General features: G+C 45.0%; 2 protein-coding genes, 1 long non-coding RNA gene, 1 other non-coding gene and 1 pseudogene across 5 annotated transcripts in view; 2 read left to right on the top strand and 3 right to left on the bottom strand.

Annotated features, from left to right (window-relative positions):
- LOC102534728 (casein kinase I pseudogene) overlaps positions 1–437 on the top strand; it is a 961-nt pseudogene extending 524 nt beyond the window's left edge. Inside the window, exon 1 of the transcript XR_012059286.1 lies at positions 1–437. This exon is cut by the window's left edge and continues 524 nt beyond it. The product of XR_012059286.1 is annotated as a casein kinase I pseudogene (transcript).
- A 62,692-nt stretch (positions 438–63,129) lies between these two features.
- On the bottom strand, positions 63,130–168,322 carry TGFA (transforming growth factor alpha). The gene is made up of 6 exons (XM_015237067.3): positions 168,100–168,322; positions 133,018–133,071; positions 82,404–82,521; positions 71,845–71,994; positions 68,941–69,050; positions 63,130–67,124 (listed from the first exon to the last, which is right to left on the bottom strand). The coding sequence occupies exons 1-6, from the start codon at positions 168,137–168,139 to the stop codon at positions 67,117–67,119; spliced, it is 480 nt and encodes a 159-aa protein (XP_015092553.1). The 5' UTR covers positions 168,140–168,322; the 3' UTR covers positions 63,130–67,116.
- LOC116279894 (U8 small nucleolar RNA) lies at positions 121,184–121,326 on the bottom strand. Its single transcript, XR_004189184.1, has one exon. It is a non-coding gene; the product is annotated as a U8 small nucleolar RNA (small nucleolar RNA).
- A 22,172-nt stretch (positions 168,323–190,494) lies between the features above and the next one.
- On the top strand, positions 190,495–197,273 carry LOC140685853 (uncharacterized). Its single transcript, XR_012059285.1, has 2 exons — positions 190,495–190,637; positions 197,093–197,273. It is a non-coding gene; the product is annotated as an uncharacterized lncRNA (long non-coding RNA).
- A 43,468-nt stretch (positions 197,274–240,741) lies between these two features.
- On the bottom strand, positions 240,742–284,934 carry ADD2 (adducin 2). The gene is made up of 15 exons (XM_031676512.2): positions 284,848–284,934; positions 280,553–280,769; positions 278,956–279,094; positions 272,472–272,623; positions 271,939–272,019; positions 268,343–268,492; positions 266,829–266,972; positions 264,791–264,889; positions 260,171–260,347; positions 256,201–256,458; positions 255,088–255,207; positions 253,758–253,847; positions 251,691–251,838; positions 250,241–250,366; positions 240,742–243,680 (listed from the first exon to the last, which is right to left on the bottom strand). The coding sequence occupies exons 2-15, from the start codon at positions 280,733–280,735 to the stop codon at positions 243,373–243,375; spliced, it is 2,175 nt and encodes a 724-aa protein (XP_031532372.1). The 5' UTR covers positions 280,736–280,769; positions 284,848–284,934; the 3' UTR covers positions 240,742–243,372.
- Positions 284,935–288,358: the final 3,424 nt, after the last annotated feature.

The following is a 288,358-nucleotide window of genomic DNA, read 5'->3' as shown; positions in this document are numbered from 1 at the left end:
AGCCTGTCATGGCAAGGACTAAAGGCTGAAACAAAGAAGCAAAAATATGAAAAAATTAGCGAAAAGAAGATGTCCACATCTGTTGAAGTTTTATGTAAGGGGTTTCCTGCAGAATTTGCCATGTACTTAAACTATTGTCGCGGGCTGCGCTTTGAGGAAGCCCCGGATTACATGTACCTGAGGCAGCTATTCCGCATTCTTTTCAGGACCCTGAACCACCAACATGACTACACATTTGACTGGACAATGTTAAAGCAGAAAGAGCACAGCAGGCAGCCTCTTCAAGTGGGCGGGGTCAGCAGGCCCAAACGCCCACAGGCTTCCAAGCATGAATCGAGGAACAGAAGCAGCAGAGCAGATGATCGGAGCAGCATTTGTTTCTCCCCAAATCTAGAAATTTTAGTTCATATGTACACTAGCCAGTGGTTGTGGACAACCATTTATTTGGCGTAAAGAACTTAATTTCAGTATAAACTGGCTCTGGGCGGCATTGGCGATGCTGTGTCCCGAGTTGTAGCCGCTGTAATTGTGAATACTAACTGAGATAGTGAAACATGGTGTCCGGTTTTCTATTGCATTTTTTCAAGTGGAAAAGTAAACTAAATGGTTGACACACAAATTGGTGGAGAAATTGTGCATATGCCAATTTTTTTGTTAAAATCTTTTGTTTTGAACTATACTGCTTTGAGATCTCCTTTCAGAAGAACGGCATGAACAGTCTTCAGCCACAGTTGTGATGGTTGTAAATGCTCACAATTGTGTGTTCTTAGAGTTTATCCATCCTGGGGTTTGCAAGTTGTTCACTTAAAACATTCTTAAAATGGTTGGCTTCTTGTTTGCAAGCCAGCTGATATGGTAGCAACCAAAGATTCCAGTGTTTGAGCATATGAAATACTCTACCTGCTTACCTGTGCTAGAAATAACAGCATCTAAAGTGAAGACTTAAGAAAAATTTAGTGACTACTAGATTATCCTTAGGACTCTGCATTAACTCTATAATGTTCTTGGTATTAAAAAAAAAAGCATATTTGTCACGGAAATTTAGTTAACATCTTACAACTGAACATGTATGTATGTTGCTTAGATAAATGTAATCACTGTAAACATCTATATGATCTGGGATTTTGTTTTTATTTTGAAATGGGAGCTTTTTTGTTTACAAGTTCATTGAAAACTAAAAACTGAAAAAAAATGTTAATCTTACCCCCAAACACCCTCACAGTCACATCAAGAATAATGTTTATCCAGTGGGGAGGGTATAGTTCAAATGGTAGAGCGCATGCTTAGCATGCATGAGGCCCTGGGTTCAATCCCCAGTGCCTCCATTTAAAATAAATAAACCTAATTACCTCCCCTTGCCAAAAATATAATAATACAATAATAAATAAAAATAAGTAAAGAAAATGTTTAAAAAATAATGTTTGTCCAAACATCTGGGTACCCCATGGCCCAGTCAAGTTGACATATAAAATTAACCATCACATTAGATATGATTTTGTTCTTTTTTCCATTTAGCTCTTTAGTCAGTCTGGGATTGATTTTGATATATGGTGTAAGGTCCCTACCTAAATCTAAGCTGATTTATTTTATAGATAGCTAACCAAATATCCCAATACTCTACATTGATCATGCCTTTTCATTTCCATTGATTTGGATTTCAGTTTAGTCTTAGCTTGACAGATGCTCCTCCTTTATCTTAAAAGTCTTATGTTTTTCTTTTTTTTTTTCAAAATAAGAAAATTAATACTTTATTTAGTATGATAAAATTCTTAGAGCCCAAGTTTTGACAGTTGTCCCAGTAATGTTTCTTAGAGGAGAAAGATCCAGTCCAGAATTACTCACTGTGTTTGGCTGTCATGTCTCTTTGGTCTCCTTCAGTGTGGAATAGTTTCCTCAGTCTTTCCTTTATTTTCTTGACCTTGGCGCTTAAAAAAACCTTCTTATATTTACTTACTTACTATTCTTATTTTTTACTGAGATGTAGTCAATTTACAATGTTAGTTTCAGGTGAACCTTGGCACTTTTGAAGATTACAGGGCGGTAAATACTGTAGGATGTCCCTCAATTTGGGCTTAACTACAGTCCACTTATGTTTAGATTCAGTGTTTCTTTTCTCCTTTAAAAAAAATTTTTTTCCCCTCTTTTGTGGGGTAGAGGTCATTAGGTTTATTTATTTATTTATTTTAATGGGGACACTGGGGATTGAACCCAGGACCTTGTGCATGCTAAGCATGCACTCTACCACTGAGCTATACCCGCCCCCTCAGTGTTTCTTTTATATATAAAATTTTCTAGGCTATTTTGCCTCATATCATGGCCAATGGCTTGAAGAAGCAGATAAATTCTCCCTCTGCAGAAAAGAAAAACAAACAAAAACCCACAACTTTAATCTCTGGCGGGGCACCACTCTGCTGGAGCGCTCCATCCACATGATACAATATCATTAGTAACTTGACTTTGTGTGTTCCAAAAGAGCAAGAATCTGGATGGACTGGGTTTGGGAGTCACGGAAGAAGGACGTGTGACTGGTTAGGGTTTGGCCTGGAAAAGCAAGCAGTGGGAGTCTAGGAGGAATATTCGAAAAATGTAGGCCATAAGTTAATGGTGAACAGAGTAGCCTAAGAACTGGTTTGGGGATCAGGAAAGTTATCAGGTTACTTGCTGCCTTCATTTCTGGATCTGTGAAATGGGTTTTCCTTCTCCAGCTCCCTCCTTGTAGACATGGAAGACTGAGAGAGCATTTGCAATGTGTTCGGAATTCTTTAAAGTAGCGCCAAAGAGGACTACAAGGTACTTATTCATTAAGTACAAAACTCTTTCATCCCCCACCCTACCCCTCACCTGGAGACCTTGGTTATAAAGAAATAATGTAATAACTGTGTTGCAACGGGTTTTTCCTCTGGTCTGTTTCTTATTCCTCTGGTGTAAGAGGCATGGATGTTTAGACCTCAACTGAAGGCATTGATTGGGAGGGTTTCTCCCAGAGTTGGCCCACTTGGAAACCAGGTAATCTGAGCTGGAGAGAAAAGGCGAAAACCCCCAGCTTGTTAGCACACACGACACAAAGCTTTTAACTCAGATCAGAGTGTTCAGTTGTTGGCCGTCATTTGTGAGCCGGAGGCTGAAGGCAGTTGAGTTCGGTTGGAAAGGGGATGGTGGGAATACGCTCACCTTTCCTCCGAGTGGAGAGTTTGTTGGGGTGGGCAGAGGGGGGAGGGAAGGAAATTGGCCAAAGTGGGGAAGGAGGAGCTAGAGAAGGGTGCAGCGTGCTAAGAATGTACTTGACAGTTATCAGAAGCTGCGGCTTCCTTTCGTGGAACCCTGGCTGTTGCGTTAGTTGATGTATTTTCCAAACTCCAGACTCCTGCGCTTCAAGACTGTGGCTTTAGTGATTATCCAAGTAGTACTTTGCCCCTGTGCATAAATGGCCAATTACTTCAAACTGTCAAAAGGGCCTAGGAGTCTCAAATAAGGATCAATTCCCCAAAGTCAGGGAATGAGCTGACCCAGTTTTAAAAACCTCCAGGCATAGAGCTGGAGAAAGCAAGGCTTTGTGTGGGTATATGAAGTGTAAGGGAGGAATGGAGTCTTTTATTTTGAAAAAAAAAAAAAAGCTATATAGAGATAAAATTCACATACTTCATAATTTACCCATTTAAAGTGTACATTCACTAGTCTTTACACGCAGAGTTTGTACAATCAGCCCCATAGTTGATTTTAGAACATGTTATCACCTCAAAAGTCACTAGCAATCATTAGCAATCACTTCTTCTTCCCCCCCTCCCCCCCAGCCCTAAACAACTGTACTTTCTGCCTCTGTAGATTTCCCTATCCCTATTCTGGTTTTTCATATTGATTGAATCTTTTAATACATGCTCTTTTATGATTGGTTTCTTTCGTTTAGCATAATGTTTTCAGGGTTCATCCATGTATCAGGATTTAATTCCTTGTTATGGTTGACTAATGTTCCATTGTATGCATATGCTACTTTTTGTTTATCCATTCATCAGTTTATGGACATTTAGGTTGTTTCTACCTATTGGCTATTATGAATAACGCTGCCATAAACATTCAAGTACAAGTTCCTATGTAGATGTATGTTTTTAATTCTCTTGAGTATATATCCAGGGGTGGAATTGCTGGGTCATATGGTAATTCTATATGTATCTTTTTGAGGATCTACCAAACAGTTTTTCAGAGAGGCTGCATCATTTTATATTCCCACCAGCAATGCACAAGAGTTTCAGTTTCTCTGCATCTCTACCAATGTTTGTTATTTTTCATTTTTTTGGATTATAGCCATTTTTGTGTGGGTGTTAAGTGATATCTCATTGTGATTTTGATTTGCATTTCCTTAATGACCAGTAAAGGTAATTTTGTCTTATGGTGCAGAGTATGAGTCTCACTTCATTCTTTTGCATGTGGCTATCCAGGATCATCTGTTGAAAAAAATTATTCTTTCCCCATTGAATGGTCTTGGCACCCTTGTTGAAAGTCAGTTGAGCATATATGTACTGGTTCTTTTCTAGACTCCTAATTTTATTCCATTGATTTATGTGTCTGTCTTTGTAACAGTATCACACTATCCTGATTATTGCTGTTTTGCAGTAAATTTTGAAATTGGAAAGTGTGAGTCTTACTTTGTTCTTTTTCAGGATTGTTTTGGCTATCTTGGTCTCTTAAAACTCCATATGAATTTTACAGTTATCTGGCCAATTTCTATAAAGAAGCCAGCTGGGATTCTGATAGGATTTTTTGTTGAATATGTAGATCAGTTTGGGGAGTGCTGCCATCTTACCAATGTTAAGTCTCCTGATCCATAAACATGAGATGTCTTTTCATTTATTTAGATTTTCATTAATTTCTTTCAACTCCATTTTATAGTTTTCAGGATCGAGTATAAGTTTTGTATTTCTTTTGTTAAATTTATTCCAAAATATTTTATTCTTTTTGATGCTATTGTGAATGGAATTGTTTTCTTAATTTAATTTTCAGATTATTCATCACAAGTGTGTGGAAATACAATTAATATTCATACATCTTGTGTCCTGTGATCTTGCTGAACTTGTTTATTAGTTCTAATAGTTTTTTTAGTGAGTTTCTTGGGATTTTCTACCCCAGGTCACATCATCTGCGAATAGAGATAGTCTTACTTCTTCTTTTGCAGTCTGGATTCCTTTTATTTATTTTTCTTGCCCAGCTGTCCTGAGGAATGATATCTTAAAAGTCTAGAAAGACCAAAATGTCCTGGAACAACCTCCGGAAGAAAAGCTCAGAATTGTACCTGCTGTGTGCTCAGATTTCTACGAGGTGATCACACATGCATCCAATTATCGAAAACAAAAAAAGAAAAAGATAAAGAAGAAAGGAAAAAATATGAAGAGGGAGCACTCACTGTGTCCTAAAGATCTAGCGAGAATGCCCTTCTCCTCTTCTTGAACTAATCCATTTCTTTTTCAATGGGGGCTTATTAAAAGGACTTCTTTTTGGTATGATCTTCTCTAGGCCCCAAGGACATGGTGCTGAACAGGAGTGGTCGGTACTGAGCTCCAGGTCTAGAGGGAAATAGACAAGACAAATTGATAATTATGTGCTCATGAAAACTAGACAGTGTGTGGAAAGGATGTACAGAGAGCTATAGGAACATAGGTGAGGGGAAATTGGGGGAGGAAAAAGGGAAACAGTTTCCCATAGGAAGCAGACTGGATTGGGACATCTTGAAAATAGGCAGGGGGCCTAAGTGTGTCACATGCCAAAGCCCCAACTGGCCCTCTACCATGACCATTTCCCTAGTGATTTCTCCTTCCCTATTTGGCTAGTGTGCAAATTGGAGTGTGTGGACCCCTCAGCAGGAGTCCCCAGAAGACCCTGGATAACTGACCCGTAGTCTGGAAACTGTAACTGGTGGAACTGAAAAATCCTAGGTCTTAAAACTTCAACTTCAGGGTCTTATCTTGTCAACAATAGACCATGGTACCTCCCAGACACATTAAAACCTTTGGTTTTTGAACTATATTCAATTTCTTGTAATAACATAAAATGGAAAAGTATCTGAAAAAAATATGTAGGTATATGTAGAATTGAATCACTTAACTGTACACCTGAAACTAACATTGTAAATTAACTATACTTCGGTAAAAAACAAACATTCCCCCCCGCCCCCAAAAAGCCCCTTTGGCTTCAGATGTTTAATGAGAATCCTTTGAAGGCTGCTCACGTTTAAGGCATACTAGAGGATGAGGAACCATTCTAGTTTGCTGGGGACTGAAGGGTTTCCTAGGATGCAGAACTTTCCATGCTGAAATTGGAATAGTCTCTGACAAACTAGGATGGTTGGTCACCCAACAATTTTACATTTTGATGGTACATTGGGGGCCTGTTCAACTGAGCAAAGTAGACACCTGTGGCCACCTAAGGCAGGATTTGAGCTAGGGCCCCTTGCCCTGAGTAGAGCAGAGTGCTGGAGAACAGTCACGTGACAGCCCCGGGGAAGAAGGCTGCTAGGGAGAAAAGGATGATGAGGATGAGTAATTTCTCTCAAGAGGCCAAGGGGAAGTCATATTTATGCTTCCTGGGTGGCCCCGGCCATTCTTTCTCTGTTTCTCCTCTCTCCCATCTGATAGGCATTAGCTTTGGGATCTTGGGCAGATCACTCAGCGCCTCAGGACTTCTGTGCTGAAACAAACAGGTGATGAAATGAGACCCATCCGTGTGGCCAACCTTCTGGGACCTACATTTTGAACCTGTGAGATACTTAGGGAAAGAAGTTCTGTGGAAGGTGGGCGATGAGTGCACTGGATTCTGGCTTTGATGCCTCATTCTCAAATTCCCCAGAGCTGACGAGGCACTTCCTTCCTGAGCTGCGCCCTTTCCAGTAAGTCCCAGCAGCCTTTAGGAGAGGGCGGGCTGGGCTAGCTCATCAAACCCACCAGAAAGTCTTGGTCCAGGGCTCTGGAGAAGTCAGGGGCTGTGTCCTACCCTGCCAGGGAGCCTGGTTTCTGGTGTGAGGAAGAATGAATCACAACCTTCTCCCACCTGATCTACCTGCCTATGAGCTGGTAGTGGTGGAGAGGCACCCTTATTGACTAATGATAATTTTTTGATGACTCCGAGCCACCTCAAATGTCTTACTCTACTCTCTTGAAAGTGCTGATTACAGAATGGTGCCCTCTGGTTTCCTAAATGGACCAAATCCACGTCAACACGAGAAAGAGAGAGAGACAGAGAGAAAGAGAGAGAGACAGAGAGAAAGAGAGAGACAGTCAGGCCCGCGTGAGATGTCTATAATTAATAACTCTTGAAATAGAAAACTCCCACCAACTCTTTAGAAGTGACTCCATTTTATGAAGAAATCTTTTCCTCTCCCTTTTTTTTCCCCTTCCTCCACTCCAGATGCTCTTCTTTTGCTGCAGGAAGTCCTTATCTGATCCCTTAAGCACCAAGCATAAGTCCTCCCCCTTCATAAACCTCCTCTGGCTAACCCGGGCCACCCCATCCCTCCCTTTTCCGCATTTCTGGCATGTGTGGCTGGGGCCTCTACCCAATTCTTCCTTACACACAAGCTGAATTGTTTTCTGATAGTCCCATGGACATCAGTCTCCTCTTCCTGAGAAGGACTGCCGTTTCCACAAGGGCAGGGCCAGGGCTGTGCTGTCTGCCTCACCTGTGCATCCCAGGCACTAGGACTGGGCGCGGCAGGAAGAGTGTTCCCGGTAGAGTGTTCCCCTCACCCGCAGCTGGCCAGTGCCTGTGCTCCTGGGGCCGCCCATCCCCCTCTAGGCCGCGGAGGTTACGTTTAAACTTCTCCCACACCCTGATCTCTTGGATTTGTTATCCTGGCAGGTTGGATTGATTCACCCTGCCCTGCTTATTCCTTAAGGCTATTGTGTGCCAGGGTTGGACCTTTTTCCTAATTAGGATAATAAATTAGAGAGTGGCCAGTGGGTGGCCTTTCCTTAATGAATGAAAAGCGCTAAGGTCGCCCCAAAGACTGCTTATCTGCCTGGTTCTCTTTTGCAGAACGATCAGCAGTCTGTTGCTAGGAAAGCCGCCGGTGTCATGGGGATGTCTGATTGCATTTACATACTGGAGCTCCTTTGATTCTCTATTCTGGCGCCAAACTTCATTTTAATTATATGGGGGAAAAGCTAACCTTTTTTATTAAGCCAAGGTGGATATTAATTATTATCATTGGCATTCTAGCAGAAAAACTCACATTCAAGAGAGAGTTCACTTCCTGCATTCACCTGGGGAATCTGTGGCGTGGCCTCTGGGAAGCCAGCTGCAAGAGCGGAAGGCCCCAAGGACGTCCCTGCTTCCCACTGAGGATGTGGGGCCACCAAGTCAGGATCATTCATTCACTCATTTTGTTTTTTATTGAAGTATAGTCAGTTTATAATGTTGTGTCCATTTCTGGTGTACAACATAATGTTTCAATCATACATATACATACATATATTCCTTTTCATATTCTTTTTCATTATAGGTTACTACAAAGTGTTGAATATAGTTCCCTGTACTATGCAGTATGAACTTGTTTCTGTATTGTATCTGCAAATCTTGCACTCCCAGTTTATCCCTTCCCATCCCCTTTCCCGTCTGATAACCATAAGCTTGTTTTCTGTGTCTGTGAGTCTGTTTCTGTTTTGTAAATAAGTTCATTTGTATTTTTTTTTTTAGATTCCACATATAAGTGATATCATATGGTATTTTTCTTTTTCTTCTGGTTTATTTCACTTAGAATGACAACCTCCAGGTCCATCCATGTTGTAGCAAATGGCATTATTCTATTCTTTATGGCTGAGTAATATTCACATATGTATATACCACAACTTCCTTATTCAGTCATCTGTTGATGGACATTTAGATTGTTTCCATGTCTTAGCTGTTGTAAATAGTGCTGCTGTGAACATTGGGGGGCATGTATCTTTTTGAATTAGAGTTCCCTCTGGATATATGCCCAGGAGTGGGACTGCTGGATTATATGGTAAGTCTATTTTCAATCTTTTGAGGAATCTCCATACTGCTTTCCATAACAGCTGCACCAAACTGCATTCCCACCAGCAGTGTAAGAGGGTTCCTTTTTCTCCATACCCTCTCCAACTTTTATTGTTTGTGGACTTTTTAATGATGGCCATTCTGACTGGTTTGAGGTGATACCTCATTGTAGTTTTGATTTGAATTTCTTTGATAATTAGCGAGAGTGAGCATTTTTTCGTGTCATTCACTCACTTTTTACTGTGCATCTACTGCATATTTACAAACAAGAGCACAACATTTTCTGTCTTTACATCCCATTTATGTTTTTTTTTTCTACACATGAACCCTGGCTTTTCTAATTCTTAAATTCCTATATACAATACACCTGGTTAATCAGCCCTCTTTGGAGTTCATATATCGTTGGACGTTGAGAGGAAAATTTCACCTTCTACAAGTCAAAACACCCCTGAGGGGCCAGCCATGGGGAGCCCCTTGCTGTTCCCTGAATGTGTCACGCTTTCCGTGAAGGCAGTGCTTGGTGCAAGCCCATAAAAAGTCCTGGGGACTGACTAATGCTGACTCATCAGCGGGCAGCAAGGGGGCATCCAGCTCCGAGGTGGGAGGGCACCTTAACTAATGTGAGGGCACCTTGTGTGACCGGCCTGCCTCCCCAGCTTTGTTAAGGAAGCCACTGTATCCAAAGAAGTGGGTGGACTTTGCCATTTTGCTCTGTGTCCAGTACTATCTAGTCCCTCTGACAAATGTGGGTGAAGGTGCAACCAGTAATCAAAGTTTCATCTTTTTCGTAGAGACTTGCACATTTGGAGGCAGACAAGGCTCATCTGCAAATGTTCCAGTAAGTCCAGGCAAGGTTAGAGAAGCTTTTTTTTTTTTGAGTGGGGGGCAGATAATTAAGTTTATTTACTTATTTATTCTTAGAGGAGGTACTGGGGATTGAACCCAGGACCTCATGCATGCTAAGCATGCGCTCTACCACTTGGACTATACCTTCCCCACTAGAGAAGCATCTTTGATCTTACTTTGAGCTTTGTTGTCCCAGTGCCCCACATATGGGACACCGTCATAACATAGCTCCCACTGCCTACAATTTTTTTTTTAAATCAACAGGCACTTTGCCCTGAGTAATACAATTTCTGTGCTATCTGCGTGGCCTGTTTCTTACAGAATCAGAAGACCAACTCTATTCAAGACTTTTTCCTACCAGTTTGGATGCCGTTTTGATCTTTGCTTTGGTGGCTTTCCAAACACAGGCAGGCACCAACAGATCTGCCTGCAGGAAGCTGCTGCAGATGTGGGGAGAATATGAAGAAAGTGTGAAGCCAGAGGAGGGAGGTGCTGCACCCCGCCTGGCTCGCCCGCTCAGTGTAGGCTGGCTGGGTTGGCAGCGGTCTGACCAACTGCAGGGCCCGAGGGCACTGCTCGTTTGGGCCCAGGCCAGGGCCGCAGCCTTCTGCCTCTCACTCTTTAACCCCAAAGTTCTGTTCCTGGCAGGGAGGGTATAGCTCAGTGATGGAGCACGTGCTTAGCATGCACGAGGTCCTGGGTTCAATCCCCAGTCCCTCCATTAAAAAAATTAAAATAAATAAATAAATAAATAAATCGAACCCCCCCCCGCCCCTAAAAAAGTGCGCAAGAACCAAAGTTCTGTTCCTTGTAAATGGACCAGAGGCAGAGCCCCATTTCTTTCAGAACGTCTGATGTTTATTCCGTATTTGCATGTGGAGACCTGAGGAGGTGGGTGAGGAGAACCCGACAAGAGTGTGTGGGACATTTCAGAGCAGTCGCCCCTGCAAGGCTGACATGTAACTCTTCAGGGAGCCCAAGTCCCTCATTCATCCTCTGATTGCTGGATTGAGGGACCTCAGCCTCAGCGTAGCTTCTAGGCCAAGGTCCCACCAGACTAGTTCAAATCCCTTTTGTGGGAGGAGGAGAATTTGGACAACTCTCCACAAATATCCTCAGAATAAAATGTTAGTGGTTGTTACAGATGAATTGTGTCCCCCCTCAAATTCATGTGTGGAAGTTCTAGCCCCCATTACCTCAGAATGTGACGATATTTGGAGACTGGACCTTTAAAGATGTAACTCAGCTTAAGTAAGATCCTATGAATGGGTCCTAATCCAATGCGACTGGTGTCCTTCGAAGAAGAGGAGATTAGGACAGACGCCCATAGAAGGAAGACCACGTGGAGACAGAGGGAGAAGACGGCCATGTGCAAGCCAAGGAGAGCGGCCTCAGAAAGAACCAACTGCGGACACCTCCACTTCAGACTTCGGCCTCCAGAGCTGGGAGGAAATCTATTTCTCTTTTCACACCGCCCAGTCGCATTTGTTACGGCGCCCTAGCAAACGAATACACTAGGTCTGGTGCTCCTTATTCCTCTGGAACTATGAGCCTTTCGGCCAGCTCCAGGGGTTCTGTGAGAATTTTTTTTTCAGTTCTTCATGAGCTCTCAAAGGACATTGTCCTTCTCGCCCATCGAGTTTTACCAAAGAATTTGTGTCTCACTTTTTTTATTCTTTGCATTCTTTTCTTCTTGGTATACTGGGGAAACCTGGGACTGGGAGTTAAGAGACTGAAGCCCCAGCTCCAGGAACATGGTGGTCAAGCTGTGTGACCTTGGGGAGGTCAAGCTGCGTGACCTTGGGGAGGTCATGCAGTCTCCTGGGACCTTGGCCTCCTGGCCCGTAAAACCGAAGACTGCTCCCAGCTCTGAGAGACACTACAGAGAGTCCACCATTGACCTCACGCTGGCCTGTCTGGCGAGCTCTGTCTTTTCTCAGCTTGCTGATTTCTCCCATTCATAAAGTGGCTAGAAAATTCATTCTTGCCAGTATCTGCTGGGGAGGCCATCAAAACAAAAAATGTCCTCTTAGAGTTCACATGTGCTAGTGAGCCAATTGCAGGGGTTAGATCTGAAATTCTAGAGCTGTGAGTTAAATTCTCAGTGCGACCTCTGTCTTTGTTCCATTAGGCAAGTTGATGAATTACTTCTTGTTTCAACATGGACAGTGGCTGAGGTGAAATCAGACGCTCCTTGAAAATTGGATGTAAAACTGTGCAAAAATGGACTAATGACCTGCACATCCTGTGAAACTGGCATCTATTCAGGGACACTTTTATCGTTTTGGTAGCCTGGTTTGGTCTGTTTTGCTGTTGAGCCTTGACTCAAATGAAGGATGAATTGTCCTCCTTTGTCACTTTCCATGTGCGGCTGCTCAGTCCAACCTTGGAGCTCTCTGTCAGCTTACTTGTTATAACAGGGAACAGACAAGCCAGAATGACACACTCCTTGGGCCCATCCCAGGCATTCCCCACCTAAAGCCAGAGGCCACTAACCATTTGTCTCATGAGTGTCCAGTGGCTTCATGTTTTGCTGCGTGCCTCCTTTAATTCTGTCTGGCTCATGAAGCTTCGTAAATTTAAATACTTCCTGTGTCTTCAGACACATGACGGTGCACAGTGTCCCCTACAAGAGGACTACAGGACCCAGCCTGAGACTCCAAGGAGCTTACAGTTTTCCCAAGAAGATAAGATACTTACATGGAACAATCTGAGAACTGTCAAGATGAAAGAGCTGTCGTCTTTGTTGGGCTGAACAGAGGCTCAGGTGCTCAAACAGATGATCCAGTCGGTAAGTTCCAAGACTGGTGAGGAAGGAGAGAAATCAGAGGTGGCTGCAATGTTCAGGAAGGACTTCAAAGAGAAGATGTGGGCCTTGATCTGTTCTTGGCAACTTTATTTTATTTTATTTTTTCCCATTTTTAAATTGAAGTTTAGTGTATTTCCAATGTGGTTTTAATTTCCAGTGTATAGCAGAGTGATTCATATATATATGTATATGTGTATATATATATTCATATATATGTGTGTGTGTGTGTATTCTTTTTAATTACAAGGCTACTACAAGTCATTGAATATAGTTCCCTGTGCTATACAGTAGGACTTTGTTGTTTATCTATTCTGTATGTAGTAGTTTGTATTTGCCAATCCCAAACTCCCAATTTATCCCTCCCTCACCCCTTCTCCCCTCTGGTAACCATCAGTTTGTTTTCTATGCCTGTGAGTCTCTTTCTGTTTTATAAACAAGTTCGTTTGTGTCATTTTAAAAGATTCCACATATAAGCTATATCATACGATATTTGTCTCTCTCTGTCAGACTTAACTTCACTTAGTGCATCTCTAGGTCCATCCCTGTTGCTGCAGATGACATTATTTCATTCCTTTTTATGGCTGAGTAGTATTCCATTGCATATATATACCACAACTTCTTTAAGCAGTCATCTGTCGATGGACATTTAGGTTGCTTCCAAGACTTGGCTATTGTAAAAAGTGCTTCTGTGAACACTGAGGTGCATGTATCTTTTTGAATTTTAGTTTTCTCCAGATATATGCCTAGGAGTGGAATTACTGGATCATAGGGTAAGTCTGTTTTCAGGCTTTTTTTTTTAATTTTCAGTTTTTTTAAGGAACCTTCATACTGTTCTCCATAGTGACTGCACGAATTTGCGTTCCCACCAACAGTGTAGGAGGACTTCTTTTTCTCCACACCCTGTTCTTGGCATTTGTAAATGGGATGGGTGATACTACGTATGTGGGCATTTCAAGCCTTGGAGGATCAGGAAGACTTCCCTAGACTCTGATAGATGTGAGACATTGGGTTGAGGGGGACAGCTCTTAGAAGAGGTAAGAATTAGTAGAGAGATGGGGCAGAGATGAAAAGAGGACTTGAAAAAATAGCTTGTTTCATTTGGACTGCGTGAGATGGTTTCCAAACAAACAGCCCTCCCCTTTCTCCATCCCATGCCTTTTTCAGTTTCCAGACCCTGACGTCATGACTCGATGCAGCTGCAGTTATGTATCTTTTCCTTTCCGCTTGACCTCCCCCAGCTAAAGTACCTCTTTCTTGGCACCCAAAATGGAGTGCACTGCCAGTGGGGCAGATGAAAGATTGATTTTGGACTGTCAGCCCTGATGGAAATCTGAGGGCCTTTGCAGGGCCTTCCCTGAGGCAACCGCTAGAAAAGGGTGGCTCCTCTGAGAGGGTGAAATTGGAATGCCTGTAAATCCCTTCTCTAGAAAATGGACACTGGTAGACCTCCTTCCTTCCTGAGTCCGTCAGGACTGTGACCCCCTTTAGATGGAGACCCAGGGCTCATTCCCTTCCAGTGGGACAGGGGTGGTGTTGTCTTGGGAGTGAGTGTGATGGGTGACCTGGAGAGGTCTGAGAACTCAAGCGAAGAGAGGATGCTGGATGGGGCCATGACCCCTGTCAAGCTAACATAGGAAACCAGGTATGTAACAGGAGAGAACAGATTTTCTGTTTTACCCTGATAGGAAAGCCACTTCCTTGGAGGATGTCAGGAGCCATGGAACTGTTGTTATTGAAAATATCATCAGGAAGGATTCTGGGTGGGTCCTGGCCTTTGCTAGGTAGCGCAATGGACTCATGACCTAATAAGAGTTTCATCAAGATGATTAAGATGATTATCTCAGGGGCCTTAGAAATGGCACCTTCCCAGAGCTCTGCAACACTGCTGTAAATTATTTCACTTATCCTCATTTCTTCCCAAGATAGGTGAGAAGGGGAGGGCAGGCCCAGAGAGGGAAGAGCACAAGTTGATGGAAAACACGATTTCCTTTCATTATGCTGCGTCCACCTGCATTATTATTCTTGGGCAGTTAAGGGGTGCCATGGCTGGTCACCACTTTGGTTGTTCTGATCTGACTCACATAGTATGCCAGGAAGGGGTGACCTCAGTGACCCAGGCAACTCAGAAAGTCAACTTTGCTGCTTCCCAGCAGATAACTGAACAATCCAGGTGGGACAAGAGAATTTGGGCTGGAGTTTTGACAGAGAGGGGAAAAAAAAGGCAGTTCACTTGTTTTGTGACCTTGTGAGAATGTGCAAGATGGCATGCAGGTCAAAGGCAGGGGTGTGGGATTCACTTGATTCACAGCTGTGTCCCTTGCTTAACAGCTGTTATGCTCTGGGCCAAGTTCCTCAGCTTCTCCAAGCCTAGTTTCTTCATCAATAAAATAAGGATAATAACACAAATCCAACACTGGCTTTAAAAACTTGATGAGACAAATATGCATGGCCCAGGGTGGTCAATCAGTAAATGAAACGGCCAGTAGTCACAGTTATTACTTATAGCTAAGACTTGGATAGGAAAGATATTTTGTAGATTTAATGAGATGGGCCATTTGGCAGAGAAATTCTTTATAATACTTGTTATTAAAAGCAAATCAATAAATATCAAAAACACTGGGTGGAATTATGGGTAGGGTAGCTGCCCTGGATCCCTCCTATGCTAGCTACACCTGGCAATAACCTCTGAGCCCTGAGCAGCTGACTGAGGCTGGCTACCTGGCCTCCCCTACCATGACCAATAAGAACACAGTACCCTGTTTCTTGCCGGTAGCTAACACAGAAGGTCCAAGCTGGAAACTATAATATATGCACTCAAAGGATATTTACTGATCGCTTGCCAAGTGCCAGACACTGTTGTAGGAGCGGGGGATCCAGTGGTGAACAATCCATGTCCTTGACCCTGTGAAACATACATGGGAGCACCTACATGTAAACAATTAAATTAACAAGGTCATTTCCAGTGGTGATGAGGGCTGTGGGGATATCTCCTTTTCCTCCAGACACATATGTTGGGGGCTTTGTCATAGCAAAGACTCTTGATGATGTCGAATGTGGCTTTTAAGGCCACCAGGGCCAGTTCCATTGTGCCCACCTATGTACACATGGGACTCCAGGGCAAAGTTTCTGACTTCTGAGACACACAGGGCCCCAGGTCCTCTGAAATACAGAGCCACCACTGAGTGTGGGAGAGCCTTGGAAAATCCTTTCCCCTCCTCTTGGGATCATGTTAACAGCACTTATATCCTAAAGGGCCCCTTTGCAATAAAATTTATATGTTTCCACCCAGCTCAGTCCTTTCCTGTCTCTCCAGTTGCTCAGGCCTCTGTGCTGTTTGAAGGCTTAAAAATGTGTGGCGTCCTTGGGATTACATGTTTCTTAGTCAAACAGAAATATGCTCCTTCTTTTTTTCCCTCCAGGCAGAAAAATATCTCTGGAAACATACACCAACCAATGCCAAACGCCTGGGAGTCAGGAAGAGTGATACCTGCCAAGACTTTTAAGTTGAGTTTTCATCCAAAGTGAAAATTAGGGAGCTGGCTCTCCCAGGCTTTGGATCTGTGACACAGGAAGCTGAGAGGGCCCCGAACTAGAGGTCAGGGGAGCTCGAGTTCTTTGGAAGTTATTAGTCACATGACACTGGGCAAATTTCTGAGTATCTCTGGGGCTCCATTTCCTTATCTGTGAAATAAGACAATTCAAGGATTGTTGTGGGGGTAAAACGAGGTAACGGCTAGTCTTCAGGGCATCAGCTGTGAAGCAAGCAGGCTAGAGGGGTGGGCAGGGGCTGGAGGGATTGAGAGCTGGGTGGTGTTCGGGATGCCAAAATCTTAGAACGAACAGTGACCTTCAGGAGGAGCCAGCCTGTGTCAGTATCTGTGGGGTCACACCAGTATCCATGGGGGTGGCTGAAGTGAGGGCAGGGGGTTTCTGAGCAGGGCTCTAGCTCTAGGGCCCAGTTCCAGAGTGAGGGAGGCAAAGCAAGGCATTAACCAGCAATGGAGGGTAAAGGTGGAATGTTCCAGGTTCCCAAGGGGGCTAGTACCTGTTGGGCAAGGAGTCAGAGCCCAAGTGGTGTGGGTTGGGGCTCAGATTTAGCCTCCTTTAGGGTATAGGCGGAGGGGAGGGTATAGCTCAGTGGTAGAGTGTGTGCTTAGCATACATGAGGTCCTGGGTTCAATCTCCAGTACCTCCATTAAAAAAAAAAAAACAAATAAACCCAAAAAACCAAGGCAGAAGGTGGGTTTTTGTCCTGAGGGCTCCTGTTCAGAGTTACAGTGAAGACTACACATTGCAGTTTGGAGCTATGGTAATTTAAGAACTTGGGAGGCCACAGTGCAGTGGGAGGAGGGGGTATGAGGTGGGGATTGGTCTCCTAATATGCTGTCAGTTCTGGTTAAAACCAGCTCAGGACCTTGGGCTGTGCTGGCAGGCCCTTGGGAACTGTGGCCAGCGTGGGACCAAGGCACATTGATAGGTGTGATGTGGAGTACATGCTGCTGATGTGGTAATAATAGTTCACATGATTGAGTCCATTCAACGTGCTGAGCCTCACATGCATCATCAGATTTAATCTTATTTAATTTTAATGTTTCTAATAATCCTATGAGATAGCCCCCATTTTACAGATGGATAGACCGAGGCACAGAAAAGTTAAATACCTTGCCCTGGGATTATAGTGGTGGAACTGGGATTTGAAATCAACTTTCTCTGACACCAGAGCCAGTGCTATTATTGTGATCTTACTAAATAATAGTAACGAATAATGACAAAACAGTAACAATAATAATAATAGCAGTGGTGGTTGTTGCTCTGCCATGTTCCATGGAAGCATTGATCCCGTCTGCTCCTCACGCAACCGGTGACATCAATGTGGTCTCTGTTTCACAGGTGAGAAAAGTGAGACCCAGGGAGGTACTTGCTCAAGGTCACACAGTGGTAAAAGGTGCAGCTAAAACTAACACCCAGGGCTGTCCTAAACACAGGGCTGTCTTCTTAAACCCTAGAGACTGGGCTGTGATCTCCTCCTTCCTTGAGAGATGTGGGTTTTCTTTTTTTCTTTTAATGGGAGCACTGGAGATTGAACCCAGAACCTCGTGCATGCTAGGCATGCGCTCTACCTCTGAGCTATACCCAGAAATGTGTTCTTGACTTGATATGCTTGCTCATAGCGAACTAACGGCCCTTGAAGGAAATGAAAGGCCTGAGTGTCTAGTCTTGAGCCAAGGGTCCTTTCCTTTTCACCTTTCCCTCAAGGACCACCTTTTCACCTTTCCCTCAGTTGCCTTTGCAACTCTCCTTGCCCCCGACCCAGTTCGGGCATTGAGAAACTTTTTGAAAACACACACACACACACTCTCTCTCTCTCAGGCTGAAAGTTGGAATTCAAGCGAAGAGACTTCTGCCGGGAACAAGGAAACCCTTGTCTGTGAGGAGCATAAAATTCTTTGAGTGAGAATGAAGTAAGGGTGTGGAGCGCCTTCCCCGAGGTGTTTGTGAAGAAAGCAGACCACAGTGGCTGTTCCTGCTTGGTCCAGGGTAACGACAGACCATCAGGGACACCAGCCAAGACCTGAGTTAATTTTGTCTTCTTAAATATCAAGCTCCTTGATATATTATTGAAAAGAATAGACAGATATTTGACAGCTATCACCCATCCATTTATTCATTCCTATGCAAAATCTGGTTTGTATGGGTCTGAGTAAATCTGTCTTTTGCATGATTGCTTTAATGGCAAGTTTATTACTCTGTATCTGCTCAAAGTTTGCATGCCCAGCCCTCGGGCCACAGTCACAGGGTTGGACAAACTCATCTTCCAAATCCCCATCTGGTTCCTAGGACCTTCTCATGTGCCTGGACAGAGGCACCTGTAGGTGTGGTGGGTTACTTGCACAGAGAAGGACATTCTGTCTTTAAAAAGAATGTGAAAACGCAGAACACAGTACTCCTAAATTATAACCCAAAGTATAAAATGAGTATCTATGAGTGTGCCTTAATATAAATAATTGATTAAATAAAGAAATGGGGCAAAAGGGGGAGGGTATAGCTCAAGTGGTAGAGCACATGCTTAGCATGCATTTGGTCCTGGGTTCAATCCCCAGTACTGCCATTAAAAAATAAAGAAAGAAAGAAATCTAATTACCTCCCCCAATAACTAAAAAAAAAAAAAAAAAGAAATGGGGGTAAAGAGACAAAACTCCTGTGCAGAATACCAAGTAATTTATGTATGTACTCCACCTTCCAGGAGGTGGAACATAATTCTTTGTATTCGCTTCCTGTGTCTGCGGTAACACATTACCACAAACTTGGTAACCTAAAACAACAGCAATCTATTCTCTTATGGTTGTGGGAGCCAGAAGTCCAAACTCAGGATCATGGAGCTGAAATCAAGGTGTCTGTCGTCTGTGCTTCCTCTAGAGGTCCTAGGGGATAATCCGTCCTCTGCTCTTGCAGCTGCTGGTAACTGCTGGTCGCGTTACTCCCATCTCTGCTTCTGTGGTCACACTGTGTTTTCCTCTTCTGTGTCAATCCTCCGCTGCCTCTCTCTTATAAGGATGCTTATGATTGCTGTTAGGGTCTATTCAGATAATCCAAGATCATCTCCCCATGTCAATATCTTTAATTTAATCACAGTTGCAAAATCACTTTTGCAGTATTAGGTAACACTCCCAAGTCCTGGGGATTAGGATGTGAACCTATGTGGGGGCCATTATTCAGTCTACCATGCTCCCCACTCCTTAAGTGTGAGCTGTGTATGACTTGCAAAGAATACAGTATGAACAGCAGGGGAAAGTGTAACTTTACAAACACGACCTCAGCCAGGTGATCAAGTTCAACATCAGTTACGCTGAGAGAAGGTATTCTTGATAAGATGTAATGAGAAAGGCACTTTCTTTCTGTGTTCTTCCTCCCCAAACTGCATAACCTGTCTAATCAAGAGAAAACATCAGGCAGATTTTAATTAAGTCACAATCTACAAAATGCCTGACCTGAACCCTTCAAAACTGTCCAGATCTATGAAAAACAAGTGTAGTCTAAGACCGTCACAGCCAAGAGCAGCCTGAGGAGGCATGAACAGGAAATGTAGTCTGGTACCCTGGATGGGGTCCTCAAACAGAAAAACGACATTTGGTTAAAAACTAAGGAACTTTAAACAAAATTTGAACTTTAGTTCATAATAATATATCAGTATTGATTCTTTAATTGTAACAAATGAACCTTACTAATAGAAGATGTTAATTATAGGTGAAACCAGGTGGGGAGTGGAGGGGAACTCTTTGAATTATCATTGCAATTTCTGAGTAAACATAAAACTATTCTAACAAATCAAGTTTAGTTAGAAAAAAAAGAATACGGAAGCACAATATCTGAATACAAGAACAGCTATTGCACAGAAGAGGAAATACACATATAACTAATAAATGCATGAAAGGAGGCTGAGCGTTGCCAGCATTGGGGGAAATGGAAATTCACTCCACTGTGGATTTGACCATCCCCTAGGTGGGCAAAAATCAGGAAGTCTGACAATCCTCAGTCCTGGAAAACAGTTGTTATTCTCTTACAAAGCTGACTATTTGCACATCTCACCAATTCTGCTCCCAGACATACATCTGAGAAAATCTCGTGTACATGGTCACCGGGAGGTACAGGATTGCTCACAGCAGCACCGGATGTGATAGCCGAAAACTGGACACAACCTGGGCAATCATCACGGAGGAAATAGACGAATTGTGGTATGTTCACATGACAGGATGTCACGGAGCGGTGAAAATGGATGGACGGCACGTACCATCGTGGATAAATGTTAGTAAAATATATTGAATTAAAAAGCAAGTCCTAGAAAACTTTAGATACAATATAGTATCTTTTTCTAAAGGCAAAAAGCGAGCAAAACTTAGACAATATGGGCTTAAAAAGATATAAGATAAATTATATATATGTAAATCAAGGGATGATAAAGAAAACAAATTGAACCCAGTGCGCTTGGGAGCAGGGTAGGGGAGGCAGGGAGTTGAGATGAGAAAGAGCACAGAGACAGATGCAGGTTATTGGTAATGTTTCAGATCTTGGGGCTGGATGGTGTTCATTGTGCAATTTGGTAAATGAAACGGGCCATCCAGTGCAGCGATGATAAAGGTAAGTTATCAACCAATAGGGCCACAGATGGCCCCTCTCCAAAAAAATACAGGAGAAATTCTTAAAATTTTTGTTTTTTTAAATATTATAAAAAAATAATAGAAAGTGGTAAATACAAATTAAATTTTACAAAGTGATCAAAATGAAGCAGGGTATTATTGGTGGAAACACCAGTAAGTCAGTAAATGGAGTAGAAATCTCTAAACCCTTCAAATGTATATTCGCTCTTTGTTTATGGTGGACGCGGGAAGTCACGTCAGAGGAGATCAGTTGCCCCTGACGACGCTAGTGCGGCTGTGGTCCCCCGTGCTGGGAGGCGGAAAGATGCCCGTCTCAGCTGTGAGTGCTCGCTGCCTCCGCACCTCAGGGAACCCAGTGTTCCTGCTCTTTCATGGCACAGACACCCAGACCGTAAACACCCACCCATACTCAAAGCCATCTTTCCAACACCTGTCCTCAGTGCCCGGCACTGGGGAAGGATGCTGACATCTGCCGGTGTTGTTCTCAGCAGTAGACCTCTTCTCCATGACTAGGCTCTTGTCTTGAGCCCAGGTACTCACACCTCTCTCCCTTATGGGGTGGGTGACCATGTTGGCCTTTCTTAGCAGTTGGGCCCCTCTAGTCAACTAAACTGTTGTAATAACTTTGAATGTTAAAGACAAAATGTCAACGTATTGATCCCTTTCCTTCCAGAAATCTCCTTGACCCTATGGCAAATTTGCCCACTTAGTCTCTTGTAAATTTAAAGCTTTTTTTTTTTTTTTAATCAGTGAGTGTGGGGAATGGTCAGCCTAATTCCAACTGCTTATAGAACTGGACCCAGGACATTGCCAAGCAAAAAATGAAAGTCATCAGATGAATAAGTGGATAAAAATTTTGCCCTTTGTCTCTCCAGAACCACGTGTGCCTTCTTGCTTCATATCTGCATAACTGATCAGGGCCACTCAAGTGATTCTTCCCAAAATGAAAATCTGCTCAAAGATTTCTTGTTATTCCCATTGTTACAAGCAGGAAAGATTTTTAATAACTTTTAAATGATCAGGTTTCTGGTTAAAAACATATTGGATAAATTCAAGTTTGAATTCGCTGGGCACCATCTTACTACAAGGTGAAAGAAAAAAAAAGTAAAAGTCACTATGATAGGTCGTATTTTCCCAAGATAGCACCCCTGTAGTCTACTTCATGTTGTAAGCTCTTGTTATCATGTGAACCTGACACTTCTCCACTGAGAGGTGGGATCTCTGCTCCACCCCCTTGAGTCTGGGTGGGCCTGTGACTAGGGTGGGAGTAAGACTGTGTGATTACCAAGGGTATGTCATAAAAGCGGATATAGCTCTGCCTGGCTTTCGTGGGACACTCACCCTTGGAACCCAGCCACTCTGCTGTGAGGAAGTCAAGCTGCCACAAGAAGAGGCCATGATCACAAGGTGCTCTGATCAAAGCCCCAGCTAAGGTCCTAGCTGGCAACAATGGCCAGACATGTGAGTGAACGAAACTTCAGATCACTCCAGCCTCCAGCCTTTGAACCTACTCAGCTGACACTGAGTGGAGCAGAGAACTGTCCCTTGCTGGGTTCTGCCCTAGCTGCAGGTAGCAAAATGAACGCTGTTTTAAGGCACTGAGTGTTTTGGGGTGGTTGGTTACGTATCAGTACCAGAACCTGTACTCTTACACAACCTTGTTAACTTTTTGGATGACCTCCTAGGGGTCTTCCAGGAAAACTGTTCAAGAGGATGGCTCATGTTTTGATAAGCAAGGAGCTAGAATAGGGGTCTTCCTTATACAATGTTCCTTGTTCATTCCTCCCTAAAATAAAAATCAATCAATCAGCCAATAAACAACCAAAACAAACCAACCTCTTGCCGGTTGGCCCCATCTTGCCACCCCACCTTTTGTCCATCCTCACAGCGAAGAGTCCCTTCCTTTATAAAGATGACTTCAGCATCACTTTCCTTTCCGTCTCTACCTTTGTCGTCATTGGTGACTTTAACATCTACTTGTGTGCTCCAAGCCAACACCCTGGCTTCTTTGTTCCTTAGCCTCATTTCCAAAAATTTCTTCCTGCAACCCAGCTCAGCTTTACACTCTCTTGTTTACACCCTAGCCCATGTTGTCATCAGCAACTGCTGTCAACTCTAAAATTTAATTTCAAGGATCTCCTCCTCTGAGTATGATCTAGCCTTCTGGCTCCCTTGCTTTGGTACCCACGCTGCAGAATTCCCTGGTCTCCTCGGGACCGCTCATCCACTGACCCTGTGCCTCTGTCATTGCTCCTGTCTCTCCCTTTGGCCTCACTTGCTTTCTTGTCTAATCTAGAATCAGTTGGCTTATCATAATCACTCCCTCTTTCCCCTGTGACATCTTTTTTAGCACAATCACATCTATATTTGAAGCCAGCTATTTATACTGTTGCAGCTGAATGTGGCTGGGAAAAAACACAAAACAGGGCTGTTTTTCTCCCACTGAGATGGCAGGACCCCTTATTTTAAATGTACATTCACCACAGCCTAGCCACCCCACTACATTCCGCTAGTAAGTCTGCTTTTCAACTCACCAATGTGGCTATTTTCTACTATCTTCTAGTTTCTTGAAACTGTAGGTCTTCTTGTGCCTGCCTTAGCTCATAAACCTTACTTCATAATTCAAAGAGAATTGAAGGATTTGGACAGAAACACCAACATATTCTTGCCAACTGGTCTACAAGCCTCTCCACACCTGTACCCACATTTTCCATCTTCCCTCTTAATACAGAGGGAAACCTGTCCACGTTTGCCCAGCTTCCTCCCCTTCTCAACAACTTTATTCCTGTGACTAACTCAACTTTTTACATGCATCAGTCTTCTCTCTCCTGGATCCATTTCCCTGGATTCATGCCTTAATATGTCTAATCTTAAAATAAATTCATTTTGACCCTGCACCCTCCTTTCATGCCAGTTCTTTGCTCCCTCTCAGTCAAAACCTGGGGAGGTGTCTTCGCCCTCTGCCTTCACTTGATCACCTTGCATTTGCTCCTCAGCCTGCTTCTTGCTGGATCCTGCCTCTACTGCTCCATTGAAGCAGCTCTGCCCGGGACACAGGTGACCTCCATGCTGCCAATGCACTGGCCACTTCCCCATTCTCTTACGGGACTACTCACCAGCATTCAACAGGTTTACTCTCCTTTCTCCTGTTAGAAATAGACACCTTCTTTAGCTTTCTGGATCTGCTCTCTTCTGGTTCAAACCCCTTGGCAACCCCTTCCCAGACCCCTCGGTCTCATGCACTTACTACCCAGTGTCACTAATAGGCTAATGACTCCCTAATTTATATCTTCAGCTTTGACCTCATCACTGAACTCCAGATTCAAAAATACAAACACATACAAGACGTCTTCACCAAGATATCAATAAGTCATCTCAAACGTTAACTTTCCCAAACAGAACTAAGGACTCCTCCCCAAATGGATTCTGCTCCAGTGTTTCCTGCTTTGGTAGTTGGCATCACCATCCCACACAGCTGCTCAAGCTGAACATCTAGGAGTCATTCTGGATTCCTCCCTTTCCCCTCATACCTCTGTCTCCAGACTGTCAGGAAACTCCGTCAGTATCATCTTCACGGCATAGCTCAGATGTGGTGTTGAGCTCCACCTCTGCTGCGTTGTCCAGCTTTCATCTCTCACGTGGACATTGGCTATGGATTTCTATCAGGATTTGCCAATTTCCCTCTTATTTTCCTTCAATCTTTTTACAACCGTCAGAGCGTTTTTAACTGATGTTAGTGGAGTTGCTTCCTTAATTTTATCTGATGGCATATGTACATTTTATTTTTATTTATTTATTGTAGTGGCGGTAGTGGGGATTGAACCCAAGACCTCATGCATGCTAGGCATGAGGTCTATCACTGAGCTACACCCACCCCTCAGAGTGTTTTTCAAAAAGGTAAATCATCATGTCATTCCACTGCCTGAGATCTTTTAATGGTTTCCAATGGACTTAGAATAATATCTAAAGTCCAGTAGGGTCTGTAAGACCTGATACAAACTGTCTCCTGCCAATCGAGCCACTCCCACCTTGTACCGCCCCCAGCCCGCCATGCTGCTACATCGATCTTTTCTTCTCTTAGTTTCTTGACCATTTCATTCCATTGTTATCTTGCCAGATTCTCATCACATTGCTGATGTCTTCCTGTTTACTTCTTTTCACCTTTCTCAATCTGTAATTGTCTTATTTATTGCTTTGTTTACTTGTTTTTGGTTTACTTCTCTCCTCTGAATATAGACGCTCCACGTGGGCAGGGATCTTTACTTTCTGCTCCCTTCTGTATTCCCAACGTCCAGGACTATGGCTGGAACATGGGAGTCCCTCAATAAATATTCACCAAGATTCATTTGAATGAGTGAAGAAGTGAATGTGTCTCATCTGGGGCCTCAGATGTAGATAATAATAATATCAACTCAAATGCATCAATTTCTTTCTGACCAGGGCTTTCTTCTGAAGCTGCCCTGAAAAACTCCAATGGTCTTCTGGTCCTGGTGACCCACCATTCCTGAGTGGCTCCAGCTCCCTTCTCCAGCCTGTACTCCTGCCTGCCCTGGGCAGATCTCTCCCCTGTTCCAGTCACACTCATCTTACTCTCTTTTTCAGCCAGTGTATCTTTTTTTTTTTTAAATTTTATTTCCTTTTTTGGCAGGGGAGAGGTAATTAAATCTATTAATTTATTTACTTTTGGAGGAGATACTGGGGATTGAACCCAGGACCCTGTGCATGCTAAGCATGCACTCTACCACTTGAGCTATACCCTCCCCCCTCAGCCACTGTATCTTTATAAATGCTCTATCCTCTGCCCCAAATGCCTCCTTTCAGCTGAGAAGGAATTCTCCAAGACCAATCCAAGCATATTTTCCCCTTTGAGAGATAGTTTTTCCCCTATGCAGAGTCCTGGAGGCCCCCTGCCGACTTCGGAGTTCGGAGATCTAAGGCAGTGGCTTAATTTGGCCGTCTCATTGCAATTCTATGAGATCCTTTGGGGTGCTGACTCATCATTGTATTCTTTTTTTTTTTTTTAAACAAATTCGATGTAATTAGGTTTATTTATTAATTTTTTAAAGTGGAGGTACTGGGGAATCGAACCTAGGACCTCATGCGTGTTAAGCACACACTCTACCACTGAGCTGTAACCTCTCTTCCCCCAGTCATTGTGTTCTTAAAGTATACAGTGCGTGGTGAGTGTTGGCGCTTGGTGAATAGCTGTTGAGCGAGTGACTGAAGGAGAGAAGGCATAAGTCTCATCTTCTCCAGCTACACGCCAAGGAGAAGGGAGGTCTCCGATGCTCTGCAGGAAGATGCGTGTCTGCAGCATCCCTGAGCGAGGCAGACACCAGGCTCTTGTTCCCAACCTCTCCGGTAGAGGAAAGTAAACCAGTGTGAGGCAGTTCGGCTGAGACGCTGTGTTTTCTCTGTCAACAGCTGGCATGAGATACGGGGAGCGCTCTGGTGACGAAGGCTCCTCAGCCTGGGAAACCTCAGGAACGCACCTGTACATAGGTGAGGTCATTTGACCATACACCTGTGTAAATGAACGGTCATGGTTAACTACTTCTGGCTTCTCCACTTCTTGCGCTGCTCCACCCTAGCGTGGTGCTCGTGTGCTGTCCCCAAAACACCTGCCTGAGGGTGGGTGGCGGTGTTTGCTTAGAAAAAGCACCAGAAACCAGGCCTGACTTGGTCAAACAAGCCTCTAGCAGTGGCTCTCAAACACGACGTCACTGGGAGCTTTTGAAAGACACGAATGCCTGGGCCCATCCCCAGATATTTTACTTTAATCGGTCTGGGTGGGGACCAAGATTGGTATTTTTTAAAAGCTGCTGGATGATTTCTAATGTGCAACCAGTCTGAGAACCTTGTTCTAAATGGATTAGAACGCTCCTTCCTGGCTCTGGCTGCTCTGGAGGCTCTAGGCCCAGCCCCACCCAGTGCCTGGAGGGCCCGTCATGACTTTTACTGCGAGACAGGGGTCAGCACACTTTTAGTGCAAAGGGTCAGATAGTAAATATGTTAGATTCCACGGGCCATTTGGTCTGTGTCATAGCTCCTTAACTCTGCCCTTGCAGTGGGAAAGCAGGCACAGACCACATGTAAATGAATGAGCACAGCTGTGTTCCAAAAAACTTCTATGGACACTGAAATGTGAATTTCATACAGTTTCATATGTCATGAGATAGTCTTCTTTTGGCTTTTTTCTAGTCATTTAAAAATGTAAAAACCTTTCGTAGCTTATGCACCAGATACAAAAAGGTGGTGGGCTGGGATTTGGCCTGCCAGCCCCCTGCTCCAAGAGATGAGTGGCCCCCGCCCTTCACAGCTCACTAAATGGCAAATGCCTTCCCACCCCTACCCCTCCCTGGGCCTTCTGATCTCTCCATCGGCAATGGTCAATCACCAGCTGTCACCACAAGGAGTGTCAATTAAGAGAGGACTGATACTTGGTTATCACTGCACTTCATCCAGAGCAAAAGGTAAAGGCAGACCTTAGGTTTTTAGCTTTTAGAGTCATAAATTTTCTCCCAGGAGCTGAGGGTGCTCTGTAGCAAGAGCTGGGAACAAACACCATTCCTGATGGCATCCTCAGAATGAGGAAGGAGGAAGCAGCAAGAAGGAAACTGATGAGAGAGAGTAACTAGAGTTTCGTTGTCTCATTCAGTTCGTCTAACTTCCCTAACCAGATTTAGAGTTTGGAGCAGACACTGTTGGTTGATGCCTATGGCTCCTTCCTGCTGTCCACCTTCTGTGTCCTCAGAGGGGTCCCGTGTCCAGCTCCACAGGGAAAATCATGAACCGTCGAAGTCAAGAAATAGATACAGAAGAAATAGTCCCTTGTTCTTTCAGTCACTGTCCTGAAAGCCTGTTGATGCCTTCATGCTGATGCCTGGAACTGTGGCAGCTCTGTTGGGATCATGAGGAGAGGTAGTCTGGCCAGAATACACTGAGGACAGTAGAGCAGAAAGGTGGCAGCAAGGATCCACCAAACCTGGATCCTTGATGACATTGTTGAGCCACTGGATGAACCCACTCTGGAGCTGCCTTCCTCTGGGCTTCTTGTTACGTAATCTAAATTTCTTTCTTTTATAAAGTCATTTTAAATTGGGGTTTTTCTATTTCTTACAGCTGAAAACATAAAACTCGTGCAGAGGTCTGGTAAGCTACATCCTTCACAGCATCCAATACTGGGCACATAATAGGTTCCTAGTTGATTGATTAAGGGAACAATTTAAAATGCATATATCCAATTATTATCTAGCAGAGAGACTTTTTATAAAGAAGCCCCTTTAAAAAGGGTTGCCTTCTTCAATGTCTCTGGCAGGATAGCCTTCTCTAGTTTAAGACTCATGGACATGTAACAATAACCAGGAGGCCCAAGGCCCCTGGTAACCAGGCTGGTTGGTAACCAAGGCTTTGACAATGAACCCAGCATCTTCTGAGAATCCCATAACTCTACGAGAAGGACTAAGAGAATCAATACTTAATGAATCAATCAGATATTTGCAAAATCGCCTTTGTAACAGTGGGCTCTACTTCACAGTTTGAGGTGCAAATAATATCCTCCTTTTCTGTTCCAATCACTTTGGCTACTTAACAAATTACTCCAAAGCTTAGTGATGGAAAACAGCCCTTGATCATGCTCCCAAATTCTGTGAGTCCGGAATGCAGCTAGAGAACAGTGGGAAAGACTCACCTCTACAGGGCAGCCTGAAGCCTGGGTCGGGGGCTGGAACCATGTGAAGCATCACTCACCCCCAGGTCTGGTAGTTGATACCGGGAAGATGCAAAGATCTGAGGGCTCTGTGACTTCCCTCTATGTCTATATGGTCTGTCTGTTCTGTCTGGTAGGGCAGCTTCAGGGTAGCAGGACTTCGTACTTGTCAGGTTAGGATTCCCCAGGAGAGATCAAGAGCCAGCTGGAGATTGTGTTGACTTTTATGACCCAGCCTCAAAAGATATGCAGCATCACATGCATCCCATTCTATTGCTTAAGGAGCACAGAGGTCTGCCCAAGTCCAAGGGCAGGGAATGTAGACCGCTTGTTGAAGGAGAGTCAACCTCACTTTACATTGTAGGAAGAATACATGGATAGCACATGACCAGTTCATGCTCCAGCCTGAACATTCACCATCTCTCGAGCACCTGTGGGGATTCCAGGATGTGAAGGCAAAGGGATATGAAGTTGGACTGCCCTGCAGCGGAAACCCTTTCCAGGCAGAGCCCATGATGTGCAAACTAATGTTAGCGCAGGCTCTCAGGATAGTTCATTTCCAGAGGAGTTTGGATGGGTTCTTTGTAACTTACTGAGAAAGTTCCTTGGGGTTCCTGCCTCAGGGAAAGGGATGCAGACTCTGTGTGGTTCAAGGGAGCTCAGTCTGGAGTCCAAGCAAGAGGAAGCCCTGGTACTTGGTAATTGGAGTCTTCTACGTTTGAGCTCTTGCCATAGATTTGAGTGGTTGTTAAGAGGCCAGAAAAAAATGACTCAACAGGTTGATGCTGTCTGTGCATGAATATTTAGAGGGTATGAAGCACTTCAAGCTACATGTTTTATTGACAGATCATTTTAAACAAGCACTTGAAGTTCATTTCAGCTCAATAAGCAAACAGTCAGTTTCTAGAAGTATACAGAGATGAGAGGGAGGGAGAAGTGCCAAGCGGGGGAAGCTCTGTGTTGTGGTGGGGACGTGGGGGTGAGGGTGGGGCTGGAGCAGGGATGGTAAGGGTGGCGGAGAAAGTGGGGTGCTGTCCCAGCGTGCTCTTAGGAGGCAGGCGTGGAACCTGGCTGTGCTTCCCACAGGGAGCAGAGAGCAGAAAAGCAAACAGATTATACCCAAGTCAAGACTGTGATGCTAGAGTGAATGAAGAGAAAGAATGTTCCTTTCATCCACTTCCCTTAATTGCCGTGAACCCAAACCTTTTTCCTACATACAACTTGAGCATTGCTGCAGTGAAACCAGCATCACTGAATATCAGGGACTGGTAACAAGGAAGTTTTCCCTGTCACTGGGAATTACAGTACAAGGAAAAAAGAAGCAAATCGTATAGATGGAGAGTGAATTCCTAAAGGGAAAAATGGTAGATGAATCAATTTGATCTGGACGACTTAATTAGTCTCAAGAAGGATTGATGCTTGGGCTCAGCTAAATGGGAGAGGGAGCCACGTCCAGGAGGGTCTGGAAACCAATTTATGGCCCAGTGCCAAAAGGCTTTGTTTAGGATGTGTTGAATAGGAAGGGTCCCTAATGGGGACCTAAACTGAATACACTCTGCGAATCTGAAGCACAGTATCATCTCAAGACTGGCAGAACTAGTCTACTGTGAAGGCCTGATGAGTATCACCCAATAGAAGAGTCAAGGGCTAGGCCTCTGGGAATACAGCCCTGAAACAGGATGACCCAGTGAGCCTAAGAGCCCGAGCAGCTGCAGGCTAGGGCCCAAGGTCACCCAGCTTCTGAGCCAGAGGACAGGATCTGGATTTTGATACTTCTGGTTGGGGGGCAGGCCCTCACACTCTTGGGTATCCTCAAAAATCCTCTTCATCCAGGATGGCTGATCCCAGGGAACTCGAAAGAACAGAAGTGAAACCTCTTCAGGGACAGTGAGGGTCCCTGGGAAGTTAAGTGACCACTGAGCGCTTCATAGGAGGCAAAGGGTTGTTTTGAACAGGAAAGGAAGTTGAGAAGGGCTACGTGATTGTCTCGTTAGGGGTGGCCATCTCTGTTTATTGTGATCTCAAGCTGGGACGGCTTGAAAACCATGAACCAAGTGATACATATATAATATTCATTGACTTGAATAAACGCATCTATAGCTACTGATATGTGTAATTCTAGGTAGTATCTTTCTGGGTGCAGGGAAAGTCTTGGGCAACTATGTGCTAGTAACTCAGCTGCAGGGATTGAGAAGGCTGCGAGGGGTCTCGTGGGTGCCCTGCCTTATCCTCCTGAACATCCTATTAGAAAGCTTCAGGTTTTTGATCTTTCTGGTCCTGCCTGATGAAACTCAGCATCACTGTGAGAAATCCAAACTTTCCAAGTGTCTTGCCTCATCCTCAACTTTTCAGACCTCCACCATAAAAATTAAACGCTGGTTAGCATTGAACAAATCTTCTCTCTGAAATAGCCTAACTTGGTTCATTTCATTTGAGTGTTTCTAACTGCCCTTCTATTTAAATGATTCATATTTGCTTTTTCAAAGTGAAGGAGATTTTGATGACTGAGAAACTTCTAAGATCCTATTCCCATACCATATTCCAGAGAAGGCATCAGTGAGTGTAAAGAAACACCAGTGGGCGGGTTTTCATTGAGCTTGGATCCAGTGGGAAACGTTAACTGTCCCTAGAAAGCAGCCCTGAGCTCTGGGCCAGGCTCCAGGTGCAGGAGGAGAAGGTGCCCCATTCCTGGGCTCGGCCAGTGCCTGGCTCTGGGCCCTCAGAGATGATTCTATGAGGTTCTGTCCTGAAAGATGGGAAAAATAAAGGTTACTTTGGAACTGGGGAGAGCTTAGAGAAAGGACATAGGGTTCAGGAATAAACAAAGGAAGTTTCAGTTGGTTTCTCCTTGGTCGAATGTAGGGATGCTCTTTAAAAAAATTTTTTTTTCATAAATTCCCATGAAAAGACAATACCCAGTTATACCTCTGTTTTTAAAAAACACATTGTAAATCAACTATACCTCAAAAAAAGAAAAACCCCAAAGTATGGCTACCATTTATTGAATTTATTGACCCTTATCACATACCAGTTATTATTGTAATTGTTTCACATGAATAAGCTTATTTAAAAAACTTGTGTATGCGTGTAAATAAATATTTGTTTTATGAAAGTAAAATTGTACAGTGTACGTACTATTTTGTAGTCTGCTTGAATTACATGGACTAAAACAACTGTGGTGAATAAGACAACGGGGACATTCTGTCTGCATCATTAAGTATTCTGATCTCTTATAATCTTAATGGCTTCACAGAATGCCATAATACTGATGTTACAATTTATTCAACCAGTTCCCTTTTGATGGACCGATACATAGTTTCCAGCTTGCATATTATAAACATTTCGATGAACAACCTCATGGTTCAAAGTTCTCCCATGTTCATAATGATTTCCTCAGAATAACTTGCTAGAAGTGGGACAGCTGAATACGCCTCTTAAAACAATGCCTATGCCTTTCAGGAAATTTGTGTCCATTCATGTTTCTAACAGCAGTTCCTGAGAGGTTCTGGTTCTCCCAATTTTGCACCATGGGTAGCCTTCTGCTTAAAATCATCAATTTGATGGTGGAAAATTAGCGTCTCTGCTGTATTAATATGTGTTTCTTCAGTTTCTGGAGAGGTTGATCTTCATTTGAATTAACCTTTAGTTTGCAGTTATATTTTCATGTGCATCCTGTGCTATTTCCCCAGGATAAATTCCTAGAAGTGAATTGCTGAGTCAAAGGAAATACCTATTTATTTGACTTTTACTGTGGTGCCAAATTGCTCCTCCAAGAAGCTTGTGTCAAATTACACGTCTTCCGGTAGAGGAGGGGCCTACTTATTTCCCACATCCGGTATTATTGCTGTTGTTATTACTATTATTGTAATTATTGTATTATTGTACTATTATTACAAATTTAGTTACGCAGGATGTCATAACCAGCAGCGGGAATGCCAGGCAACAGATGTCAGTCATAACAGGGTGCCGGGTCCTGGAGGTCCTCTGTGGGTCACACATCAACCCGTTAGTGGCTGGATCATGGGGATGTGAAGCATGTGCCAGGGCAGCCGGTGGAGTGGGGTACACCGGGGCTCTGGGTAGCCGCTCTTTATTAGCCAGTCTGGAGGCATCACGCTACTTGAACAGGGTATGGCTTTCCCAGCAACACCTGCTGCCTGTCAGTCCTGGTCCTGGCTCTGCAGGGCATCTCTTTTTATTAATGAGGTTAACTGTTCATCATTTATCGACCATTTGCATTTTTTTTCTTTTGTCAGTTGCATGTTAATTTTCTTTCCTCTCTTCTATTTTTTCTCTTATTGATTGGGGCAGACATTTTATATATGGACTGCCATCTATATTGAAAATAATTCCCCCAGTTTGTTATATAACCTTCAACTTTAGTTAAGGTGCTTTTTCCCTGCTCTAAAGAGATTTTGAATATTTTAAATGTCAACGTAGTTAAGTTTATCAATCAAAGAAACCCTTTATGGTTTCAGCTTTTGTTATCACGTTAATAAAGATTTTCTCTTCACCAAGATTACATAAATATGTATCTATTGTTAATTTCATAAATTCATTTTATACATCTAAATTTTTATCTGTGATTTAAGTTGTACATGGTGTAAGGTATGGGGACTGGTTCTTCCCCTCGCCCTCCACACATTTTATCCAGGTGCCTCATACCATTTCCTCTTGAGATGATTTACTCTTGCATGTCTAGTTTTTGTACGTACTTGGGTCTGTTTCTGGACTTTCTATTCTGCTTTGCTGATTTGTTTCTCGACCACACCACATTGTTTTCAATCTTCTAGTTTTGTAGCCTAATTTAATATCTGATAGGGCGAGTACTAAATGAATCTCATTTTCAAATATTTCTTCTCTATTTATCTCTTATTTTTCAGCTGAACTTCCAAATCCTGATGCCAAGTGTCAAGAAAATTCCATTTGCATTTCATCTGGTATAAAAATAAAGTTACAAATTATTTTGAAGAAATTGATAGCCTTCCAAAAATGCATTGTCTTATTCTGAGCAGCACTGCCAATGTGCTGTATTCCCTTGATCCTAAGACACCACCAAGTATGAGCTGTGCCATTAATGTGATATCAGATTTTTGAAAACCAGAATAAAACCTTATGTTCCATTCAGAATTTAATGGCTCTTCTAAATCACTCTGATCCATGGACAATAGTCACAGTGATGAGCTCCCCTACTCCTCCTACTTACCAGCTTAAGCAATCAGGAAATTTATCATCTTAAGTATCTGGAAGTTCTGAGGTCAAACAAGCTTCAGGGCTGGTTGATTCAGCTATTCAACAATGTCACCAAGGTTGCAGCTTGTGCCCGTTTTTCTGCTCAGCTTTTCTGACTGTACTGGCTTCCCCTTCAGGCTGCCGGCAGTTGAATGAAGTGGTTCCAGCATTGCATCCAAAAATAGCAGTGTCCAAAAAGAAAGGAGCTGTCTCTCAGTTTTTTTTTTTTCTTCCTTAGGAAGGATGACTCTTCTTAGAAGCCCCATGGCTTTTTTTCTTCCTCACTGCAAGAACGGGGTCACTAACCCATCCTGAACCCAATCTCTGTCTGGGGATGGGGCACCATCATTGTTTAAGGCCAAAGAGAATGTACCGTCAAGGTGGTATGGTGGTGGTGGTGGTGGATAATTGGAGATCTTGGACCTTGAGGACTAAGAAGGTAAATGTGAGAGGCATCGAAGAATATCTATTAATTAACTTTCCTGATTTAGTTAAACTCTATTCTGTTGAGTTCAAATTATGAAAAACTAAAAATGTCTTTTGAAAATCATTTGGGAGCTTTTGACAGATAGATGATCAGCACCAGATGGATAATTCTTCACAAGATGTGACTTGACCCCTCTCCTCTCTCTTGACTTTGAACACTTTAGAATTTATTCTGAGGGGCTATTTAACTGAGCTGCTTTGTACATGACAGGAAAAGGTCTGTGTCACACAGCTTTCTGCTTCAGAGCTTCATCATAATGTAATCTTTTCAAAGGTATTTAAATTGGTAATTAGGGATACAGATTTAACTTAAAAGAGTGAACGGCACTAAAAATGTGAATATTCAACTGAAACAATAGTCAGATGAACAAATGCTTCTATGCATGAATTATTTCCCACATGCATGGCCAATAACAACAGCCTTTTAATTTATTTCTGTGCCTGATGGCTGCTTAGGTTTCTTTTAACATTGATAGTAAGATATAAATTGATTTCCACAGCATTAAAATGTGAAAAATCCTGCATCTTAGAATAGAGGCAGTAGAATAGAATGGCGGTTTGTATGCTATGTTGAGTCACAGAATGAAGCTTGAAGTCCATCCTAATAGTTGACTGAAAGTAATTGGATGCCATTTAAAAGAGTAAAATGTTAAGTTATTTATTTCATTAAAAAAATCAGTATGATGTGGGGGATAACTCTTCACAACCATGCGCTTGGAAAAGATCTGAGGGATTTTGATGACATCAAGTTCAATGTGTTATACGATGTAGTGGATAGAAGCTGGGTAACATTTGCAGATCTTGGTTTTTTCTTCCCGGTGTATCCCCTCTGTCTCACCTACACTGAGGCAAGCAGTTTTCAGAAAGCTTAATGCTTTAGAAGAACAGTCTAAGAAGCTCAAAGGGAGATGGGGGATTCGGGGCGCAATCACGGGAGACTGGTATCCTCTCCCACGCTAGAGATTTTTCCAAACTGACAGGGGGCAGAAAACGGAGAGAGTGGCTGGAGATGAGACTCTCTCTTCATGGCCGTTAACTAGGAAATATCCAGACCCCAGAGAAAGGCTGTGGGGAACTCTGGGCACATGGACCTTTAGGTGTGTGCCAAAAAAGAGTTTCTTGCCCTGTGTGAGGTGCAGTCTCAGCTGGGAATCCGTGGATCCAAAGGCCTGTGGGAACAGGTGGCTGATAACTGATGGGTTCCTCCGCACCCACCCCAGAAATGCCACCAAACAGATTGCTTAAAATCCTGAAACTCTGACATAACCCTGGAGAAGAAGTCACTGAGGATAACCAAGTTAAATTTCCTGCCATCCTATTGGAAAGGGGGCATGGGATAAAAGCTGAGTTATAAAAAAATACAGAAAGGGATATTTCTGGCACATGTGAGTTTGGCAGCTGAGATGCCTCCAGCGCATCATCTTGGACTGACCTGACAGCAGCAGCTATGGTGTCACCCACTGTCCTTTGCACCAGGACACTGTGTTTTGTTCCATGAGCCTAGGTATTAAATATGCAAGAAAATGGTAATGCTTTTGTCCTCTGGGCCATGCTCAACATTCCGTCTCCCACCTCAGGCATTCCCCCTGGGATGTGGATCACGGGCAAGGAACTTACAAGGCCTTCCTGGTAGGGCCCTGGCCTCTCCGTGGATGAGGCTTGTTCTTGAGGGATCTGTCTGAGAAGATGCTCTGGCAGCTGCTGCCAGCCCCGGAAGCTGCGAGAACCTGAAGTGGTTCTACTTTGACTTTAAGAGAGAGCTCTCTCTTTCCCTCTCTTTCTTTCTAAGATGTGGGTGTTGGGATAAAAGGTCCAGGAGGCAGCTCCATTTGGTTCTAAAACTGGACCTTGGGCTCAGAGCTGGAGCTTTGTAGCTGCACACAGACCAGTCCAGCTCACAAGGACACCAACTGGAGCTTGGAGCAAAAGTGTTATTAAATACGATGATTTGGAGAGGCGGACAGGATGGTGCATTCTTGGTGAATGAGACGACCACCACTCCCCACTGCCTAACAAGCCTGATTTGCTACTACAAAGCCTGTGGGAGACCAGTCCCGAGACGGAAGCCCAGCTGCCCTTGAAGATACGAGGAACAGTCCCATCAGCCTGCCTTCCTGTTCGTGGCAGCCCCCACCGGGGTCCATGACTCCCAGGGGATCACCACCCAGAAAGCCTGCGTCCCCAAGGCAGCTCTGTCTACTCCCAAACTGATCAGTCTCCCACCCCTCTCTGCTTCCGATCCTCCTACTGCACCTTCTAGATCTTGGTCTGTCACCCGAAAAATGCCTGGGTTTCCAACCTCTGCTTTGGTTAATGAAACTGGCTGTTTTCACAGTGTTCTTTTTGTACCTTTCTCAGGTCGATACACAGGACCCACAGGCCAGGTAGTATATATGCTCTTTGCTCCTCATGCCACTCCAGGCAGTTTCTGCCTCCTCCTTCCTCAAAAAACCCCAGTTTCTGTGGAGCCATCAGACTCTGCTCACAGGCTGTCCCTCCTTCTTAAAGTCACCTGCACATCTTCTTCACTAGGACTTTAGCAGCTCAGTCACTGTCTTCTCCTCCAGTACTGCTCTCATCAGCATCCTCGGTGACTTCAGCGTCTACATGGATGATTCACCTCTCCCCTGGCCTCTCAGTTTCTTGACTCTGTAATCTTCCTCACCACCCCCACCAGCCATCTTTTCTCATGGTCCTGCCTGAAATGTCATCATCACCAATGGCTGGACCATCTCCTAAAATCTAGATGTCAGCATCCAACTCTCTGTACCATGACCATCTATCTTTCCAGATCATTTGCCTGATTACCCTGATGTCAGTGATTCTTCAAATCCATGGAAACCTCCAATCTCTGTGACTTTTACACTGCCGATCTTCCTTCTCATAGTCTAATTTACTTCCTTATCCAACATACATTCCAAGGTCTGTACTCCTGCAAACACAATTCCTTTGTTCTTCACTCACTCCCGACTAGTCTCCAGGCTAAAACCCAACCCTGGAGAAACTCATCTCTCTACCTGCTCCACTCCCAAGCAGCAGATATGGCTGAAGGGAAGTCCCACAGCCATACTGAATGTTCTTGCTTGCATGTATGACCACAGATCTCAAGAGGTCTCTTAGTGCTTGCTCCCCAGAGGTCCTGCCGGTTTTCTTTTCAGTGCATTTGTTCGATCTCCAAGAGGACCTTTGTACACCTCTCTGTCTCCTTAAAGTCGGACATTCCCTCTCCCTTCTTGTTCTCAGTTGGCAACCTCATCTCTATTTCACTGATGAAAAAGAACAGTATCTCATCTTCCTGTCGTCAGATCAACCAGTCTGCCTGCATCTGTCTCCATCAATTCTGCTTTTGCTTCTGGTGCAGTAGAGAAATGATCTCTTTCTTCTCTCTAGGGCCAGCGTCACTCATGCTCTGGAGCTCATCCCCTCTGACCCACTGTAATTGTCACTTCTCTCTCCTCTGTCCTTAAAATGTTACCCTTGTTACTGAATTATTCTTATCAGCAAATAAATATACTGGGATATCTCCCAAATTAAACAAAACCCCTTTAAAAAAATCCCCTCTTGATATTGCCCCACGTCCACCCTCCTTTTTGATACAACGTCTCAAAGAGTTTGTTTAATACTGTCTCTCCTTCCTCACGTCCTGTATCCTGTTTTCAGCCCAGCCCACTTTAATTGACTTTTATCCCCACAACTCCATGGAAAGGAGTCTTCTCTACATCACTGGTGACTTCCATCTTGCCAAATCCTAAGTTTAATTTTTCAGTCCACATCTGACTAGCTGTTTGGCATCTTTGGACACAGTTAATCACTCTCTCTTTCTTGTAGCAGTTTCTGTACATGACACTACTCTCTCCTGGCTTTCCTCCTTTCTTGCCGGAAGCTTCTTCTTGGTCTCCTTTGTCGGTTCCCCCTCTTTCAGACGCCCAGATGCTGGAGATCTTAGGATTCAGTTCTTGGCCTATTTTATTCCCAGGGTGATGTTACTAGTCTTTTTTTTTTTTAACATTTTTTATTGATTTATAATCATTTTACAATGTTGTGTCAAATTCCAGTGTTCAGCACAATTTTTCAGTCATTCATGGACATATACACACTCATTGTCACATTTTTTTCTCTGTGAGTTATCATAACATTTTGTGTATATATCCCTGTGCTATACAGTGTAATCTTGTTTATCTATTCTACAATTTTGAAATCCCAGTCTATCCCTTCCCACCCTTTACCCCCTTGGTAACCACAAGTCTGTATTCTCTGTCCATGAGTCTATTTCTGTCCTGTATTTATGCTTTGTTTTTGTTTGTTTGTTTGTTTTTGTTTTTGTTTTTTAGATTCCACATATGAGTGATCTCATATGGTATTTTTCTTTCTCTTTCTGGCTTACTTCACTTAGAATGACATTCTCTAGGAGCATCCATGTTGCTGCAAATGGCATTATGTTGTCGGTTTTTATGGCTGAGTAGTATTCCATTGTATAAATATACCACCTCTTCTTTATCCAGTCACCTGTTGATGGACATTTAGGCTGTTTCCATGTTTTGGCTATTGTAAATAGTGCTGCTATGAACATTGGGGTGCAGGTGTCATCCTGAAGTAGATTTCCTTCCGGATACAAGCCCAGGAGTGGGATTCCTGGGTCATATGGTAAGTCTATTCCTAGTCTTTTGAGGAATCTCCACACTGTTTTCCATAGTGGCTGCACTGAACTGCATTCCCACCAGCAGTGTAGGAGGGTTCCCCTTTCTCCACAGCCTCTCCAGCATTTGTCATTTGTGGACTTTTTAATCATGGCCATTCTGACTGGTGTGAGGTGATACCTCATTGTAGTTTTGATTTGCATTTCTCTGATAATTAGTGATATTGAGCATTTTTTCATGTGCTTTTTGATCATTTGTATGTCTTCCTTGGAGAATTGCTTGTTTAGGTCTTCTGCCCATTTTTGGATTGGGTTGTTTATTTTTTTCTTATTGAGTCGTATGAGCTGCTTATATATTCTGGAGATCAAGCCTTTGTCGGTTTCACTTGCAAAAATTTTCTCCCATTCCATAGGTTTTCTTCTTGTTTTACTTCTGGTTTCCTTTGCTGTGCAGAAGCTTGTAAGTTTCATTACGTCCCATTTGTTTATTCTTGCTTTTATTTCTTCTAGGAGAAAATTTTTGAGATGTATGTCAGATAATGTTTTGCCTATGTTTTCCTCTAGGAGGTTTATTGTATCTTGTCTTATGTTTAAGTCTTTAATCCATTTTGAGTTGATTTTTGTATATGGTGTAAGGGAGTGTTCTAGCTTCATTGTTTTACATGCTGCTGTCCAGTTTTCCCAACACCATTTGCTGAAGAGACTGTCTTTATTCCACTGTATATTCTTGCCTCCTTTGTCGAAGATGAGTTGACCAAAAGTTTGTGGGTTCATTTCTGGGCTCTCTGTTCTGTTCCATTGGTCTATATGTCTGTTTTGGTACCAATACCATGCTGTCTTGATGAGTGATGTACTAGTCTTATGGTGTTAAATGCCATCTTTGTGTTGATGACTCCTAAATTTATACTTCTAGTCTGACCTCTTTCCTGAGCAAGACTCATATATACAATTATCTATTCAACAACTAAAGATGTCTCAAACTTAACAAGCCTAAAACCGTTCCCCCAGCGCATTCCTTCCCTAGTCATCCCTGTCTCAGGAAATGACTCTGCCATTCATTACTCACTATTCCACTATTCACTGGCCTGGGTGAGTTAACCATCCTTGATTCCTCTCTTTTCCTCATACCACACAATCCAAACTATTGGCAAATTCTGCCGACTCTAAATTAGTCATCCCCAGCCTGACCACTTCCCATCACTTCCACTGATCCCATCTTGGTCTGAACCACCCTGATTCTTGCTGAGACAATTGCAATAACCTCTATACTTGTCTCTCTTTGTTCATTCTTGCTCCTTTGTGGTTAATTTTCCACATATTAGCTAACAATTATCTTTTAAAACGTAAATCCTAGTTTAAAATATACAATGCTCCTCTGCTCAAAACTCTCCAGTGGCTTCCCCTACCACTTGAAATAAAATCCAAACTCCTTACCTCATTTCGCTGACCTTAACCCAACCCCTCCAGTCTTTCTGATCTTATCTGCTTCCCCTCCCTGCCCTCTGACCCACTAGCCTCATTGTTCTCTTCAAACCCAAGCATTCCTTCTGTGGGGTCTTTGCATGGCTGTGTTTTTTGTCTGGAATATGCTTGCCCCATATTATCTCATATCTCATGCCTTCATTTCGTTCAAATCTTAAGAATTAACTTATCAGTGGAACCTTCCCTGACCGTTCTATCTGAGATAGTCACCATGTCCATGGCTTGCTGCCCCCTGATTCTCCTTTATTTTTTCTCTGGCACTTACACTGTATAAACATCATATTGCATATTTGTTGTTTGTCACCTGCTTCCTCTACTGGAATGTGAGCTCATGAGAGTGGAGACTTTTTCTGTCTTCCCTGAGTCACTAAATCTTCGGTGACGGTACATAGTAGGTACTCAATAGACATATTTTGAATAAATAGCTAGAGAGAATTATTGTTCCTGGCATGTTCTGCTGTGTGGTTTCTTTAAGAACTTGTGATGGAGGTAAGTCGCCCTGGGTCTTAGCCACATACCATCTCATCTCATCTATCAAACACAGCCAGGGCTAGTGAAGGGTCTTGCAGCCAGGTCTGACTGAAATACCCAAGGAAGCTTCTCCTAAGCAAAGATGACTTAGGAAGGCCAGCCTCGCTGTCTCTGAATGCTAAGTCTTATGTGAAAGATTGGTTAGTTTCACTCATTATTGCTCTAAAGGTCTACATCCCAAATTTTAATTTTTTAAAAAATGGAGGTACTGGAGATTGAACCCAAGACCTCACACAAGCCAAGCACAGGCTCTACCACTGAGCTATCCACCCCAACTCTCCAAATTTTAAAAGTTGTTCATCTGTATCAGTAAAATATTTTCAGCACCTTTCCAATCAGTGCATACTTATTTGTAAATTATATGCATATTAATCATGGATGATAACAAATTAACCCACGTTTTCTGTCTTGGAAAGAGAAAATGTCTGCTTTTGAGGATAGATGACCCACGGGGTCCTGAGAATGCTTATGGGACCCGAATGGCAATTGGCGCTTGTTTCATTCGCCATGAGGGTCCCCAGCAATCTGGGCCCGGAGCCTTGTCTTGGAAGTCTTGTCTCCTCCCTTCTGCATGTGGCCTCACACTACACTCTCATCTCATTGCCTGCGCACATGTCTTCTCAGGACCTGAAAGCTCTTCCCTGCAACGCTCTTACAGAAGGAAGAACTGTCTAATGCTAAGAGCCATCCGGCAGTGAAATGTGCTGGCTTCTCAGGAAGTGTGTATTGTCTTATCACTGAACTTGCTTCAGCACAGGTGGCATGGCTTCCTGGAAATCTGGCATTTGCTGGAAATTTGGACTTGACCAATGTTTGAGTGCCATCGGCAGCAGAATCAGCTCTGTGTGTGTGTGTGTGTATGTGTGTGTAGGGGGGTGCAGTTGAGGAGAGGCTGTTAAAAATGAGGATCCCTGGGCCTTCCCCAGACCTCCTGCATTGGCATATCTTGGGGAAGGAACCAGGAATCAGCAGTGTCCGGTTGGATGAAACATACTAAGAGGTCCCTCCTAACTCTAAGAATCTATAATTCAACTTCTAATGCTATTTACTAGCTGGGACTAGCTGGAAGCCCTTGGGCATGTTAGTAAGTCTTTTGGGCCTCTATTTTTTCCCCCAATTTATTTATTTATTAAAAAAATCTTTTGATGGGGGGAGGTAATTAGGTTTACTTGATTTATTTATTTATTTTTAGAGGAGGTGCTGGGGATGGAAGCCAGGACCGTGCGTATGTTAAGCATGAACATACCCCCCTTATTTTGTCATCTTTAAAACAAAAGTTAAGCCACAGTCTTTTCTAGCTCTGGAGTTTGATGCTTTTTCTTAAAAAATTTTTTAAATTTTTCTTTGTGTGTGTGTAAAGGGTATTTATTTATTTATTTATTAATTTATTAATGAAAGTACTGGGGTTTGAACCCATGCCTTCAACTACTGAGCTATACCCTCCCCTGTATTAAATTTTTAATTAAAAATTGAGATGTAATTGGCATATGACATTGTATTTAGTTTTAGGTGTACAACAGAATGATTTGAGATACGTGTCTATTGTGAGATGATTACCACAACACAGTAGTACCCCTTATCTGTAGTTTTGCCTTCTCTGGGCTGTTACCCTTGGTCAACCGTGGGCTGAAAATATTAAATGGAAAATCCCAGAAATAAACAATTCATGAGTTTTAAATTGCACACCATTCTGAGTAGCATGATGAAATCTTGCGTTGTCCTGGGACGTGAATCATCCCTTTGTCCAGCATATCCTGCCCCGTAGTCACTTACTAGCCATCTTGGTCAACAGATCAGATCGACTGTCAGGATATTGCAACGCTTGTGTTAAAGTAACCTTTATTTTACTTAATAGTGGCCTCAAAGCTCAAGAGCGGCGATGCTGGCAATTTGGATATGCCAAAGAGAAAGTGTAAAGTGCTTCACTTAAGTGCAAAGGTGAAAGTTCTCAACTTAATCAGGAAAGAAAAAAAATCGTATGGTGAGGTTGCTAAGGTCTACGGTAAGAATGGATTTTTTTTTTTGGGGGTAAGATCTGCTATTTATCCTAATTTTATTTTATTTTTTATTTTTAATTGAAGTATAATCCACTTACAATGTTGTGTTAACTTCTGGTGTACAGCATAGTGATTCATTTATCTATATCTATATCTATATCTATAGATACAGTTTTTCATTATAGGCCATTACAAAATATTGAATATAGTTCTCAGTGCTATACAGTCATATCTTGTTGTTTATCTATTTTATATACAGTAATCAGTATCTGCAAATCCTGAACTCCCTGTTTATCCCTCCCCATCCCCTTTTCCCTCTGGTGACCATAAATTTGTTTTCTATGCCTGTGATTCTGACTCTGTTTTATAAATAAGTTCATTTATGTCTTTTTTCCCAAGATTCCACATATAAGTGATATCATATGGTATTTTTCTTTCTCTTTCTGGCTTACTTCACTTAGTGTGACAATCTCCAGGTCCATCTATATTGCTGCAAATGGCATGATTTCATTCTTTTTTATGGCTGAGTAGTATTCCATTGTATGTATATACCACACCTTCTTTATCCAGTCATCTCTATATGGAGATTTAAGTTGCTTCCATGTCTTGGCTATTGTGAATAGTGCTGCTGTGAACACTGGGGTGTATGTATCTTTTCGAATTAGAGCTTCCTCTGGATATACGCCCAGGAGTGGGACTGCTGAATCATATGATAAGGCTATTTTCAGTCTTTTAAGTAATCTCCATACTGTTTTACATAATGGCTGCACCCAACTACATTCCCATCAACAGTGTAGGAGGGTCCCCTGTTCTCTGCACCCTCTCCAGCATTTAAAGAATGGATCTTCTTTCTGTGAAATTGTGAAGAAAAAAGAGATTCATGCTTGTTTTGTTGTTGCACCTCAAACTACAAAAGTGAAGGCCACAGTGCATGATAAGTGCTTAGTTAAGATAGAAAAGGCATTAAATTTGTACAAGATATTTGCAAGAGAGAGAGAGATCACATTCACATAATTTTTATTGCAGTATATTGTTATAATTGTTCTACTTTATTATTAGCTATTATCTTAACTCTCCTACTGTGCCTAATTTATAAATTAAACTTTATCACAGGCATGTATGAACAGGGAAAAGTCATATATATTGCGTTTGGTATTATCTGTGGTTTCAGGCATCCCCTGGGGCCTTGGGATGTATCTCCCCGTGGATAAGGGGGGACTGCTGTAAGTTTAGTTGACATCCAAAGCACATATAATTACACATTTTTTTTTTCTTGTGATGGAAACATTTTTTTTCGTGTTTTTCTGTATTTTTAATTTATTTACTTTATTGAAGTATAGTTGATTTATAATATTGTGTTTGTTTCTGATGTACAGCATAGTGATTCAGATATACATATGTATATATTCTGATGAGAACTTTTAAGATCTATCTCTCAGCAACTTTCAAATACACGATACAGTATTGTTAGCCACAGTCACCATGCAGTCCATTACCTCCCCAGGACCATGTCCCCATTGTCTACCTTGTCTCTCTTTATTTGAAGCTTTGCTCGTAGCTGGGTAAGAGTGAGCATCTTAAAGAAAAAGTTTGTTGCAGTGAAACGAAAAGTGGTAAGTGCTCAGTAAATTTCTGTTGATTGATAGCTGGGTTTAGGGTTAGTCAAAGGAGACCATTCAAAACAGGAGGAAAGCCACATCTTAAAAGCCAGGAGCTTCCCAAACCTTGGCTCACTTCAGAGCTTAACATGAAAGCCGTTATTTAAGTTGTACCTTCTCAAGTGGGCTGGAGGGAGGAGGCAGCGACTTCCCATCACAGGACTGCTACAGGCCAGTCAACGCTCTGCTAGCCATGCTTGCCGCCTGAAAGACGCTTCCCCTGTGTGGTTTTATCAAAGGCCACAGGCAGGCGGCTGGATGCACAGAGCTGCTCCTGTGTGGGCACAGAGACTCCTTGTCAGGCTGCCCCTTGGAGGAGCCACAGGTCTGGTTTCCATCCCCTCTGTAGGGAGGAGGGTGAAGGAGGAGAAGGAGGCCAGTGGGGTTTGTCCAGATCCTAGAAGCAGCAGGCAAGACGGGCTGTACTCATGGTCATGTCTACAGACATAGAAGCCCCAGGCTGGTGGCTTTGGCTGCAGCATCTCTGTCTACTTTGTTTTGAAGGGAACAGTCAGAAAAAAGAAAAGCTGTGTTTTGGAGTTAGGGACATTGTCTGTTGCTGGGAATCTAACGGGGGCTCCTGTCTGCAGGGACCCACATGCTCCTGTCAGCTAAAGGTAGCTATTCAGTGAGCCAGATTGCCTGGGTGGGGACCTGTGCTCTCTTGTCAGCCTTCCCTCTGTTTCTGGAGAGCCTGCCTTCAAGAACACCTGGGTGAGCTGTTTCTGCTGAGGGCCATCCTCACGATTATGGCCTTGGTGAGGGTCCCAGTGCGGTGGCTCAGTGACTCTCATCCCTTAACCTCCAGCTCTGGTCCCATGCAAGCCTTGCCCAGGTGCTAGAGTCCTCAAGTGCCCCTGTCACTTGATCTCCTTCTTTGTTCTACCCTGAGTCCCTGCTTGTAGAGATAAACCTCCAAGATTCACCAGAGAGCTGAGGGCTGGATGACCTCCCAAGTGTCCTTTTCCAAGCATGTTCCCCCTAGGGAAGAGACTCTGCATTAACGAGGCACCCGCTGTGTGTGACACTGTTACGTGTTTTACACTAGTGCTCTCCAAAGTCGGGTGTGAGAGCCTCAAGGGTGACCTACTGGGGAGCAGGAAGGACATACTGAGACTTCTACTTGTATTTATTTTCTGATGCAAGAAGTAAGAAAGAAATTAAATATACTTGAATTTAATGGACGCCAGCACCTGCATGCCTGGCACGTGAGGTGTCCTGCGGGCAGAATGAGGGTTACAGCCACACGGAGGCTGACATGGCATCCCCGGGCTTTCGTTTGTTCAACTTTAGCATATGGAGACCAATTGCAAGGGACGTGAATGGATTTGTGACTTTAAAAACACTCCTGACAAAGTGGATAAGTGGCTTAAAGAGAGGCCGTAGGTTGAAAATAATACTGAAATTTCAATATAACTAAACAACAAAAAAGTAGCAGGGCAACATTTCTACTTCCAGAACGAGCTGTTTCATGTTACAAAACAAAAACAACAGCTATTCAATCAGATCTGACAAGGAGTTGGTTAAAAAAAGGAGAAGATTGGTAAAGATGACCCTTTTTTTTAAAAATTGAAGCATAGTCGATTTGCAATGTTGTTAGTTTCAGGTGTACAACATAGTGATTCAGTTATACATACGTACATATATATACACATATATTTTTTCTATATTCTTTTCCATTATAGGTTATTACAAGTTATTGAATATAGTACCTTGTGCTATACAGTAGGTCCTTGTTGTTTATCTGTTTTATATATAGTAGTGTGTATCTGTTGATCCCAAACTCCTAATTTATCCGTTCCCCAACCCTTCCCCTTTGGTAACCAAAGGATTATTTTCTATGTCTGAGTTGGTTTCTGACTTAGTATGACAATCTCTAGTTCCATCCATGTTACTGCAAATGGCTTTTTTCATTCAAGAAGACTATCTGAATTCCAAGTTTACATCCACAATCTTTAAGGTGACCCTCCCTCTAAGTTTACAGCAGGCTTTGAGATAATAGGTAAGGGCAATATAAAACCATCACATTTAGTGATGTATTTAAAAACTAAGCACCGAAAATGTGAAGGCTGGTCTCTACAGTTTTTCTGAGATGTTAAAAGCCATGAAAAATCAGTCCTGTTTGTAAGGAAATTTTATTAAACTTAATAATATGAGTCTAAAGGCTCTTTTGAGGTTTCTTATGCAATAGCCAAAGATAAAAACCATACACTATTGGACTGTATAGCACAGGGAACTATAGTCAATATCTTGTAGTAACCTAATGAAAAAAGAATATGAAGTTGAATATATGTATGTATATGTGTGACTGGGACATAGTGCTGTACACCAGAAACTGACACAACATTGTAAACTGACTGTACGTCAGTAAAAAAGCATGTAAAAAAAAAACCCATACACTATTGCAAATGCTTTCTGATTTCCTGGCTGAAACACACAGAAAACAATACAGCAAAAAAAACCCAAAACTAAGATGCATTCATCTGTCAGAAAAAGAATACTGAAAATTATTGAATGATGTTTAAAAAACATTGCTTAAGATTTGAAGCCAGAACTAAATATTAGATTTCTCAGTGTGAGACAGAAGTAGAACATTTGGATAGAAGTAAAGTTGTGTCTAACATGTTTCACTTTATGATAATTCCTAAGTTCTATTTCAGTAAAGAAGTAACATAAAAATTTCGCTTCTTTTTAGAATGTAAAAGCCACAAGAACTTGTTGTGCACACACTAGTAATGAGAAAATGCTGGATAAAGGGTTTAAGAAGTCATTAAATATTTTTGCACCCATTAGAGAGCTGAGGTCTCAAATCAACCAAGTCAACTAAATTCCAAGGGATGAGAGGTTCTTCTGAGGAGAGACAGGACCGATGTGCTACTTCACCTTTGCTAGGGTACGGGGGAAAGAAGAAGTTGTCAGATAATAGACAGGTGAGAAGAAAACAGCTGATATTTTAATGAATTCTTAAGTGCCAACTGTGGTCCTAGTATGACAGTTAGAATCCCTAGAAACCCCAGACCCGAGGGGAGCCCGCAATTCCTTGCCAGCTGTTTTGTCTGAACTTCCACACAGTGCTCCTGAAGTAGGCTGGGCGTGGATAGCAGACCTGAGAGAGCCCTCGCCTCTGTGTTGCATGGGCGTAGGGCCACTTGCTCTTCTGTCATATGAAGCAAAAGCCACGTGCTTCTGGAGTGAGCAGAAGGAAACAGCCATCCCCTGGTCATAGGCAAAAAGCTGCTGCCCTGCGCTAGAGGTAGAACTAAAAGATGCCTGCTGCCAGGGGAGGGAAAGGAAAGCTGCTTGGGGGTTTATAACACATGTAGAAGGGAAATATTAGGCAAAAGCATGAAGGCTGAGCAGGAGGAATGAAAGTCTGCTGTCGTAAGCCTCTACTATCATACATGAAGTGGTATAGTAATATTTGAGGGTAAATTGTATATGGTAAACCATAGAGTAATCATTAAAAAGCAAAACAAAGAGGTGTAACTATTAACCCAGTAGTAGAGCTAAAATTGAATTATATAAAAAAATTCTCATTAATTCAAAAGAAGGCAGGAAAAGAGAGAAAAAAAAGCCAAAGAGATGATGGGAGAAATTATCACATGATAGATGTAAATCCAACCATATTTATAGTTGTATTAAACGCAGAAATCTAAATACTACAAATAAAAGGCAGAGATTGTCAGATTGGGAAAGAAAACTAGGCCTGATTATATCATCTACAAAAAACCTACTTTAAATATAAAGATATAGATTAAAAATAAAAAGATAGAAAGAGATATACCATGTAAACAGGAAATTTTTTAAAAAGGTAGGTTGGCTATGTGAATATTGAAAAAGTAGACTTTGGAACAAGGACTATTACTGGTTGTAAAGAGGGGTAGTATATCGTGATATTGGGGCCAATTCATTAAGGAGACATAACAATTCTAAGTATATATACACTTAATAAAAGAGCTTCGAAGTACATAAAGCAAATGTTGATAGAATGGAAAGAAGGAACACGCAAGTCCACAATTATAGCTGGAAATATTAAAAAGCTTCATCTCCAGCTCATCCCAACATTGGGGGCTCTGATTCTGAAATTTCTTCAAGCTATTACCCCCCCATTATAAAAAATCACTTACAAGGAAGATACGGATGTCTTGGCATGGTTTCCCCATTTCTGCCCTGAGTAGGTAGGTATGGTCAAATCTTACTTAGATTTTAAAACCAAAGGCTGTTATAGATGTCTGTAATGGAGAAGAGAGAGATCAGAGGTTAGAGGAAATACAGACCAATGTCCACTTGGTCTTCTTCATTTTACAGGTGGGGACAGTGAGGTCCAGAGCCCTGAAATAACGGACCTGAGGTTCCACCACGGGTTGGCTGCAGAGCCAGGGCTAGAACAAGGACACCTGCCCTCAGTCCAGTGCCGTTTCTGGCAGAGGAGGGGAAAGGTGTGGGAACCAGAGCGGAGGGAAGAGGATGGAAAGGAGAGGAGGGGAGGAGAGAAGAGCAAGGTCGGAGGAAGGACTTAGTCAGTGGTTTGCAGACTTGAATGATGCGCTTTGTTGTGTCCCTGAACCTCAGGCCCCATAGTGGTGCTGGGGAAGGAAGCTGGGAACGGTATACACATTGCTGAGGGGCCTCAGGGATCTGGGGAACATCCAGAGAGGACACCCCTCTCCCCTCCACACACACAGGAGAATGGTTAGACACGGACTAAGGATGCTGTTCATTGTGGAGTCTCTAAAAGGCCAGGAGCCAGTCTGAGGACCACCACCTGGGAAGAGGGTTCTGAACCAAGGCCTGTGAATAACAGTGTTAGCTTTATGTGATGCTTTCCAAGTAAGTGCCCATTGCTTTTCCATACCTGGTTCCTTGCAACCCAGCTACTCTATGCAGTAACTGTGATTTTCATTTCACAGCTGAAAAAGACAGATTCAAACACTTAAGTCAGTTTCCCAGGGACATGGGCTGGTAAGTGGCAAAGCTGAGTTGGACCTGGTTGACCAGACCTCTACTCACCTTTGGGGCATGGGAGAGGTGTGCCCAGGGAGTCATCGGTCCCACACTGGTGTGGGCTCCCTTAGAGGGCCTGCGTGAAGAACCAGGAGAAGGCCAAGGTGCATGGGGAGACCAGTCCTGCCTGGGAGAGTCAGGGTTTCATAGACGGGGAATCATTTTAGATGGCTCTAAAGCAGGTTCTTAAACTTGGCTGCCCATAAGAAACACCCAGAGATGTTAAAAACAAACCCCCAAAAAGGCTGATTCCTGGACCCCTCCTCAGACCTATCAAGTCAGTTTCTCAGTGGGGAAAACAGAGAATCCACCTGTACTTGACTCAACAGTGTCGCTGTTGCCAGGTGGAGACCCTTGAAGGGCTGGAGGGACAGGGCTGGGAGCCGGGGCCAGCCTAGGGGTCCTCCAATCCCATGCAGCTGTGGGCAGCTCCCTGCACCCCTCCTCCCTGGGGGGCAGAGAGGGGCTTCTGAACGGAAGGCCAGGGTCCCTCCTGCTACTCTGGCACCTGGCTGGGTCCAGAGACCGGGGTCCCCTCGACAGAAGCGGAGCCTCCTGATGACATGATGTGTGCCGCACAGACTAGCTTACTGCCATCTGCCCGGGGACTGTGCTTACAGAAATGATTTCTTTGTCAAAACACACGCCAGTGAGCCTGCTCTGGCCCCAGGCTTCTGTTTCATAACTCTTTTTATTGGAGCAGAAAGAAGCAGCACGTTATTGTTCTCCTGCGCCACATTTTCTCATGGCTCAAGAGAGCAACAGGCACTTTGTGCAAACAGAAAAGCCGGCTTTGTTGTCTGAAGACAGGGAGGTGAGAGAGACAAGAAGAAGGCCTTTCATAGACCATAAAAGAGACACACCACCCAAAGCAGGCTTGGGGCGGATGGGCGGGAGGGCTTGGGAATGGTGCAGAGAAATCATTTGCACGCATTCCCCGGCTCATCAAAGTTTCACGCGTTTCAGTAGTAAAACTGAGCTGGGCAGGTCTGTTTCAAGGCTCTTTGGCAGAGCCCTTCCTACTGGGAGGATCGATTCTGGAACGATTTTATGTAATGATGGTGTTTCTGTCAAACTGAGTGAGTTGATCAAGTTGGTGAGGGCATTTCAATGTTTAAGAAACCTTGGTTTGAGATTCCCAAATGTTAGCCACTATATATACAAATAGATTTAAAAAAAAACCCCAATTTCTTCTGTATAGCACAGGGAACTATATTCAATATCTTGTAATAACTTTTAATGAGAAAGAATATGAAAATGAATATATGTATGTATATGCATGACTGGGACATTGTGCTGTACACCAGAAACAGACACATTGTAACTGACTGTACTTCAATTAAAAAAAAAAAAAGAAAGAAAGAAACCTTGGTACATTAGTACCATGACAATCAGTAGGGAGCTTCCTGTGTGCCAGGAGACAAGGTGACTGTTGTCCTCCTCAGTCACAAGGCTCAGAGACTGAGTTCCCTTTCCTCAGCTCACACAGCAGAGCCAAGTTCAGTTCCTGATGTTTGTGTTTATTTCACTTTACTCTGGTGATGTCGGAAACCATTCAGTAATGCAGGTATTTTCCTGCATTACTGGCATCTGAATTTTCACACTTTGGATTTTCTTCAAGTAGAGCGTAGAAGTCGATTCAACTGATAAGTTAGCGCAGCCTGATCAGATGTGTCCATCACTTTGAGAAGCATTCCTCATGAACTGATGAAAATTTCTCAGCGGTACAGAAATGAATAAGCAAGTAGAAATTTCCCCCTAAGCTACATCTCTTCTTTCTCCACCTCTGGATAAATGCTCTTTCTAGAACAGTGCTTCTCACATTTTAGTGAACATCAGAGTTAACCTGGAGGGGCTTGTAAACCAAATTGCTGGGCCGAATGCTAAGAGATTCTGATTCACCTGGTCTGGGGTGGAGCCTGAGAATCTGCATTTTAAATAAATTCCCTAGTGGTGCTGAGGCTGCTGGTATGTGGACCTCACTTTAAGAACCACTATTTTCAGGGGGAGGGAAATAGCTCAGTGGTAGAGCGCATGCTAAGCATGTGAGAGGTCCTGGGTTCAATCCTCAGTACCGCTATTTAAAAAGAAAACGGGCTGGTAAAACAAGACGAAACATGTAGTTAACCTAGAAATCTCTCTCCATTGAAAATATCCCTAATACACGAAGGTAAAAATTTCAAAACAGCTATTTTATGGTGTTCTTTTTTTTTTGTGTATACACAGGTGTGTATTTCTATAGCTCTGTATGTATGTCCATACAGATTATAAAAATGGACCTATGCTTTATTGAGAGCTTTAAAATTTGTCTGTTTTTTTAAAATTTATTTTTATTTTTTTTTAGAGGCGGTAATTAGGTCTATTTGTTTAATTTTTTTTTTAATGGAGGTACTGGGGATTGAACCCAGGACCTTGTGCCTGCTAAGCATGCCCTCTTCTGCTGAGCTCTACCCTCCCCGCTTGCCTGTTTTCACGTAACAAAATAAACCACCATTCCAACTCTGTAGATTAGGATTTGCGTCATTCTTTTTAATGGCTGCATAGAATTCCATGGTACATCTGTCCCATTATTTATTTAACCAGTCTATTATTGAATGTTTGTTTCCGTTTTTTTCTACTACGAACAATACGACTGCTGTTTACATCTATCTTTACACACTTGTGCTGACACTTCTGAAGGATACATCTACAAAAGTGGAATCGTTGGGTGACAGTGATTGTGTCTTAAAATTACGTACAACCGTCAAATTAAGCCCTAGCCTCATAAAGTTTGTTCCAAGTTATATTCTCACCAATAGAATTTGAAAAATCCCTCATCAATACTGCATGTTAATAACCATTTTATCTTTGCTTCTCTAATAGGTAAAAAATGCTCTATTGTTATTTCGATTTGCATGTCTTCTTAGTGAAACAGCATATGTTATTGGTCAATTGCATTTCTTCTGCAAAATATGCCTGCTTATATCCTTTGCCTGTTTTTAGGGGAGCATGGCTTGGACTCCTGATACCCTGCTGAAGCCATTTGGAGATGCCACAGAAGAGGACCAGGAAACAAACCGCAGAAATGAGCAAAAATGATTGAAAGAGTGAGTTTAGAAAAGTGACATGAATAAAGATTGTTCAGACCAGAGAATAGAAAAAAATGAAAGGGCAGTTGGAAGGAGAAAAGTCTTAGATTTCGGACTGGTGAGCTGATAGGTAGTCCTGCTGCCAGGAACCAGCTTCAGTTCCCACAGGCGGGCTTTATTCAGCACAAGGAAGCGCTTTCTGATGGTAAGTGCCAGTTCTAGTCTCCAGTTCTGTTCTTAGAGACATTTCAGCTCAATGGGAGATAATTTTGGTGCAGTTCCTCCTACACTTCAAATCATGGAGTGTTGTCTTCCAAGTAGCTCTGTGTTCCTTCTTTTTTAGGTTAGAGAAAGTTAATGTACAGTGGTCTGGTCAATCTGATTTCATGTAATTAAAAGTTTGGGACTCTTCCCAACCCACCTTCTGCCATAGTGTTTGGGACTGTCCTTTGCTCCTCCCCAGCAGCGTGTGCCTTCAGTGCAGATGTGGCTCATTTACAGAGTTGTGTCCTCTGCCTGGATGTTGACTCTGGCACCAGAGTTAATATGACAGCAGCCCAGCTCTCAGCAAAGAGGTCCCCTCTTTCCACTGAACCTGAGCAAGTGTTTTGCATTCAGGGAGTTTCCAGTGATTGGGTTCAACCCAGATGTCAGCCTTCGCCTGTGCTCTCTCTCTGCTTCTGCTCCGCTGTGACCAACAATTCTGACTCCAATCTTGTTACTGGGCTCTTTTTCCTGTTCCCCAGAAGGTATCCCTCTGTACCCAAAACATTAGTGAGCAATGTAGTAAGAGGAAAGTACAGTCAAGTCTCCGGGAGCCCCTGACTCCCCTCCCCTATGAACAGAATTACAGAGTGCAAGCTAGAAACCAGAGGCATCGTCAACTCCTCCCAAAACCTCCTGACCCCACGTTCCACCGATGACAGGATCTTATCAAATGTATCTAAGATATGATCTATTTTTGCATCCTTATTATCCCTGGTGTAGTCTTAAGACTTTCCTGAATGAAGGCACTGATCTGCTGTCTTTCTCTAGTCACATTCCTCTCCAGTCTATTTAATTATATAACCATTCATTCATTCATTCATTCATTTACACATTCATTCATCGGCCTTTCTGTGAGAATTCACTTGTCTTTGTGCCAAACACATTCAAGAAAGGCCACAAGAGTATGAGTTACTCATTACAAAGAAGAAGTCCAGGCAATCAGCCCTCCTGGTTCAAAGGAGTCGGAGGGCTTTCTGCGGTGGGGTTTCAGAGGCAGATGGACTTGAGGAGGGTCATGACGTGTGCGCAGGGTAGAAGATGCCATGAGTATCCATCCAGCCGTCCTTCCCTATTCTTTCTTGCTGCAGCGGTGCTACTTGTTCACATTCTCAAATGCTCAGGGAAGCTGCTTCTGACTGAAGCTGCAGATGGGGAATCCTGATTGGTTCAGATAAATCATGGTGGTTCCCCTTTCGTGACTAGTTTAGGCCAACAGGACCTAGGGGAAGGCTTCTGGTAAAGGTTTTCCTCTCTCGTGAAAAGACACAGCTCCTCTTCTTCACAGATGTTGCCGTGCATGCATGAGATTCCTGAAACTGCTAATTGCAGCTGTGAGGAGAGAGATTGCCAACATGCTGAGGTTGGCAGCTCAGAAAAATGGAGAGCATTTGGGTCCTTTTTCTTTCTACTTAAAAAAAATTAGTTTTATTGAGATGTAATTCACATATAGAATTTACTCATTTGAAATGTGCAATTCAATGATTTTTAGTATGTTAACTATCACCACAATCAATTTTAGAACATTTTTATCACCCCCTAAAGAACCCCATACCCATCCTTCATTCCTCCCTCCAACCTCCCAGCCCAGCAGTCCCAGCAAACTCTCATTTACTCTTTGCTACTATAAATCTGCCTATTCTGGACATTTCACACAAATGGAATCATACATTATATGGTCTTTTGTGACTTATTTCTTTGTTTTATTGAGTTGATGTACAATATGATAAAAGTTACAGGTGTACAATACAGTGATTCACAATTTTAAAGATTATACTCCATTTGTAGTTATTATAAAATATTAGCTATTTTCCCTGTGTTGTACAATATACCCTTATTTTATACATAGTAGCTTATACCTCTTAATCCCCTACTTCTGTATTGCCCCTCATGCCTCCCCTCTCCCTACTGGTAACCACGAGTTTATTCTCTATATTCGTGCTTCTTATTTGTTATATTCATTAATCTGTTGTATTTTTTAGATACTACATATAAGTGATATCCTACAATATTCGTCTTTCTCTGTCTGACTTATTTCACTTTGCATACTGCCTTTATGGCAAAATTTCATTCTTTTTTATGGCTGAGTAGTTGTCCATTATGTATATATTATATATTATATATCTCACATCTTCTTTATCCATTCATCTGTTGATGGACACTTAGACTACTTGCGTATCTTGGCAATTGTATATAATGTTGTACTATGAACACTGGAATGTATGTGCCTTTTCATATTAGTGTTTTTGGTTTCTTTGGATGTATACCCAGGAGTTGAATTGCTGGGTCATATAGTAGTTCTACGTTTAGTTTTTTGAGAAATTCCATACTGTTTTCCACAGTGACTGCATCAGTTTACATGCCCACCAACAGTACACTAGGATTCCCTTTCCTCCACATCTTCACCAACATTTGTTGTTTGGCATTTGGGTTCTTTAAGGTCACAAGCCTGTGAATTAGCCAACTCTGGAAACTACCCACCTCTAAACTCCCATAAGAAACATATTTAAGTTGCTTTAAGTTGGGTCTTCAGTTACTTGCAGCCCAGAGCATCATGCAGGTGGAGTGCAGCCCAGTGGGGTAACTGTTCCCTGGCTTGCACTTTTGGGGCCACAGTGGGCACTGTTCATTTTTCTGATTTCCCCGAGGTCAAGCTGGCAGACTGCAGGCTGCATTATTAATTACCAACTCTGCAGTCTGGCCTGATGGAGAAGTGGGTGATCAGGAGCTAGAACACGGATCACAGAGCCTCTCATCCACTCTCATCTTATGCCAGGCAGTACCCAGCATGCCCAGAAATCATGAGCATCCCAGGCTGGAAGAACATCTGGGCCACCATCTAGGCCAGAGGGCAGGCAAGTGATGACAGGAATGAGCAGGCCTGTGCTAGGTTATTTAACGCGTAGGAATAGCCTTTATTTCATGAAGAAGGATGCTGTCTAATTTTTCTTGATGCGGATGGAACTCTGGGTTTACCTTCCATTGTTCCTGTGGGGATGGAAAGAGAAAAGCTGTTCTACTGCGAAATAAACCACCTAATAATCAGACTCCAGGCTGGGAAGACATAGGCTGTGGTGGGGAGTGGGGTGTCCTGGGAGGAGGGCCTGTCTGGAGGCGATGGCTGTGAACCACAGTAAGTGACCCCTGCTACATGGGAGTCCTGGAGCAGGATGAAAAGTCTCCTCATCTCCCAGGAGAGGCCTGAAATCTGATTTTAAAAATGTGTGTGTGTGTGGGATACACCCCTCTGTGCGCAGAGCATGTGCATTCTGGGGACACACATCTGGAGGCAGACCCTAGAGACAGAGGCATTTGGGATCAGACGTGCGGGGTGGGTGGCGGAAGATGCAGGGAGATGAAGACAGGAGCTTGGGCTTTTAAGGGACAGATGCTGAATTCTTGTCTAGGTGGCAAACACACAAATGAGATTCAAAACACACTACAGAAAATACAGAAAGGCCTCAAGAAGAAAATGAAAACCACTCACAATCCTGCTGTACAAAAACCCATTCTTGTTGTTTTACATTTTTAAAAAATTTTATTAGATAGAATTGTTACAATTTGACTGCACATATACAATGTATTGCGTGTAAATACATATATACACTATACTGCACATATTTTTAAAATTTATGTATACGTCCTTTATGTTTGGATTTCTGCATTCTGTTGATTCTTATTTTGTGGTTGGCTTTATTCCTTTGATAACTGTGTAAGTTTAAAAAGCTAAAGCTCTAAACTGTTCTTAGAAACAATGAACAGTACATACATGTAAATTAAAAAAAACCTACTCATTTTTAATCTTTTCTCTTACAATCTTCTTTTTTCTCTTACAGTCTTCTCTCCTGACTTTAGATTGTAAGCTTTCCCCTCATCATTAAAGGCTCTCTGCAAACTTACTTTTTAAAAAAAAATTATTTTATTTCTTGAGGGGAGGAGGTAGTTAGGGTTACTTATCTATTTATTTTGGGGGAAAGTACTGGGGATTGAACCCAGGACCTTGCGTATGCTAAGCTCTACCACTGGGGCTATACCCTCCCTTCCGGCAAGCTTACTTTTGAATGACAATCACTAAGTCCACTGCCAGGGCCATCCATGTCTTACATACCCCCAAATGTTCTAATTCTGTCAGAATAAAACTCCTTCCTGAATCTTGGCTGGTTGCTGTGTTGGCTACACATGTCATTTGACATGCTTCTGTGGTAGGATGCCTGCATCCTATGCTTAGGGATGAGGTGGGGGGTGTTAGGAAAAGATAAAATCCGGCAGACAGAGAAATCTGGTCCTCTCCCAGAAGTCTAGGGAGAGGGCCAAGGCTAAGCAGCGAGGCATTGGTGATCTTTCAGTGGGTCTTAAGTGCCTTTTATGAAAGTTTAATCAAATGAACTTCGTGGGTGTAAGTCATGTGTGCTCCTGGGCTCCGTAGGGGCTCTGGGAGTGGGTAGGAAGTTACCTACATTCGCCTCCTGCCAATGTTACTCTCAGATCGCCAGGCTCGGAGTGGAAGAAAGGATATAGGCAAAGCCATGCCCAGACAACTCAAAGTACTTGCTGAACACCAGTTCTCAAGTTAGGTAAGTCAGCATGTGAGGCCCTTCAGTCATCCCCTCTGGGGCAGGTGGCCCTGGGGCCGGCTGGAGGGGGTATGAGTGAGGAGAGCCTGCAGGAGTCCCTAGGGATGAGGCTGTCACCTGGCCTCTGAGTCTCATCTTTGTGTCTGTCACCTCTCGCTGCCCTCTGGTTTAGGGGTGGGGGGCCCTGGCAGACACACTATACCTGCTTTGTGACTACGTGTGTCTCCCCGAGGGTGTGTTCCTGTGCCTTGAGCAATGACAGCTGAGTCTCTGGGCACAGGTCTGAATGCATTTCCCAGGCGGCTGGCATGATGAAACCTGGCTGGCCCAGCTCCCCTGAGAACACTTGGCTCCCCTCGTGTCTACTGTGTTCCCTTAACAGACACTTGACATGGTAGTGGGAACGGGCTCCAAAGATCATTCACAACACACCTGTGTTGAATGAGATCTTGCTTTGTGTGTTTGTAACATGATTCCCAGGGATCAATGGGGGTGAAACTAACAAAACAAACTGATGTGCAATGCAGCTTGTTTGTAGTGCTAATGATAATTAATACAATAGCCATTTATTGAGCATTTGCCATATTCCAGTCTTTGGGTTAGGAGATTTTACACATTAACTTATTTAAGCCTCCCCAAACCTCCCTGAGTTAGGGACAACGAATACCTTCATTTCAATAATGAGCAAACTGAGGTCCAGAGAAGTTAAGTAACCTGCCCAAAGCCCACAGTGGTGGTGCCAGGGCTTCACCACAGCTCGTGTACTTGGTCATGAAAACATGTGCATAGGCATTAATGTAGAATTAAAAAAAATTACACCAATTTTTAATCATGGTCCTTCAAGTAACAGGTATAGTTTTAAGTATTTGTTTTTCCATTCTAGTTGTTAATGAAATATAGAAAATGATAGCAAAAATTATAACGTCTATACTAGAGTCTAGACATCATTATTACTTGGTTTGCTTTTCTTTAAATTATAGAATTTACTTGTTTTTTCATAATTGGCATTCTGTGCATGTAATTTTACATGTTAATTTTTCTTTTACATTAAACCCTAAATGTCATGTCATTAAATAGTCCTTATAAATATTATTTTGAATGTTTGCATTATAAGCCATTGAGTGATAAAGCACAATTTACTTAGACATACAGTTATTGGACATTGAGGCTAGTCTTGATTTTTAGTCAATTTAAAAATAACAATATGGTGAAAAACTTTCTGAAGGTTTTTTAAACCTTTGGGAACTAACTTGACTGTGTGGAGTTATGAGATCAAAAAATCATATTTAATGCTTTTGATATAGATAACCAATTGATTTCCAAAAGAAACTTACCCATTTATAGTCCAACTGTGGATGTATAAGAAAGGCCATTTTCAGCACATAATCACCAGCACTGGACTTTATTATTTTCTTAAATCTCTGCTAATTTCGTAGGGAAAAGATAAAATCTTGTTTTCACGTGTACTTCTTTGATTATCAGTAATGTTGACGTTTCCCCATATGTTTGTTTATTAAGGGTCATTGCTTTTATTAATCAAATGGTCTTGGTCGTTGCCCATTCGTCCCTCCCAGTCTTCACACATTTTAATTTATAGGAATTCCTTATGTGAGAAAGACGTTATCCTTTTGTCAGATCTGCAACAATTATATTTCTGTTCTTTGCCTTTTCATTTTTACATATAGAAGAGTAAGTTTTTGTCTATAGCAAAGTCATCTTTTCCTCCGTGATATTTTCAGCAGTCACTTTCAAGTTGGAAAAGTCTGCCCCTCCACAGGGTTTGGTAAATGCTCACTTCTATTTTCTTATTTTTTCCCTATGATTTGACTTTTTTGGATCTTATTTTTCGATCCATCTGATTTATTATGCTTTTGGTACATATGATAAAGATCCAAAATAATTTTCTTTTCTAAGTAGAAGCCAGTTTTTAACTACATTTATTGAATAATCTTTTGTGTCTCAGCAGATTTTTATATTTCTTTACCTATTTATCTTTATCATTTTATACTTCTTTACCATTTACTACCAATTATTAAATTGCTAAATTAATAGATATACAACATACATGCATTGCAACACTGTTGCATTATTCTATTCTTACACTGTTTTATTAGTTTTATAATGCATTTTAAGCTCTATTATAGTTTTACTTCCATCATTATTCCCACCTAAGAATTTTTCTTTGCCATCTTTACTGTGTAAATTGTAGTAAATTTCTTTTATTCAACACTCCCATCTGGATTTTGATTAGAATTCTATCACATCTATTATACATTGGGAAGAAATGAAAACTTTACAATATTATTTTTTTCAAATTAGGGACATATGTTTCTCTATTTAAAAATACATATATATTTGACTAGAGTTTTAATAGGTTTTCATACACTTTCTGCATATTTCTCATTCAGGTCACTTCCAGATATTTTATTTATCTGTTTCTGTTGTTGCGTGAGTTCCCCATAGGGTCTCATTCAGCAAATTTTTATTGAATACCTATATATGCTAGGTATGTGCAAGGCTCTGGGATTTTAATGGTGTACAGATAGGCACATCCTGAACTCATGGTAAGAGCCAGGAGTTGTAAGATCAACATTAGGAGGGAGACCAGGATTCAGCAGATAGTCACAGTAGTGGAGTAGAGCCCCTGGAATAAGGACACTGAAGGAATGGAGTGAGATAGCGTTGATACAGGAGAATGAGTGTAGCTCTATTCCAGGTCTTGGCTGAGTCCCTGGGATGTGCCCTGCCAAGTGTGGGTCCTTGGCTTCGCACAGGAAAGAATTCAAGAGTGAGCCACGGTTGAGTAAAGTAGATTTATTCAGAGATATACATACTCCACAGACAGAGTGCGGGCTGTTTCAGAAGGTGAGAGAAAGGCCAGGAGGTATGGGAATTGGGGGCTCAGTTTAAAGTAAAAGTAGTTACACGCTCCATCGACAGAGTGCTGTCCTTTTCACTCAGAAGGGAGAGCGGCCATGTGGTGCCGGGTTGTTAGTTTTCATGGGCTTGCTTATTTCCTGTGCTAACAAGTGGGGGGATTATTCCAAATACTTTGGGGAAGGGGCTGGGGTTCCCAGGAACTGGGCCACTGCCCACTTTTTGACCTTTCTTGGTCAGCCTCAGAACTGTCATGGTGCCTGTGGGAGTGACGTTTAGGGGCTAATATATTACAACGAGCGTATAATGAAGCTCAAGGTCTACTGCAAGTCCAATCTCCTGCCATCATGGGCCTCCAAACCTGCTGGGAACTGAATTTTCCGCAACCTTGGTGTTAACTGCTATGTTATTTCTTGAATGGCTGTGCTCTGCCCCCTTCCTGCTTGTCTCATCATGAGAGCATATTACAAACAAACAAAACACCTCCAGGTTGGCCGGGGGCGGGGGGTGAAGAAGAGCTTCCCAAGAAACTGACACAATCAGAGCAGAAAGAAGGGAAGAAAAACATTTGAGCGGGGAGCCGTCCGTCAGCAAAGATGGCCGGTCGAGACAGCTCCAGCTGCGGCTTGGGTCACGTGGGGCTTTTCTGCTGTCATGTCCTCATTCTGGATGTGCTGGAGCCAATTGCCTTTCTTTTCGGTCCTGGTACCTGGGTTTTTCCAGTGATTGTCATCGTCAACTGTCATGGCGCTGATGGGCGTGTCATTTAGCATGCTAATGAATTGTAGTGACTGTATAATGAAGCTCGAGGTCCACTGGAAGTCAAATCTGCCATCATCTTGGGCTTTGTAGGTCCTAACCGGTTCTTGTTTCTTCTCTTTGCCTCCTGACTCTTAGACAAGGGGAACTGGTTTCTTTATAGGGAACTACATTCAACTTTTTGTAATGAGCTGTACTGGAAAAGAATATGAAAAAAAAAGTGTATGTATAACTGAATTGCTTTGCTGTACATCTGAAACTAACATTGTAAATCGACCACACTTCAAAAAAAAAAAAAAAGAGTAATTGGTGTCTATTTGAGGGAGGGGCGGGGGTATGACCCTGGGGGCCTTGGTAACCAGGACCCAGCCTCAAGGCTGCACTGTTGTTTCTTGATTGTTGCTCCCTTGTTTCTGCATTTCCTCCCTTCCCTAATTAGCAACTGTTTGAATCTTGTCTTTTGGAACTCAGGGAGGGTCGAGGAGGCTGAATGAAGCCAGTGTGCTCTGGGTAGGCTCTGTCTGGGGGCTGCAAGAAGGCTCCAGAGACAAAGTGAGGTGTGAACCTGTTCTTGAAGAAACAAAAGTTTCTCAGGCCAAGAAGCAGATAAAGCCATTCTCAGCAAAAAGAACTGTGAAGGCAGAGAGGCGTGGAAGGGAGACAAGCGAACAGCTTGAGAGTGGAGGCTGCAAAGGATGGTGACCTGCGGACAGATTTCGGTTGGGGCCACAGAGTGGTTTCAAATTTGAGCCACGTTTAGAAACAGAGCTATTTCACGAAAAAGCCCAGATTTTCTGCTTCTCTTGGAAAAACGGAAAATCAGGCCATCTTGCTGGATATCCACCACGGGCTAGCAGTAAGTGATTGTCCCCTTTCAGAAGAAGTCTGTGGACCCCAGTTTATCACAGTGTCCATCTCCCTCTCCAGATTCGAACTACTCATGGGCATTTATGTTCCCATCCAGCAGTTGCACTAATTCAGACGAACAGCTTCACTCCCGGTGGCATTTGAATTTTTAGCCTCTGGTTAAGCATTCCTGGAAATTAAAAAGCAAGGGTGGGGGTGGATGGGAGGGAGGGGGAGGCAAGATTGGCAGCATTAAAACTAGCAACTGTTGGAAGCCATCACCACCCCAGGGCAGAAGGGACAGGGGGAGGACTGGTGTAAATGAAGGGTGGTGAGAGCTGGAGCTGGGGGGGAGGGGCCCTGAGAATCTAGCCCTGGGGGTGTCATTATTGGAGAGACCTTCCTCGGGACCAAGATCACACACCCTCCAGCATCTATTTCACTCCCTACTGCTCCTCCACATGCTCCCTTGACATCGTGGGACATGTGAGGTCTGCACGTGGGTTAAAAGGGCAGAGAATGGGAACTCAAGTGCAGCGGGGCTTGTAAGAACCGGGTGGACAATTTTAGAACAGTTCCTTACAGTGAGAAACTGGTTAGTGGGGAGCAGGGGTGTGTGAGTCGGGGTGGGGTGGCCTGTTTTCTTCTTTCACGAGGCTCAGCAGAGAAGATCCAGAAAAACGTAAGCCCTGTTCTGAGACTGTACTGTCCGATGGCCATTCACTTTGAACACTAAGGGGTAAACTGTGTTAAGTTTCAGTGCCTCTGAAAAGCCTATTGAGTGCTTTTCCTAAAAACTGTAGCCCCACACAAATTTGCCCTCTGCCGAGTCCTATAGCACAGTGGTTCTCAAACGAGCATGTTTCATACAATCACCTGGAAGGTGGAGGGGGCAGGGGCACCTCTAGAGTTTAATAAGGTCTGGGGCGGGGCTTGAAAATTTGCATTCCTCAGATGTTCCCAGGTGATTATGATGTTCCTGGTCTGGGGACCAGCTTGGAGAATCACGGCTATTAACACACAGTCCCCTGTTTATTTATTTATTTATTTTTTAAGAGGCAGTACTGTGGATGGAACCCAGGACCTCGTGCACGCTAAGCATGCGCTCTGCCATCGCACGATACCCTCCTCCCAGCACACACTCTCTTAATGTGCTCTGGTAATAGCCCAATCTCATGAAAGAAAAGCTCCAGTCTTGATTTAGGAAAAAAAAAGTTCATTCCTTCATCCTTCCAAACAGGGTACAGTACAACTGAACAACAATACACATTACTGAAAAACACAACTGCATTTTCTATTGCTCACTACTCTTTAAATAAGTATAATTCAGATATTAAGGAAAAGAACTGCCAATCACATTAATGCATTACAGAAATCAAAATTAACTTACCACACAAAATAAATTAAAACATTAAATATTAACCTTTTCAGTGCAACATATACAGAAGTCAGAGTAACAAGTTCTAAAAAAAAAAAGCATCAGGTTTGTTATAATGAAGATAATGAAAAGCTGAACACTTCAGTGAATTATTACACTAGGAAGAGGGGTTGGTTTCAATCCTGTGTGTGTGTTTACCACTCTATCTTTTAGAAAGCCTGGTAAAATCAGTGGCTACAGAGAACAGGTCTTATGTTAGAACATCAAGAACAAATATGTGTTCAACTTGTTTCTGTGATGTCCCCCTTGGTCCTGGGCTTTTGAATCATCCCCCTGCTCCCTCCTCAGCTGAGCAGGCTGGGAGAAAGCAAAGCCAAGATCCTCCTAAGGGGTCGGGGTCTTCTGAGCAGTGCTGGAGTCTCGTTGATCCGTTCCTGCTAAAACTGCCTGGAAAAGCAGCCAGCAGCCCACGTGCACTGAGGTAGCCTGGCCCTGGGCAACCTGACGATGCCAGACGCTCCTCCATCTGCACAGAACAGGCTCCCAGGAAGCTCTAGAATGCACCTCCTCCCTGACCAGTGTGGGTGGGGGAATGTCAATTTCACCTTCTCCTTTCCTGGGAAAATAGACTCTGGGGACATTCTGCCCACCTCCTCTGCTGGCTCATGATGGCAGGCTCTTATTTGTTTGGTGACACATGTCACTTTCAGATTTGGCTGGTGTATAGCGTTCTATCTAGGAGAAAACGCTTCCTGCCAGGATGCCTAGAGCAGTCACAGCCTGTAGACCAGTGGGAGAATCCAGGCTCCAGAAGAGATTTGGAAGCACCCTCTTCCCCCTATTAAAATTTTTAAAGATTTATTCATTTTTAAAATTGTGTAGCAGCTTTAACAAGAAGCCCATTTGTATTCTTATTTATTTATTTATTTGGGGGAGTGGAATTAATTAGGCTTATTTCTTTATTTTTTTTAACAGAGGTACTGGGGATTCAACCCACAACCCAGTTCATGTTAAGCAGGTGTTCTGCCACTGAGCTATGCTCCAGCCCCCTCTTTTTAAATTAGGGTTTTTTCATTTGTCCTGAGAGAGACTTTAGAAACAGCCGTGTTCCCCACCGCACAGGTGTGTGGCTACCTACCAGGTCAGATCTTGAGAAGGCGTCCCTAATCACAGCAAACTTGGCTTTCTCCAAAGCAAGGAAATATGGGGAACCGACAGAGATCGATTAGAAGATGGTTTTTAACCTGAAAAGCGGGCTTTTTTACAACGAACCAAAGAAGTACCAATGCCATGAAATGGCACAGGAATCCAATGCTTGTTGGCCACCTGATTTCTTAAAAAGAAATCACTAAAGAAAAGGTTCCCATATCCTGGGGCGTGGACAAGGGTCCAACCAGGCCTGCCTTGACCCCAGCCTCTGCTTGCAACTCGTTTCAGACCTCCTGGTTTACAGAGGACTGTTTTGAGAGGCGCTTCTAGGGAGGCACACATCTGAGCCTGTTAGCTGCAGGTCGTACAGGCACAAGGAAGGGGGCACCGGCACTGTGGCTTGCTGGACTAGAACATTCACAGGCACTCTGAAGTCCCTGCAGGGCTCCCTGTGCGTCCATCCTGTCTTCTCACCTCTCTGCAAAGGCTCGTGTGCCTGAAGACTAGACACTGATCCTTCCACCCATCAGGGGAAGACAGCCCCACAAGACACTCTCAACATCAGTTCCTACTCTTTAAAGGCAACCAGACCTCAAATAGTCTCTAAAAGATGGAAGAAAGATTGTCCTAAAGTAAAAATGTGATCTCAAGTTAAAAGCGAATGTTGCTACTCCCCTTTCGTTAGTCTCTGAAGAGTGAGTGCAAACTGGGGTCCACGAACCAGTGTCAGTTGGATCGGTCTCTGAGCAACGTGCTATGGTGAAGCCTCAGCTCCCAGATTCACTGCTGTAGGACCGGGGATACAAACTTAAGCCTGTCTTCTAACATGACTGAACCCCAGGAGCTGTGTCAATTCCACCGCTGGGGGCCTGCTGCTGGTGAGCAGATCCCATCTCTGCTCTTGGTGCTTCGGCTGCAGCATCATTTAGTAAAAGTGCCAAAGGTAGGACATGGTCATGTAATTGTCCCAGTTGTAAGAAATACAGAGAAAATCCATTGAAACTGACAGCCTGGGAAGGAAGAATCAGGGGAGGCCAAAATCACCTGATAGAAATTTCAAGCCAACTTGACGTATTTTAAAGGTCCTTTTCATGATGTGAGGAGCTAGGTGCACTGAAGGGTTAATAGGTAGACCTCTTCCATTTTTCAACTATCAGTGAATAAAGAGTTCCCTCACGTAAGGCGTTTGTGTATCATTTCATTGTTATCCTGTTTCCAAATTTTAATGATAATTTCTGGGGATGAGCTCCCGCTGTGTGGTGGGAGCGGATCGATGCTTCCTACTGGCAAGCCCACTGGGTCTGAAGGTTCCCAGATGCCCAGGAGAACAATTTCTCCATCTCTCGGGGAAAAGTGAGACTCACACAGTGGCGGCGGCTCCTTAGTGCTTTTTGTTAATAAAACCAGCATCCTGAATGGAAAAGAAAAAAAAATCATTGGACTATTTCTCCTATACTTGAAAATAAATAGGAAAGTTAAATTTCTCCTTTTAGAAATAAAGCAACAAATCAACTAAGCAACAACATGGAAAAATAAGTGACTGGTCCCTCTTTCATGGACGCAGCCCCAAATGCCCGTGGCTCTCTGCTGAGGCTCTATTTCTAAACAGGCTCTCGGACGGCTCACGAGAAAGTTAACACATTAAAGACCAGAGCAGTGGAGTGAGTATTGTGTTTATCCCATGTGGATGCCCACAGAGGCCCTCTGCCTCTTCCTTGACAAGGTGACAGATCTCCACGGCTAGATCTGCTAACTTTTCAACAGGAATGTACCCTGGAGCATCCATCTGCTTTGTGCATTAAATGGCATGACCTCTGGACCCCGATCTTAGCAACTCTCAGTAGCAACTCATCCTCTGCTCCCATCTCTACCCATCCTGGGTGGCTTTTCCCAAGCTTTAGCTGTCCCAAAGAGACCAGACATTTCTAATCAGTATAGCTTTCCAGCCAGCAATACATACATCAGTAACGTAGAAGTCTGAACGGGTTTTATGCTTTTTACATTGACTTAAGAGATTAAAAATAAAACTATCATCTGTCTCATAAATAAGAAATTATCTCCGAGGGTGGCAAAGGCTTGGGACGATCTTCAACATCACAAGTCCGTGGAAGACACCGGGCTGGTTGAGGGTTCCGTGGACAGAGGACAGGCACGGCTCCTCCTTGCCGATGACTTCACGTAGCAAAAGGCGATTTTGTTTTCTCCACCTTCTTCCCCAATACGCGGATAAGAAACAACTGCAACGATATGATAGGAATCTCCGGTGTGGGGCAGGATGGAGACTGCTGTGAAAAGAAACACAGCCTGGCATCTGTGACGGGCAGAACACACCCACACATGCCTCGACGCGGATGCCCACGCACACGCTAACTAGGTAAACAGCGGCTCCACCCCTCTGCCGTTCATTTTTGACCAGTCTTTAAACTGTGGTCCACTGATTTCTTCTCCAGGTCACACCGAATAACCCCAAGCAGACAGAGTCCTGGACAGAGTTTTGAAGGAAGGCCCACGAAAGACGAAAAGCCCACAGAGTCGATCGCGGGCAGAGGGGACAGGCCTGCTGGCACGTCCCAGACAGCCCTCGCCGGGCCGTCCTCAAGAAGTTCTTTCTTCATCGGGCTGCCGCGGTCCACCTGGCAGGACTCCTCCTCTGCGCTCTTCAGACCACTGGAAGGAAGGGAAAACAGGTTAAGCTCCGCGGGCCAGACCCCAGCCAGGCTGGGAGAACAGGCCCGGGACTGAAACTTGGGGAGGCATCAGCCAAAGTCCCCAAGTCACCAGGTCCCCCTGGGCAGTCAAGTCCACATCCTGCTGGTTTAGCTGCAGGGGCAGCAGCTCCTGAAACTGCGCTGTCGGTGACTCAGCCCAGTCTGCGGCCAGTTCCCTCATCAGGGGTGGCTTAGTGGGCAGAGCTCATGAGCTGGTCCAGGGCTCTGGCAGCAGACTGGCTTCCTGAGGCCATACAAGAACAGATCCCCCTTCTTTCTCAATGGGTGGGCCCTGAGGGTGTCCTCTGTGCCGGTCACGGCGAGGCAGTGTGCACCCAGGCCCTAGCAGCTCCTGAGTCCAGCCCAGCCTGGACATCTTGCTGCTCTGGTCCCTTCCGTGGTTCCTCTGGAGGTGGGAAGGTACCCATCATCTGAAGGAGAGGGGCTTCAGCCTTGGTGGCCATCTGTCTGGAAGGTCAGACCCATCCCCAGGTTCAAAGCTAACATCCTCTCAAATGTAGGGAGAGAAGTAACATTAACAAGGAATTTACTCTGCCCTAAATGACTCTGCTGAGGTGCAGACCAATGGTACAAGATCTACTATAAATTTTCTCCAAAAGGCATATGCAATTTTTCTATTGGTGCTAAAATACAAAGTAAAAATATTTTCCTTCATTAACTCAAGGGATGGTTCCTCGAGGTAGTGGAGGAGATGTGAGGGGGTCTTCAGAGGCCCTGGCACTCATCGGCTCCCCCAGGGACTCACGGTGGAACCCAAGCAGGCCTTTGGCAGACACAGTTTACCCATACTACTATGAGGATTAATGAATTAGCATCTTCCTAAATTAAAAGAGCCGCTCACACATAATGACAATGGTTCTTGAGATTGAGACAAAGTAAACGGCGCTCCTAGGCCTTCGGTTCCCTCCAGGTCACATTCCCAGGAGCCCTAATGAACACGGCAGTGGTCCAGCTTTCCAGCTGCTTTTCTTCTGGCCCTCTCCATGCAACTCTAAATTTCTGGAATGCAGACTGTTTACCAGAGCAGGACGCCCCCAGGTGGACGAGCCTGGGGTGACCGTTTCCTGACCCACCACTTTCTAAGAAGGAACTCTAAGTTTATGACGGGCTCTGTTGGTCACACCAGCATTCCAGAAACACTTCATGATGCGCGACTTCACTGAGCTTGTAGGGATAAATTTGCTAATTGATTCCAGGAGCCCCAGGCCAGTGATGCCCAGATGAGGGCTCCTGAGACATGGGTTTGGCCTCATGTCCAGACATCCAATCTTTTTCGGGGATATTGGTAAACTAAATGAAGATCATAGGATTCTAAGAGTTCAGAGTGCTTTGAGACCTTCTATGTAGGCTAAATCCCTCATTTCACTGATGGGAAAGGGGAGATGATTTCTCAAGGAAGGAGAATGGACATCTGCTGCATGTCTACAGTCTGCAGTACACTCTACTAGGTACTTTATATCAGTACTTATTCAGTTTGCACATCTTTTTAAAGAGAAAACTGAGGCTCAGAGATGTTAAGTTACTTGCTAAAGGTCACACAGTCACCAGTAAGGATAAAACAGCTCTCTTCTGAGTAAAATACACACTAGAATAAGCTAAACGTGACTTGGTAGGATAAATGTCCTCTTCTTTTCCTCACTTCATTCTGTTTCATCCTCCAAGAACTTCTGTCCTGACCTGGAAAAGGTGGTCCTTTTCTCTACCCAATAGTGTCTCCCAGGGGAAAAAGGCCCTTCTTCGATACGGCCCCTTACCTGTTTCTGAGTGGCAGCAAGCAGTCCTTCCCTTCAGGAGGGCACTGGGCTTCTCGTGCCGGCAGATGAGGGCCCGGCACCACTCACAGTGTTTTCGGACTTGGCAGCAGCTGCAAAGATGCAGAGAACACGGTCTGTGCGGAAGCCTGGCAGCGGAGCCCAGCTGGTGCAGCGGCCACCCGAGGGGCCTGCTGGGCAGTGCTGGGCTCTGACACTGCCTTCCCGTGGGGCCTCCAGAGGGACAGACACAGCAGGGGGCTGGGGGCTTTGCAGGGCAGTGGCCTTTGGGGCAGGAGCTGGTCACCCAAGAGAGGACCTGTTGTTGGCCACCGCAAAGGACCAGCTCCACTTGGCGGCTCTGCACTGGGTTCCCAGCTGTCAGAGAGGACCAGTCATCCACCAGCTGCTTGCACCATAAGCAGTGGGGTAACTCCAGAAACGTAGCAATAGCCCCAGAACTGCTGTCAGGACTGGGCCAAAGCAGCCGCTTCAGGCTGGCAGGGCCGTGAGGGCTTGGGATGGGGTGGGGTCATCCATCAGGAACTGCCAGCAGCAAAGCAGGGACTGCGTGGGGCAGAGGGTGCTGGATGGACCCATGGATGGAATGAGAGAGTGAGTCGCACATGTCCGTGGCTCCGAATCTTTTTTCTGAGGACTAACATTCTCTACCTGTGGCCAACCCATCCTCTCAGTGAACCTGCTACCCGGAGTGCTGAAGCATTAGGGCCATGAGGGCTCCAGCCTCTCTCTGTGGGCAGCAATGAACAGCCTGCAGAGTTAGCATGAAAAGAGAACCAGAGAACCCAAGAGAAGGGCAGAGAAGAAAGCCCTGAGTAAGACATTAACTCGCTAGAGCGCTGTTGGCTATTTCCCCTGGGACACCATGGAGGACTCTGTTTCCACTCATTCTAACCCTAACGTATGCAGAACCTATACACCCACTGACTGGGGCTGGGAGGGGTCTCCTGGCTGCCACGAGACCAGAAACAGATGAGGAAACAATCCGGTGGCTGGGCTTCCCTCTTGGTGCCTGGTGTCATCTCACAATCCCTACCCCAGCCCCTCTCTCTCGGCACTGCCCTGGGGAGGTGACTGCAGCCACCGAATCTTTGGGCAGCAGAGCTGAGAAGGAACCCTGCGACATTTCTGCCCAAACTGCTTCTGCCATGGGTGGCCAGAGCAGTCTGCCCCTGCACGGGTCCCTCTTGAGTTGCAGAATCCAGGTTGGGACCAGCTCACCCCATGTGATAGAGGCCTTGATTCTAGATCTATCAATGATGGCTGCCTTGCAGTCACCTAGCCAGGTGGGCTTGCCCCAGGAGCTTCCCAAGCAGGTGTGCCCCAGGGCAGCGGGATCCTGGCCTCTAGACCCCTCGGGCATGGGATGGGCTGGTCCCAAGCAACTCTGCCATTCAGGAGGGATCCAGCGCCTGGGCAACCAGTGCCAGGCAGGTCGAGGACTTAGTCTCTGCATCAGGGATTCTGAACTTGATTTCTGGCAAGGGTAGGCTTGGAAAGGACACAGGAGAGGTGGAATGGTTGCCTCCCTGGGAAGGAAGAGGCTGCCCAGGTATCCTGGGTTAGTCTTGTCTTCAGAGAATATGGCAAAATTAACTCTCCAGTCCCTCTGGGGAGGCCCACATGGGCACTTAGGCTTCTTCCTGAGGCGCTGGGACACAGAAAAGGGACTATGTGAGTGACAGGTGGGGACACTTAGCCAGCCAGCCATAAGAGTCAAAGCCAGCAGTCCCTTGGCTGCTCCTGCTGCCCCAGTGGGGGTGGGGGAGGGTCTTCACGCATGGCAGAACCTGAGCTATGCCCCAGCCTGAAAACAGGTCCACCACCTGCAGACATCTTTCCTAAGACACATGGGAGTAAAACGGAGAAGGAGAGGCCAGCCCAGCTCGGACCTCATCCCTCACCCCTTAATGCTGCCTCGATTCAGGAGGAGGACATGAGCAGGCTGTAGCTACTGTCACCGAGCTGGGGCTCCCAGGGGCTCTCCATTCATTATCAGAACCAGGAGCATGGGCTTGAGACGCTTCAATGGCAACAAACCAATAAAAAAACAGGACAGAGACTCTTATTTATCTAAAACCCTGGGCACGCTCAGAGGGCTCAAGTCTGGCTTCGCGCAGTAACTCATGGTTGTTCCTTCCAGCCCTGGCCAGAAAGGGCCCGTCCACTTACTGTCTCCACCTTGAGTTACTCTGCACCAATCTAACTGCAGCCTTTGGCTGTTCTGCCAATCCCTTGTGCACGTCCAATTAGGTGACATCTTCTGAGGGTTGCTCTGTGACTTAGATGTCTCCAGATATTTCCAGGGAATAAATCTGGCCAGATGCTGGAAATACAACCCTAGGGTCTCTCCTGTTGCAGAGCAGTCCTAGGTGAGCAAACGGGGCTAAGAAACCTGGAAAGGGGCTCAGTTGGTCTAGGGCTCAGGAAGGCTTCCTGGAAGACGCCAGACAGTGAGTTTTGGAGGGGGGGGCAGAGAAGTAGAGAGAGGGGAAGGCCTGTGGTAACAGCCACCGTGGCTTTAGGGTTTGCAAAGTGCCTTCTGCAGAGAGGAAGCGCTGTGGCTACTGCCCACAGGAGGCTGGGAGCCGTTTCTAGTTCCCTCTGGAAAGTCTGTGTATCCCCATCACAATGGTGAAGCCTCCAAGCCCACAGCAAGGAGAGAGCAACTTTGGCTCTGCACTGGCATCCAGCAAGGCACAGATCCTCTGTTAGGGACCTCCCAGCATGTGTGCCCTTTACATAGCTTGGCTGTCACCAAAGCTCCTCTTTGCTTTGCTAACATGAATCAGACATCAGCGTGGCCCTGTTATCTGGGCACGCTGCACATAGCCCTCGTGGGGCAGGCAGATGGGGGACTCAGCCTCAGAGGCAGCAAAGACTCACTGTATCAGCACACAAGTGATGATGAGGACAGCCAGGGCCACGATGGAGACCACCACCAAGGCGGTAATGGCCTGCTTCTTCTGGCTGGCAGCCACCACGGCCAGGAGGTCTGCGTGTTCACAGCGCGCACCGACGTACCCAGAATGGCAGCTGGGGAAGACAGGGGTGTCAGCACACTCTCAGGCAGAAGCCTCATTCTCTCCACTCCTCTAAGAAGTCGGGGCCGGAGCGACCCAAGTCCTAGGAAAAGCCCAAAGGGCCCCCTCCAGCTTTTGCTATTGGAGGCAAAGGCATCAGCAAAATTGCTCCTACTACCCTGCACAGGCACCTCTTGCTTGGAGAAGAAGGGATAACTCATCAGCTTATCATCTGAGGAGGAAAAGTGCTGCTGGAGCACTTCATTATTATTGTTACCATGCCAGATCCTGGGGGAGAGAGGAAGGCAGCAAATGTGTTTATGACATGAAGTTCATTTTGGCAGTTCATAAAAATCTAGGTTATTTTTAAACTAAATGTGTGTATTCAGAATTTCTAGTGATGAGAGAAAGAAAACATGCTAAACCAGCAGGAGACATAGACTGTGGTTTGCTTTTTCTTCATCTTCCTCAAGTTTAATTAGTTCTACAAGCATTTACCAGGTGGTCCAGTGCAAGGGGCATGTGGCAGAGGAGCGGCCAGCACCGCCATCTGGTAATTGTAAGACTTGAAAAGCCACCAATCTCTTTTGAACCCTGGTCCTCATTTCCAACAATACCTGGCCTCCCTCCACTAGAAGATTAGTAAGGGCACAAAACAATTCACGTTTACGAACGTGCATGTAGCCTGTAAAGGGCAACACCGACACACGGTGATGGTATTACTGGTATTGGTACTATTCAGAGGCTCTTTGGTGTCAATCATTTCAGTAACAGCCTCCTCTGTGCTTCTTCCATGTAGCTCTCACCTGTGCTAAACTCCCCCCACCGAGATTCTGGGGTGGGGGCCACAAGTGGTTCTTGCACGGTCATTCCTCAGGGCATGTTCTAGTCATGAGGAAGTGATGGTCATTTTCTGATGCAGGTACTTTTTTCCCCCTCCAAGCATATGATTCTTCTCAATAGAAGAGACTTAGTTTATAATCAGGTCGCTTTGTCTGGGGTGACTTTCTTTTTGTAATGAAAATGTTTGATCACTGCTGACTTCTCAGGTTGGGTGACTTCCTTCCCACAGGCGACTTCCCTGAGGAGCAGTCTGGCACCAAACATCACACACTGTATTTAAACTTTTGTTTTCCTTCCCAGATTTGACAATGATAGTTTAAACTTTTTTTTTTTTTCAAGAGTCTACCTTTTGAGGAAGTAGCCAGCCTGTCACCTTCACTTTCAGACTAAAAGGCCTTTGAAGAACAAGGAAAATGAAGGAGGATTAAGGGTCCTGGTGTGTCTGCTACCGTGCCAGGGCTAGCCCCAGGGGTGCTGGATTTGTGATTCCCTTGAACTTGTGCTCCTGGGTTGCCAGATTCCAGACACTAGACCCCAGATGCCAGAAGTCACAGGATAAACACCGTGTATTCTCCTGGAGCATACGTTTTGCTCAATGTTAAAAACTTAATCATTTTAATGTTAAAGGAACAGGTAGTGTATGGGTTTAAGATTATGGTAAATAGGAGATGCTGCAAAAATTGTTGCTTAAGGCTACAGCCTGGGATACCAGCATACGAGCTTCTGTCTTTAATGCTGCTTAATGAAAAAGTCTTTCACTGGTGCTCTTTTCCCCAAAGCCCAGTTGTTATGAACCTTATTTAAAGGGTTTTTGTTTTTGTTTTTGTTTGAATTCAAGCACTTGCTTATCTGTTAAAGGTTAGTTTACCTTTAGTACACATTTTCTCATTTAATCTTTGCACAGAAAAGTCAAGGCACTTGCCTGTGCCCACCCTGCCAGGGAAGAGAGAGAAATTCATTCCCAGGTCTGCTGACCCGAGTCTGGGTTCTCGTTCACTCACCAGGGCTGCTGCCCCTGCATACTAACTGGGGACTGAGATGAGAATGCCGCAGATTAAGCTCTTGATCAAATCTGGCCTTTTGGTTTAGCCTCCAATCTTGAAAGGGTAAAAGAGATTTGAGGTTTTAGGTTCAATGAGGGTGCAAAGGGTTTGCAGTCTTAAGTAAGGAAGCTGGGGAAGACCAACTGGGAGGTTAAATGCCATCTAAGTTTCTCTGTAGACGGGAGGAGAAGAGAGCGGGCTCCGGGGAGGAGGAACAGAGTGGAAGACTGGGGAGCTCTGGAAAGAAGACTTTGCTTGAAAACGGATCTGGATCACAGAAGTGTGAATAAGAACACAGACCCTCAGACTTGGGCTGGGAGGGAGACAACCGAGTGCTATGGGATAGGAGCAGGTTTGTTTTTTTGTTTTTGTTTTTGTTTTTGTTTGGTTTTAATTATGTGAAGGTAAAAGTCAGGAAACAGCTCACCCTGTAGGTTGGGGAGAAAACAAAGACACTGGCCCCTTTCCACCAAGGGGGAGCTGATGGTGGATTGAACTTGAGACTTAGAGGCGATAAGCAACAGGCACAGGTGATGTGTACATCGAAGCTTTCTGTGTCTAAAGAGAACCCTGCCAAGGGTCCCTTCTCCAGCCCATCTCGAGTTTTCACCCTGCACCCAGATGGCTCCTGGGTTGTGGGCATCCTCCATTTGGTATCCAACACCCCTCTCTGTAGGACCCTAATCCACCCCCACTACTTTATCTCCCGTCACCTAGGTTCCAACAACCCAAGAAGCCCTCCCACCTTGTAATGTCAAATAAACTAGTGCTCAGACACGGCTGCCTAATGAGTGAATGACTACCCACCCAACCCTTGCCCATCTCAGCTCCTGCTACCTTCTCTGCCTGGAATAGGATTCCTCACTTTCTTCCTCAGACTCCATCTCAAAGACCACATTCTCTAAGATGTAATTAACAGACTCAGTCATTCATTCTCCCAGGCACCTCTCCATCCATTTTCCATGGATGTCTTTAACCTTGGAAGGCCCTCAGGACTACACCCACCTCTCTGACTGTCCCTCCCTCCAGCCTCACCTTAGGCCAGCTCCATGCTCCTGTAGACAAGACCTAGCTCTACAAAAACTCTGGCGAACCACTGAATAGAAGCGGGGTGGGGAGCCTGGGCTTTGGGGTGGACTGTTCCATGTCTAACCAGGGGCTGCAGCCAAGCCAATGAGACTTCTCTATAGCTGGGTGTCAGTGCCGTTTCCTCATGGGGAAGGGGAGTGTGATGAGAATTTGCATAGCGACTCAGGAAAGGTCCAGGCTATGGAAGGAGCACCCCAGGAGGCAATTTTACCCAGCCCGCAATGTTGCTACTCTAACCCAAAGGCCCTGGGAGAGGAGGATTCTAACATCTCCCTAATGGCTTGGTTCTGAAACCCTATGACTTAACAAATCAACGTTGAGGACTCTAAGAAACCCCATTTAAATAAAATAGTGGGAGCCTCGTGCTAATTACAACATCATCTTATTAAAGGCTATGCTAACCTCCTACCGGAATGATCTCTGTTATTCCTAACAGTAACAGCCGCATGTGAGGTCCGGCTGCTACTTACCTTGTTTCACAGTTTGTGGCTTAGGCATCTCTGTGTTTTCTTTTCTTTTTTTTAAATATGTAACTTAATTTTTTTTAAATTTTAAAAATGTATTTGTTTATTTTTTTGTTGGGGGGAGGTAATTAGGTTTATTTTTTAATTTTTTTAATGGAGGTGTTGGGGATTGAACCCAGGACCGCATGCATGCTAAGCATGCGCTCTACCAGAGTCGTACCTTCCTCTTCCCCTCTCTGTTTTAACACGAAGACTTAAATTACCAGTGATATGCCTGTCTCCTCTGCCGATACCTTTAGGGCTTTCCAGTCCTGTCTGTTGCTCAGTTTTTCTTCTAAGTCCCTTTTGCACCTGGTTCATGGTGCCTTTTAAAATTTTGAAGAAATATGATAATGCATATAGAGCTGTGCTCTTATAAGCGGTTTTTTTTCCTTAAGGAAAAATTTCCCCAATCAGAAAAAGAATATTTCTGAGAAAATTGGAAAGTACATAAATTATAATAAAATCGAAAGAAAATGAAAGAAGGAAAGAAAGCCCACATTGCTGCAAATCCCACCCCCTCAAGTGGTGGTCTGAATGACAAGGACTTCTGCTGGACTACTTCTGTGTATTTTTTTAACATAGTTCAGATTTTTAAAAATATAGTTTTGTATCAATTTCTCACTTAATATTTCTTTACCATTTAACTCCGTCATTAGAAAAACTGTGGAAGTCATTTGAAACAGTTGCACAGTAATTCATGTACATGGTGTGCTTCATTGAACCCTTACCATGTAGGCTATCTCGAATTTTGCTGTCATAAATAACACCAGGGGATTATCTTTGGGTACACATTTTGTTTGCATTTGGGATTACTTCCTCAGGATAGGATCCCTTAAGTGGGCACAACATGATACAGACTTTGGAGCCCAGTTGTCATAGGTTTGAATCCCATTCCCCTTAATGCCTGTGTGACCTTGAGCTAATTACTTAACCTCTCTGGGCCATTAATTCTGCATCCTTAAGACATGATAGTAATAAAGTTAACCTCATAGAGTTATGAGCATTAAATGAGTTAACATCGAGAAATATCTGACACAAAGGAAGGGCTACATGAGTGCTAAAATGTAAATAAAAGAATGTGAGCATTTTTAAGGCTCTTGAGAGACACTGTCTTCATAAACAATGATGTACGTTCCAACAGGAGGCTAGTGCTCTGAGTCTTAGCAAAGTTGTTTGGCATAGGCCCCAAGATAAAATCTTTAATATGGGGACCAAGGACCGAGTGACCAAGGACCAGGGACAATGGTTTTAGAAATATGTTTACACCAACTTGCCCTTAACATGGAGAAAATCCACCGGGCTGGGGTGGTAGTGGAGACACTGAGTCACAGGATACCTATATTGGGTTTACCCATTCTTGGCCTCAAGAACTGAATTCACCGAGTCCTATAACCTTTCTGCCTCGGGCTTTTGGGGAGGAGTGGGCTGGAGGAGGTAAGGGCTTCTCCTGCAGCTCTGATCCGAAGGAACCCACAGCCTTGGGCTCCGTGGTCTCCCTGACTTTCACTGCTCCTTCAGCAAGACCTTACAACATCCTTCAGCTGTCATGATGGTGACGATGTGCTGGTGACAATGGTGAAGGTGCTGGTGATGGCTGCTCTTATGTGCTGCTGGAAACTCGGCTTAAATATTCTCCACTGTGTCTAAGCGAACTTTCTGTGATGATGGAAAAACTCTATCTGTGTGCTGTCTCATACGGTAGCCACTAGCCCCCTAGAAGTATTGAGTACTTGAAATGTGGCTAGTGAGACTGAGAAACTAAATTTTAATTAATTAAATGAATTAATTTAAATAGCCACACATGTCCAGTGGCTCCTGTCTTGGACAGCAAAAGCTCTAATATGCATTATGGTCACTGGGTCCTCATTACAATCCTAAGAAATAGTAATATCCCTGTTTTATGCACAAAGAAACAGGCTTAATGGTGCTAATTCACTCATATAAGAGAATGTCTGACTTCCAGATCCATGCTTTTAGCTGCATTATTCTTCCTGGCGTGTGAACCCCAGTATCTACTTCTGGTGGGGGCAGGACATGCACTTTCTTCAGACTCAGGGGTGGGTGATGTCCTGACTTCTCAACCCCTACACCCTGGCACCTGCTGGTTGCTGAGATGAGAGTAGGTCTAGACAAAGCGGCTCAGGCAGTAGCAAGAAAACCACTCCCAATCCTGGTCTCTCGGGAGCTGCGTTTTCAGTCACACGGTCCCTCCTCTCTGGGTGTCTGCCTCTGTTCAGATCCCACTGGAAGGTACCGCGGCCAGAGCTATGTGGAATGTTTTCCTTGGCTGATGGCAACATGTTTTCACACTTTGCTGTGGGAAAGTTAAGTCAGGGAGTTCAGTCACCGGGGAGCATTTTGGACAGGTGAGACACTTCAACGGGTCGCCCCTGGCTGCCAACACTGGAACCCTTCAACCCTGTCACCCGGGTGGCTTCCTTCCACTGTTTTCCTTTGTCTGAAGGTTTGTGCGGGCAGTAGGTCAACAGTTTGCAGAATCTGCCTCAGGGGAAAAATGGTGTTGGGAGTCCTAACCTTGCATTTCTATGGTTTTACTAACTGCCTTTGGAAATTCTTTTCCCATTTGTTTTCTGAAGTAGTTGGCTATTAGCAGGGGTTTATTAAAGGGAGACCTAAAATATACAACCCAAGGTTCACCTGACGCATAAGTGTTTCAGGATGATGTTCAGTACTTTTGATGATTTCTGACTAGTTATTTCTTTTAACTTTTTCTCTTCACCTCAAGATTTTAGTGTGAGATGTCATTATAGTTCTCTAGAACCCTAAAGACCATTGTTCTGGAAAACAAAGGCTTAAGAAAGGCTTTAGAAAGAGCTCCCTCTTTTCAGACTATAATCTTGGGCTCCTGTGGGTTTTTCTTGACATGACTGACGTGGCCTCACCTCAAAGTATGTCCGTTTTATGGACTAGAATGAGTGTGTTATTCCCCAAAGCTGGGGCGGTTCTTAAGAGCAGGGCCAGAATGTTCGGCTTTCTCGGCACAGACTCAGAGTTTCTGGTCCAGTGGGAGTTAATGAATTAGAACATTCTTCTAGGTTCTGTAAATACCCGAGGGTATAAGGCGTGGTCCTGCCCTCATTGAGCTTGCAAGCTCACTGGCAGCAGTGAGCAAAGCAGGCTGGTGTGAGTGGAACAGAGGGGACCACAGGGTGACTGGGGACCGATGTCCACCTCTGGAGAGGTGGCAACTGAAGGGGGCAGGCCACATTCCAGGAACACCTGCTTGGAGGTATAAAACCTGACTTCCAAAATGTGGACGGCTGATGGAAACCACCCAAGAACAACGCAGCTCATTACCTACGACCACATGAAACTGCCTGTGGGCTGAATACCACCCCTGGGCCCCCAAGATCCAGTGGGGACACTGAGGTAAAGAGATGCTGAAGGCTTGCCTGGCCTCGCCTCCCCCAGACGGCCGGCTTCTCCAAGCTGCAGGTGTCTCTGTGGCTTCTCTAGGCCTGGCACTGGGCAACAGGAGGAGTCTGTGCTCAGGGCAGGGAGCTTGGGAATGACCCTGAACTTCCTCTGGAGGGAGGTTTACCTGCAGGGGGAGGGCGCCAACACCTTTCCTGGAAACAGGAGTTCAGCTGTTTGAGGTGAACTTTGTGGGGCTGAGGCAGAGCGCCCTCAGGGCAGCAGCTGAGAACGTGGGTTTGGGGGCTGGAATGGATGGAAGCGAACCCCAGCTCTGCCACTTACTGGCTCTGGGACTCTGGGCAAGTCACCTCACATCTCTGTGCCTCAGCTTTCTCGTGTTCACTAGAAGGGCAAGGATCCCTACTTGAGAAGGGAGCTGTGAGGGCTGTGTGAGCCACTGTGCGTGGAGTGCTGGGAGCCCTGCCTGACACATGGCGACAGCTTTTCCTGAGAGCTTACTGCTAATAATAGTAATATTTACAGTGTGAGTGGGAGAGGCAGCCAGCCATCATGATGAACAAGTAATGGTGTGTAAATGGGATGGACAATTAGCTCCCTGATACAAGAGCAAGGCTTGGGGCCCAGACTGAGGAGGACAAGAGAGCCACCCACCTCCCCTAGAAGGCTTCCACCCGCTGATGGGCCCCGGCCACAGGGAAGGTTATTGCTTTGGGTCATCTGCTGACCCAGGCTCCAGGCTGCCTGCTCTCAAAAGTTTACAACAGCCCCTGATCCTGAAGTGGAAAAACTGAGCTTCTGACAAGCTTGGGATCAGAACTCCCCTCTCTCTCCCAAGAGGATCCTCCTAGCGCAGAGCAGAGCACAGGGCAGCCTGAGGTCCCAGCACTGGGCGCTGCTGGAGGGGAGAAGGCCTCCCACTGCGAGGCTTCCTGAGATCTGGGCCGAGAGGCAACACCTCCTTCAGAACTGTTGTTTTTCCACCATGGCCAGGCTACTAACAGCACTAGTCCCATCATACCCCCAGAGGCTCCGGTGTGTATTTTGTAAGAATGATAATCATGAACGACAGTGACAATTAGCATCATTGTGCTCTGTGTTTACCGGGTGGGGAGGGCTCTGAGCTCTGCAGACGTGACCTGGGGCCTCACACTGTCCTCCCGGGAGGAAGGTGGCCAATGAACCTCTCCAGGTGAGGCTCAGAGGCCCCCCGGGGGGCCTGACCAGGCTCCCACAGCTGCCCCTCGGGAACAGGAAAGCCCTACGCACCACGGCTCACGGTGGCAGGCTCTCCCGTCCCGCCTCTCCTGGGCTAGTCATCTGATACCCTTCAGCATCATGGCTGAGGACTCAGCTTTGGGGGCCAGTCTGGGTCTGATGTGAGCGCTGCTGTGTGATCCGGGCACAAGCTCTCTGTGCCTGCTTCGTGGGGTCATTATGAGGGTTCCATGACTTAACACGCAGATCCTGCCTGGCATGAAGCGAAGCTCAGTTAATGTTAGCTTTTATTAACATTTAATATCATTTACCGGTATTGTGAGTTTGGACCATATGAAATTGCTGACTTTCAACCATTTTCAAATGGCAACTTCATATACACGGGTGGTTCTTTAAAACATTCCCTCACCTCGGGGGACATCTGGCAGTGTCTGGAGACACTGTTGACTGTCACGACTGTGGGGGGGTGGTGGCACCTAGTGGGTAGAGGCCAAGGATGCTAACCTCCTTCCGTACACAGGCGTCAGCAAAGGGTCATCCAGCCCCAAATGTCAACAGTGCCCTGGCTGAGTATAGGGCCCCTAATGATATTCCACTATGTTCAGATTACTTTTCTTTTTTGAATTAAAAAAAATTTTTTGTTGAAGTATAGTTGATTTACAATGTTGTGTTAATTTCTGGTGTATAGCAAGGTGATTCAGTTATCTATATATATACTCTTTTTCATATTCTTTTCTCTTATGGTTAATTACAAGACACACCTAGAGATGATCACACTAAGTGAAGTAAGGCAGAAGGAGAAAGACAAATATCATAGGACATCACTCATATGTGGAATCTAAAATATGAGACAAATGAACTTATTCACAAAACAGAAACAGGCTCACAGGCATAGAAAATGAACTTAACGGTTATCAAAGGGGAAAGAGGATCGAGGAGGGATAACTTCAGAGTCTGGGATTAGCAGATACAAGCTACTATAAACAACAAGGTCCTATTGTATAGCCCAGATTAATTTTCTTAAAGCATCCCTTTCCAAAAAAAATGACACGGCTCCCATGCCTAGGGAATAAAGGCTCATTTCCAACAGGCTCTGGCCTCCAATTCATCTCCAATCTTGTCTCCTCCCTGCTGTGGCCACATCGACCTGTAACAGCAGGTGCCCCGACATGCAGGCCTGGAGTAACTGCTTTGCTCTCCCCACCAGCCAAACCCTAACACCTGCTCCGGGGAGCTTTCCTCGCATGCCTTTCTTGCCCAAACTGACCACTGCAATCACTGGTGGCTTTTAACTAATTGACTCCTGGGTCCTAGTCCTTGAGATTCCGATTTAGTGGGTTGGGGTTGGGGTGGGCTCAGCTATTATTTTATTTAATTAAAATAAATTTTTTTGGGGGGCAATTAGGTTTATTTATTTTTATTTATTTATGTATACCTATTTATTATTATTTTTTTTGATGGAGGTACTGGGGATTGAATGCAGGACTTCATGCGTGCTAAGTGTGCACTCTACCACTGAGCTATACCCACCCCCCTTTTATTAAAAAGAAGCTCTAGGGGCTCAGGCTCGGCCTGCTGTGGAAACTGCCGTGCCCTGGCACGCATCTTTACTTCCCAGTTGTTTCGTCCTGTTACCACTTGTGTACACCCACCCTTTGCATGCACTTCCCGCTTATTTTGTTGGCTGTCCTGTAAAGATGCTGGAGGGCACAGACCTCATGTTAGACACTCAAAGGGATCCAGCCCGGTACCTCGCCCTCCAGAAGTTCTAAGTAGTGAGTTAAACTTGAATCCAGGAATTTTCAGTCTTTGCTGAGCCCAGGAGTCACCTGAGATGCTTGTTAAAAATGCAGATCACAAGTTGGGAGTTCAGGATTTGCAGATACTAACCACTATATGTAAAACAGATAAACAACAAGGTCCTACTATACAGCACAGGGAACTATATTCAATACTCTGTAATAGCCTATAATGAAAAAGAATATATATATTCACACACACACACATAACTGAATCACTGTGCTGTACACCAGAAACTAACACAATACTGTAAATCAACTACACTTTAATTAGAAAAAATGCAGATCCCCAGGGTTCAAACCCCAGGGGTTCTGCCTCAGTGGCTCTAGACTGGGACCTTGGAATCCGGATTTTTAAGCATCTGGCTTTGAAGCCCGTGGCCTCCAGCCTGCTGTTCCAATCCTCTGAGCTGCCCAGCTCCAGAGCTCTCAGGGGCCTCTGGCACGATTTATGGAGGTAAATGCTCTTTTAATTGGCTGCTGGGACACCCGCAGCCCCAGGACCCCAGGACCCCAGGGGATACTTACACACATGCTGGCTTGTCCTCCTGCACCAAAAACCTGCAGGTTCCATGGAAGCAGAACTGACTGTGGGAATCTGGGCAGTCATTAAAATGGGACACCACAGCTGCGGCCACCGGCGGCTCTGTGGGGAAGAGAAAAGACATTTGGCGCAGATCCAAGGCGTAGTGAGACAGCTCACAGGCCCCCAGCCCACTGGAGAGGCAGCCTGGATGGCTGGGGTTTCTGGTCCCTACCTCCATCTCCTCCTCAGCGCTCACTAATTTTCTAATGGCCAGTCCAGGACCAGAGATGCCTGCACTGCGACCTTTCCAGTGGGACTTCATTTATTGACCTTTGTAGAAAACAAAACAATTTCTCCAGAAGACCCACTGTAATTCAGGGGTATCAGAGCGATTTTACTATTTTAAGCCTATTACCTAGGAGCGACCTAATTTTACTTTTGCAGAGTGATAGTGATCATTTTTTAAAGACAGCCTTCATGAAAATCTGCTTTAAAGGCAGGAAATGGGAGAAAGGTACACAAGAGGACTACATAACCATTAAATTGATGTTGAGGAAGAATAATGATGCAAAAAGATGTCCATGATATATTACTGTAAGTGAACTAGCTCATTTCCAACGTGGTCTGTATAGTATCGTCCTATTTAAATGAACAGAAATTTAGACGTCAAGAAGTCTGGGAAAGACACATAAAAATGGTAGCAGGGCCTCTGGGGTGGTGGGGTTATGTGTGACTGTGTCACAAAGATGACCTAATGCACAGAAGTCCATCTGGGGGCGGCACAGGCAGCACTGGGAGAGCCGAGGCGGGGAGGGAGCGGCAGCAGAGTCGGGGCCGCTCACAGCCCCGGCTCCTGAAACTCTCAAGAGCTTGGGGCATCACCAAACCTCTCAGGGTTTCCCTTCCTTGGCCAGCCAGGAGCACATGGACGGGAGTAGTGACCAGCCCAAAGGGCATCACTTTGGATTGATTTTTATTAGACTCCGACAGCCTTGTTTTGTCCAAATAACCCTTGAGACACAGTAGGTAGCTATTTCAAGATGGCATGAAAGACATTTCTGTTGCATCTTTCAAAGGGTCCTCTTATGTTTGCGTTTTGGGCATTTGGGGGGTGGGTCTTTCTCATGTATTTGTTGCTGTTGTTGGTTTAGCTTTGTTTTGTTTTTTTTTAGTGGAAGTACTGGGGATTGAACGCAGGACCTTGTGCATGCTAAGTGTGTGCTCTACCACTGAGCTATATCCACCCCCTTCTCATGAATTTTTTGGGGGAAAAAAAACCCAGCTTGGAGCTCTTCCTCTTTGAGTGAATTAAACCCCATTTCATATGGTGGGATTTTAGGCCACCACGGAATAGTAAACTCACACTGCTGTCTCTCTCTCCAGGAATCGCTTCCAGAAGTGTCAAAATTGTAGAAATCTCATAATTCCAGTGGAAAAAGCAGAGGCTACAAATACAGCAGAATTCTCGCTGCGGAAGGCGAGAGAGCACCTAGAGGTCCCAAGCATGGGCTTAGGCGGCCGAGAGCCACGGGTCTGGGTCCTGCCTCTGCCACCCGGATGAAGTGCTCGGGCTCCCTCCCAGCTCTGTGAGACGGGGAGCCCACTGCCTTCTGGGGGCTCTGAAGCTGAGTGAGGCCAAGCTTGTCAAGTACTGCACTCAACAAACTGTCTGGAACAGACTGCTCAGCTGTCAGGTCTTCTGTTATCATCCCACAATGCTAATGAATCCTGACATGTGACAAGACCACTCTGGTATATAATCTCTCCTCCCTCCATAAATTCAGTAGCGTCAACTACAAGTCCAGGTGGGCCCTTTAGCCACTAAAGATGGTGACTTTCACACGTGAGGACAAGCAGAGAAGCCCAGAGCCAGGGGGGAGATGGCGACCCAGGGGTCCTGGCCAGCCCTGCCTGTGGCTACAGACATTCCTGCCCAGCAGCAGCCTTTAGACAAGGGGCCCAGCTGCCTTGGCTGATTACAGTCACCTGTGAGTCCCAGGCTGGGTGGTTGATGGGTGGCTTGGCCACTCGCTGACAGTGGACCCTGGGATGTTAAGTTGAGGCTGGAAGGTCTGCTGTAGTTCACATAACTGGCTCTGTGCTCACTAAACTCGTCAAGGAGCAGATATGGAGGATGAAGGGGCCGGAGACTAGTGGATCTAAGTTGATTTAGACATTGAAAAAGGCTTTAAAAAAGTTCCACAAAAGGCCACCGAAACAACCACCTCCCAGCGGCCAGGGGGAGTCCCTTGTCAGGGCTCAGAGCCGGGCTCCTCAAAGTGGGGTCTGTAGATCTGCAGCTCCACATCCCCGGGAGCTTGTCAGAAAGCCAAGTTCATAGGCCCCACCCCAGACTGCGGAATTAGGATCTTTGGGGCGGGGCCCTGGAATCTGTGTGCCAAGCCCTCCAGATGACTTTTAAAGTCAGCTTTATTGACATGGAATTGATACATGGTACCATTTTTCCTTCAGGTGATTCTGACACGCACTAACGTTTGAGAGACAGTCTTCGATCACAGGAAACAAAGGACAGAGACAAAAGGCCTCTCAGAAAAGTAAAATGGCAGGGATCCTTGCTGGAGCTGATCATCTTCCAGCTCCTCAAACTTCCGTGGGATACTGAAGCCTGAATCTGCGGAGGCTTTTTGTGGTAAAGGGTTGGGTCAGTAGAAATATATTTGAAGGAAAATGCTGGATCTGTCTGGGAATGCTGGAATCTGGGAATGTCACTCTCTAAAGCTGACAGGCGAGGGGGCAGACTCAATGCCACCATCCCATTTAACCTGTATTTATGGATATTTTGCCTCATTTCATAAATGACTTGAGGAGGCTTTATAAAACTAGGTACCATGAAAAGAAGATGCAAATAGGAAAAGTGTGTGTGTGTGTGTGTGTGTGTGTGTGACAGAGAGACACACTGAGAGGGAGGGAGGGAGATGGGGTGGGGGGAGGAGGGAGGGGAGACACACAAGAAGGGAAAGAGGGAAGGAAAGAGGAAAGGAGGGAGAGACAGACACACAGAGGGAGAGACAGAAAGATGAAAAAAGAGGGGCAGAGAAGGGGGAGCAGGGGCGAGAGGAAGAAACAGAGGCAGAGATAGGCAGTGAGAAAGGGAAGAACAGGTCAAAGCAAAGGAATAGAGGGGCAGGGGTCGAAAAGAGCAAAGAAGTCAGGTCTCAGGTTAACATCCTAAGACACACAGCAGAAAGCCACGCGCATGTGCTAAGCTGTATGCCTCCCAGCTGTCTCAGTGCGGATGAGCACTGCTCATTACGTAGGACACCCATTTTTGCAAGTGCGGGGCAGGCTCAGCTTTGCTCGAGGCTATGGACCGAGAGCAACTTCTCTTCTGCAGCTGCTTTTGAAGGGGATTTCAAGTGTTGTGGTGGACAACATCCTTCACGAAGACAAGGCAGAAGCATCCACCAGTGTAAACTGTCTGTCCTTCAGCAGCTCACAAAGAGCCAAAGAGCCCAGGCGACAAGGAATCTCCCTGCCGTGGTCACAGGCCATTAACACCTGCTGGATTTGCTCCCTGCAGTCAGAGAGCAGGGCGAGATGGGGAGGGAGGGAGATGCTTAGAACACAGGCTCCTGGTCCTTCATAATCCCACCATTCTGACTCAACTCAAGGTGCTGAGGGGACCAAGGAAGCTTGATGTTAGTTGATTGTCATGATAACTAAAAAACTTTATTTTTGAAAGCTTTTTTCCTGATTACAAAAGTGATACATCACTGTGGGAACTTTTTGTAAATGCCAATGTAGAATAAAAAACAACTTAGGGGAAAAAAAACCCCATCTTCCATCCACCACTTAGAGAGGACCATGTAATTACTTGCTGAGGGTGTGTGTACACACACTCTGTCTCTCATGTACACTTTCTGTTACATGAACTTTCTATTCTGTTACATGAACTTTTTCTCCTGATATAACCCCAAACATCTTTTTAGTGAGCATTCAGTTGAAGCCTCTGCACAGGGTGCCGTCCTAGACCCTAACTCTGAGCAGTTTAATGTGTGTAATGTGAGAGTGGGTCCTGTTTCCAATGGCACATGTAGTGGCTTTGGGGGGATGTGATTTGCACAGGGGAAGTGGACGGGGAGGAGGGGCCCAAACGCCAGTCCCAAGGTGAGCCACATTCTGGCCCTCGGTGCTCGCTGCAACCTCAGGGGGCAGGACGTCAGGCTCGTGGGCTGAGGCACCTAAAAGCCCCGCATGCTGGGGTGGGGAGAGCATAGCTCAGTGGTAGAGCGCATGCTTAGCACGCATGAGGTCCTGCGTTCAATCCCCAGTAATACCATTAAAAAAAAAAAAAAAGCCGTGCATGTGAGTGTGATGCTTCCCACAGGTCAGGGAAAGAATCAGCAGAGAAAACCCCAGCATTGCTGCAGGGTCAGCCCACACGGACAAGATTGGTCCCACTGATGTGATGTCCTTCTGACGTGATGTTCCCAGAGGCGAGGTTCCGGAGGAAAGGGACTCTGGGCCAGGCTGGGAGGGGAGAAGAGGGTCACCACTTTCTGAGTTCGTGTTATGTGCTGAGTCCTGTCCTTATATCCAGGCAGGGCATGTGGTCCCAAGAGGAGAATTTGCTAGTAACTTAAATAGCAATGAGCTTTATAAGGAAACCCAACTTCCAGCATCTTCTCAGAGACTGAGTCTTCCAGCCTCTCTCTGTCTCTTTTCCCTTCGTCCTTCTCTCTCCACATCCCCCCCCCGCCCAATTCTCCCTCAGTTCTTCCTCTACTCTTTTCCTTTCTTAATTTTTCTTTCTGAGAACTCAAGGAAATATCAAGTGAAGGAAGGAAAAGTCTAGATACTTAAAATGGAAAAAAACCCCAAAAAACCCTCACTCAGAAAAGGAAGGCAGTGAAGGCCAACAGGGAAACTCCAAGGAGGCCCCTCGAAGCTGCGGAGGAGTGACTGTCTCCTCCCCCCACGCCCCCCCCAACCCGCAGCCCCAAACCTGCCCCCCTCGCCTCCAGGCACTGAGCCCGATTAGCACTCGGGCTGATTGGAAAATCAAATGCTCTGGTTTGCAGAACAGACCTCATACCGAGCCCATCCACAGCTGGGGTTTCAAAGCTGCTCCGTTCCCATTGCTCTGAAATTTACGAGAGGCCATTCCAGCTTGTTAACCAAACGCCTATCTTGCAGACACCACTGTTCTCCCGAGGAGCTGTGAAAGCTTTGCCCAGAGACCACAAACCCACTAATAGGGCCTGGAGCCTCGCCCCAATCACAGGAAGAGGGTCTGGAATAGCAATCGAGGGGCACGGAAACCACGGATGCAATTCACAGGAGGGGGGTCTCTCCGGTTCAGAAGGGCCGGGAGGCAGCCATCTGGACAGCGCCTTCCGACAGCCCTGCTCCCCGGGGAGTGGTGTCCACACCGCCAAGGACAATCACCCCCCTTTAAAAGCAGCCCTAATTGGACCCTCTGCTGGGCTGGTCGCTGAGAGCCGGCTCCTCATCCTTTTCTCCAGATGTCAGAAGTTGTGAACGTGTCAGCCCATGGTGAAGCTTACATCATTTACAGTCATTTTATTACTTCCTCGAATGTCATGGTTAACTTTCTGACAATTTAAGAATGGCACATGGCTTTTTAGCAGGAACTTTCAGCCAGGTTTCTGACCTGAGACTCAGTCTTTTCTCTTCAGACACGACAATAGGAAAGCTGACTAATGCTTCTGGAATGTCTAGGAGAAAAGGCAGTAGATGAATTGAATGAAGATGGGAGCTGGAAAGCAGTCCCAGTGAAGTTAGGAGAGTGTGTGGACCTGAGTGCATCTGAGATCTGCACTCTGATGCTCCCAGGTGCCAAGGGCCAAGCTGGAGTCACAAACTCTTCTGGGCTCAGTTCTGGGGTGGAGAAGGCTTGCTTTAGGCCGCCAGTGGGCCCATTTTATAGGGAAGGAACTCCAGGCTTACGTAAGGCAATGCATGAACCTGTAAAATTTGCCAGCATGCTAAGAATAAGCTTATATCTGGGTGGCGGAAGTGCTAATCCAGGGCTTAGAGAAAGTGATGATACAGAGTTCAGGCATCTCTCCAGGTAGAAATTGGGGAGCAGGGGCTCTGCCCACCCTGGGCATTTGGAAGCTAATAAGAACCCTTAGAAGTTTTACAAACGATCCTGAGGAAGAGCGTTCTAAGTGCCGAGTGTAGCAATGGAGGGGACCTTCACCACATAGAGGTACGCCCCATAAAGGAAGGTAATCGGCAAGCACATGTCCTGAGGCTGCGTGAGGGGGCAGAGCAAGGGGGCAGCTTTCAAGGGAGAAGCGGAAAGTCAGCAGAGGAGAAAAGAGGAAACTCAGCTACATTCATAAGGGCAGGAAAATACAGCTTATTCTTAAGGGCTACTGACCCATTGAGAGAAGCTCAACTCGGCTGTATTTGGGATGCATGTGTGTGTGGTGGTGGGATGAGCTAAATATAATCACGCAACTTATTCACTATGAAAACCAAAATCAGTGAACACTTTAAAATATATATATATAATATGTAAAATATAAAAATAGATATAAAGCAATTTGAAAGCACTTTGGCTTCGCAGTACCATCATTTAACACTGATGAGGTGGGGGTGGGGTGGGGAGGGTAACACCATTTTGGTCATTACCATCCTCCACCCCAAGATTCTCAATTTCCTAAGACTAAATCGTACACTTAAAGATACATATTTTTCCCATAACACAATCCCTGAACACAGATTTATTAATTTTTTTAAGGAATCATTTCCAACACTGGCTAATCTCGACCCTGTTCGATTTTCACTTTTCCCTGATTTTAAACAGGCTTTAGACCTTACCCGTCCCTCCACCCCCACTTAAAAGCATGGATCCCATATTAGCTCAAACCACCCTGTAGGGTGAGCATTACTACTCTTTCAGATAAGGAAAGGAAACGAAAGCTTAGATAACCTCGCCAATGGACATGTAGCGAGAAAGTGCCAGAGCTGGAATTTTATCTCAGTTCTCTCTGATTTTAAGAAATCAAGGAACTACAGAAAATTAGAAGACTCCATACATCTGGGAGGACAAATGCTGGTAAGGCACATAATCAAAATCTACAAATCATGTGGCCGTGAAGAAGGGGAACACTTAGCTTGTTAGGCAGTTAGGAAACTTGATTACATTCTAGTAATCAGAAAGGGGTGCTTTTAGGAGAAGCAAGAGGAAGTATTACTTTATCTGGCGGAGGCGTGGGGAACTTAAATACATATGGAACTTATTCTTCCCACAAGGGAGCAGTGGCTGAAAAACATAGATGCAAAAGAGATTTCTATCTACCCACAGACGATGGTTAATTGAGGAGCAGCTGGAAGTTGGGTGGGGGCTGGTCCACAGGGAGGTCCCAAGTGGCCTCACAGAGTCCGCCCTCTCCAGAGCCCCAACCTCTGGGCTACGTGGGGCTTATGCCCAAGAGACCAGGAGCTTCTGGCTCAGAGCAGGGATAAAATGAGATCTGAATTCCTGTTGTAGCTTTAAACAAGATGCTGTGGGGAACCTAAAGGAACATCTGAGCTAATTGAATCCCCTCTGAGCATTGTAATACCCAAGGGGAACCAGATAGGATGGAATCTAATTCGAAGAAAGGTCTTAGTGAAGAAGCAGACAATATATTTCCTACTTTTCTACAAAGATAATGATTTTTAATAACACAGCACCTATGTGTATACGTGTCTGTGTGCACGTGGGAGAGGACAACAGATATAATTCACCGGTGGTATCCGACCCCAGTGGGGTTCATCCTATTTGTGCGTATTTCTAGGGTAAAGGCAGAATCTGTGTTACTTTTGGTAACTTTTCCTAATCCAACAGCAGAGAATCAGATAACATGAACATAAGAACACTTTGTTAGGTTCATATTCCATCTAAAGTACTGGGGCTTAGAGTTTTTAACCCAATATGGGTTTTCTGAGGTTGGTCTATGATGCTGACGCTGATGACTATTATCATCGGTAGGAGCTACTATTAATAAACTGTCTACTACATGTAAGCACCAGGGCCAGCATCTTACACAGAGACTTCTGTTTAATCCTCACAAAAATCCTGTGAGGTACTCATTATCATCGCAGTCTTAATGGGGGAGGAAAGCGAAGCCGAGGGAGGTGAAGGTTGTTTAATGTTGCAAAGTTAGCAAATGGCAGAGATGAAGCCAGAACTCGTGGTTGGAAGTCTCTAAAGCCCTTGCTCTTTTTAATATACCACATTGTCACTTTGTCACCTCAGAGGGTGTGTGTGCGCGCGCACGCGAGAAAGAGAGAGAGAGAGAGAGAGAGAGAGGGAATGAGATGTGGGTTAAGTCCTTATGGGCACCTTCCTTCGTTAAGACAACTCTTTCATTTGAAGAGTAAACAAATCAGGAATTACCATGAAATTCTCAGGGCTATTTTAGAATTAAAAGAGCTAAAATCCCAAGGCAAAATGGCTCTAATTAGCAAAGAAGCTTTAAGAATAGAAAGTACATGCTCAGTGAAATCATGTGAAGTGTGAGCTAAAACCAGGGTGTCTGCGGACATCTAAAGATATGCGGCAAACGGATTTCACCTTTTTTGGCCTCTTTCCCGCGTCCAGTTTCCACGAGTTACCACCACCTCCTCCCACAAAGTGCACGAGGAAGGGAGAGGTATGTGTGAGACGCCCCCAGTAGCCCCCAAACTGCACTTTAAATTCATGAAGGATTAAAAAGAGATGGAAATAGAAGAGAAATGCACCAGACATGGACGATTACGTCCTCCCCACTGAGCTCTTTCTCCTCCTCACAACCCCATTCTCCAGCCCCCTGGTTGCTCCTTCTCTCCCTTCCTAGGTCTTAGTGATTTTAAGCAAAAAACCAGTTAAGAAAATTGCAGGTCATGATTTTGCTTTGAAGACTGAAGGCCACACCTCCCCCTCTCTCTTACTATTTAATCATTTGATTTCAAAGAGACAGACCATTTCTTTCTTTCACATCTTCAAACCAGAAAGCCCCTTATTCTAATTACATCCTCTTGGGTGTCAACCAGCATTTTGAAAATACTTCACTTCAAATTTCCATGTATAAAGTCAACAAGGATATCTGTGTTTGGCTCTCCTCTGCGGCTTTGAATCAAAACGTGAATGGCTCTGGGAACTAGAGCTGGGTCCTGCTGGATGGGGAATTCTGTTTTGGCTTTGTTCAGGGAACAGCCCCGTTGGAGCCTCGGGCTACCTAGCTTTGCAGTCTCTGTGTGTCTCTGTTCTCCTCTTTATTAATATCAAAATTGTTTGGAAAAGTGGTTGGCAGGAAACCCTCAATCCACCCTTAGGAAAAAAAGAATGCTTCCTCTTGTAGAGTCTTTGAACCATAATCCCTTCAAACCCTCCACAGTGAGTCCATGTAAGCACTACTGGGACAACAGTTTTTCTAGAACATTCTATGCCCTCAGAACTCTAGATAGATGCCTTCTTCATTTACAGTCTACAAATGCAATCTGGGTAGATGAAGGATACTCCTCATTTTAAGTGAGGAAACGGAAGCATCGAGAGGTAAATTTAAGGCAAAGCTCAAGAGCCTTAAAAATAAGAGATGTGATTTTGCAGCTGGGACTCTGTCCCATGACAAATATGTGATCCTTCCTTCTTTTTTTTTTTTAAATCCTTCCTTTTTTTTTTTTATTGAGTTATAGTCAGTTTACTATGTTGTATCAATTTCTGGTGTACAGCACAATTTTTCATTCATACATGAATATACATGTATATTCTTCTTTTTTACCATGAGCTACCACAAGATCTTGTATATATTTCCCTGTGCTCTACAGTATAAACTGGTTTATCTATTCTGTGTATACCTGTCAGTATCTACAAATATGTGATCCTTCCTTTTCAACCTGGGTGTTATAGTGATGATTTTTGGTTGCCCTTAGAGAAAAGCCCTTTAATCAAGATTATAATTCCAGACAGAAAACACTGAGATGTTGACAGAGGGGCGGGATTATGTGCAATCATTTTCTCTTTCATAATTTTCCAAATTTAATAAAACGAACACCTTAGAGTTTGAAAATAAAATGTTATTTAAAATTAAAACTGTACAACGTTAAAAAGATAAAGTTCAAACAGTTTCTGTTTTTTATTGTTTTACTCACAGATAAAACTGTAGTTTCGTGGAAGACTGGCCTTTAGGAACTTAGATTTGAATCTGCATGACATAAATCATGTTACTGCCTTGTGTTTTATCATTAAAAGGAAATAAGGAGGAGTGAGACACAAAATAAACGTTTAGAGAAGACAAAGGATGCTCAGATGAAAGATGTTTAGTAAAAGCTGACCTCAGGCTTGGCCTCCAGGCACAGAAACCTCACACGCTCTCCTATAAACAACGAAACCCAGAAAGAACATGACCTGTGTATCCACTCCACTTCCAACCCCTACACCCATGCCGTTTGTTTAACTGAAACCATTCTATGAAGGATGAGTTCCTCCATACCTAAGTTACTGTCCCTTCTGGGCACAGACTACATTTCCCAGCCTCCCTTGCAGGTAGATGTGACCATGTGACCAGGTTATGGCCAATGGATGTGAGCAGGAGTTGTATGCACCACTTTGGTCCACAAACAACCTCTCCATGAGGTCTCTTTTTCTTTCCCTAGATGCTAACTAAATGGAGAGAATTCCTTCAAGGGCCTGGAGGTGGGAGGATGGAAGGAGCCTGGGTCCTTGGATAACTGCATGGAAAGAAGTCTGCAAGGCCAGGAACACCTGCACAGATTTTGACATAAGCAGGAAATAAACAGCATTCAGCGCTTATCTGTGACAGCAGAGAATGTTACTCAAATGCTAAGCCTGCGGTCTGAACGGTGTTCGGGGGTTAGTGAATTTCTGATGAGGGAGAAATCCTCTTAATAAATCATTTCCTTTTCCCCTCTTCTTCCCTAGTCCTTTCTGGGAACCTCACCCAAATACCAACATGTCTTACACTTGGAATCTCAAGGCATCTGGCCCTTATTGGAAGCCTCCAGTTTGAAACCCTTGCTTCTCAGCTTAAAGTATGTCCTGTCCATTCTCCAGCCTAAAGGGGTCAGGTCAACCCTCAGAAACCTCTACAGGGTTGGTAATAGTCTTTTGGGAGCCAGAAGTGACCTGTCCTTGCTCTGAATAACAAACGCTTATCATGAGATAAGCGTTTGTTACTGAGCAAAGGCTACTTCTTCAAGTGTACGTCTGAGAACACAACACAATATACAAAGCATTGTTGCCACAATTGGCAGTAGGCAGGGTCCAGCTGTTTTGATTGGAATGACACAGCTGATGGGAATTTACTAGGTTATCAAAACCCCTGGACAAAAAACCACCAAGGCAGGATAGCACAGTGTCTACCATATCTTCAGTCTTCCTGATACAGAAGGTGGTGCCCTATAATTTCTCCAAACTGCCACATCTTGTATCTCACCAGCTGCAGGATCTTAAATCACTGGAAAAAAAATATACGAACATCTGGCTCAGAGTATCTTGATAAGAGCTCATCATTATCCCTGGGGGCTTTCTGTCCAGCTTTTAGTTTTATTGGTAGTGTGTTACATTATATACTGACTTTTTATAACAGCCCCAGAAAGAGTTTTGTAATTTAAAAAGTAACACATGTTCATTTCAGAAATTTTAGGACATACAAAAATCCTAAGAAAATTTCTTGCTATCACTGAGAAATAACCCCTGCTTTTATAGAACATTTTACAAATGCTTATTATTTCTAGTAGCTTTCCTTTTTTTTGGTTGTTTTCCTTTGTATAAGAGATATGTTTCTTTGACTTCATTTCCCTTATAATGATTTAGAATATATGTATTCTTTTTACCTATTGATGGTTATCTTTAAATTAAGAAAATTTAACTTACTTTCTCTGTCAACATTAAGAATGAAATCGAATATCACATTAGATAAGAAATGTAGTGTACTTTTATTTCTTCCTTCCTCTTGTCCCCAGTTACGTTCCTATAATCTGATTCCATATCGCTTTTATATTATTTTTATATGTAACTTTTACTTTAATAATTAATTTTGACATCTGTACCAGTACAACTAAATCAACAACAGTGACTTGGACACATTATCATTGTTTTTTCTACATCACATCTTTCCCATTTTGGGACTTTTTATCTTGATACAGCTGTTATCAAGCTGCAGAGGGTCTGTGAACACTTCCCCAGTGTTCCTGTTAAACCCTACAGGCTAAGTGTAAACCAGCCACAGCAGACCTTTGTTCTTAAGTGGAGAAATGTTAGGGGATTCCAGAGACACAAAGGTCATTTTACCTCTGGATAGTGTCTACAAGCCACATTGGTTCAGAAACAAAGGTCTTTTATTTTGATGAAATATTTCTTTCCCATCAAAGGCAAAAGAATAGAACTAACGCCCTAAAGGTCTTCCCAAATTCTTCCCTAATCTAGAAATGAAATATTACAGAGACAGAGGTGCTCAAATCTAACTTTCCAGCCAGCCCAGAGCCCCTCCCTCTATATGGTGTCCCCGGGGGGCACCTTGCCCGTGCTTGACTCTTCTTGAACACAGGGGCTCACGATCTGCCAAGGCAACGCATTCTATTCGGAGCGGCTGATTGCAAGGGCGTTCTTCCTTAAACCAAGTTGACAAATGCCTCCCTGAAACCCCTCTCCTTATTGCTTTGACTTTGTCCTTGGAAGCCACACAGAATGTCTCCCTCTTCTAGAAAATAGTCTTTTTGTGTATCTGCAGTTTCCAAATCTCTGAATCTTGGTGGTGATAAATGCCCAGCAACAGCCAGCCTCCAAGATGGCCCCCCATGAGCCCCAGCTCCTGGTATCCATGGCCTTGTGAATTCTCCTCCCACGCCGTCTCAGGGCTGGTCTGTATGATTGATAAAATACGGATGGTATGTGACTTCAGAGGCTAGGTCACAAAAGGCACTGTACCTTCTTCTTTGCTCTCTCTGATTATTTACCCTGGGGGGAAGCTAGCTGCCAGGACATCGGGACACTCATTGGAGAGGTCCATGTGGCAAGAAACAGGTTTCCAACCAAGGGTTGTGTGAATAAGCCATTATCCAGCCGCCAATCAAGCCTTCAGATGACAGTGCAGCTCCAGTTGACATGTTGACAGCAACCTCTGTAAGAGACCCTGAATCAGAACCTCCCAGCTAAGCTGTTTCTGAATTCCTGACTCTCAGAACCTGTGTGAGATAAATGTTTATTGATTTAAGCTGCTATGTTTTGGGGTAATTTGTTACACAGCAATAGATAACTAATATACACTCCAATTCCTATAAATGCTCTTTAAGTGAAAAAGTCTGTAAACTTTTAACCTTTTAACCTCAGGGCCTTTTTTCAGTGTCCGTCTTAAAACAGTCCACTACAAGGTAACAGTGATAACCACAATGACAACTATAACAAAAACATTTACCAAATGCTTTAGGTGTTGGGCTCTGTGCTAAGAGTTTTATATGCATCATAGAATCTTTGATTCTAACCATTTTACAGATGAGGAATATAGGTTTAGAGAGATTTAGGGCCTTGCCCAAAGGCATAGAACAAGGAATAGACATAGGAGAAATCCAAAAAACAGGTAAGATGACCCCAGAGCCCACACCCTAAAGCTCTGGGCTATGGGAACAGAGTATAGTAGGAATCCATCGCCTATGATCTGGTTTCTACATTTAATAGAAGTGTAGAGATATACTTCTTTTTAAATATAAATATAATATATATTTATTATATGTTACATAAATTTTATATATATAACTTAATTCTCCATTAATTTGCTGGCAGTTCTGGAACGCTGTTGGGTTATATAACCTGTGGTCAACTAAAGCCTCTAGCTTTTCTCCACGTAAACTACTGTCAGACTCAGCCTCATATCCTTCCTAACTAAGTCATTATTCTTAACCTAAATACTGTTAAACGTATCACTGTTCAATTTAACCTCATTGGCTGGCTTTGATCCATTGTTCTAGCTCAATACTCCCTGCCCTCCACTTTGAGTCTTTATGCTGACATTCAATGCTTCAGCTGTCATTCTGGGCTTGTTGCCTTTAAATTTGATGAATCTGTCTTATATGTCTTCTTTCAATTTGCTCATAAAATTCTCAACAGGAAAGGAGGACAAATCCTGCTGGCAAAGCCTAGAGGCCCCCGCTCAGGTCAATATGAACACATCAGTGAAAATTTTCTGGGGATGCTCTGATTAAAAATTTCCTGCCCTTCCCAAACATTTACAAGTGAACCTATGTAGGGAATGCCTGGGGATTCATTCACTTAAGGAGGTCGCTGTCATTGCTCCATCTCACTGACCAGCCACCCTTCTAACTCACATTCCCCCCTTTTGTCCGACTGAATACTTTGCTTTTGCCATGCGCCTTGCTGAAATCACACTGCATTATCTCGACAGCATTACCCCAGCAGCACTTTTCTCATCAATCCCACCGCGCTGAAAAGGAAATAAAGTTCATCCGCCATGACTCATTTATGATGGATTCTTTCAGGGGCCCAAGAATTCAATCTCTATCCCCTGTAAGAGTTAGGTCGATTGAGTTTTTTGGGAGTATCATCAAGTTTTACCATCTATAGTCTAAAGAATCTTAAGGTTTTCACTTATTTCAAGGCAGAAACATCTTTGTCTTTTTTTCACTCACTGAGCAGTTTTTACATTTGCTGCTACTGCTGAAATGTAAAAATGTAAAAAAAAAAAATTACCGACAGGGATGGACAGATTTTTGCTACAAGTTTCCTCAGTATACTGAGGTGTAATTCACCTGCACCCCTAAAAATACATTCATGTATGGCATGAGATGTTCTCTTCCTAGGATCCTCATTTGCCTTTCTACTTCTTATTTGCCACGTTGGTTTTGTCTTCTCTAGTTTGAAGAGCTCTCTCCTTGACAGAAAATATGAAAACAGAATTATACTCAATAGTAGTTTTTTCCTGGTTCTGCACTAACCTGATTCCATCTGCCCCAAGGAATGGAGGTATTCCTTCCTTTTTTACCGGTCTGTTCCCAAATATAGCTTTTGAAAAACACTTTTCTTGTCTCCCACCCAAGTACTAACCAGGCTCAACCCTGCTTAGCTTCCGAGATCAGATGACATTGGGTGCATTCAGGGTGGTATGGCCGTAGACAAAAAAGCCCTTTTCTTGTGTGACCAATAGCCATGTTGGCAAACCTCGTTGTCTCATGTCCTCCAGTTTTCCTGGCATTCTCATAAACACCTGCCAGCACCCAGAGTAACACCTGCCACCCAGGAGGCATCAATGTGCTTGCTTACTCAACAAAGTGCCATTCAGTACTGTTCTTTGTCATAACTCTGGGGACATGTCTTTCTTTTGATTTTCTCTGCACACCTTATTAGATGGTACAGCAGAGAACTCCCTCTGCAGATGCACTGGGTCTTCTTAAAATATTTGTTGCTTGTCTTTCTCATGCATCCTCTGACTATAAACTTGGAACCACTTTGAGCCTTCCAACCTCCCCAGGCCATATTCCTTTTCAGAATCCTACTCAAGGGATCACATTTGGTTTTCCTCTGAAATTTTGTAGACCCTGCTTTTCTGAACTATGCCTAATGTTTCCTTCTTTCACTGTTTAAAGCTTTAAAATGACACATAGACTTACCAACCTGTTATCCTTTCTGGTTAAGACTGCATTCAAAGAAGCAGGTGTCCCTGTTGTCTTCTCGACCTTCTGAGCGATACGACAGCCAACAGGCATGTAAAGAATTTTTCAGGTGTTCAAATTGGTGGCACGCTGAGATTTCCAGAAAATGTACCAATCTGATGTTTGCTGTCGAACCACATTCTGTCCTTATGACTACTCTGTTAAGGATTCAGGCGGTATTAATTACTTGGATAAACCATCTATCTGTAGAACTGATCCATGATATTACTTTTGGTATTCTCTCCTTTTCATCTTGAATCAAACATCCGTGTCTCAGTTGAGTTTAATGATTTTGGGGTTGCCTGGCAAATATTTGTCTACTTCAAGACAGCACTCAGATTTTCTTTGGGGGAATTACCTTTCCCACCATGGGTTTATACTGTTTTATGGCCACAACTAAACACCCTACCCTCCCTCATATCCCCTCTCTAGAATTTGAATCTTGAGAAGACACAGAGATAATGGGGTGGAGTTCATGCATTACAACTGCAGTGTGTTGAGCACATTTCTGTCCTGAGATGGAGTTTGTAATTCCCAATATTTGGCTCCCTGGAGGCACCCTGGTTACTGTTCGTTTTCAAGGATGTTTGCCAGTTGATCTTATGGGCTTTCAACAGCCTTCCCACAAGGTTGCTTTTGTTTAAGTTAGGTAGAATTGATTGTTGCAGCCAAAGAACCCTAGTTGATATACTCCAGAACAATGAGCTAGGCCAAAGGAGTTCTTCCCACCAGCTTCAATGCCCACAGCATCTTGGAATCACCCATTCAACTCACTGGACTCATCCGTTTATTCATTTTTCAGAAACATTTTCCTAACAAGCCCACAAGGCATAAACTAGATTAAAATTTCAAGTTTAATTTATTTGTCGCTCCCAAAATGAGCTCTAAGACTATAGCTGCCTGAGGCCTTAAATATTATTTATAGTAACGTTGAAGTCTGCTTATTATTACCGTTCTTTAAGTTCTCCCTTCCTAAATTTATAAACACAACTTGATGGCTTCCTTCAGTGTTCTGTGCAATTTAAAAATAAGTTCAATATTGTAACTGCGAATTGAGGATCAATTTAAAGGGGCTTAGCACTGCTTAATTTTCCAACTACACCTGCAACCGCCTCCAAAGCAACTGGCTTCATAGTTTTATTTGAGTCTTTACCTTTCTCACTTCCAAATTTCTGTTTAAGGACATACTGATTAGCTGGGGATGGGAGGCTCTTTTGCCAAACCTGTACTTCCTTCCCTGTTTTTACTTATTATAGACCATCTCTTGCTGAAATCTTTATAGGCCATGGTCATAGATTTATATATAATGTTTATTTAGGCAACAACCTCATTTTGGTGGCTGTGTTGGCCATTCTTCATCATGTCTCAGGTGGATAGTCAAGAAAGACCGGATACGTACTAATTAGCTAGATCAAGGTCAACCCTTCACCCTTCAACAGGAGGTCACAGCTCACAACCGTATTGCCTCCTCCTGGAATTGAAGACTCTGAGGGTTTTCTTCTCTTCCAGGTGACAAGGTGATGGTATTTGAAATGGCAAAGCTCACACAGCAAATCTCTTAATTAACATGTCCTGAATATATTTCTCCTAGCCTTCCAAGTCAGGAAGCCATTAGTTTCTACTACCCCCTGGAGTACAGCTGCCCTGCGTGTGCCTACTGGTGAGATACTTTCTGTGAATGCAGAAGGTCTATATTTGCCTCTGGACAACAGAGCAGAAATGACTTCTGCAGACCTAGATGGTGCAACCATGAATATGCCGATACTCCACAGAGGCCCTCATGGGACGAAGGGCCTAGGGAACACGGGTAGGGTATTTCAACTCCTTTGACTCTGGTTTGGCCTCTCTAGGGTGGAATCTCCTCCTAGTGGTACCAGCCCCCAACCACAAGCACTCACATGGTTTCCCAAAGACATCTGAGCAAATCCTACCGAGATTCTTACAACTAAAACTCCTGCCTTTTTTTTTTTAAAATAACTTTTGAAATTTGCAAAATCAACATACGTTCAAGGCAGAAGACTTGAGAGAATAGAAAAGCACCAAGAAAGAAAAAACCTAAGTCACCTGTAAGCTCATTACTCATAGATAACCACTGCTAGCCCGTCACTCAGGGATAACCAGTACCAGCACATTGGGTGTAATTGTCTTTACTCTGTGTCCCCACTCTGTTCCCAACAGGAGTAAAGTGATGCTATCATGAACATTTCCCCAACTCATAAATACTACAGTACGAGGTAATCCTCAATGGCTGGAGTTTTCCACGGATACATTTTCTTTAACCAACCTCCTCTTGTTGGACATTGTGACGGCCACCCAAATAACTCATTCTTGTAAATAATACAGAACTGAATATCCTTCTGCACAGATTTTTGTTCATGAACATTTATGATGATTTTCCTAGGAGTAGAATTAGTGTGACAAAGGAATGCTCATTTCTAAGACTTCCGAGTCATATTGTCAAATTGCATCCCAGGTCATTCAGAATAATTTATGCTCCCGGAAGGAGATGGTTGTTACGATCCTTCCAAACACTGGATACCATCTTCCCTTTCCCCTATGCCAGTTTCACGGAGGTATCTGGGAATCTCATGCAAGTTTGCATCTTCTTGATTACCTATGATGTCGAATATTGTTTCATATCATCATCAGCAATTGTACTTCAACTTTGGTGAATTAGCTGTTTAGATATCTTTTGTCCATTTTTGTACTGACATGTTCTTTCCTGCTCATTTGTAAGAGCTCTTTAAAATAATAAGAATAATAACTTGTATCCTGCTGTGTATGTATATACACACATCTATATATTGCAAATAATTTGCGGTTTGTGTCTTCATTTTGTTTATGCAAAAATCACCTCGGTGTTATGATTAGAGGCCTTCCCTTCTTTAAGATTATATAAATATTTACGTATATTTACTTCTATTTTATTGTCTACATTTAATTCTAAACAACATTATTTTCTAAACAGCCAACCAATTTTCCCAACACTACTTACTGAATAGTTCATTTCCCTATTGATTTGAAATGTTCTCTCTATCATAAGTACCCTTATTTTTTGGTCTTTCTGTTTAGTTCCATTGAGACTCTATTTCTATATCAGTACCAAATCACTTTATTTATTGTAACCTGAAGTTATGGTTTAATATCTGGCAGTACAAATTTGTTGTGCTCCCTTGCTCCCACCACTCATTTTTTAAAAACAGATATTCTCATATGTTTATTTTTTTCCAGTTGAACTTTAGGATAATTTATGAGCTCCCTCCCTGATATCCAAATCTTTTGGAGATTGACATTAGGAATTCACTTAGAGAAGTAAGCCAGAAAGAGAAAGAAAAATACCATATGAGATTGCTCATATGTGGAATCTTAAAAAAAAAAAAAAGAACAGAAACATAGACATAGAATACAAACTTGTGGTTGCCAAGGGGGAGGAGGATAGGAAAGGACAGACTGGGAGTTCGAACTTTGTAGATACTGACAGGCATATGTAGAATAGATAAACAAGATTATACTGTATAGCACAGGGAAATATATACAAGATCTTGTGGTAGCTCACAGCAAAAAAAATGTGACAATGAATATATGTATGTTCATGTATGACTGAAAAACTGTGCTCTACACTGAAAATTGACACAACATTGTAAAATGACTATAACGCAATAAAAAAATGTTAAAAAATTCACTTAGAGATAACTGGCCCATTTAAATATGAAATTTTCCTAGTCACAAATATGCTATGTTCTTCCATTTATTCAAATCTCCTCTGTGCATCCTGCAGTAAAGTTCCATGGAACTCCTGCACACGACAGCCACTGCTGGTGTGTGTGATGCCCTTGGCTTGGCCTTGATGGTCCTGGGTAGGCTCTCGCTGGGCTGCTCTGCTCTGCGCACAGGAGGCTGCAAGGGGGCACCAGAGCTGAAAGGGTGGCAACATAGAACACTCCACATTGGTAGCCTGGGTCCTAGTGGCGGTTCGGACACCCCTTCTTGGTGACTTTGGCCAAGTCACTCCCTTCCCTGGGTCTCCGTTTACTCCTCTGTGAAATCAGTTCCCCCTACGTAGTGAAAGTTCCTTTCATATTAAAATTCTATCAAAAGTGAGATGGTGGATGAGACAGTCTTTTGAGAAGGATGGAGACTCATAGAAATTAAAAGGTACTGTCTATAGAAAACAAACTGGTGGTTACCAAAGGGGGGGGGATAAATTGGGAGTTTGAGATTAGCAGATACAAACCACTATATACAAAAGAGATAAACAACAAGGTCCTACTGTACAGCACTGGGAACTATATTCAGTATCTTGTAATAACCTATAATAAACAAGAATATGAAAAAGAATGTATATATTTATAAAAGTAATATCTATTATTAATAGTATACTTAGGTGTAAGAAATAAAGGGTTATTGCAAATGGCCAAATAGGCACATGAAAAAATGCTCACCATCACTAATTATCAGAGAAATGCAAATCAAAACTACAGTGAGGTATCAACTCACGCCAGTCAGAATGGCCATCATTAAAAAGTCCACAAATGATAAATGCTGGAGAGGGTGTAGAGAACAGGGAACCCTCCTACAGTGCTGGTGGGAATGTAGTTTGGTGCAGCCATTAGGGAAAACAGTATGGAGATTCCTCAAAAAACTGAAAATAGACTGACCATATGATTCAGCAATCTCACTCCTGGGCATATATATATCTGGAGGAAACTCTAATTCAAAAAGATACATGCACCCCAATGTTCACAGCAGCACTATTTACAATAGCCAAGAAATGGAAACAGCCTAAATGTCCATTGACAGGTGACTGGATAAAGAAGTTGTGGTATATTCATACACTGGAATACTACTCAGCCATAAAAAAGAATAAAATAATGCTATTTGAAGCAACATATGGACTGGGAGATTGTCATTCTTAGTGAAGTAAGTCAGAAAGAGAAAGAAAAATACCATATGATGTTACTTATATGTTCAATCTAAAAAAAAAGATACAAATGAACTTATTTATAAAACAGAAACAGACTCACAGACATAGAAAACACACTTATGGTTACCAGAGGGGAAAGGGGGTGGAAAGAAATAAATTGGGAGTCTGAGATTTGCAGATACTAACCACCATTTATAAAATAGATAAACAACAAGTTTCTACTGTATAGCACAAGGAACTATATTCAGTATCTTGTAGTAACCTATAATGAAAAAGAATATGGGAAGGAATATATGTATGTATATGTATGACTGAAACATGCCACTGTACACCAGAAATTGATGCAACATTGTAAGCTGACTATATTTCAATTAAAAAAAAAAGGCTGATTATTTAAATGCAGCTAGTTTAATCTGAGAAAGCTTGTTGGAGAAGGTGAGCTTGAATGTGGGGTCTTGAAAGGCACAGCAGATATGTGCAATCGGTCTCCCAGTGCAGAACAGATGTGCACAGGTGCAGAGGCACAGAGGTGGGGGGACGGCTGGGGAGGCAGATTCCATCTGATGTGACTGGAGAGCAGGAACCACAGAGGACTCCTGACGGGAGAGTAGTAACACAGGAAAACGGAGTCTGAGCAAGTTTTTGTATGTCTGTTCTTTTAGCTCAGTCTTGGGCAGCATGTCTACAGAGTTCACCCACTGTCTACAGAGAAGGCCTAGTCCACAAAGTCCAGCCCAGTCCTCAGATCTCCCTGGTCCAAAGATGGTCAAAGAACCCAGGGAAATTAATTTAGGGGTCTTGGCATTGAATCAGACCTTTCTAGGCACTGAGAGGGCACAGGGAACACAGAGCAAGATGATGTTTCTTGGCCCAGGAGATAGGGCAGGGCCTGGAGACCACTTGTGGAGTACCCAGAGCAGGAGGCACAGGCAGGAGCTGCCCTTCCAGTCCACACCCAGGGTGCCGAGTGAGGCTCAGACAGGCCATGCCCCCAGAGCTATGCCAGTGCCCGTCCTCCCTCGCGGGCACACGCGCGATGATGCTCTGCCTGCCTGCCTCCCTGGGCAGGTGAGCGCCTTCTCCCACCAGCTGTTAGAGAGGTGGGCGTTGGAATGCTGCTCGGAGGCACCCTGGCCTCACTCAACCTGGCGTTTCACACACCCATCCCTTAACCTCATTCTCGGCCCATTTCATTCCTCTTCCCACGCAGTGTTTACTAAGATCTCTCCTCCCCGCCAGACGAAGCACGAGACCAGGGTTCCCTGGGCTGCCTGGGGAATGTTCCCACAACCGGGCGAGCCGCTAGAGCACAGGACACAGGTTGCCACCCTGCAGACTGTGGCACCTGCCACCCACTCAGGGGTGAAGGACCCCAGTCTCCACTTTGGGGGTGACTCATGTTCTCAAGGACAGGAAAACCTTCAGGCAACTTCTGAGAAAGAGGGGCTCTTCCTTTAGGGTGCTACAAATAATAATAATTAAAAAAAAAAACAGGAAAAGGAGAATGAGCTTTGCTGTTTGTTTATATAGCAGGGGACAGCAGTCCAGGGACAAGGGAGAACCTGGGCAGCATTTTATCACCACTGTGTCTGCAATCTGGTGTCTAGCTGTAAGTTCTTTTCTATTGTCCAGGACCTCGAGCTCAGTGTGGTCCAGACCAGCAGCATTGACATGGCCCAGGAACTTGCTAGAATGCAGAGTGTCAAGTCCCACCCCTGAGCTGCTGAATCAGAATCTGCATTTTAACCAGAACCTTCCCCCCTCAACTACTCCCCACGGAGTGTTGTATACACACTGTAGTTTGAGAGGTGCTGCTTTGCTATAATGCTTCTCAATCTTGGCCCCACGTTGGAATCACTTTGGAAAAGCACCTATGCCTGCGTCCCCTCCACCCACCAGCAATTACGATTTAATTGTTCCTGGGTGAAACTGAGAAAATGGGAGTTTTTAAGACTTCCCCAGGTGATTCTAATATACAGCAAAGTTTGAGAACCACTGATCTAGTACACATAAATATATTAAAAGAAAAAAATTAAGAAATTCTTTCTGGGACTATAAACAGAACCACAGAAAACTCTGCCAACAACTCATTAAGAAGAAACTGAACATATAACCACTGATTTGATGTGCCTTTATCATGTAGTGTCAATAAATGATGTACTTAAGAAGAGAAAAATGAAAAAAAAGTCGAATCACACTCTTCAGTGAAGTTAAAGGGTAACATTAGTCCTCTCTTCCATCTTTGGACTAATTTAAAATAGTCCTCATATAACAATTTTCAAACCATGGCAAGTGGGAATATTTTTGGGCTTTGGTCTCACTAGAACAATTTCCTTCCTGCATTGCAAATTTCGGGTCTGATAATGCACTCTGCACTACGATTCCATAAGCACAGTGGAAGTGCTTGTGTTCACCGCTGAATACAGAGTTTCCTTTTACTCACACACTCCTTTAATGTAGTTGGACATCAATCTTTTTCGCCTAGAAAGGAGGTTTTATTTCATTGCCAGGGAACAGAACTTCCAAAAAACACAAATGTCTTTCAGCATCATGTTGAGTAAATAATCAAGGGGGTATGAATTGGTCTCTCTCTGACTTCCTGCCTTATTTTGCTTTAAACTCGTAGGTGAGCTGTGAAAAGACATCTGCCCTAGTGTTCTAGCCACCTAGGCAGGACGTCAGCCCCAAAGCCAAGGCCAGGCTCACAGGGCTTTGCACATTTATCTGGTCCTGGAGCCAACATAACAAGGTGTAGACATATCTGTGTACCAGTCAGTGTTTTTCCTTTCAATTCAAGCCATTCATAAAAGTGCCTTCGGAAAATATAAAGTGACTCCTGGCTCAGGTTTCCCCAGTCATATCAGGTTTGACATATGACATGACCATATCCAGTGGGAGCTGACAGTGGAAAAAACGGTCAGTGTTCAGTATTCCAAGCCCAGGGGCAGCAGAGAGTTCACCAACCCATCCACCTTTAATTCCTAAAGAAGGCACTGTTAGCTCTCACATCCCACTGGAAACCCAGCACGTTCTCTGAGAGAGGGGCTGAGGACAGGGACCTGAGTTGTTGAATGATGCTCTTCTCTGGCTGTTCAGCCTCACGTGTGCAGTGTCAGCAGTGGTGAGGGAACAGAGTCCCCAGGACAAACCCATGTTGAGGCAGGCAACAATGAGGTGTCAGGAGGTTGGCCAGAACCAGTGGCTTACAGTTCCGTAGCGGGCAGGGGACCAAGGACCCTCCACACCAAAGCAAACTTTCCAGTGTGGCACCCTCTAGACGTCACTCTACCGCACATGCGCAGGGGAGAGCCACCCTACTCAAGAGGTCTCTGCCAAAGCCCACCGGCGCTTCCGTAGGTCTCCTTGGACTGTGAAATAGCCTCACTCCTTTCATCTTCTTGAGAATTCAAAAGGAACACACATTTATACTGTGAGAAGTCTCCCTGTCATCCTGTACCCAGCCACCCAGATCTCCTTCTTGGAGACAGTAGCATAACAGGGTCTTGTGCACAAGACTGTTGGTCTCCACTTTCCTTCTCAGAAGGGCTCTTCTCTGATGAGTGAAAGGACCTCTTTGCTCTCCTCTGACCCCCTAAGAAAAGGCTCACAGACAGACAGCTTCCATGCCATGTGGAAGATACAAGGACTCCGGTCAGTTTCCTACCTGCACCCCCTTGGGAACTCTGGGGCTACCGGTCCACACTGCATGAATTAAGAGTTCACAAAGGCCAGGAAATGAGCTGCACAAAGGCACATCTCCAGTATCTTGTAGATGAGACCTTCAATTCTACAATTTTTTCTTTTTAACCAAATATTAACTGAGCTTTTTACCCATGCAGGAAAACTTAGTACAGAAGAGAAAACTTGCTGCAGAAGAGAAAAACCAGGAGCAAGTCATGCTCTACCTTTGAAGGATCTTATACTTGGGTGGGGTTAGAACCCGCACTGCAATCTGTGGTGATACAAAGGAGAGAAAAACAAAGGTATTAATAAGGATGAGAGGAAAGGAGGCAAGACAGTAGGCAGAACTTGGGCTTCAACACAGTAAGGGATGGAGAGGGGAAGAAGAATGGTAGAGCTTGTCTCATACTGATGGGAGCCTTCCACAGCCTACCCACGGCCTTGACGGGTACTTGAATGTGGCACCTCATTCCCCACACCTGGCCAAGGTGGGACCAATGGGAACGGATTCTAGTGCAGGAATTAACCAGCTCCATCTTGGATCATGGGCAGTTGAGCCTGGCCCTGGTGTCTTCTCAGCTGGATTGTACAACCGTTGAGGTCAGACACGGACAGGATGAATGGCTGCACGTGTCAGCCATCACCCCTACTGCCTACCCCACCAGACAAGCAGGTATTATTTTTCTCACTTAATAGACAAGGAAACAAACTTAAAAGATTAAGGGACTTGCCCAAGGTCACTCTGCTGGTTGGCACCAGAGCCATGGCAGGGACCCAAGACTGGATAATGAAGTCCAGGAATTTTCCCCTCTTTTTCACTTGGATGTTCCTTAATATCCGTTTTGATTACTGAACTGAATCCCTGTAAAGTAGGGGTTTTCCATATTCCCATGTTTAACTTCAAAAGCCCACTTCCATTTCACGTTTCCACACACTGGGATAACAAGTTATAACCACGACCCCCTTGCGTGCTTCTCAGTCACCAATTGTGCTTCTGATGTGCTCGGAAAAACAAAGGTGTCTTTCATGTCATTCCCTGATAAACACAGCTTTACTCTTTTTTTTTTTTTAAATAGCATTTTTAAAATTAAGTTAAAAAAAACTTGGGGGGAGGTAATTAGGTTTTTATTTCTTTCTTTATTTTTAATGGAGGTACTGGGGATTGAACCGCGGACCTTGCGCATGCTAGGCACACACTCTGACCCTGAGCTATACCCTCCCCCAAACACAGCTTTACTTTTGGTGTGAGTGCTAAGTTCTCCCAGTAGTTTGTTCCCAATGGTGAGATGAATTTGTTCTCATTTTAAAATGTAGCCCGGATCCCTTATAGGCCCAAACTGTAATTTGACAACCACATGTATGTATTTATCTTTAATAGAGTCAAACTCAAACAGTAATGGAGAGTGGTTATGGTTCCTCTGCTTTTATATAGAGGAAAGAATATACGTTCAAGTTATGAACTACCAAGTTATTAAACGTGCACACACTCTGGGGCATCAAGTAATAACAGTCACTGCTAATGGTTTGAACAGTTTTCTTCAGCAGCGTTTACTGCGCACCTTCTGCGGGCAGGGGGCAGGCTGCATGTGAGGGGAGAAGATGAATGCACCCCCCCTCACTGCTGGGCAGGTCCTGTGGGTCTGCTGGGCAGGTGACCATGGACACCTGGGCTACTCCACGGCAGGGCCTTGATGTGACAACACGATCTCAAGCTTTCCTTTTCTTTCTTTCTTTCTTTCTTTCTTTCTTTCTTTCTTTCTTTCTTTCTTTCTTTCTTTCTTTCTTTCTTTCTTTCTTTCTTTCTCTCTTTCTCTCTTTCTCTCTTTCTCTCTTTCTCTCTTTCTCTCTCTCTCTTTCTTTCTCTTTTTCTTTCTTTCTTTCTTTCTTTCTTTCTTTCTTTCTTTCTTTCTTTCTTTTCTGGGGGATGGTAATTAGGCTTATTTATTTATTTTTAATGGAGGTACTGGAGGTTGAACCCAGGACCTGGTGCATGCTAAGCGTGCGCTCTATGACTGAGCGATACCACCGCTCCCTGATCTCAAAGCTTTTCAGTCTGTGTGAGCAAAAGTCTACAGTGATTTGGAGTAACGGTTTGAGTAGACTTTTTTATTTTGGTCAAAAAAATCCTTCTAGAAAGATCTCTGATCACCATGGGAGTCCACCAGGCTTGCATGCCCAATCTCAGATCACTTTGCAATCCAGTTGTTGTAGTTCTATTGGATTCTGATCTCCGTGTATGTCTTCACTTGACTCCATGGTGCTCGCTGTAATACTCCAAGATCCTCCACAAAAGAACGCACCACACACCCAGGCACACCCCCCAAAAAGAAAAATGCTAACGATAGTGCAGCCAGCTTCCAAAACCAATCAACTGAAGTCTATTCTGCAGCCTCACCCATACTAATCAGTGATGTAACAATGATGTATCTAATGACGGTAAACAAACGCTGAAGGAGGACCAGAACTTCAGAGCAGAGATCCTTAAAGATGACAAAAATGAGATCTAGAGGTGACTTCCCAGGGTCATGACCAGAATCCAGGTCTCTGAACTTCTCACCCAGGACCAACTAACGTATAACTACGGCTCAAGTACAAATTTGATTTTTCCTCCTTTTCCAAAGCATTTGTTTTCTGTCGCTGCTATGCCAAGTTATCACAAATCTAGTGACTTATAATAACACAATTTTATCATTTTATTATTCTGGAGGTCAGAAGTCTGAAATGACTCTTATAGGGCTAAAACCAAGGTGTCATTAGGGCTGGTTCTTTCTAAAGACTATAGTGGGAAGTCATTTCTTTGCCTTTTCCAGGGTCTAAAGTCAAAAATCACTTCAATCTCTGCTTCCTTGAACTTCTCTCCTATTCTTATTCTGGGCCTTGTGCCTTCCTCTTATAAGGGCCCTTCTGATCATCTTGGGTCTCCCCAGAAAATCCAAGGTAATCTTGCCATTTCAAGGTCCTTAATTTAATCAAGCTGCAAGATCCCTTTTCTATGTAAGGTAACGTACACACAAGTTTTGGGGCTAGGGATATGGACATCCTTGGGGAACCCTTATTCAGCCTACTCCACCAAACAAAAAGAATTCTCTTCTGTCTGTCCACTTATCTGTTGTCTGCAGAAAAATATTGGCAAGTTTGGTGGCCCTTCTAAAACGCAAAACTGGGTAGAGCAGGAGGAAGAGGAAACCTATACTTTTTGTTTGTATAGTTATAATCCGAGGGCCAACCAACCCAAATTAAAAATTCAAGCAAAGGACTATGCCCATTAGTATGATACAAACCTAATAAGCAGGTGTTCAATAGTTCAAAACTGTAGATGAGAAATCTTGCCCCAAATTCACAGTAATTTGAAAGATATGAACCTGAAAAACTTCCAACAAAATGGAAAAACAAAACTCCAAAAGACAGACCATCAGATGCATCATTACCACTTATATATGCCCTTCATTTGACCCTGAGATGGTGATCTGAGTACTAAGTATTCTGTGTGGTCCAGTCATATGGGCACAGGCTCTGTCCATTCATTTCAAAGCAATCCTAAACCTTCCCCAGCACCTCTTCCCATCTCAGCGCTTGGAGATTTCCTAATAATCATCTTGCTGCAATGAACACCATCAGCGCTAAGTCACACAGATCTGCCCATGCTTATTTCCTTAGATAAATTCTTAGAAGTGGTATTTCTGGGTCAATGGGTAAGCAGAGCATTTTAAAACCTTCTGACGAGTATTGCCAAAGTGCTCTCATGCACATGAGACTTACAGCTTACAAAACCCAGCGGTACGAGTCTCCAACTTTATCTACTTTGTATACCAACACTTATTTTTATCTTTGCTAATTTCATCAATGAAAATGATATTTTGCATTAGTTTGCATTTCTTTGATGACTAGCAAGACTGGGTATCTTTTTTATGTTTACTATTATTTTGTGACTTACCTATTCAAATAATTTGTTCTCTTACTGGCATATTGAAATTTTTGTTACTGGTTTGGAGGAGTACTTTATGTACTAAAGATATGAATCCTTTCTAGGATTCAAATATTGGCAAATATTGCCTATGGATTTTCTTTACAGTGTCTTTTGTGATATTCAGAAAATTATGGCTTACAATGTATTTTTCTTTATGGTTTCTGTCTTCAGTGTTCTGATTAGTTCTCTTTTTCTGGTAAGTTATATAAATATTGACCTATATTATCTTAGATAAATTTTATGCTTCCATTTAAAAAATATTCCAGCTAGAGCTTATATTTTAGAGTGTCATTAGGTTTTCATATCTAAACTTATCTCTTTCTCAGTGTTTAGCTTGTGACCCCAGAATCTTTTGTGACATCACCCTCTTTCCCTAAGGATGTGAACTGACACTTTTTAATCATGTCAACATTTTATGTATAATTGGCTCTCTTCTGGAGATTTCCATGCTGACTCATGAATGTACCTAACCTTGTGCCAGTGTCTCGATGTTTTAATTACTACATATACATACATACATACATATTTTTTTTCCACCTCTCCCCCACCTGCTTTGGATTGGAAATCTCAGCATCTTAAAGATGTTGATTCTCCCCAAATTTATTTATTTAAACACCTTTATTGTGGTATGATTCCTGTGCAGTAAGCTACACATATTCCAGATGTACACTTGGATGAATTCCGATACATGTGCACACCAATGAAACCACCACCCCAATCAAGATAGCTAACATTTCCATCACTCCTCAAGGGGTGCAACTTTTGAATTCTCAGTTTATCCCTTCCCACCCCTTTAATCCCCTGGCAACCAGAAGTTTGTTCTCTATGTCCGTGAGTCTGTTTCTGTTTTGTAGATAAGTTCATTCGTGTCCTTTTTTTTTTTTGATTCCACATATAAGCGATCTCATATGGTATTTTTCTTTCTCTTTCTGACTTACTTCACTTAGAATGACAATCTCCAGGTCCATCCATGTTGCTCATGCAGCTTTATATTAATTATCAATATTTGATGGTGCAAATTCCTCCACCTTTTAAATCAACATTTTCTTGTGCCTTATTCTGAAAGGTAAACTTTAGAATCATTTAGTCAAATGATTCCGACCCTGTGGAAAGACTAATTAGAACTGCCTTGGGTTTCTAAAGTAATAATGGAAAGACCTGACAGTTCACATCATTGTGCTTTGCTGGCGGGACACGGATCTCTTTATTTAGTCAAATAAATTATCTGAGAAGGAAAGCTTTATGGTATTCTTCAATTAGATTTTGAGCACATCTTTAAATCTTTATTCCTACATAGTCTATGTTTTGTAACTATTTTGATGGTAACCTTCCCCAGTGCATTCTTCCTTATTTTTTTATTTTTGGGGAGGGAGGTAATTAGGTTTTTTATTTATTTGTTTATTTACTTATATGGAGGTACAGAGGATTGAACCCAGGACCTCATGCATGCTAAACACTTGCTCTGCCACTGAGCTATATTGTGCCCCCTTCCCCAGTACACTCTTAATTGGTTACTTATGGTTCCTGGGAAAACCCCTGAGTGTTTATTTTCTTACTTGTACCCTACTAAGTACTCTTACTATTTCTCATAGGCATCCTGGTGATTCGCGTGGGTTTTCCAGGTATATCACAATATAATTTGTCAAGACAGTAATTTATCTCCTTTCCAACCACTTTACCAGGTGCCCTCTGTCAGTATTCTCATCTGAGAGGGCTGCTGTGACCGATCTCAGTGACACGGCAAAGCTGCTGCTACGCCCACGTGGAGGAACCTCAGAAGCTCCTGCTGCTGGAGGAAGTCTGGTTCCCAGAGTACCATCAATGTTGTCTGGAGCTTGGCCCTGCTTTCCAGTTGCTGCTGTAAGTATTTTTATTTCATTTTCCAAAAACTAGACTATTTTAAAAAAAATTGAAGTATAGTCGATTTACAATGTTGTATTAAGTTCTGGTGTACAGCATAGTGACTCAGTTATACATATATATATATTCCTTTTCATATTCTTTTACATTATAGGCCATTACAAGGTATTGAATATAGTTCTCCGTGCTATATAGTAGGACCTTGCTGTTATATATATATATATATATATATATATATATATATATATATATATAGTAGTTTTAAATAGTAATTAGTATATTTTATATATAGCACATATGTAGGTTAGTATCTATATTTATATAGATATGTATAGTAGTTTACTTATAGTAGTTAGTATCTGCAAATCCCAAACTCCCAGTTTATCCCTCCACCCTCCCCTTTCCTCTTTGGTAACCATAAGTTTGTTTTCTATGTCTGTGAGCCTGTCTCTGTTTTGTAAATAAGTTCATTGCGTTCTTTTTTAAGATTCCACATATAAGTGATATCATATGGTATTTTTCTCTCTTTCTGGCTTATTTCACTTCCTATGACAATCTCCAGGTCCATCCATGTTGCTGCAAATGGCATTATTTTTTATGGCTGAGTAGTATTCCATTGTGTAAATATACCAGAGCTTCTTTATCTAGTCATCTCTTGATGAACATTGAGGCTGTTCCCATGTCATGGCTATTGTAAATAGTGCTGCTGTGAATATTGGGGTGCATGTATGTTTTTGAATTAGAGTTCCCTTCAGATATATGCCCAGGAGTGGGATTGCAGGATCATAAGGCAACTCTATTCTCAGTTTTTTAAGAAATAGGATGGAAAACTCTGTTTTCCATAGTGGCTGCACCAAACTACAGTCCCAACAACAATGTAAAAGGGTTCCCTTTTCTCCATACCCTCTCCAGCATTTATCATCCAAAAACTAGACTGTAAGACTTGTATTACTTCTCAAATAAGAATCATCCATAATCATGTTTAAGCAAACGCCTATAACTCCTTCCAAAAAATGTTTCTGCTGGAACATTTCCTCGTTACCACCAGGTTTTTTTGCAGTATGGGAAACGCCCTATTTCAAAGGCCATGGACAAAAAGTTTTGAGCCACAGGATAAAAAAATACTTCCTACTCATAAATCCATGAAGGTATAGAATAAGGCAAAAACTTCAGATTGAACAATAGCCTCAGACCTGACTCTGGTACAAACTTTTGCAGGCAGGCAGACTGAGATATCAAATCTCAATGCTTTGTTACCAATTCTGACCTTGGGCATGTCACTGAAACCCTCTGGGCCTGCTTCCCCCTGTATCAACAGTGAGTGTTGTAAAGATGCAGTGGTGATGTAAAGCACAAATTCATTCATTTCTTCATTCACCCACTCACTCAAATATCAGGTACTTTCTATGTGCCAAGCACTGTGCTGGGCATTGGGGAGACATTAATGAACTTGCCAGAAAAGGCCCCTGCCCTCAAGGAACTTAGGTTACCTGGGGGAGGCAGGCAAATGATAAGTAAATAAACACATAAAATCACTACAGATGGCAGCAAGTGCTAAGAAGAAAAGGACAGAGGTGTGATGGAGAGCTGCCGTCGGAGGTGGTCATTCAGGGAAGCCTGCTCTGAGAATGGGAAGCAGATCCAAGACCTGGAGTACACAGATGAGTAAGTTATGGGAAAACTGGAGACAGAACATCCCAGGCAGAAGGCAGAGCAAGTGCAAAAGCCTAGAGTTAGAGAAGGGTCCGATACACCTGAGAAAAAGAAAGGAGGCCGGGAACATGGAGAATGGAAAGTAAGGAGGAAAGAGGTGTGTGAGCGGCAGCTGGAGAGGAAGGTGGGGGCTCCGTGCGGCGGGTCCTACGGAGGATGACGTGGGAGATGCTGCATTAGGTTGCAATTTAATTTTTTTTTAAATGGAGGCACTGGAGATTGAACCCAGGACCTCGTGCATGCTAGGTATGAGCTCTACCACTGAGTGAAACCCACCTCCCTAGGTTGCAATTTAAACCAGAAGCTCAAACACATGCTCGATTATCTCATTTGTAAGAAAGTATACCAAGATGATCTTACCCAAGGAGGCTCATTTTCAGATTGCTAAGCATTTCTGTTTAATGCAATGAATCTCCAATGTTTGTACGAGACCTGACACCATGCGCCAATCAAAGAAAAACACCAATTGTCCTACCGTGTGGGAGGCGCTGGAAATAAGGAAAAGCTGCACCCATGGTCCCTGCTGACGAGGAGCTGAGCCCCGCAGCTTTTCCTTTTCGTTTGGGCAAATCGCATTCTAGCCCTGCTGACTTCTGAGTAAGAATTAAGGTGGAGAGGGCGCTCTGGCTGATGGGTAGGAAGGAAGTGGGTTCCAGCTTTTGGAAAGGATGGGGTGGCCTAGAATCTAATGCCTGACATAAAACTTCCACTGCCAAGTTCCTCAATGGTTATAGCCAGACCAGAAAGAATCATTTCAAAGGATCTGTATCACAGTCTGGGCTGATGGATTCTTATGATCCTTCCATAAAGTCAACAAGTCATATCAAATGCACAAATTGCTTTTTCGTAAGCGGTACTACATTCATTTCCTGACCTCTGTTTGAGGTCCTCTTGCATTGCTCTGTCTTGGAAATTGTTAGACACAAGAGGAAAAAAAATTAACAACAGTTTATTCCAGCGTTAACCCTCAGCTCTATTAACGGAAGAAAGCCAATGTGATGTTTTTATAATTAAAGAAAACTGACTTCAGAGGCAATTCCCAGGTTGTAGAATGGTAACATTTCAAGAGTTGTTTGACACTCAGTTGGTTCGATCTCGGAATCTAACCTGAAACAAAAAATATTATACCACCGGAAACAAGATATTGTCAAGAGTGGGTGACAGTGTCACAGCAGCTCACATGGCTGGTCTGACCTACTGCACACTTCCCCTTTCCAGAAGGGTGCTGCTGAATCTGCAGTCCCAGCGACACTGCTGTGGGACAGCGCCTTGGATCTGAATTTTCTGAGAATACGGATTTCCTATGCTGCTCAGCCCATCAGAAAGCAGGAAGGGTCTTCCCCTGGGGCCAAGGTCCTCACTGTCTGTCCTGACATGGGACTGGGGTGTCAGTGGGAAATGATCGGGAGGGAGAGGTTGGAGATAGGGTTGTAGGGAACTAGAGGTGAAAAGAAAGGTCTCAGACTGAAGGGAGAGTGCAGGGAGGGGCCTGGGAAGGATGGTGGCACAATGAAAGTCCTAGGCTAAGCGTTTGGAACAGGCTAGGGAGAGGAAAATAGAAGTGGGGAAGGGTTTTTTTCCCTTCTTCCTTTCCCCTTCATCACCAAGATGAGCAGAGGGCAGGAGGAGGTGGAAGGAGGAGGGATCCCCCCACCCCCATTTACTGACTGTAAAAGGAGGCAGATGCAAAGGTGTGAAGGATGCTTTTCTCCCCCTCCTGGCTTTGTGGAGGGGAGGGAAATGGCACATGCATATAAGAATGTACACAAATCTGGTTTATAAAAAGTCCACATCTGCCAAGGTCTATTATAGCTGACAAGTACTTTTGTATCTGTTCGATCTTCACTGCCATCGACAGGAGTGCAAACCGAGGCTCGGCAGTGTTGGGGTCAGGATTCAAAGACCCTGGCTCTTTTTCCTCCATCTGTGGTTTTCTCCTCTGGCTGAACAAATGCCGGTGCCTGGACCTCAGCCCCAGCCCCTGTGAATTAGGGTCTCCGCAGGGATCGTCAGGGCATCAGTGGTTTTGAAAACTCCTCTGGGTAATTTTCATGTGGAGCCAAGGTTGGGAACTCCTGTCTTTCCAATGGTCCTCAAAATGTTAGTGTGAATGGGGACCGCTAGGAGATAAAAATGTGGACTCCCCAGCTCCACCTCAGAGATTCACATTCAGCGATATACACATCCTTTGACTTCCAGGCCCACAGGTTTGGTCTTCCCCAGCCCCTTGAAGTTAGATACGGCCATAGGAGTTGCTGAAGTGACCCACATCTGGGTGAAAGCATTCAGCTGTGGGCACCAGATCTTACCTCCCACAGGAGGTTTAACCTGAACCAGCTATTTCCCTCGAGAGTCACCCAGGGCCCACTGTGGACTTTGAATGAATGGGAAAATTTTGCTATCAAGGCAATGAGGTTTTGTTACTGCAGCAAGACCTAACATCTCCTGACTGAACCTGTGAGTCTGGAGTGAAGCCTGGGAATGTTAATGTTTATAAGCATCTAGCTGACTCTTAGGCTAGCAGCCTAGGGCATCAACTTTTAGAATTAAACCCAATGCTGTGTTAACTTTCTGTGTTTCATGCCTTTATACAGAAAGGAGTGTTACAGAGGGCTAGTGTTTGTTTATTTCTTCAGCTCTTACTATGCATGTTTGTGTGTGTGTGTGTGTGTGTGTGTGTGTGTGTGTGTGTTGGAGTTAAGTGTTCATCTTATACAGAGATGGATAAATCATGGTCCCCTTGTCCTCAAGGAACTTAACACAGTAGAGCAGGCAGTGGGGTGAGGGGGGCCAAGTATTTCAAAAACCAAATATTTCCCAAAACCCCAAATATTTCAAAAACAAGGAGATGGGACAGAGGAGGGACAAATTAATTTTGCCCTAAGATGGTCAGAAGATTTTTGAAGGAAGAGATGTATGACAGATCTTAAAGGACATGTCAATATTCCCTATGCAGAACATTGTCACAGTTACAGGGACACCAGAAAGCACTAGACAGGTGGGCTGGGGCAAACACTGGGGTGAGACTGATGAGAGATGACCCAGGATGAGGGAGGTGACGTGGGTGGGAACGAATGTGGGGCAAGGCCCTGGAGCTGAGCTGTCCAGTAGAAATAAACATGAGCCACGTAGCTGATTTGACATTTTCTAGAAGCCACCTTTTGAGGGGGAAGAAAAGTAAAATTGATTTGAATATTTTATTCATTCCAATATTATCAAAACAGTGTCACTTCAACAAACACCTATTATAAACATGTATTAATAAGATAGTCTGTAATATGAGGTCTTCAAAATCTGGTGTTCACTGTATATTTTGAACACATCTCAACTTGGACCAGCCACAGGGCAAGTGCTCTGCATCACTGGCGGCTGCTGCCCTGGAGGGCACAGATTTACACAGCAGCCAGGGCCTTCAAAAGACACCTTCTTCCCAAGGAGGATGCACTGAGCGTGGGGCATTCATTCACTTAGAGGCAAACCATGAATTGAGAATCTTCCACGTGCCAGAATTTTAATTATTTAAGCCTTTGAAGACCAATAAAAATACACTGATGTTTTAAAATATTGACATTGTCAAAGCCCAAAAATATTGACATTGTCAAAGCCCACTGCCCAAGCAATATCCTGGTTCAGGGGATTATGTTTACTTACAAAGTTATACTCCAGAAGCCAAGTTAAAAAAAAAAATTCAACCCGTAGCATTTATGGCAAAAACAGACCTTTGCGGAACTGCTTTGACTTAATTAGCCAGGACGACTTTTTCTAAGTGTAACTATTTGGATAGCTCTGTTGCACCAACGCTCTTCACCACGGTTGATAGTTTCAACTTGAAAAGTGACCAGGAGGGAGTGAGGCCTACTCAGCTGACCTCCTCGCCTCAAGGGCAGCTGAGATGGGCTGTCTGTGCCTCCTCTGCTGTGTCCTTATCAAAGTGCTCGTTGTCCTTCTGGAGAAGCCAACAGTGGGCATGACGGGCCCCAGGCACACTAAGGCACACGCAGGGAACAGGAGGCCCAGACTTTTCACCTGACTTCAGGATCCTCAGCAAATAGCAAATTCAATTTGTTGAAAACGGTCTAGAGGCCGGATGGAACCGGGTCCTTTTCTGTGGTTCACAGACAAGAGATCCTGGATGCTGAAACACCCAGGACCCTCCAAACACACATTTTCGTGCCACCTGTTGTTGCTGAAGCTGATTCCAAGCTGAGAAGAGCCTTTGTGGACTGGAATGCCTCCTTCAGTCCCTCAGGCAGAGGGCAGCCTGGACCCGGCCCTTCCTGACACTGGTTTGTTTATAATCCTGGTGGGCATTCACTTGACTCAAGTTAAGGTTTGCAGTTTTATTCCTCATTCTTCCTTAAAGAGCCCTGAGGGCAGGGACTGTCCCCTGTCCATCTCTGATGCCCAGCACAGCCCTCTGTAGTAAACTCTCAGTCATAAGAATATTAAAAAAAAAAGTCAATTCAAATTGGGCCAAAGATTCCTTCAGTATAATATCCTCTGTCTCAAGGATACCAAAGAACCCCCCTTTTTTTTTTTTGGAAAAGATACGACTTTTTTCCTTGTTGTTACCTGGATGGTTAATCTTAAAAGCCATTTAATCCCAATAGCTCCAGTTCCTCAATTAGGTATGCTCTCGGCCTAACTACCTAATTATTTCTCCATCTTTATACATTTCTCACCCGTGCTTCCACTTAGATTCTTACATCATTAGAATCAAAAGGGGAATTAGGTGTGAGGTCTTCTCACATAATCGCTAGAACTAGTCCCTAAGTGGGATCACCAGTCTCTCCCTGAGCCCTTCACAGGAAGGGCGGGCAGCCCACTCGCACTTTATTTTAAACAACAAGGTGTCAAAGGCCTGCCACGCAGCGAGAACGAGAATGCTTCCAGCACGTGATGGCGCCGTTTCCAGCTCTGCGCCCCTGCAGGCTGTGCCCGGCACCGGCTGCAGGGAGCCGAGACGGCACCCTCCTTCTCAGCCCTCCGCTGCCTCGGCTTCTCCAGAATTAGGTTTTTCCACGTGGTGGTTCAGCTTCTCCGGCTTCTCTAGGTCCCTCCTAAATCTCATTGCTTGGAATGGAGCACGACATCCCTCGTCTCCCATTGCTGTCACCGAGGGGCCTGACTGTATTTCCTCTGCGTTTTCTGAAAGGAGAGCCTATTTTTTTTTTTGGCATCTTTTAGTAGCAGGTTCATAACACCACTTCCCAGCGGGCCGAGCAGGGCTTCCTCTGACCCGTCCTTTAAGTTTCAAGGGCACATCCCTGAGCATTGTCATGTGGCTTACCCTGGCATGGCCCTTTACAACTTTTAAAAAAACTGTTTATAATACTTTATTAGTTTTAACTGAAGTATAGTCAGCTTGCCATGTTGTGTCAATTTCTGGTGTACAGCATAATATTTCAGTCATACATATACACACATATATTCATTTTCATATTCTTTTTCAGTATAGGTTACTGTAAGACACTAAATATAGTTCCCTGTGCTATACAGCAGAAACGTGTTCTTTATCTATTTTATAGATAGTAGTGAATATCTGAAACTAAAACATAAAAAAAAACTACAATCAAAAACTTTACCGCTTTGTACTCAACTCGTGTCCCTGCTACCAACTGGCTCAGGCCACCCTGGTATTTCAGGCACCACTTCTCATGTGTGTGTCACCGCTTTCTCGTTCTCTCTCTGAAAAGATTTAAGTGCCAGATCCACAGACCTTACTATGTCCCTGGCACTGTTTGAGCACTTCACACATGTCATCTCTTTCATCCTCACGATGACCCTATGAAGTAGGCTCTATTGTTACCTATTTTACAGATGGGGAAACGGAGGCATGGAGTGGTTAATGAACTTGTCCAAGGTCACAGTCTCCCAGGGGCACAGTTAAGACCTGAACCCAAGCTGACTCTAGATCCTACTGTAACTGCTGTGTTATCAGGTCATGATTTTTATTTTTAGGTACCTTTTCATCAAGCCAAACTTAAATAGGTGAAGACGCATAATTCCCTCACCTGCTAATGAGAAGCTGAAATCAAGTGGAACATAAGCTCCAAGAATAACTGAGAATTTCTAACCTAGAAACCACCCCCACTGGATATACACCCAAGGCAGCTAGCAAATGAGGCCACCACACATAAGAATGCTGGGAGAGCTGTGTTATGATCCACGTGGACTTTGTGACCTCAGAGCCCTACAGATTTAAGCTCTTGTGTTTCATAAGCCTCATAACACAGCCAGCATAGATGTATGGATGAAAAGTTTCCTTTAGGAAGCAGCTCTCTGTGACAAGATCCATGCAAAACATCTACAATGATAACAGTCTATCTCAGGGCAAAGTCCTCACATGGTCGACCTCAGCTGGCTACTTTCTTCCAGCCTCACCTCCACTCACCAACCAGCACGTCCTCTCCCCCAAAGTCTGCCTCCCTGACTCCATCTCAGCCTCCAAAACTCAGTTCAAAAGTCACTTCCTGTGAGAAGCCTTCCCTGATGCCTCCCAAAAAACAAGTTTGTGTTCCGTCTCCCCCTCTCTCCTCCTGGGGAACTTTGTGTAGCCACCAACAGCATGGGTGCCACCCTCGAGGGTGACTGTCTGTTAGCCGGACAGTCCTGCCCTGAGATACTGAGGACTCAAAGGGCAGGAATGATGGGACTCAGCACATCATAGGACTGAGTCAGCCCTATGCTGAATGGAAGAATAAATGTATAAAGGAAGATTCCACAGTTTTGTGTTAAGAACATAAAATTAAAGAGAAGCTCATGTATACACGTACACACACACAGAGGAACACTCACACGTGCACATGAACGTACATACACACACCTATAAGCGCCCATATGTTGCTTTAAGATGAATGTCTAACTTTTAGTAGAAAAGAGGATTAAAAACCCAAGAAGGTAGTTCCCAATCTGTTGTGGGGATGGATAAAAAAGATAACCGAGAGTTATTTAGTGCTAAGTGTTTGTAAACCTCCCCTTAAACAGTATCTGTGGTCTGGATGAGATATATGTGTGTCTCTCTGTGTATTTTTATTTTTATCTTTTGCCATTAATCATGAATCATGTGAGCTCCAATCATCACGTCCTGTTCTGCCCTCAAAAGGGAGGAATAGGTAAGGACTATCCTACCTGACGATTCTGTGTGTATTTTTAAAGCACAGTGGCAAAGTGCTTACAACTCTGCAGTTACCTGGGTTCAAAGCCCAGCTCTGCCACCTTCTATGAGATCTTGGGTAAGTTACTTTCTCTGTGTCTCAGTTTTGTGAACTGTAAAATGGGGCTAATGATAGTACCTTCTCCCTGGAGTTGTAGGAATGAAAGGAGGGTATGGAACAGTAGCCAGCATAAAGTGAGAGCTCTAGAAGTGTTAGGTCAGATTAGCATGTGAATTCTAGGGTGCTCAATAAAATACAAATTTATTTTAAAGTGTTACTGAGTTCTCATAGCAGCTTTTATATATTAATTTAATATTAAAGGCACAGCTACTCTCCGTGGGGTGTCACAGTCTTTCGATGTTCAAATTGGGTCTTTATTCTGAGAAAGGCTGGGAAGCACGGACCTAGGGTGAAATTCTTAGGAAACTGTCTACAACGACAGCTACGCTGTGGTCATCATTTGGTCAGACGTGCATCTGGGTTTTCAGGGCCGTTCAACGTGCTGGGCTGTGTTTATTTAACGAGGTATCAGGTGGAAAAGCCTGCTAGACCCAGACTTTTATAGAGGCCCCTGTGGACTGTTACGTGATTCATGACTGTGTTTCCATTCGTCACGCCCCTGAACACCAGAAAGATTCATCTGTGGCAGAGTTCATAGTGAGATCTAACGTCTTTCACTTTCCAGGTACAAAAAAGTGCCTTCCTAGACCGACTGTGTGTGGAAGAAAGAGATGTTTATTCTATCCCAAGCCCCCAAAGTCAGGATGGAAAAAGGCCCAGCAAGAGAGCTTCCTGGCCAAGCTGCCGAGTGACAGCTGGGAAGTAAAGTGCCCTCCCTCCGAACCCCAGCACCACGGCCCCGGCGTGTCAGGAGGACTGAGCTCTCCAGTCTGTTTTGTCTTATCCGGTTTTCCCCTTGTTTAGCGCTAATATGTTTTGGTGTTTAAGAAACACTTTAGTCAATGCAACCGAGTGATAAAACGGTCAGACTTAGGAAATCACTTCCTATTACACAGTCTGATAAGGAAGTTAAGCCATATAGCTTTTTAGACGGGACACAGAGAAGAGAGATTCAGAATGAAACTGTAAATCCCTGTTACTGAGCCTGCTAAAGAGGACAGGAACCCGGCTCGATTAATAAAGTGCTTCATTATTAGTAAATAACCACTATTCCCCGAACTCAGAAGCCAGAGGTTGGGGTCGAGCTCTCAGAAAACAAAGCTGATGCCTTCCTTACCCTTGAGCCGCCGCGTTCATCATTCCATCACTGCGAGGCTAATGAGAGAGAGGATGCTTGGAGGTGATGGCCCAAGTTCTGAGGTTTTTGGTTCTCTTTACCAGCTCCTGGGGGAATGCTAGGAAGTCAGCCCTGGAACACAAACATTTCACAGACTCCCCGAAACCAGCATGGTCCAGCTGAGGAGGAGCAAGAGTTCCAGGGACGGGACGGAGGGGCGGGGGCTGCCTTACGGGAGAAAGCGCCTCAGCCTGCGAGGGCGTGTACCACTCCCATGTGCAGCAAAATGCGGTTGAGGACTAGAAAGCGCCGATTTCTGGGCCACATGCAGATGGGGGCCCAGGAACCTGCATTTTAACACAGCCAGCAGGATGGCTCTTCCACGCATGGGAGCATGAGAACCACCACCTTAGAACTTACACCCAAAAGAGCCAGATCTTGCTTCACAAGCATGCATCACCACTCATATTCTGGAGGGGTGCAGAGGACTGACGTGCGTGTGCACAGAACTCCAGGTGCTTTACATACAACCTTGTAAGCCTCACAATGACCCTAAGAGGAGTGACTATTACTGTTTCTATTTCACAGATAAGGAAGTTGAGGTACAGAGGGGTTAAATCATTTGCTTAAGGATTTACAGCTAGTGAGTTGCAGAGATGGAATTTGAACTCTGTCTGGTTTCAGAGTCTTCACATTCTAGAGACTGACTTGAGAGCCGGGGGCCCAGGAAAACCCAGCCTCTCTGTGGAAACCCAGAGATTTCAGGTGCTTAAAATTCTGCAAACTGGGTCAAGATTTTAGGAGCCTAACGGCCACTGAAGAAGAGCTTGGGTGAGCATCCCCAGAATTTGGAGATGAACTGGAAAGTATTCCGTTGAGAACAACCTCTCCAGACAGCGTGGTCCCTGGGGAGCCTGCTGTATAGGGAAGTGGGGTGTGGGTGTCAAGCTGCAGGGACCAGGGCGGCCCTCGTGCTGGCTGGTACAGCAGGGTCCCTGTGCTCCAGAGATAGCAGCACTGTCTAAGCCTCGGTGACAGCTGTGATTCTGGGACAGGAAGACAGAGGCAGCCTGCACTCAACCCATGTCGGCTGACAGACCTGCAGGGCAGGACGGTAGCCAATGCTTTTTCTTTCTTTTTAAAAATGTAGCTCCTTTTATGCCTGATTATGGTCTTAAAACACACTCACTGTAGACATGGTAGAAAAACAGAGAAGTACGCAGGAAATTAAAATGACCTGTATTCCCATTAGCCAGAGATAATATTAATGTTATATGATGTTTTATATATATAGACAGAACAGATAAACAACAAGATCCTACTATGCAGCACAGGGAACTATATTCAATGGCTTGTAGCAACCTGTAATGAAAAAGAACATGTTTTTGTTTGGGGGGAGATAATTAGGTTTCTTTATTTACTTATTTATTTTAATGGAGGTACTGGGGATTGAACCCAGGACCTCATGCATGCTAAGCATGTGCTCTACCACTGAGCTATACTCTTCCCCTGAAAAAGAGTATGTATGTATCTATGTATAACTAATTCACTATGCTGCACACCAGAGACTAATACAACACTGTAAATCAAAAATAAAGATTAAAACAATGTTATATGGTGTTTGCCTTTTATTTTTGCATCTGTGTGTTTAGTTTATATAATTGAGATATATCATTCAATTTTACATACCTCTTTTTCTTTTTTACACATGCCTTCTCCCATATCATTAGTCTTCATCAGCATGATTTTAAAGGATTTTTAATTTAAAATCCATCTAGCTACATTTCCCTCTTGCTGACATTTAAATTGGCTATATTTTACTATATTGGATAACGTCTCTGATTATTTTTGTGAAATAGATGCCTAGAAGTGTAATTGCGGGTCACGGGGCATGGACAATTTTAAGATTCTTGCTTACTAAGGAATCAAGTCCCCCATTAATACTAAGCTATTTCCCAGAAAGCCAACAGGCACACCCATAAGCAGTGTATGTAGCTGTCTCGCCTCACACACACCAGCACTCAGGACTGCCATTCTCAAAAATAGGACAACTTGATAGATTAAAATGCAGGATTATATCAATTTTTTTCCCAGTGGAATAGCAGGTTCTTAAGAACAGGAAGTTTGCTTTAAACAGGCTTGGCATATAATAAGCACTCAATAAATATTTGTTGATTGAATGAATGATTCAAAGAATCAGTTTGGACCAGGGATGCTGGTCTTGGCCTCCTCCAGGTCTAGCAAGGGACTTTGCCCTGCCTGAGGCCCACACGGCTAGCTATGTATGTATGTATGTATTATATATGTATGTATTTATTTATTTTTAAATTTTTTATCGAATTTACAATGTGTCTGTTACGATGTGTCAGTTTCCAGTGTAAAGCACAATTCCCAGTCATGCATATACATGCATATATTCGTTTTCATGTTCTTTTTCATTAAAGGTTATTACAAGATATTGAATATATCTTGTAATATAGAGAAGAAGAAATCTGTGAGGTTTTTTTCCTTTTTTTAGCTATTTTTATGTATCCACACTGCTCTTTAGCACCTCGTTTTTCCCCTCCCAACCCTGCCATGGCAGCTAGGTGACCACCTGACCAAGGAAGACAAACCCATCCAATTCTCTCTCTTGAGACTCTGAGCTAAGAGGCACAGAGATGGAATGAGTTGGTATGAGAATCATCTTCGTGGTAGGTACAGAGTAAGTGGCCACAAATGTGGGGCTTGGCTGCTCAGCAGTTCTGTGGATGCCCTGAGAGCTGACCCTCCAGGCTGACGTGCGGTCAGGTTCTGTGCTCGCAACACAAGGTGCCTGGGCAGAGATGCCCTCTTTGTCAGCGTCACAGGTGACAGCCACAGACTGGGAGACTGAGATCAGGTGGAAAACCAGCGCAGCACCACGGGTCACACTGAGTGAGATGCAGTTTAACAAAGAAAATTAAAAAGCATACAGTGTGGCCCTTGGATTGAAAACGGGAAGTCTGAAAGTAGCAGAAGCAGGTGTTTTCTTCAAAGAAATCCATCTGGTAGATCACCTGGTCTATGTTTATGATTTACCTTGAGATGTAAAAACCATCAGCATCCTCGGCCTGACCCCACACCCTCTGAAGGCAGGGCTCGTGTTTAATTCTCACATGTGTCTCTGGGGCCTCGCACAAGGCCTGGGATAAGGTAGTATGTAGTAAATGTGTGCTCAATAAACATGGAAAACTAAAAAGTGGGAGATCAGTAAGGTTTCAATAGGCCTTGTTTTTTTTTAAATTTATTATTGTATTATTTAGTTTTGGGGGAGGGGCAAGGGTAATTAGGTTTGGGGATCAAACCCGGGACCTTGAGCATGCTAGGCATACACTTTGCCACTGAGCTACACCTTCCCCTCCAGGTCTTGAGTTTTAAAAATCCATAAGTTGCATCACTTGCTTTGCTTCAAAGCTGGTAGATGCTCTTTTATCTGAGCTCAACTTAAACCAGGTCATTGATTTATCCAATCCATCCTCCCCACGCCTTTGCTAAATAAAACATCTAGACCAATGTCCTCAGCCTGCAAAAGCTTAATTAGTTGGCTGCGCGAGCTTACCAGCCCATTTCTGCTTTTACCAGTTAAGCTATGTACTTACCAGGAGGAACCTGTGTTTGCTTCCGAACCTGTTTATGTTGGTTGTACGCGTTACCGTATTTACGTAATTTAATCATCTATTACACAAACTAATGAAATATCTATGCAGAAGGGAAGAGCTGTTGTTCCTATTATAAGTTGAGTGTTTTGGAAAGACTTGATAAAGGTGAGCAATTACAAGGATTGCGGTCAAATGAGGAGTGAGCAGACAACTATTAAGGCTAGGTGTGTGGGGGAGGGAATGGACGGTCTACAGAGATTTACGGCACTTATTCTGTGAGTGTGTAAGTTCTTACCCTGAAGAGATCAAATCTGGAAATCACAGAGGATGCAATGTGGGCGCAGCTTATACAAGTAAACGAGTGCAGAACGCCAATACATAAATCCGTGAATAATTAAAACAAGCATGTCAGGAAGCATGACCTGTCTTCCCCACAGGTTATACACTGAAATTCTCTATTCTAAGCTATTCAATCTCATTTTTAAAAAAATGTTGGTTGTGACCCACCAAAATGATTTTGTGACTTACAGTTTGAAAAGACACTGCCTTAATCCTGCTCCTTAATTGTATCAAGGGGAGAACTGAGGTTCAGGGAGATTTGAGAGCCCTGCTGATGCCACACAGCTAGTAAGTCAGAATTATGATCCATGATTTCACATCCTATGGCCTGTCTACTCCCCTGGCCCACCTTCCCTCTGACCCAGCACAGTTTCCTTTGCAAAAAGCAGAAGGTAAAATGGGGAATTGTATGACAGGGATAAATTCCAGAGCGGGAAGGAGAAAGAATCCCTTATTCTCTCCCGAGGGTCTGAGTGTCCTCTAAAGCAAGCTGGTCCCTGCACCCACAGATGTGTGTGCCTGTATCTCCAAACTAAGACATATCAAGTCTCTTGTGCTACAGACATGTATTTGGAACGGTGAGCCATGTACCTGGGTAGAACATGTGAGCCTTCTAATTTTAGAACGACTTCAGCTCCACGTGGGAAAACTCCAGACAAAGGAATGGGGAAGCAGTTCGCAGTTCTGAAAAGCTTTTGTTAGGCGAGATGAGCAAGAAACAGATCTCTTGCTTGCTGGCTGACCCGTGTTCTACCTGTTTTCCAAACAAGTAACGCCTTCAAACTCTGTTCCCTATAATCTGATCTGCCCTCCCTGTGCGCCCCCAGTCCAAATTCACCGTCTCAGTCTGGTTAAGCGCAATGTCCCCACCAAAATCTGACCACTCTATCCCTAAGCAGGCCGGTAAGTGTTGAGTGACCTCCCCTATGACTAAGACCGCTGTGAATTTTCCATCTTCTTTCATCATTGCCTCTGAAAAGTATCCCAGGTGCTAAATTAAGTGAGGCTTGAAACACCGCCCTGCTTCAGGTGGGTGTCCTTAGACACAGGCTAGAGGAAGGAGCAGTTCGGAGGTTTACAGAGCCGCCCCGAGTCCCCAGATTGTGCAAGGCAGACAGCAGAGGGAAGCCCGGAGCCTGGCTCCCAGGTGCCTGCGCCAGGCCCTCCCCACACCCCTTGGTCACCAGAGTGAGTCTCATGAAAATATGAGAACCAGACGGGCAGCCTGGGACGCAACATTTCGGAGCGTGAAGCAAGCAGCCACCCAGCAACCGAACCGGGGTGCATTCTGTCCCTCGTAAGGGGCATTAAGAGGTACCTTTGGAAGATAGGTCAAAATTCTTCCCTTGGGAAGGGTGTGGAGTTCTAAGCGGTAGGTGGTGCCACCCTCACCTTGCCTCCAGCTAATGTTTCTCTGCCTGCTTTACAAACTGACAACCAACCAGATAAAAATGGGCTGTTCTGACCCCCAGACTATTGACTTCACTCCTTACAGCAGTTATTTTTCTAAATCACGCACTCAGCCGTCCGCTGTGGCTGCCTTATCACTCTGAGGCTCCTGTTACTGGGTTCCCATGCTGCCTTTTCACCTGTGTGGTGGGCTCCTTGAGGACAAGAACAGAAAAGCTGTGCAGCAACTGTAATGTTAGAACCTGAATGTAAAATCGCACCTTGCTCCAAGAGAACGAAATACATGGCGGTCACACCACCACTAGCCTACCTTAGGCCCATGGCAGGCCTTGCCAATTGGTCACCGCTGCATTTGCTAACAGACTGAAGGCAGCCTTTTTAAAAATTTTATTTTACTGTATTTTTTTATTGAAGTACAGTCAATTACAATGTGTCAATTTCTGGTGCACAGCACAATGTCCCAGTCATGCATATACATAAATATATTCATTTTCATATTTGAAGGCAGCCTTATAGTCCTTCTCAACAAAGCTCTCCAGTCATCTCTGTCAATCCATCAGAGTGGTCATGTGAAAAACCTGACAGGTGATCCCTGATTCAAGGCCAACAGATGAGGAAATTAAGGTCCAAACAGGAACTAGATGAATAACTCATCTAGGGACTTGGCAAAACGGAGACCAGATGGGTCCAACACCCAGGATTCCTAACCTCCAGCCTAAGGCATGTCCCACCCAAAGCAGATGTCTGAGAAGCATTTACTGATGATGATAATGCCAGTTTCCTCTGCCTCTGGCATCATCTACCCTCCACATTTGGGGATCAAAGAGAAAGGAAGATTGGAAGAAACCAACAAAACCTCAACAAGGAAGGCCAAGAACAACTGTGAAGTAATGAGAACATGGAATCTTTTTTTTTTTTTTGAAAAACTTAAGAAAACCACATGGGATCAGCCCCAATTCCTTCAAGCTCCCACTTCCCTCTTTGATTGGCACATGGAGTTTGTAATTTTCTCTCTCTGCTGCTCCATTAAAATGTTAGAAAGAATGTATGTATGCGTATGTACGACTGGAGCATTATGCTGTATACCAGAGATTGGCACACTGTAACTGACTATAAGTCAATTCAGAAAACAACAAAAAAGTTGGAACTTAATCCAGAGTATGCCTGCAGTCCTTTGCTCCAGTACTATCCATCAGGAAGGTGCCCAAACTGTCTTCTGTCCGTTACTGTTTCTCATTCCCATCAAGTCTCAGACTGAGACCTGCATATTTATGCCATGAGTAAAGCTCTTGTAGCTTCTCCCCTAAAACTATCCGTCTTCACACCTGAATGGATAGTTCTAGGATTTAATAAACAAGCCCACCAACATCCTTTTTTTTAAACATAAATTTGCTCCATTATGGAAGCAACCTTCAGTGAGTAAGTCAGTTAGCTTTATTATTGAAATCAATGTGATGCCTATAAAGTGAAACAAAGGCAGCTCTTTAATGATAAATATTACAATACAGCTACTTGTCACATGTCTCCAAACACACACATTGTGAGCCATTCATTGAAGTATAAATAAGAGACAGCCAAGTGACAATTCAGCTACAAGAAAAACAGCATAAGGGATTCAAATGTGAAAGTTGGTCACCTTGTATATAAATAAGCATATTTTACCAAAGCAGTGTTGACCTGGAAGGAAATATCAGTAGAAAGGAAAATATGAAAACATAGAAGGAAGTGCAAATTAAAGGAAGCACCACAAATTTGAATTCAGCATTGTTCACACTCCATACTTCAGGATCTAACAAAAAAGAATTATTGTTGCTTTTGTTTGTGTAACTGCACTATGATTTTGTTTTAAAAGTTCCTGACTGGAAAAAGAAATTGTGGTATATTTATACAATGGAATACTACTCAGCCATAAAAAATAACAAAATAGTGCCATTTGTTGCAACATGGATGGACCTGGAGATTGTCATTCTCAGTGAAGTAAACCAGAAAGAGAAAGAAAAATATATATCACTTACATGTGGAATCTAAAAAAAGACAAATGAACTTATTTATAAAATAGAAACAGAGTCACAGACAAAAACAAACTTATGGTTACCAGAGGGGGAAGAAGGTGGGAAGGGATAAACTGGAAGTTCGGGATTTGTAGATACAAATTACTACATATTAAATAGATTAAAAAAAAAACCAGGTCCTACTGTATAGCACAGGGAACTATATTCAATATCTTGTAGTAACTTATAATGAAAAAGGAAATGAAAATGAATATATGTGTGTATATGTATGACTGAAACATTATGCTGTATATCAGAAACTGACACAACACTGTAAACTGACTATATTTCAATAAAAAAAGAATAAAAGATAAAAACGCTCTTACAAATAATATTCACAAGTGAAACGGGCTTTGTTTTAAAATACTCCAGCAAAGAGAAAAATCAAAGAGATGGAAGAAAAGATGAAAGCAAAATGGCAGTGATGCTAATTGTTGAAGCCGGGACATGGATATATGGGGATGGATTCCACTATTCTGTCTCCTCTATGTATGAAGATTTCTATTATAAACATTAACAAATAGTTTTACCTATTGAATTAGTCAACAGACAGTGAAATACGCACATATTCCAAAGCTGGGGTTGTGAGAGTGGCTGGTGGGAGTGGTCCCTAGTTTGAGCTGCACAGACAACAGGGTTTCAGCCATGTCTCGAGAGGACAGAGTAGGGGAGGGATAGGGAGGTCAAGGTCAAGGGCCTGGAGAGCCTTCTGGGAGACAGGAAGGGCCTTCTAAAGGAAGACAATGTTGGACAAACAAGCCCAATTTAGCCTTAACGCCTTAGCCCTCGGAGAGGTGCTATGACACGGTTATCACCATCTGGACTTATCTACAAGCCCAACCGTCTCTGGACTTCTGTGTGGGTCCAATGCGGCAGGGAAGAGAGTAAGTTAACACGAAAAGAACGATTCCATTAACCTCTCTGGGGCACAAGTTCCATTGCTAAGTAACCCATCAAACGGAGAGCAATGCAGAGGCCAGACTGGCAGCCCACCTCCCTCCTCCACCGACCATCAACCAACTCTGGGATCTCAAGGCCCCCTGGACACTAGCAGCTGTGGCACTGGCTCCATTCTCATCCACTACGTTGGGCCACAGAGTGGCCCTCAGCCAGTTATGAGGTAACGTGCAGCAGAGCAGGACACAACCACTGTCTTCCGAATCCACATCATCACGAGGGAGGGTAAGCCTCAGGCACTTGTTGATATCAGAGACGAGCTCACAGGAGCAAGTCCAGAAAGGAATGATGGAACAGAGGTTGATCACTCCTGCAGCAAGAACCGTCATTTTCTGAATAAATGGCACAGGTTTCCCCACGTCTACCCAGGAGAGCCTGAAAGACCCCAAAGGGCCTTGGCAGGAACCACACCAGGCTTGAGGGAACTGGCTCGGGTACAACATCCTGGTGGAGGTAGTATCAGCATTTGCCACGACTGCAAACTGTCACCTGCCAAGTGACTCAGAGGAGAACCTGGCTCTTGGCCTACCAGCTCCTACAGTGAGGACCAGGAGGGGCTGGGAATGCACCTGGGGGTAAATGCATCCCAGGAGGGGGGTTGTGGCACTTCTGAAAACAGCATGGGGAAGTCATGAAGGTATCGTGCCCCTCCCTATATATTTCCATCTGAGCCCTTTGTGATGGAGGAAGTAATTAAAGAGTGAAAGAACTACTTCAAGGAGACTCTGGTAGACCCTGGAGTCCAAAAGCACTGCTTTGGGATGGACACACCCTTCTACCGCTGGTCCCACAAAAGCGTAACACAGAGGAAGAGAGGCATTTTCTTCTGTGGCATCATGGACCACCAAGGGGCTTGCATACCTTAAGGGTTCAAGTGCATCAAGGCTAACAGCTCCCAGAGGAGACTGTGGGGCTGCGGAAGCCCTGGTACCCAGTGGGAGTGGCGGCATCACCTCCACTGTGCCTGAAAGGAAAGGTCTGCAAGGAGAGAAGAGCAAAGTGCTCAGGACACTGTGTGCTTGGTTAGAGATGCTATGAATACACAGGCCCTCTACCCCAGCATGTCCCTGAAATAACTAGGGAGATACAGCAGAGGCCACTGCAGTAACAGATGGATGCACACTCCATGTCAACAAGGGAATAGTGAAACTGGCAGACTCACACACTGCTGGCATAAAAATCAGCTCAATTCACTTGGAAAGCTATTTGGCAATTTGTTACAAGGGCCATAAATACATTCGGTCTTGTTCTTGGAGATATGTCCTAAGGAAAGAATCCGAAAGAAGGAAATAGCTTGTAGGCATCAAGATGTAGCATCGTAATTTTAGGGGAGGCAACAAAAATGTGCAATGGGAAATGTTTAATTAAAGCACACACATCCATTTTAATGGGACATGGTGACATTTAAAAAGGATACATTTCAAGACTTTCTAGCAACGCGGAAGAATGCACAATTCCAAACCCTGAGTTTAAAAAGCAGGGATCAAAATAGTTTCCTCGCCACGACCAATTGTATAAAAACATTAGCGCACATGGACAGAGACGATAAGCCCTGCACAAACGTAGCAACGGATGCTTCTGTGATCCTCTCCCCACAAGCGGTTTACCTCCCACGCTTCCCAACTTCCCCATCTGTTGATCAAGCATCTTGAAAACGAAACAAGGGGACTATTACTACACATGTCAAAAGATAAACTGGAAAATAACAAAGACCACCGGGCAGAAGCAGACCAGAGGGTTTAGGAATCTGGGTTCTTCTTTAGATGGGTTATCACCGGACAGTTTCAAGCTTGTGGGTTGGGCAGCCTTGGCTTTCCAGCAGCCTTGCCCACGGCGACTGTCTGAGCGGAAATGGGAGCCGGCGAGCCCTGAGGGCCGCAGTCAAGACCTCCCAGGAGCGCTCCCTGGGACAGAGGACAGAGGGGGCTCAGAGGACAGCTGTGTCTGAGCTCAGCGGGCAGAAGCCCCAGGGGGAAGCTTACACAAACCAGCCAGGGTCGGCTCTATTCCCCTTCCCATTCTCCACGCACCATCCCACCCCAAGGGGACGGGACTCACCACTCAGGGCAGACGTGCTGTTCTCCAGGGCCTGGCACACAGCCAACAAAATACCTGTTGCGGGGAGAAGAGAGGACAGGTGAGAGGCTGCTCAACATCCAACTTTCCCAGGCTTCGAGGGTCGGCCCCTTGAAAGGGAAAGAGTCGGTAGTTTTACAAAGTGGCCAACAGGCAGGCTTGGCGGCGTAATTTGGGCAGCTCAGTGCGAAATGAACACGCAGGACCCTTGGTGCAAAAAGCAGGAAAAGATGATCATGCTAAGTGAAATAACTCAGTCAGAGAAAGACAAACATCATATGGTATCATTTATATGTGGAATCTAAAAAAGGACACAAACGAATTTATTTACAAAGCAGAAAGGGACTCATACACATAGAAAACAAATTTATGGTTACTGAGGGGAAGGGGTAGGAAGGGATAAACTAGAAGTTTGTGATTTGCAGATACTAACTACTATATATAAAATAGATGAACAGCAAGGTCCTACTACTGCATAGCACAGGGAACTATATTCAATGGCTTGTAGTAACCTATAATGAGAAAGAATATGTACATATACGTGTATAACTGAATCACTATACTGTATGCCAGAAACTGATACAACATTGTAAGTCAACTACACTTCAATTAAAAAAAAATGAGGCAAGCAGATTATGGTATTCTGGGTTAAAAAAAAATCAGGAAAAAACTGCCTATGAGAGTATATAAAGCTTTTTCCTTCCTTTCCTGGTCTCTCTTCACTTGTTATGTGTTGCTTGTTTTTTTTGTTTGTTTTTTTAAACACCTTATAAATATTTTTTTATTGTGGTAAAATATACATAAAATGTGCTATTTTGACCCTTTTTAAGGGCACAGTTCAGTGGCTTTAACTGCACACACACTGTTGTGTGTGTCATGAGGCCTTTTATTTGCTCTTTATGATCTTGCTGTCTTTAGGGTGTGAGATGTGCAGGGTGAGCGCTCAGGGGTGCTCGAGGCCCCTGGCTCAGTGCACAAGCGTGCATGTGACCACCGGCTGCTGGGTTTCCCCTCGGCCAGCAGCGGGATGGACGTGCCGAGACCCAGCTGGGGGCAGAAAGAGCTAGTCAAGGATTTCTTCTTCCCAGAAACCAGTCGCCTCAGCCCAGGGTGGGCAGCTGACTCCCGAGGGTGTTGCCACATCCAACCTGGGGACCTGGGTCGGAAGAGGGGAGAGACTCACCCCTGTCAATCATCCACTGAACACATAGTGGGGCTGCCAGCCCGGGATGGGGCACCTGCCATCATGCCCTGCCCAAGATGCTGTGGGTGCATGCACCTCACCCCAACCTTTCCTGTACCCAGGCCCCGTGTGGCAGGGGCAGGAACCCATCCAGGGGTGGCAGGGAGGTGGCGGGAGGTGGGACCATGGTAACTGATGCTCAAGCCCCCAGCGCCTACCCCGCTGTCCCCTGGACTTCACTTACAAGACACAAGCACAGAGAAAACTTAAGAATTTCAAGACTGCAGCTTTATAGCGTTAGACCCCGAGCCGAGGGCACACCTGAGCATGAGGCTCTGTGACCACACGCATTGCACACCCGTGAAGCCACCCCTGCCAGCAGATGACCTTATGTGCCCGCACGTTACAGTACCGGAGGTTTCTGGAAACAGTAGCAAAATTCTGAGGAAGAAGGAACCTCTCTGAGTTATGCAATCAGCATGAACTAAGTCAGAATGACTTCCGAAAACTGAACTGCAAAAAGATGTCCTGGTGGCTGTGCAAAGAGGCTGGGCCACCAGTGAGTTAGCCCAGTGGCAGCACAGAAAACAGGCAAACTTCTGTGCTGTGACCCCCACCCCAGTGTTCAGGACCGGTGCGCCCCTCGCTGCACAGGTTGTGAGCGCTCCTTCCCCCTTTCACTCTGCAGATGCACAAGCCTTTGACTCTCAAGGAGGAACCACACTTGGACCAGATAAAGAGATCTGTTTGTGACTTTCCTTCAGGCCTTTAAAATGAGTAATGTCTCAAAAACTTCAGACTGCTTTTACTGCAGGCCTGGCATGGGTTTCCCAGATACTCCTACAGAGTGCTGAACCAGACATTTGGGCTGGAGTTGCGTCGGGGGAGACCAGGCGAGGGTGGGGGACGAGGAGAGAAAGTAAAAATCACACATTGTCCCATGCAATTCTTTCTTGCTGCTCAAAGGACATCACCTTTGGAAGCATGGTCCTAGGGTTCTCTGGACAGACCTAAAAAGCCGAGTTTGTAATCCACACACCAAACATTAAAGTGAGGCTTTCCTACCAGAGGCAGGAGAAGTCTTAGTGGTTCCGCACTGTCAGCTGGGGACCCGTCACGATCTGACTTTGCTGGCACCGCCACAAACCACTCTGGGCCAAAGGTGGCCAGTGACCTGTGGTACCAAAAGGAACGACTGGGGATGCTCTGCATACCTCTCAAGAGCAAGGGCCACTGGCCTGTCGCAAACTGTCCCCGGACGAATGAGTTGCCTTCCCACCTCCCTCCCTGGCCCCATATTCCATCGGTCTGTACAGTTCCTGGGCTCCACATTGACTTCGGCTTAAGCAAAACCAAAACAAGAAAGCAATTACTGTCCAACTGCAGCCAGGACAGGGCAGAGTCGCTCCCCAGCCTTGGGGCAAGTCCTTTGCCCCCCCCCCCCCCCGCTCCTCACCTGGAAGCCGTCAGCTGCCAAACCTGCAAAGATGTTTTGGGAATTAATTAGACTTTGCAAAACCACCATGTTCCACAGATGAAAGACAATGGCTTTTTATTCATAATTTGAACAATACAAGAAGAATCGTTCCTTTCTAAGCCCTCACGTTCCGGTGGAAAGCAAAGCCTTAGTGCCCTGGGCTGTCTCTGCAATCTCCACTCGAGCACAATTTCAGTTGAGACCCTGTGATGGGAGGGGAGGCCTCTGCTTTCCTTTCACTGTGCGGTCAGCCCCCTAAAAGGGTCCCAGACCAGAAAGACGGGGTCAGGCCTCTTTCACGTCTCAGGTGGGTGGGTACCGCCTCCTGGGCATGTGCCGGCTCCAGGTCCACCACTTGGCTTTCCCACGTGTTATCTTATTTAGTCGTCGCGATGACCCACAATATGGGGCACCTCCCAGCTGCCCTGCCTTCTGGCCCAGCCCATGGAAACACCCGGTTTTACAGATGAGGAAACTGAGGCTTAGAGAGGTAGAGAAATTTGCCCAAGGTCCTGCTACCAAATTCAAATGTGAGTCTTTCCAACTCCTGTGCCCAAGACAGTGTTTTAATTACCACACCACACGACAGTGCCTCTGACCATAGCCTGCCATGACACCCGGGTAGATAGATGTGTATTTACCAGTTACAACCCTCAAATGAGCTCAAGCAACAGATTCAGCAGCCACGAGACTTCATCTGTCTCTTCCGGAGGCCACATCCGCTGCCTCCTGGGGTTTTCCCACTGCCCCCAGTTTCCCCCACTACGAGCAAGGTCTGCTGGGAGGGGCAAGGGTGTGCATGTCCAGCCTCCCAGTGGCCCAGCCGCCCCGCCTGCCAGCCCCCCGGGCTGTGCTTGGGAAGGCCTCCCAGAAACAGGTGGCCTTGGCAGGCTCCGAGGCTTGTCAGAGACACAGGAAACCCTTCCCTGGAGCACCTGTGTGGGGACAGCACAGCCACAGGGACAGCCGCCAGTCAGTGGCTCCAGGCAGACAACACTCAGCTCAGACGGAGGCTTGGCAGCCTGCAGCCACAGGTGTGTCTCGCCTGAGGTTCAAAGCTGGACCCCGCCTGCCACAGGGCCACCCGGCCAGCCTTCCTCTGGGCCAGGGATCTCGGCTGGGCTGCTCCTGCCAGCATCCCATTTCTGTTTAAATAGCTCCCAAGAGGGGAATCCCTGGATGGTGAACTTTCAAAAGAAATGAAAAGGGGGGTGGTGGTGAGGGGAAAACCACATGCAACGGAAGAAAGGCCTTGTGAAAGGCGGCTCCCCCTCCCCGAGATAGAGTGGGACCTAGAGGCTGCCTTCCAGGAAGGACAGGGTTGTAGGACTTATATGTCAGCTGTTTGGAAGGTAGATGAACGTTTCCTGCAGAAAGAACGTCAAGAGAGAGGCTAGCCTACGAATCTGGTAAACTCACAAGGTGCAGCCATCGTGAAGCCCACCCCCCACTGTGCCAGTGGGAAAGGCTGCTGGCAGATGCCGGGCACCACCTCCCCTGGACCACAGAGCAGGGCGTCCCTCCGGCCCCTCCGTGCAGCCCCTCAGTCATGCACAGGATTGGGGCCCAGGCTGCGCCTTCACCCCTCCGACCTCTTCCACTTACTGGCCTGGTAACCGTCTCACCTCCTCTGCAGACAGTCAGCTCTAGGACCACAACCTGGGAGGAGCATCCTCAAGTCTCCAGTCACTCCAGCAGAGTTGACCATGCCCTGCTCTGGCCGCTGCTGCAGCCAGTATTTGCTCCCAGGCTCTGACCTACTCCACTCCATGGATCAGTTGTTCCCTCTGTAAAATCAAGGGCTCCACATCTCTTCCGTCTCTAGATGCCCTAAGCTAGGCTTCCTGTGTGAAGAGGTGAGGGCGAGTTTGGGTGGGGGTCAGGGAGATGTGAGGAGGCTGGAGAGACGCTGCAGCGGGTCCTTTTGGATGAAGGATGCTCTGGATTTAGAGGCGGCACCAAGGAGAGGCCTCTGGGTAAAGAATTAATGCAGGTGGGAGGGGCGGGAATCGGGTGAAAGAGAGAGGCAGAAGGGAGTGCAGGTGTTTGGGAGGCAGCCAGGGTCACCACTTCCTCTCTGACCATGCTGGGGGCTGGGGGGCGGTAAGGGACAGAGCAGGAGCTTAGGAGGTGAGGGTGGTACCTAGATGGTAAGGATCCTACATCTCAGCGCGAGGTCCTCAGGCGACACCCAGGGACAGCCATGTGTAAATGGGTCACAAGGAACCCAGGGCCTGCTGGGTCCTAAGCTATCTTCTGGTATCAGGTTCTGAGGTATCTTCTCTTATGAATTATATTCCAACATTTGAATTTTACCGACCAACATGGGGGGTTTTTAATAGCACAGCAAAAACTGCAGTGTTGTGTGACATCATCAGTATTTTTAAGCGCAAGAGGTTTGATAGCCAGGTGCAGATGTCGGCTTCAGGGTCCGAACGGATTAGGAAGAAAGGAAAAGGGAATGCACTGCAGGCAGGGGCAGGAGGGGGAGCTCACAGAGACATCAGTGACCCCGGCTTCAGAGGATGGCAGGCAAAGTGGCAGAGAATTTTGTGGAGGAACTGGCCAGACAGGATTGGGAAAACTCAGGGGGAAGGCAAGGAGGGTTTAGAGATATGTGAGACGGGAATGAATCGCCTTGGGCAGACGGGCTCAGGGGACAGAAGGCTCTTTCTTTCACCATCCCAGCATCTGGAACACATCTTTCAAAACACAGATTGCACTCTGCTACCCAAGGAGGGTCTTATCGAGAAATGATTTGAAACGGGCAGTGTTGCGTTTCAGGTGGCGGGTCCTGACGCACAGAGCAAAGAAACCAGCTGTGCGGGGAGGGGGCAGCTTTCAGTTACAAATCCACACAAGTGAGGGCCTGACTCTGCGCCCAAACAGCCATGACCTGGGACAGGCTACCCAGGAAGACACGTGTAATGCTAGTGGCGGGCGCTAGAGGGAAGCCCACCGGCGCCTGATTGGTCTCCCAAGCTCCCTCCTCACCTTGTTCAGCTGTTATTGTGTCTGTGAGTGTTATTAACAATAATAGTAGCAGCATTTAAGCACTCATGACAGGCATCAGCTCATTCAATAGTCAAAGCCAGTCCTAGGAAGTAGGTCCTGGAAGTAGGCTCCCAGTTTAGAGGGAAGAAAGTGCAGGTACAGGGGATTAAGTAACCTGGCCAAGGCCACCCAGCTTGTAAGTGACAGACATTGCAAGTTCATGGTACAGGGCCCCGCTGGCCCCTCTCCGCTCCCCCACCCCGTGAAGAACAGCCAAAGAACACAGACAGGCGAGAAAACACCGCCGCCTCCTCTTCTCTTCTGGATCTAAGGCAGATGTACTGCGACATGGGTAACGCAGGTCACAGGGAGCCCAGAGACCAGGGTCATGGATGAATGGTGTCACCTTTAGCAAGTCCCTTCACCTCTCTCAGTCTCGGGCTCTTTATGTTTAAATGACAGAGTTGGGCCAGAAGATCTGCCCAGTCCTTAAATTCTATGAAGATACAGAGCTGTGCATCTGCCTCAACCACCGATCCATCCGGGGAGATGGGGGACATGCTTGGCTTTATTCCAACACTTTGCAGGTGGATCCTTTGCCTTGAACAAGGATCAGGCGAGATGAAGGCTGTGTGTGCTTGTCTCGATGAGCATGCTCGGTTTACAGCAATCTTGCCTTTCAGTTTAGCACGGCATTTAGATGGGCGAGATCCTAAACTGAAACCTAGAAGACCACTTTCCATTTCTACATTTCCATTGCAGTCTTGACATTGGCTTGATGATATATTCCAAGCTTATGGTCCACAAGGGATGCTCTTGGGTCAGTGAGCGTGGGACACTCAGCTGCCCTTCCTAATGACCCCAGGGTGGCCATAAGCCGCAAAGTCCCACGTGATGAGTCTAAGGCAATATCTCATGACTGTGACATCATGGAAAATGAGCCGGTGTTACCTGAATGCTCAGGGGTATTCTCCATATCTGTGTGTTCAGAGTGAGTTTCAGGATCAGGGAGGCGGAGGAGATAGGCAGATGGGTCCCTGCATTGCCAACCTCTACCATTTTCTAATTCTGACTCAGGGTCTATTACTGCAGAGCCAAAAGGAGCCTTGCTGGCAGGCCTGGGTTCAAATCCTGGGTCTGCCACTCCTTCCCTGTGAGACCTTGGCTGTGTTATCTAATCTCACTGAACCTCTGTGTCCTCAGCCAAAAACAGGGCTAACGCTTCCTCGCACGACTGTTGAAAGGGTTAAATAAAATGAAATGGAGTACACAAAGTTGGAGGAAAACGGACCCTTGTGTGTGTGTACATATTCTATGTATGGCCTTTGCTACATAGTATGAAAGAGTCCGTTTTCCTCCACCTGTATATGGTATAGACAGTATATATAGTGGATATGTATATGTACTGTGCAATATATAGATATATAGCATATATAATATGTGTGTGTGTGTATAGCATAGAGAGAGAGCATATATGCTATACACATAGTATAGCTGGTATGGATGACTATGGGCTGCTGAAGTTAACACACAAATCCCATGTTCCCACAGACACTTCCTCACTTCCATGCCCCCAGCACCGTCTCCAGCCCTGACCCCTCTCCAGAGGCCTGGACCTCAAACCACGTGTTCAAACATGAACTCATCTGTCCCCTGACCTGTTCCACCTCCTCCTCCGTGGTTCTAGGTGGGGCTGAAGACCCGACAGCCATCACCGACCCCTCCCTCTTCTTTACCACGTGTCCAAGCCGAGGCCTCCTACACGCCCTGCCTCCACCTTGTCCATCTTACCCACCCGGCTGCATCCCTACTGCCACTGCCCTCTCTCCTCTGGGTTGTCACGACAGCTGCCTCCCTGGTTTTCCTGACAACAGCTTTTTTCCCTTCACTCCTGCTGCCTGAGTGGGCTTCCTGAAGCACTTCTGGACCACAGCACTCCTTTCCTCCAAACTCCGCTCCGTTTCTTTTGCAGTAAAAAGAGATAAGGTATCCAGCTCCCACCCAGGGTTACTGTAAAGATCAAGCGAGGGGATTCAGGATACACGAGGACTATACTGAGTGGCACCTCGTAAGCACGCAACACGTGGGCACTACTATGTTACCATTGCTCTCACGTTGCCCTCCTGAGCTGGCTGCCTCCTCCTCTACCTGTGGGGATCAAACTAACCTCTGAAAGCCTCGACTGGCAGAAATAATCATTTCTTCCTCCAAGCCATCCTTATTTGACCTTACCTTGTAGCTAAGAAGTTTTCATGTCTCCCCTTCCCCCTGGTGTGGTCAGCCGCCGTATCTTACTATCTCCACCCGCACCCCCGGCACAACGCCTCGCACCTACTAAGGTTTCGGATACATGCAAATTGGAAGAGAATTTTTTGAAGAGGTCACCAGCTTGAAAACAGAGTTGGAGGCATGTGAGTCCTCAGAGTATGCAGGTGGGGAACCGGAAAACCCACCGACCCTCAGGAATTCCTTCCTCACTTCTACCCCAGGCTCCCCCAGGCACGGCTCTGTGTCAGTTCTGATTCCGATTCACTGGAGCTGGAGAACCCGGAAACCTGGCATTTACTCATCCAACCAGCACCCACAACGGGGCAGACACTGTTCTAGATGCTGCAGAGATAGCAAAGCCCCTTCTCTCACAACATCCTCTGAGGAATAATCCTTTCAACTCAGAAACCATCACACTGAGCTCTGTTACAGAAACCAACACACGGAGCTCCGCTACAGAGAAGACCACAGAGAATGGGGAAGTGTCACCTTTCTCTGGAGCCTGGAGGAAGTCTGCTGAACCAAGATCGTGCCAAGATGATCCCGTGTGGTTTGGCCACCTGCTGAGATGACCCCCAAAATGTCGTACACACTTAAGTTATTTTGTCACTTTTTCCTGAAATCTTTATGAGAAAGCAGGAAGACACAGATGAAGCAAACATGATCGTGCATGTTCTGAGAGGCTCTCCCACGCTCCCTCTGCAAGCCCTTTGTTCCATCCAAATGTGTCCACCCGGCCCAGGTCTCTGAAATACACTCACTCATTCTCTCCTGCCTGGAAGACCCCCAGGCTGCCCTGACCTCACTTATACGCAGCCTCCCAGGCCCATCTTGGCCCCATGTCCTCCTCGCCGGCCTCCTGACCACTCCACCGGGCAGAGTCTCTCCCTCCACCTCCGATGCCTGTCAGCACTGGGCCCATCTCCCCATCCCTCCCTCCCAGCCCAGCCCTCCTTTCCCAGCCTCTCTGACTTAGGAGAACAGATTACTATCATCCATTCCCTACTACAAAAGGCAAATGAGAATATTTGCAAAATGCTTTGGGCTCTTTAGAGTCAAGGTCCTAATAAGCGCCCGCCCGGGACTTATGCCACAGGCACAGGCACCAGAAAAGCAATGTAGCTGCTCCTGACTTCCGGAAAAGCACGCAAAAAAGAAACAACTAAATAAAAAAGCCACTGAGATCCCTGCAGGAGGGGGTGGGGTGCTGCCCTGTTGAGAAACTTTTGTTTTTAAGGCCTGGCAGGTGTGATGTAACACCTCACTGAGACACAGACGTCTTCCTCTCCGCTCTCCCCAACACTGACCCACATCAAAGCCTTATAGAACAGTGCTGCCTGCTGATCCCGAGGAGACCCCTTCCTACCAAGCAAATCACATACGGAGGCAAAATATCTTTGTCAGACAATCAGTTAACTGGGACACGCTGAGCATCTTCTCTGGGCCAGGAGGGCCCCCGCCGCTCCCATCCACGCCCCACCCTTTCTTGCTAGGAGGAAGCAGTCATCCCTCTGGCAGAGTTAAAGCCTTATCAAAGACCTGGACCAGGGCTGGGGACTGAGTCAAACTTCCTCTTCCGCAGGCCCCGCTCCCGTGCAGGTTGGCCGCCGGCCCGGGCCGGGGTGTGCAGGGCAGCGGGGTGAGTATCGCCGAGCCCTCCCGGGCTGGCTGGAGTTCCCCGGCTGCTGAATCACCAACAGGCTCGACCGGGGCCGGGCTCTGAGGTCGCAGGAAGCGTGCCAGGCTGAGGTGCTGGTTCCCTGCTCCAGCCGACTGCCACTGATTTGAGGCTTCAAGGTGTCAGTAGGACGGGCCACACTTGACTTTCCTGGAGTCCCAGAGGAGAGAAGGGCTGGGATGGTGGACAAGGCCGGGATCAAGTGGCAGATGCAATGACATCACCTGCGGGGCTCGGGCTCCTCGGTGCTGCAAACCAGCTGAGTGGGGATCTGGCTGCCGGGAAATTCAGGAATCAAACCCTAAGTCCCCTCCCCCTTCCGTGGAGGCCCCATCCCAGCTTCCCTTGGCCTTGTGGTGGCCCCGTAATTGCCATCCTTGGGGCACAGGGTCAGCAGTGGCTCTGCTCGTGTGGACCTCAGACCAGCAGAATTAGCCTCTTGGCAGCCCCCATGAAGCCAGGCTCATCCCTCAGCTCTGTCAAGGCCATCTGTACACATCCTTCACCTCCAGTGGCTTGGAAGTAGGCTATGAGCCGGGAGGAGGGAGAAAACAAGCAATCCTTGAACTCTGCCCCATTTCCTCCATATGAATAGCTGGGTGATGACAAACTCATTCCTTCCCACTGCTCCACTCAGGACACCCCTGGAACTACCCTGCAGAAGGCATGGGGTTTGAGCCAAGATAAATACCAGTGTGACTTGGCAGAATTTCAGATCAAGGAGATCTGACCCCCAGATCAGCCTGGGGAAGGGGGAGGGTTGGACAGAGGGGCCAATGCCAGGCACCACGTAAGGCTTCCACTGTGGTCTATGTTCTCGGGGCTGACAGCAGAACGCCCCTTAGGGGAACTCATTTGACTACATAAAGACCACTGATTGAGAAGCAGGGGTCGATGGAGGAAATAAATCCTCAGAAGTACAGACTGTCAAGAGTGAAGGGGAAGGCATTCTGAAGTTCTTACAACTCCACATTTCTCAACCTCCATCACACTGCAAGCTGGGAAAATGTCTAAGTTCTTTTCTTCCGGCCCTGGGACAGCAGGAGGAGGAGGGGAGAGTAGATGAGAAAGGGCGGGGGTGACAAGAGCAGGTGGGAGCTGCTGGGAAGGGCCCGGACTAGGAGTGGGCAGGAGGCGCTCGGAGACCTCCTTTCATGAGGAGGCCCTGACCAGACCACCCCAAGCCCAGGGGTCTTCACCTATGGCAGTGCCTCCTGGGTCATCTGGTAACTGGTGGGGTAGTTTTCAATGGTCATAGTGACGTGGTGGGGGCTCTCCTGGTATTTAGTGGGTGAGAGCAGGGATGCTAAATTGCTATAATGCACAGGACTTTGTCCTGCTTAAGAAATTCTGGATCCTAGCAGGGAAAGTCCGTTCAACCACAGGTCATCCAGCCTCCAACTGCACATGGGCGGAAGCACCCAAACTTCGGGGAAACTGAACAAGCTGCAGTCACATGAACGGACAGGGTGGCCCACGAGAGCCTTGCAAATGGTCTGGGGAAGTTCGCAGCAGGACTGGGGCATCAGCCTGCCCTCAGTTAACCGGGATGCCCCCTTCCCCGTTCAGTAATTCCCTCCATTCTATGTTCATCTGTTTGCCTCTCTGCAATAACCCAAAGCATCTGGATTGCACACACGAAGCCTACCTATAAAGGGACAAGGCTGACAAGCCACAAACAAACCCGCTCCCAGTGATTTATAATCGTGGGGCTCCAAACAGCCTCCCAGGAGCCCGGGGAGGGAGGGAACGGCAGGAGTGGTGATGCAGGCAACCGTCTCTTGGTGCACTGCCCGATTTTCGGGCTCCTGACCTACTTCCCTCGGGCCAATGCGTGTTCTTCTGGCCACACACAGTGAAGCTGTTCAGTGAATGTCCCTAGAGCACTCAGTCGTACAGGAAGAGTCTAGTTTGCTGACTGGCAACAAACCAGCAAGGAACAAGGCAAGCCTGACCCCACAGTTTTGGGGTGGAGAGCATCACATACCTTTCCAGGGTGGCAAATTAAATCGTTTTAAAGGAAGACAAAAACAAACAAACAAACAAACCTGGGGAAGCACAGTAATATTTCCATGGGAAGGCAGGAGTGAGATCTCCCTCACCCATCCTGCCCCTGCCTTTCCCCTACTTAACTTTTTGACTTTTTGAGGAGGAAAGGGTAGAGAGGCTAAGCAAAAGAAAAGAGTGAGGGAAAGAGGGAGTTTTCTGCTAGGACGGTTTAGCTCTAGCAAGAAGAGGAAGATGACAGAAAGAAAAATGTAAGAGAAATCCCTGGACTATTCAGTGGATTTTTGAAGCACTGCCCAGAAAAATCAGACTCACGGAATGAAAGTGGTGTAGGAACCAGAACCAGCTGATGAAATGGTACAGCTACTTTGGAGGACAGTTCAGTGGTTTCTTGCAAAATGAGACATAGTCTTACCATATGGTCCAGCAATGGAGTTCCTTGGTATTTATTTGAATGATTGAAAACATATCCACATGCACACACACACACACACATACAGAGTTGCACACAAATGTTTATAGTAGCTTTATTCACAACTGCACAAACTTGGAAGTAACCAAGATATCTTTCAGTAGGTGAATGGATAAACTGTGGTACATTCATAAAATGGAGTACTATGCAGCAATGAAAAACAAGCTATCAATGGAACAGAATAGAGAGCCCAGAAATAAACCCACATACCTACAGTCAATTAATCTTCAACAAAGGAGGCAAGAGTATATAACGGAGAAAAGACATTCTCTTGGGTGAGTGGTGTTGCAAAAGCTCAACAGCCACATGTAAATCAATGAAGTTAGAACACTCCCTCACACTATACACAAACATAAACTCAAAATGTCTTAAAGACTCAAACATAAGACAGGACATCATAAATCTCCTAGAAGAGACTACAGGCAAAACATTCTCTGACATAAATTGTAGCAATGTTTTCCAAGGTCAGTCTACCAAGGCAATGGAAATCAAAGCAAAAATAAACAAATGGGACCTAATGAAACGTACAAGCTTTTGCACAACAAAAGAAACCATAAACAAAGCAAAAAAAATTATGGACTGAGAGAAAATATTTGCAAGCAATGTGACTGACAAGGGCTTAACTTTCAGAATATACAAAGAGCTCATACAACTCAATAACCAAAAAAAAAAGCAAACAACTCAATCAAAAAATGGGCAGAAGACCTAAACAGACAATTATCCAATGAAGGCATACAGATGGCTAACAGGCCCATGAAAACATGCTCAATATTGCTAATTATCAGACAAATGTAAATCAAAACTACAAATGAGGTATCACCACACACCAGTCAGAAGGGCCATCATTAAAAAGTCTACAAACAGTAAATGCTGGAGAGGATGTGGAGAAAAGGGAACCCTCCTACACTGCTGGTGGGAATGTAATTTGGTGCAGTCACTGTGGAACACAGTACAGAGATTCCTTAAAAAAAAAAAAACAACTAAAAATAGAGTTACCTGATGACCCAGCAATCCCAATCCTGGGCATATATCTGAAGAAAATTCAAATTTGAAAAGATACATGCACCCTGATGTTCATAGCAGCACTATTTACAATAGCCAAGACATGGAAGCAAACTGAACTGCCCATCGACAGATGACTGGATAAAGAAGATGTGATATATATATATATCTCTCAATAAAATGGAATACTACCAAGTCATTAAAAAGATTGAAATAATGTCTTTTGCAGCAACATGGATGTACCTGGGAATCATCATACTAAGTGAAGTAAGCCAAAAAGAGAAAGAAAAATACCATATGATATCACTTATAGGTGGAATCTAAAAAAAAAAAAAAAAGGACACAAATGAACTTATTTAAAAAACAGAAAGAGACTCATAAACTTATGGTTACCAAAGGAAAAGGTGGGGAGAGGAATAAACCAGGAGTTTGGGATTAATAGATACAAACAACAAAATAGATAAACAACAAGGTCCTGTTGTAAAGTGCAGGGAACTATATTAATAGCTTATAATAACCTGTAATGAAAAGGAATATGAAAAGGAATATATATATAACTGAATCATAATGCTGTACATCAGAAATTAACACAGTAAATCACATATACTTCAATTAAAAAAATGATCTATCAAGCCACAGAAAGACAGGAAGGAAACTTAAATGCATATTTCTAAGTGAAATTAGCCAATCAGAGAAGGTTATGTTCTGTGACTGTGTGATTCCAACAATATGACATTCTGGAAAAGGCTAAACTAAGGAGACAGTGAAAAGATCAGTGATTGCCAGGGGTTTGGGAGGAGGGATGAACAGGTGGAGCACAGAGGATTTTTAGGGCAGTGAAACTATTCTGTGTGGTGCTACAGTGGTGGATACATGTCTTTCCATATTTGTCAAAACTCAGAATGCACGACACAAAGAATAAATCCTAATGTAAACTAAGGACTTTTGTTTACACTGATAGCTAAAAAACACTAACTTTTGTTAATAATAATATATCAGTATTGGCCCATCAACTATGGCCACTGTACCACACTAAAGCCAGATGCTAATTTCAGGAGGAGTGTATGGAAACTCTCTTTACTTTTCACTTAGTGTTTCTACAAGCCTGAAACTGCGCTAAAAAAAAAAAAATCTAGTCTATTAAACGACTGTATATTGACAGTGGCTGCCAGGGAGAAGCAGTGACCAGCATTGGTCGGCGGCTGATCTGACTGGGCTGGGCCACCGTGGACCCCAAGCCTCACTTTCGAATTGGGAGCATGTCAGGATGGGAGGAAGCCAAGGACCGCCTCGTTTCGGTGGAAATGAGCCATGGATAAGGCAGGGAGGAGCCTGGAGGGGAGGGAAGGGAGGAACAGTGGGAGAGGGGTCTCCCAGAGAAGTCTTCCCCTAGAGAGGGTGATAGACGCAGCCAGGAATCTGAGCAGCTTCTGAAACAACCAAGAAGCCAGTGTGCTGGTCTCTGGGCAACTGGCCTTGTTTCTGTGGCTCCTGATGTAAAACAGATGCCATATCCTAGATGTCCGCTCAGCTGAGGACGAGTCATGGATACAATTTTCAATCTGCTGCCTGCCAGCCATCAGCTCTGAGACCAAGGGAGCAGAATTCAAGAGCTGCTAGAAGGCTGGTTTAATCCCACTTCTGGACCCTCCAGCAACATCTAAGAATGGGGCTCCCAAGTGGGTATCAAGCACAGCCTTCATCATAACCCAATGAAGCGAGAGTTACAGAGAACTCTTCCATCCTCCTCCTCCTGTCCTCATACAGGAACAAGAGAGTGCTGGGGGCCCTTCCACTGCCCAAAAGCATCCTTCCGTGAAGACCTACGTGTAAGGTAATGAAGCCAGTGGCTCACTCCCCCATCCCTAGCACTGTCACAACCTGACATTCTATTGTAGGTTTATTTGTTTGTTTATTTTCTGTCTCCTTGGCATCAAGTAGGGGTAGGGGAGAGACGATATTTTTTCGCTTTCTGCATCCTCAATGCCCAGAACAGTATCTGACATGCAGACAGCTCGGAACAAGTACTTGCTGAATGAATTCAGCTCCTTTTTAAGACAAGCCAAAGAGACATCTAGGAAGTGGGAACTAAAGAAGGCAACCCTTGAAATCCTATTCGAGCAGGAGCACTTTACAAGGACTCTGTGGAATCTGGGTTCTCTCATTCTGGAATAAGAAGACATCATGAGAACTTTTCTGTGATGACTCCAAGATATAATGCAGACACTGGAGTCTCTTCTTTGTCATGGGGGTGTGTGGAGACAGAGAAATAAAGTCATCACGGATGTCCTTTGTAAACAGGTGACATCTAACAAATACCTGAATAAAACGAGGGAACCAGTCCTGCAAGTATGTGGAGGAACAGCAGCCAAAGCTGAAGAACAGCATGTGCAAAGGTCCTGAGGTGGAAGTGAATTTAGTCTGTTTAACAAAGAGCAAGAAGGCTGGTGCGGGTGGAGTAAGACAGTGGTGGGAAACGAGGTTGGAGAGATGCCAGGGCAGGTGCCTCTCGGGGAGTGCTAGGAGTCTGAATTTTACCCCAGGCGGGGCAGCCACTGGAAGGCTTTGAGCAGAGGAAGCATCTTATGTATGTACTAGAAGGCTCACTCGGGATACTGAGAACAGAAGGGGCCTTAAAGGGGCAAGACCGGAAACTGGAAGAGTGGGGATGAGACCACGGCAGAGTCCAGGTGGAAGATGAGCAGAGCATCCGGGAGGGTGTGAGGAGTGGTCATGTGCAGACCAGAAGAGGCAGCGGGACACGTGAACTTGGGAGGACTGAGCGTGGGAGGTGCGCTTTGGCCTCATTCCTTCAAGGACCTCCTTTCCTTACCCTGTCTCTACCACTACTATTTCCCTGCCTTGGCCATGTTCAACCTTCAAGGCCAGCTCAAACATCAATGTCTTCAAAAGCCTTTCCTGACTACTTCAGATGGAGGACCCTGGCTCCCTCAACAAAATTACAGCAAATGAGTCAACAAGAACACAGGTCTAAAGAAACCCATGAGCAGGCTGGATGCCCACAAGAGCCAAAGCCACACAAGTTGGTCTCATTGTGGTCCTGATGATCTCACGTTTCTTTAAAGAGCCCTCATTAACAGCTCCCTGCCAGGCTCTGCCCACTATCCTGAGATCCTTCAGGATGCTACAAACCAGAAGGTTCTGCCGCTGCTCACCTATCCGCAGACAGGGCCCGGGAATCTCAGTCCAAGGTAAGCCCAGGCTTACCTGTGAGACACACAGTCAACATCCAGGATCAGTTAGCATCTAGACAACAACGGCTGTGCCCAAGGATTTCTGGAAGCTCACACAGTATCTAATCCTGCTCACCATACATACCCCTGTGCTACCACCCATGGGCTGACCTAAAGCATCCCAGACTCAGAAGGGAAGGGCCCACGAGGGGCAAAGTGAACAAGCTCTGAATGGACCTGGGATCAGAGCACAAACAGCTGCAAATGTAAAGACCCAGCGACCATTCTCTGCTCTGGGTTTCTCTGCCCTACGTGTCCTGCCTCTGCAGCAAACTCTTATGCCCCATGTGGGCACAGCCCTTCTCTCTACTTTCCTTCTTATCCCCCCACAGTGCCTGTGGGAGATAATTAAACAGAGACAGTCACCCCACTGATGCCGTGTAAGGATGCTGATGGCGGGAGTGAGCACTTTTACATGGTTACAGTGTTAGGTTTCTGCAACACCTTTTAAAAATCCGAGTAGTATATTTTTTTAAAAGGCAGGAAATATAAGCAACATAAGTGGTAACATCTTCAACTAATTCCTCAGAGAGATATGCCTTTTTCTCATCCTTCTTTTTTTAACCTTTTTTGGGGGGGAAGGGCAGGTAATTAGGTTTTTAATTTTTTGTTAGAGGAGGTACTGGGGATTGAATCTAGCACCTCATACATGCTAAGCATGTGCTTTACCACTTGAGCTATACCCTCTCCCCTTTTTCTCATTCTTAAGAACAATGGCCCACCTTTTCAAGTAGGAATGTAAATATATGGCACACATCACACCACTGCCATACTGAGCGCACAACAGACATTACTAATTGATCACGGCACTATTTCCCACTGAATTCAGATGCAGCCTCCAAATCCTGAGAAACAGCCACTTCCAGGTGATGACAGTTGGCCTGGAAGATGACACGATTTCCCTTCTCTGCTCAAAAAAATACCTGCTGCTGGTCAACCAGGTTTTGAAAGTGAGAGATGGGGCAGGGAAGGGAGGAAGAGATATGAGAAGAGAGAGACTCTGGGGGTAGATTATTTGTCATCAATAAAAATGTGTTAGTCAACCATGAAATGTTAGGTACTGTGTGAGGCCCTGCAGAAGTAAAGGATATGGCAAGAGGAAAGGTGAATAAAAAGCCCACAGAGTGGGAAATGAAACCTTTACATGAAACACACATGCACACACATTCGCACCCACGTGCGCACAGCTGTTGTCAATGGAGCAAGATGCTCTCTGTTGGTATGACTATGAGAGCGGATTCTTCTCTCTCCCAGTACAAGGCAGACAGTACCTGAGAATATTAATAACTATTCATACCAATTTATCCACCTCCTCAATGCAAAAGGTTTTCTATATAAATCGAAGTCCTAGATTTTCAGAAGGTTTCTGCCTGTGAAGCCTCTGGAAATATCACAGGTAACAAACAGCCCAAGTGAAACAATGACTGAATCATTTATGAATGAGGATGAAGTGGAGACAACCATGAACAGCACCTAGCTAAGTAGTTCGAACAATCCAGATGGTTTTAAAGCTTTCTAATTAACGTACTGGAAGTTGGTCAGAGAAAGACAAATATAATCTGATATCACTTATATGTAGAATCTTAAGAAGATACAAAGTTTATTTATAAACCAGAAATAGACTCAAGGACATAGGAAACAGCTATGGTAGCCAAAGGGGAAAGGGGGTGGGCGAGGGATAAATTAGGAGTTTGGGATTAGAAGATACACACTACTATATAAAATAGATAAACAACAAGGACCTACTGTATAGCACAGGGAACTATATTCAGTTTCTTATAATGAGTTATAATGGAAAAGAATCTGAAAATATATGTAGATATATATATATATATAATTGAATCGCTTTGCCTGTACACCTGAAGCTAACCTTGTAAATCAACTACACTTCAGTAAAAAATAAAATTAAAAAAAATTAACTTTCTGGGCACCTGAACATGCTTATTTACAAAAGTTGATCGTTTTATCTTCAAGGCTGAACAGTGAAGCCATCTGCCCACTTTTGCTCTGCTTGCAGTAGAGTCAGATGACATCACAGCCCCCAGGGGACATGCCTGCCTGAGCCAGGACGAGTCTCTGGTGTCATGGCAGGCTCAGGGATGAAGACCATGCACCTAGGAAGGGGTTTCACCTTGCAGCCTGACCCTCTCCCCCATTCGCCAGGACAGCCAGTACCTGCCTCATTTAAGGAAGCGTTTTCAAGGGAAGGTGTGTATCATATCCTATTTTCTGGGATTTAAAAAACATACCCACGCACAGCCCTGTGGTTCACTTCTCAAGGCTGGGAGCTCAGATAAAGTGTCCCTCCTCAGGGCGGATTGGCGGGAACTCTCCGCAGGGAAAGCTGCCTGTCACAGACAGACCGTCTCCATCCTTGGCCTGTGGAGAGTCACCCACTGGAGCAGAACCCGCTCCCTGCTTCAGGCGGTTCCTCCCACAGGAGAACAGAAAACAGCCAGAAAGTGTTGCCCCCCGATTAGTAGGTGAAACACATGCATGAATGATTAAGCACGTTTATTTGCTTCCTGCTGGAAAACAGCGAGGCATGTTTCACAGTCTTTTCCCAGTTGTCACACACCAGCTCCGTGCAATTTTGGTTCCTTGAGTCCTGAGGCGCAAGCTGGAAAGAGGAAGACATTCTGACCCCAAAGGATGGCTCTGTTCCAAAATGTTAAACCCTTCTTGTTTTCTCTCCTGTTGAATGTTACAACTAAAGAGCATCCATCAGGGGAAAAAACGCTAGATAGCGGGTCACTGAAAGGTGAGCTGATGCAAACAAGGATCAAAGAAGCCTGTAGCCCAAGGTGGAGAAGACCCGTGGAAAATTCGAGCAGGCTCTCTGCTCTGAGAATAGCAGGGGTCTTATAGGGAGCTACTATCTGTGTGGGTAACTCGCAGGAGAGAGTTTAGTTTCTTGGCTCCCTTAAAACATTACCATCTCCTCCCAGATGGCCAGATTTTGGATGGCCTTTTATATAATTACCAACTAGTCGACTTGTTTTGGGTGGGCAGGCACCACAGTAGGCAAACCAGAGATGTGAATGATTTGGATTTACAAACCGGTTAAGGAGAGATTGTTCTCGAGGATTATCACATAAGCTCCTTTAAACACGATACAGATTTTTAAAACCCACATTTATTTTTCAGAAGCTCACTCATTGCAAGAGAGGTCCATCCCACTGGCTGTTTCGTGAGTTAGCAGTAGGTTGAATGCCAGTGCATATGACCCTACTACCTTTACCCACAAGAAAAAAAAAAATCACCTGTAAACAACCTTTGCAGACTATCCACGCCGTGGGACTGCTCTAACACCTGGAGATCCAGATACTAAACTATCTACTCAGAGGTACAAAGGCCATCCAAAGTGCTGCCAGCTGAATGAAGGAAGTCCCCATATACGAGTGAAACAGTAAATGCACTTTTTGTTCTGATCTGTGATTCTATCAAGTCAGTGGAAACGGCTGTGTGGTCTGTGGGTACGTGTCATCTCTATAGTTGAGGGGTGAAAAGTCGGAAAGTGAGCCAGCTATTAGCAAACGAGCAACACAGATCCTATCTTTAGCTGGACTGTGAGGAACGAAAAGTGTTAAAGTGTTAAAGACTCTCTCACCTTCTGCTTATCATTTGGGGCAAATGTCAACACATGCGCTGTAACTTTCAGGCACGTCACCTGCTGGGGACAGGCTGCCTGCATAAATGGAAGAGATCACTCTTTAAGACAAACAAACACCTTTGAAAAATTATGGTACAAATGGAAACTGGCCTCCATTAATGAATGTATTCTTAGAGGCTCCCGGTCACAACAAAATAAGTAACACACCTCATGTGGTCCTGTGTCTTCTGAACATTTGAATTTTTGACTGAAGAAGGAAAAAAAGAAAAAAGAACTCTACTATCCTTGTTTCTTTATATTTCAGGGCATTGGGAAGTAGCCATAATTCTTTTTAGCCAGCATGACAATTACCTTCATGGCAATTACTCTCAAGCAAAAATAGAATTACCATATAATCCAGCAATCCCACTCCTGGGCATATATCCGGAGCGAACTCTAATTTAAAAAGATACATGTACACCAATGTTCACAGCAGCACTATTTACAATAGCCAAGACATGGAAGCAACCTAAACGTCCACTGACAGAAGACTGGATAAAGAAGTTGTGGTATATTTATACAATGGAATATTACACAGCCATAAAAATGCCATTTGCCACAACATGGATGGACTTGGAGATTGTCATTCTAAGTGAAATAAGCCACAAAGAGAAAAATACCATACCATATCACTTATATGTGGAATTAAAAAAAAAGACACAAATGAACTTATTTACAAAACAGAAATAGATTCACAGACAGAGAAAACAAACTCATGGTTATGGGAGGGGAAGAAGGTTGGAAGGGATAAAATGGGAGTTCGAGATTTGCAGATATGAACTACTATCTATAAAATAGACAACAAGTTTCAACTGTATAGCAGAGGCAGCTATATTCAATATCTTGTAGTAACCTATAATGAAAAAGAATATGAAAATGAATATATGTATATGTATGACTGGAACATTATGCTGTACACCAGAAATTGACACATTGTAAACAGACTATACCTCAATAAATTTTTTGTAAATAATAAAAATTTTAAAAATGTATATAAATACTTAGGGGACAGCTGTCTGAAAGTCTGGGTACAGTTCACCTGATGCCTGCTACAAGACAGTACTCTCACATGTAAACAACACCAGATGCTTCAGCACCCACAGCCTTCCACGGGTGACGTGGAGAAGCAGAGCAGCAGGATGGCTAGGACAGCAGGAAGGGTCCTGGCTTCAAATCCTTGTTCTGCCACTTGCTGGCTGTGGGAGCCTGGGCAAGTTACTTAACATTTTGTGCCTCAGTTTTCTCATCTGTAAAATGGGGATAATCACCATAACTCATAGGATTGCTAGATGGGTTAAAGGAGTATGGGCCACACGCAGGGCACTTAAAGAAATCACCACATGCCAGACACTGTTCTAAGTGATGGCCATTGTCTGCTCAAGGAGTGCTTTGCCCTGTCAGACCAGGAACCCTCCTCCTGAGCCCAAGGTGCCCACTGTGTATCTCATGTCACATTGTGGAAAACTGTGTGTTTGCTTTTGCGACAATCTACAAAGAATTCAGGGGCTGGGGGCAAGGGCTAGGTCATGGCTCTCCTTGCATTAATATTGCCAAACCCTTGCAGGGGTGGGTATAGCTCAGTGGTAGAGTGTGTGCTTAGAATGCATGAGGTCCCGGGTTTCAATCCCCAGTACCTTCATTAAAAAAAAAATTCACTGAACCCAGCAGATAGTCTGATACACAGTTAAATGTTTGCCGAGTGAACAATCCATGTATAAAATAACCTAAACAAACAAACAACATCCCTCACTTTGAGCTAATAGATCTTATTTTTGTTATTGATCCTTTTGGTTCCTTAATAGCATTTTAAGTGAAGAACAAAATGTTACCTTAAGGCTCAGTTCACAAAAATCACAACTACTGTTTGATCCCTTAGATACAGTCTACATGGGATAACAGGTGAGATACTCCAAATGCCTCTGTTATCAAAGAAAAATGTCCTGTCTTTTATCTGAAATCCACAAAATCCAATTTAGTTGAAGGGACTTCTAATTTTTCCCTCTGTTCCATGGTGGGGGAAAGGGGAACTTCACAAGAAAATAAGCTCATATTACACAGTGAGTTGATGTTGTTTTCCTAAGCGTAAATCTCTAACATTCAAAAAATCACTTGAATCATCCAAGTGATTCACGGGGCATAAGCAGTCCATTTGTTGAAACCTTCTACAACTTACAGAGAGTTCAAGATATGAACTTATTTGAAAGGATGGCCTCAATCCAAGAAGGTCCCACTGTCTTGATCCTAACAGAGCACGATTCCAGGAACTTGGAGTAATGCTTTTTATATATTTTTTCTCTCCACAAGGAAATTTACAACAGAGTTCTGCTTAACTCAGTCAGGAAGAAAACTCTTCTCATCCACAGGTAGTCCCAGAAGTTTTGCATTAACTCCAGGTACCACCTAGGGATAAAGGATTTACTAGTGATGATCTTCAGGCACTGGGAGACTGAATCATTAAAGAATCATCAAATAATGATGAAGTTATACAACAATCCTTAACGTACATGCACCAAACAGTAAAACATCAAAATATAGGAGGCAAAAGTTAATAGAACTGCAATGAGAAATATATGAATCTGTATTATAGCTGGAGATTTCAACACCCCTCTTTCAGAAATGGATAGATCCAGCAGGCAGAAAATCAGTAAGGACATAGCTGAACTCAACAACACCATCAACGAACTGGATGTAATAGACACCTGGAGACTACTTCATCCAACAACAGCAAAATACACATTCTTCCCAAGTTCATATGAACAGTCACCAAGACAGACCACATTCTGGGCTATAAAGCACACCTGAACACATTTAAAAGAATACAAATCATACAATATCTGCTCTCAAACCCCAAAGGAGTTAAACCATAAATTGGTAACAGAAATATAGCTGGAAAAATCCCCAAATATTGGAGATCAAACAATACACGTCTAAATATCACATGGATCAAAGAATAAATCTCAAGAGAAGTTAAAATATATTTTGAACTAAATAAAAATGGAAATACAACTCATCCAAATTTGTGAGATGCAGTGAAAGCACACTTAGAGGGAAATGTATAGCACTGAATGTATATATTGAAAAGAAGAAAGAGCTAAAATCGATAATTAAGTTTTTACCTTAGGAAAACTTAGAAAAGGAAAGGCAAATTATATCCAAAGCAAGCAGAAGAATGATGAAGTTATTCATTTTAGCTTTGTTCTAATGTATGTACATATCTGAAAATTAGTTATCCATATAAAACAGTACTTTTCAAACTTTTCCATTAAAATCTCCAAAATGGCAAAGAGAAGAAACTCGTAACCATTACTCTAGAGTCAGGGGGCACAGCCTGAAACGACTGAAGTTAAAAAAAAAAAATCACAATGTATTTGAAGTTGTATACCCTAAAAATTAATTTTGCTATTTTTCATCTTGCATTCTATTCACTAATATATCTGAGTTTGTTTTAATATAGAAAATGCTATGACTTCCCAGGTCAGTTCCTTCTTGATTCTTTAATTATTTCCTTTACCATATCCTGGGAGATGGGCCAGGTTTGGTCTGTGGTTCCAAGTTCACCATGGCATACTCCACGTCCTCCCGCTGGAGAAGGGGACATGAAAATATATAATCTCGGTTAACCAGGATGTCACATGGAGGACCACAGGCCTGCCTCTTGACCCCCAATTCCTGTAAAGCACAAAGTTCCAGAAAGAATAGAAGGGCAGAGGCAGGTTCACCACGCCTTTCAGTGAGACCCAATGCCCACCAGCCTTTAACCACACCAGGAATGAAGCCAGTCACAAGCCATCCTTTCTCCCCAGGGATCACGACACGGTCAGGAATCCTACTCTCCATCACCACAGTAAGCGTGCCTTTCCTTCTCCACCACAAGCATTTCTTCCTCCTACACGCTCCAGATCTGAGGGAGGGAGAAGTTCTGTCCTGAAAGGGAGACGTGAAGTGATACCTACCTAATTGGGTGGGTCATGGTCTACATTTCTACTTCTCAAGATTTTTCTGCCCCAACTTTCAGGGCCAATGACACACTCCCAACCCAAAAGAATGGCTCATTACAGGGTGAGCCTCAGGTGAATGGAACAGAACAAAAACTCCAAAAAACCCCAAGGATTCTTAACAATGTCTCAAGTGACAAAAGTGAAATCAGTGAGAAGAGCATCAATTATTCAACAAATGGCATAACAGTAACTGGATCATTTTGACGAAATGCGAATACCATGCTTACCTCATACCTAACACCAAAATGCATTCCCAAAGCAGTGAAATTTAAATCCACAAAGTAACAGCATAAAAGTACAAGGGGCAATGAGAGATGAAAGAGTCAAAGCGAGCTCCTTCCTACACCATGACAAAAGTGGAGATCACAAAGAAATAATGAACAGATTTTAGTAACTCCTTAAAAACAAAAAACCATACTTCCATAAACCCAAACATAACACATGTAAATTCAAACAGCAAAATGGCAGAAAATATGTAATATAGCTTTTAAAAAACTGCTTACAAATCAGTGAGAAATAACTTACCTACCGAAAACATGATCTAAGGCCAGAAATGGGTAAGTCACAAGCAACTAACTTCAAATCCACAAACACGAAAAAGCAGTCAACTGTACCAAACTTTGGTTTTAACCAAAGAAACACAAATTAAAGCAAGGAGAAACCATTTTGCCAACATAAATAGCAAAGTCTAGAGAATGAAAATATTCATCATAGGCAAGTTTGCTGAGAAGTAGGCACACATACACAGGATAGAAGTATAAATTTATATACATTCTCTGGAGGGCAGATTGTTAAAATATCTTAAGAGGTGAAAAAGTGTGTACCTCTTGAACTAGTAATCCATTTCTGGAGATCTGACCACAGGAAATAATTAAAAGCTGCTGGTAACAAATTCACTATAAAATTTTTCATTTCAGGTTTGAATATTTAAAAGTTTGAAACAACCTACCTCTCTATCAATAAGGTGTGAATAAATAAACAATGATACAGTTGTATAGGGGAATATGGTTAGTCGTTAAGAAAAGGTTGATAGATACATTTGCCATGGAAATATTTTCCCTATATACCGTCGGTGAAAAGTAGATTTAAAAATCCCAAATGCCATTTCCGAAGGAAAAAGAGTGAATATACAAATATATCTGTAACCATGCACCGATTATTTTGTTCATAGATGCTAATTTCTATGTCATTGTGGGAAAAAAAGGTGAGTAGGATTTAACTAAGGCTGACAGAGAAAGAGTGTCTCTGAGTGGTTCACATGGGGAGGTGGTGACCAGAGGGCAACCAGAAGGTGTGCACGATCTGGTAACACTAAGTGGCCTGCACTGGGGCCAGCACAAAGCGGTGTTCGCGGGTTTCTTGGAGGGGCAAGGGAGTGGGTGATGAGGTTTACGGAGAGTCTGAATCCAGAAGGATTCTCCATCCATGTAATCTATGAGTTTATCTCACCTCCTTAAAAAATGGTCAGGCCCCAGGCTTGCTTTCATTTCAGTTCAGGGACCTATGATTCATCCCCTGAAACCCTGATTATAACACCCAAGGTCTGCTATGTGCAAAAAACACCTGTCATTGTTCGAGTCTGCTGGCAGGGTGCGTGGACTCCATGCCAACGGCCTGCTGACGCGCTCCTTCAATGTAAATGCGAACCCCTGAAACCCGCCCAAGGTGGGAGGCGCCCAAGCCCAGGGTTTCCAGCTGGGCTCAGTGACAAATAAAGTGACCAGGTTATGTCCCTCCACAGTTCAGATGTCAGTTCCTCAGAGCCACTGCCATGGTGAAAGCTCAGGTCTGAACGCAGTTTCTTTCAATCAAGAAAAGGATCTGAAGTTTGTGTTTTCCCTGTTGGTTGCCAAGGCCCGGCAGAGGGAGGGGAGCAGAGTGTGTAATTGCAAACCTCTCGTTTATCAGCATCGGCTCCCTTTGTGTCACCACATTACGTGTACCATTTGGCCAGTTAATCTCCCGTACCTCTTGGAAGTACAGTAGTTACACAGAGAAGGCCTCAGCCCTGGAAAGCGATGACGAAAGAGCCGTAAAGGTATGTCTATTCTCTAAGCACTCGGAACTGTGTACTAAACCTCAGTCAAACTCAGATCAAAGGCCCTGAGATCCATAATGAAGACATGGTCTCTTCGTAAGAACTCAACATTTTTACCTAGAAGCACAGATCTTAAAAACAAACCAAAGAAATTAACAAAAAGCAAATAAGCAAACAGCAGAAATCTCCCATCTTGCTCCGAACACTCCAGTAGCATCTAATGGACACAACAGTGTATTTGGAGGTTTTAAAACTTTTTAAAGCTTAGGAACAAGGAAGCTACTTAGCAACTTCTGCTGGAAATTACAGTGCCGTGTACCATCCAAAACAGACATGGCATTATTATCACAACTTTGGTTCTTGCATTTATGCAAATAAACCATCAACTATGAAACTTGGACTTCAATTTGGTTAATGTTTAAAAAGAAGTTTTTCTTCAAAATATCATTATCAAAAAAAATTAAAAATATATTTTATTTTGGGGGACCCAAGTGCTTACTTTGTTTCATCCTTCGTAAAGTCATATTCACTGTGGTTACAGATGCAAAAGAAAAACTTTTAATTAAAAGCAGATCATTTACAAATCTGTGCCAAAGCTTTAGAAATCTGAATTGAATAGATTAGGAAGAAAATAAATCATTACCAAAAATGACTCAAGAAGTAGAAAACTTGAACTGACCACTAAAAAGGGACTGGGCCCAGAAGTTTCAAAAGCAATTTCTTTCAAGCCTTCACAGAACCTTTTGATTTCCATGCTATTTCAACCATTCAAAGCATAAAACAGACGGAACCTTTAAAATTTATCTTACAAAGCTGACATAACACTGATATCAAAATCTAAAAAAAAAGAAAAAAAGGTCCCAAATACTTCAGAACAGATCAGAGAATAATACCACATAGCCAAGAAGGGTTCATTCTAGGAATTTAAGAATGGCCTTAATTTAATTGAGTCAATAAATATCCTCAAAACATTAAAAGAAACACACACACAACACACACATTATCTCCCCTGCTTTGAAACACAAAACAAAATACCCGATCTTTTACTAAGTTAGGAAGAGAAGTACATTTCATTAACAAGACAAAGTTTGTATTTATATATACACATACATATATAAATATAAACATACTTATATATAAATACATACATATACACAAATATATACATGTATACAAATATATAAATACATGTGTATATGTATATATAAACAACCAAAAAGTCAGCTTCATACTTAACTGTTCAATGCTACTAAATATTATCAGTATGTCAAGAAAAATACAAAAATATCTACTGCCTTAAAAAATGTTATTCCTTTAGGAGTTTGGGATTAACAGATACACATCACTATATATAAAATAGATAAACAACAAGGACCTACTGTATAGCACAGGGAACTATTTTCAGTTTCTTGTAATGAGCTGTAATGGAAAAGAATCTGAAAAAAATACATTTGTATGTATCCGTATGGCTGAATTCTTTGCTGTATACATGAAACTAACATTGTAAATCTATTATACTTCAATAAAAAATAAGAATTTAAAGAACGTTGTTATTAAAGTCCTAGCCAGCACAATAAGATAAGCAAAAGTAATGGGATGAAAAGATTAAAAGGAAGGAGGCAAAGTTATCACTGTTAAAGACCGCGCGATCATCTACCTGTGAAACCCAAGAGAATCAACTGCAGGGCTATCAGAATTAACAAAACCCATTATAAACTACAGTTGATCCTTGAACAGAAACAGGTTTGAACAGTGTGGGTCCATTTACAGGTGGACTTTTTTCAACAGTTAATACTACAGTGCGACATGATCCGTGGCTGACTGAGTCTGCTGATGGGGAACCTGGGACACGGAGACACCGAGGCTGACTATAGGTGGATTTTTGGAGGGTCAGCCCCCTTAACCCTTGCGCTGTTCAAGGGTCTACTGTAAATACATTTTTTAAAAAGGTCTCAGATACTGACATAACCAATTAGAACACAATACAGGGGGAGAGGTCTCACCCACAAGAACATGAGATCTGTGAGGCCAGGGATCATTCCTGGCTGATTCCCAACGCCTAGAAGCAGTCCCAGCACAGAACAGTGCTCAATGAATTCTCAGTAGATCACGTGAACGAACAGTTCACCATAAGAGCAAAAATACAGAATAAAAGAATGAAACTGAAATTCCATAAACAGATTCAAGTACTTAGAAGAACTTAGCATATGATAAAAAATGTAATTTCAAACCACAGTAGAAAGGATAGATTATTCCAGAAATGACAGTTGAGGATATTTACTGGTTGGCTATTCTAAAAAAATAAAACATGAGTTGTACCTCACACCATACATGAGACTAGATTATAGATAGAACAGTTCAACATAAAGAGACTGCTAAAGAACTGGAAGAAAAAAATAAGTAAATATTTGGCTTATCTTAGGATAGGGAAGGTTTTCCTAATTGTGCAAGCAAAGGAAGAAAGCTTAAGGGGAAAAATTGATAGTTTCTGCTACATAAAAACAAAAACCTCAGGCATGTCAAAAGCACCGTAAACAAAACAGTGAAAGACAAACAACAAATGGGGGTATAATTGCCAAGTATTAATAACCTTTTTATAGAAAGTGTGTTATAAAGCTCTAAGGAAAGGATGCTCAATTGATAAGAAAAGAATTTCTGAAAAGGTTAAGATGCAAATAAGATGACGAATGGCCAATAAACAAATGTACCCACCCTAACAATGTAAAATGTAGTATTTTACATATGAAATTGGACTGCAATCTTTTTCTCCAATCAGCTTGGCAAATGTTAAGACTCACTTCTGTTATGGAAGAGTGTAGACAGCGAGTGTATGCTGCTGGTGGGAGAAAAGGCAAATTCCTAGAAACTTCTCCTAAATAATCAAAGATGTGCCAAACATTTCCGTATAAGAATGTTTGTTGTATCATTTATGTTCCTTGACTTTAGCATGATAAATTTAATATATGCTGTTATAAAAACTAATCAATTCAAATTGTGGCCCTGTACTACACACATGGTTCTAGAACTTGCCTTTATGAGTTTAATTACTTCATAAAAACCTAATAGGTACATATAAATCATTGTATTCATATATGAAAGTCACTTATGTAAAGAATCTTCTTGAATAATTATAACAATGTGGTACTGGCGACTTGTCGCTATTATCAGCAAGTCAACAATCACCATTCTTCATATTTCCCTTTGCACATTTAGCAGGTATTTATGTAGGATATATATAAAAAGTGGAATTGATGACCCAAATTATGCTCCCTTAAAACTGATAGCTATGGCCACATTGACTTCCAAAAAATAGCTGTATTGATTTATATTCCCAATAACAGCGTGTGGATTATTCATAATAGTGAGAAGTAAGAAAAATATATATGGCCAAAGGGCTTCAAAATGTTAATAACTATAGTCAAGGGATTATTTCCCAGGCACTAGGAATGATGTTATGGATGAATGTTCAATGACATAAAAATGCTTATAATGAAAGATTTTTAAGTTACAAAAACAAATCAGTTAAATAGTGTGAGCCCATCAGAATTCGTACATGCTTTTAGAGTATCTCTCTACCTATGCAGTCATTTATCGGGCTGTGCAAAAAGAATGTTAATCATAGTCATCTTTGGGTGGTAGAATTACAAGTCATTAAATAGTTTTTCTTTTATGCTTTCCTGAATTTTCCAAAGGTTCTAGAGGGAAAAAAAATGTTTTTGCAATCATCAGAAACAATAATCTATTTTCAAAAAACAATAAAGCACTATCTGAAGGTTAGTTGCACAAATGTTATAAGAATTTATCTGCAATCACCCTTGACTATCATAATAAAGAATTTTTCAGGATAAATCTTACCTACCCAGTCAAGTGTTTGCCCATTGAGCCTATACTTGGAGTTTTCAGCACTGGTCACCCCAGAGGGTCATCGAGTGCTCTCTGGTCTCCTCTGAGGCTCAACCTGTGCTCAGCGTCCAAGGGCAAAGACAAAGACCCAAGGGCTGTGCCCTCCAGAAGCCCTTGAACGAGCAGGGAAAAGGGGGCAAGCACCAAGCAACGTTAATTCAAGACAGGACGTGGAGGGGTCAGGACTCTGCTGTCAAGGTTCCCAGCCAGAAAAGTGAACATATTCATGAATTAAAATCAAAAGAGCAAAGGCAATGGCAGATTGGAGTTCCACAAAGTTCTACAAGCCTGTCACACAAAGGAGTTGGGTGTAAAATCCCTTCTTGAGGAGGAAGCCCTCACCATCCACGAGTACTTGAGAGGTGTGGACACTCACGTGCAGAAAACTTGAAGTTTTCAAGGTAAGGAGACAACAAAAAATTAAAGGGAAAAGTACAGGGCATCTAATGTACTTTAGGGGAGTGAAAGAAAATTTTGTTTCCTCTGACTTAAGAGAAAGAAACATACTAGCAAATATATCCAATTCCATTTCAATAAACTTTCTACTTTTTCTAGGCCCAGGTAACAACCATTTAAGTCATCTTGAATATGACTGATTCATAATGCTTCAAAAGAGTTTACCCAGATTTTTAGAGCTGGTCTAAAGGGAATATGCCTTGTACTTGAAATGGAATCTTAAGACATGGTTCTGGTAGCCTAGATTTCTGGCTTTCCTGATTCTGCGGAAGATTTTTATACGTGACATTTCATAGGAAAAAGAGAAAGCAAAATAAAAGTCACCCTCAGTGCAGCCCGATCCTCTATCTAGATGTGACCTAAAACATACTAGCTTTAGCGCAGAATTAAGTTCATACTATAAAATGAGGTGATTAAAAATATTTGAATTGGCACTAAATCAATGGTCAATTTTTGGTGATCCACAAAAAAGAAAGCATGACATGACTAGCATCGGGCAGCTGAAGTTTAATAACACTCGTTAGATTTTCCATGGGTTCCACAAGAACACTTAGGACAATTAAGAGTTCGCAGCACGACTTCTAACTCTGCTCTGGTCAATAGGACAGGCGTAGGCGCACCGTTAATCGTGGTTAATAATGGCTCATAAACCCACAGTGGCATTTAGAAATATCAGAACGTTATTTCAGCAAAATGCAGCTGGTTAAGCCAGAAGCTTCCCTAACAGCAACCAACTGTAGAGCGGTGGGTCTCCAAGTGTCCCTTTCCTCTCCTCCCCACAAACAGCGATGCAAACTCCTCACCTCCTGCCCAGCAATCTGGTTTACCAAGCCCTCCAAGTGGTTGCGATTTGAGGGCACTGCTGTGGAAAAGACTACACTGCTGTGGAAGAGGTTTTGATTCTGAAACCAAGCAGTTGGGCCAGTCAGGGTGTCAGGCCAGTTCCATCTTGGTTGACCCAACCTCCCCTTCCCATGGCCCATCCCTTTTAGTAGGCAGCCGAAAGAGCAGGACCTTGTTCAAAACATACTTTCAAAAGGTCCTTGGAGATAGGTCTCATGGAAAAACCCTCTATTTTTCATATGTTACCATAGTAACATGAAGCATCATTTACTCCTATAAGAAAGGTCCCCTTTGCAGGGGACATTGAGTATTTACAGAAAGATCACTTTATCCTAGGAAACCAACTTCTGGAAAAGCAAATATAGGAAACTCAGCTTCTAAGGCTTCCATATATATACACCTTTATGGCCCTTGTTCGAAGTGAACTTTCCCTAATTATGGCTGCCCAATAAGGAAAACATGTGTCCTGGACAACGCTCCACTCTTCACTCTGAAAGACATCATTTCCATGTAATGGTGAAGAGAACTGTCTTACTTCATGCCCCCTACCGGTCCCTCAGCCCAGAATCCACAAGGGAAGCTGACCTGTGTCCTCTCTACCTGTCATCCGTGGCATTTCGCATCCTAGGACGGCCTTCGTGAGGTCTACGTCCAGTCCTACGTGTGGGAGCTACCATAAAAATAACAATGTTTATTTCTGGACTATGAAATCCATCTCTGTATTATAAAATCAATGACATTTTGTGTGTAGCCCTTTATTTTTAAAGTTTATAGATAGCTTCCATATTTACCATCTCATCTGCTGCTTATAACCTGTGAAGTGGGTACAGTTTTATTATTCCCACTTTGTAGATAAGGAAACTGGAACTTAGTGCTGACTTCAATAAACAATGACCACTGATCAGTAGGGAGGAAATACAAATGTTTCACATCAAAAATCAAAGAATTTACGATGTTCAAAAGGACGCCTGAACTTTCTTGAATTTGTCATCTGCCAAGCGATATTTGCTAAAATCACTCAGTAGGGTTTTTTTTTTAGGTTGTATTTTCTGTCTTAGGAAGTGTGGGGAGCTGGGAGGTGACATAAGGAAGACAACCTCTCCCAATTACCGAATGGACATAACCTCCAATGGTATCTGGGATTCTATGAGGTTCAAAGTAACAACAATGATGATGGCACTGAGATTGATTAATTAAACTCTTACTATGTGCCAGGCACTTTTCCAGGTTCATTAGTTACAGTCAACAACCCTATTAATATCACCATTTTACAGATGAGAAAAACAAGGCACAAAGAAGCTAAGTAACTTGCCCAAGATGACACATCTTGCTCCCTGGATGCAGGGAGGACGTGGGATTGGAGGTGCCAAGTCTCGGTGAGGTTTTCCCCACCAATGACGGAAAACTGACATGGGAGGGCAGCCACCACAGGAACCTGGATTACATCCCCAATGTTGCCATTTAAGCAGCCTCCACACTCTCTTGGCCAAAATGTCAATCAAGTAATCAGGAGAATCAACTGAGACTCCTAACAGTTCCTTCCCAGACTGTCCCCATGGAGGTGGGGAAGGAGGGGAAAGATCCCGGTTTCCTAGGTCTTGATTAGTCATAGCACACTGGCTGATTTGTCTGGAACTGCCTTCAACTAATTTAAGAAAAATCAGAGGCGAGCAGCTCTGGAGGAAATGTGCAGACTAAAGATGCATGTGGCACTGCTGAGTATTCAGTAACCTAGCAGAAACTGAGGTGGGAGGCAGAAGTTGTAGTCAATGCAGGTAACAAATGGCTTTTTCTTAAAAAAAAATAAAAATAAAAAGGAATCCTCACCAGTGTAAATTATTCCTGCCTTCTTTTCTCTCTACTTTTTTTTTTCAACTGCTCATATTTTTGGAATTTTATGAGCCAGCTTTCACATACTGATTAATCTTTGTAAGTTTTTATATCTTTTTCTTAAGGAAGGAAACAGAGATCAAGTTGAACTCTTAGGCAAGAGAGAAAAATTACATGAATGAATGCAGTCTTCATGGGCCAGTTATACTATGATGGGTGGTAGGGACAACTTTAGAGGCTTCCTCCAAGTTGCTTACCTACATCATTTCTTGCCTTTAATTTCCACTGAATAACCTAAGGCCACCTTGAGATCCTGGGAGTCCAACAGAAAACCAAATTTAAAGCGAGTTCCAGGGTAGTCCACACAATCTCGCCTGGAGGAAAAGTCCCATATCTAGGAGATGCGGCTACAGTGACCAAAGCTAGGTGACTTTTAATATCCACATTTCTTCTACACCCTCAAAATTCTGGCCCAACTACCTACTAACTGTGGGCCCCTGTACTTCACTTGCCTTCTCTACAAAATGAGGATGATAAAACCTTCATCAGGTTGGTGTGAAAATTAAATGAGCTGATACATGTAAAGCCTTTAGAACAGTGCCTGGTGCGGGGTCAGCAGCCAGGCAGTGTTAACTATTATTATTATTACTACTAGCGTTTGCAAAAAACAGTATAATAAGGACCTGCATACCAGAGGCTTCTACTGTACTGGTAATGTTTTATTGCTTTAAAAAAAAATCTAAAATCAGGACTACCATCAATACAAAAGAATAAAAAGGTCTTGGGAAAAGGGTTTTTAAAAAAGCCACTCATAATCATGCCACCTGTTGGTGAGTTTCAGGTGAGGGTACACCGCGGAGCAGCGGTGGAATCCGGTTCTACCGCCGCTCCATAGTTTTTCCCTCAGATGATGCCTCCCCTATTGCTTGCGGTTCTTAATCAGCGTTTCATGCGCAGGATTACGGGTGCGTCCGCGAACCCCCTGAAACTGTGCACGGAACTGGGTGGGGCTGTGGCTCTGGGCATTTTGCGGGGAGCGGTTCCGTCGCTTTTCTCAGGCTCTAGTAAATGATCCTGTACCGAGCAACTTGCTTTACAGGGCTGAACTCAGGAGACAGCGACTGAACAATTCATTTCACGGAAGCTGCGGCAATCATCAGGACACCTGGGCTGTTAATCTGCTATCTCAACACCAGAGAGACCTGACACCGCGAGGGGCAATAGCCGGCCGGGCAGTGACCTTCGCCGTTGAAAAACTCACCGGCTCCCCAGGCCCAACCCGGGTTTGCCAGGTTTAAGTTCCCCTCCCTTCCCCCATCCCTCCTTCTCTTCCAAGAACAAACTCAAAGGAAATTGGCAACACTCTGTCTAGGGTTTCACTCCTGCCCTCGGCTGACACTTAAACCACTTCTCCCAGGGGAGTTAATTAAAAGAACAATTAATCCGCACAAAAATCCAAAATCCACCCCGAAGCTCGAGAACTCTCAAAGTTAGAAGACTGAGACGCCTCTGCTGATGGTGAACATCCGCCGGCCGCTGGGGCTCAGGGATGGGCAGGGGGTACGAAAGGGAAGTAGCCAAGGTGCGGCTGGAGGGCCCGACGCTGCCCACCCTCTCCGAGTCGACACGCTACCGACGCCGGCGAAGACCGGCTTGGAGGCAGCCAGGTAAGCAGGTAGGTGTGGGCAAGTGTACAAGCACACAGCCGCGGCAGATTAAAGTTCAAGTCGGTTCACACACCGCTCCCCCTTCCCCGGCGGGTGTTCTCACGCACGGCCGGGCGGCCACTTCCCCGCGAAAGCCTGGCGCTCGACGGTCCCCCTCTTTGGAATGGGTTCCCCAAATCCCTAGTGAGCCCGAGTGACTCCCTTCGTCTCCCAACCTCCAAGCCTCGAGGAGCATTCGCCTCCCTCTCTCTCATTCACAGAACACCCCCAGGAGAAAGAAATGGAGGGGACAGGGGAAAGCGGGGTGGCGCGGAGGGCAGGTGGCTCAGGCAGCGTACGTACCCAGCGCGAAGAGGGCGAGCTGTCCAGCGGAGGTGACCATTTTACGGGCGGCGGGCAGCAGGCAGCAGGCGCTCCAGCCTCCTGCCCTACCTGCGGTGCCCGAGTGGCGAAGCGCGCCGCGGTGCGGGGGAAAAAGGCGCCGGCGAGGCAAGGCCAGCCCCCGGCGCGGGCGGGCGGGGGGAGGACCGCGCGCCTCTGCTGGCACTCGCCCCTCCGCGCCGCCGGCCGGGCGGAAATGGGAAGGCGCTTACCGTCACCTCCGCCACTCGGCAACCGGGGCCCGGAGGACCACCCTCCTTCCCGGGTGGGGGTGCCCCCCTCAGGGCACGGGGCTGGGGTGGGGCTGGGGCGGGGACGCTGCGCGCACCGTATCGGGCGCGGGCGGCGGGCGGCGGGCGGGGCGGCGCGACCCGGGAATCTCGGAGCCAGCCGCGCGAGCCGGGCACCCAGGCCGAGGGAAAGGCAGGAAGCGCCTGACTTCAGACACCACCCTCAGACTAGCAGCGCAGTCAGCGGCTCAGCGGCCGTTCTAGGCTCTCGGCTGGAGCGCGGAGTAGCCCCGGCGTCTGTCACCTGCGCCGACCGCGGTTGCCGGCAGGCACTCCCGGGCAAGGGACTGGGACGCGGACCGGAACGGGACCTGCGAGCTTCGCCTGCCCCTGCCAAGACTTGGCCCACGGAAAGTGCTCCCCAGAATGAAGCCAAGAATTTGTTCAACCAGATTTCCCACCTGCGCCCCCATCCGAGAGGACACTGGATTCCCGGGAAGCCTGCCGCGAGAGCACAGCCACCCCACGTTCCCAGGCAGGCACGTGGTTAAGATCAGCAGGCCTTTGTACATCTGGCCTGGGTGCTAATAATGAAGATGGGTCTCTGTCTGTGGAGCACGTGGTTATCTATGCATCACCACCAGTACCCTCAGGCCACCCCATCCCACCCCGCCACAGGCAGCTGAGGCCAAGAACAAGGTAGCATGCAGCCCTGTGCCCCTGAGACGGGGATGTATGGGCTGGAGCTACCTGGGTGGTCCTTTCAAGGATTTGTGGCCTTGAGCTGGCCCCTGGTGCTGGAATTTGGGGAAGTAGAAGGCACAGAGGGAAGACATTCTGGGCAGAGAATGGAAGAACCATGGGTTCTCTGGGAATCATCCATAGGGGACAGTGTGCCCCTGAGAGTCAATGACCAGTGTTTTTTCCAGATGCCCCAAGCTCAGAGACTAACTCGTCTGATCTCTCCAGCCTACCTGCTCAGGGTAGACCCACGCTCCTTGAAGGGGCAGGAGGAAATCTCTTGCTCTTTCCTTGGCCCAAGGCTCAGATTTTCAGGCTTCACATTTGTTAAGTTTATTTCATAGGAGTTGAGGGGCCTAGTTTCAGAATGGAAGCACCAGGCCATTGGCCTCAACATTTGAGCAGGAAACACCAGTGGAGAAAGGGATTTTGAAAACAGTGTAAATTGACTGTGCAAAACCATTCGTTGCAATACATTTGTCAGTGGATACACTGCTGTTCTTTCAACCCTTAATGATTTGTGGTGAGAGTTTCATGGGAAGTCCCAGAGTACATCTTAAGTCGACAGCCATGCATGTACACACACAGTCCGGTTAGTGAGTGGTCCCTGACTCCATTCAGCATCCGTGTCTTTGTCCTTCAGACTGGTCTTGACCTGTTCCCTTACCTGTGTCTCCCTCCTGGACTAGCCTGCCTTGCCCATGGGGTGGGGGGAAGAAATCAGGGGTTCTCCACACCCTTCTCCATTTCTCCAGGAACCCCAACTAGGACTAGAGAATCGACCTATCACCTTGTTTCCAGCTGTGACACACATATCAAGTTCACTGTGGCTGAGGGCTGACTGTCCAAGCCAGCAAGAGTCAGGTTCAGCCATTTCCCATTCTCTGCCCCTGCCTACGCACAAAGTTGTGGGTGGAGCAAAGTAGCAGTAGAATCAAGCCAGTCAGCTTGTCCCCTTTAGGATGTAAATTTTCTTTTTAATCGAGAGATACTTTGATGTCTTGTAAACTAAAGAGTACCCAAATCAAAGTACCATTCTAATGCTTGAAAAGCACTCATTCTTCCCCAGTATTTTCAATAGCCAGCCCATCTCTGAAGTTTTATAAACCTTCCCACTCATTTAAGTCAAATAGATAATCAGGGGTTGAGGTTTTCATTGTTTTTGTTTTTGTTTTTGTTTTTGCCTTAAACATCTACAACATTTTTGGTGAAGTGAAAAATAATTTTTGAACGTGTATTTATAGAACTAGAAGGAAATCCAATATCCTAAAAGGTTAACACTCTGGCGTCTTATATATCTCATTTCATTCTCACAACACCACTATGAAATAGATTCCATTCCCCTTTTATATGAACTGAATCAAAACTTAGAGAATTTAGTAACTTACCTGGAGTTACAAAGCCGGCAAGTGGCAGAGCCAGATTTTTGAAAGCAAAATGAGCTGGTTCCAAGCTACCTCAGTTTCCACGTTTTAAATAAGGATAATACTGAACTCACTGGGTTGATGAGCGGACTAAATGGAAGAATTTATTTGCATGCTTAGCACGTTATTTGATATCAACAAATATAGGTATTGTTTAAAGAAAAACTCTCTCAGTGGACATAAATTTCCCCTCTCTCCACTTCCTACCGTTATCTTTTTTAAAAAAATAATTTCCGTATCAGTTCCTTGGCTTGTGTGTTCATACCTTCCTACGGGGGATAGTTTTATAGGTAAATAAGGAGTTGTGAGTTTGTTTCTCAGCCCTTGGTGGAAGAGGACTGAGAAAAAAGATTACAGAATGCGATTTAGAGCGAAATCATTTTTCCTGCAGGGCGGCATGATGTTTTTGTATTTTAGCAGGGTGGAATACATTGCGCTCCAGGCTGAGTGAAATTCCAGCTGTAGCCCCTGGAAGCTATGTAGACACGCCACTGTTGTTCCTTCACCTCCAGGCACTGTCTCGCTTGGCCACCAAGGGTCCTGTTTCTCTGTGCATGTGGAGCTTGACGAATATGTGGCCTTACTACAAGGAATGTGCTTGGGCTGCCTTTGCACACTCTTGATTCAGCTGGCCTGGAGCTCAAAGATAATGCATTCTGTAGCAAGCCAATTCCAGTCTCTCCTCCCTGTGCAAACAAGAGAACTCAGCTATGTTCTACTCAGAAGCCAGTGAAGCCCCACTGTCAGTTTCCCCCTTTCCTTTCTTCTAGTGCATGGGGAAAGCATCCCCTTCTTCATTGTCATCAGCCTGCACCTCCTTCCTGATTCATTTGTAGAAGTGATCCCACAAGCCCCGGAGCCTTCCTTGAATGATTCAAGCCGGCAGAGCTGGCTGTTTAGATCGGCCGTTACCCAGGATATTAGTGAGAAACAGCCCAGACATTCTTAGAGAGGAATCACAGCCATGGGCCACTGCATTGAAGGAATTACAGTTCCTGCAGACAAGAGAGCCCTGAGCAAAGGAGGCTTCAGGACCTTCCTCGGTGGCAGCAGCTGACAGGGGGACTCAGAGGGAAAACAGAAGAGGGTACCTGACTCAGTAGGATGTCAAAGGTCAAATGTCATCTGTGTATGAGAGAGAAAGAGAGAGCGCGGTTTTATAAAGGACTCTGGAGAACTGTGTTCAGGCCGAGTGAGATTTTAATGTGTTAGGGATTTAAGAAAAGAAATCAAATCCAAAGGAAGGTATTGTTCAAGTATCAGCCCACTGTGAAGCCTCAGCTATTAGTGTATTCTTTATCTGGAGCCAAGAGAAAAGGTAGGAAACCTAATGCCAAGTTCATTTTTGTAGTTTTCATCACCAGCGTAGTGGGTGGGGTAAGAAGACATGAGAGGAGTTCGCTTTGTGCTCAGTTACCTGGGCAGTTTTCTTACCAGTGTTATTCAAAGACTAGTCTGACCTCCTACTTAACATCTTCCATCCCCCAGCTCTCAGGTCCACTTCGGGGATGCACACTGAAGTTGTGCGTTCAGCTTGAATCCTTCCTTCCCAAGGGATGTCACAGGGTGGCTCTAAAGCCCAATGTTGAAGCCTAGAGGTTGATGCTCTCATGGGTGGTCCAAGCAGCTCCAAGATGTCAAGGTACTAGTCAGAGTCTCTAAGACTCAGAGTTACCAGATGGCTGCTACAACTAAAATCATCATCTTCTCCTACAGTTCACGAACTGCCTAGTTGACCAGGATGCAGGAGAGGTACCCAGAGGATTCAGCACAGCTGATGTCAAACCATTCCACTAAGCGCGCTTGGAGGCAGAAGAGCTATGCATTCAGTTCTGTCTTTGCTGCTGTCCCCCCTGCCCCCAGCAGCCTCAGCCATACATCACAGCATTCTGAAGACTAGAAAGCTTGCCCCCCAAATTCTCAGGAGTTCCAGGGGGAAAGTCCTAAATCAAATGCTCAGAGATCCTTAGGCAAGTGGAACTAATGATGTTGATGGAAAACAGGGTCGTGATGATCAAAAGAAGCAAAAGAGAGACAGGAAAAAGAAGATATAAAGAACTAAGGAAGGAAAAATCAAGGAAAGATTAGAGAGCTGCAAAGAGGGTTTAAGAATTTATTTTTTAGTGATGGATCAGTCTGGCTGATAAACTCAAGAAATTCTCCCCAAACTCAGAGGAAAAGGAGAAAAAAAATGATGAGAGATAAAAGATGAGACAAAGCCAGGATATCCAAAATATTTTTTAACAGAGAGCCCAGAAAAGTAGCATGTTGTTGATAGAGGAGAAACTGTTCTTGTATCCCAAGACTGGATGGGTCAGTGATGAGAGGAGGGGCTTAAACATCCCATAGGTCTATAGAGTGGGAGTGGAGGACTTTGTCTAAAGAGACAATGAAAAGTGCAAGGACAGACTTCCAATCTGTAACAGACATTTAAACCGTCACGTTGAACTTCTCATCCTGCCTCTCTTTGAAACTCCCACTGATAACAGCCAAAGGAAGATAATGATAGGGGGAAATCTGTCATTGTTCAAAACTGAAAAAGGATTCCACCCACATAGCAGACATTTCAAGGAATTTCTCTAAGACAACGCAGATGAGACCAGTTTGAGAGAAGGGTTTGACAACCTTCAATTCACCCCACAGAAAAGAAAGGCATCTCTAGGGAGGTACCCCCCCCCACCACAACCCAACTGTGCTCCCAGGGTTGATTGTGACAAGAACTGAGAGCAAAAAGTAATCACAGGAAAGGCAGGAGAAGAAATCTCCATCCTCTTGAAGCATCCAGGAAGTGCTCAGGTACTGGGGTGCACATGGGACAGAGATCCCATGGGGGGCTCACATTTGATGCTTGGAACAGAAAGAACATCTCCAAGGGGTCATGGCAGCCAGACTGGCTCCCAGCTAGCCTTACATGGTTATAACATGCAGGGGAGAGAAACTCTTCAAGGTGAAGGTGAAATTGCTCTTTTGGGAGTCCCACAGACAACCGGCTCTTGTTTCTTTCACCCATTCATTCTACATATATCCATGACAAACCTGTTATGTTCCAGGCACTGGGTTAGGCACTAACGATTCAGCAATGGACAAATAAAGTGCACTCTACTTTGTGAAGCTGCTCAGGCAGGAGAATCAGGTAACCTCTGAAGGGAACACATCATCTCCGTGTTTGCTGCATAAATGCCGAAAACAACAAAGCAATATGCAGGGAAAATGCATTTTGGGGGAAAATGATTGTGAAATAAAATTTGGTTTCTTATCAAGATATTTCAGACAAGCAGCTATAAAAAAGCAAACCATTCATGTACCACTCCTATTGAAAAAAAAAAGACGCCACAGAAAATATTCCAGCCAAGCAAATGAATGCAATAATGTAAAAGGAATCCTGTAAAAGAAGTGGCAGTGAATGGTAATGGAGTAAAACTTACTGTTGAGCCTAACTCCTGATTTTTAATATGTTGTGGCACTCAGTTGGATGCCAATAGGATGAACATTTTCCTTTTCTTCCTGCCGAGAGAATCCCAATTTTGTGTGATTGACAACATGTTATGACCCAGAGGGTGATGTGGGTGAACAAGCCAATACCTTGTCCATTGTTGATGATTGGCTTAGGGCTGGTCATGTGACTAAGTTCTGGCCAATGAAATATCAGGGGACGTCTCCTGGTAGGCTTCTGGGGAGAAATTTGCTGCTTTTTTTTTTTTAATTGAAGCATAGTCGATTTACTAATATTGTATTAGTTTCAGATGTACAGCATAGTGATTCTATGTTTTTGCAGATTATACTCCATTATAGGTTATTAGAAGTTAATGGCTGTTAAAAAGGTAAAAATCAGAATAAATGAAAGCATCTTTGAAAAGAATAATAGAAGCATGGTAAGACCAATCATGAAGAGTGAAGAGAAAATGAAAAAATTTACAGTATTGGGAATGAGAAGTGGGATAGAACATATGTAGAAAAAAATCTCCTGATGATAAGAATATCGTATGTATAACTCAATGTTACTGAATTTGAAAAAAAATCTCATTAAAATGAATATATTTTCTAAGAAAAATATAATTGCTAAATAGACTCAAGAAGTAGAAACGAGAGAAGACTAATAATCAGAAAAGAAATGGGAAAGTTGTTCATTACTCTGTGAAGGATGCCATTTCCACAGAGTTATAAAGTATATTTCTTTCGGCCTTCAAGGATTTTAATGTCTTTGATGTTTAAATGCTCCAGAACATACAAGAGGCTGGAAAGTGTCCCATTTCAGTTTTTTAAAATAAAGCAACCCTGATATCACAAACTAACAGGAGTAGCAAAAACAAACAAAAAAAAGACCAATCTGACTTAAGAGCAAAGATGAAAAAAAGTAAATAAAGTGCTAGGAAATCAAATCCAGGCTGTTATTAAAAACAATATACTATGACCAAGTAGAGTTTGTTCTGGTAATTTGGGTAATATTTTATTAATAAATAATTACATTTAAAAATTGGTATGTAATTGACATATATTAGTTTCAGGTGTACGAAATAATGATGAAATATTTGCATATATTTGAAATGACCACCACAATACGTCTAGTTAACATCTATCCTACATATAGTTACAAATTCTTTTTTTTTACATTTTAAAATCAAAGATAAAACATAATTATCCCTATAGTTGCAGGGAATGTTCTTAATTAAGCAGATACAGGCCACTTCATTAACATAAGGAATACCCACGGGAAATCAGCACAGATAAAATGCTTCAAATGAAAACATTAGAGGCAGGAACCAAACAGGGATGTTAATCTAAACACTCTTCTATAACATGCTCCATATAATTTGATTTGGTGAAGAATCTTCAGGTTTTTGATACCCATTAACTTTCTCCATTCTTTCTCTACAGATTTGAAATAATACCTTTATCATACCACAAATCTGTTATATTCTTGGTCCTATCCACCTCTCAGGCTTTATATTCTGTATTAATGATTTGTCTGTCTACCTCTGCTCCCCAGTTTACAGTTTTGCATGATTTTAACTTCAAATGTGTTTTTATTGGTATTTAAATCAAACACCCAAACACAGACACACACACACACACACACACACACACACACACACGTGCAGGATTACTCAAACTGCACTACAGAAAAGTTTAACCAATTCACATCCCTATCAGCTATGTGATAGGTGTTTCCTACATTGAGTATTTTCCCCTAAGCCAAGATAATATAAATTACTAGTTTTTGAAGTCACATATATGTTGGAGACTCTGAGGAAAACTATGAACTGTCTTTCCTACTCCCCTCATAAAGCCATGTCTCTATCTGTATGTATATTTGTATACCAAATTGTGCATATTGTTATATGCATTTATAGACTCTCTGAAGCTTATGCACGGACCCCACATTAACAACTGAAATAAATATTCATCTATATTTATTCCATTGCCTTGTACATTTAATTCTTTAATCCAGTGGAGATTGTTTTGGTGATGATTTACAATACATCCCTAAGCAATGTGCAGTATGATCCGAATGTTGTCCCTCCCCCATAAATATGTTAATATCCACGCATAGAGAAACAGATAAAGGCCTGAGATACACCAAAATGTTCAGCACTTATGTCCGGATGGTTGAATGGAGTGATTCTTTGTCTATTCTCTCCACTTCTCCTGATTTAAATATCCCACAATGCATTTATTTCACTTTTGCAATATGAAACAATCTCCGATTTCTCTCAGAAAGAAAGACAGTGAGCACAGTTTGGTGGGTTTCAGAGTCGCCGAGAATGGGAGATGGGAGGGTTTCTCTTTTTTCGCCGAGGTGCAGATGATGACGGGGGTCGAGGAGAGATGCAGTTTGAACATCAACTGTTTGCATGGCTGCACCAGCGTGGTGGCATCGGAGCCCATCCCACTGGCCTGGACACAGGGGCCTCAGTGTGCACTGGGGCCTGTGATGGGCCGATACCGCGCTCCTGGAACAAGGGCCCTGTGTCTGCCACTGTCCAACACAAAGGACAGAGGTCCCCTGTTTACTTTGGATTAGAAACGTTCAAATGAGAGACAGCGAAAACATTTGAGTTTTCCCTCTTTTCAGTTTCTTACAAAAAAACAAATTGTAGTGAGTCGGGGATTTTTTGGCATCTTCCCTGAATAAAAATCAATCAGACTGGATTGCTGAGGGAGTCTTAAAGAGCTTCCCTTGTTTATTATTTTTTTTAGATTTATGGCTTAAAGGCTGAGAAGTAGCTGTAACTGACTAGGCCCCTGAATTGTCCATTCATTTCCCAGGAAATGGGGCATTCCCAGTGCCTCGGTCAGCTGGAACAAGTGACCTTTGACCTTTTGCAAGATACCCGTTCTAGGCTGGAAGCACCCACATACTCATGGCCATGCCTCCTCCTCCTCCCTCCCTTCCGGTCAGTGCTCAACCTCTCACAGATTAAAATACTCTTTTCCTTTCAGATACTCATTCAAACCCCCACCTCTTAGAAAATTAGAGCTACAAAGGGGTAGACGTTCTATCAGACAAAGATGTCTTTAAATCATAAGTCAAGGTGGTTCGACATAGAAAGACTGTGCTTGCGACTATAGGGAAGGGCTCTCAAGGGCCACAGTGGCATGGTGGAAATTGTGCGGACTTCCAGAGTTTCTGGGTTCAAATCCTAGCCCTGGCACTAATGACCCAAGGACAACTTTCTAAACCTTTTTGATTGCCACTTTTCTTTCTTATAAAATGGGGATAATCATAACACTCAGTGCATAGAGTCATTAAGAAAGGTTAAATGAGATGACGTGTGTTAAGGGTGTCATCAGAGCCTGATGCATGGAAACCATTCAATGCAAGATGTTTGTCACTGCCGTGACTCACAACTATTGTCGCCTCATATGGAATAGGCAGTTGCAGTGTTTTTCCAGTTCAGGAAGATGAGGCTAAACTGGTGCCTGTGCAGGACTGGCAAAGCACCGCTTGCAGTGAGAGCGATTTTCTGTCTGATGCTGGCTTGTTCTCGAGTAACTACTGTAATATCAGTAACTATCAAATGGGTTGGACGTAGAAACGTTGGGGAGGGGCTTTTGCGCTCCACATCTGACCTGCCCATGGGGTCTGATGTGCTGTTCTAGCAGTGAGAGATTGAGAACGGCCACCTGTGATGACAGACGTCCCCAGCAGGAGTGTGGTGTGCGTGTGGACGATATGGAAAGGGGAAAGGTGAGACCACTAATTTATATCTACATTACCAGCCTCTGGCCTATCAAATCCAACCTGTTGCTAACATCATTAGAGGCAAATATCTGAACTGATATTTACTTGTCATATTTCAGGTCCTAAGGATTCCTCAGTCAACTTTTGTAAGGATGCTTTTCCGAGTTGAATCGCTGAAGATCTGACACAAAGAAGTGGAATAGCTATTCAGTGAGGCAGGACATTCCCACTTCTTTCTCTCCATTGAGTTTTTATTAGCCACCAACAGGAGCATAGAAAAAAGTAAGCCAACAGATTTTAAGATATAACTAAGATCACACGAAGAAAATATCTGCAATTTAAGCCGTTCCTTCACAGACTTTCAAGGGTTCCAATGGAAACAAGCATTTATTCCTAAAACAGGGAGATGAGGTATTTCTAGGCTCTGAGAAATAATTGGAAAACTAAAAGTTCGTAATAACTTACTTGGATGTCCATGCTTCAAGTTGTTACTAAGGCTGTTGCCCCAGAATCACACCCCTGCCCTCATTTTAATAGAAACCAATTACTCTTATCTAAGTTTCAGGAGGAAGCTGCAAAGAGAAAAAAATGAGAACTGGTTAGAAATAACTAGGCCCAAGATTTGACTTCCAGTGGAGCTTGAGTCTCGTTATAGGCTCATTGTTATACAGCAGCTGCTGAATGACACACCCACCGGAGCCATGACAGTTGACAGTTGCCATGACAACAATGGGACAAGCCCATACAAGGACTGAAAAGGAGGGCTGCGTCAGTTCCAGGTCCAAACCACACCCCTGTTCTCATATGACCCATAGATATTCCTCCCACTCTTTCCAATTCCTTCCCTTTTTCTTCGACCCTCCTGTATATTTGATGTCTCTGCCCGAACTGGATTGAGAAATTGATTTGTGAACTAGGTTCCCTCGTCTCCATCCTTTGTCCTTTCTTGGCTGTTCTGCTCTCAGCATCAGGTTCACTATTGGCTGGGGGAATACAATCAGTAAAATCCTCCCCAGCTGAGACAAGGGGCCTGGGCTCAGGCTAGGACCCCAGTGTGGGTCCAGTCAACCAAATTGGTAACAAAGTGACAAGAGCAGTTTCTTTCAGCTGGTCCTCCTTTCTGTCTCCCAGGCGCCCCTTACCCTGCCTCATGCTCCAGCCAGCTTTCCTGTTCCTTTTTTCCTTACTCTGCCCGTCTCTCACTTTCTTCTTCTATTTACCAGCAGTATAAGAGAGTGACCCTTCAAATGATTTCTTATTTAATTTTAATGAGTAAGAGTTAATATTTGATCCTTAGTTTTAAGAGAGTATGTTGGCATTTTATCTTTTTTAATTAAAAGAAAATCTAAGTTTAGTTGGCCTTTATTCAGTGATTCCCATAATTCACTCAATCTCTTTTCCCTTTTAGTGTGTATGCATGTTAAATTCACAATAACAAAAATCCTTTGACTTCTATCCTGGTCTGAAAGATATTTTATGCTGTTATTCTATTTCTTACTCTCGTGTGACTGGACCTCTGGTTTTTAATAATTGTTTCCTGTGATCATTCTTATAAGCTTGAGGGTACATGTGTGCAAATATAGCAGTAAGCTGTTCAGCATAATCTGGTTCTTACCCACGACCCAGCCTTTACCTCTGTCTGAAACAGCACCACAGATCTGAGCACAAATGTGCCTGCCCATGGTGTCTCTTGCTGGGTCCTTCACCTACGTAACACAAGAGATCTGGCCTGCCAGCTGTCATGGGTCTCCTGATGCCAGACAGGGATCTGCCAAGTGACTTGCTTTCTTAGTTGGGTGAGACCTTGGAATCCCCCTAGACGGGACCTCCAGGTGGAGAAGATTCCATGGTATGGTGGTTGGATCACAGTGAATAAGATAACCAGCTATTCCCTCTCATGGTACCACTTACAAAGAGCTTCTGCATAATTATCTCATTTGATCCTTACATCAACTATGTGTGGTGAAGCCACTAATGTATCCCCATTTTACAGATATGTAAACTGAGACTCAGAGAAATTAAGTGATTTGTTTAGGGTCACACAATCAGTAAGTACCAGAGCAAGAATCGAAACTTCAAATCCAGGGACTGGCCCAGAATGGGCCCTGGATTATACTTACCACAAGCTAAACAAGGGTCAGTGCCTCTCTCTTGCAGGGCCATCTCTCTGGAGAAGAACATTACCAGCACTAGGACCCTTGGCAAGGAGAAATGAAGACAGTCCTGCTGTGAAATTAACTATTCAGATCTCAGTGCTCTCTTGGGCTCACTGGATCCTCCCTGCCAGCTCAGCTGATGAGATGGCTGTTTTATGTACTAGCTGCATGAAAAAGAAAGGAACCCCCCTATTTCTCCTGAAAATAACAGTCAGGAGTCATTGTCAGGAGATAACAGAAATGTTAACAACCAGATTCACAGACTGACGAAGTAGCCCTCCCGCGTCGCATCTGTGTCCTGCTCACATTTCCCTCCATCTTCTCTGCAGTTTGCTGGGTCCTGGAGTGGGTGGGCTCCACAGCAGTTTCTGACAACAACTAAGCTGGCTTTTTCTTTTTAAATGACAATAGAATTGGCATAATTGGGAACAAAGATAGAACTTGGAACCAAGTCAGAGAAGATGGATCGTATGCAGAAGGGCTGTTGAAAATATAGAAGTTGCATTATTTGTAGAGGCTCAAACTTGGGAAGGTTCAATACTGTCATTTTCCCATTTATTCTGCATTTTCATTCTGAAAAGAAAGCTGGCTCTACCCCTTTCTTATTTTTTAAAACTAGTGGGAAAAAAGAGAAAGGAACAATTAAAAAAAAAAACTGTTTGAAAGCATTCCAGCCAAAAAAAGCTACATAGGAGGTGGATAGAGAACCTGGTGACTAAGAGAATGGGGAATGATGTGTATGCCTCCCTTTGGGAGGGGCTCTACCTGTGCAGAGCTCCACACACAGGAGTCCCAACACCAAACGTGTTCTCACATGCATGGTGGTGGTGACTGATTTGAAAGAAATCAAAGTCAGAAGAAAGGAGAGTCTGGAACATGTTTAATGAACTTACCTCTGTAGATTCTTCTAAACAACCAAAAACTGGGGAGACATCTCCCAACTCCTTGACTCATGCCAAATTCTGCTGGGAAGTACAAACCAGTACCTGTTCTATTGGCAATGTCTCCAAAAGTCCCAAGAAGATAAGAAACAACTAAATGTGAGATTCAGTTGAAGTAGCCCTTCTCACCAAGCTATACTCACAATCAAAATGTCATCCTTAATAAATTTCCCACCCTTACTACATTTTCAAGATACACACACACACACAAAGCCTTCCACGCCACCAGGACTAAAACTTCCCTGGTTCACTCCTACTCCCCTTCATGGCTCACTTAAATATCACTTCCTCCAGGCAGCCTCCTCTGATTTCATCACACATGGTCAGGGCCACCCATAAGCTCTGAGAGTATCCTGCAGGCTTCTCAAGGGCACTCATTGCCTTTCTTTTGTCTGCATCTCAGACAAAATGCAGATACAGATGTCCTTCCATCCCGCCCACCCCTCACTAGGCTATCTGGGGCTTACAAGGATCCTGGAGTGTTAAGTGGAAGGATCTCCAGCTGGATGTGAAGACCAAGGCCCTCCTGGGTGGGAGTGGGAGCCAAGTTGGGCATTGCAACCATGAGGGATCGGAGCTGGAGGAGAAGGTTGCTGATTCTATAAGCCCGGCCACACAGCACCATCTTCTCTGGGTTGGCAAGGCCTAGACAGACAACTGCTAAGTCTGCAAACTTGGGCTCTTGCTGGGGACCCTCACTGATCAAACATAGTTAGAATGGAGAATGGTCTGGAAGAATGGACCACTACTGCAGGGCCATGTCGGCCAAGTGGGAGCCACCGAGCCTGAGGATGGGGACCCAGTATGACATCAGCTCAAGGGTAGCAGGGATCACCAGGGTGAACTTCATCAACCCGGGCAAGTGGCTTCTCCAGGGAGATTTAATTTGACTTAGTAGAAGCAAAGGATCTCTTCCTTCTTCTAAATCCATAACTATTATACCCACACCACAATTATAATTGCACAAGGACTTCCACAATTGTTGGTTTTATGTTAACCTTTCCCTATTAGAAATCTACCTAGTACAATCGAGTATTCATTCAATGAATGGGTGAATTAATCTTTGAAAATTCCTTGAGTCTTTCAAGACCCCCAAACCCTCTTTTTGCCAACTTCTACCAAAATGAAATTATAAAACTATCACCACCCAACATATTTTTGAGGAATCAGTGTTAGCCCTGTGAGTCTGAAATCACAATTTTTGAAAAACAGAGTTGTTTTGTTTTGTTTTCCTAAAGGTAAGAATAAAGGGAAGACTGACTTTTACCAGGAGTAGGTCTCGAGCCCTTGCAGATTAAGCACCTTAATCAAGTGTTCACCCTCCACCTCTGGTGGGGAGGGTCCCACCAGACCACCCCTTCCTCTTGCATTTTCCCAGCTGTAACCGCGTGATCAAATTTTTTTGAAAGAATAAACCCAGGAAGGAGATTTGAGAGACAAGAACCCGGGACTGGAGCTTTCACTTTGCAGAGAACATAGTGGTGAGTGGAGGTCTCAACTGCTGGGAAAGAGTGGTCCAGCGGCTAGAGAACGTGACTTGTCAAGAGGGGCCTGGGGGAAGAGAGCCAGGAGAGGGAGTCTCTTTGTGCTGAAGTCAATGCAGTGACATCTGATGTGTGTACAGAAAAACAGGTCCTGTGGAAATAGCTCACTAGTAGTGATGAGATAATGGCATTCTCTGAGGTTTGGACTCAATTTCCTTATGCCATTCATGCCAAACCAAAAGCAAACAGTCCTATTTCAGAGATATCTGACACTTCACTTCTCTCTCTAATGACAGATCTAAACACATATATAAAAAAAACAGGTAGCCACAAGGAAATGACTTCTGGCTTTAATACCATTTGGCTAGAAGTGTATGAGGCAGCCTCTCCCAACTTACCTTATGTTGTTTATGAAAACAGAAAAAGACAGGAACTCAAAAGAACACTAGAAATTTTGATCCAAACAATGGCTTAATTAGATTTCAGGAGGCATTTTCATTAATTATAAAGTGGGACACGGTGGATTGGTACAAATCTATCCAGGTCATGTCTCATGTCATTGAGCCCATTGGGAAGCCAGCTGCCCCCACTTTTTGTTACAGATACAGAGATCCAAGATCTGTACCAGCTAGAACATGAAAGGCTGCTTTTTTGAGAATGCTAATACTACATTCATTTGGAGGTAGCACCACCCAGGAAATAACTGGTCAGGAAGTGTGTGTATATGTCAGGGAGAGGTGGGAGGAAAGAGAACCAGCAATTTTGTACTGTCTCCTGGGAGGTGCAGTATTTACAAGTTAAACACTAGAGGCAGGGGTGGAGACAGGAAGATCCCTAATAGCAGTACGCAGTATCAGCTGCAGTTTTGCAGGTGACTCTGTGGGTCAGAGTAATAGAGAAGCGGGTAGAGGAAATTGCTGTCTCAGTGGAATGGAGCCATGGTAGATGCATGCCTGCTAGAAACTGAAAATTGCTCCAGACACTATGCACATTCAGTTGCACTCCAGGTCTGCAGAGGAGATGCTCACCACACAGTGGACTGGCAGTGTGGCCAAGGGCAACACAATTACACTCACTGATGACCAACATCTAGTCTGGAAAGATTTCATCTTAGTCGGAGGTGAGAAAAAAAAAAAAACCCAGTCCTACTGTTCATACCTCAAAACTGGGCATACGTAAAAAATTCTACAGAACAAAGAAAAGGGAATATAATTCTGAAGACTGAAATAATCTATTGTAGACACAGGAGAAAAACTCAGGAAGGTTACAACTTCATAATAAAATGCAAGAAGTTACAGTATTTATTAGGGTGATCATTTAATTTATCCTATTTAGAGTGAAGGGAGGCACTATTAACAATTATGTCAGTTATGGGTCAATATCTCCTATAAAAATAAAAAATTCTAAATAAAATTTAGCAAGTAGAATCCCGAAAATGTATTTTAAAAGATAATACATCTTGACTAAATGGGATTTATCCAGAGATGTAAACTTGTTTTAACACTGCAAACATCAATGCAAGTAGTATATTAGCAAAATAGAGGGAAAAAATTTCAATAGACGAAAGAAAAAAATGGATAAAATTGAATGTAGATTCATGGTAAAACTCTCAGCAAACTAGGAATACAAGATTTTAATCTGACTAAAGTATATTTCAGAAAACCTACAGCTTATATTATAATTAATGGTGAAATAATGAATGTTTTCCCTGCATGATTGAGAACAAGGCAATGTCCATTGTCAACCTTTCTATTCAACATAACACTAAAAGTCTTGGAGGCAGGAGTAGAGTATAAAACTTGGGGTAAAACTTTCATTATTTGTAGATGACATGATTGTATATGTATACAATTCAATAGAATGTACGAAAAATTAGAATTAATAAGTGACTTTAGCAAGAATGCAGAATACAAGGTCAATATAAAAATCAGTTAATTTCTATGTACTGGTAATAAACTATTTAAAATGAAGTAAAAATACTAAGTACAACAACATCAAAATCATCAAATACATAGATGGAAATATATATAACAGAAGATATTCAAGATCTCTACATTGAAAACTAGGAAGTATTGAAGAGAAAAAAATGTTAAAACCAAAATAAATGGAGAAATATACCATGTTCATGGATTAAAACATATAATGTTGTTTAAATAGCAATTCTCTCCAAATTGGATTGCATTCCCAATTCAAATCCCACATGTTCCTCTACAATGTGACTTTGCCACTGCCCCATTAATACATAGAGACTGGTTTTCCTTTCTTTGAATCTGGATTGGCTTGTATGCTGTGTGACTTCCTAGGCAGGTCACAAGTGGCGATGCAGCTTCAACCTGGTTCACTGGAATATTTATTCTTTTAGACTTTAGTTGCCATACTGTGAGGAAGCCCAAATTAGCCTATGTGGAGAGACCACATAGAGAGGTCCCAAAACTGTATGAAGAGAAGACTATATGAATGCCTGGTCAGCCCTTAGCTGCTCTAGTTCCCTGATGTTCCAGCTCCACTCACCATCCAACTACAATTGATTGAGACCCCAGAAACATAGAGATAAGTCCTTTCTGCATTTCTGACCCACAAAAACCAAGGAAGATAATAAAATGATTGTTGTTGTGTTAAGTCACTACATTGTTTTAAATATAAGCATTTATGGAGGTATGATTGACTTGTAAAAAGCTATACATATTTAATGTATACAATTCTAGTTTGAGTGTTAGTATATACCTGTGAAACCATCATACCATCAAGGCCACAGATATATTCATCACCTCCCAAAGTTTTCTCCCACACCCTTTGTGTGTGTGTGTATGTGGTAAGAACATTTAATGTAAGAACTACTCTTTCAGCAAATTCTAGGTATACAGTACTGTATTCTTAGGTATAGACACAATGCTGTATTATAAATTTCCAGAACTTATTTATTTTGTGTCAACTGAAAAACTGCACAACCTAAAAGTTGAGAATTATGTTTTATTTGGAGCATTACTAAGGAATGCATTAAAAGAATCATATAACAAGATCAAACATGATTTATTCCAGGGATGCAAGAATAGTTCAACATTAATCAATCAATCAACATGATATACCATGTTAACAAAATGAAAGATAAAAATCATCTGATCATCTCAATAGTTGCAGGAAAATGACAGGACAAAGTTCAGTATCCATTTATGATGAAAACTCTCAACAAACTGGGTATAGAGGAAACACAGCTTAACATAATAAAAGCCATGTATGACACACCTACAGCCAACATTTTACTCAAGGATGAAAAGCTAAAAGCAGTTCATCTAAGATCAGGAACAAAACAAAATGCCTACTTTCATACTTTTATTCTAAATATTATTGAAAGTCCTAGCCACAGCAATCAGACAAGCAAAAAAAAAAAAAAAAAAAGGAGAGACAAATTGTAAATGAAGATGTAAAACATTCACTATTGACACAGATGATGATACACTATATAGAAAATCCTACAGACACCACCAAAAACTACTAGAATTCATCAATGAATTCAGTAAAGTTGCAGGATACAAAATTAATATGCATAAATCTGCTGCTTTTCTATACACCATAACAACAAACTGTCAGAGAAATTAAGAAAACAATTTCATTTACAATAGCAAAAGGTGAATAAAACATTTAGGAGTAAATTTAATCAAGGAGATGAAATATCTATACACTGAAAAATATAAGACATTGATGAAAGAAACAAAAAGACATACATAAATGGAAAGATATTCTTTTTACGAACAAACAATTCCAAAATTTATATGGAACCATAAAAAATCCTGAACTGCCAAAGCAATCTTTTGTAGGTCTTTTTTTTTTTCTCTCTTTCTTCTTTTTGTTCTAATTTCTTGTGATTTGAAGACTAGAGAAGTTCCTTTAACATTTGTTGTAAAGCTGGTTTGGTGGTGCTGAATTCTTTTAGCTTTTGTTTATCTGTGAAGCTTTTGATTTCCCCATCAAATCTGAACGAGAGCCTTGCTGGATAGAGTATTCTTGGTTGTAAGTTTTTCCCTTTCATCACTTTAAATATATTGTGCCACACCCTTCTGGCCTGTAGAGTTTCTGCTGAAAAATCAGCTGATAACCTTATGGGAGCTCCCTTGTATGTTATTTGTTGCTTTTCTCTTGCTGATTTTAATATTTTTTCCTTATCCTTAACTTTAGTCAATTTGATTACTATGTGCCTTGGTGTGTTCCTATTTGGGTTGATCCTGTGTGGAACTCTGCATTTCCTGGACTTGGGTAACTGTTTCCTTTCCCAAGTTGGGGAATTTTTTAGTTATTATCTATCCAAAAATTTTCTCAGGTCCTTTCTCTCTTTCTTCTCTTTCTGAGACCCTTGTAATGTGAATATTAGTGCACTTTATGTTGTCCAGAGTTCTCTTAAACTATCCTCATTTCTTTTCCCTCTTTTTCTTTTTTCTGTTCTGCAGTAAAGATTTCCACTATTCTGTCTTCTAGCTCATTGATCCATTCTTCTGCCTCATTTAGTCTATTCTTGGTTCCTTCTAGTGTGTTATTCACTTCAGTGATTTTATTCTTCTACTCTGAGTATTCATAATATTTTCTGACTCTTTGCTAAAAACTTCACTCTGTGTATCTATATTCCTCTTCAGTTCTCTGAACATCTTCATCATCATTACTTTAAACTCTTTCTCAGATAAATTGCCCATCTCCTCATCACTTATTTCTTCTTCTGGGATTTTATCTTGTGCCTTGGCCTGGGAGATATTCCTCCATTGTCTCATATTTTCTATCTTTCTGTTTGTGTTTTTAGGTAGATTCATTATGTTTCTTAACCTTGGAGAGGTGGAAGACATCCTACGTGTCCCATCAGTACACTTCCCTGTCATCACCCAAGGGCCAGTGTAGAGTCTGGCCTATGTTTGTGGATTCCTTCCACAGGCTTTGGGATTATTCTTTTCTTATTTCTGGTACCTGCCCCCTGGTGGATGAGGCTGGACTAGAGGCTTATGCTGGTTTCCTGGCAGGAGCAGTGGATGCCTGCTCACTGCTGGGTGAAGCTTGGTCCTAGACCTCTGAGGGGTAGGGCTGTGTCTAGAGGTGTTTGTGGCTTAGGAAGTCTTTTGATGGGTGGGGCTGTGTTCCTACACAGTATGTTATTTAGCCTGAGGCTTCCCTACAGGCTGTTGGGTGGGGCTAGGTCTTTGTGTTAATGATCCAATCAGGATGTCAGCCTCCAGGAAAGCCCTTGTAGATGAAAACCCCCAGAATATCTGCCACCAGCTTTTATGTCCCCTGGGTGAGCCGCAGCTGTCCCCTACATCCCCAGGAGACCTTCCAAAACCAGCAGGCAGGTTTGGCCCAGGTTCCTATGAAATCACTGCCTCTGCCGTTGGACCTGGCGCATCCAAGATTTCGTGTATGTTTCCCAAGAGAATGAAGTCTCTGTTTCCCCCAGTCCCGTGGGGCTCCTGGAGCTAAGCCTCACTGGCCTTCAAAGTCAGATGTCCTGGGGTCTCCTCCACCCAATGCCAGAACCCCAGGCTGGGGAGCCTGACATGGGGCTTAGAGCTCTCATTCCCATGGGAGGGTCTCTGTGACTTAATTATTCTTCAGCTTGTGGGTCGCCCACCCTGGGGGTATGGGACCCAATTATATTGTGAGGAGGCCCCTCCTACCATCCCACTGTGGCTCCCTCTTTATGTTTCCAGGTGAGGATGTTTTTGCTAGGTTCCAGTCTTTTTTTCAATGATTGTCCAGCAGTCAGTTGTGGTTTGGCTGTAGTCGCAAGGAGAGGCGAGCTCGTGGTCCTACTACTCCGCCATCTTGATGGGAAATCCTGGAAAAATAATCATTTTTAATATAAGAGCAAATTTTTTACCTAGAAAAATATTAGATGGTTGGGGTGAGCATTCCTCCTTGTATACAGGCAATAGGAGGATGTGTTGGCTATGTAAAATTTAAAAATAATAAATTGACGGAAATCTTATCTCCTTTTTACTACTACTTTACACTGGAAATTCTAAACAATGTCAGTAATAAAATATTCTTCCCTGAAGAAATTATTTTGTTAAGTTCTACATAATTGTTGCAGTTATTGTTGAGTTTTAATTACATATGTGTATATATATGATTGTGTATATATATTATATGTCATATATATTAATTAAATCTCATATATATGCTTTGAACTAACAGATTCTCATTACTTAACCTTTAATAAACATTATATCCTGCATGGAAATTAATTCAGAGACCTCTCAGTTAAGCAGTCAGACTTAGACACATGGATTTTTAGTAACAGATTGTTTGGAGAGTAAATTTATAACCATTTAGAATCATTTGATCTTGCTTCAGGAGGACTTTGAGTCTCCCATTCTGTGGTACTACTGTGCAGTCCTAAATTGAACGAACAGATTCACAATAAACAGTAATGACACAGTTAGTATAAGAACAAAGAATCTGAACTTTGAGTTATTTCAATTTGGCCATGTGATCATCCCCAGAAGAACTTGAAAAGGCAAGGCTTGACTGCCTCGGTGGTTTTCACCATGACTAGAAACTGGTTTGAAAGCAACAGATTAAATCATAGCGTTTGCTATCATTCACCTTTTAAAAATAATTTTAACGTAAGAAGAAAAACTTTAGAAGTTTTCCCAAAATATAACAGAAATGTGTGATGAATTTCGTAGTGAAGATATTTTAGTGATAGTCTTGCAGTTTCTGGAATTGTAATTTCTACCAAACCCATCCTTCTCGTTTAGATTTTTGCTAACTCTTTGTGTATCTGGTGCTCTTTGTGACAGAAACTTTTGAAACTGAAATTAATAACTTTTATCACCTATGAACAAAGATAGATTGATAACTCTAGCCATACTGTCCAATGAGCATGAACCTGTGAAAAGGCTAATTTTGATGAGGGCAGTGACAAATTTGTGGAAGTTAAGGCTCAAAACCTTAAACTGTAATTATTATGTATTATTTTATAGCTCATTACTCTGCTAGATGGGTATGTTGCAATATGTTTCCTTTCCTTTTCAAAGAACACATTAATGTAATTAAGATGTGTAAATCTATTGCATTTCTTTCTTTTCGTACAGTAATATTTTAAGTATTTTTAACAGACATGATCATTTATAGAAGTTTCAAAAAAAGATTTTTACTGTCTGTGTGTCTTCTGTCATTATTATTGTCATTTGTTTCACTTCACGATTATTACTAAAAGTCATTTCATAGAATACAAGAGAAAGGATAAAAATTCCAGCCGGCTCCAAGCATCAGATCCACTAGATACACCATTGCCAGTATTTTCAGGGTGTTACTCTGATAACCTGTCTCTCTCTGCGGGAGGCTCAAGCCCGTTACACTGATTCTTTCTCTCACAGTCTTGGTTATCTGCACAGAGTTATAATACTATAAAGCTGGCATAGGTTTCACCAGAATTCAGATCCTTGACTGTTCTTTGGGAATGTAGAAATAATTCTTGCTTCCAGGAAATCCTATAACCAACTTGATTGGGAAGAGTCTTGAAGGCTCAAAGACAGCAGATGTTTAAGCCTTAGCTCTTCTGTGCATCAGTCCTCTGCGCTGTGACATAACATCCAAGTCCTTTTCCCAAACAATAAGTGTCTCACACGACAGCATCTACCATCACACGACTTAGGAGTAACGAAGGCAAATTTTCAACATAGCACCGATGAATTTCTTTATGAATAAATGCATGTTAAAGGCAGCCTATCCCTTTGAGTGTTCCCCGTATTTTTTTCTTAAGTGTATGCATTGCACAAATAGTGACCAACTGTCCACATCTGCACAACTAAGGGCTCCAGGGACACAGGACTTTCAGTGCTAAAACTGAGAAAGTCCAGGCACATATGGAGGAATCATCACCCCCAGTGTAGGATGAACTCAACTGTCCCGTATATATATATTTGTAAAATTTAGGAATTTTTTGGTCACTTGGTAATAGAAAACCCTCTTAATAGTCACTTAACCAAAGCAGATATTCATTTTCTCACATAACTAGCAGCTAGAGGCAGGCAGACCAGGCTACCGTAGCCATCCCACAATGTCATTAATGTTCTAGGCCCCTTCTGCACGTCTGGTTCACTGTGCTTCACACTTTTTTCTCTTGATTTCACAATTGCTAGAATGTCTGCCACACCTCCAGGCATCCTTTCCATTCCAAAGCAGAGAATGTGGGAGGAGAGAAAGGCGTGTGAACCTGGCAGACTCCTTCCCGTGTCTCATCAGCCAGACTGTCCCGTGGGCACTCCTGGCTGCAGGAGCAGCCGGGGAATCTGGAATGCATGTGCCGGCCTCTAAAGCAGGAGGCGGCAAGGAAGAAGGGCTGGAAATGAGCTCTGAGTGAGTCAGCGTATATATAAGGTTTGCCCCAAATGCAAAGCCATAAACATTTATCTGTAGGATCTGATTCTTCGTTAGACCCCAGCAACTGGAAGAATTTACATGTTCTGGAAAATGTTTAGACTAGTTTTCATAGCACAAGCCGCGTCTAAGTATGACTCTCAGAAGAAATGTATTGACATGTTTTCTCACTCCCAGGCTATTGTACATTATCAGAAATTAGGTCCTCCTGCAGGAGTAACAGCAGAACATTGGGTCACATTTCTTTCAATTTGTTGGTGATCCGCGATTATGGAAAAATATATGCAAGCAGTTTTGAGTTTATGTCCTGAAGGGAATGACAGTAGTCACACCCACAAGCATTCAGAAAGCCTTTTCATTGGGGCATCTTGATGTCTGTGAGGTGAGAGCATAGAAACCTTTGGGCCATTTGATGACTCCCATTGCAAAATGTTCCTATCCTCTCTCATTATTGGAAAACATGTTCGTAGCACTCGCAGAGGGCGATCACACTCGATCTGATGTATTACTATTAAAAAAAAAAATCAGAGTTCATTCATTCATTCATTCATCAATGTTGAGCACTTATGGATGGGGCACTGTTCTAGTTGCTTAGTAACAACAGTGAACAAACAACAAACATTCTTGCCCTCGTGTAGCTTACATTCTAGTTGGGAAATAGATGATAAGACAATGAAATATATAATATATGCTGGTGAGAAGTACTATTGAGAAAAATAAAACAGGGAATGGGAGAGGAAATGAGAGGGGTAAGCAGCACTTTTTAAAAGGGTGGTCAGGGAAGATTTCACTAAGAGATAACATTTGAGTCAAGTTCTAAAGGAGGTGAGGGAGTAGGCCATGCATAGACGTAGGGAAGAGTAGTCCAGGCTAAGAGAAAGTAAGTGCAAAGGTCCTGGGGCAGGAGCATGTCTGCCTCTAAAGGGAACAGCAGGTGAGCAAAGGGAAGCAGTGGGGGTAGTAGAGACGTTGGCGGTGGTGGTGCGCAGGCTGTGCAATGCCCTGCAGATCACTGTAAGGACTTTGCCTTTTATCTGAGTGAGATGAGAGCCACTGGAGGTTTTAGGCAGAGGAGTGACATGGTTTGATTTATATCTGAAAAGGAACACTGGCTGTAGTGATGAGAGTACAGTGAAAGGTACAAGAATACACACAGGAGATCAGGCTCTTGCAAGAACGCAGGTGGAAGAAAATGGTTACTAGGAACGGGGCCGTAGCTGTGGAGGTGGCGCGAAGTGGGTGAATTTGGGGTATGTATCAATGATAAGCGTAGTACGATTAGTTGACGGATGTATCAGAGGAAGAGATGTTTGGTCTGAGCAAAAGGGAGGTTGGAAATGCCACTTATTGACATGAGGAACTCAATGATGTGTACGTACCAAGCATTGTTCTAGTAGCTCAGGGACAAGTTTATCAGGAGAAAGTATTTTAGGGGGAAGGTCAATTTTGGACAAGCTAAGTTTAGAAGTAGATGTCTAAGCAAAGATGTCAAGTAGACAGCTAAATTTACCAGTCTAGGCTGAAGGTATGAATTTTAAACATTCAGGCAACAAGAGGGTCTGCTTCATTAGCTGGGATTTTGTCCTACTCCTGAAAACAAGCAGGAAAAGATAAATGATCACCTCCATAATTAAAGCTTTTAGGATTATGTGGTTTGGTTTCAATCACGCAGCTGTAAATAACAGATTGCATCCATCTGGGGCTCCACCCGCGCTTCAGGAATTGCTCTATTGCTCTGCAGCACGTTGCAATGTGATCTAGAGACACGTCTGTATCCAGTTGTTAACCAATGGGATATCAGCGAGTTGTTCATGTCAAAGTGATGCGGCTGAAGCTATAAAACTATCCTCAAGACTGATATATTCTGAAAAGTCATCCATAGATGCTATAGGGCTTTGTTATAGGACCTGCTCATCAAATTACAAACCGCACAAATTTTAATATCATTCATCTATTCTAAAGTGGTTTACAGAGGAGGGTATATAGCTCAGTGGTAGACTGTGTGCTTAGCATGCAGGAGGTCTTGGGTTCAATCCTGAATACCTCCATTAAAACAATAAAATTTTTAAAAAATGGTTTCTGTGCCTTTCTTAGTCTTTTTCCCTTTTAAGAAAAAAAATGCGAGGGTCAAGGTCAAGGTCAGAGGCTTTCCAGCAGTCTGTGGCGGTTATGATGAGTCTGCAGGTGGCTGTCTCCAGTCTCAGCCTTGCTGTCTCTGGCTTCTAAAGCCTGGCTTGGGCACCGAGGGTAATACCAGGGTTTCCTGAACACATTCGTAGCTTATAATTAAGGCACCGACAGTTTGGCAGCCGTGGAGATTGTGCTGCTACCTGAAACCTATGAATAAGCATTTTTGGCATTCCTGGCAGCACTCGGCAAACAACTTTTTCGCTATCTTTCTTCACCTTTGCCAACTTCTAATTTGCATTTCTTTGCATACTGGTGTAACTGATCATTTTCTCAATATATTCATTGGCTGTTCTTATTACTTCTTAACATCCTGTCCCTTTCAACCAAGGCCCCCTGAAGCCATAACTTAGGTCGTGAGATACATGAATTAATGGATAAATGTAGCATTCTTTCTAAGCTCGCTGGGATTTTGTTGACAGCTTGCTGGTGGTGTGCAAGTGGGCAACTGAACAACAATAAAGAAATTCAGCTTTGGTCACCGCAGTCCTTGGATATTCTGCGGGGTTTTTTGTTTTTATTTTTTCCCAGTTCCCTTTGCTTTTTCAATTTGGAGATTTCTACTGAGATATCCTCAAGCTCAGTAATTCTTTCCTCGGCCATGTCCAGTCTGCTAATGAGCTCGTCAAAGGCATTCTTCATTTCTGTTAAAGTCTTTTTGATCTCTAGCATTTCTTTTCTGGTTCTTTTTAGTTGGGAGAATTCCCGTCTCTCTTCTTACATTGCCCATCTGTTCTTGCATGCTCTCTACTCTATCCATTAGAATCCTCAGCATATTAATCGTAATTGTTTAAAGTTCCTGCTCTGGTAACACCAACATCCCTGCCATGTCTAGTTCTGAAGCTTGCTCTGTCTCTTCCAATTGTGTTTTTTGCCTTTGGTATGCCTTGTAAATTTTTTCTGAAAGCTGAGCATGAGGTATCAGGTAAAAAGATGTGTTGTAAATAATCCTTTAATAATGTGGTAATGAGTGTGGGAAAAGGACTAAGTCTCAGAGTTTTAGCAAGCCCGTGCCTCTGGACTGTGTTTTCAAAAGCTAGTGTTTTTAAAAGTTGTACTCTCCTCTTAGGTGGGACAGGATGGCTAGAGTGGGCAGGGGTTGCATATTTCTCTTCCCCCAGGTTGGTTTTGCTCTGATAATATCCTAGCAGGTTGGGCTCTGGCTAACTAGTTACCCCTTAGAGCAGCGCTTGTTAATAAAAACAGGGCACTCTGGCTATTTCAGAATAAATTGTGTTGTCCTCCGCCCCTGCCCCCACCTCCTGCCGGAAGCACAAGGGGATTTTTTTTCTCCAGTATTTACTCTGGGATCCTGGTCGAGCCCTTGGAGGTAAATTGTGGGGGCTCCCCGTGACTGGATGCCCCTGGAGTTTGTAAATGTCAGGATTGTCTGCACTGGGTCCCCAGCAATTCACCAACGATCGTCCAGGTTTCCCTACCCGGGTGCTCGTGCCCTTGGTGGTCTGCACTTGTGGGTCTGTGCTCCAGGCATCTGGGACTGCCTCTATGGCTGGCCTTTCTCTCCAGTCTGGAGCAGCAGTTTGCCCTGTGTCCTCCCTTTTCTTCTGGATCCAAGAAAAGCTGTTGATTTTTCATCCTGTTCAGCTTTTTACTTGTTGTTAGAATGGAGTGGCTACTTCCAAGCATCTCATATGTGCAACTAAAAACAGAAAGTCCCCCTGCTTCATTCTCATCAACCTGTTCGATGAAGAAGCTACAGCAGGGGATATGTATGGACGCATGAGGAGTGTGTGGGTAGGTGCTGTTGCATGTTGTCAACTGAAATGAAATGCATAACCTGAAAGTTGAGAGTCCTGTTTCATTCAGCAGAATTTCTGAGGACTTGAGCCTGGGAGGCAGCCTCTCAGATTGCTCTAAGAAACTGTTCCATTGAGGCAAGGGAAGAGCCAGGATATACAGGGAGTTTTTTTGCAATGAAGACCAAGTAGTTAGAACATTAAAATGTTACTGTTAAAGAAAACCAGTTATCTCAAATTTAGAAATTTAGCATTTTCCTATATATGGGAAGGTACAAAAGTCTGGGCTCATTGAAATCATTCTTTTGGTATGCCCCTAGCTATCTAGGGCCAGTGTCCTATTCTTCCATGTCTTGGGAGTTCCCTGAGGGTACACTGTTAGGGGTGGCTACAGAGGCTGGGCTGCCTGCTTGTCCGCATCCTGAGTTCCCTCCACTCACTGTCCAGAGTGGCGGTAGCGGCTGATGACTTGATGGTCACAGCATCTTTTGTTTACTGATATGGCTGGCAATATTTTTCATTCACAATGTGCACATCTGTGTGTGTGTGCATGTGTGTATGTGTATGCTGGGGCACTCACAGGGGTGGCTCAACTGGCTAAGACCTTCTAGTGGTTTAAAAATCCTTAAGGGGACTAGTTAAATTGCCCTTATTTCTACTATTCTGAGCATTTAAAAAAGAATCAGAATCTGTGGTTTCACCTTAGGAGTGTGAATTGGTTTTCTCATCTCTTAGAGAAAGTGGGCTGGCTCTGAGTGGGGTACGTGGGGATGGGGTGGGGCAGGAAGGGAAGGGGTGCCGACTCTGAGCCTTTACACTTTGGAAATTAGCTTTACATTTGGTGTCACACATTTTCTGAGAGTTTGAGATCTACCATTTCCTATTTTTCAGGTTTTTTTTTAGAAGTCTCTTGTATTTTTGTAAAAAAAACAAAAAAAAAAAAAGAAAGAAAAAAAAATCCTCGAACAGTTGAGAGACAGGAAGGGAAGGTGGTTTGAGGCTGGTGAAACTGTAGATTCAGATGTAAACTCAACAGGAATTTCAAACCTTTTCCTGAGCTTTATTGTCATTTTCCAGAGGGTTTCCTCAACACTCACCTCCACTATTCCCCCAGAAATAGTTATTTCAGACTGGGGAAGGGGTTGAAGCATTTCCTGGGGAAGGGGTTGAAGCATTTCCTGGGAAATAGGTTGGGTAATGGTAGTTTGGGAGGAAACCTTTCAACAAGTTAGGATGTTATGAGACCTTACATATCTTAGTTTAGTTTACACATAATGGCTGCAGGCTTATTTGTGGAAGGAGGGTTCAAAAACCAGAAGATGTTTGTGGAGGTGGGCTGAAGTGGGTGGCTGATTAAAGGATTAGCTTGATGATATTCACATGAAAGTTGGTAGAGGGGGACGATGGAAATAATTTAAAACGTATGGCCGGTGTAGTACACTACAGACGTATTTTCACAAATTAAGACTTCTGGACAACGTGAAAATACCTCCTTAGGATGGAGTCATTCCTTTTGAGGCTCTGTGTTTGTTGTGCATTCACAAATAGGATATGAGCTTCCTTCCCTGAAAAGATGGTGAGGGTAAAGCAAGCAACGCCACATCACACATCTCCATTTCACAATCCACTCGAATTGCCGCATCTTTACAAAACTCTCCTGGTTCCCCCGCATCCCCAGGTGCCCTGGATGTGGATTAGGGAGGTTCTTCCCCAGCCTCCAATTGCTGCACGAAGGGCTTCTGCCTAAGACACCCAGCACCACTTACAATTCAGTGTGATGTGGGGCTGACGTTATTTTTAAATCATCGTCTCTCATCACAGTGAGGGGAGCAAGAAGGGTTTCTTTAAAAAAAAAAAATCTGCAGTGTTCAAAGGTGAATCATAGATTCTGCCCTCTCCCAGGCATTGCTGATCTCTGGTAAATGGAACTAAATCCCACGAAATGCTCATTTCCGGAGCACTGGCTACCTTATTCAAAAGACTTGCAAAGTGTGTGGGTGGAGGTTGGTTTAGCACCCTAACATCCAGGCATAACCAAGGCACGTTAATCTCATTGACCTTCTGTGCTCTGCAGTCTCTCAGAATTGGGCTAGAAGGAACAGAGCACACTGTTTAAAGAGTTAAAAAGGAAAAACAAAACCCAAAAAACCTATGGGGACAATGCTAGCCTCGACAATGGTCAAGAAACTCACCTTAGCTGGAGGCCCCTGTGTAAAATGGACACCTAGGGAGAAGACAGAAAAGGAGAGAAGGGGGAGACTCACTGCAAAAGGATACAGGATTTCTTTTTGGGGTGATGGGAATGTTCTAAAATTAGATGGCGGTAATGGTTGCACAACTTTGTAGACTTCCTAGGAAATCATTGAGTTGTACACTTATGATACGTGAATTTTACCACAATAAAGCTGTTAAGTAAAAAAAGAAAGAAACAGGCAGGTGATGGACAGCTTTTATAGATACAAAGATTTATCGCTCTCATGTCTCCTGCAGGACGGACAGAATGATGACCCAGCAGAATCCAGATCAGCATTAGAATATCTCAAGAAATTCTGCTTTCTCTGAACAAGGCCAGTGAGTGGAAATTCCAAAGATGCAGGTTCTGCCTTGATATCAGGAGGGGACTTCTGACTGTTATAAATGTCCCCAAAAGTAAAAAGAAGGCTTTTTCGGAGGCTTTTTTGGTCTTGGGTTCAAGCAAAGCGTTCTACCAGGGACTTCGCAGTGCTTTGGGTGACAGGTGCCTCCTGAGATTAGTTCCAGCTCAGAGGTTCAGGGATTCTGCTGTTAGGATGGGGGAACCCCTTTACCCTCTGAGGCTCCGTTTGTCCATCCAGAAGCCAGATGGTCTTTGCCACATTTCTAATTCACCCGGAAGGGTATGTTTATGTGCTGCTCTGAGATTTGCTGATGAAAGAGGCCAGAGGGGCACAAAGACTCCCTGAAAACTTAGACGCAGGTAATAACAGGAACTCGGCAACCCACAGACTGCAATTGTGCCTCCATAATAATAGTAATTAATGCAAGAATAATAATTTCATTTTCGATTTCCTATTGCCACTTTTGTCCTGGGCAACTCACAGAAAAGAATTTTTGCCACTTTTGGGGATGTGACCTTATAGTAGTGTTTTTATGTTTGTTTGTTTTAGCACTTACTGGTTTTTTTTAATTACAATTTATTAGTTTTTAAAAAGTGCTGTGTTGCCTGTAAGAAATTTAGAAAAGGCAGTGAGCAATGAAAGATAATATAAATTAAATGGGAATCCCACAAGTCAGTAATAATCACTATTGACAAGTATTTTGTTATATGTTGTTTTACAGACATAAAAATGAGGTATGTGTTTAGTAAACTGATTTCTAATTCAACAATATATTTCAGTCTTTCCAATCTGATAAGTATGCTTCTAAACATTATTTTTAATGGTTGCATAGGACTGTATTATACCAAGTATATTTATATAATTAATATATATTAATATACTTAATCCATTCCCTATGGTCAAGGATTTAGATTGCTTCTAATGATTTTTGCTATTGGCAAGGATTTTTTTTAGGTCAAAGCCTTTTTTTTTTGAGGCCAAAGTGCTTATTTTTAATAAATGCTCTGGACATGGACTCTACATGTAGAATTTCTGGGTCAAAAGTATGTAAACATAATTCAGGCTTTTTATACTTGTTTCCAAATTATCCTTCAAAGACTCTCTGCCTGCTAGACTCAAACAAGCAGGGTAGGAGTGGACTCATTTCTCCATATCTTCTTAAATTCTAGGTATTATTATCATTAGTAAATACGTCAAATGGGTAGATGTACAATGATACCTCGTTTTTTTTTTTAATTTGCATTTTCCTAGTCACTGTTGACCTGGACCATTTTTTCAGCACCAGCATTTGTTTGTATTTCTTCTTTTGTGAACTGCCTGCTCATTTCTTTTGTTCATTTCTCTGTTGGACCATTCATCTTCTTCCTGTTGATTTCTAAGAGCAGTATCTATGTTATGAACATCAAATATTTGTTTTCCTTACAATTTGCAAATGTTTTGCTCCCAAATTGTCATTTGCTTGTTAATCTTGTTTAAGATTTGCTTTGATATACAAATTTTTAAAATATTGTCAAAATTTAATAATCTAGTTCTTTGATGATTTCTGTCTTTGGTATCATTCTTAGAAAGTACTTCTCCACCCAAAAATATGTACATTTATATAACTATTTCTTTATTTTCCTTGAGGATTTTTATGATTTCTCTTTTTACATTCACATCTTTATCTGGTGGTGATGCTGATTAATTGTGTCACAGAGGAAATTCTTTTTTTTTTTCAAAATTGTTTGTCATTTGACCAAATCTTGAAAATTTTATCCTTTATTTAACTGGTTTGGAGGGTCATCTATATCATGCATTAACATTTTATGTATATTTATATCTGCTTCCGGATTTTCTAATTTTTTTCATCCATAAAAAGGAAACGACAGACACCACAATCAAGTGGGATTTATCCAGGTATGCAAGACGGGTTTAACATTTGAAAATCAAAGAATATAATCCATCACATCAACATACTAAAAAAGAAAAATTATATAAGCATATCAATAGATGCAGAAAAAGCATCTGACAAGATCCAATGCCCGTTTATGATAAAAACTCTCAATAAACAGGAATAAAGAGGAACTTTCCCAACCTGATAAAGAACATGTACAGAAAAATCCTACAGCTAATGTGATACTTAATGGTGAGAAATTTGAAGCTTTCCCATCAGATACAAAGCCAGGATGTCCCCTCTCACCTCTCGTTTTCAGCATCATACTGGAAGTCTTTGCTATTGCAGTAGGCCAGAAAAGAAAATAAAACGTATACGAATTGCAAGGAAGCAATAAAATTGTTCTTGTTCACAGATGACAATCCTTTACACGGAAAATCTTAAAAGAATTGACACACACCAAAAACCCCTCCTGGAACTAATGAGTAATCACAGAAGGTTGCAGGCTACAAGGTTAATATACAAAAGTCAATCACTTTCCTATATACTGGCAACAAATATGTGAAATTTGAAACCAAGGCACGATACCGTTTATATTAGCACCCTCCAAAATAAAATACTCAGATATAAATCTAGCAAAATATGTACATGGTCTACATGAAGAAAACTATACAACTCTGATAAAGGAAATCAAAGAATTAAACAAATGGAGAGATATTCCATGTTCATGGGTAGGAAGACTCAATATTGTCAAGATGTCAGTTCTTCCCAACTGCATCTATAGACTCAATGCAATCCCAGTCAAAATCTCCCATTTCATCAAGATCTTCAAAGACGCTAGCATATTTCCCCCGTTTTTTTTTTTAAACTACGTTTTTAGGAGGGCGTCTAATTTATTGCTTTTGTCTTTATTTTACAGAAACCAGCTTGTATTAAATTATTAATGATATTTGTCAATGAATTAATTTCTGCTTTCATTAATACCTTGTAACAGCTTTACATTTATTTTATATTTTCTTCTTGGTCTAACATGGTCACTCAAAGAAGCAGAGAGAAGGATGGGGACTGGGAGAGGGAAATGGGGAGATGTTGGTCAAAGGGTATAAAGTTTTAGTTATATACAAGATGAATAGGTTCTGGAGAGCTAATGTATAGCATGGTGACTATAATTACTAACACTGTGTTGTATACTTGAAATTTGGTAAGAGGGTAGATCTTAAGTGTTCTCACCACACACACACACACACACACACACACAAGGAAAAGAAAAAGAAAATGGAAACTATGTGAGACACTGGATATGTTAACTTGCTTGATTGTGGTGATCATTTCATAATGTAGACATATATCAAAATATTAAACTGTATACCTTAATATGTACAATTATTATTTGTTAATTGTATTTGAATAAAGACAGTGAAGGCTGTTGATAGAGGCAGGTGAACAAAGAAGTGAAGCCACCTTAATTACCCAGTAAACAAACAACAAAAGAAACTTTCCTTCTTGAATGCTTAATTCACGTATTTTCATTGTCCCTTTTTAAAAATAACAGTGCAGTAACAGCATTTTAGAATGTAATTTCTTTCCTGAGTATAGCTTTGTCACATGCCAGAAGTTTTGAAACCTGGTATTATTATTACTGTTATTTTCAAAACACTATTTAATTATATGTTTTATTTCCTTTCTTACCCAAGAGTTATTTAGAAGAATATTGCTTAATTTCCTGGTATTTAATATTTTCCTTACTAATTCTTTGTTTTGCTGGGTTATGGTCAAAGAAAGTTTAAATCTAAGAACTTACTGAAATTTCTTTTGTGACCTAATAGATGACCTCATGTCCCGGGGCTATTTTAAAGGACCATGAATTTAGGTGTTTATGGACTATGTATGTTGAAAAGATTATTGATTTTATTATTTAATTTCTTTGTGTGTCCACTTGATTCACTGATGTGCATAAAGAAATGATAAAGATTACCTTTAAGACAGCAGTCCTAACAATTTCTTCTTGATTTCTAAGATTTTTATTTTTAACATTTAGATGCTGTTTTATGCAGAACATAAACATTCATGATTCTTATATATTCATTCTGATTTGCATCTTGTGTTAATATAATATTCTACAGTATGTTTTTTCTTAAATTCTTCTCTAGTATGAATATTGCCATCCCTATTTTAGTTTTTGCTTTATTTTCTTTTTATTAATGTCCCATATCTTTGTCAACCTTTTAAAGAAGAGCTTTACTGGGTCACTTTATTTTAGGTCTGCCTTTTGTCAACAACGTATATTACTCAGATTTCTGTGGAGGAAATAGAAACCACCTTATATGTTTCAAGTGGAAAGGATTTAATATAGAGGATTCTGTGCTTATTAAGCCTTAGGGGAGGCTGGAGGAGTGGAGGCTGGAGGAGTGGAGGCTGGGGTTCTCCACTGGGTTATTGATTTCCGTTACTGCAGAGGGATGAGGAAGCTATTGCCACCAGCACAACGCCCCTCTCCCCTAGAGTTAGTGACCAGACGCTGGAACACAGGTCCACGTCCTGCTACCGCTGCCTCGGATTGCCTAGAACATGTTTCTGGTCAACCACCAGCAGGAAAATGGCCTCTACCAACCAAAGTAGCGCACCTGTGATGAGGGTACCTTGTTGGCCCAAGCAACTTAAAAACAGCACCCTCGTTCTGAAGGCCTCTGAGAAAGGGTAGTTTTTAGTTTTACAACATCTCCAAATGGAAAGGATGGAATGAAAGCTAGGAGAGCCATTCCAAGAATCTGCCACACAATAACTAACACAGTGTTGGATTTCTCCTTTGGAATTATGAGAGCCCTTCTGTCTCGAATGGGGAGTGCAGTAGCCCAGTTGCATTTATTATAACTGATACTGTCACTCAACCCTCTATATTCTTATGCTAACTTGCATTTCTACGCTGCTTCTCGTCCTCCCTTTTGGTATATTGATCAACTTTTACCTGCTTTTTTCTTGAACAGTAATTTTTTTTATTGACGTATAGTCAGTTTACAATGTTGCGTCAGTTTCTGGTGTACAGCATAGTGCTGAACAGTAACTTGTAAGTTTTATATCCCACTTCATTCTGCTACTGATTATCTTCAGATTAAATATACATAAAGGAATATATATTTAGATTAAATATATGCTTATCTATTCATATATATGTATAGATATCATTTTCAAGATCAAGCATAAATTAGCATCTGTTGACAAGCGTCCTAGTCAAGGCCCTTGTTGGCAAATAAGGGAAACACTCTGCTAAGTTTTAGGATTTTAGTGGAAGGCTATTAGGTAGATCATAGAATTGGTGGGAAGCCTGGAGAGTGAGGCTGGGGAAGCGGGCAGGAGGCCAAGAACCTAGACCCGGTCATACCAGGACCAGCCTGGTTAACACCCCACTGTTGCCACCACAGCCCCAGGGCACAGGTCTCCTCTGGACTTCTCCAGGTTAAATCTTGGGCAGGGCCTCCTGTGAGCTGAATTTACACCACTCACGTGGGTGTTAATCACCAGGGGTCTGGGAGGTCAGTGTTTGGCTTTTTTAACTTCAGTGGAGAAAGGCTGGCCCCTGGACCTAGCACATGTCAGCAAGTGTCAACCACACATGCCCCTCATTGTGGGAGGTAAAAGATTTAGTCCGTTTCCCTTCTTTCTTCTCTTTAGTCTGATCAATAAGCACTTATTGACCGTCTTCTAAGAATCAAAATCTGTCGTAGGCACAACATATGGAAATCAAAAAGCCAGTTTCTGTCTTCAAGAAATATGTGGTCCAGTGTGGGAGCGTTAGATCCTTAAAAGTGTTGTTTGAATATCATGAGACACATGCTAGGAACATACATGTTACCGGGTGGGACTGGAGCAGAGGAAAGGACGCTTAGTCCCGTCTGAGTGAGAGACGACTAACTGGTTTCAAAGGAGGAGTGTTTCCAGGTGACCAGGGACAAGAAAGACACAGAACCTGGAACTGTGGAAATCCACCGTGCACAGAAAATAGACACGCTTTGCTGTGACCAGGAATGAAATGCAAGATGGGGCCAGGGCAGCTGAGACAGGAGAGGTGGCCAGAGCTCCTCACGCCAGAGGCGGGGGCCCAAGAGAACATGGATCATCCCTGTCTCTACCAAGCTGGGACCTGGCAGTGCTCCGTCTGAGATTTGCTGAGTCTTCAGACCCACAGAGCTTCTAATCCTGGAGAAAGAGATGGTGGAGAGATGACTGAGCCACTGGAAGGGCACCCGCAGGACATGACACCTCTGCTGTTTGGCTCGGCAATTATGTGAGAGTTTCCCACAGCTCAGTGGACCTCGGAGAAGGTGGCTGGGTGTGAGCATCCTTCAGGTGACGGGACCTCAGTAGCATTTTCTGAGGTGGGGAGGGACCACCGGAGTCAGGGAACTTGCATCAGGGGGGCCTTACTGGCCCAAGAGAGGACAGCATTTGTGTGTCTGACCTCAGAGACCAGGGGCCCATGACTGTTACCTACTTTTCTAGTAGTGACACTCACAAAGGGACCACGAGGAGGACCTCTCCCTTGTCTTTGCTCAGAGCTTGTGCTTGAATGGGAGGGGATGGGAGGTACTTGAGGGGTGGGCCCCGTCCCCGACCTCCACTCCGGCCCACCTTCATCTCCAACCCGCTGGGGCTACCACTTTAGCCTGCCCTGGAGTTTTCAATGCTGAACTGAGACTATTTCAATGATTTGAAACAGGATAAAAAGAGTCTGGAGTCTTGGCCAGCTGTTGACAGGGGAGCCACCACCCAGTGGGAGAGAGAGGTGTGATTGAAAAGAAATAAAAATAACCGATTCATGTCTGTACCCCAGTGAGCTGAGCCTTCTCAGTAAACGAGTTTGGTCAACAATTTATTGGTGGCTAATTGAGGATGGAGATGAGAGAGCTGGTTACACGACATGGACACTGTGGTGCTTCCTAAAATCCTCCGAAGAACCTCTTCTTCCTCCTCGCAGCAGCTGCTCAACTCCCCATCCTCTCCCACCACCCCCTAAACCTTCTTCCTCCGTCTGTTTTCTCCTATAAAGCAATCTACCTCTGCCATCAGCTCAGCTCCACCCACCAAACCTGTCTTGTGGGGCCCTGACCTCAGCAGACTGAGTCATGCCTGCCTCATCGCCAGAGCACAGGTCCGCATCCCGCTTCCGGCCCCAACCCCACGGTGAGCTCCGTCAGGTTCCCTGAGGGGAGCTGCTTTCTCTTCCGCCTCCTGTGTTAGGTTCCCCAGCAGCAAGAAATCAGGCTTCCGGGGAAGGGGGGGTGCTAAGTTCCCTCATGAGCCATAATTGTGCCTCAGTTATCGGAGCCAGCTGTTCCTGCCTTTCCAAGCAGCGCGTGGCTGTGCCCCGGAATGAACTGCAGGAGTCCTGAGGTCCTGACCACACACCCTGTCCCCGTTCCCCTTCCCCTTGACACGCAGTGGTGAACTCTGAATTCCAGCACGTCTCCGCTCTGCTGTGGGCCTTTCTAGGGCTGGCAGGCATTCTGCCAGCGCTGGCCTCTGTGGCTTTGTGCCCACAGGTAATTATTAGGGCTGGGCCCTGCACACCCTCTTAACCTCCTCTGCTTCCAGCCTCCAGGGTCCGCCACCCTGCAGCGTTTGGAGGAGTGTCTGACCACAGGAGGGACAAGTGTGGTACAGCAGGGGGTCTGCTTGATTGCTGGTCCCTTCATGACCTTCTGCTCTCCAGCGGCCAGACAGGGGTTCCGAACATGCCTGGGCATGTCTGCCAATGACCGCTTCATCCATGAAGGATTCTAACATCTGTAGAAATGGTGCATTTATCTACAATACTGAACAAATGCTAATTCTCAGCCTATACCTTCTGATAGGCTTAGACTGTCGGCCACATGGCTACATAAAGCCACGTCAGTGTGGCTCTCCATTTCATACATCTGGGCCTTAAAAGTCCAGGCCCCCGTGGTTCTAATTCTGATCACAGAATAGTCCCCACTTCCCTCTTTTTGAAGAAGACTTTCCAAAGATGGTACAATTCCCACTGGGCTGATCTCTGTACCCTGGTACCAGGAGCATAACAACTGGATGGTCACCATGAAAGCTCATTCTTGTCACAGTTCTAGGGAGGTAATTTACCTAAAATTCCAAAGCCCAGACAAACCGTCAAATATGACCCGGGTGTCCCAGGCTTCCCTGCAGACCACTGCCATGGTGTCACATCCAAGTAAACACAGATCCCACCTTAAAAAAAAAAAAGGTAAGTAATACAGGTCTTTTACTGAAGTATTATCATCGACCCAGGAGGGAGGAATACGTAGCACAAAAATAACTCGTAAAATCCTTAAACAATTCTTCCTGTGCCTAACTTTGATTTCTCATGATTTCTGCGGCAAGTGCTCTAAATCTAAATGTTTCCAGTTTTTCCTCCTTTCTCTGCCTCTCCATCTTTCTTTCTCTCTGCTTTTCTCTTTCTGTCTGTCCCTCTATTCTGTATGATTATGTTTCCTTAGCATTTCATTACATCAGCTTGTCTGGTCAACAAAACTAACCCATCATCCCTGAGGCTCCTTATAAGGAGCACAATGGACAATTTCTTTTTTTCTGCAGTTATTTTTCAATGAAATAAATGTAGGTTCGCATGCAGTTGTAAGAAGTAATGCAGAAAGATCCCCTGTACCTTTACCCAGTTTCCTCAATGATGACCTCTTGCCAAACTACATAGCACAATTTCACAACCATGACATTGTCATTGATACCGTCAAGATACAGGACGTTTCCATCACCATAAGGCGCCTCCACGCTCCCCTGGCATAACCACACCTATTTCCTCCCCAGTCCTCTCATTAGCTCCTGGGAACCACTAATCTGTTCTCCATTTCTGTAATTGTGTCATTTCAGGGCTGTTATATAAGTGGAACCTTACAGTATGTAACTTTGGGGAATTGGGTGTTTTTTTTTTTCACTTAGTAAAATTCTCTGGAGATTGATCCATGTCAGGGTGTATATCTGTATTAATAATTCCTTTTTATTGTTGGGTACTTATCTTTGCCCATTTGGGCTGCTATAATACAGTACCACAGACCGTGTAGCTTATAAACAACAGAGATTTATTTCTCACAGCTCTGGAGGCTGGAAGTCCAAGGTCAAGGCACCAGCATGGTCGTGCTGTCTTGAGGGCCCACTTCCTGGTTCGTAGCCAGTGCCTTCATGCTGTGTCCTCACATGATGGAAGGGGCTAGGAGTCCCTCTGGAACCTCTTTTAAAAGGCAGTAATCTCATTCATGAGTTATACCTTCCTTACTTAAGCACCTCCCAATGACCCCACCTACTGATATCATAACCTTGGGGTTTAGGATTTCAACATATGAAATCGGGGGGCCACAGACATTCAGACCATAGCACCAGTGTTCCATGGAAAGGATGTACTGCAATTTGTTTAATCATTCACCCCTTGAAAGACATCTTGTCTTTCCAGTTTTTGCCTCTTAGAATAAAACTGCTATAAATATTTGGGTACAAGTTCCTGTGTGAACTGAAGTCATTATTTCTCTGGGATAAACACCCAGGAGTGCAATTCCTGGAGCATATGGCAGTTGCAGGTTTAATTTTTAAAGAAACTGCCAAACATTTTTTCCAGAGTGGCTGTACCATTTTCCATTCTCATCAGCAACGTACCCAATTTCTCTGCATCCTTAGTGTGTTTTATGGTGTCATTATTTTTTGTTGAAGCCATTCTGACAGGTGTAGAGTGATACCTCATTGGGGTTTTAATTTGCATTTCCCTGATGGGTAACGATGGTGAACAACTTTTCATGTGCTTATTTGCCATCTGTACATCCCCTTGAATGAAATGTTTCGTTCACCATGTCTTCTGTCCATTTCTAATTGGATTGTTTGCTCTTTGAATCTTAAGTTTTGTGAGTTCTTTATCTATTCCAGATACTAGTCCTTTGTCAGACATGTGATTTGAAAATATTTTCTCCTGCCCTATAGCTTGTCTTTTCATCCACTTAGCATTGCTCTATGAAAATAAGTTTGGTATCAAATTTATCAGTTTTTCCTTTTATGGATTGTGCCTTTGCGGTCGAGTATAAGGACTCTTTGCCTAGGTCTAGATCTCAAAGATTTTCTCCTGTTTTTTTTTTTCTAAAAGTTTTATAGTTTTGCATTTTATATAAAATTCCATAGTCCAGTTTTGAGTAAATTTTTGTGTAAGATGTGAGACTTGGATACAGGATTTTGGGGGGGGGGCTTTGCTGTTTATGTCTCAGTGTTCCAGCATCATTTGTTAAAAAGACTGTCTTTCCTCTGTTAAATCGCTGTTGCATCTTTGTCAAAAATGAGCTGGGCAAATTTGTGAGGGTCTATTTTTGTGTTCTCTGGTCTGGTTCCATTGGTCTGTGTGTCTGTCCTTTTATCAGTTCCAATGCTGCCTTGATTACGGTAGCCATGTAAGTCTTGAAATTGGGTAGACTGATTGCTCCTACTTCATTCTTTTTCAAAATTGTTTGAGCTTTTTTTTAAGTTCCTTTGCTTGTTCATATAAATTTTAGAATACTTTTATCTATGTCTTTAAAAATCCTGCTGAGATTTTAATAGAAATCATGTTAAACTTGCATATCAATTTGGAGATGACATCTTTACTGTGTTGACTCTTCTAATTTGTAAACACGTGATGTCTCCCCTGTTATTTAAGTGTTCCTTGGTTTCTTTCATCAGTATGGTGTACTATTCAGCACAGTAGTTCTGTCCATGTTTCATTCAGTTTATATCTAAGTATTCTTTTCTTTTGAGTTTGCAAATGGTATTGTACTTTTAATTTCACTGTCCATGTGTTCATGGCTAATAGGTAGAAATAACTCATATATTTATAAAGAGACCTTACTGAATTCACATTACTTCTAGGAGGGTTTTTAAAAATATATTTTTTGGCGGGGGAAGGGTACAGCTCAAGTGGTAGAGCGCATGCTTAACGCACACAAGGTCCTGGGTTCAATCCCCAGTCCCTCCTCTAAAAATACATAAAGTAAGTAAACCTAAGTACCTCCCCTCACCTAAAAAAATAAATAAATAAAAATTAAAATATATATATATTTCTTGGGATTTTCTGTGTAGACAATCATGTCCTCTGTAAACAGAGACAGTTTTATTTTCTCCTTTCCAATCTGTATGATTATATTATATTATTTTAAATTTTATTTTTTTCCCCTATTCTACCCACTTTCAGGACTTTCAGAACTTGCTAAACAAGAGTGGAGCAGACATTCTTGCCCTGTTCCCTACCTTAGGGGGAAAGCATTCAGTCTTTTCCCATCAAGTGTAATGTTAGCTGTAGGTTTTTTGTAGATGCTCTTTGTCAAGTTGAGGGCACTCTCCTCTATTCCTATTTTTTTCTAAGAATTTTTATCAAGAATGGGTGTCGACTTTTGTCAAAAATGTTTCCTGCACCAATTGATTTGATCATGAGATTTTTCTTCTTTAGCCTATCAATTTGATGGATTATAGTGATTGATTTTGAATACTGAATCTTCCTTGCACCCCTGGAGTAAACTCCTCTTGGTCGTGGTGTATAATTCTTTTCATGGATTGCTAAATCCTATTTGTTAATCTAATTTTGTTAAGAATTTTTGCATCTCTGTTCATGAAGGATATTGGTCTGTATTTTTCTTTTTTTATACTGTCTTTGGTTTGGGTATCAGAGTAATATTAGCTTCATAGGATGAACTGGGAAATGTTGTCTTTTCTTTTCTGGGAGATATTGTACAGAAAGAAACATTAAATCTTATTAAATGTTCGGCAGAATTCTCTAGAGAAATGATCCGGTCCTGGAGATTTCTTTTTTTGAGAATTAAAAATTATAGATTTAATTTTCTTAATAGTTATACGACAACACAAATCTATTTTTTATTGGTAAGTTGTGGTACTTTGTGTTTTTCAAGGATCCATTTTATCTCACTTGTCAGGTGTGTGTGTGTAGAGTTATTTGTGATATTCCATTATTTTCTATGTCTGCGGAGTCTGGAGTGGTTTATGTTTCATGCCTAATATTGGTAATTCATGTCTTCTCTCTGTATTTCATTCATCAGTCTTGCTAGAATTTTGTCAATATTATTGATCTTTTTTCAAAGAACCAGCTCTTCATTTCATTTTTTTAATTTATTGTTTTCCCATCAAGTTGATGTCTTTCTTTCCCTTTGCTTGCCATGGGGGGGTGGGTGAATTGGCTCTGAGCCCAAGTCCAGACACCTGGTCCTCTGAGTCTGGGGAGATGGAGGTAAAAAGATTGAGGGGAAAGTGAATAATTTGCAGATAGGGAACAGGAAAGGAAAGTATATTGTACACGGGGGCGCACCTCAATTATCTTGATAAAGTGGGTGGTAGGTCCTCTCTGCTGGCATAATAGTCAGGGGGTTGATTGACTAGGAAGCTGGAGGCAGCACTGAAGACGTGGAAGGAGAGAAGGTACTGACCATGACAAGGTCAAGGGTCTTCAGTTGGGTGTGAGCACTCAGCTCTCTTTGGACACACGGAACCAGCAGTGGCAGCCCCACTGTTAAGAACTAAGGTGGTTTTCCAGCTGAACTAACAGGCCAGTCTCAGCCGTATCTTAATTTGTGACCTGTGGGCCAGGTCAGATATAAGCTCTTGGCAAGAGGAAGAAAGAAAGAAGACATTTTAGTGACGATCTTTCAACACGGGGAAAAAATGTTAATGTGGAATTTGGTCTGTAAGACATCCTTTTGCAAATACCACTGGCAGCAGGCTTGCATAGCTTGTGTTGTGTAATTATTGTGAAAGAAAGAAAGGAATTCCATGAATTGCCTATATTTCACTGTTTGGGCACAGAATCAACTGAGGTCAGGTAATAATAAGCAGTTTTGCTCCCAGCCTTATTCATCTAATCATCTCTTACGCTGCCAAGACAATGCACCTCTTTATACCACGTGGAGGACTGGGCACTGTGATTGTAGGAACTCCCGCCAACTCAGCACTTGGCTTGGTGACCCGAGGGTTCTAGGGCCACATCATCAGAGACGACTAGCGCTGGGGACACATCCGCTGTCCTGCTCCCCGTGTGATGGCCACTGAAAACCCCAGGGTGGGTACTCGCTGTGGAACCCCTATTCAGTTCGTGTGTAGCCCCAAAGAGGGCAGGACTGACGTCAGCCTGGGAGCTGAAAGGCCCAGACCCAGAGAAAGCAGGCTGTGTTCCAGGACGTGACAGTCTCCATGGAGAGAAGATGTATCACGCCCTTGCGCGGCGGCGCGGCTGAGCTGGCGCAGGAACGGGGCTCAGCCTTCCGAGGAGCTCACGCGTTACTCAGCGGGGTTGCCGAGAAAGGCTGCGATGGCCCAGGGAGAGGGAAACAAATTGTGTGTGTCCAAGTCGGAGACTCCATTGTGCAACTAAATTCTATTTAGATAGAGCCTTGAGCCTGGGCACCCAAATCAATCCAAGAGTAAGAGAAGTCCAGGGTACTCCCTCTGCCCCCTGGCAGTGCAGAGTCCTCGGTTGGTCCCAAATTAGCTTGTATCATCTCTGCCTTCTACTATAAGAAGGAACAGAACAGGCATGTATTTAACTCCTGCTGTGGACGCATTCTTGAACAGATCTTCCCTAGTTTTCCCAGCATCCTGTGAAGCAGATCTGAGCATCCCCATCCACAGAAGGGAAAGCGGGGAGTCAGGCGGGGTAAGGACCTTACCTACGGGCTCACGGGTCTCCATGGTGGGGCTGGGATCGGGACCCAGGCTTTGTCACACGGAGGCCTGTTAACACTCTTCCCATTATATCCAGAGAAATCCATTACATAATGTGCTTTGTGTTTCTCTCTGCTCAGAGTGCCTATTTAGACATCATAAAAATTTACAGCTCAAAACCGAATGACCTCAGAGGGCAAGTGGGTATCTGCCCAGTGGCCTAGGGGCTGGGAGGATGTTTTTCACTTTTATAGATTTTGGACCCGGCGCAGTTCATTGTCTTTGAATTACACTGCTCACCGCCTATAGCACCCATTTTTACACTTGTTTCTGCTCTGACTGCGTGAGACCTGGGGGGCTGGCCTCAGTCACTGCGCCACTTATGCAACAGGGAGTTAATGATTGGTCTTTTCTGGGTCAGAAATCAGGACACATGGTCTGACCAAGGCCTTTTTCTGATTTATAAGTACGTATGAACAAACAAGTGAACCCATTTATTTGCACATTTAATCGATGATTTTTATGAAAGCGTTCGCAGTTACGAGACATCCTGGCTGAATCTACAGTGATAGCATCACGCTGAGAATTAGGGAGTAGCTGAGACATCTGTGCTGAGTGGAACTGACTTTAATTGAGCTGCACGACTGCCGGGCACGTGGGAATGCCCATGCCAGCTTTTCACGTGGACTTCCTGCTGCAGGTGAAAGATGGATATCTGACACCAGTTTCTATTAATAACCATGAGTGAGTGACACGTTGGAAGTTTTTCTTCAGAAATGTGACTCACGATCTCACAAAGGGAACCTCTTTGAAGCTACAGAACCTATTTCCCCAGGTGCCAAGGCCTGATGCTGGTCCCGTTGGCACATGGTCTCTAGGTATATCTCTTTGGGTATCAACCTGTCTGTAACCCTGAGCAAAGACTTCATGCTGCTCACCTGGCTCGTAGCCCACATGCCTCATCGGGCCTCGGCTACTTGGGCCCATCACAGCCGGGATGCTCCCGTACCACCCTCCTCCATGCCGTGGTCCAGTCCCCTCTGCCAATGAAAACTTTCACATCTGTCCCTCCCACACCACACTGCGATTTCTTCTCTGATTCTTTCCTCCACAGATAATGTCCTTCCCAACCCTTGCCAATAGTGGGAATTCTCCCTTAGACTCTTGATCCATTATAACTCACTGCTCCCCATCCCCATGTGTTCAGGCTCTTCACAGGAACTTCTTTCCACGTCCTGCCTTGAATAGCTCTCTCTCTTTCTTTGGGAATGTTGGGCACTAGCATCCCCAGGGGTAGCCTGGGAGGCTGAAAGGCCTCCCTCCAATATGGCACCTGGGAAGGGCTGTATTCATGGCTGAGTGAAGCATCTCGGTGGGTGGACCTGAGGACAGCTTCACAGAGATATGCACCCCCAATGTGGTGCAGGGAGGTGGGCAAGAGGGTCAGCAGACCCAAAGAGACCTCGTCCTTGGGACAAGAAGGAGAAAGGTAGTGTGAACCCGACAACTGGCAGCCCCACCTCAGTGGCAGTGTGGGCAGGAGCAAGCAGATGTCAAGACCTCATGGACAGGCTGTTCCAAGCAGAAGCCAGTGAGGCTAGAAGATGGCCAGGGACCATTCCAGCACCTGCCCTTCAAGGTCACAATCATGTCACCTGCACAGAGAGATAGTTTTGTTTCCTCCTTTCCAGCCTGGATGCCTTTTATTTCTTTTTCTCATCTAATTGCACTTGCTGGAGCTTCCAGTGCAATGCTGAATAGAAATGGTGAGAGCAGACACCTTTGTCTTGTTCCTCATCCTAGCAGGACAGCGTTCAGTCTTTCCCCATCAAGCAGGTTGTAAGCAGTGGAATTTTCATAGATGCCCGTTCTCAGGTTGAGCAAATTCCCTTCTCTTCCTAGTTTAGTGAATGTTTTTATCACAAAAGGTGCTTTGTCTGCACCTATTGAGATGATCATATGGTTTTTCTTCCATTAGTCTACTGTAATCCAGTGTGTTACACTGATTCATTTCTCTGTATTGAATCAAATTTTTATTCCTGGAATAAATCCTTTCTATAAGCTGCTGGATTTGGTTTGCCAGTATTTGAAGATTTTTGCTTCTCTATTCATAAGAGATATTGGTCTGTAGTTTTCCTGGGATCTCTTTGATTTGGGTATCAGGGTAATATTGACCTTGTAGAATGAGTTAGGAGGTAGGCTCTCCTAGTTTTTAGAAAAGAGATTATGATTAATTGATGTTAATTCATCTTTAAAAATTTGGTAGACTTCACGGGTGAAGCCCTCTGGTCCTGGGATTTTCTTTGCAGGAAGTTGTTAATTGCTGGTTCAATCTTTTTCTTGTTATAGATTTATGTAGATTTCCTGTTTATTCTTAAGTAATTTGGAGTGCTTTATATCTTTGTAGGAGTTTGTCCAGTTCATCAACGTTTCCTAGTTTGTTGGCATGCAGTTGTTTATAATATTCTCTTGTAAACATTTTTATGTCAGTAAGGTGAGTAATAATGCTTCCTCTTTCTTTCCTGATTTAGTCATTTGAATCATCTCTTTTTTAGCTTCGTCAGCCTAGCTAAAGATTTGTCAATTTTGTTGATCTTTTCAAAGAACCAACTTTTGATTTCATCGATTTTCTGTATTGTTTTTCTATTCTCCACTTTGTTTATTTCCATTCTAGTTTTTGTTTGTTTGTTTGTTTGTTTTTTGTTTTTTGTTTTTAATTTCCTTCTGCCGGATTGTTCTGGGTTTGGTTTGTTCTTTTTTCTGGTTTCTTAAGCTACAATGGTAGGTTTTGTATTTGAGAGCCTCCTTTTTTGTGCAGGCTTTACAGCTATAAATAACTTTCTGAGCACAGCTTTCACAACATCCCACAAGTTTTGGTATATTGTATTTTCGTTTCCATTCATCTCCAGGTATTTGCTAACTTCTCTTGGGATTTCTTCTCTGACCCACTGGTTATTGCTTACCTTCCAAATATTGTGAATTTCCCAAGTTTCCTTCTGTTACAGATTTCTAATTTAGTTCCACTGTGGACAGAGAGAACACACCTTGTTTGATTCCAGTCCTCTTAGACTTATTGAGCCTTGTTTTATGGCCTGACATGCAGTCGATCCTAGAGAATGTTCCACGTGCATTTGAGAAGAATAGGCATCCTGCTGTTGCTGGGCGGTGTGTTCTACAGAAGTCTGTTAGATCTACTCAATTAATAGTATTATTCAAGTCTTCTGTTTCTTTAATCTCCTGCCTAGCTGTTCTAGCCATTGCTGGAATGTTTTCCAACACCACCAAGGGATTCTCCAATTCTCAGTGGACACTGACTGGGTGTCCCACAAATTTGGCTCAACTCTGACACTATCTACCTGGGAGTACCGTCAGATTCCACAGGTTAAGGGCTCAGTCCCACAAGGCTCCTCCCACATCAGACGTCAGTCACCAGGCCAGGTTGTTACCTGTGCTTCTGATTGACCAGCTATAAAGCAGAGGTTCCCACAAACCCCTCCTCACTGGCTCAGAGAACTCAGAGAAGCATTTACTGACAGTGACCAATTTATTATAGAGGGTTTAGATGAACAGCCAGATGAAGTACACAGGGCAAGGTCTGGAAGCATCCCAAGTGCAGGAGCTTCGTTCTCCATGGAACTGAAGTGTGTCACTCTCCCACCATGTGGATGTGTTCGCTAACCCAGAAGCCTATCAAATCCTGTTGTTCAAGAGTTTTTATAGAACTTTAATCTCCAGGACCTACCCGCTTCCCTGGGGTCAGTGGGTAGGGCTGAAAACTCCAATCCTATAATCACCTGGTCTCTCTGGCAACCAGCCCCATCCTGAGGCTCTGTAGGAATCACACCCTAAGTTACCTCATTAGCATAAACTCACATGTTCTCAAAGGAGAAAACATGAATAATGAAAGGCAGTCCTATCACTCAGGAATATCCAAGGATTTTACTAGCTCTGTGCCAAGAACACAGGATGAAGACCGAATCTATTCTTATTGTAACAAATCATTGAAAATGGGGCACTGAAGTCTTCAAGTACCTTCAGAATTGTCTCTTTCTCCCTTCAGTTCTGTCAAGTTTTGCTCCATGTGTTTTGGGGCTCTGTTGTGAGCTTCATATATAATTGTTATTTCTTCTTGATGAATTGTCTCTTTTATCAATGTAAACTGTCCTATTTGTCTTTAATAAAAATGTTGGTCTTAAAGTCTATTTTGTCTGACATTAATATAGCCACTCTGGCTCTCTTTTTTGTTGCTGTTTGCATAACATACCTTTTTCCATCCTTGTACTTTCAACTTATTTGTGTCTTTGAATTTAGACAGCACATAGTTACATCTCTGTCTTTTAACTGCAGAATTTCATCCACTGACATTTAGTGTAACTACTGATAAGGTACAACATATGTCTGTCATTTTGCTATTTCTTTTCTACATACCTTATGTCATTTTTGTTCTTCTGTTCCTCTATTACTGCCTTCTTTTGTGTTAGAGACTTTCTAGTGTATGATTTTAATTACCTTGTCATTTCTTTTACTATTTTTTTGTGTTATTTTCTGAGTGGCTGCCTTGGGAATTACAGTTAACATCTTAATTTATAACAATCTAGTTCAGATTAAAACCACTTTAATTTCAACAGCATATGAAATCTCTGCTGTTCTATAGCTCCAAACTCACACCTCCTTTGTACTGTTATTGTCATAAATTACATCTTTATACATATTGTGTTTATCAAGACAGACTTATAAGCATTGTTTTATGCAGTTGTCTTTTAAATAAGATAAGGTAAAAAAGAGTTCCAAATAAAAAAAACATTTTTGCTGTCTTTTATATTTACTTATGAGTTACTTTTCCTGGCAATCTTTGTTTCTTCATATTGATTTGAATTACTACCTAGTGTTCTTTCTTTCAGCTTGAAGAGCTTCCTTTAGTATTTCTCATATGGCAAGTATGTTAGTGACAAACTTGTAGTTCTTGTTTATCTTGGAATGTCTTAATTTCTCTTTCTTTAAAACTTTTTAAAAAATTCTAAATTAAATCTTAAATATTTTAAGGTATTTAATTTTTTAATTAAAAATTGTTATTGTAGTAAGAACACAACATGAAATCTAATCTCAACAATTTTTTTCTCTTGGTTTGACAGTTCAATTATTATGCCTAGATGTGGCGCTCTTTGAATTTGTTATACTTGGAGTTCATTGAGCTTCTCAAATGTGTAGATCAATGTTTTTCATTACATTTGGGACGTTTTCACCTATTATCTCTTCAAATATTCTGGCATAGTCAGTCGGTCAGCCCATCAGTCTATTTGCATAAGAACACTGTTGTTAGTAGGGAACTCACTAATATATTCATTGCAATTATCTTTACCCTGAAGAGATACTAGACTTTTTCTTTATTCTTTTTTTTGAAACTGTATCTTAATCTTTATTTCATTCTTTTCAAGTATTACATCAGAATTAGACAACAGACTAATATCAAGTTACAATCATTGTCTCATAGTAAATGTTTACAAAAAGTGTTTGATACTTTATGTTTGAGATTGAGCATCTTTTTATATATTCGAGAATACTTTGTGTTTCCTTTACTATGAAATGTCTGGACAAATATATTTTAAAAATAAATAAATCTGAGTGCCATTATCAACAGTAGAGTAAGGACCTTGGAAAATTCACACCTTCATAAAAGCAACCATGAAACGGGAAAAAAGTATTAGAATAAACATTTTTAGAACTCTGAAAATCAACTGTATTGGGAACCTCTGGATATATTTATGCAAGAAAAACTGGCTGAATCTCAGCAAGAGCAGCAAGCTTTGTGGCATTTAAACTTACTGTGATTGTCTCTTTCTGTGATGTTAGCAGTCACTCAAAATTATTACCCAGACCCATTAATCCACTGGGGGCTGTGAAATGGTGATGCTCCAATTCTATTGTGCCTTCTTCACTTATTAGCTGGACTATTCTATAAAGAGAAACTTCTCTTTATCAAGTGTTTGGTTATTTTGTAAAGTAAAGGAAGGAAAAGTGCTTGATATGCTTCCTTTCATTTACTAGATTTTAGAGTAATGAGTTGATTCCCTAGTATCCTCCAAAAATGAACAATGAAGTTTTGTTTTGTTTAAGTATCATCAAATGAACTCATGGGTTTACAGCCTTACCCAGCTTTCCTCATCATCCTCAGTGGGAGATTTGGTCTGAATTACATCAATTTGCTCTTACCCAAATGGGAAGTCCTGTTTGTTTTTTCACTGAAAACACACCTGGGTTTAACAGCTCTTGTTTGCCAGAAACTCTCACCCTTTGACATGAAAATGGGCTTAGAGGTGATGTGGGATTGGAGGAAAGACATACAGCGGTGAAACACTGGAGAGCCCTTGACATCAGAGTAGTCCTTTCAGTTCCAGCCCCGACAGGCATCCCACCTGAGAATCAGCAGAGCTGCAGACACAGCTCATCCCATGTGGTGTTCCCAGGCAGTGTCTCTAATACAGCCACACCCCAGGGGGCAGGGCGGTGGGGAGTACTAGACTCTGCAAGCAGAAAGACAGACCCGGATTAGAGACCCTAAGTGAGGCATCTCACCTAGCCAGTCCTCAGTGTCATCTGTAAAATCACCTGCACCTGCCTCATGGTAATGAGTTAATTTCAGTGCCTGGCACATAATAACTTTTCCATTATTTTTTGCAATTATTGTTATTACTTATAATGACTCACATCGTTATAACTCCATAGTTCTTTAGGTTTCAGTTTTACTTCAAGGCAGTCTGCTTGATTCTATGATATTTTAGCCTTGTTTCCATGTGCTGAACATTTTCCAGTTCTGTGTGAGAGAGAGAGAAGACAGGCTTTGGAGTCAGAGTCCCTGTTGCTGATCATCCAAGGGAACTTGGGCAAGCTTAGAACATTAGTGTACAGTTCTGTAAAAACCAAACATCTTGCACACTTGTTTTTCAGGTTAAATTAAATGAGGTGTGTTGGTCAAAGATTTTATAGTCTGCGATGTGGGATATATTAAGTAGTCTCTAAATGCTAGTTTATTCTCTTGAACAAGATCCTTTGTTTCCAACTCCAGAAATACAAATTCCTTCCAAACCATCAAGGCTAATCGCAATGGTGAAGTCCACTGCCAAGTGTAAATTGAACTGTGTCTGCAGAAAGGGAAGAGAGTCTGCTGGTGAGCAGTGGCTGCTCAAGGCAAGGGGAGAGGGGCTTGGAGGGCTAGTGGATGTACTGACAGCTTAACTTTCGGGCAAGGTCAATGGGAACTTCCTGGTCAAAGTCTTGAGAGGGCTGGAATTCCTGGAATCCCAGTAATCCTTAGCGAATAGAACGTAGAGGAAACAATCAGATTTGGGTTACGTCACGCTGGACTTTGGAAGTCACACTGAGCCTCAAAACATAACATGTGGTACGCAGAGCCCTATGCATGTTAAAAAGAAGATGAAGAGAAGAGAACAAAATTTATCCCAAAGAAACAGAACAGAATGGTGGATGGTTCCATGGCTCCATGATAAGTGCCTGCTTATTTTGTATTTCACTCATGCATAATGCTACTCTAGAATCACTCCAGCATTCGCAGGGGTTTCTGTCAGGCTGTCGTGGAAGGGGGAGGGTCCTCCTGGCAGTGGGCTTTGTGTGATGCTTAGGAATGGAAGATGGGAACGAGCAGAGGGTGCAATCATCATTATTTTCAAAAAAAAACCCAGGCCGATGGCACACAAAGCACCCTGGGGAAAGAGGTTATAGTCTATACTAGAGAACAAAGGAATTTCACAGTCTTTTCCAGCTAGGGTACATCAGAAGAGAAAAGGAGAAGGGAACCTACAAGTAGTAAAAAATTCTTCCTTCTACACCTTCTAGGCAATTTGGATTTGTTTTTGTTGCAAAGAGCAGTTAAAATGGATCTGTGAACTCTATGTCATAATCTACTCAAAGGAACAATTGCCATTAATTTTAATTTCCCTTCATGGTGAATTTCAATTAGTTACTTGTCTCAGCGATAATCTCCTAACTAGACGGCTTCCAGATATGAACAGCATTATCTGATTTTCCTAGGTGACAGAAATTAATAAATTTAAAATGTGCCTTTGTAAAAGTCAAGGCTAATTAAGATCTAAATCTAAGCCAAAAAAAAAACACAAAGAATACTGTTGTCTGTATGAGGATTTCCTGTCCCTGACAAATATACCCAAGACAACAGAAACAGAACCATTGTCTCTTGGATCATGTCATTTACATAGCAAGCAAGTGGTGAGTGAATTACAAAATGCGTACTCCTCTCCCAAGAGACTCACTTGCAAAACTCCGAGAGTAGGAGGGAAAAAACCCTAAGGTTATGCTATAGTAATTGCCTTTAATTGATCTGGAGAAATAAAACTTTAACTAGAAATACTGTGTAAAGTCAAAATACTGATACAAATGCTCTAAAATCTAGGTACAGAAGCATATTTGTTTAATATGGTAAAAAATAATAGAAATATGAAACCAGCAGCCACTGTAATAACCAACAGAAAAACTTATGAGACATCTCAGCTGAAATCAAGACAAAACAAGGTGTTTCTCTGTTAAGATTTTTAGAGGCTTTAGCTGCTTTCAAAGCAGATACAATTTACCAAAAATTAATTTGCATAGTGATCAATTACCTAATTTTTGAAAGTTTCAAGTGTTGCCTCTGCTTCTTCCAAGCTGTTTGCTGTTGGATGGGCAGGGGATGGGCAGGCCTTGGCGCCACCCCTCCCTGCATGCACCAGGGCCATTATGACTCCCCAGCACCTTTTTCTATCAAAGACAAGTTTATAATGAGTCATGCTGCCTGAAACTGTCTAAACAGCTTGTCTGGTTAGGACCCGCTGCACAAGGCCCCATCCCCTTGGTTGTAAGCGGAGGTTTCTCCCTAAAGGAAGCAGAATTTCCCATGGCCAACCACCTTGCGAGGACTCTTCCCTTGGAATGGGAAAGGAGGAAGGGAGGCAGAAGATTCAAAAACCCATTCCTCTCTCTGGGTCTTGGGAGAGTAGGTTTGGAGCTGAAGGCTCTGGGATAGGACTCTCATGGGGAGAGGCTGGCTCCTGCCGCACAGAGGCAAGATTCTGGGCCTGGGCCATACTGGGGGCAGCTGTCTGTTACTCATTTATGTTGTCCCCCTACCTGCTACCCCTGGAATCTTGACCCTTTAGCTCCTGCCTTAGCCACTGCTCAAGGCATTAAGGGATGGCTACGTGCTCACACTTGGAAAGAGGTGACTTGGGGAAATGACCGGCCAACGAGCCAGTTGCAGGCTCTTTGTGAATCAGCTGACCGGGGTGAGACCCAGGCCTGCAGCAAGCAGCCTCCAGGAAGGACAGGGGAACCTGTAAGCACCTCTGCTTGAGCCTTGGAAGTCCTTGGTGGGTGGGAGACTGGCAGATAAACACTGGATTCCTGCAGGAAAGCATCGTGGGGGTGGAGGACCGTTTTCATGCTGAGCAACCATAGAAACGCAATCTCCCAGGCTGAGAAGGTCTGGGACACTCTCGTCCCAATTAGAAAAGGGCTAATTAGTTAGAAAATGGATTTTTAAGTGACACAGTCAAACATAGACAAAACTCGTCTGCAGCCAACTCTATAAAAAAAGGTTAAAAACCTCAAAAATTAATTTCTGGTAATGGAGAAAACTAGATACCTTGAAAAATCCTCATGGTACACTGATAATAACATTTAATAATATTAAATCCATAGGAATAAATCCAATAAAAGATAAGTAAGGTATCTGTGAAGATTATTCAACTTTATAGAAGGATGTGAAAGAGGACCTAAAGAAATGGGGACTTCAGGCATATTCGCGAATGAGAAAACTAAAAATAGAGAGCTCAGACACCCACCACCCAGATTCCACTGTGGACATTTCGTTATATCTGCTTTGCCACATGTCCAGCCGTCTCTGAATCTCTGTACCCATCCCTCCGTCCATCTTAATGTTTGGATGCATTGCAAAGTAAATTGCAGGCATCAGTATACTTCTCCTTCAATGCATCTTCATATCATTAATTAGGGAGGCTTGAAGCTCTCTGAACAACCTGGAGAGTATGATTTCTGGCCCCAAACTGTATACAGGCAGGCTTTTATGTATAAATTCTTAAGGGAGAGAGACCTTCTTCCTTCTCCCCGCCACCCCATTTCCCTCTAGCAGGAGCCAAGGCTTCTGTTAGCCTTGTATTCTTGCTGCCTTCTTTTCTGTGAGATCAACATTTTCTCTGGTTCCTCCTGTAACTGCTTGGGTGACCCCTGGGAGTCACTGCCGTATTTGGATCAACATGACGTTCCAGCCTGGGAACACTCTGTCCTGTGTGTAGTCACATGAATGAAGCTCCAGGTCACGGTGAGGGGTTGTCATAGGCCCCTCGGGCTTCCGCTGACCTTATTTCTCTCCTCTCTGGACTCCTGCTCCGGTTGGCATGTGGCCTTTAGAGATTTTCTTGACTTTCTTGACAGCATGTATTTGAAAATACTGTTTAATCCAGCATTTAGTGGTGATTTGTATTGTGTGTTGTGTTGTCCAGTAGGTGTGACTATAAATCCATACACACCTATCCGTACAGCTGGGGGCAGCCTTGGGACAGCCCCTAGATCTGTCATTATCTCCATCTGTCACCTGCGTGAGGCTGACATTCGGATCCCAACATTCTGATTTAACTGGATTCCACAAGCCTCTCTTCTTCCCTTCCTTCTCCTTCTCTTCTCTCCTTCCTCCTTTTGGCCCCACACACGTTAGAATGAATGGGACACCTTCCAACCATCTGTAGAACATGCGTAGAACCCTCAGCTCCAGAAGTAATTATGGGGACCAATCAAGTGGCACATGTCACCAAAACTTGCTCCTAATTTATGCAGGAGGAAGCCTTCTGGCCACTGAGCTGCTATCCTGTGACCTCCACAAATGAGTTCCCCTCAATCATTCGTTCTGTAAACTCCAACTCCTACCCATATAGACACTCACAGCAGGGGCTTGATACCTCACGCCTCCGGCAAGGCTCGGGCATCCAGAGGCTGGAGAGACTCCAAGAATCTTTTACCTACGTGCCCCTCTGGTGATTTAGGAGATCCACTGGGTGTATTGCTAGAGGCTCCAGGAACCCGTAACATATTTACAGACGTGAGCTGCTGCAGCTAAACACTCTAATCCCATATTAGCCGAAGTACAATAACTTATCTCCTGAAGGGTCACTTACTCACAGGGTTCTGCTCTGCCTTCGGTAAGTAAGGAAAGCAATGAAACAGGTGGACGGAAACTGAGCAGGCATCTGGCTCTCCACAGAAGTGAACCTCATCCCAGTTAGGCAGCTCTTGCTGAGTAACCATCCAGAGGTCAGGAATCCCTGAGACTCCTGCTTGCTTAGTTAGCTGAAGGTGGGGGAGTCCTCATGGAGCACTTTCCCGGGGGAGGAGCCAGGTGTGAGCTGTGCAGGGCTAGCCACGTCCTGAGTTCATGCTGCTCATCTGGTATGAAACCCCTTTGAGAACAGTCAGAACTCAGCAGGATGGAGTCATTAGCCCGCTCTCGGATGTCGGTCACAGCTGGACAGGTCAGCCTGACATCACACCTGGAAGCAGGCAGTAAAGTCCAGGGTGTGTCACGGTTTCTGGGTTTGCAACTACAGCACGTGTCTGAAATAGACAGAGCAGAAGTGCTGAGTCCGATACTCTGCAGGGCTCACTCCTGACAGCCAGGCTGGCCTCTGGGCCTGGGAGGTGGCTCTACCTCCTTGTCTATGAAACTAGCCCAGGCTGCCTGTGAGCCACAGTCCCCCAGGCCGGGCAAAGGATAAACAGTTTGCCTTGGGCACACCGTGGAATGCTGGGTTGGGGGAGAGGGGCACTCCTTGCTCTGTCCACCCTGTGCTATTTGTTTTCTGAGAATAGAAGACTCAGGGAACGAGCCCTTTACTCCTCACAGAACCTGAGCATTTCCCACGCTCGGGTCCACCAAGCCCCATGGTCCAGAACCCGGGTCCCACCATGATTGAAAGACAGAGCCTCCCTTTTCAGAGAGGACATTAAATGATGGCGAGGAATGTGTGTACAGCATGGTAGTTACCGTGAAATGTCTGTGCAGCCATGAAGATCCTGAAGATCACATTTTCTGAAACAAAAATTAGGAGACGGGGAACTGACATCTTAAAAGGTCTCAACAGGGACAAGTGCGCAGGGCACGAGACAGCAGCGCCATCCTGGAACAAACTGATGCTGGAGCTGCTGGCACAGGAAGGGTGTCCATGTCTGCTGATAGGTGGTGACTTGCTGGAGAGGTCTGGGGAAATGGGTACAGATCCATGGAACTGTTGGTAGAATTGTAAATCCAGCCCCAGCTGGGTGTTAACTGTAGTAAGTCACAGACTGGCTTAGGGCATCTGTTTTCCACATCTTGGAGGATGATACCTACTACTTGGATGCGCATTGAAGTATTTAATTAATGTTTGCAAATCACTTTGAGAAGCAATTGCAGGGCCGACAGCCAAAAACAAAGCCAGCTTGTTTAGATTGGCAGTAAAAAGGGTTAAGCGCTCTTTACTAATTAACACCCTATTAGTATAACAGCAAAATCCGTGTAGAGTTACTCAAGATCATGTTTATTTTCATCGCTCTGCTTAGGTTGGTTTCCAAGCTAAGGCAATCTGAACTCACCTGATGGTGTGAAGCAATGATTTACTGAAACCTCCCTTCAAGCCAAACTCAACCGACAAAGAAATATGCTAAGATGGGTGAGTGCCAGGAAATGCCAGTCAAACAGGTGCCTGTTGGGGAAATATGATAACCAGAAACCCCGGGGAAATGTTTCCCACACCAAAAGCTCCCCTGGACTCCAGAGGGCACTTTCTGAGGAGAGTGTGGGCACAGTGAGGGCGCCCTCTGCTGGCAGCAAGGAGTATTTTCAGGGATTTGTATGCTAACTTGCAGGAGTCTGCAGGAATAGAATTTGGGAGAATTAGTAAAGTCCAACGGGAGGGTATAGCTCAGTGGTAGAGTGTGTGTTTAGCATGTGTGAGGTCCTGGGTTCAATCCCTAGCACCTCCGTTAAATATTTAAATAAATAAAAATAAACCTAATTACCTCTCCCCACTCTACCCACCCCAGAAATATTCCAAGGCTGACAACAAAGAGAATTCAGTCCCAGGAAGACAGCCTAGAAAGCAAATAGCACAGATAGGAGAAAGCAAGTTTTCATAAGGGATGGTTTCAACAGCAAAAAATAAAAATTAAAGAAAGGAAAAATTAGATTGCTTAACCTTGTAGAAGAATCTTCTGAGAGACTTCTGGAAGTTGTGAGGTGAATGAGCAGTTAAGTTAAAAAAAATGAAGTAAATAAAAAACCAAGGCAATTATTAACTACAGATAAAACAAAAATTAAGAAACGAAACATAATCTCAGTGCACTACCATGCTCAGCTGTGAAAAATATTTGTCTAAGCATATTAAGTAAATAGTGAATATTGTTCTAAGCACTGTAACTATATGGGGAGAAGGGGGAACAGGAAACAAGGATGGGGATGGTGGTGTAAAGGACCAGATCTTCATCTATCGTAATCGGAAGTCAGTAGACAGCATCTGAAATTGATAAAGTAAAAAACAACAGCATATACTTGTTATTTAGAAACATGGAGATGAGTAAACCCAGCAAGACAGCAGTTGACAGCGGTGACCTCTGGGGAGGGGACACAGGGAAAAGGTGGACCGGGAATCATAGCTTGTAATAAACAGTTTAGCTCAAGCTGGTGTTTGAAACTATGTGCATTGTTAAAATAAAAATTAATATTAAAAACTGATTAACTTCTCCTGACACCTTTGCTTGCTGGTCTCGTGGCTGCTTCTTCATGCTGTGGTACCTTTTTTGGGTGCCCTGACCCAATGGTAAGGCTGAGAAAATACCAACAATCTTAGCCCACCAAGATCCCCACAACCACCTCTTATTTTTCTATAGGTGTATATTTCTTCAAGTGAGCTGTTATTTCAAAGGGAGAAAAAGAATGTGATCACAAGTAAGAAAAGTGTAGCTATCATTTTAAGTATCTGCAGGTAACACAGAAACGCAGGTTAACACCTTCCTAAACATTAACCATGTTAATTTATCATGTTGCTAATTTCCTTTTTGACCTCTTGGGAAATCTTTAGTTTCCTCCCTGCCTTGCCCCTCTGCCCTTATTGCATTTCCTGTTCAAAAGTCCAGCTCTCAGTCAATTCATGCCCTCCCACCCCCACCCCAGATCCTTAGGACCTACTCAGAGGGACACTTTGAGGGACCCAGGCTCCTCCTGGCTTTAGTCCATTTCCAGTCCTCTCTAACAGCCTCAGCCTCCCTTTGAGAGGCAAGGACATACCCTCCCTGAGAGCAAGGTCCTGCTCACCACTCAAGCCTGGCACAGAATACACTCAAAGATAACTCGCTGAATGAATGACCTGCCTTCCTAACTTCAGAACACCACTTCAACATTGCTGAGCTGGAGGGAGCCTAGTTTATTTAAGTCCAAGCAACTCCTTTGACAGAATCCCTGATAGAAGCCAACATTTGCTCAGGTCACTTGGTGAGTTAGATACTGAAGCAGGTGTGGGTATTAGCCTCCTAAAGCTGCTGTAACAAAGTGTCATGAACCAGGTGGCATTAAACAACAGACATGTGTTTTTTCATGGATCTGGAGACTAGAGGTACAAAAATCAAGGGGTGGGCATGGCCACACTCCCTCCAGGCTCTAGGAGAGGACACTTCCTTACTTCTTCCAGCTTCTGGTAGCCCCAGGAGTTCCTCGGCTTGTGACAATCTGACTCCAATCTCTGCCACCACCTTGGCATGACCATCTGTCCTCTATGTCTGGGTGTCTTTGTGCCTTCACCTGGCATTCTCCCCTCCAATCGTCACATCTTCTTTCTGAAAGGGCACCAATCATATTGGATAAACAGCTTACCCTCCCCCAGGATGAAGTATAATTTCATCTGCAATGATTTTATTTCCAAATATTCTGAGGGGGGAAAACAGAGTTTCTATCCCTGGCCCCGCAGGTTTACCACTAGGTTGCGTGGCTGTCCTCTGTCAGGGCTGGACAGCCTGGCTCTGCCCAGCCCCTGCCCCATGAAGTCAGCTCTTCCGGCTTGCTGATGGGAATGCTTTAATATCATCGCTTAAAGGTGAGCCTGCATTTTAAAAGAGGTTCTTAAAAAAATCAAAGATTCCTTTGACTGCTAAATAAATGGAATAAGTGAACACTGAGAGACAGAATTTCAAATTCAGCGGAAGGCAGTGGAGGAGATAATTGAGAAAATGTCCTTCCTGGAATCCTCCATCACCCTCCCTGAGTTTCCACCCTCTACTAGGAGCTCAGACATGAAGGTGGGCCTTCGGGGAGAGAAACACTCATCTGCATCCAAGAGATGGATCTTCCCTTCTGCTACCCGTACCTCAGCAGCCCCCTTACCCAGGGCTTCAGCTCTGGCTGGGAAATTAGAGAAAGCAGGTAGCAACAGAACGCTCGCCTTTGTCCTGCATCCAAGGCTCCGTTCCCCTCCAGTTGCCACAATGACCCAACCAGGCCCACAACGACACAGAAATGGGAGAGCCCGGTCACGTGTTTCTTTCTCGCCATAAAGGGCAAGAATGTTGGTCTCAGCCTTTCAGGATGACACAATCTTTGGGACTGGGACATGCCGTCTTTTCTTTTTTTAATTGAGACCACAGGCCACTGTGGACCAGAACAGGCTGTCAGGTCATGCTGGCCCTGTGGTGTTTATTTTAGAAGCCACGAGAATAAATCTGATTCATATCTTTAATGATTCAGCCTTCCCCCGTAATTGTGAGGGAGGAGAAGTTTGTCTTGAGGCCTCCACGTCCCCCTCCCCGCTCCCCTTTCCCTTAGGTTGACAGCAGTTCCACAATCTTTCTAAAAGCAATAGCCCACGCCTTTGTGTTAGTGGTGTCGCCTCCCCTCCTCCAGGGAGCGCTGCGCACTATTAGAGAGCAAAGCAGTGACAGGGCCCGGAGGGGCGCAGGGGGACAAAGCCTTCTGTATGAAGAAGGTGATGCAGGGGGTGGAAGGGCTTCCAGCCAGCTCACTGCTACTTCTGCTCAGAACTGATGGGCACAGTGGGCTTTTGATGCCAGAAGCTGCATCTGCGGGCTGGAGGAGGACCTGGAGGGGGAGGCCCAGGAGCTGGCAAGCGTGATGGCAAGTCCAGGGCCCAGAGGGCTGGCCACGTGGACCAGACCCAGGGAAACCATCAGGTTCTTCCTCCAAAACAAACTTCAAAGACAGCGATAAAACAAAAACGCTGGGTAATGACATGCCTGAGCGTCCTTTCATCTGGGCGTCTGGAATCTCTTGAAAGCATTAATTACGCCTTCCTCCCTTTGGATGGAGGAGGAACCATGTGGCTGTCACCATGGCAGGAGCATCGCAGCTCACTGGGAAAGGGCAGTGGACCGGAGCCAGGAGACGGCATTCCAGCTTCTGCTCTGTCTGTGTAGCGGTTCTTAGGCAAACGCCTTAACCAGAGTCTTGGTTTTCTTACGTTAAAAATGGGAGAAATAATAACAGTAATAAAAACAGTAACCTTCGTGAAGCACCTGCTGGTGCCAGATCTTGTGTGAGGCTGCACCTGCCTTATCTCAGGAAGCCCTCACAGTAGCTCAGGGGGCCTGGTATTATCATGGAGCCCATTTTGCAGATGAGAAAACTAAGGCCTGGAGAGACTAATTGACTCCTGGTAAGTAGATGTGCTGGGTACGTGAAAGCAAGTCTGCTGGTTACATGAAAGCAAGTCTGCTGGTTGCAAAGCTGGGGCTGATAGGCTGATAAGAAAATCTAGTGAGACATTATGTGGAAGTGTTTGGGGAAGTTCCAGACTACACAGAAGTAAAAGGGAGATTTGGAGCCGGAGTTCCAGGACAGCCACCGTCCTGCCTTCCACCCCAGGCTGCAGGCTGTTGTAGCTCGGGTCTAACTTCCCTGCTACTGGTGCTTGTGCAAGATTTAGTCAGATTTCCAGTGATTATGTGGGAAGAACAGCATAGACTGTCCCAGATTAAAATGTTATTTTCAACCTCCCCCTACCCTCCCCCTACCCTCCCCCACTCCCCTCCTATCTCCCACCCCCTCAACCCCTACCCCCACCTCTCCCGGTGCCTCTGAATCCTCAGTCCACGAAAGCCAAACCATTCTAGCCTTAATCAGTTCTGGGAAAGTGATCGTCAGAGTGGGAAAAAGATAACTGAAAAATAATATCCCGTGTTTTGCTTTCTACGCTTGCCCAGAGAGCGAGAAACATCTGAAGACGGAGGAAAAAAATTGGAGGTGGGCTGCACAAAGTCTTTTCTCCTTGTGCTACTGAAAAAATGATTGCTTTTGTAATTAATGATGATGCCCTTTAAATTGGTGACGTCGAGATTCCACAGCTTCAGCGCCTGTTAGTGACCGGCCGAGAGAAAGCTCCCCAGGGCCCGTGCAGTGGGAAACACAGCCCCTGCAAGCACCTGTGTTCTGGATGCTTCCTGCCTCCACGCGGGTTCGCTAGGCACCGTGCAGGACGATGCAGTTACCCGAGGTGGAGGACGGGGAGACCCCTGCTGGGTGAAGAGCCACGGGAGCCCACACTTGAAGGACAAAGTGAAGAGTAGTGGGGCGGGCGTAGGAACAGAGGATGGTTGAGCAGGCGAGGCTGGCGGGCAGGTGGAGCCCTGGGGCGTGGGCAGTCCTTGAGGGATCTGAAGCAAAGAAGTGAACCTAGGGACTGGATTCTTGTGGGGTGGGGCGCCCCCTGCAGGCAGCGGAGGGGCGGGCACTTCCCCAAAGCTGGGTTGACAGGTCGCAACCAACTCACTTACTGGGGGTCAAGAGGCAACGTGTTATCTGTAACTTTTTGTCCCTCTTCCTGGAAAAGAACCCGCTGCCTATTGAATAGCCTGTGTCTTTAGTGAGAATTAAAGACATAAGGCAAGATTGCCTGAAAAGTAATTCGTTGTGCGATTGTTAATAAGGGTCAAATGCAAACTTGAATAGATAAAATCAAACATTCATCATGGGACTTTAAAATCCTTTCTAAAAAAATTCTTGCTGCCTTTGTTCCTCATTTCAGGGTTCACTTGGTGATAATAATAGTAACCAAAGCAACAGCAAACCCTTAAGGAGCTCTGTCCTGCTGTTCCAGGAACTCCCAGTGTTCACGACAACCCAATGAGGTGGCACCACCGTGAGCTCCGCTTTACAGGTAAGGACATTCATTAATCCCACAGCTAGTAAATGGCAGAGCTGAGACTTGAACCCAAGCCGCCTGGCCTCAGAGCCCCCTCTCAGCCCCTTCCCTGCAGCTCATCACTTGGCATGCCCGACACAGGCCAGCATTTAGGAGCAGCGTGACCTTGGCCAAGGCTGCTTCACCTCTGGGCCTCCATTTCCTTGTCTGTAGAATGGAGGGGGGCGGGCAGTGAACTCTGTGAGCTCAGTGGTCACTTCCCTCAGCTCTGATATCCTACTGCTTTGAGTTAGTTTAGTAAATATTCAAACCCCTGCGTGGCCCACGCATGGGCTGGCGCTTTGCTAGGCCCTGGGCTAAGGGCAAAAGTAAGATCAGCCTGCTTCTCCAAGGAGCCTGTGTCGCTCCACGGGAAGCAGCCGCGAGGCCCAGGCTCCCTCACTGGCAGTCGGGGCTGGGCAGGAAAATCTGATGGGAGACGATGGAGGGAGACCGCCTCCTAGAACAGTGGCGGCCACACAGCTCTCAGGAGCGGGAGACCTCTGTCCAGGATGCTGAGAGGGGGGTCCTCGTGAGGCCAGTAGCCCCACCAACCTAAGCCCTCAGGACAAAGATCCAGCCATCCCCGCAGTGTCACCGTAGAGTCAGTCCATCCTCATCACTGTGCCTCTGCACTTTTTGTCCTGGGGCCTCTCTTCCCCCTACGCCCAGAAGATTCTCTCCCTCTCTTCTCTGAGTGTCCTCTCACTTTACCTGTGGTCCCTGCTTCCTGGGCAACCATCTCTGGGGTTGACGCTTTGCCCCCTCACACCCCCTGTTTGTCACAGTCAGGAGCCTGGGTTGGCCTCCTTGTGCTCACTTTCCACCTTCAGACCTTTGCCCCTCCTCTCTTGGGAGCGCCTGGATAACCCAGATCCTTTCCTAGCGGTGCCTGCCACCCTGGCCTCCCTGCTCGTCCCCCTCAGTCAGGAGCGCCTGGACCACCAGCTCTGCACTGCCTCACCTCCTACCGTCAGGACGTCAAAGTTGGTTCTCCCTCCACCACCCAGTATGGTCATTTTAGGGTCTCCTCCTCCGTCAGCCTGAGCCAGCCAACCCCCATTCACCCTACCTCCAGGCTCATACCCGGGCGTGTCTCCACCCCAGGTCCAGCCTCTCTCCTTTTAGTGCCCACCTCTAGCCATCCAGCTGCTTCTCCACCGGCCTCCCTGGCCCTCCTTCACCCTCACTGGGGCATCATGCGCTGACTCCTCTGCTTTCCTGCCTGTCCACGTTCCTCTTACTTCCACTTCCCCACCTTCCAGCTCTGCATCCACAGTCAGCACTCTCTTTATGACAAACAAAACTCCCTTGACCCTTGATCTTTTCAGTTCCTCACCAGGCCGACTTCCATCTCGGTTCATCCAGCTCTATTTGTTCTGAGCCTGCAGGCAGCAGGCTCTCCCAGCACAGATTTCTAAGACTACAAATCAATGCCCACCACATTGCCACTGCCAGGCAGTCCTCCAGGATTTCTCTAGTGAGCACATTTCCCCACTTATCACTCAGTGGTGTCAACATTCTCTGCTGTCTGCACACCTCTAAGCTTCCCTCTGTCTCTTCCCTGACTCCCAGCAGATGGCCTTGCCTCCTGCTTCAGAGAGAATGACAAGTTACTGGAAAGGAACTCGCTCACCTGCAGCAAATCTGCTCGCCTCATCTTTTATCTGTCCCTCTCCCACCTGGACTCTAGCTGTAATTGTCCTTAATTTAGTGAGTTTAGTTGACATATATATACACAGTTAAAAGCATAGCACACTATCGGCTACCTTCTAGGGCTTACTTTTTTCATTTAACATAGAATGTATGATTCATCCACTTCGTTGCATGTACCTGCAGTTCATTTGTTTTCACTGATCCTAAATGTTGTGTGTGTGTGAAAATAACACAAGAGAAGGGTAAGCCAGGATTCAGGATGCTGGTTACTTCCTGTGAGAAGAGGCCAAGCGCAGGATAGGGAAAGAGGACACAATATGTCACTGTCAATAGTCCTGGTCTGATGCTGGGTGATACGTTCACAACTGTTTCTTATAATATTAATTTTAGTACATAAATACCTCTGACAGGCACCTAAGATGAGTATGTGTCATGAACCAAGACATACAATGGGTAATATTACATCATTATTGTTATGTAATCTTGTTATAAAATATATTAATCATAATCTTACACTATGTGTTATGTGTTACATATTATATAGATGCATGAATTATATATTATGTATATAAATACCTACATATATATGTATTATATACTATCTGCTAATAAATAAACAGAACATAATATGCTAGTATATCTACTATTATGTATTATTTAATAAATAATAACATACTATATCCTGTTATATGACATGGCACATAACCTTTAATAAAATAAGAAATATGTCACTGTATATAATGGTAATTAATACAATTAAATAAAAACGCCCGCAGCTTTTAACGCCGACACCGCTCCAGCTGTCACTGTCTTTTCCCTTTCATGGCCGAGGTCCTCACGGTGCTGTCCGTTCCCCCTTTCATCTCCTTATCCTGAACCTTCCTCCTCCTCCCTTCCCATGCTGCCTTCTGCCCCGGGGTCCCTCTAGTCACCAGCGGCCTCTGGGGCACTGACCTGCGGGCACGGTCTCAGGCCCCAGCTCCCCTGCCTGTCCGCGGCCTCTGCCACCGCTGGTGGGGGCAGGGCGGGGGGCAGAGGGCACCTCTCGTCCTGGAAGCGAACACAGCGCAGACTCAGTGACCAGCAGCAGGTGTGGCCGGGACCTGCAGGACTGGGGGGAGAGCCAGACTGTCTGCATCCAGACCTGGGGCTCTTGGAGTGTGAAGAAGCCCAGTCCTCACTGCCCCTGAATTGAGGAAAACACCCTCAGTTGGGTTAAAGAGCTTATGACCTAGGTCTGTTGGCTGGAAAGGACAAACGGGCCCCTAAGGGGAGGGTAGCTGATGTCCCAGGCCCCACCAAGGCCCTAGGGGCTGGCGGGGAACCAGGCTGGACGCCCCACTGGACCCAGTGCCCCCTCGGGGGTGGGGCCTTCGGAAACAAGCAGAAAGCCCTCGGTCTCTGGGGGCAATGGGGCAGAGTGGGAGCATCCCTGCAGCGAGTCAAGTGATGTCAGGGCCTGTGGGGTCCGTTTTCATGGCCACACCGAGCCTGAGCAGAAGCCACAGCAGGAGTGGATTCCTGTCTCTCCAGCTGTCATCGTGTCTGAGTGCCAGGCTTCAGACCCGATCCCCCGGGGCGCTAGGACAATTCTACACAGAGGCGGCTCGGGGAAGCCCGAAGAGGGCAGTGCTGGCCTTCCTGCCGACACGATTATACAAAGACGGAACAGTCAATTGATGGGAAGAAAATAAGAGCCATGGTCACATCTGGACCCCAAGCGTAGCCATGGTGCGTGGGTGACATTTATAGACAATCCAGCGAGGTTCCGGGCCCAGAGCTAGAGGCCAGGGCAGCAAACCGGGAGTGGCACAAAGGAGCATCGTGGTGCAGAGGCTGGGCCGGAGGCCTGCAGGCTCCTCCGAGGAGGAGCCTTGGTGTTTGGGAGATGGCTAACATCCCTCCTTCGGGTCACCAGGAAGTGATGCCACCTGCGGAAAATCAGCTGTAATCCTGAGCCGGCTCAGCCCTGGGTGATGCGGTAAAGGCTCCTACAAGAGGGGGCGCCAGACGGACAGTGAACCAACCAACAGGCTGAGGAGTTTCCCGCCTGTGTTCATCGTGCTCTCGTAGCCAAGAACAAGGAGAGAGCTGAATGGCTCACCATGAAGATTTTAACACCTTGAGAGGGGTCTGTGTCTCACTGCATTTCAGTGTCACCTGGAGGAATTCAGGCGGTGTTTACACCCAGGGGAGGCTCCTCTCGGTTCCTCATCAACCTGGCAAACCCACCAGCCCTCTGTGGCCAGACCTTGGCAAGCGCCTTCCCTCGTTATAACTAAACCCTTCCCACCCATGCCTGTGGTGAGCTTTTGTTTTTTTAATTAATGGGAATGAGGATGCCTCACAGCCTCCTCAGACCTTTCCTTAGGGCTTCTGCCCTTAGACCCCGGCAAGGGGGCCCGCTGCCCTGGGTCCTGCACTACAGAGGGTCCCTCCGGCCCTGACACTTCCTCTGGCCACGCCCTCCACGGGGTGGAGTCAGCAGGCCGAGAGGACACGCCCATTGGCTCCATCCCGTGCTGTGGAAAGCCAGGACCCCGAATGCCCTGCCCCAGCAGCCCCTGACCCACTTCTAGTGTCTGCACTGGCTCTCCCCAGAGTTCAGCTTCCCAGGACTCACACAGAGGCCAACGGGCAGCTGTTTGCATGGAGGGGATGGACAGAGCCCAGACATGAGGTCTGGGTGTCCCCATGTATGCATCCAAGGTCCCTTGTGGCATGGGATGGACCCAGCATTGGGAAGAAAAGGGTCAGGCTAGTGGTCAGAGACTGGGAATCAGCTCTCCCCACACGCTCACTTTCTTGGCGGGACTCCCCTGAGTCTGGGAATTCTAAATTTGAACCTGGCCTTCCCCCTTGTAATGAATGTATGTTTGTAAAGGCAGGAGTTTAGAACCTACTACACTTAAAATGTTTAGATACATAGGACGTGAGCTCCCAGGTGTGCTCTGGCCCTGCACTTCCAAAGGTCCAGAGCAGTTATGTCGGCCCTGCTGAGACTGTAAGGGGCAAAGACCATCTCCAGAGAGGAGGGGCTCCTGCTTCATGCTGCGAAGTCAGGATCTTCTGAGCGGATAAAACAATGGACACTGAGACCCTCAATTGTAAGCTGATTTAGAATGATGCCAAATGTGTGTGTGACATGTGTGTGTGAGCCTGGGGATGTATGTGGTTGTGTGTATGTTCTGTGTGTGTGTGGTGCATGACTGTGACTCTGTGTGTGTGTGTGTGTGTACCTGGGGATGTATGTGGAGCAGAGTCAGTGTGTCTGCACGTGTGTGTGTGTACGTGCATGCATTAGTTTTAAGAAAAGTAGAAGCTGGCCTTTAGAAGTCCAAAGTAGTAAAAATTATATGGTGTCCCTCACTGTATAACTCAAAATTAAAATAATCTTCAACCACCAGAAATTTAGTCCCCCCAAATTCTGATTTTTTTCTGCATTGATTATGTCTTCATTTTACTGATGAGGAAACTGTAGCTTAGAGATGTTAACTGACTCACCCAAGGGCACGGAGCTCGTGAGCCCAGGGCCAGGATGCAGTCCAAGCCGTGCTGCTCCAGAGGCCTGGAGCCCTGCTCACGATCTCGCGTGGCCTCTTGGCCGGGGGAACAGATTCTGATGGGCCGGGGCCAGCGTGCAGGCTGCCCAAGCCGGGGACACGGGAAGCCAGGCAGAGAGTACCAGACAGCAGACGAGGGTGAAGGGCTGCTCAGAAATCAGATAGGTTCCTAGGTCTTGGATGAGTAAGGAGGCTCACTGCTCATCCTTGATCCCTTTGCTGGTGGCTAAAAGGGACCAAGGCCCAGGCGAGAACTGCTGGGAGCTGCCTGCTGAAACCTGGAACAGGACTGCTCAGGACTGGCTCTGCAGCAGGAGCAGAGGAAGGAAAATGTCGCCTCCTGGTGGACATCGTTGGTAGTGGCAGTAGGAGGCCTAGCAGCCTTGGTATGGATGATCGTTTTCACGTGTCTTAAAAATCATTGCTTCATATATTTTATCCATTTGGGGGTTTATTTTAGGATGGTAAACATGGTCTCTGTTACTCCATCTTAGCCGGATTGATTAAGTTTTTATTGTTAATTTTCTCTTCAATGATTTGGAAGCTGTATTGCCTTTAAATGAAAATTCTCTCTAAATTTTTATGAATCATCTCTAAGTTCATAACTTTATATGTAATTGAACCAGTATTCCTATAACAGTCTCAAAAATGAAATAATCTATTAGATCCTGTTCCTCAATAATGATAAATTTAGCATATTTTACCTCTCTGCTGTTCCAGATTGTGTGTGTGTGTGTGTGCTTGCTCCAGTTACTACTTTTTAGACAGTTGCTTTACGTTTGTTACATTAACAATGAAAATATAGGTATAAACTTCTTGGATGTAACTGATCACTACCACTGTTTAATCCTATGTCTTTCCCATTCTTGAGTTATTCACTTATCGGGATTTCCCAGTCAACTGGACACATGATTGGCTACTTTTTTCCGAGTGGTGGACTTGGAGCCCTTACCTGTCTATACCTAGCTTTATGTTCTCCTCATCAACAACACTCAACCTGTTGTTGATGGCCCAAGCCTTGTTTTAAAATATGACATTGTTTTTCATCACCAAGAAAGTTTTCTTTATTTAAAGTTCTGCCTTTTCATGACTGGCTAGTCCTGTCTGGTAAACGGATATTCATGGAGATTTCCTTAACCTTCCTCCTGTTTTTTGCCATAACTTGGCTTCATTGGGAAGCATGTTTTTACCGTTTCTCAGACGGGCTTCTGCTTTGAACTACCAAACCATCACCGCACTCTTTTTCTCCATGCTTATTCCCGAAAAAGTGAGCTCTCTATCAGATTAAAGATGGTTTCCGTCAGAGATGTGTGGCTCCCTGTCCAAAGGTCCAAAGGAAGAGAAAAGGAAAGATTCCTGTTTCTGATGGTTACATTTTGTCAGATTAGAGATCTAGTTATCCGTGTGGCTGCGGTGGAACCCGCAGTAACTTGGCTCAAAGTTCCCTTTTTCCTGTTTATTAGGGGAACCGCGTTAGATGGGGTCATGGCACTCTGACCCTTGTCAGGATCCTGGTGCTGAGGCATGCCCTCTCCCCCCTTGTTACTTGGACCTTGCAAACTGGGTCCCAGCTGTGTGAACCCTGCACCTGGCGGCCAGGATTGCCTCCCACGCGACGTGTCCCCAGTTCCTCGGCATCTCTCATGCCATCGGCTAGCTCCAGTGCAGGTGCGAGCTGTCTTCCACTGCGGTCCTTCCTCCTTCCTCTCCAGGCAGGCTCTCCTTTCGCACTAGTTGGCCCTAAATCCTGCACTACATATGCTGAAGAAATTCCTCAGCGTTTCTGGCAGGTAGATGGCGGTCTTCTCCTATGTTTGGACCCCTTCAGTCTGCGCCTCAGAAATTTAGAAGGTGGGAGGGGCTTGGGGGTTCAACTTGTGAATTTCAACCGCCACCTTCAGGGGCAGCAAGCATCTTGAAGGGGTGTGTCAGCACACTGACTACGGTCCCTGGCCTGATCAGTGCACACAGCTGCGAGACGGCAGCGTGGAGAGGTCGTGTTGACAGGTGGTTTCCTTGGTGATTTCAGAAGAGGAGAAACTGATGGCTTTGGGGTAGGGGAGAGCCTGGGCTCCTGGAAGGAGCCAGAGGGGGCTTCGTGGCACTTGGATGTAGGAGGAGGCTGAACTGCGGGAACAGGTCCCTTTGGGGAAGCAGTGGGTCTGGGAGTGACTGTCGGAGGCTGCTTTTATGGAGATATCTTTGCTCAGAACACTGGGCAGAAGGCAGCAGTAGAAAGAACTTGGTTATCTAGAAGACCTCTGTTTGAATTTGGGCTTCACCACGTATTAATCTGTGGCCCATGGCAATTTCCTTGTTTCTGAGCCTGTTTCCTTATCTGTAAAATAAGTAATAATAGGATCGCCCTCTTGATTTTATGGAGATTAACTGAGATGCTACACATAAGATGTTTAAACAGCACCTGACCGATATGTGTGGACACCCGACAAATACTGGGCTCTTTATCTGAGTAAAGATGAGCTGGGGGTCAGGGAGAAAATGGTACTTTCTTCCTCTTCTTCACTGCCCTGGTGTCTCTGTTCCCCTTTCTCCCTTTGGAGTGACATCTTGGCTCTCCCCAGCCCTCTGATTCTGGCCTGACACCTCTTTCCATTCTGGCCTGTGAATCTGTCCCTGCTGCTTCCAGGCCAGGACCACCCACATGTCTGTTTCTGCAACCCCCTCCCCATCCTCACCTACTGAAATTGATCTCCCTCCACAGAGCTGTTTGCAAACCCACATGGCCTTTCCCTTTCCAGGGAACTGTAGCATATTGTTACCTCCCTCCCCAGTCAGAACGCAATGATTCACATGTCCAGCTTTCCGCGCGTGAGGTGTCCACGAGAAGAGTGTCTCGTGCAGCGGGATGAGCCCTCCTCTGGCTTCTGCTCCCCGTGGGGGCGGGAAGAAGTAGGTGGCCGACAGAGATGGGTCACACACCGGGAAGCCAAGCACGGTAGATTTACTAGGGTAATATCTGCAGGTAGATAACAGCACATACATACAGAAATCCACGGCGGAGATACCACCCGGCACCACAGACACCAAAGCAGCGGCGGGAGGGGGGCTCAGGAAGTGGCTTTGGAAAGTTCTCCTGAAAATCCAAGGGCAGCTTTGGTGCTCAGAGATTCAAACAGAAAACTGTACAAAATCAACCCATAAATATATATATATATATTATATATATATGTGTGTGTGTCTATATATATAAAATTGCAAAATAAAAGCCCAAGAAACTAATCAATCTGCACATCAGTGGCTCAAAAAGTGTTAGCAGAGAGAAAGGCAAAACCATTTGTGGGGAGGATGCATGAATCCAGGGGGCTGGCATTTCAGGAGCAGAAACAGTATTTACATGGAACCCCTATTTGAAACTTCACAATACAAGGGAAAGCTCAACACAGATCATGTATGTACAAGGGAAGACGATTGTCAGACAAAGACATTTCACCGAAACCATCCACAGCTTCAGAGAGCACTGCACAAGTCTACCTAGGCCCTGTGCCACCCATCAGGTGGCCAGGCTCAGACCGTTTCTTTTCCCGGCCCCACCTCTTCCTGGGGGAGGTGGGGACTCAGCGGTGTGGCCCAGATGGCTGGAATTTGAAGGTGGGGCAGAGCCCGTGAAGATTAATCACCCATAATGCAGAACCCATAGGTGTGGGGTGGAGTTGAAATGTGGAGAGGAGTTGCAATGTGGGGATGGGGTCCCCCCAATACATTCCCAATTTATAAGGCCTTTGATGTATTGAAATGGGGCCCCGCGGTCCTTGGTGTAACTGTCTTCCTCCCGATTCACTTTAAAAGAAAAGATCGGGACTTTGAGCTTCTAAAAATTACACGAGATGATCTGCTGGCGGGGAGAAGAGTTTAGGGTTTTTCTGGGCTGGTCCCCTACCACCCCCAAAGCCCTCACAATGCTTTCTTTACTTCCCGAGAGGGGACTGGCCACATCACAGTGGACCTCATCCCGCTGCTTGGAAGCGGTGGGTGAGAGAATCCGTGGGAAAGCTCCAGCACTGTCCCACAACGGGCCCCATTCCAGCGACACCCGAGTCCCTCCCGTGTCAGTAATGGTGACCATTTCTCATCCAAATTCAGGCCCCCGTTTCTCATGATGATGACCCAACTTTGGGGGCAGTCCTGAAGGCAAAAGGGCGCTAGACATCAGTTTGACAAAACCTGACAGCTCCTACGTACAGACCAACGCAAACCTCTGCTTCTGTATTTTTAAGAAAACCCCCACCTGGAGATTCTTCCAAATCATTCCTAAAAAGGGAAGCCTGTCTATATAAAAATGATGAAAGACGCATTCTCCGCGCGAGAGGGACACTGCGCCTGAAATCCTCACAGTGATTCCGGGGTGGCGTGGCTTCTCACTGTGACAGGCTCCAGGGGCTTGGGTGGGCATCGGTGACAGGGCTGTATGCGTGTGCCCTCAGCTTTGGCAAAACGCACGCCACGTCCAAGCGGACAGTCGGCTTAGGCAGCGCTCGGGAACCATCACTCCTGTGTACTGCGCATGTATCTGCATATTGTGGCCCCAGTGGAACTGCCCACAGGTAACTAACCAACGGGTATATGTCATTAGCCAGTGGGGCCTCTGACTCCTCGCCTTAAAGGATCCCTTTCAGAATAATGTGGAGCAGTGGCGATATGATGTCCCATCGGGTTTGGAATTGAGGGGTGCCCTGTCCTGTCCCTGGGGGGGGGGCGGCGTGGAAAGCCTAGATTTATCCCCTCCCTCATTTCCTCTCAGCCTCTTAGAATGTTACCATCTTAGAGAGTTTGCTTCGGCTCAAGTGGTGAGACATAAGGAGACCTCCTTCCTCTACGTTCAGAGGGGCAACTGCAGCTCAGGAGACCAGCCGCCCCGGGGACTGAGGTTGCCCCGCATGAGCACCCCGAGGAAGGCTGTACGTTTTTTCATCTGTGCAAGTGTCAAAAAGCAAATACTCCTGCCTGGATCTAGAACATAAAATTCACACTCGTGCAAAAGATGGTGCAGAGGCTGAGGGGAGGAGGCTCTGTGTACCTCCAGCTCTACGCATACCTCAGTGGAGAAAGCCAAACTTCCTTCTCATCTTTTAGGAGTGGCTTGTGCTGTTGGGCGAATGGTCCTCTCAAATCCACAGCCACCAAAGAAGTGGCCTCCTCGCCCTTCTTCCTGTGTTGATGAGAGCAGTAGCCCTCTGTGATAACAGTGCAGAGTGACATCTGAATGCCACATTCAGGAGTGAGTGACACAGGACTAGGCAGGGAGCAGGATTCCAGGCCCCGCAGACATACCCAGATGCTTTCCAGTGGGGTTCTTCCTGGTCCAGGCGTCTCATCCAAATCTCCCTAAGAACTTTAAAAAGAATTTGTCCGCAGAGGAAGACGTAAGGAAAATCTTACAGCAGTGTTGAGGAAGGTCGTTTTCATCTGCGTATAACCTGCCTGAAGTCGGACAGTGACCTGGGTCACCTGCAGGCCAGGAGGCTCTCAGGGAGCCTGGATCTGGGCTACGGGTTGTCTCTTGCTGGTGCTTTTTGCAAAGTTGGAGGAAAGGTCACGTGGTGTGGATGGTTCTCACGCATCACTGCTGGGTGCCCGCTGCCAGTGCGTGGAGTCACTGGATCCAAGCTTGTCTGTCTGTAACCATCGCTCCCTCTGCCTCCTCACTCCTACCCAGGCCTGTCTTCCCAGGGAAACAAGCTCAGGAACCTCTCCGCTCATCTCAGCAGCTGCAACCGGCAGATTCGTCCACATCTTTGCCTCCCTTTTCTGCGGTGTATTCAAGCTTTACTAGAAACCATCCAGTGGCCTCACAATTCTGAGCTCTCCATATAAACATTTTCTCCAGACAGATACTGGTCAAAGGATTCAGCCAACTTTTATTCTAAGGCTGTGTCCCTTCCTCGCACCCTCAGAGCCTGTGGTCTTGGTGGGATGTCTCCTCTGCCTCAGCAGCGCTCAGCGCATAGCCTCGAGCCTGGAGACACGCCTGCCACCCCCTGCTGGGACACTGGGATGAGACACGGGCAGAACGACTCACCAGGACAGCTCTCCCTGCAACTCTCCACCAAGACAAATAGAACCAGAAACTGCACTACGGATTAGATCCTTGAATAGTCCCCTCTCTTGGTTGAAAATCTCTCCTAAGATGCCTCATCCTGAGAATTTCAAGGGAATGAATTCTGTGCTGGAAGGCTCACTATTTGCTACAAAGGAAAATGCAGCAGAAGGCAGATCACCAACCACGATTCACGTTGCGGAACAGCCTGGTCGCAAGACCTCTTGTGCCTCCAGCGCCGTCCCCTCCACTCAGCCACCAAAGGAGTTCCTCTAAAATGCAACCCGATCGTGATCTACCCTGATCACAAGCCCTCCGCAGCTCCAAACCCTGTATGTGATCAAATCTAGCTCCTCCCCACTTTCTACAACTTTATGGCCCAGCCCCGCCCAGCCCCCCCGCCTCACACATTCTGCCCAGGAGGCACTGAATTACTCAGTGGATGCGTCCTGGCTGTTCACGCTTCAGCGTCTTCACACATGCTCTTCCCTCATCACCAATGTCCTGCTAATCCTCTTGTCCTGGAAAATTCCTCTTTGTTTTGAAAACCAAACTCATCCATCACTCCCTTCAGGAAGGTTTCTCCGGCCTGGAAGATAGTAAATCACTGCTTCCTTTTGTCTCCTCCGCACCCTTGTCCATTGTGTAACGCGTCCTCGTGCCTCCGATAAACTTCCTCCAGGCAGGGACTGCGTCCTGCCTTCAGGAGTGACCCACGACCCAAGCTCATGCCTGGTTTTTAAATGCCTAAGTAATGAACAAATGGGTGGACATAAGGCGGACCCACGGCATGAACTCCTTCAAGGCTCCAGCTTGTTCACCTAAATGTGGCCTCCTTGTTGGAAAAGGAGTAAAGAGAATTATTGGCAGAAAGCAAAGCGCCAATCAACACCGTCTCTGAGCTGCAACCACTCAAACCCCAAAAGCTGCCTCCATGGTTGTCTGCTCCGCCCTTCTCTTCGCATTGCCTGCCGCTGATTTTTCTCATCACAGTGACCCTTTTCTTTTAATGGCAGCATAGTGCTTACTGGATGCTTAACAAATATTGGATCGATGAATGAACATGAAATTGATTTCTTTAAGAAGGCATCAAAGGATTGGCTTTGAAAGGCATTTGCCGTATCACAGACTTCTCTGAGCCCTCGGTGCCCCTGACCATTGGGTGGCCCAGCCCGAGACTTGACTCAGTCAGAAGCGGAGCAGAGAGAGGGGTCTGGGTAGAATTCTGCTGCACACACAACACTGGCTTTTCCTTAGTCAGGTGTCAGTCTCCTTCCTTCTCAAGAGATAGCCCAGCTGTGGGTGGTGTCTCCTGCCCCTGCAGGCTGAAGGCTGTCACCTCTCCTGTCAGAGGTCCCCACTGGCCCTGCCACAGGCCACATTCACTTGACGAGGCAGAACGTGGGTAGCTTCCTCCCTCCACTTCCAGTGCTCACACGATGCAGTGGAGCCCAGTCACAGAAACAGGTCCTGGACTACAACAGCCGCCCCTGGGGATTAAAGTTTTCTGATCATCACAGCTGTTAAGAGCCAAGACTCTGGACTCAGACCCACCTGGGCTCAAATCTAAGCTCTGGAGCTTTCTAGCCAAGTCACTGCAACAAGTCAGTTATCCTTTGGGGGCTCAGTACCCTCACCCATGAGATAGGAATAATCTGACCCACATCACAGAGTTACCTCGAGGGTTAAAGGAATAATGCTTGTGAAGCCTGCACAGTGTGTGTGTGTGGGGGGGTAAGTGCTCAAAGAGGGAAAACTGTGATTAAGAACTTTCAAAAATAGTTTTACAATAATCAGGACAGAAAGGGAAAATACTCTTTGAAGACACTGTGCTTTAAAGGGAACGGATTGTCTACTTTCTAGGAGCCAGTGATGCTCAGGAATCAGGGCCCCAGGGAAGACTATGAAAAGATAGTGATGGCGTTTTAAAACTACATCTGGGGCTATGACAGGCCCCGGGATGGACAAAGGGCGACGGGGCTGGGGACACCCCAGCATTCCTCTGATAGCTGGTCCAGGACAATTGTTTCTGCAGGGCCCATCTCATTCTCCCCTGCTGGACACAGAGTGACTGAGTCAGAACCCAGAGGAGGCCAAGGGTCCAGGGGCCCAGGCTAAGATGCCAGTTCCAGTCTGTGGGCCAGGGCTTCTAGGTTTGAGGGAAGGCCAGGGGAGCCCTGATGCCAGACTGGAGGACGACAGGGACAGCCACGTTGCTCCGAGTGTCAGGCAACCCTAGAAAGGCTGAGCACATTCTGCACTGTTCTGACCCTCCTGTACAACCCAAAGCCAGCAGAGGATCGAGACTTCCCCAAATTTCGGCCCTGAGCAAGAGACACCTTTTTTCTAAGCTAAATTTGGTTTTAGTTTTGAAGTGCCTGAGCTGCACAATTCGAATGGGTCCAGTTCCTGGCTTCTTAGATTGATTAAACCGTCTCCTACCCTATGGGCTGACTTGCTTTGCCCTTGCACCTGCCAACTCCCTACAACTCTTCATTCTAGAGGTTCCACGAAGAAAGCTCAGGGTTAGTGGTTGGGGGAGCACAAGCTAAGCCATCAGCCCTTAGGAACAAGAATTAACTTCTGGTGGAGGGGACGGGACAGGTCAGTTTGGTTACTGTGAGCAGCGGGGCGGTCACCCCATGGAAGAGAGAAGAGAGATTTCTAAATGTAGTGATTGCTCTGTCAGCAGGAGGTTGGGTTCCGGCAAGGAAAAGGACCTTGCTTGGGAAGCCTTGACCTGTCTGATTTGGTCTGAACCGGTGAGAGTTTGTGGCCGACGCTGGCCCCTCGCCCTGGGCTCAGATCGGGGGCAGCATCCTCACAAAGGCGGCCCACAACTAGGCAGTGTTGTGTCGTGGAAAGAGCGCTAGACCTGAATTCCAGTGCCGGCTCTGCCACTCGCTAGCTGTGTGACCTGGGGAAAGTCACCTGGTTTCTGTGGGGCAACCGTAAAATGAGGGGATGGTCGGGCGATCTCTAAGTTTCCCGTCAGAGTGTGATCGGGGGTCCTATTCGACCCCTCCTTGGCCCCGGGCTTCCAGGGACGGAGATGGGAGAAGGGGAGAGGGGAGGGGGAGGATGCGGACGGGAGCCCAAGGGGGCCACGAATCAGGACTCCACTTTCTCCTTCTTTTTGCTCTTCTTCAGGAAGGATGGCGTTCGGAATTTCTTCTTCTTCTTCGAGGGAGACTTGGAAGGCGAGCCCTCTGGGGACATGGGGCCACTGGTGACTGACTCGGTTTTGTCCTTCGAGGTCTCGACGTCCGTGTCGGCGCTGGTGGTCATCTGGCTCAGGCCCTTGCTGAGGATCTCCTCTGCCGTCGGCTCGTCCTCCCGCCCGTTGACCACCACTCCTTCTGGCTGCGTGGTGTCGGGCTCCGCAGGGGCTGGGCTTGTCTCTGTCTTCTTCGCGTCTTCTAGAAAAAGATCCAAAGACAGGACCCATGAGATCTCATTCAAGTGAGAGCTTCTGCCTGGAGCTAACGGAGCCATTTCTAAGCAATACTGTAAAGTCAGTCCTGAGCAGTGGGAGGGGATGCTGGGGTCGTAAGGGGGAGGGGGAGGGGGTTCTGTTCACCTCCTTCCACAGGGCCTGCCCAGCAAACAGCCCATTCGCAGGTTAGTGACTCTGGGCTCTTGTCTACAAATGTGAGCAGGTAACAATGTGCAAACGTGGCATCGCCCGGCGAGGACCGACTGAGAGCTTTCCTAGGCACGGAACGAGGGAGCAGGCTACAGAGACACTGGGGGGTGGGGGGTGGGCATCACGCCCAACTCAGGTGAGGTGTCTGAGAATTGTTGTAACTGGTTCAGTCTCACCAGTAAAAATATGGAAATGACATGTTTTCACACCCATTTCGTTCCCTACACCAGTGAGGAGCTTTTGGAACAATGGAGAGTATCTGGGGCTGGCCGAGGGAGGAGGGAGCTCCCCGAGGGGCGTGGGCCCTGCGCTTCCAAGATGTAAGGATTAACCACAGGGGGAAGAGGCCTGACTGGCTCATTCTAGCAGCAGGGAACCTGTTCAGTTTGCCACCCTGCTCAATCAGGCCAGAAACGAAACCCTCCCCGCCACCCTTTCTCCCCTCTACCGCCCCCTGCTCCACTTCCATGCAAGCACCGAAATGCCCGGGCAGGAGGGCGGAGGGAAAATTATAAAACCATAGACTTTGAGAAGTGGAAAGGGATGTAGAGATTGGCTAGTTTTACAGATGGTTTTACAGATATGAAAACTGGGTAAAACAAAGTGGGCAGACCTCAGCCCCCAGACATCCCAGCTTACGTTCTCTGTACTGTGTGAAACTGAGTGGAGTGTGAGTGTGAATGTGTGTGAGTGTGAGAGGTATCACGTCACAGAGAGGAACCCTGACCCCTTCTGCTAGGAGGGAGTGCGGGTACTGGGGGAAGGTGTGACCGGTGTCACTTACAGAAGGAGTGGGGCAAAACACACACACACACACACACACACATCTTAGGAAAAGGCGGGGGTTCTTGTTGGGGTAAAGACCAGAGAAATGTATGGTTCCATGGAAGATGGGACAGATGGGTAAATCTGGGGACAACAGAATGGGCTAGTTTGACTATCTGGGCAGGCTCTTATAATGAGGTCTTTTGTAACTTCTGAAATTCTCTGGGCAAGTCAAGTCCTCCCCTAGACGGCTCCTGAGGACTGTCCCTCTCTGAGTACCAGAGACCTTGGCCCCCAGCTCCCAGCCTTCCTACTGCCTGGCCTGCATCCAGCCACCATCCAGCTACCAAGTTCTCTAACGCCCTTGACTGCCCTCCCCTCCCCTCTTGCAGTCCCATGGTCATCACTGGCAATACTCTTCAGTGCAGGAGACCAGCCCAGACACGACCTTCTCCCTGACCACTCTCTTCTCTTCACCTGCTCTTTGGCCTCATGAACCCTCTGTTCCCGGGTCCCCTCCTTGCCATCACAGTCTGTTTCCCTCGGTCTGGAAGGCCCTCCTCTCTCTTCTCCGTGTCCCCAACCTTCACTCCACACAGTGAATCAACTTGAGTGGTTCCCCTCCCCGAAAGTCTTTCCTGATCGCATCCCGGCTTCCAGGTAGAATTTGTCACTCCTTCTCCTTCTGCCCCGACTGTATAAATTTCCATCATAGCAGCTGTAAAACAATCACGCTTCCTTTTTCTGCCTATCTCCCTCCTCAAAACTGAAATAAATTAGACAAGACTGTCTAATTATTTATGTAACTGGCTTATAGGAGATAATGTTTGTGGAATCCATGAATGGCTGAATGCATGAGCGAACAAATGAATGTGTGAATGGTTTTATTCTAACCAAGCCAACACCGTACCTCATATCTTCTTTCTTGTCTGTCCCAGCCCGAGCCTTCTATGCTGAACTGGACCCAGACGGTAAACAAACAGCTGGCCTTTGTCCCCTGTTCCCACTCTCCTCCTCCTGGGCGCCTGTAACTCCCATGACCGTGCACCTCAATGCAGACCCTCACTTGAATGACCCATGAGGACGTGTTTCTCAAGCCTCACCCTCTCAGATGACTTTGTTACCTGCCTTCCAGCTCCATGAACACAATTTTGAATTAGAGGGCTCCCTCTTGCTGTCCCACCGCCATTTCCTGCCCCAGTGGTGATGGGTACCCTCACCCCAACAGCATCTTCCACCCACACCCACCCTGCACTCAGCCTCACCCACAGCCTCGGCCCCATCTGTGTGTTGGTTTAGGAGAGCACACCCAGGGTTCTTCTCACCATCCAGAAAGTGAAGCCACCCCGAGCGCACCGTCAGCATCTCAGAGAGCTGCCATGCTGTGACTTGTTTGGGGGAGCAGCAGCAAATGGAAGGTGGGGCAGGGAGGCATCACGGACCCTGGAGTCAGGTTCCAAACTGAGGTCCCCACTCCCTCAGCTGGAGGGGACAGAGGCCACTGGAGGCTGTGGTTGGCCAAGAGGAGGGGCAGCAGGACAGGGCTCTAGAAATAAATCCTTATTGGACCCTAGGAAAGTATCAAGGATCAGCTCTGAGAGCTCAGATCCCTCTTCTGTTAACAGCCCAGGACAGTTAAGGTCAGAATTATGTGGTCTTCAGCTATTAGAAGACCAGGCTGGGAAGGGACCCAGGAGCTAGGGGCAGATGGAAACTCACCGTCCAGCATCCCCTAAGGACCACCAGCTTTCTCTCTTAGATAGGGCACTTGGAATTCTGGGAGTAGGAGACAGGTGTAGGGCAGAGGCTGGAGAAGGGGAAGCTCTGTCCGAGGATGGTGGCCAAAGACACCAAGGATAGTGAAGCAGGGGGAAGGGGAGAGGAGACAGGGAGAATGGGTGGTTTGTGGCAAGACTGAACATGGCAGCCAGGGTCCATTTCCACATCCTTGTGGGCTGGGAGACAAAGGACTGACGGGCTTGCAGAGGCTGGAGGAGGAATAGGGGTGCTTCAGTGGGGAGACGCCGAGCTTGTTTGGGTCCTCTACCTCACCGACTGGATTCTTCACTACTCCTTCTCTGCCTCCAAATACTTGCCTTGCAGTCCTCAAGGTCCACTCCCAGGAACGCCCCCTTCCTGGACCACCCACTCTACTCTTATCTGCCAGTCTAAGCAAACACCTCCCCAAGGTCTGGTTCAAGCCTCTCTTGACATTGACAATGGACTTGCCCTTCTCTAAACCAGCTACCAATATGTTGATTTTATCCTTGCATGTTTCATTCTCTCTCTCTCTCTTTTTTTTTTTAGGAGCCTACACTTGGGTGTGGTCCCTTCCCACAGGGCTGGCCCTGTGGCTCAGAGGATCCAACAGGATGCAGAGGAAGTGCCACTGAGCCAGCCTCAGGCAGGAAAATTAAGAAGACCTAGCAACTTCCGCTTCTGTAGTTTGGGGAGCCCTAAACCACCATGTATGGTGTCCAACTACCTTGATGGAGACACAGATGGAGAGACCACATGGAAAGGATCCAGAATCACATGGATAGAGACAGAGACAGACAAACAGACAGACAAAGAGGCGCAGCCATTCCATTGTCCCAGCTGAGCCCGGCCTTCCAGCTGCCAAGGCACCTGCCAAGGCATCGCATCATCTGGGAAGTCCTAGTTTAGTCAGGCACCCAGATGACTGCAGCCCTAGCTGACATCAGCAGAGCAGAGGAACCATCCAGCTGAGCCAAGTCAACCCACAAGAGAACTAATTTCCATAAAGCCAGTTCTTATTATGCACTAGGATTTAATAATTACCTATGGCTGTGTAACAAACAGCCCCCAAAACTTAGTGGCTTAAAAGAGCAGGTGGGATGTTCTCTCTCACAATCCTGAGAACACAGGATAGAATGAGAACTAATTTATATAAGCGCATTACATGTTCTTTTTATATTTATTAGCTCATTTTATCTTGGTAAAAATGCTGTGAGTTAGGAAAGGCAAGGGTTTGTGTCAGTCCCCCATTCTGTGGTGTTTTAAGCAACTTATTCAAGATGGCTAAATCAGTAAGCAACAGCCGACCATCTGACGTCACACGCAGGGCTATTTCTTTGCAGGCATAGCCAGTGCTCCTCAGGGGTCTCTGGGGGATGGAGTCAGCAGCTAGGGTGGGACAGTCAGGAGCTGGTCAAAGACAAGGTGACGCCAGAGTTGGCCAGATGTGAGGGAAGAGACTGAAAGACTCTTCAGAGAGGCTGATGGGGTCAGAGTCAGGGACACAGATCGGAGTGACACCGAGGTGACTTAACACAAGAGGCTTTGAGAGGGTGGTGACAAATGGTGAAAAAGCCACTTCGGATCTGAGGGGTGAGCTAAATGTGGAAGTGCAGATGCTGCTCGGAGGGTCAGTCCTGTCGCCCCGAGGAGTGGCCACCCCAGACAGCTACCAGCGGTGCTTTATCAGGCGGGGTCTTCTCCAAGGCGGTCCATGCTTCCAAGCTCTGTCTGTGTTATAGGAGGTCTTTCCCAAGAACTCAACCAGGATGTGTTGCTCCACAGAGCGTCGATGTGGACCAGAGAGAAGCAGAACCTGGCTGCCGTGGGAATGGTGTCGGGCGGCGGGGGTGGGGAAGCAGTTATCTCGCCCCTCCCATGCCCCTCTCCATCCTCTGTCCCACTGAATCACAGAGGTCGTTCCCAGGGGCTCCCAAGAGCTGCAGTGGAATTGCCACCCTTTGTCCCACTGCTGCTACAAGCCTCCTCTCCAGCGGGACTGCCTTCCTGCAGTTGGTGTCAGGATGCTGCAGACGGCAGTCAGGCCAGGTGCTCGATGCATCTCGATAAGGCGGTGGTTCCCCAAGGCCATTCAGGCTCTGGCCCACAATTCTAGAGGAGGTCATAGGCTCCTTGGAGGGGCACATGCATTAGGAACAGGGACGTACATATACTGCCGAGAGCCATAAACACTCCACCACAGGGAGCACCCAGCAGCTGGTCCCACTGCCCACTCACTGGGGGGACTCGTTGCTTGTGGGTGGTGTGGCTTGTGTGAGGATGGGAGTGTGTGTAAGACTGCATCCTGTGTGTGTCTATCCTGGAGGGATGCCTGGTCCATGCACAGCATGTGTGGGATTGGTCATGAATTTTATAGTCAGGAAACCTCCCGAAGGCAGAGCTGTGAGTTGCAAAAGAAAAAACTGGGGAGCAACATATGTCCTTTGAAAAAGTCCTCCCTCCTTGCATTGCGAGTGTTGGGGTGAGTTAGTAAACGGCCTCTCTATACTCACTACAGAGACGAGTATTCAGAATCAGAGGAAACTCCTTTGGTGAAGGCACAAATGGGAAGAGAAAGGAAGACGCTGTGGAGACAGGCTGACAACAATGAACACAGTCATGGGACACCCACTCGGGGCTCTGGCCTCAAGCAGATGGGTTTCCCCTGGCAACGCTGGGCCTGTGCTCAAGGCGGCAATTCACCTACGGAGGGAGCTCAGGGGGTGTGGGGTCTAGCAGCATCCATGTGTCCAGCCATTCTAACCAGGAGGGGGATGGTTCTGTCAGGCCATCTATCTGTATTCTCTCCATAGGGTACAGCCTTCCTTGGCGAGGGCTCCGGGGAACCCAGGGGGGCAGTGTTCATGCCCCAGAATGATTCCAAGGGCTCAATAAAGACAGTTTCATGATCTAGGAGGTATGGACTATATTATCCACCATATGTATATTACTAATCGTAACCGTAATTCAATCTTACATTTAAACCATGCTTTTACCCTTTTCAAGTATGTTATCATCTACAACTTCTCTTATAGAATCTTAAAAAGGGAAAATCTTAGTAGCCCCATTTGACAGACAAGGAAACTGAGGCAGAGAGATGGTCTGATTTTCTAAAATCAGCAGCTGAGTTGGGCTTAGAACTCAGTTCTCTAATCTAGTGTCTAAGGAAGTGGTTTTCAACCTAGGCTACACATGAGATTCACCTGTAGAGATCTTAAAACTCTAAGCTGCTCTTCCCGGCCCTCACCCCCAGACCACTCAACTCAGAACCACTGTGGGGGTGGGACCCAGGCAGCTGTCAGGCTCGTTGAGCCCCCCAGGTGATTCCAGCATGCAGACAAGGTTGAGAAGGACGTTCTCAGCCTCATCCTGGGGGCTCGCTGGAAATGCCGGGACTCAGGTCCCACCCCAGACCTACAGCACCTTCATTTTAACAAGATCCCTAGGTGATCCCTGTGCACATGAAAGTCTGAGCACTGGGCTGGTGCTTCTAAGAAAAGCCCATCAGCCAAACTGGTCTGAGTGAGAGATGAGGAGACCGTGGGCCACTCACTAACTTACGCAGCCTTGCTAGACCGGGCGTAAACCGTAAGGCGTATTGCCACAACTTGTGAAGGGAACAAGCTAAAAGCTGACAACCCCTATATCAGGTTCCCTAGAAATAGCAGAGGGGAAAGAGTTTCTGGGAGGAAGGCAACATCTGTTGAAAGGCGGGGGCCCTGCGGTGTGCGCACCTGCCCGCCTTGCACGCAGACCCCTGTCTCAGCCTGTGGGGAAATCTCCTCCCTCCCGGCTGTCAGCTCCACTCACCATCCAAAGACTTGGAGGGAGAGACCACGGGGCTCTTCGTCTCGGACCTGGCTGGACTCTGAGCTGGAGAAGCAGGTGCAGACTTTACAGGTGAGCCAGGCTCCTCTGCGGTGGGTTCTTTCTCTCCTGCAAACACAGAAAACTGCCTCAGGACAGAGGTGGAGCAGAGGAGAGATGGGCAGAGAGAGAGAGCGCGCTTTAAAACAGTGGCTTTCTCCTACTTCGTTCTCATTTCTCCCGACTGGAGTTAGCTGCTTCCCCTAACTTTTTTTCTTTTTTAAATTTCTGCTACATCCTGGGGAAGGCAAATGGGCGGAGTGAGAGTCATGTTTTGTTTCTTCCATCAAAGCACATCCATCGTTGGAATATGGTACCCCTGATGTGGACGGCAAGACTGCAGAATTCCCGCCCACAATTTGTTCACATGTTGCTCATTTATTATTTACCTCATTTGCACGTTCAGCCCAAACAATCTCCAGAGACAAATAGCACGGTATTTTTCTATCTACGTTTTTTTCAGCTGAGACCTGAGAACTCCAAGCAAGCCAGGGAGGGTTCGTCTAGTGCCTGCTTTGTGCCTGGGAGAAGGGCTGACTCTGGGCGGGCGGCGGGGGTTGGGGGCTGGGGGCACGGAAGGCAGCTCTGCCCTGAAGGAATGGAAGCCTTGCCTGGCGGACCAAACCAAGAGCTGATTCTGTGTCTCAGATCCCCAGACTTAAAGCAAAGAGAAGAGACAGATCAATGTAGGGGACAGAGAGGATTTCCTAGCCAGACAGGGGTTTGTGACGGAGCCTGGAGCGTAGATACGTTCAATCAGGCAAGCCGAGAAGGGCAACTATAACAGGAAAGGACAAAGGCATGAACAAGCTACCAGCAGCCTGACTGTTTGGGAGCCAGCATGGAGGGATGGGCTTGACCGAGATTCTGACATAAAGGACTCCGTGGGTGGAGAGTTCTGATTGCCAGGCTAAGAGGTTTATGCCAAATCTGATTGGTCATTAATAATAATTATCATTATTATAATGATCCTATTATTATAGCTAACATTTGTCTGATGTTCACCTAAGCCAGATTTCCAGGCACTATTCCAAGCACCCCACACAGATTAACTCCTTCTACCCAGGGGAGAGGGTCGGGGGGTCACGGCGGCAGCACGTTAACTGTCAGGCATGAGCCAATGAGGGGCGTTCTTGGGGTTAACAGCATTATGCTCAAAAAGAATCTATTTAGTGATGAAGCAGGAAGGTCAAGTTGAGGGCATGACACAGAAGAGACAGAGAGCGAGAGAAGCAAATGAAGATTGAAAATGAAAGCAAGACAAGGCCAGGGCCCAGGCAGGCAGGAAGGGATGGGGTCCAGGGCTACTGGCGAGTAGGGAGGGCTCCGGCCACCCGGAGCCCTCCCTCCATCCTGGGAGGTCCTGTAGCACCGGTGCCCCCGCGTTATTTACCGTCAAGTTCCAGCTTCTTCCTCTCCACCTCTTTCTTGTACTCCTCCAGCTCCTGGTCAGTGAGTTGGCTGAAGGGGTTGGGCACCGTCTCCTCTGACTCGTCTTTGGTGTCCGCCTGGCCCTGGGACATCAGCTGGCTCTCTGTAGACTGAAAGTCAACCACAGAGTGTGTCGCTCTCTGAACGCCGCGGTCGGGGCCCAGGCCCGAGTTTCCTTCACACTCATGTGGCTGCCCGTGGTCTTGCTAGGGACAGCGTGGCATGCAGCTCCTTGGAAACAGCTCAGGACCTCGGGGTGGGGGTTGTTCACTCCTTCCCATGGCTGCCTCACTGCTAGACCCAGATGCTTTGCAACTGCCTAGATGAATGCAGGGGGTCCTCCCTCTAACCCCGGAAATAAAACCAAAGGATGCTCCCAAGCAGAAGGAAGACACGCCTTTATTGCAATCTCTCCTATGGACGCTCGTAAGCCATCACTAGGCAAATACAGCCGGCGGCCCACAGTCAGCCAAAACCCAGCAAGCAAAGCGTGGGCTCAGCCAGCTCATGCCAGGCACACCCCACCCCCTGCCCCACCCCCCACCCCCGATTCCCCACCAGCAGCACAAGCCACAGCACACAGCAGTAAGTCACATGCCAAACACACAGTGGCTTTGGCGTTCTCAGTCCAAATTGTTAGTCCTGTTTCACACACAGTCATAAATTATAAGGAGGCCAAGGACCTAAATCTTGGATCTTCACCCGACCTGTACTGCAGGTCCCTGCAGGGTCACTGGCAAAATCACTGTGTTTCACCACCTTTGTGGATCCCCTGGCTCTGAGGGACTCACCAGCCGGGCCTCGTGTAAGCTTCAAGAATCCTTTGACCCCTCTAGCTCAAGCCAGGGACTAACGTTCACTCTACAGTGCTTTTTCCTAATTCAGCATCCTCATCTTGGCCTTTGAGAAGGGCGTGCTTGGAAGCCAGGGAGGAGACAAAGAACGTGAACTCCCGGGGAGGTGAGCCTGAGCAGCTGGCCCACACCTCGCACTCCGGGCCACCTTTCCCTGGCCCCTCGGGTCTTCTGATGACAGGCCCATGGGCTCCTTCCAAAAGAGGGGCAGCACCAGGCCTGTCTTAAGGAATCATGGGATTCAAAAGAGAGTCCAAGACCAGGATCCCAAGAAGAGGGGCTCCAAGGAGAGCACTGGTATAAATAGCAGAGTTTTCATTAATTTTGCTCACTGGATTGAACTCTCATCTGTCTCCACTATTATGGGGTATTTCTATCCTTGACCCTATGGCACATTTGATGTTCCTCCTCTTGGCTGAGCTGAGGTGGGGTGGAGGTGAGGACACAACCTTCACATTTCCCCTAAGAGGCCACCTTGCTGGCTGTAGGCAATCTGAAGTCATGACATCACCCCTGTTTGCTCTGCAGAGAGGGGTGGTTCCTGTATTCCCCGGCTCCTTACTGCTAAGGAATACTTTGCAATAAGCAGTGATGATTTCTGACACAAGCCAGACTTCTGACCTTCACCCTTTCTGCTAAGCACTAGATAAACACTGTTCTATCTCACACATGAACACAACAAGCTTTTATTTTCTAACTCTATGTGGGTCTGCGCCCCTTGCCATCCTATGGGAGCACCAGTCCTTATCTACACATCTCCCCTCTGAGAGCACGCGAGCATCTTCCCAGAGCTATGGACGGATGATGCCATGAGCAGAAGCCAGAATTGCTCAGGGAAGGCAGGCCTGGAGCCGCTGGGAGCGGCCAGCTGCACTCCTGTGATCCCACTTTGCGCGACCCTGACAGACGGCAGAGGGGAGTTCCATGGGGAAAGCATGGAAGTTGGCATCACTCCCGTGGGCGGGCTGGGCTGCTCTTCCCCTGCCTGGTGCCCACGGGGGATGATCAGTGTCCCCAGTCCTCACAGCATCCGTTTTGCAGCAAGAGCACCAGCGCCCAAGATCACAGGGGAAGGCGGGCGTGAGGACTCAGGGGTCCTGCTGCCCAGCCCCGGGCACTGCAGACTCAGGAGGCAAACACGTTTCCCCTCCAGACAGGGGCAGCGTCTGCTGTACCGGGCTTCGGCTCTTCTCAGCGATGACACTCGCCAGCAGCTGGGACTGAGGCCCTGCCGACTTCACGTCCTGTCGGTTTTGTTCTCGAATCTGTGTGCAAAGGGAGGGGGACAGTGAGCTAGCTGTCCAACGACAGGGTGTGGAGTTAGGGAGGGAGCATTCCCAGGGCACAATAAAAAGGTCACTCAGTGGTATGCGAGCCTCTGTTTCTAACTCAGTCCATCCACCCTGAGACAATCTCCATGGCTACTCCAGAGTGAATGAGCAGTTTATGCAAACACCAGATTCTCATTCACTCCCAGAAGGTCATGGGAAGAGGTGAAGAGTGAAACGAGGCATAGTAGATCTTTGAGGGAGGTGCTAAATGAAGCAAGCCAGAAAGAGAAAGAAAAATACCATATGATTATCACCTACATGTGGAATCTAAAAAAAAAAAAAAAGACACAAATGAACTTATTTGCAAAACAGAGACAGACTCACAGATGTAGAAAACAAACTTATGGCCACGGCTTGGGGGAGGGGGGTGGGGAGGGATAAACTGGGGGCTCAGGATTAGCAGATACTAACTACTATATATAAAATAGATAAACAACAAAGTCCTACTGTACAGCACAGGGAACCACATTCAATACCTTGTAATGGCTTATAATGAAAAAGAATACGAAAAGGAGTATATATATATATGTGTAACTGAATCACTACGCTGTACACCAGAAATTAACACAATATTGTAAATAGACTATACTTCAATTAAAAAAAATTTTTAATATTCTTATGAAGCCCCTGAGGATTTGTTCAGACTACAGATTCCTGCGGCCACCCCACACGCATTGAATCTAAGTCCCGTGGGAGGAGGGCCGGGGGTGGGTGACCCAGGGATCTGCATTTTAAGCAAGCCCTTCAGAGGACCACACATCGAAACGCTGTTCTGTGAGCGAATCTGACCCATTGGAGGTGGTCTGTGACAACTTAGGTTTTTAAAGTAACATTAGAGAGATAAGTGAATGCACTGTAAAGCAGAGGTGGAGAAATAAATTTAAAGGATCTTGCAATCTTGAAAATAACTCAGAAGGGAAATAGCATAAAATGTGTAAAAATGCAATTTGGGGGCAGGTCTCTTAGACACATCTAATGTCTCAAGCTAGCACCTCTCTGTACAGGACCACAAAAGCACAGCACTTAGCACAGGGCCTGGAGTGTGGCCAGTAAATGGGAGATTCTTTCCCACAGAGGCATCTGGGATGTTGGTAAGCCAGGCACATCCTGGGGAATCCCCCTCCCCACGCCCTCGAGGGAGGAGAGATGGCAGGGTAATTAGCTACCACCTTACCTTGTTGCGCATGTCCAGCACTTCTTGGGGGTCGGTATAGAGAGGCACAAATTGGTTTGGGTTTTCGATCCGTATGGGCATGCCACTGCTGGATTTCTCCACCTCGTCGGCCTTCATCCACTGAACACACACAAGGCCGGTGGGTGAGGCAAAGGCACACGGCCCACCGTCCTCCCCATGAGATCTGGGCCGATCAGCCCACTGAGAAGGTCGGCAAGACTAGACACACAGGTTCCCACCTCCTGGGCCTCTTTAACGTTTGTCTCCCAGAGCAGAGATGGGCAGCAAGTGGCCCAGCAGCCAAAGGCGGCCCCCAGATCAACGGCCATAAAGAACACTTAAGGATAGGGACAGAGCCTTGGTGACCAGCTTTGACAGGCAGCCACTTGCATTTTTAGTATTAGATGACTTGTGGATGTTAATTTGCAAGGCTTCATTTTCTTGTCATTAATTTCTTTCTCCCTTCCTTTCTTTCTTTCTTTCTCCCTTCCTTTCTCTCTCTCTCTCTTTCTTTCTTTCCTTCTTTCTTTCTTTCTCTTCCTCTCTTTTTTAATGAAGAGCTATTCTGTTTGGCTGTCAGCTACTTTGTATCAGTGAAAATCAAATTAAGAGTCAGAGTGTGTGTATGCGGGAGTGAGGAAAAGAGCAAAAAATTCATAAAAACTCAATCTATGGGCAGGTCTGTAAGACACATCGAATGTCTAAAGCAAGCACCCCTCTATGAGAGAGGGCTCTAAAGGAAGAGGACAACGTAATAGAAACAAGTATCATTCACCCACCTCCTGGTTTTGCATCAGAGGGACAATTCAAATGTGCAATACCCATCCTCTGAACATCCCAGAAGCTCCTTCTGGATGGAGGAGAAAATTTTCATGCTGCTGGGAGTGACCTGGTCCAGCCACCCTCTGGACCCAAAACTCAGCATAAAGGTGCAAAAGCAGGTGGTCTGCTCTGCAGGAACGAGCAGCTGCTCCCAGACACCCAGTGGGGAGTCCTAAGGGGAGACTGCTAATGCTGGCTCAGGGAGGCTGGTTCTGTTCCACTTTTAAAGCTGCTTAGCCACACAGGTGCCGGACACTCTCCCCCCAGCGGGGGCCCCTCTGCCCTCCTTACTGTGGTCTTGGGCCGGGGGCTGCCCATGCTCCTCTGGACCTCGTCGGCCACATTGACCCGCAGGTAGGTGTTGGGCGTGTTGAGCCAGCGGGTCTTCTCCTTCTGCTGCTTCTGGGCGTGCTGCCGCAGCGCGGGCACCGGGGCACCGTCCTCCTCGAACACGAAGGCTGTGACCGTGGCTGGAATCTCCACTTCGCTCTTGTGTTTGGTTTTCTCTTGAACAAAGGGGTAGCGGTAGGTGTAGCCTGTTCTGTAACCCTAAAAAGGACAAAAAGAGAACCGCGTTTGGTGGGGAAAATGGTCAGTATGTGCCTGCTCGCCCACCCAACACTTCACCCGCTTCCATCTAAAGGACTCGGTTTAACCCGAAGTCCCCGTGATAAAACCCAGCCCTTGCTGCATCCCTGGTGTATCTCAGAATTGTTCCCTGTCTTCGTCCTCCAATCCATCCTCTCCCCCATCCCAACAAGCCCTCTGATCGGGGATGAGAAAGCCTCCAGACCCCTGTGGACCAGACAGACCTCCAACCTTTTGTCTGGTCCAGTAGCTCTCAACCCTGGCCCCACATTGGAATCTCGCTGGAGCTTTAAAAGTGCGGATGGCTGGGCCCACCTTGGAGCTGCCCTTCTCACTGGACAGTGGTGCAGTCTGGGCTACAGGATTTTAGGAAGCTCCCCAGCCGATTCTAACAGTCAGCCTTGCCTTCCTTGACTTTGAAGCTTCTGACTATTTCCTCTTGGAACCCCCCAGACTGACTCAAGAACATCCCTGTCTCCTAAGCAATACCATGTCCCCCAAAGGCGGACTGCTGCTCGGTGAGAGTGAGCACTCAGGAATCCTGGCAGCTACTGGAACAATTCTCGGCTCTGCCTGTTATCTTTTTTTAAATTAAAGTGGTATTAAGACATTTTTTTCTGATTAGAAAGTACAGAGCCATGTAGAAAAATTAAGCAATATGAAAAAACATGAGGAAAAAGTGGGTTTTATGCAAAATTGCATCCCCAGATACAACCACTGAAAATCCTTCCAGTTATCTTTCTAAGCATACATACATATGTAATTTATAATTATATAATTAATATATAATATATATATTACAGTATATAAATAGGACTGTGTCACATAAGCAGCTTTTTAAAAAACTGAGATACAACTGACATGTAACAGTACATTAGTTTCAAGTGCACAACATAGTGATTCAATAGTTGTATGTATCGTGAAATGATCATCACGAGTCTAGTTAACATCCAGCACCTCACATAGTTATAATTTTTAAATTCTTTTTTGGATTACTAGTAAGACTAGATATTTCTAATTACACTTAATGGCCAGTTGAATCTCTCCCTTTGTAAACTAGGTTCTCTACTGTGTTTATGTTTTTCATATTGATTCGTTTTACACTAAGGTTATTAATCTTTTGACTGTCACAGATGTTGTAAATATTTCCCTCCATAGTTTATCTTATAGCTTTGTTCATGGTGGGTAGAGCAGTTTATAAAAACGCATATTTTGAATTTTAATGTAATCACACCTGTCAATATTTGTTATCATGATTTCTGACTTTCCTGTCATGCTTGACAAGATCTTTCCCAATAGAAGAGCATCAAAAATATCAATCTATGTTTTTTAATACCTATATGAATTTACTTTTTTTGTTTAAATTTTTTGACACATCAGGAATTTATTTTGTTGAGAGGAATAAGGAAGTATTCAGCTTTAGTTTTAGTTCCCAAAGGGCTAGTAGTGTATAGTTTCCCACTAATTTGTAAGAGGCCTGTTTGTCCTGTGTTAAATTCTCATGTATTTGGGATCTATTTCTGGATTCTCTAGGCTGTAGCATGGATCTGCCTGTCCATCCTGGACTAGTGCTTCTCTGTTTAGTTACTCAAGCCTTATCACACTTTGCCATGTGGTGGAAAAAGCATCCTTAATTGCTCTTCTTTTTATAGGATTTTCCCATCCACACTGAATTTCACCTGGAAGAACATTTCGCTGAGTACTTATGCCTTCCCTCACTTTTGAGGAAATGATGTTGAGTTTATTGATTATTTTGGATAGGTGACCTCTTTCCCCTATGGAAGTTTCCGTAGCCAAGAATAAATTATAGCTCTTCACTGATCTCAGGTTTTCTCTGATGTTTCTTGGTAAAGTTTTACAGTTTTCTTTAAATGGGTTCTGCTTAAAGTTTCAAGACTTTTCTGCATTTGCAACTAGGATTATTTTCTTTCATTATTACATTTTCAAATATATTATTATTATGTCAAGACACAAAAAGCTACTAATTTTTACACACATTTTCATAATTGACCACTTTAAAATGCACTCGTTATTCTAACTTTTTTCAGTTGACTCTTTTGAACTTTATAGGCATGTAACCATACTAACTAAAAAGAAAATTATTCTGTTTCCTTTGCAATATGTATGCCTACATTTTTTATGCATCACTGCCTTGGATTGAGTTCCAATATTATTCCAGAACAATATTAATAGTGCTCGTCAGAGTGCTGAGAGCAGGATCATTGTTCTGTTTCAAAATTTAGTGGAAATCCTTCTAGTGTTTCACCAGGATACTGGTGTTTGTTTTGAGAAAGAAATCATTTTAATCATGTTAAATAAGTGGCCACCTGTCCTACACAACGGCTATTATTTTTATAAATCAATATTAGATTTTTATCAAATACCTTTTGATTGCTATTAAAGTGATCAGAAAGGTTTTTATCCTTTGATGTATTGGTATCATGACATGTATTTAAAAGATTTATAATATTGAACCATCCTTGAATACTAAGAGTGAGCCCTCACTTGGTTATTGTGCATTATTATTCTAATGTTATGCTGGGTATTGTTCACTGGTTTTCATGTGTTTTTTTATCGAGACAAGGCGAGACTGGTCTGAATGTGTCTTAACTGTTACGGTCTGGTTTCCTTCTTCACTCTCCTCCGAAATAGTTTCCATAGCATAAGGATAGTCTGTTTCTTAAAGGTCTGAAAGAATTTCTGCATGGAGCCATCTGGTCCTGGCGTCTTAGCCAGGCATAGGTAACTCAACACAAAATGTCAACGAAAGTCGTATTTTCACTGTGGATCGTAACTTTCACCATTATAAAGTGACCCTCACGGTCGGCCTGGTGATCAGGAGGAAATGATCTGGAGGAACTGGAGGCAAGAAGAAAAGGGTTAATTACTGCACTGACCTGGACACAGTGAAGATAGGGTCCAAAGCAGCAGCAGTGAGGTGCGGGGGGTGATACAGAAATGTCACAAAGACAGGTTTCACCTTCACTTTTCTGCAATCTAAGATGTTATAGTCTCTTCTGGCAATTAGCTCCTCATTGTATGTGCTTCCCCCTTGCTCTTGAATGATCTCCTGCTTACGTCACATATCATCCATTAAATTATTAGCTCCAGAAGGAAGGATGTCTTATAACTCTTCTGTCTCTTTTAAAGCCCACTCCTAGACACGTATTGGTTAACTCCTTACATGACTGATTCATTCACTTATTACATTAGGATATTATTATAATGCTGCTCACCAGGAATGAGGAAATGAGTGGTATTATGTGTTTTCTGCCTTAAAGTCATGAGATTAGAAAGAAAGGAAGAACTAACTGCAGAAGAGGAGGGAACCAAGCCACAATATGAGAGAGGCTCTGTGGTTCTGAGTTTTACTAGATTACTACCTCCCATACCAACCAGGAGCTTCTTACCTCTTCTCCAAAGAGCACCGTGCAGGCCTGATGAGCTCCAGCCCTGAGAGAGGGGCTGGCAAAGGCGATCATTTGAGAAAACTCAACCACTACTTGAATGACCACCAATTCTAAGTCAAATTGCCAATCAAGGGGCTGTAACAACCTAACTGTGATGCGGGCACTTCTCACACCCACCTCATGCCTCGTACTGACTGGTTCGAGGGTAGGGACTAATCTGTAATGGACTGACTGGCCTGGAGGGACAGTGACAGGGGCCTCACCAGGTTGTCCAGCATCCTCATGAGGGCCTCGAATTCATGCTCCCCCAGCCGGCTCTTCTGCATGGGCCCGAAGGTGCTCCCCGCCCACTGCACGGAGCCCACCTCGTGGGGCCGGTGCTTCTCCTGCTCCAGAAGGATGAGGTTCTCCACGCCACCCGCGCTGGACAGAGCGGACACCTGTGGCAAAGAGCAGAGAGCCCTCGGTGTGCATGTGTGCGGATGTGTGTACACCCCTCCCTGCACACTCACCCGTGCTCCAGTGTGTGACAGAGATTGGGGATCAGGGAAGATCAGAAACAGAAATGTCTGGAAAAGTGAGCTGCATTTGGCCTTTTCCTTCCAGAGGAAAGCCATTCCAAACTTGCTGGGCACGCAAGCATTTCCAGGGGATGCTTTAACTAACGTCAGTGCTTAGGAGAACACAGCAAGTGTTAAATGTTGAGAATAAAACAATGCAGAGGACTGAAAAATTACCTGGGACACAGACCAACTTCATATTGTGTCTATTTGGGGAAGGAGGGAGGAAGAGAAAAGGGGACTTCAATTCTTGGCTGTAATGTTTTGTCCCTTCCAAAGGAAAAGGCTGTTAATGTTTGTTAACTCTGGGGTGGAGGGTATAGCTCAGTGGTGAGTGTATGCCTAGCATGCATGAGGTCCTGGGTTCAATTCCCAGTACTTCCATTAAAAAATTAATTAATTTAAAAATATTTGTTAAATCTGAGTGGTGAATAGCTGGTGTGTATTATATTATTCTCTGCATTTTTCTCTTCAAAATATATATTTTAAAAAGTCACTTGAAGGAAAGAGGCTGGCTTCTAGGCCAGTGAAATATGAACTTGTTGAGGTGAACGAACAGGTCTAAAGGAAGAAAATCTTCCGTTAGCCAGTCAAGGAAGCTCAGAAAAAGGAGACGGGTGAGATGCTGGCAGTCACAGCCAGGCACCGTGCAGGGTGAGGAAGTTTTTACCAACAAACTTACAGCACTGGTCCCACCGTCAAGACTCCATGGGGAGGGGACAATACAGGTGGCTAGAGGCAATGGACTTTGAGTTTTAGGGCAAGAGGTGTGTGTATAGAGCAGGCAATTTTAGAATGATCTTAAAAACATTCATTCATCCAACTAATCTTATTTCCTAATTTCATGCTCATCTAAAAGTACATTCCATTACTCCCTGTATCCACCACTCAGACATGACTGGCTATGATTTGACTTCCCAGGTAAGTCCAGATACAGAGAGAGATGGTGGTTTCCAAGAATTCTAGGCAGTGAAGCCAGTGTTTTACACTGCACAAGACGCTAGCGTTCAGATCAATATTTGATATTCCAATGTAAGCCTCCTTACTGTGGGGGAACTGCTCTGATTATGTAAAGCTGTCAGCATTCCAGTTTTTGCGCCAGTTTTCTTTTTAGCTGGAAATAAAAGAATCTAATTGAGCTTGCCAACAAACACAGGTCTATGAACCCACGAGGAGCCTGGACACACTTCAGAGTGTGTTGAATTCACCAGTGTAACAAATGGCCCCTCTGAGACTTCCTGGAGGTCAGCCAGGCAGCCTTTCCAAGGTGACCCCCATCACTGTGAAGAGGAAGCAGCAAGAACAATCATTTTCTGTGCCCTCGTCATCCAAGACACATGTCCCACTGAAGCCTCTATTTTTGACCTTAAAAAGATGACTCCACACCCTGGCACACTTAGAGATCTTAGAGGCTGTTTATTCCATCATCCCACCAAAAATAAGAGTCTTTGTCCAATATCCTTAGAAGGTAGTCAGCTCCCTGCTTGGGAAAGCAGCCTATTGTGCTGTTGTATGAAGGTTAGAGTGGTTACAGTGAGTTGACAGAGATTGCGTTGAGGTGAAACCACCTTTTGATTACGTTCATTCACTGGTCGCCGTTCTGCCCTCTGCTGCCAAGTTTTCTAATTCCCAAGTCCCTCACACCCAGCACTGAGGCTGAGTGCACGGGAACACGCTCTCTAAGGCAGCAAACCCCAGCTAGCTGATCCGTTACCTCGTTCATCCGGACCCCTATCTGGTCAAGTCAGGGCTTCAGCCCTAGGACCCTAAAACCCCAACTTGAAGTGCCAGCCCCCTGAGGAGAAGTCCCAGCCTGTCGGCCGACCTTTCCCACCAACTCTTACTGCCATGAGAGGCAGTGCAACATAGTGTTTAGGACCTGGACTTGAGTACCAGGCTGCCTGCGTTTGGATCCTGGCTCTGCCACTTACTTGCTGGTGATTCTAAGCAGCTATGTACCCTCTCTGTGCCTCAGTTTTCTCATCTGTGAGATGAAAATAGCAGCATCTACCTTATGAGGGTTATTTAAGGTACTATTTATAAAGCACTTAGAATAGCACCTGGTACATAGGGAGTGCCCTATAAATATTTATGATAAATAAATTCTTAGGTTTTACCATGAAAGGCTGAGAAACAATATCCCCTAGGGACTGGTCATTCATGGAGGAGGAGTGAATTGCCCACATCCTTGCAAGCCCTGTCTCCTCCCACTTCCCTCTTCCCCTATCCGTTTCCATGGCGATGGGTAGCAGATGGAGAATTGCCTGAGATTCTCCTCATCTGCCTGTAAGCAGAGCAGGGAGCCGCCTCTCTCTGCTGAGGATGACCCAGTTTCCTGGAACCCCAAACTGATGGGGAGCAGAGAAGGCTGTTCCCAGGAGAATGGAATAGGCTCTTAGCCTTGAACCACTGAAATGACCACGGACACATCCAGTTGTTTGCCAAGGTTATGGAGGGAGAAAACTAGTCCCACAATGGAAACAGAACCTCAGTGCTGGCCATTTGACCAGATATGACCCGTCCAGGGGCTGCAGTCCCAACAGCATCTGCAGGTCGCTGGTACCTGGGCTCTTCCTTGCCTTAATCCACCCACACCTTTGGTCTAATCTCTCCTGTTTTTCTTCCACATCTTCCAGCTTCATTTCTCCCTCTGGAAGCCTTCCTGCTCCACCAGCTGAAAAAAGAAGCCACTGGAGCTTTTCTGGGGGTTCTCCACCCCCATCGCCTGATGCGCTTCAACAAGGTCACATCAGACTGGTCCTGACTGAAAAGAAAGTGACGGCAGGCGGGGCCAAGAGAGGCAGCCGGGGCTGTCGGGCCAGTGGCTGGCAGCTCTGTCCTTTCATCTCCCCAGCTGCCAGGTGGCCATCCTCGCTTTGCTTAAATTGCACACGGGCCATTTCTGAGGGTCTGGAGTCTGGGGGAGGCACACTCTACTCTGTCGGGGACACCCGGGCACCTCTCTCCATTCATTTTTCAGGGTTGGGCTGTCTTTGCAAAGAGATAAAGCCTTTTCACGAGAAGGAAGCCTCTTCTTCGGAAGGAAGATGGGGAACTCTTCGGAGTTCAGAGTGGACATGCCAGAGGCTCTGCCAAGTTCTAACGTCATTCAGGGGTCAGAGTTCAGGGCCAGTCTTATTACATGGGGGAGGGGGTGTGAGGAGTATCTCACATCACTTTTTCTAACACCTCTTCATCACCATCCTCCCTGCATATTCCTCTAAAAGCCACTGAGAAAGGTACCACTTGTAGAGCCTCCACTAGTGATGCTTCTGGGACTATCGCATTTTCCCCCATAATGCCCAAGTGAAGGGCAGGCCTTCCTGGGGCGCTGCTCTGACCAGACCAGCCAGGAGAGGGCAGATGGGACACCAAAAGGGCCCTGCAAAGAGCTGACTCATCCTGGAGCAGCTAGCCTCCACTTCTGTCAACTGAGTCCTAAAAACACCATCAGCCACACCTCTCCTTGTCTGAAAGGTCATCCTCACAAGGTCTATGTAGAGACCCATGTCTGCAGTTGAGGAAATGGGAAATGGAGGTTTGCGGAAGGCAAGTCCCCAACCCAACGGCACACAGCCCAGGGCTGCGAAGGGTGGAGTCCAGTCAGCGGTGCAAAGCCCCCACCTCACCCCTGACGGCTCGCTACACTGAAAGGAGCACGTGCTTGGCTTTTCCAACGCTACATTGTTATCTGATAAAACTACAGGATGCGTGTTTACGTACTGCTTCTCCACTAACTCTTCTAGTTCCACTGACACTTCCTACCCATCCTCTATCTCATCCTTTACTGCTTAGGAGAACTTCAGGAGGGGCTCCCTGGACACCACCTTGGGATCTCCCTGGTGTCAGGCCTGCCATGTTAACACGCGACCTTGGCCTGCTCTCCACGGCTCTTTCTGGACTTGACCACATTCATAGTCTTTGCAAACTACCCTCCTCTGAAGAAAGAAAGAAAAGAAGACCTACCTGTGTGATGTCTGGGGGGCACAGCTAGATGTAACAGGTACACCCCCAGCCTGATAAGAACCTTTATACCCTGTTACGGTTCCTCCCACTGTCCTATTGGTGAGCCCAGGCAACTCCCCATCCTGAGCACTGACCCCCAAGAGTTGGGTGCTGGTTGTTAGACAATGATAAAAAAATTTTTAAAGCTACAAAACTGATTCTAAGTGTGAAACTGTAGAAGAATAAGATGGTGCCAAGGCCGAGAAACAGGGTCAGACTTACAGAGGGCTACACTCAAAGGTCACCCTAAATCGCAGCCCATGGGGCCACCACCTTTGCCCGCGGTCCCCCATCAGAGCCATTCCTGGGCCTGCTCACCTGTATCTCACACGCAGCCTGCAGGTGGAAGACCTTATAAAATGCCTCCTCGACGGTGTCACCTAGAGCAACCACTCCATGGTTTCTTAGCACCAGGATCTGTAGAGGCATAAACAGCCAATTAAAACTTTAAGCCTTGAAACTTTAGTTAAGGGGGAGAAAATTTTTCATTTTACACAGATCAATTTCCAAATCCAATCTTGGAGCGCACCCCACCCTCTCCAATTCCTTACTCATTCGCCCTATACACACACCTAATGCCACCCGCCATGACTTTGAACCTCTAAAGCAGGTTTAAAGCATCCACCTTAAGAAATTGAAGATGCTTTTTAAAACTGAGACTGAATAGCTTGGTGGGATTTTTTGGGCAATGCCTGAGGGTTTTAGGCCCTGAAGAGCTTAGAAGTCTGAAAAACTGATGTGTGTGTTAAAGTGAATGAAATGATTTGCTGTCTAATACGAGGGTCCAAGCTCAAAGCAATCTCTTGCCCTCCTTTGACTTACGTAGTCGACTTGTGAGTCAGACCTAGGGGGGCGGCCCTCTGAGAAATGGCTCTGCAGAGACAGGTGAGTCAGGTCACCTCCCTGGCCCTCAGGTTTCATCTCTGTGAATTCCAGGAGGCCCTGGCAACTCTAAGATCTTCAGTTCCCTGAAAGAGGTCGTAGCGACCTTCTAATCTCACTAGTTTTACTAATGAGGAAATAGAAGCCTAAAGAAATTGAAAGTCCCCCAGCTAACTAGGAGCAGAGTCAGAACCAGAACCCAGGCCGTCCCTGTCGCTGCAATGTCGCTGATTCAGCCGGGGGCAGGCAGATCGCCAAAGGGGATAAGACAGAGATGAATCTATCTCAAGGTCTGGGTGCACCCTCCCTGTCGGAAACTCTTCTTGTTTGGTTTTATCCTCAAAAACTCTCTGGGTGATACACAGAGGATACCCACCTGGGAGCTGGGACACAGATCCACGTATCAGATCTGTCCTCACGGCACCTGGGACCTGGCCTAATCACCACATCTTCTCTGACTGAAAACAACTGGAGTTTTTTCCTCTCAAGAGCCAGAAAAATGGAAAGAGACCATGACTCTGCACCACGAAGGATTTTGCAGATAATGAGCACCCCGTCTCTTAAATTTTGGTGGCATTTCACAGATGGGAAAGTCACGCCTCTCCTGGCACCGCTAATGAGGCTTTAGAGAACGTGGCAGGGATTTCTGCTCTGCGGTGGAGATGAAAGACGGGGACTCTCGACTCAGGGAGTGAGTGCCTTTCAAGGAAGGCGATAAGCCCCCATCAACCCAGGCGTGGCTCTGAAACCTCCTGTACCAAGCTGACCCGCCGTAATTATGTGCTGCTATAAAATAGGTCTTCAGACTTAAATCAGACAATAATAATGAGATTGTTTATCTCTTTAGAGTTAGCAAAAAAAAAAAGTGATAACAAAGTTTGGGGATGCTGTAAGGAAAGAGCATTCTCACATACTAGTCATGATGGGAGGAGAGGGCAATTTGGGAACAGGAAAAGAGCTGTCAAATGTGCATCCTCACGTTCACTTGGGCAGCACATGGATTAAAAGTGCATCCTTCAGAATTTAGCCTAAGGAATCATCCCAAGCACACACAAAGATTTAGCTGGAAGGATTTTTCATCACAGAGTTGTTTACATTAAGAGAGAATTGGGGGGGGGGGTACTTTTCAATGACCAATCACAGAGGACCGTTCAGGTAAGTGGCAGAGCAATGCGGTATAATTTAAAAGTGATGGAGAAAATATTCAATAATGCGCAAAGGTGTTTACTCACAATGCTAATGAGAAAGAAGAAACTATATTTTAGAATCCTAGTCTTGTCAGTCTACGTGACTATATATGGGGGTGTGCACTAAAATCTCAGGGTAGAGTTAAAGATTATTAATCCATTTGTTGATGGTGCTGTTTATCTGCAACTTATAAACATTTTCCAATGAACATTTGTCCCTTTTGGGATGTTGGCTTTTGACAACCCCACCCCAGAGCATCGTCCCAGAACAGCTGAGCCAAACCCACCTTGCAGGTGGGTCCAAGGCACTTCTGCAGGTTGATTCGGTCAGCTTCCTGCTCCATCTCACCATTGAAGTCGTAATAAGCCATGTCCCCCACCAGCAGGGCGTTGTGGGACACAGGCAGGAGGCCCCACTTCATGGCTGACACCTTTAGGGACACGACAGAACGGTTAGCACTGCAGGTCCCCCCGCCCCTCTGTCACAGCTGTTCCTCAGAGGGCACGGTCAAGTTCTATGTGGGGACGGGTGGGGCAAGGGAGCGAGCACAGGAGAAATGAACACCCTCCCCACTGGCCCAGCTCTTGCTTTCTTGCTGCTTCCTCTAATGTCTTTTCATCATAGTTTTCACAGCAGCCACATCAATACATCACCTTCTAAAACTGCTGCAAAGAATACCGTCAAGGGACAGTGTGCTGCTGCCCTCCCCTGCTTGGCTCTTGCCCTAGGACCCGGGACGAGGCAGGGCTGGCAGAGTTGGCACCAGGCTGGGGTGAAGCAGGGTCCAGGGTCCCTGGGGTGAGTCGGCTGAGACCCTCAGCTTTGCGGTCAGTGCAGAAACAGTCACGCCTCCTCACTGACAGGGAGGCCCATTGAGAAGCCCCATGTTATTAGCAATGGGGCAATGCAAGTGCCAGGGAACAGAGTTAAAACCCAGGCTGTCATCCTCACGTCCCAAGTCCTGCCTTTTATTAAAAGCAAGGAGCATGGAGAGGTCAGGAGAGCTTCTCGCCCTCCTTCACTCATCCTGCCCCACATGGAAGCCGGGCTCTGCAGAAATGAACCCTAGGCACAAATACATTGTCCAGTCTTAGCCCAAATTCTGGAAGGTCTGAGTGTTTGTAATCAGCATGCTTTGCAGAGAAAACCACAAGCCAGTGACAGGTCTGTTCTGCCTCTGTAGGTGAGTGGCCTGGGCGTCAGTAAGGTGGAGTGAGGGTTGAGGGAACATGCAGACTGGGTGTCTGCTGTCTTTCCAAGTGCATTGCAGCATCTAAGGTAGACATGAGAAATTCCCAGAGACCTCTGGGGTACAACCTGCTCCTTGAGGGTCTTCCTTATACCCTCTCCCAGTTCTCCTTGCTCCTGTCCCCAGCTCTCAGCCTACCCCAGGCAGCAAAAAGTGGGCACAGTGCAGGTTCCCACCATCTGATCTTCTATCAAAATCTGGTGCCAGGCTGACCTAAGCAGAGACACAGGGGTCACCCTCACCGAGGTCAGGGGTACCAGTTTGGGTACGCAGCAGGTGGGGGGTGCACTGGAGGAACATTGCACATCTTTACATTTTCTCCCCCGACTGAGACTTTCAGAGTTAGAAAAATGGAGAGGAGGTCCCCACATTGAGTGTTCCCTCTCCTCACCCTGGCCTGAGTTCCAGGAAATCTTTCCAGAACTGTTTTAAACGGGGAGATTGGTACTAGCTTGGCAGGGGAGCCTCAGGGAGACCCTCAGAGAAACAGGTGCTGGGGGTCGACTGCTGGCCTCGGGGACTGAAATGCTGGCTGAAGAGGGGACACTCACCGCCGCAGTGGCTGGAGTGTGCAGGTGGATGATGCAGCGCACGTCGGGTCTGGCGGCGTAGATGGCCGAGTGCAGGCAGAAGCCCGTGGTGTCCACTGGGAAGCAGCTGCTGCCCTTCTCCACCACCTCTCCCAGGATGTTCACCTTGATCTGGGCAGAGGGGAGGGGAAGAGAGACTTTGGGTCACCGGCAGGCAGGGGGCCCCTCACTCCCCTCCCCCGGGCACACGCCCACCCACCTCACCCCGGGCAATGCCTGTGCTTGGGGTGGGGACAAGAGACACCGCCCAGCCCTCAGAGTGAGCACACGGGCTGGCGGGTGATAATTCAGCATGAAGAATGCCAGAGCAGAGTTTCTCAAACTTTACTGTGTCTGAGGTTCACCTGGAGACCCTGTCAAATTCGGATTCAGCAGGCCAAGAACAGCCAGAGAGTCCGCATGTCTAACAAGTTCCCAGCGACACCGCTGCTGCGGGGCCACGGACCACACTTGGAGCAGCAAAGTGGGAGAAGAGAGTCATTCACAGACTTCCCCAGAAGCAGATAGGACGAGTCTTTAATGCCAGGAGACCAGAGGGTGCAGAGAAGCCCTCCCAGAGGAAGTGACATCGAAACTGAGCCTTTTTCTTTTAATTTTTATTTTGAAAAAAGTTTAGCTTCTACACCAACGTAACGGGACTAGCATAATGAACACCCATTTACGAGTTGCCTGGAAGCTAGTTCTTAAAAGACAAGTGGAAAGTAGTCACTCACTGGTCTTATCATCTGCTTTTGACTCCAAGGGGCGGGTGGGTGTCATGGTTAAAACTCACACGCTTGTGTGTGTGTGTGTGTGTGTGTGTGTGTGTGCATGCGTGCACGAGCTGCTGACAGAACATCCCCATCGGAGAAGACCTCTTTGGACTCTGACACAGCCAGACAAAAGTCACTCTTTAATCATATCAAAGGCAAAAATGACCCACGCTTCCTCCCGGCTAACAGGAGACACTCACTGTTGCCACTGCTGTACCAACGGCAGCTTCAGCCTCCCTCCGCGTCCCCCTCCCCCATAGGACTGTCCGGTGTCTGGCAGCTGACAGTGCACTATCCAATGCCTCCTTCTTAGGCTCCTCCCCCAAATCACCAAGACAACCCAAATCCTCAGACAGCACCCCCCACTCTGAACACCCTCGGGCTGAACACGCTTCCTGCTCGCCACTGCACTGCAGTCTCCCGGCAGCGGTAGGTAATCAGCTGTATTGACTAGAGGCATTTGTTGGAAATTAACAAGCCGGATTTTAGTTTCTAAAAATCACAACAGCTTTGGCCCTTAACCTGCAGCACCTATACATCCTGAGGGCAGCACACGGGGCAGTTCCACACACGTCCACCCTGCCCAGCCCAGCAGCCGGGCAGACGAGATGGGACCAAAGGATGGAACAGGCTACCGACAGCAGTGGCTTAAGCAGAAGCGTGAGTAAGACGCTCGACAAACCCGCTCTCTCAAAATTCTATTTTAAGTGAATGTTACAGGATGAACATGACTTCCTGACCCCTGAAAGTGGCAGCAACCCTCCTGTCTCCGGTGCTTAAACCCACGAGGGTCTGATGCAGACCCTGGTTTCCCTTCGGCCCAGCTCGCCCAGCCCGTCTGCTGTGTGGCCCGCTCAGACACCCCTCTCTCAGATCGTCTCTCTCTGATCCCATGTGTTCCTTATCTCAGCCTTGGATGTGGGATCTGTTGTCACTCAAGAATCTCTCCAGCCTAATAGGACAGCACTACCCCATGCAGTGCCTTTGTCCAGGGGGCAAACGGTACCCTGCCTTGCGGATGGCCCCGGGGCCACGGGGCTTGGTGTATGGATGTTGCCATTGAGCAAATGTGAACAAGCAGCCCAGTACCCAGGACAAGCTTAGAGTGGAGTGCAGGTTGGGATTTCATCCTCCCCTCCTCCACCCTACCAGCCAGGCTCCCTTGTGCAGTGTGTGAGCTGCACAACCAGACAGAGCAGCCCAGCGTCTGTGCATGTCCTGAACATCTCATGCCCATGGCTAGCAAACCTGTATTTCTAGGTCAGATCTCTTCTGAACCTAGGATGACCAAATGCCAGCTGACCTCTCTCCTTAATGTCCCACCAGCTCTCAAATTCAATCCCACACCCTCAACCTGGCTTCACCAGGCCCCCTAAGACTGCTGGCCCAGAATTTCCTTCCCAGATCATTGTAACAGCCCCTGCAGGTTGTCCCAAGGATGGTTTGCCTCCACACAGCTGTCAGAATGCAATTTCTCCAACGGGAACCTGATCACGTCACTCACCTGCCTCATGATGCTTCCAAGGCTCTGTGTGCCCAGCAGAGTAAAGCCTAAATGCCATCGATTTCCTAGTCCCTCTCTCCTACCCAGCCTCACCTCCAGACAGAATATGTGAGCCAGATTCAGCCACCCACCTGTCCTCAGGTGCACCAGGATCTGGCGAGCATTGGCCTTGGCGTGCTCCTGCCGAGGGCACCGTCGCCTCTGCCCAGCTCCTCCCTGAGCCCTGGTCTATGTCCGCTTAGCCCCTTGGCTACTGAGAACTCTGCTCCTTCACCACAGTTTCAACCTAGAAGCTCCTCCTTCATCCCCTCCAGCTCCTACAGCACCCACTGGGCTCGGCACCCCTCTCCAGGCTCCCCAAGCTTATATCATCTCTAGTCTGCCTCGGAACATTCTTCACTCAGAGTGTGATCACTGATTGCCTCGCTTGTCTCCCTCTCCAGACCACGGATGCCTTAAAGACAGAGCCTGGGCCATCCTTGTGTCTGTGGTCCCAGTCTGACTTGGCCATGACCGCCTTGGGTGGCCCTGTGCAAGTCATGTACCCTCCCTGGGCACCAGTGTCCCCTCCTGCCTGTAAAGTGGCCTGGCCCGTCCTCCTGATCCTGCCCTGCCCAGAGACTCTGAGACGTCGTCAGCCTGCTTTTTTAACTGAGTACCTGGACTCAACCTGGGCTCATGAGTGTGTCTCATGCCTGGCAGAGGCCACAGGTGGCATTCTCCGCTCCCAAGCACACGATCAAGCAGCCACAGCCCATGCATCTAACAGACACTGGGTCCCTTCTGCTTCTAAGACAGTCCCTTCTACTGCTTCCCTCCCCTCAGCCCCGAAATCTCTCCTGAGAGAAACTGATGCCAGAAGTTTCTTCCTACCACACCTAAAAGGAGCAGGAGGAGACCCAGAAGCTATCTCGCACAGCACCGGCACTAGAAGAGTCTTGCACTGCTTTGGGACCAAGCACCGGCTGTTGTTCCAACGTATAGCCCCAACCAGGAAGGCTTCCCGACTCCAGCCTTTGTGGTCCCATCCCAGGCCCAGAGGTCTCCAGGCCCATCTCTCCTCCCCTCTCCTTCCTACTGTGCTTGCTGCCTGCATCTCACATTTGGTCTCTTGGTCACATCATGCTCTGAGCACTGAGTCTGTTTTGGCGTCCATGGGACTCCTCTGTCCCACCAGACTGCAAACTGCCTGAAGGACAGCATGGCAGTGGCTAGCCTGGAGATGACCTGTCACTGTAGGAGCAGACAGGGTACTGTCATTTCAATAAGAAATGTGTGGTGAGATGCCAGACTGTACTCACCAGGCTGGATGCTGTGACTTCGCTGCAAGAAACTCCCTTAGGGCTGATCAGGAAGTGGTCCTGCTCCTTGCTGACTCTCAGCTGGAGGAAAGACACATGTTCTCAGCAGCAAGGAGGGAGAGGGGTCATTTCCAAGGACACGCTACTTGAATCCCCACTTCCTCTAAATCTACTGTACCCAAATCTACCCCCCACCAAGAACGCTTATCTCCTCCTGGCCCATGAGAGATGAAGATGACTCCATCTTTACTTGGAGCTGGGGAAATGGAGCTACAAGAGGAATCTCCCAGTGGCCAAAGGTAGCCCTAGAATTAGGATCCAGAAATCCCTGGCTCCTCATCCAGAGAAGTGCCCCCTGGGCAGGTTACCGATTTCAGGTAAGTGCAGTGGTTAGAAACCTTGGAGGGGCTCATTGAATTTCGGCCACAGGCCACCAGCAGTACCACAGCCATGCCAAGGGTCACGAGTTCCCCCTTTGGATTTTCCAGGGGCCACGTGCAGTGCCCCACCCCCCTCCCAGACGCTCTCCTCACCGTGACGTAGGTGTCACTCAGTTGGGCCCAACCATAGAGGTCCAGGAGGCGGTAGACGCTGCTAATTTTGCACCGCATGAGCCGCTCCCCCTTGGCCAGGTTCAAGGAGTCGGCTGTGTGGAGGTCATTGATGGGGGTCATCATGGAGAAGCCTGTGGGAAGACAGGGCAGCTTGCCGGTCAGGGGTTCCTGTCTGCCCTCCTCTTCTTTGCCCTGGTCCTCTCCAAATTCTCACTGGCACTGGCACTACACAGAGACTTCCATTGGCACGGAATTAAACATTCTCTGACCCTGACCCCAGAGAAGAAACTCCATGAAATTGTGCCCAAGGAAGTCCTCTGCTCATTCAGATAAAAACGGCATTGCTTTTGGTCGAAAATTATAACAAGACTCAGGCCACTGAATGAAAGGTTCTCACAGTGCCAAGCTTGCTGTAAATTTTAAGATGGACATTGAATAAAAGCATAAATAAATTTTTGAGTAGAAATAGGGGGACATTTCACCAGTTAGCTTCAAAGAAGTTGTTACTAATCATCAGGCCTACTGTTATCATATTGTTTTGACTGTACTGTGTGAGATAACACTTTCTCTGACTGGGAAACAAGGCAAACAGAAAGCCAATCAGACAAGAAGTCAATTCCTCAATTTTTTTTGACAAGTTAGAAACTTCCAGAAGTCAGTGTGGCCATGGTTGGCTGAAGGGCCGGAGGCCTTGGTGGGCCACGTCTGTTCCCCTCTGAATGTGTAATCCCTTGGTTATTTATGGTTCCTTCTGGGCTTGTGAGGGGGATGTGGAAGTAAAATGGAAATGGGCCTAGGGAGTGTGACAGTCTTACGCTCAGGGCACCCAAAGGGTCTAGGAGGTGACGCCCAGTCTGTCCTACTAACCGTGATGACCACTGCCTACGTGTCTCAGGAAGGCAGAGGAGGGCATCTGAGCCCCAGCACTCTGATCAGTCAGTGTCTAGGAAACAATAAAAGAATCAATAGGAAAAGGTTCTGGCTGAAAATGATGTCTGGCTGGGAGCCTCCTGATGCTGCCTCTCCCAGCATCCCACTAAAGCCTTTAATGGATTTAAATGCTCTTCGGAAGCTCCCACCATCTCCATAAACCTCACTGCTACACCATGTGATGTATGTCCTGTATCAGGTTTGCCATTAGGTGAAATGATGAGATGGTCTGTGAATATGCAGGTGGACTGGGTGCATAAAGCAAGTAGAGGAAGCCCCGAACACCCCATGTCAGGAAGGTGCACCCAGGAGGCCCCTGCCCACCAGCGGTGGTACACCTCCAGGGCATACGTCCAGTACATGAAGTTGACAGGGACAAAAGTGGTCCAAAGGCTCAGCTGATCTGGCAAGAAGAACAGTAACAAAACCCCACAGTTAAGGATTTCGAGTTCAAATTCACCAGTCTGGGATCCCTGCCTCCTCTCTAGTTCCCCAGACAAGTAATTACCTCTTTGCTTCACCCCGGCAGCAAAAAGGGAGGCATATTAAAAGCATAAGGCTCCCAGGCAAAGCCAGGCAGGGGTAGGGGTGGGGGCTGCTGTTGGGAGGGTCTTCAGACTCAAGAGCTCTTTGAATCCTTCTCTTGAGTCACTCAAGAGCTCTTTGAATCCTTCTCTTAGAAATAGCTATGGAGTCCCAGAGATGGCCAGGGGGCCAGAACAGGTCTAGAAACACTCAGTCTGTCTTGTTCTCTGTGTCCCATATCAAAGAGTTTCCCTCCCCAACCCTGTGGAGCTTCCCTAAAAAGATTACCCCACCCACAGGCCCAGAAGAGACCTATTCATAGACATAATGCTTATTCTGACCAGCCTCACTAAAGCTAGGATGGCTCAGCGCCACATTTACGACACAGATCTAACTGAGCCATTATTTCACAGTACCTAAGAAAATATAGAAAAAGATGAAAAGTCATCAAAACCCCTGAAAGCTGACTAAATAACTCACTATATAGGGGGGAAAAGAAAACAAACAAATTCTAAGGCAAATGGAGCTGGACAAAGAACAACCTATCCAGGCCTGAACTCATGACACTTGGAACGTCCTGTCTCCACATTCTCCAACTCAAACACCCTGGTGTGCACCAGTCACATTTTCAGGCATCCATCCAACTGTCTTTCTGAGATGCTGATCAGCGAGGCAATGGGAATGCTCATCAGCCCTATTTCTCTCTCAAAAAGAAGTGTATAAGGTCAGAGTCATGAAAATGATGAGAAAAAAATATGATAGATACAGGAGGCAAAGACCAGAGAGCCTGGCTGTAAGTTATCAGTATTGATATGATAGAAGAAAAAATTCCTGGATTGAAAAAAAAAAAAAGCAGAAACGTTATATATATAAACTATACGGACTTCGTGTATTCCAGGGGGGAGAAGTCCATTAAAAGAAAAAACCTACAATTACATGCTTCTTGACTACATTCCTGAAATACAAGGCAAGGGGGAAAATCCACAAGCATCTAGAAAAAAATTGGTTACATACAAAGAAGCCAATAGTAGAGAGTTTCAGATTTCTCTGCTACAGCAAGAGATGTGAAAAGATAATATTATTGGAAACTGATAAAAGCAAACACTGAAGCAGAGTGACAGAAAACAGGTAAACAAAGGGACCACACGAAAGGATCCCAGGCAAATAAAAACAAACCAAAACAGAGGCCATAATATTATCAAAGTAAAAGTCAGGGAAAACAATATGCTTTTGGACAGAAAAGGCCCATTTCGTAGGTCATTTTATACGGACTAAAGGCATAATCCATAATGAAGCTGTAGCTATAAAGAACACTTATGTTTTGAAAAGCATTTCGTCAAGATACATACACAAAGCAAAAGCTATCAGAAATTCAGAGAGAAATGAACAGAAATCAAACACAGTGGGAGACGACACAACTTTCAGTTTTTATAAAATCTAAAACTACAAATGAAGATATAGATTAAATACTATGCCCAGAGACACAGTCTACATCCATGCATCATTTAAATATGCTATTACTAGGCCACAAAGAAAATTTCAATAAATCCGCAACACAGACATTAAATAAGCTACATTTTCTAAACGTAATGCAACAAGACTAGATGTTATTAACAAACCCTTAAAAGACTACAAATTTCACCATTTGGAAATGAGAAAACACACTCCCAGAGTGTGTTTATTTTATTTTAGAATAAAAATAAAACCAAAACGGCAACTGCAAACTAGAAATTAACAATAAAGGATATCAAAATTTACAGGGTAAGACCAAATTTATCCTCAGAGAAAAAAAGTCATAACTTTAAATGCCTTTATTGTTGAATTAAATATGAAAATAAATGAAATCCATTTTATTCTATTGAAGACAAAATATAAATAATAAAATAAACCAAAGAAAAGTTATGGAAAAGAATTAATGAATAGGAAAACAAAATCAATGAATTGGGAAATAAGAAAATTAGTGGAACCAATATGTAAGTTCAAGAATTGGCCTCCATGAGACGATCTATGAATAAACCAACCACTGGATTGGTCAATAAAGAGGAACTGGGAATACATGGCACCAAGAATGAGAATGGGATGTCATCTCATTCACAACACAAAGTTTAAATGACAAAAATAATATTGTAAATCACTCTAGTTATTTTTAAAGCCTCATGAAATAGATTATTTTATATAAAGTATATGACCAAAATTTCCCTAAGCAGCAGCAAAATAAAATTTCAAAAAACTTTAGATGAAACTAAGAAAAAAAAAGTTACCAAAATTATTCCAGATCTGGACGGATTTATAAGTGAAAAATAAATCTTCAATGAGCAGAGACTTCTTATCTAATTTAAACACCACCAGGGCAAAGAAAAGGGTGGGTGGGGATCACCCTGATTCATTGTAGGAAATTATAGCCTTAGTACCAACACTAAATGAAGGTTGCTCAAGAGAACTGCTTTTTATCATGTGTGAATATGGGTGTAAAAGTTAATAAAATTCCAGCTAATCAAATCCAGTAGAGTATTTTCAAAAGAATGCATCAAAACCACAAATGATTTATTCCAGGAATGAAAAAAAGAGTTCAATATTCAAAAATCTATTAATATAATTCATCACATCAATAGTTCAAGTAAAGAAAACTCAATAAATGCCCAAATGCATTTTATAAAATTCAATATCCATTTCTGAGAAAAACCCATACTGAACTAGAATAAAAAGATATTTCTTCAACATGATAAAGAATAACTATCTCAAACTCCTGTGGTAAAAGAATTTCCATTAAAGTCAGAAACAAGATAAGGGTGATGACCTGCTAATCTATTATTAAACACTGTTCGGAGAGCTCTAATGGATGTAATCAAAAAGCTGGAAAAATAAACCAAAAAGGTAAATACTGGAATGAAGGATGCAAAATGACCATTATTTGCCGATCATGTGATTTTTCTATATACAAAACCCAAACGAATGGAGAGGATGTTAGAATTTAAGAGTTCCATAAGGGGCTAGTTCCAAAGCACATATATATCCAACGATCTCCCTAGATAACAGCTCTACCCAGAAAAAGACACAAATGAACTTATTTACAAAGCAGAAACAGACTCACAGACATAGAAAATAAACTTTTAGTTACCAGAGGGAAGGGATAAATTGGGAGTTTGAGATTTGCAGATACTAACTACTGTATATAAAATAGATATATAGATTTCTTCTGTATAGCAATAGCACAGGGAACTATATTCAGTATCTTGTAGTAACCTATAAGGAAAAAGCATATGAAAACAAATATATGTATGTTCATGTATGACTGAAGCGTTGTGCTGTACACCAGAAGGTGACAAGACATTGTAAACTGACTATACTTCAAGGAAAAAAAGAAAAAAAAAAGGATGATTTAATTGCAAAAGAAAAAGAAAAAAAATGGACAAAGTTACATAAAATTTAACAGGATAAACTTAATAAGAAATTAGTAGGGACTGTATAAATAACCACTAACTTTTCTAATGGATATTAAAGAAGACTTAAATACACAGAAGATACATGTCATTTCTGAAAAGATTTAAAATTCATTCATGCAAATTTTTTAAAGCACCTGTTATGTGTCAGCTACTTTTCTAAGTCCAGGACCCTATTCCAATAGTGAACAAAATATATAAATTTCCTTTTCTCCATGCAGCATATATTTAATATAAATTGTACATTAATAAATTCTCCACCAAATTAATATATTCATTTAATGTAATCCCAATCAGAATCCCAAAAGAAATCTTTTGAGGTAGATGGAGAGACTTGACAAAATACTTCTAAAGTTATTTTAAAGAATCATCTTGTACGATGGTTGAGAAAAACTGGCAAATGATAGTTAAGGGTATTTTGCTGTATGATAAAACATGGGAAAGGTGTTTCTATGCATGTAGTCAAAAGCAGAACACACAAAGGAAAATAATAGTGGATTCAACTACATGGAAATTAAAGAATTCTACAATACAAAATTATCATGAACAAAATTAAAAGGCAAAGGAGACACTGGGAAAAAAATCTGCAATATATTTGACAGGGGAGTAGGGAAATAGCCTTACTTTACAATGATTTTTAAATCAGTACGAAAAGAATATCGAAGTAGGGAAACTGGCAAAGATGTGATAGGCAATTTATGAAAAAAGAAAATCATGCCCAATTTGTATATGAAAATATGGTCAATCTCATTAGTAGTTAGTAATTAAATAAATATACATTGAATGGTAACAAATACTACAGATCAGGGTGGAGGAAGCAGGCACTCTTGCCTTTCTGGTAGGAATGTAAATTGATTCCATCTTTCTCCAGAGTAATTTTGAATTATGCATTAGAGTCTCTAAACATGCCTATAATTCAGTCTGGCAATTCTGCTTCTAGTAATTTATCTTAAGGGAATAGTCATGGATATAATCACAGATTTATTTACAAGGATGTTTATTGCATTGTTTTCCATCATAGCAAAAAGTTGGAAACAACCTAAAAGTCCAAAACGGGAAACTGATTAAATAAACTATGGCCTATTCAGCCATGTGCAGAATAGATCCACCAAAAATTATGTTACAGAATCATATTTTATTCTGTGAAAAATTAGTCAATATATCCTAAGCCTATTAAATTTGTATGTATAATGTGGTTCCATTTTTTTTTTTTTGCATAGCCTGTGTACGTTAAGAGAAAAGGGCTGGAAGGATATACACCAAAATATTGATAACAGCAATTTCTTGGTTTTTCAAGTACAGTGATTTTTGTTTTCCTCTCTCCCTTAAGTCATCACCACCCCCACCCTATTCCCGGGCATCAGGGATAATTCTCCATTGGGCCTTTAAATCATAGCAGCATCAGAAGCAGAGCCAGGTACCCCTCGGACGGCTGCCTAGCTCCCCCAGGTCCCCTAATGCAGCTGCACCACTCCGTAGCCTGGCAACCGAGCTGCTTCTTAGTGCTCCTTCCCACCCCCTCAACTCCCTCCACCTCTGCTCCTGGCAGCTCCCCAGATTCCACGTACTCATGGAAGCTGTTGGGAAGACTGCGTGGGAGGTGCTGGCCATGAAGTCCGCGATCTGCCGCAGGGCCCAGATGTTGGAAGAGTTGTTCCCCTTCTTCATCTGCTCCTGGATGAGGCCTTCCAGCTCCTCCCTGAAAGACTGAAGCAGCCCCCCAAACCCGAGGCGCTGGTTCTCCCACTGCGTCCAGTGAAGGAAACCCAGGGCCCCTCTTCCAAGTGCCCACCCCTCGCCCCTGGGTCAGCTAGGCCAGGGCCTCACGTGGGAATCTCTGGGCCCCAGAGGGCACTGGGCTGTCCCACTGGGACCTCAGGAGCCTCAACAAACTGATGTTGGTGGGGGTGGGCAGCAACAAGGAGATGCTGGGAACCTATCCTTTTCCCTTTGTCCTGTGGGCAATACTCCAGATTCCAGGGCCTTCTTGTGTCTTAGTGATACCTAGACCCCTCCCCCTATCAGACATGGCAGGACTTCACTTTAGCAATTAAAAGACACTTTAAAAAGCAGAACTGGATGACAAAGTGTGCCACCTTGCCTGTCCACTAGCCAGGCTTATGGCTCTTCTGGGCCTCAGTTTCCTCATGCACAAAAAGATTTGATCATCTCAGAGGTCGCTTCCACTCTGATATCCCGCTACCCTAAGCCCGGCTTTTCAGACCCTCTGGCCACAAATAGGGCGTGCCTGCCCACCAGGTGGCAGCCGGGGACACTCAGGAGGAAACCCAGGTGTTGGGGGATCTACAAAAGGATAGAAGCATCATGAGCTCCTCCTGTCCCATCTCCTGCCTGAGAAGAGTCTAGTCCTTGGGGGCCTCCCAAACCTCGGCTGGTACTAACTCTGCCACTTCTATCACATCTGCCATCCCTTCTAGTCACACTCAGGGTTTCTGTCATTCTAATGCTTTTAGCACCTGTCATATTTCTCCTGACACAGTGTCACCTGTCATCAAGACCTCGGGCCCATTCCCCTTAGCGCTGTCCTGTGAGGTCTGAGCGCTCCTTGTGTGCTCTCAACCAGGGTCACACGCAGCCCACCTACATGAGGGCTGGGGACACAGTTCTTTGTGGTGTTCAGAAAAGGGCCCCAAGCCGCTTACGTGGCGCCCCACGCTGGAAGCCGGTTTACACAAATGTCTCTTACGTCTCTCTTAGTTTTTGGTGAGGAGGGAAAGGAGGACTGAAAACTGAGGTTCAAAAGGACACAAGAAACCGAGATGGGGCTCCTGTCTCTCAGACCGACCTCCTCCTACCACCGAGCCAAACCGCTGCACAGAAACCAGGTTTTGCCATCCGCCAGCGACCAGGGAGAGGCTCAAACACCCACGCTGCCAGAGCGCGGTGCTCAGAGAGCTTAAAATTGCTCCGACCCAGAGCAAGCGGAAGAGGAGTTACTTATCTTTCAGGTTCGCTGGGTGAATCAGCGTTCCCCCCACCCCACCCCCTCCCCTCCCACTCCCCCCCACCCCCTCCCCTCCCACTCCCCCCCACCCCCTCCCCTCCCACTCCCCCCCCATCCCCTCCCCTCCCACTACCCCCCCACTCCCCCAGCCCCGGCCTCCTTCCTCCTCCCCCGCCCCGCCCGCGGCAGACCCCACCCACCGGGCTCTGCAGGATCATGGTGACGCGCTTCTTCTGCTCCATCAGGTTGAAGTCCTGCCGCAGGTCCGCGGCTCGGCTGCGAAGGCGCAGGTACTCAGGGTCGTCCTCGGAGAAGCGGTCGAAGTACTGCTGCCCCTGCGGGGGCGGCGGGGAGGCAGCCTCGGGGACAGTCTCTTCACTCATTGTCCTGCTGGGTGTACAGTCCACTCCTGGAACCCTGCGGGGAAGGGAGGAAGGGGCTCCCAGTCGGGGTACACGTCTCCTAAAACAGGACCTGGATTCGAGGGGAGTCGCCCTGGCTTGCGGCTACTTCCAGGAGGGTGTGAGCGGGGCCTTGGGTTGGAGGGCAGGGCTCCGGCAACTGCCGGCCTATAGGGGGCGCTAAAGCACCGTCCGACTAAGTGAATATAAGGCCCCGGCTTGGGGACCACCGCCCTTCCCTGCCCTACCGCCCGGCTTCCCTGGCCACACTCCGGTTCAAGTAGACCGGTCCCCAAGTGCGAGCGCGACCTGCAGACGTTTGGGGCCATTTCTGTGAGGCTTATCCACGCAGTGTAAAGCTATTCACTGGGAATTCGTACTTGATCTAAAATGTAAACCCTCGAAGAAATCTCCTAAAAACATTTGGTGGGAAATCCACAGGAGAAAGGGAAAAAAGAATGAGGAAATTCTAAAAGGCAGGGAATTTTTGCGCAGTGCGTTTCTCCAACTTTGACTTTGGCCTCTTGAAAAGAATTACTGGTGGATCTGTATTCAAATGCCACCACAACCTCCCCTACACACACTTATACAAGTTTAAAAAACCACGACCTCTGACCTTCATTCTGCCACTAATTACTCATCCCTTATAAAAACGCTTACCAAATCTCCCCCAATTAGCACTACCCTTACCAGCCATGTCCATGAGATGGAGGGTGGAGGATGGAGGAAGGAGTCGTCTGGGAGTAGTGGCCAAAAGCAAACAAACCAAATAAACATTCACCAAAGAAGTATTTGGAAACCTATTTGGCAGGTTGCTAGAATGACTGAGGTTGGACTTAGTGACACTGAAAGCTCGATTCTTCATCTAAGCAGAGAACGAGTGCCTGAGTCCATCAGGAATGTTTCTGGTTGAATTAGCTCTGGACTAGACGTCAGAGCTTGCAGTGTTGCCCCAGTTCTGACATTCTGTAGCTGCATGGACTTGGGCAACTAATTGCCCACTTGGGTCTCATTTTGTCCATCTCTAAAAGGGGGAGTGAACACAGCGGACTTCTGGGGCCTCTTCCAGCTCTGACACTATGTGGAGAGAGACACATTTATGTAGAGAAGGCAGAAGAACAGAAGATCCAGGTTTCCTGGAACAAGACACCCTCTTTCTACATTTCCCCAGTGCCTCTCCCTCAAGCCAAATGCCAAAAGAGAAACATGCAAAGAACACACATGACCTCCTGACAGTTGCCTTGTGGTTGCAAGTCAATCCCACGTGCATGGGATACTCATGGGAATACCTCACCCTCAGCATGCTCCCACCCAGCCTCATCTCTGGTACTTGGGCAGTAAGAAGAGCCGGCGAGGTCAAACACAGTGGGAACGCATCGGAGCCATGCAGACATCGGGTCACCACCCAGATCCTTCTGGGCAGACAGTGCTGCAAACCAGAATTCTTCCAGAGACATCACTCCACTGTACTCAACCCTTTTAATTCTCTTTGGCACCTTGACAGCCCCAAGTCTTTGATGTTACTTTAAAAATAGCAACAAGCCACCCCCCGATGGGTAAACTGGATGTGAGTGGGGAGATCCCTGCGTTCCTTCCAACACCAAGTCCCACCAGCTTCAGAACCAACTGAGCTGTCAGCTTCTCTGGGACTGGCTCCGCCTGGTGCTGAATCTTCCTGGCCTAAATCCTATTCATCCAGGCAGGAAAAAGTCAGTCCTCTCCTTTCCCTTTGGAGTGGCTGCATTTCCCAGGAACAGGTCTGGGAAGGCTCTGAAGTAGCTCTCCCCTATATAGCATGAGGAATGAAGAAGTTCTGGGCCTGATGGACAGGAGCCCCTGGGCCTGCCTTCACTTCTTAGAGCCCAGGCCCATAGGGCTGCTCCAGAGATGCTCTGATGGGGTGAGGTAGGACATGAAGACCCTGACTCTCTCACCAAGACAGCCAGGGCCTGGGCAAACTCTTTGGCTTTGTGAACCAGAGGCATCCTTTTGTGCCCCTTCCTTCCATTCCCAAAATGTTAGGAGGTGATCAAAGTTGTGTGCAGTACAGCTTAGTGGTTAAAAGCATGGCCTCTGGAACTAGACCTCAAATCTCAGCTATGCCCCTTAAGAGCTGTGTGATCTTGGGCAAGTTACCTAACCTCTCTGTGCCTCACTTTCCCCATATATTAAATGGCGATTGCAACTATTCAGCTCCTCTTTAGGTTGTTGTGAGGATTAGGTGAGTTAATGTACGTGAAGTACTTCACACAGTGCCTGGTGTGAGGCAAGCGCTATTAGCATTGGCTCTCATTATGTGCCATTGAGGGGCTAGACTCATCGTAGCGTTAGAAACTCAAGTAATGAGAGGCTTATGATTCAATTGTAAACAGGTGCACACTAAATAACTGTAATTATATGTTTTAGTCCCCAAACTAATTCAATCTCGAGCTATATTAACAAAAAGAAAATCCAGAAAAAGACCGACGAGAATGCCTTGTTCTCTGACCAGATAGTGGGAACACAGCAACCTGGAGATCCCAGAAAAGGGAGGGAAACAGTGTAAAGATCACAGGAGATCGGCACTTGTGGGGTCAGGCGTGACGTCATTCAGAGATAGAAGAAGACATATATGTCTATATATAAGTGAATCACTATGCGGTACACCAGAAACTAACACAACATTGTAAATCAACTATACATCAATTAAACAAAAGAAAAAGAGAACGACTACATGGGGCCTCTGGCCCGGGTTCCTGGCACAGAGCTTCAAAACACCATGAGATTTCTAAAATGTCCAGAAGACCTGAGGAGTATCTTTTGTTAGTCATAATGAGCCGCTTTCCCCAAACCTGAGTTTTTATGCAAATGAGGTAACTAGCAGTGGGCACTTAAGACATTTCAAGGGACAGACTGGCCACCAAGAAAGACTGAGCACGTGATTAGAGGGTTAGAACTTCAGCCCACCCCAACTGCCGAGGGAGGGAGGGGACGGGGGCTGCAGCCTGCATTCAGTCAGGTAGCAAATGATTTAATCACTTATGCCAGTAATAACACACACAGCCCCATTAAAGAATGCTGGACACCGAGGCCTGGGGGAGCTTCTTGGTTCATGAGCACACCGCAGCGCTGGGCAGTGACGGATCCCACCAGGAGGGGGCGTGGAAGCTCTGCACCCTGCCCTCAACCCCTTGACCCTGCCCCTCTTTCTTTTGACTATTCCTGAGTTGGATCTTTTATAATAAAACTGTAATTGCTGTTACAGCGCTTTTAGTGAGTTCGGTGAGTTATCCCAGGGAATTATAGAAACTGAGAGGGAGATTGTGGGAACCATCAAATTTATAGTTAAGTCGGTCAGAAGTGCAGGTGGTGAGGGGACCACACCTGCAGCTGGCCCCTGAAGTGGAAGGAGTCTTGTCCATAACCTTGCCTTTGCACTTATGTGCCCTGTAACTCAGGGTAGTGTCAGAGAATTGGTGAGGGAACAGCACCAGGCAACTTCTATTTGTGATTTAGTTTCATTCCCAGGACCACTCTAAAAGGGAGAAATTATTGTCCAGCTTTACAGATAAACTGAATCAGAGAGGTTAACTAACTTGCCCCAGATCACACAGGGAATAGTGGAGTCAGGATTTCAACCAGGCCTGTCTCTGGCCCCCCATCCTGCACTCCTTCACTCCAACTGCCTGCAAATATCTGTTGGGTTGCCATGTGGAGGAGGGATCAGGCTGATTCTTTAGAACCTCAGGGGCCAGAACCAGGGAACCAAGTGCTACATGCAGGCAGATTCTAGCTGCGGATATGAGGGTGAACCTTCCACCAGCAGGAGCTGCTCAGTGATGAGAAGATCGGACAGGCTGCCTTGTTAGGTGGTGAGCTCTCTCCTTGGGAGTCAGAGTGACCACAGGATGCAGTAGAGGGGCTTCTGTCCTGCTGGGGGTCAGACTAGTGACCTCTAAGGTCCTTCAGATTCCACGGTAGCTCTGGAGTCAGCAGGATGGGGGGAGTTCATGGCAATGACCTGAGTGTCTAGAAGCTCATCCTGGTGAGAATGGACCCAGCCAAAAAATGTGTCTCACCACCCCCATCACCACCAAAAGCTACAGACTATTTACCAGGAGGCTGGATCAGCCTTGTCCCAGGCTGCTTCTTCTCAGCGCTCAGCCTGCACTCTCAGCTCCACGCCCGGGGTCGCTGACCACATCTACGGGATTTCAAACATCCGGGTGGAAACTGGAAAACACAAACACGACAAATATCAGGGTGTTGTTGTCTGCACCACCATGACTCTTTTTAAGAATTTCCCAGCAGTCCTTAAAATAAATCAGCACCTAATGGTGCTGTAAAAAAAAAAAAAAAAAACACTCTGGCTGGCTGCTTATTAGACTGTGGCAAGTCACAGGCACTCAAGGGCCTTGGCCGACCCCAGTGCCCCACGGCCACCTTAAAAATGACCTGCCAGAACAGACCATCACTCTGGCCAAACCTACACCAGAGCCTCTCTCCTCCAGCCAGCGCCTCCTCCCTTCCCCCCACCCAGCTGGCCACCTCTCAAGGGTCCCAGAAGGCAGCTTTGACTTCTCCCTTGTGCACCTACTCTGTCACCAAATTCTCTGGTCTTAAGCGCCCTCACCCAGAGCACGCCACCCGGAGTCAAGCCAGCCTCTCCCCATCCCTTTCATGGTCTCTGCCTGGCCTTTCTGCTCTCATACACTCCACTCCCCACCTCCTCACTGTCCAATCAGTAGCCAGAGTCGCTGTTCTGAAAACGCAAACCAGGCCCGCCAGTCACTGCCCTGCATCCCCTCCCCCCATCCATGGCGCCCTGTCGCCCGGGATGGTGTTCCTTCACCGTTTTTTCTAATTTCTGCTCCTCTAGCCCAAATCTAGTCAAATTTAGATTGTATTCCAAAGTGATAGCCATCCTTTTGATATTTATCAAATATACAATTTTAACTCTAACTTTGCTCTTTCAAACCGAACGCGAACGCCATGTTGGAAATGCAAACCTGCCCATCACCAGCCAGGGGACTGGGGACCCTGCCTTTTGGCCACTCGTTTCACTTAAGGACTGAACCCTTCAAGACAAAGCCCCCTAAGCTGGTGTGCAAAGCCCCGTGGGCCTCCCAGACCCCGCGCCCACCCTCCCTGTGTATCTTTGATGCACACGGGGCAGTGGTGGGAGGAGCTATTCCCAGGACTCAGGCACCAGGCTGGTCCCCACCTCGTGCCTCTGTCCATGTTGATGTCTCCCTGGAGCCAATCTCTTACCATGAGCTCCTAGCAGGCAGGCCTGTGTCTTTGCCATTTTCTCTCTTCCCCGAGTTGCCATAGGACCTGATGCCAGGTAGACGGTGAACTAAAACTCAACTAAGGGTGAGTTAGGATGGGTCAGCAAAGCAGCACTGTCCAGCCCTGGGGGCCCAGAGGTGAGTGGGGCCCCCCGGGGAGCTCAGGGAACAGCGTGGGGAGACAGATCCCTGAGCAGCCCTTTTCAGAGTAAGGCGCTGAGTGATAATGGGGAGGGCGTGGCAGGGACCCTGGTGCCTAAACGGCCTCCTCCAAAATAGCATGTCCTTTTGTTATGTAACCCGAATGAGTCTGCTCTGGCAGCCATTCTTCTTGACTATTTTGAGGCAGAATTCCAGGAATTGATTGCAACTCCGAGCAAATCCATCTCCACAATGTAACACCCATTGTGGGGAGACAGAGAAGGTAATGGACACCCCATACCATGTGCCACAACCCCCGTGGTTCCGCAGAGTTCAGCCCCGCCCCTCTTTCCACCTCTCACCTGTTGCTTCCAGCAGCCCCTCCCCTGCCCCTGTCCCCAGGACCTCCTGCTTCCTCTCCATCTCCAGTTTGTACCCTCACACTCTTGAGCCCACTCAGCCAAGACTTGGCTTGGGATTCACCCTCTTAGGAGAGCAGCCAGAGTTCGCAAATCATGAAAGACGCTCCCTGTCACAGGTCACTTTCTTCCCTGTCCCACTGAAGACCAGGTATATGTAACCACTGGAGCATGAAATCACATTTCTACGGGCTGTTCCTTGTAGATATAAAAGGAACAGAAGGTCTAAGAGTAGCAGATTCCTAAGTTGTCTGACTTTCTGTTAAAATCTGTGAAGCCCCGTGCGCGCACAAGAGAGGCAGGTGCGCCTGTCTGCTGCCACTTCAGTGGGAAGTGTGCAGACAGAACAGACAGCCTGCACCCCTCGGCATCCTGAGCCCAAAGTGGAAAGATGCTGCAAGTGGTCCTCTCCCCGCAGCTCCCACGGCTGCCACAGGCACAGCCTCCCCCTGGGTGGTACCAGCCTTTAAAGGTCCATGCCCCCGGCCTCCGGGGTCAGCTCCAGACTAGGACAGCACGGCACTAGACTCGAAGTCAGAGCCCAGACTCACCGATCCCGGAATGGAACTCCCAAAAGTGAGGGAGGAGCTGCTCAAGGCCTGGCTGCTGTTAACTTTGCAGAGTAAATGGAGACTGTTGAATGAGGGACGGGACCACACCCAACCTGGTCTCTTCAGATAAAGAGAAAGCTCATGTCTCTGGATGGTGGGATGGATTATGGCTGAAGCTTGTCATCAGCTTCTTCACACACTTCTGAATTTTCCATGGTTCTGCATTAGGTATTAACTGCTGTGACCACTAGGACAAAAATAGTTTAAAAGAAGAAAGGGAAAAGGAGGAAGGAGACAGCCTCCCTCTGTCCATCTCTGAAAACCCCTTTGGCTGGAAGAATCCTTTAACTTGCTGACTGCTGCAGGCCTAAGAAGGAAGACATTATTTGACTTAAAAAAAAAAAAAATCGGGGGTATTAAGCCCGAATAGGTGGCAGTGTTGCACCCAGCCCTTCTCATCAGCGCTGTGGTGAAGGGCCATCATCCTGCTTTTCATATGAGGAAATTGAGGCTCAGGAAATGGAGTGACTTGATCCAGGCCACGGGGCTACTGGGATCATTACAATACTGGGAGGTATCATTACAGACCTGGGAGGTACATAAATCATTACGACACTAGGGGGCAGTGCTCCAGTACAAGCTCGTGAGTGGTGGGGTCCCCGGGAGGTCCTGAACTTGAAGCGCCAGCGTGAGCTTTAACCCACTTGCCAGATACGCCTGCCACCAGTCACAAAACCATGTGGACTTCATGCCGTCAATAAAAGGAAAGGAAGGGGGATTCAGGAAGCCCCGGTGATGCATACAGTGCTGAACATGCAGGATGGCTGAGCTCAGCCTTCAAATACCCAGTCCCTCCAGCGAAGAGGTCAGCCAAACTTGCATACTATGTGGATAAAAGCTCATCAAAAAGGCTGTCTAATTGAACTGACACGTCCTCTGATTCACTGTTCCACACCTCAGGCTGTCCTGGAATCAGTCATAGATACTTTTAAGTGGTCATCTGGTCTACCTTTTGCCTTCCAGCAAGACTGTACATAAAAACCAATGGAGCTGTATTTTGAAAAGTTTCTCCTTGGTCAGGTTCAAACATAAAACAGTTGATGCAGCTTTTTGGCCTAATCTGAGAGCATTTGTCCTTCAACAGAAAATTGAAGTGTAACCCACTGAGTCATGTGGCAGGACTGCCCTTGCCCCCATCCCCACATCCAAGCCAAGACATCCAGG

This window comes from Vicugna pacos, chromosome 15, assembly GCF_048564905.1.
Source record: "Vicugna pacos chromosome 15, VicPac4, whole genome shotgun sequence".
In the NCBI taxonomy this organism is placed as follows: domain Eukaryota; kingdom Metazoa; phylum Chordata; class Mammalia; order Artiodactyla; family Camelidae; genus Vicugna; species Vicugna pacos.
The sequence above is the reverse complement of the archived record's forward strand: the minus strand, read 5'-3'. Positions and strand labels throughout refer to the sequence as shown.

Coding starts and splice junctions, on each gene's coding strand:
- ADD2 (XM_031676512.2), bottom strand. CDS start 280,735: ATGAGTGAAGAGACTGTCCCCGAGGCTGCCTCCCCGCCGCCCCCGCAG. Junction 268,493..271,938: donor AAGTCACAGCATCCAGCCTG/GTGAGTACAGTC, acceptor CCCTCTGCCCAG/ATCAAGGTGAACATCCTGGG. Junction 250,367..251,690: donor GAAGAAGCTGGAACTTGACG/GTAAATAACGCG, acceptor CTGTGTTTGCAG/GAGAGAAAGAACCCACCGCA.
- TGFA (XM_015237067.3), bottom strand. CDS start 168,139: ATGGTCACCTCCGCTGGACAGCTCGCCCTCTTCGCGCTGG. Junction 82,522..133,017: donor CAGCACGTCTGCCCTGAGTG/GTGAGTCCCGTC, acceptor TCTTCCCCACAG/AGCCGCCGGTGGCCGCAGCT. Junction 71,995..82,403: donor GAGGACAAGCCAGCATGTGT/GTAAGTATCCCC, acceptor TGTCTTCCCCAG/CTGCCATTCTGGGTACGTCG.